Source organism: Lepidochelys kempii, chromosome 1, assembly GCF_965140285.1.
Source record: "Lepidochelys kempii isolate rLepKem1 chromosome 1, rLepKem1.hap1, whole genome shotgun sequence".
NCBI lineage: Eukaryota > Metazoa > Chordata > Testudines > Cheloniidae > Lepidochelys > Lepidochelys kempii.
In genome coordinates, this window is record NC_136380.1 from 139,633,154 (window position 1) to 139,895,146 (window position 261,993).

At 42.8% G+C, this 261,993-nt stretch overlaps 3 protein-coding genes across 13 annotated transcripts; 1 reads left to right on the forward strand and 2 right to left on the reverse strand.

Annotated features, from left to right (window-relative positions):
* The first annotated feature begins 10,391 nt into the window (after positions 1-10,391).
* Positions 10,392-94,168, forward strand: RAI2 (retinoic acid induced 2). 8 transcript variants are annotated; one of them, XR_012160312.2, is made up of 4 exons: positions 10,392-10,709; positions 20,776-20,951; positions 76,713-76,896; positions 93,639-94,168. XR_012160312.2 is itself a non-coding variant. In XM_073356433.2 (3 exons), exon 3 carries the CDS (start codon positions 72,233-72,235, stop codon positions 73,901-73,903), a length of 1,671 nt encoding a protein of 556 aa, XP_073212534.1. In that variant the 5' UTR covers positions 10,432-10,709; positions 20,776-20,951; positions 72,127-72,232; the 3' UTR covers positions 73,904-75,127. The 8 variants fall into 8 exon arrangements, 5 of the variants coding, with proteins under 5 accessions (XP_073212534.1, XP_073212524.1, XP_073212554.1 ...); XR_012160311.2 differs by lacking the exon at positions 93,639-94,168 and having other exon boundaries at positions 76,713-77,133; XM_073356433.2 differs by lacking the exons at positions 76,713-76,896; positions 93,639-94,168 and adding an exon at positions 72,127-75,127 and having other exon boundaries at positions 10,432-10,709.
* A 10,660-nt stretch (positions 94,169-104,828) lies between these two features.
* On the reverse strand, positions 104,829-235,878 carry SCML2 (Scm polycomb group protein like 2). 4 transcript variants are annotated; one of them, XM_073356349.1, is made up of 15 exons: positions 235,680-235,878; positions 210,784-210,891; positions 203,135-203,203; positions 182,802-182,872; positions 167,777-168,011; positions 162,725-162,813; positions 161,098-161,341; positions 142,777-143,024; positions 136,623-136,758; positions 134,215-134,418; positions 128,641-128,823; positions 117,493-117,606; positions 111,587-111,868; positions 110,660-110,823; positions 104,829-107,185 (listed from the first exon to the last, which is right to left on the reverse strand). In XM_073356349.1, the coding sequence occupies exons 2-15, from the start codon at positions 210,803-210,805 to the stop codon at positions 107,060-107,062; spliced, it is 2,187 nt and encodes a 728-aa protein (XP_073212450.1). In that variant the 5' UTR covers positions 210,806-210,891; positions 235,680-235,878; the 3' UTR covers positions 104,829-107,059. The 4 variants fall into 4 exon arrangements, with proteins under 4 accessions (XP_073212450.1, XP_073212460.1, XP_073212507.1 ...); XM_073356359.1 differs by lacking the exon at positions 235,680-235,878 and adding an exon at positions 230,968-231,108; XM_073356406.2 differs by lacking the exons at positions 203,135-203,203; positions 210,784-210,891; positions 235,680-235,878 and having other exon boundaries at positions 167,777-168,006; positions 182,802-182,873.
* LOC140905199 (myb/SANT-like DNA-binding domain-containing protein 7) lies at positions 186,359-188,161 on the reverse strand. Its single transcript, XM_073328027.1, has 2 exons — positions 187,444-188,161; positions 186,359-186,856 (listed from the first exon to the last, which is right to left on the reverse strand). Exons 1-2 carry the CDS (start codon positions 188,018-188,020, stop codon positions 186,771-186,773), a joined length of 663 nt encoding a protein of 220 aa, XP_073184128.1. The 5' UTR covers positions 188,021-188,161; the 3' UTR covers positions 186,359-186,770.
* Positions 235,879-261,993: the final 26,115 nt, after the last annotated feature.

Below are 261,993 nucleotides of genomic sequence, written 5' to 3' on the forward strand. Positions count from 1 at the left end.
GGACTCCTGGAAGTTTGCACCCACGCTTAGAGGGAGAGTTTGAGGCAAAGGGCCATAGAGAGCAAGGTCCATATCTGGAAGGGCCACCATTCCACTACTGTGACCTCTGTAAACCTCAGGAGAGTGTGATGTATGTTTACACACACGCACACACACACAAAATGGGCAGTAAGGGCCAGATTTTCAAAAGTATTAGGCGTCTATCTGCATATTAGAGTCCCTAAACTATTAAAAATCAATTAGAGAATTAGGTACCTGACATGCTTAGGTGCTTTTGAAAATCTCACCAGATGCATATCTGCTTCTTTAGAAGCCTAAACACGTCTGAAAATCTGGCCCTAATACCTCAATGGGGAAATGCTCAGGAGAGCCACATCCCTGCCTGTAACAGTTTTAAATGCCAGCGGAGCACACTTTAAAAATAATAAATAAATGCATAAAAGAGACTTTTACATTCATGAATCTACGAGGCAGTTACACCCAGTGAAAGAAACAAAGGCTCTTTGAAGGCTAAGTGGTGCCGCGCTCTCTCATGGTAATTGGTACCTCGCCGTGCAGGGAGTTCTGTTGAAGGAAGTGGTGCTATTTGCTCTGAATGAGGCAGCACCATTTCACTCTACACTAAACCAAATTTTCACTGTCCTAGTCTGGCTTTAGTAAAATCTTATGCAACTAAATTCAGTCAACGTTGGATTTATTTTCATTATTATAGGGCATACAGAGCCTGTTTCTGATTCCTCTTCTCTATGTTTACACGGATGTGGTGATTACACCAGCACGAGACGAGAATCAGGCCCATCGTCTTTAAAGATAACAGCCAACTTCATTGTTGCTGTCTCTGAACAGTCATGTTCAGAAAGCTCTGGTTCATTACACAGGCGGACAAGCTGATGTGGGTTGCGTGGACGGTTCAGGTTGCTGCAGGCAGGTGGGTTTACACGTAAGCTGGAAGCAGTCTCCCAGTCCAGCTGCACATTCCTGACTAGCAAAATATCTTGGCTGATGTCAGCCTGCTACTCAGATGTTGTGTAAAACAGCTCTCTGCAAGATTTTTGGCTTCTACCGTGCATAGTGGGCAAACTTCTCAGCTTGCCAACCTACTGGTTTTGGCTTGACTACAGTTGGCTTCTCTACAGTGGCTGTTTAGAGCTGTCTCGCTGCTACATTAGCTTCTAGGAAATCTGATGTCTGTGTGACCTGTCCATCTTGTTGGCTCTCTTCAGAACTGCCTGACGACTTCTCTGCTACTTGTGATAGAAGAAACTTTCCGACTGACTCTCCAACTACCTTCTCTGTTATTAAAATGTAAAGCAAGAGTGCCATTTCAGAACAATTCTGTGTACCAAGGGGGCACCAAGTACTTTTTTTACTTTATGCATCTGAACACCCAAAGTAAACGCGGGAATTTCCCTGTATCTTTTCTGTACAGATAGAGTGAAGGGTACAAAATAGTGGACAGTGGAAATAAATTCTTGAGGAGAGAAGGGGCGTCATCCAGGAGGTCAAGTAGCAAGCTGATGAAAGCCGATGGTGAGGTTAAGCCACCATTAAATATAGGAGAATCATAAGAACCATTGGTGAGCAGATTATGAGTACAAGCTGTGAGTTATCACTTTTATGTGTCAAAGGACATGCATTTTGATATCTAGTACAGTTTGTCTCTTCCTATGACCTAAGCAGAGATGCCTTTATCCGAAATCATTAATTAATTCTTCTCGATTGGGGCAAGAACCTGTCCTGAATTTTCTTCTCAAGGCTTCATTCTGGTGACTATTCTCCTCACCCATCCCCCTTTGGAGTATTCCTTGGATATTTCTCCATACTCAACAATACATAATGTGCATCTTGGATGAATGCATCTGATATTCTAACTTCAGCACTGACAGGACTCAGATACAAGTTTGAAAACACAAAAGGAAAGACTTTTATCTCTCAGCGTAAGGAGGATTGGTCATATTATTGCTACCTCAAGAATAGAGCTGGTTGGAAATTTTTCATCAAAACATTTTTTTCCAAGGGAAAATGCCTCTTCTGTCAACACTGAAAAAAGTGTCATTTCTTCAAAAATTCCCAGGGAAAAATATTTCAAAACATTTTTATTTTTTTTAGTTTCAGAAAAATTTGCAATGTCATTTTAGAATTTCAAAAATTTCAGTTAGAATTTTATTTTAGGGGTTTTTATCATTTTAATATTTTATTTTTGCATTAGCACATGACCTGCCAGTAGTCATGGTAGTGCTACATAACGTGACGCACGAAGTCTCAAACTGTTTTATTACAAGACAAACAGGACACACTTGATCTGGAAAAGATAAGATGTTTCAATCTGTACTAAGTAGCAGCTGCCCTTAGTTTTTTAAAAATAAATATAATAGAGTATTAAACTAATTATGTCATAATAGCATCTGAGTAGTCGTGAATATAATGCACTATTATAAAAATGAAAAAACCTATAAAATAAAATGCAAAACAATTTCAAAATGCCAAAATCAGATTCCAAAATCTAAAATTCCAAAATGAAATGTTACTGAAACTGAAATATTGCAGAAATTGCAGGTCACAGGGCATTTAGAAAATATTTTGTTTTATTCTGAAATGGAAATTTTGCAGTTTCCCTTGGGCTGGAAAGTCTGAGTTTCGATCTGCTCTGCTCCAAAGCTAGAACTCATAGAGAAAATTTCCAGTGGCCAAAGGCCCTTGGCATTCACCTTCACCCAAGGGAGAATTTAACTTCTCCTCCATGGGTGAGTGAACAGCATTTCCTGCAAAAAAAAAAAAAAAAAAAGTAAACTTCTGGAAGTAATGAATGGTCTCTGAAAGAGGCTAAGGGGCTTTCATCAAAATTACCAATCAGCTCAAATTCGAAGAGATTCTCTCCTCCTCATTGCTTCTTCATCTTGTTCAGTTAGAGGCCTGCTGAATGAACCTCAGACAAAATCCTATCTTGTCAGATTTCCATCCTCCCAAAAAACTGACCTTTTCAAATGTTTATATGAAAGGTAGATGATGTGTACGAGTCTCTAGTTGAGATTTTACAGCTGGCTGCATTGCAATAAGAATAGTGATTGGCTGCCCATGTAAAGTTATGTGAGAGCTGGGCTGTGTGTGGAAACAATATCTTCTTTGCAAATAATGCCCCATACTTCAAGCAGCTGTAGCCTAATGACTTTGCAAGTTAACTCCTTTTAGACCATCACAATTGCTGAAGGAGAAAATGTTGCAGGTTAACAGAGATCAGTAACACTGTCTGATCCCTAGCCTAGTGCTGTCCTAAGGCCCCATCCTTTGCTCAAGTGAGTAACTGTTAACTGACAGGGCCAGCATAAGGCATCAACCACATTGGTGACCATCTTGAAGAAAATATTTAGGGGAGGTTCCATTCCGGACACCCCATGCCTACCATCTAATGGCTGCACAGTTTCAGGGGCCTTACTACTTTAGGAGCACCCTCTGCACTGCAGGGCAGTGGCCTAGACCATCAAAATACCTAGCAGTTCCTCTATACATAACTACTTACCTGACTTCAATTGTCCCCACTAGGACAACTCCCATGAGTAAGGTCACTCACATGGGGAAGAAGGGGGGGGGTGTCTCAAGATTGGACCCATAACGAAACATCAGTATGTTTGGGGAGACAACATAGAAAACATAGAAAACTTCTCCTGGTTTCATGGAAAATGAGCCTCAAAGTTTGCACTGCTTATTAAATGACTGATCCAAAACCTACTGTAGTTAACAGGAAGACTTCCATTGACCTTCACTGGGCTTTGGAACCGGTCATACAAATCTGGGAATCCCTGGGTGTGATCCCATAGCCACTCCACATGCTGAACTCCCACTGAAACCAGGGGGTATTCTGGGTGCCCTTTGAGCCCCCTATAATATTAGGTGGGCTCAGATTGTGAGCTTTGCTTCTGCCTGACCTCAATTCAGCAGTACATGCTACAAGAAAGCCAATAATTCTGGCTAAAGCGTATTTTAAAAAAATGCTTAAAGCAACACTAATGCATTATTCACTACTTATTGAGGCAGGAAGAGCAGAGATAGACATTTGGGCCTTGGGTCTTTCCTGAGACGTACAGTATACTGACTTGTTGTGCTTATGGCGTTATAATAGGTTTTTCATTACTAAGATTATTTAAAAGACATCCCTATGATCAAAGGAAGAGACGTGTATGAGTGTTGCTGGAGAACTGCATTAAGTTCACCTTTGCTTTTTTACTCTTATAATGGCTAGAGATGTTTCCGGTGCTGTCAGTTTTCTCTAGGGATAAAATATGCATTTTTTTTTCTTTTAGAATAGCAAATATTTGGGGAACTCATGGAGTACTCAGTGCAAAATGCCATCTTCTCAGCAGCTAGCCCAATGCCTTAGGACTTGCTCCTGAATGTGCCATAATGAGCACAGATCTCACCACCTTCCAAACAAAATGCAAAACTCGCTTATTTAACTTTCCCAAAATAAAAAAAAATATGAGGGGGAGAGAGAGAAACTTAAGATACACAAAGAACTTGTAATAAATAAACGAAAACCCTCGTAAAGCACTCAGGTTCCATTGTGATAAATACAATGTAATAACCTAGATAGAATACATTTATAATGATTGCTATTGTGAAACGTAATCTCAAAACAGTCAGAGATGCCGGGTTCTTCCTGGTCCTCCAGAACACACATTTTGGACTTTCCCCAAATTAGAACCTTTTTGTTCTATGATACTTTATCGTATCTCAGCAGTTATACAAGTTGTAGTGGCATCACAGCCAAGCCTTGCCCATACCACAGAGGATATAATGTTAGACAATTTCCTCTGCTGTTGTTGGTGAAAAGAAACATCACACTTTACTTCGGAAACCTGAAACTCCACCAAGCCTCTTTAGCTGTATGGAGAAGGCCTGCTGGACCCAGGAATAGCATGACTGAATTTTAGTTACAGTTCCTCAAGGTAGGTTCTGCCTAACATGTTTTGAGTCTGATACTTCATGATTTTTAGCTGTGACTATACATTAGTTTGCACTTAGATTACGATCTTCTTTAACATATTACCAATATCCACGGCTGATCTGGCACGGAAGCCACTTACTCAGTTTGCTGAATAACAAAACAAAGAAGTGACCACACTGAGCTGTAAAAAAGCAACAAGGTTGTATGCTAGTTTTATCTACAACTTTGTTATAAACCTCCCTATATTTATCCTTTTATAATACAGATATACACACTCACAAACACACACTAATGCACCTGGTTTATTGGTGATTTTCTTCATAGCCTTAGATAATGGCTGCAACTCAGGATATAACATGATAAGAGTTTTATTAAAAGAATAATAATTAGGAGGGGAAAGAGTTCTCTGAAGTCCCTATTCTTGATAGAATTTATATTTTTCCTCTGTTTGATCCCAGAAGCAAAGTCTAAAAAACTGACACCACAGCTCAATATTATGGTTCTTAATAACAGAATAGTTTTTAAAAATGTAAAATTCAGTCAGTAAACCAATCATAAAGCACCACCCATTAATGTGATCTATATTTTTAAAAAAGTTTAAATTAAGTCAGTAGTGTGAGCTAGGTCATAACTACATTAACATGACATTGCATGTCAAACATCACATGACATTATGGTGACATCACAAATCACTAAACTATGCCACTGTCATTTATTATTATATCACTAAAACCTCTTGATATATTTAGCAAGTGGTAACACCAGTGGCTATATAAATCCATTGTTAAACTACAGTGATGAAATAAGCCGTGGAACTCAGGTGGATTATGACCTCATGAAAACTCAAATCATGGAAATGTAGTTTTATAATCTCTTTTATTCAGTACTCTTTTTATAATATACAATGCCTTAAACAATTTTTAAAGATGCCTGAGTCTTCTTGCAGTCCATTCCTTATTGTTTCAAAAGCTGAAAATTACTTCTCTTACTACAAATCTTGCATCTGTTCAGAATTTCTATGTTATATGCTTTCACCCCATTTACTGTGTTCTGAAGAGTTTAGAACAAATGATATGCACACATTGGATTATAAACCCCACACAGCTCATAGTATCAGTGTTGATTATAATTCATGAATCCAATTTAAAACTTCTAATCCATCTTGGATTGCTGCATTAATAACAAAATATGACAGCATTTATTTCAATATGTATAGCATTGACGTGATCAAAGTGTTTCTATGCAATCAAGAGTAAAGCAAAGATGTGTGATCCAACTGGATTACTCATGGTGCTTTGTAATAGGGAATAATAGAACCTTGTTAGGATTACCACTAAAAATAATCTATTAAATGGCTATAGTACCTATATACAAAATGATCCTGACTACTTTAAAACAAGTACAGATTAAGGTTCTGATTCTGTGCTGGAATCCACGAGTGCACACCCTGTGTCCATGCAGAGTCCTGATACTTATTGGGGGCCCACTAGACAAACGTTGTCTTTTAATTTTGCCACCAAAAGATGTACAAATTCCCTAAAGATGCACAAGCAGTACTAGGGCTCCGTTATGCTTACATTATATGTAAGCATTTACAGATTTGGGCCCCTTAATTTGCATTCTTATTTTAGCTGCCCTAAGTATAGCAACCCAAACAAATTGTTCCTAACAGAAACAAGATTCTATTCTAGCACTGGCAGTGTTTATGTTATTAAGAGAAGTAGTTTTAGGAAATACCATAGGGATAGATGGATGAGGTAGACATGCTGATGCACACCCATAGAGCGGTATAAATTAATAAATAATAATTGCTCTCTTAGTAACATGGTGAAGTTTGCCTGAGGCTATGCTATCTCACCTTCCTCAAGAGACATGCAGCAAAATGACATAATGCTTACCAACTTGTTTAGTGACATTGACCATGGCAGGTCTATGAGAGCATCAGTGTGAGACATGAGAAGAGGGCAATCAGCCATCATTGACATGGGGATTTTTAATTGATTTTAAATTAAGGTCAGTGTCCCCAGGCCACAGCTAGATTCGATTATTTCTGGCATATCTCTGTGCATATATTTCTGACAGAAATATATGCGCAGCACTGACTTGGGGGGTCATGAGGGTTTTTGTAGAGGTCTGTGACCCAGTAAACTTTCATAATGTGCACTACACCTATAGCTAACATTGCTACTATCCCACTGATAATAGTTAACATCTTGTTTAACCATTCCATTCATCTCTTTTAATATTAGGTTTTATTGTTACAGTTTGTAACACCACCACAAACATCACTGCTTTCCATTCCCAGTATCTGAATAGAATATAACAATCTTCCATTACAGTGCAGGCTGTGTCCTTATATATGTTACACTGTGAAATACAACGTAATGTCCTCTCCGATTGTCCATTGAATGGTTGTAATTCCCTCTAGGGGTCTCCTTTAAATTCAAGCTCATAGTTTTAAAATATTTGGAGGAGGGAAGAAAAAAGAGACTGTCTCAACCCTATGTAATCTACCTAAGAACTATAGATGCTAGCTGTTATATTAACACCTTTTTATATATTTCTTGATTCCACAGCCATGGAATTTGCTGTAAAATCTACCCCTTGCCAAAGAATTGTGCTCCAGAATGTACATATTATTTATTTTTAAAATCATGGTTCTCGTGCAGCCTTTGTGCCTGTAAAGAAAACCTTGGAACTGTGAACCCAGTGTATGTTGGTGCAATGTTGGCTTCCTGTGAGTGCTGACAATCCTGAAACAATAGCTTCCCCACTCATCTCAATGGGGTGTTGATTCTGAAATCTAAATATTACAGTTTAAATGATTATCTGTTCCATTGCTGATCATTTTACTGAGAGCACCAGGTACTGTTCCCATCCCAAAGCCTTAAACTGTCTTCTCTGGAGCCAAAAGTCCCAACTATCCTCTACTCATCTACAAGACCCTCCTGCTTCCCCTCACAGCTTCCATAATGCAGTTATGCATTTCCAATATGTAATTCTGCATAATACAAAAAATTAAAAAGTTGAGGACAACACACAGTTAAATGGAATATCACATTAAATCACAAAGGCTCCTTCACTGAGTGTATTATTTATATTCATAGTTAATTGACCAAAACCCACCATTTTAAAATTTAAATGAAGCTACTGTTCAACTCAGGCCTGCTCCATCCGTGTGCTGTTGTATCCAGACATCATGTCACAGAATTTAGGTCAGCTTGCTGTAGTATACACGGGGCCTTGACTGTGGTGGTTGGTGCATCTGAAAAAAGTTAAGACAAAATGGGTAAAGGAAAGATTAGAAAAGCTGAAGAGAAAGGAATTAGTTACATTTATTCACATCTTCAAGGAAATTAGGCTATATAATATTGAAAGGTTTTATGGTGTCTAGTATTTCTTTCCATATCAACAAGTTCACTCATACTTTATTTATAATGATCTCTAGCTCAGCAGACTGTATTTCTCTGTTATGAGAAGTGGTCAAGGAACTAGGATTTTCTCATCTAGGTTTGATAAATCTGCTAGGTCTACTTGTTCATGGGTTTTCCACCTAGGGGTGGTGACCCCTCTGCCCTTCCTATATTGCTAATAGGGAAGGAGATCTCACTTACATCTACGCAGTTGCAGTTTGGAAAAATCCAAGAACCTCATGGTACTTGGTAATAAGTCAATATGTTTACTAGCAGGTGGGTTTGACCTAGATTCCTAAGGGGGAGTGGAGAAACATTTTAAACAAAACTGCACAAAGGACTAGAACAGGGGTAGGCAACCTATGGCATGTGTGCCAAAGGCGGCACGTGAGCTGATTTTCAGTCGCACTTGTACTGCCTGGGTCTTGGCCACCGGTCCGGGGGGCTCTGCATTTTAATTTAATTTTAAATGAACCTTCTTAAACATTTTAAAACCCTTATTTACTTTACATACAACAATAGTTTAGTTATATGTTATAGATTTATAGAAAGAGACCTTCTAAAAATGTTAAAATGTATTAATGGCACATGAAACCGTAAATTAGAGTGAATAAATGAAGACTTGGCACACCACTTCTGAAAGGTTGCCAACCCCTGGACTAGAAGATAGACTATAGGGGACACTCCTGCATTATTTGGGAGATGGATCAGATGACCTAGTAAGTCTTTCTCCCCTCATTAGTTCCAATGATGCTATGATAAAAGGGAGTGTTCTCCTTTAGTATTTCTAAATCTATAATCTATTTGATCTGAGTCCAATCAAAGATTTTGAAATGACATCATAAACTACAACTCCAAATTTGGAGTAGCTAGTTAATATCACCATAAACCCAGATGGAAATACAATCATTTATATAATGTACATTTAAAGGCCTATTATGTAATATTAGACATGGATTTAGTTTAATGCTCAGAACCATCCAATAAGCTGCTAGTGCCACTAACAGCAATTTAAAGTATCTGAAAACACTTTAAAAATTGGGTTACATGGTAACAGCTGGGCTGGGGGGAGTTCTGGGGATGGGGAATGAGGGTATAGGAGTTGCAGGGGAAAATGGGGGTGCAAAATAAAAACCACAGCGAGGGACCAAGGTAAAAAAATGTAGGGAGAGGGCACACTGTAGAAGCAGGGGAGCCTGGTCAAATATGGGACAGAGGAAAAACAGAGGGATCACAAAGTGCAGGGGTATAGGCCAAAACACTCCTGTTAGAAAGGGAGAGGTCCTATGGCCTCCCCCTTCTCTAGCTGTTTATGAGGTTGTCAGGATTGTATTGTAAACCTTAGGGTTAAAAATCCTGTGACCCTTTCCAAGGTGCATAGTGTGTTTATTCGGTTGCTGACTATGGGCCACCTCTTACAACAGGATCCGTGGGGGCAGCAGACCCCAACCGAAGCCACTGGCGCCCCCGCGAGGAAGCCGTGGTCCCCTCCATGCAGATCCAGCTGCAGAAGGGGGCCCAGCACCTCCAGAGCGAGCTCTAAAGAGACGCGGAGTGGGGGTGCGGGGCAGGGGGTGGCGAACACCGCGATCAGTAACGCCCCAGCTTCCCCTGTCGCGTGGGCTCCTGGCCCCCGCCATCCCCCCACTCGCCAGTTTCCCCCACGCTCCCGTCTCTCCCAAGCACCCCAGTTTCCCCCACACCCGCTGATTATCGCCACCCTCTCTACACCTTCCCCCCCGCCGCCGCCGCCGCCGCCTTTCCCTTCACGCCCCGATCAGCCCGCCTGCTCCCCCTTCTCCACCTGCTCCCACCACCCTCCGCCTCCCGCCCCGGGCATTTCCCCCTGCACACGGGGCCGCCGCGGGGCCCTTCTCGGCTGGAAGCCGGGAGCAGAGGCAGCCCCGCGCGCCCCCAGCCGCGAGCGGAGAAGGCGCCGGGGGCCTCGCTGCGGCTCCGGCGCACCCGCGTCGGGCATGCGCCGTGGCGGGCAAGCGAGCGATTTTGGGAGGGGAGGGAGACGTGACACTCCTCCACCCGCTGCCCCCCCCACCCCCAGCCTCGCGTGGGGCGGGGCGGGGCGGGGGGAGCGAGAGACGCGGCTCCCCAGCCAGCCGCGAGGACAGGGCGCGCGGGCAGCGCCGCGGCACGTAGAGTGGCTCGGCCACGCCAGTCGGGCGGCGGCGGCTGACAGCGACGCAGGACCCCCCCCCCCCGCCTCCCGCCTCCCGCCCCCCGCCCGGCCAGAGCAGGCGCAGCCCTCCCCGCCCCCGGTCCAGCGGCGGCGTGACACCGGCCGCGCTCCATGGAGCCCGGCTAGGGGCTCCCGCCCGCAGCCGCCGGGAGAGCCGGAGGTGAGCCGCGGAGCCCCGTGGGGAGAGCGCGGGGTGCGCAGGGACCCTGCCCGGCCGGGGGGTGTGCGCGGGGGGGGGGGGTGTTGCTGAAGGGTGACCCCCGCCCCCGCCCCCTCCCCCGGATATATCCGGCTACCAGCGGGAGCTGGCGAGTCCGCACGGTCATCCGTGGGAAGGTGACATGAGGGGCGGGAGGCGGGGTGCAGCCGGCTGACAGGTCGCTGGAGCCGCCCGGGGAGGAGGAGGAGGAAGCCGGCGGCTTGCAAAGCCCGCGGCGGGGCTGGACCGGCTGCCCCCGGCACGGGCAGCCGCCGGCACCGAGAGGCTGCGGTGCGGGGTTTGCCACAGACAAGGGGGAAACGGGGCGGGGGGATCGGAAGCAGAGTGGGGTTTTTTTGGGTGATTGGCGCAGCCGGGCGGTGTGAAGGGAACGGGGTTGGTGCTGGAGGAAGGAGGCTGTTTGCGCTGCTGTTGGCGCTGATTTGCATCCAGCGGAACAATGCTAAAATTGCCTTTTGGTAGGTGATGGGAGGGATTGTTTGCTGGGGGCATCCGTCTCCTCTTAGATTTGTGGCTGGGAGAATGAACTGGGTTGTTCTATTTATTTAATTTATTTATTTATTTATTTGAAAAGCGGTGTCTGCTCCCTGCGGCTCCAAGGAGCAGGGCTTGCTGTGAACTTGTATTTTCAAGGGTTTTGCAAAATACCTCCCCGCACCCTAACTACGTGCGCGCTATAGCACTCAGAATTGGCTCTGCGATATGCACTTCGGGAGCCTTATAATAAACATTCTGAGATTCTGGGAAATAATCAAAACGTGGAAGATATGAAGACCCCCAGGTATAAAGCAAACACACAGAGAATTGTGGTATTATTTCTCTTGCCTTAGCTACATTTCTAGCCACAACTCTTTTCAGTAATATTGGCTAACACAAACCAATCCTGCATCTGATGTGGCTTTTCTAGCTGAAAGAGTTGATTTCATATACATTTGTTGTCAACCATGACTGTTGTGTCACATCGCACTGAATGAGGTCTGAATGTTTAGTGAAATGAAATCTCATCGCAGTTGCTTTTTAGGGTTAGAAATGTTGCCAAACAGCTGCTGCTTTGTGTTTCAATTGTCGAGGTCCCAGGAGTGGATTTTGGACACAGTAAGAGAGAGATGGTTTGTAAACATTGAAGGAAGGGGAAGAGCATATACCTGTACATAGAGTGCCTCTTTACAAAACTTTTAAAAATAATTATTGCGGTTCTGGAGTGGAGAGCTTTGCATGTGTGTGAGAGAGACATAATTTAGATGAAGTGGTCCGATTTTTACAATAAACAAACACTTCCCAGTTATCAGTGGTTCAAATACTTGCATCAGTGAAGTAAATGAAAGCCAGAGAGAAATTAAAAAAATATTGTGTATATTTAAAGGTTGGCAGTAATGTGTTATGTAGATATTTTTCACAGTCAGTAGTGAAACACTTGGAAGATTTATGGTTCAAAAGTTGCATCACTTCCTTTCTCATTGTTCAGATTCATAGAGAAGGTTGCCAAGAAGATAAATTGTCACCTGTGTTCTTTGTTATCTACAGTAGATGGAGGTAATTGTTTCTTCTGGACTAGGTAATTATGGGTTATGTGCCACTAGTGTCACAGGAGTGAGGTTTGGATGCACATCATCTTGGCTTTTTAAGAATATGTAAATATTTTACTAAAGAAGTTTTACATGAACCAAATGGTATTGTGCAGAGTCTGAGTGTTCAGTGATGGAGATAAATAGATAACATCTTTTCTTAAAAGGCTGGTTTTGCTTAGGTTTTTTTTTTTTTTTTGCAGTTGTTTACATTAGTTTTCTCAGGTTAGTCTCAGTATGAATAAATTTTTTTAGAAGAAAATCTTCCTTAAAATACAAGAAAAATGCAGTGAGGTAAATTGTAATCTGTAATTTTAATTCTAATGTATTAGTTTGAGAGGAAAGAGCATTTGGTTGCTGAAGTATTCCTGGATTTTTCTGTATTAACCCTTATTTGTTTAGATCACATTTTCTCTTTTTCATTGTTACCTCTTTAATGTAGCTTATTCTCTAGGGAAATGATTTAAAATAAATTTGAAAATAACAATATATTTTTCCCTTTGGCAACTGGCAAGAACATGTTTAATTACTAAAATAATATAGAACGCCGGAGTAGTCCCAGCAATACAATTATATATGGCAGTGGTTCTCAAACTTATTTGATCGGCCCCCCCTTTTTTGTGTCTTTAATCATTTATGGCCCCAACCCCAACAGTATATATACTGCCACCCAGCTCTGAAGGCAGAGCGGAGAGCAGTGGCTGCTGGCTGGGTGCCCAGCTCTGAAGGCAGCGCAGTGCCAGGAGTGGCACTGAAGTAAGGGAGGCAGTGTGAAAAGTGATATTTGTCACAGCACTTTTCACAGGAGACTTAGCACCCCATTGCCACCAATACTTCTGCGCTGGTGCTGCTGCCACCACCCTGGGGGCTGGTAGTTGGAGTCCCACCACCTTCAGGTGAGGGATTGGAGGAGCGGAGGGAGGAGAGCTGGAGCCTGGGCTGCCTCCCAGTGAGGGATTGAGGGCAGTGGGGGGGAGGAGGCGAGCCCAGGTAACGGGGCTCTGGCTGTCAACTCTGTGGTGGCGGGGCTCCAGCTGTCCCTTTATCCCCACCTCCCAGGCATGATTGGCCCTTCTGCATGAGCTCCAGCCACCTGGGGTTGACAGAGCTCTTAAAAAACCAACCAACCAACAAAAAGCACACAGCTCCCTTGCCCCTTTCCCACGCCTCCCTGGGAGGCCTGTCCCAGCCGCTGATATATAGGAAGTAAAATCAGAATGCTTCCTTTTTCTTTTCATTTGATATATGAATTTGGGGAGCTCTTCTCCTCCTGGAAAGAGAGACATCAGTGGCAGTGACTGCAACTAGACACTATGGGCTGAATAGATACCTGGGGATCGGGTCCAATAAGATGCAAATACGATGCACATTTTCCCACAGACCGCTCTCAGTGCAGTTCATTAATTACTTCTAGCACTCTTGATATTTTGTCCTTAGAATCTCTGATCAATTTCGTGGTGGTTTTTTATGGTAAGAGCAAAGCTCCCTGTGGGGTCTCATTGAATGAGCAAAACCTTGCCTCCCACAATGTAATCTGCTCTTTTTATTTTATTTTATTTTAAATCTCCTTTCTTTGAAGCATGAGAAATGGCCACAACGGGAGATGGGGTGGCACCAGGCATTCACTCTCCGGTGGTTGGCTGGCTGGTTCTTGCTGACGTGCTCCAGGTCTAACAGATCATCATATATGGGGTCAGGAAGGAATCTCCCCGCCCCCAGTCATGTTATCAGTGACCTTGGGGTTTGTTTGTTTTTTGCCTTCCTCTGTAGCTTGGGATGCAGGTCACTTGCCAGGATTATCTGGGCATATCTCACTTAATCATTTCCCTGCTATTGAGAGGGTGTCAGGCACTGGTACACTTCAGTCCCTCCCATTCTCGGGCTGTGGCACTTAATAATGTAGTCTCCTCTGGGCTGTAATACTTTGGTCTGATTTTGGTTGTTGGATTTAGTGTATGGGTGCTGGGTGGGGTTGATGGCCTGTGATACACTGGAGGTCAGACTAGATGATCTAATGGTCTCTTCTGGCCTTGAACTCTGACTCTAAACCCATTTTTACCTTGCAATGTGGCTGAAGCCAAATTTGAACATGAGGTAAATGCTAGTAAATTAAGCTAGAGCGACATTTAGCTTCCATTTATGTATATAAAATTCTGAAACAGCACCAGTAAAAAGATCTGTCTGAGTCTGACTGCATCAAGAACCTCCAGAACTATGATTTTTCCAGGACACTCAGACTCTGCACAATACCATTTGGTTCATGTAAAACTTCTTTAGTAAAATATTTACATATTCTTAAAAAGCCAAGATGATGTGCATCCAAACCTCACTACTGTGACACTAGTGGCACATAAGCCATAATTACCTAGTCCAGAAAAAACAATTAACTCTATCTACTGTAGATAACAAAGAACACAGGTGACAATTAAACTGCCTTCTAACGAGAACACAAATGATAAGTATTATAACTTGCATGGATTGCATTAAAAGTAGAGTCTCTAGGATAAAGTCATTGGAGCTGGTTAGATGAAGGCATAGAATCCGTGTTAAGAGGGTGGATCTGAGCAGGTTGCAGCTTCAAGAGGCTAGAATCGTCAGTGAACAGCCATTTGAAACTCATGCTTGATTAGCGCTCAGAGTAATATGGATTACAGTAGAAAAGGTGTGTCCATATGTAATGAAGAAGATTGACCCTGTGGTCTGGGGCACAGGAGATTTTGGTTCAATTTCTGGCTCTACCACAAAGTTCTTATGTGGCATTGGGCAAGTCACTTAATCAAAATAGATAAAACAGACAAAGGGTGAGGGAATTGTGGCACAGAAAGCTTATCAGCTTTTCAGGGCAGGGACTCTCTCACTCTGTGTTTATAAAATGCCTAGCACAATAGACCTTGATCTTGTTTGGGGCTTCTAGGCATAACTGTAATGCACATCATAAATAGTAATGTAACAAAAAGGTGGCCAACAATTGGTACCTCGAGAGTTTCCTATGCTGTCATCTCTGTAAATCAACAGAGAATGGAGGTGGAAGCAAGCACCTCTCTTGGAATAACAACAGGCTTCTTATTTTAGCATGGAAAAGAGCCAGAGATAGGGAGGTTGTTGCTGCCTTGCTGGTCAAAGTAAAACAGAAGTCTTGCTGAAAGAGTAATATTTTCACTTGGGTACCAGAAGAGCAGAAAAGCTAGCTCTGGACTTAAAGACAGAAGGCTAAAGTAGCAGTTTGCTTCCATGAACATACAAATGATTGTAATTAGGCCCAGACCCTCTTAAGTGACACATGGGTTTATTTATTTCAGATGTTTCCAACTCCCAGGGATGGGGCCAAATATGAAGCGTTTGATGTAGCCTGTAGTTTAACCCCAATTACTTCTACATAAATCACGTGACAATTACAAGCGCTAAGTACACATTTGTCACATAAGTGCTACCTATTAGAAAAAATTACGGTAACTTTAAAAAATGTTATTCTAGTAAAAATCTTTGAAAAAATAAAGGATAAACAACACTACTAGACATTAGCTTGCCTGAGCTGTGGACTGCATTGTGCAGACAATGGAGCCACCTATCTCGCTCCGATAAGAGAATGAAAATGCAGTATCTAGTGTCCTAATCTTAGTGTCTTTTGGAGAGCATTTAAAAAAAATTAAACGAAGAAAATCAAAATGTTGTAGCTGTACAAACTCTTTGTGCTTACCAGTCTATGCTTAGAGAACTGAAATGGTGGTTTTGTAGAGCAGTGAACAAGAGAGCGAGAGAAGCAAAATGGGAGCTGGCAAAAATTCTTGTTACAAAACTGTGATGGATAAATGATTTACAGGGGTGTTTGCTTTCTTATTTTGGGTGAAAGGACTGAGTTGACAATGTGTAGTGATAGCTGTGAATTGTTTTGTTTTGGGATTAGACTGCATTGGGTCACACCTTCCGATCCTACATCTCCAGAATAAAAATGCAGTAGAACACTTCATAACATCTCTCAGAAAACCAGCTATAACTTCTGTAGACTCAGTTTAAAAAAAAACAAAAAAACCTTTTTTTTCTTTCAGTCCTTATGCCATTCTGCAATTGTTCCAAAAGTGTCTAGGTCACAAAAAGGTGGATGTAACTTTGGCACAAAGTCCTAGGCACCTTCCTTCTTGCTGGTCATTAGCATTTCTTCATTTTCCTTAGCAATTCCTACAGCTTAGATTTTCAAATTGCTCACCTTTTGCAGGACAACCAGAAAAGATGCTATATATCAGATGTGTGAAGAAACCATATCATTCACAGTGTAATCTTGCTTAGTAATTTTGGGTTTCCTTCCATCTTCCATGTTTGTGTGTGTGTGTACACACACCTTACTACCCTTACCGATCCCCGCCATACCTTCATTGTCACATAGGCAATGTTTCGTGTATCAGATCTGCTAAACTGGAGAGTAATTTTGTAGTTTTAGCTGAATGATTTTACAGGACTGCATTATAAGATTACTAGGTGTATGTGTTTAAATAATAGCTCATGGATGTGAACAGGGACGGTGGAGGCATGCTTTAATGTTGTCTTGTGTCTGGCTGGATCTCTTGGGGAGCCTTAGCAACAGTGCCACAAACATCAGTACAGTCTCTCTATCACATATTGTTCTCTGATTTCGTGTTCTATGAATACAAACCTCAAAGGCTGCTTCAGGAACAATTCTTTCAACACAGACTGTGGTTACTAATATGGTACAATTTTTGGAAAATTCTTCTGTCACACATCCGATGGGAGGCTGAATGTCTTCAAGAACTAACCCAAATCTCTCAAGCATTGCCCACCCCTAACGCTTTCTTTCTCATTGCCCCTTATAGTCTCCATGGCATAAACTGCCCATCAACTTTGTGAACCTAATCTCATTGACACTTCCACAATGAACCTCAGTTTCTTTAAATTAGTTGCTGAAGCATTTTCAGGGGGGCTGGGCTAGAACTGCAACCACAGTTGGGAATGGTGAGCTAATTGCTGTTTCGGCTGAACAAGTAGGTTTTGATTTTTTTCCCCCTGGCACGTGTTGAGTTCTATGGACAAGTTCCAGGACTGGTCATGCCTATAGCTTTTCATTCGAATTCTGATGGGAAACCAGCCTTCTACTGAGGCATGTGACTGTGGGGTGCCCATCGGTTCTTAATTACAACTTGGATTCTTATGTCTTTGAGCCTACTTTTTAGTGTCTTTTGAAAATCTCATCTTGAACTGCTAAGGGAGTTAGGTGGTTAACCCCACCTCTGTTTCAGTGGCTGTTGGGTGCCTAACTCATTTAGGCACCTTTGAAAAATCCCAGCTTTAATCTCTGAATTCACTTATTGTAGGATAGTGGTAAGATCAATCTTGAGTCAAACATCAGAATTTACTTAGGCTTTCAGTGTTTTTTCTGCTTCTATTGTGACATGATAACAAAGAGGTTAGATGAACACTGTGGCTAACATGATGGCTGGGAGGACAATGACTTTTACATGCTATGGTAGACAGAGCATTCTTCTTCTTGGCAAATCTGGGTTATTTGCAGGAGTGCACTAAGCAAGTCCTACATTCCTGTGAAAAATAATTCATTAATGGCAAGAAAATAATCAGCTTACTCTAAAAAGCCGCTCCAACTGCATTGCTCCAACTGTTCTTTTTCAGCCTCTGAATCCTTAATGATAGTCATTGCTAATTTCTTGTTGTTGTGTATTTCTAACTGCAGAGTCCTTTTTCTCCTGAGTTTTAAAGAGAAGATGATAGTAGTAATTGCAGAGCATAGCTATTTATCACTATTCAGGGGAGGACTCTTCCTCTATAGTTGAACAGACAAGTTGCTGGTCAGTTGATGCTAGATTCACAAAAGGATTTAGGTGCCTAACTGCCATGATTTTTGGCACTTAACTCCCAAAATCAGGCCTAGTGGTATTTACAAAATCCCTGCTCTGCTGCTGCCGCACACTGTAGGTGCCTAAGCTCCCTTAGTACCTAAGTTTTTGCAGTAAAAGTTCTCTAAGTGCCTATGTTTCTGCCTCTGTGCATGCACATTGGTGCTCCGCCCCAGGTGTTCAGATGCCTGAGCCCCAGAGCAATTCACAAACCAGGTGAAGATAGGTGTTCGTCTGCCTGACATGCCTGCAGGCTCTGACCTGGTGAGTGGACTCAGGGCTCGTCTACCAGATTGGGTCCCTGTAGGTGAGCTTACACAAAGTGGGAGGGTGGAGAGTAAAGAGAAGGCCTTCCTTCATGACTTCTAGCCTGGTGGTAAGGGTGTTCACCTGGGAGGTGGGAGACCCCTGGTTCAAGTCCTTCCTCTGCCTGAAAGGGAGAAGGGATTTGAATAGGGAGGGATCTGTTACTGCTCAGGTGAGTGCCCTAACCAGTGGGCTATGAGATATTCTGATGTGGGCTCCCTCACTCTCTTCTGTTGAAGCTCTTCCACTGTGGGTAAATAATTTTAAAAAGTCATTGGAGTAGGGGAGTGGATCCTGGCTCTCCCACCTCTCTGGTTAGTTCTCCAACCACCCGCCTACACAGTCATCCTCATGCTTGCTTTCTCTTTGGCCCAATGATTCTTTCATTATTTATTCACAGTGGATGAGGGTTCACAGCTGAGTCACTGGCAGAAATAGGCACCTCCCTGCAGCCCAGATTTAGATGCCTAACTCTGTGAGAGGGGTGGGGTGTTGCATACATCCTCTCATTGGCATCTTCCATGGTCTAACTTAGGAGGCTCTCCACCTAGTATGCCAGCTTTTGTGAATTTCAGTCTAAGGCACCTATCTATCCCAGTTCATTGTATAGGGAGCCTAGGCACCCAACTCAGGCTTTGTGAATTGCAGTGTGTTCCTGTGATTTCCCCCCCCCCCCCCCCCCAGGTGCCTAAAAGAACCTAAGTGTCTTTGTGAAGTTAGCCCTTGATCCTTTAGCTTAAGCAGCAGTGTCTCATGTTCCTGATCCAGAAGTCCTGGTTCACTGCCTGTGGACAGCCCCTCCAGGATTGTTGTAATACAGGCTACAGGCTCTGGTGCAATATACTATGTATGCGAAGCACTGCTTCATAAGTAAACAGCTCCATTCTGTGTTATCTTAAGTTACTGAAGGATCTAAATGGTGTTAATGTGTAGTCCCATCAAAAAGCACAAAGCAGTTGTCTAATCTAAAGGTGAGAAAGGTGTGTGGATAACTGTAGCTGAGACTATTATGTGGCATCATGGCTCTTTATCCCTCTGTAGTGGTTATGTTGGTATGGGTGACACCTGCTCTGGCTTCCAGTTAGTTTCCAGGTGAATTGAAGGTGTTGGTTTTGTAGTATAAAGCCTTAAATGGTTGGGACTTGGTGCTTCAGGAACTACCTTTCTCCAGGTGAGATGCCCCTGTACTTCCAATCAGTTGAGGTGCTAAAGCTACCAGCCTCCTGCTTTAAAAGGGACAGGGCATTTCCATTAGGGCTCTTCAGTTCTGAACTTACTGTTCCCTTTGGTATGATTTGTTTCCCTTCGGGGATACCGTAAGGCTTAATTTTTTCCCTTTTGGGCTCTTGTTGAAAGGATAGGTTAAAGGTTATGAGGTGGTTACACGTGGGGGCTGTTTTCACATTGGGCAACGTATTTTTAGTCAGGCCAGTATGTTGTGGTTTTGAATTCCTATACTCGTTATGTGCAATTTGATTTGTGACAACTCTCTATTAGGCACTTTAAAGGAGTCTAACTATATAGAGAATGATGGAACAGAAGATGTTTGTAGTAAATTGCGCTAGTTATGCTGGCAGTATCTCTGCTTAAACATTTAACATGTTTTAAAAAAACCAAAAGTATCTTTCCTTCTGTTAAATTTGACATTTAGAAAAATTAAAAATGGAAAACATGCATTTTAGATAAACACAAATTGTTTATAATTACGATTCAATGAGATTTGGTGCTTTTATAAATCGTTTAAGTGTATTATTCGATTTAAAAGGTCAAAGGTAAGCTTTAAAATGGATACCAAATTGAGATGGGTAGGAAAGGTGACATTTCTATTCCTGTATATAGTTTGAATTTGACTGCAGACAAAACAAGACAGATTTCACTATGGGCCTGATCCAGCAAAATCTTATTCACATGAGTAAGGCTTAGCAAGACAGGGTCCTAGCTAAATCAGTGCACTCCTGTCTTCATATCCAAGAAGTTTAGCCTTTGATTCCGCAAAGTCTTACTCATGCGAACAGACTGAGGGGTGACAGCAGATAGATAAATATATCTAATATTATTTATTTTCAAGTACTTCAAGAAGATGTGGCTAATCTGCAATCTAACCTTTTTTTTTCATTTCTCCTGCCCTTTGTCTGTTTGAGATTCTAAATACTTTACGGAAAGAACTGTAGGTTCCTTTGTTTGTACAGATCCTGGTGCATTGTGGGTGCTATCAGTAGTACAATACAAGTAGCAAAATATAAAGTGAGTAAATCCTTTGACTTCTGTCCTTAGGCCTGGTCTACACTACAGAGTAAGGAGTGGGGAGCTCCACCTGGAACTGAGAGCCCATGCGTTCAGCTCTCCACACTGCTCCTCTTAAGTCAGTTTAAGTGCTTCTGGTGAGGACTCCACCGACAGAAGGAAGGTAGCATGGACATGGAAAACCTCCGTAATTACTGCGTGTGGCTGTATGTCAATTTAAGTCAACTTAAGTTTGTAGTTTAGACATGCCCTCTGAGAATAGCTACTGATTACTGGTATGAGCAAGGCTTATAATAATATAATTCTTAAAATGTCAGTGTTTTATTTTTTGGAGAATTCAGCATCATCTGAGTGAGAACTGAATCTGTGGATTTTCTGTGCCCATGGACTTCTGCTGCACTCTGTTATTGCAGGGACCTGACCCTGCAAATGTGCCAAGTGCCCTGGGAGTTCATGATGCTCCCCTCCTTTGAGGACTGGGCACTTGGTGGCAGGTATGGGTCTTGGGCTATATAAACATCTAACTTCACAAGTTACTTATTTTCATTCCCATTGCTTGGCGAAACCTATAAATCAAAAGTTTTTTTAAAAAAACCTTAAAATCCCACCAAATAAATCTTTCCTTCCTACACAAGGTGCTTCATCAAAGGTCTGGCATCCAACATGAGAATATGAGTCACCTCACACAGAGAGGGGTAGTTACCTCTGCCCTGTATTTTATAGGGAAACATGTCCTCACTTCATGAATGCTGCAGATGATGTGTCAAGTTGGGAAGATCCAAAACTGGTTTTAAATCAGTTATTTTTTAATAGAAAGTAAATAATAAATAAATAAAATAAACAAATAAATAATACTTTTAAAAGATAAAAGCAAATGTTTTTGTTCAGTGTTTCAGACTGAGAGCCCAGTCCTCCTGTACAGTATTGTGTTTTTCAGATAAGGTCTGTGGGGCCAGAGGGAAATGGACAATGTGTGTCCCTTGGACAGCTCAGACTCCCGAACTTGCCCCTGACTCCCCAATTCCCATGTCACCCCCTCTCCCTGCCCACCTGAAACCTAATTGTGTGAAGTGCCCACTTGAAGGTTCAAGGGGGAAACCTGCAGTGGAGGCAGCTGAATGTAGAGCAGGGGAGACTCTGCATAAAAGGGTAGATCTGGGGGGGATGAGTGCCCATGGTGCTTTGGAGAGTATGAGTCAAATTCTGCTCTGTTACCTTTGACCAACTGTTAGTTACTGAAGGGTCACACAGGTATAAAGAGCAGATATGGTCCTGCCCCCACCACCACCTCATTGATTTTACTACAGTAACTTTCCTCAGGTCAGAACCACCTCCCTTCCAAGTGAGGGGCCAAATACTGGTCCTATTGAAGGCAATGTGAGTTTGAAATGGAAGGCAATGGGATCAAGATTTACCAGCTATGGCTGGGTAGCTGATTATCAAAATAATTGCATTGTCTTTTACTGATTCTCATCCTTAGCCAACTAATCTTTGCTGACTAAGTGCCTGCTCCAAAACCCATGGAAAGCAATAGAAAGACACCCATTACATTCAATGTGCTCTGGGTCCACCTGTGTGCAAGTTTTGACAATTGCCCTTAAGAAGTTAAAATCTGAAGTAATTTCTTAACAAGAGGGAGGTGCATGTCTTAAACCTGAGCCAGCAGGCAAAGGTCTAAAAGATGGATGGAAGTCTACCACACTGACCACTCATATCTCATCAACTAAGCCCCACAGCCAGCTTATTCTTTATTGTTGCTGGAAAAGAGAGGCTGGACAGGCTTGGTACTAGAGTGAAAAAGACTATATCACGTTTTTTCAAGCTGATAAATTGACAGCTTAAAAAGCCCACAAATAATTGTTCCAACTCTTGCTAGCAGATCTAAGGACATCATGAGTGATGTTGGGCATGCAGAACCGGGTAAAGAGGCATGAGATTTTGAATCCATTGCGTATGGATTGCTCAGTTTAGTGGCAGGCAGCATTGCTGTTGGAGTACAGAAACTTGCGGCATTGACATTTTGTTAATAACATTGATGATAACATAAATGGTTGTGAAACAAACACTCAGGGCTTATATACGCTATACAGTAGAGCAATGTGCACTATAGGAGTGAGTTCTAGAGTGAGCTGACATGTTGTGCATTAATTGGTCCATGTAAACCCTGCTGGTGCGCAGTAAAGGTGCTCTAGTCACAGTGTGCTTTAACATTATACTGTTTCAACAACACTATTTTAATGCCCACTAGGGAACATTTAGCATGCACCAACAGGGTTTACTTGGGGCCAATTAATGCACAACACATTAATGCTCTTCAGAAATCACACTCCCATGGTATGCATTTCTGCACCATATAGACAAACCCTTAGATTTTTTTTTTTTTTTTGTCATAAAGATGGAAACCGCCCTGCTGCAGGGTGAAGTAAAATGCATTTTGTTGCAGCTATATCACATAGAAACAAGCCATTTTTGACTCTTTTTAATGACATTTATTTATCGCAGGTAGTGCCCAAGCTGCTGCTATTACTCAGCATGCTGAAAGAATGTTCTCCAGATGGCACTTGCAGTTTATGCTTTTATTCAGTTCACTTGAACACAGCAGCACTCGGTACAAAATCCAGAAAATTGAAAAATAAATGTAATACTGTTTCTACAAAGTGCCACGTTATTAGCTGAGAAAGCTTATATTCTGAATGACGAGAGAGAGAGGCCCCAAGCCATCCTGGATGATTGAACGTTTCTCAAATACTAGTCAGATTTACCAAATGGATAACAGGCATCTGCCTCAGTTTTAAAAAGCATTTTACTTCCCTCTCCCAAAAGGTATTTTAAGCATGACTACTGTTATCCCCATATTTATTGCCGCCTCCTTCCTTTTTTCTGGCTAGGTTGGATTTATTGGAATTTTATGAAGGTGTTTATAATTATGATATTTTAGCTGTCTTTTACATTGATATAGAGCTTCTCAGTGGGAATTGTGCTTGGAGCAAGGTGCTTTATAAATTATTTTATTTTTTCAATTGTCATTCTCTTGGCTTTTAATTTCAGTGAAAAAAAATGCAGGGCTTCCTGCTGCTGCTGTTGAGGTCAATACAGTTCCTGTTGACCTTCAAAGGAACGTGATCAGGCCCTGATTCTTGTTCATTAAAATTACTAAACCATATAGTATTATCCAAATTATAGGCATGGTAGCCTTTCTTATTCCCTTTGACTTCAATGGGACTGCTCGCCTGAGAAAGGGTTCCGGGCCCAGGCCCTTTCCGGTTTATAGAAATCCAGCAATTTCCTAAGGGTTATTTTGCCACCCTTTAGTAGTTTCAGTGGAACTCCTTTTAGAGTAAGGTATTACTCAGTGTGAGTAAGAGTGGTAGGATCTGGTCCAGAATATAAATATTTAAATCCACTGGTTAAATATTTAAATCAACTGTCTTTTTTTAAAAAAATTGAAATTTGATAATCATTACTATAGTAACTATTTCATAGAGCTCCTTCTGAAATGTAAATGAAAGTCAGGATTTGATGATTTGCTGCAATTAGAAAAATATAAAATATATAATTCTTACGCCTTTCGTGAACTGAGCTCAGTATGACTACATGGAAGAGACAATGTCAGGTTCTGAAGAGTCAGGGGGATATTAATTTGGAAGAGTCTAGGGGATATTAATCTCAGCTCAAGAAAGTTGGTCCACTTCCCTGTTTTGTTTTGGGTCAGACCCCAGTTGACAGTCAATTGTTCTTCACAGACAAAACCTGTTTAAGTCAGTGGGAGGCTCTCCCATTTACTTCAATAGGCACTGGATCAGGCCCCTGAAGAAGACAGAGGCTGTTGCCTTTTGTGGTTACAAGGTCAGATGGCTAAACACTGAGGGGCAGATCTTCCATTGGTGTAGATTGTCGTAGCTTCATTGAAGTAAATGGAGGAATCACAATTTACACACTCTGAGGATCCGCCCCTCAAGACAGAAGTCAGGATTAAAAGATGGAAGGGATCATGAACCAAGAATGAAAAAGATCAAGTGATTCAATCCTCCCCATTCATCTTTCTGTCAAAAATATTGGTTATGTTTAACACAAGGTATTTTGAGTAGGGTTTAAAGTAGAGCTGGTTTGAATTTTTCAAACCAAAAAGTTGAATTAAAGAAGTCTTTTTTGAAAATGGAAATTTTTTGGTGAAAAATAACTTAAATGACAAACTTTGACAATTGGCTTTTTCCAGTTTTTGATCAAAACATTGTCAATGGTTTTCAGTAATCAAAAATATTGATAAACACTTCAATGTTTTCTGTTTTTAAACAATGAAGAAAAAATTGAAATAGCAAAGAACGGGTCAGTTTCTAATACTTCAAAATGAAAAACAACTTTGAATTTTTTTGTAAATGTATTTAATGGTCAGCCAGCTCTAGTTTAAAGTATTGGTAGTAAATATTGGTATTAAAACAAAACAAAAAAATAAGTGTACAAATGGATTCCAGTGTTCCTCAGCTAAACAGTAGGGCAATATTGTGAGATGTTTCTGTTTCTTTCTGCTTTCTATTCCCCAAGGAATACTCCCTTTCCAAACAGAATTCTTGCTACATCAGCTAGCTACACACTGTTTATATTGGTTGCTCTCTTGGCAGTTATTATTTCTTAATGTGTTAATTGCAGTTCTTGGACCCTTTGAGAGGTGGGGTGTATATGTGTGTGTGTGTATTGCTATTTCCATTGTGTACATACTACATCCAGTAAGAGGATCTAATGGTAAGAATTAAAATAGCAAAAGGAGAACAAAATAGCCAGGGTAAATGGGAAGAATAGCCACCATTTTCTGCTTATTCAGTAAAGATTCCTACTACTATTCTTGGTTTGTCTGATGTCTTTTAATTGAAACGTGACTTATGTTAGTTGCTTTCCACCTACTACCAATATTTTACAGTTAATTTCTCTATAATAGTAGCTAGTCAGGGATAAGGGATGACTTCAATGAGAGATGGAGATTTTTAGCGATTTAAAAAGAAACCTATAGATTTTAAACATGTAGAGCTCCACTTGGGCTCTGAGTAGGTTTGCCAGTTGTGGTTGGATGTATTCCTAGAGGTTTCATCATGTGACATAATCTTCAATTAAAGATTAATCTTTAATTCCTGGAGACTCCTGGGCAATCCTGGAGGTTGGCAACACTAGTTCTGAGCCTTCAAGCACTTTACTCACAAGAACTTTACATTCAAATAGGCCTACTGATTTCAGTTGCAGGATATGACAGCTCTGTATTAAACCAGTGTAATTTGATTGACTTCAGTGAAGTAGCTCCAGGTTTACATTGATATAGTTGAGATTCAAATCAGGTCCTAAATAATGGGTTTTGTACTTATACATCCCATGAAAAATCATCTGTAGAAAATATTATGTGGAACTGTGTCATGGAGACTGAATATAACTTACTTATAGTTAAATACACGTAACATTAATTAATATGTTTTCATCAACTCCTTTATTCAGTTGTAACCCTGGAAAGATGAGTACATAGAACTGTATATTTTCAGGGAAGTCATATTGAAGACTGTTATATAAGCACCATCTACACAGCGTTCTAGAAATTTGGTTTCATTTTGTAGGTACAGTATTCACACACACACACACGCTCTATGGGGTCCATTATCCTTTTGAGACACACCCCGGGCTTCAGTTAACTTTACGGTGAGTCACACGCTTGCATCAGGAGGAGAAAAGTCCTCTGTGCTGGTTAGAAATTAGCAATAATGTTTTCTATCTGTGCAACAGTTTAAAATTAATTATTCAGAACGTACTGTTTGAGCAGCTTGCACGTATATGCCCATTTACTATTACCCTCCATGGTGTAGTTATTATTCATGCCAATGGGAATTGAACACATGGACTGAGGGCAAGTTTTGGCCCATAGCCTGGAACACCATTTGACTGCACCTATGCAGAAAAGGATAGGAATATCTCCCTCACCATAGTCGGAGACCTAGAGAAAATGCTGTTTTGTTCTTTGGATATTTCAAACAAGTCATGAATGAAGGGACTTTTTAAAATAAGAAACTGTTAATAGTTTTGACTGTTTAAAATATGTTCAGTGAGTACAAATTAATTTGTTTGATTAAATATATCCTGTGAGATATCGAACACACTTGGTGCCTTTTGAAGTTCAGGTGAGTTGAGGGTTTTTCAGCACCTCAGGATTGGGCTTGTAGCTAACAAATCAGTTGATGCACAAGGCAGAAAGAAATCCAGGGACATTTCTCAAGACCGCCTTGGTTTTGCAATGTTAGAGAATTAAAATCATCTATTTCTGACAGCAAACTAAACATGCGAGATTCACACTACACATGCATAGCCTGTGAAGTGTCTGAGTTGGTTTGGGTTAGCAGGCTGGCGGTGTTGTGAGTGACACACTGTGGGGAATTGTAGTGAGGAGACACTATATAAGGGAGCATAGATTAATTTACTCAACAACAAAAATTCACTCACTTCATATACAGTTTCCAGGACAGATGTGCAGGGTGGAAGATGGACATTCATCTTATTTAATTTCCTAATTCTGGGAGGTGCTCAGTTACCATGATGGATGGGGTAAAAAAAAACCTAAGCAGAATAAAATCTGTTGATTTAAGAAGGTGCTGTTTCTACATAATCACTTTTTGGGCTATAACTGTATTTTAAATATACAAAGAGTACAGTATAAGAACACTTCATTCTCTGGATGATTGTGATTTCACCAGTATCCTTTGTAATATAGGCATCAGTCTTATGTCTCACAGTTTGTTGTTTGGAATTTTTCCTACTCTGTGTTATACAGAAATATGTATAATATATATGGCAAAAATCCCATTTACTAGTGAGTGAGGGAAATAATCTTTTATAATGTATAATTAATAACTGTGAAGCTAACAGCCATCCACTGACTTTTATTTAGTGTAAGAAAATTCTGGAACTTTAGCACTTCAAAATGGGATTGTGGTATGAAATGAAATAGTCCAACCACCATTTTTCACAGTCTTGAAATAGCAAATTTAGTTTTTTAAGTCTGCCCGAGTTTTCTCTTTTCTTCCTCTTTATATCTCTAACAAATATCATCTTCTAATGCAGGGATGGGGAACCTTTTTTCTATCATGGGCCTTTGACCCACAGAAAATATCAATCGCAGGTGCTCACCCACTGGAGGGGGCGGAGCTCAGGGCTTCCCCTGCAGCGGGGCGAGCCAGTGCTTGTGACTCCAGCCCCATGGTGGTGGGGGCGCCGAGGACTGGATGAAATTAAGCAAGGGGCTGGATCTGGCTCATGGGTTCTCCACCCCTGTTCTCATGTAACTAGGTTAGTACTGTACCTAGAGAGGGAAAGACGCAATATCCAGATAACTGTAAAACAAAGGGCTAATAGACATTAAAGCCCTAATCAGGGAAGCATCTCTGTTCAGTAAGCACTTGAGGGGATGCATTACTTCAAGCATGTGCTTATGTCCCATTAAAGTCAATAGAATTTAGGCACATGCTTAATGTTAAGAATGTGCTCAATGTTTTACAGGATCAGGACCTATGTTCTGATAATAGTGCAATAACTGCAAGAGTGTTGCTCAAAACATTCAAATCCTATTGTCTACACAGTTTTATATCTGACTTTGCTGAGGTCTTTACATTAGCAGAGAGAAGTAAAACTGTGGCATATTACTGTGGTTATATTGTTTATGTGTGTTATGGTAATATATGCATCTTGATATGTTAGTTTAGTGTTCCCTCAGAGCAGAATTTCCTGTCTACCCCTTAGCTGACAATTAGGAGTTTTGAAGCTTTTTTGCCATTAAAATTTTTTAAGGTGTGTGTTTTTTGTGGGGGGGGGGGGTGCTGACTGTGTGTTTAGGACCATATCCATTACCCGGTATGTACAAAATATGTTGTGTGTATGTGACATCATTATTTCAATTGCAACTATTTTAGGTACTCTGTGAGGTAGGGAAGTGTCGTCATCCCCATTTTTCATATAGTGAAATGAGGCACACAGAGACTTAGGGCCAGATTTGAAAGTTATTTAGGAGCCTAAAGATGTAGATGATTGATTTTGAAAATCTCACTAGGCACCTATCTCCTATTAATTTCTGAATCATTAGGTGCTTGAATACCTTTAAAAATCTGACCCTAAATGACTTGCCTACGGTCACGCAGGAAATCTTTGGCAGAGTGGGAAACTGAATACAGGTCTTCCAAGACCCTGGCTAGGAACTTAACTACTGTACTATCCCTTCCTAAAGTATTTAAGAACAGTAGGTGGGGATAATAAAAAGGACCAAAATAAAATGAACAAAATAAGTATCATGAGTAACATATGCGGTGTGGAGTGCATAAAGTTTTCAGTGATGCTTGATTGGGAAGATGTGTAACTTTTGAGCATTCACTCTTTAGTAATACAGTTGATCCATGCAGGTGGCAATAAAAACTTTATAGGACCTCAGAGCATTATGTGTTTTCTTTCTACACCTTCATGTATACATGTGTGCATGTGCATGAGCGCTGTTGTACAGTGTATAAAAAATATATAGTGTAGCTAGTTTAATAGAGAAAGTACATATTTTAGCAGTGAATAACCTCATGGGTTTTTGTACAACATTATTTGGAATGTTTAAAAAATAATCTTTAACATACAGTAATTTGTCTCGTACACAAAATCTGTGTTTTATTTTGCTGAAATGTGTTAAATTCTTTAAAGGGCTTCTGTAAACCATTCTTAGAAATATTTTGTTGCCGCAGTTTTATGGGTTAGCAACAAAACTGCATTTTTTGAAAAACACTCTCATTTTCTTCATGTGCATGTTTGAAAAGCAATACAACAGTGCATCAAACAAGGCAGACTGGAAATTTCCAGGTCAATTTCCTGTCTAATTCATGCTCATAAAGCTGGATTGTCTGTACTGTATGTAGCTGCAGTACTGCAGAAAGTCAATAAAGAGGTGACTGCCTCACCACTATCAAAAGCACTGAGAAACTCTGCCTTATTAAAACCACACTTGACTCCTGCAGAGAAACATAGCTGGAAACCTTGAGGAAGAAGGAATAAAAAGGAAGCTAAAATTGCAGTGAGTACTCTGTATGTTTAGGCCTTCCAGAGAGGTTAAAGGGTATTTATTATAAAATAAAACAAAAAGGCAGATTCATTAAAACATCATATTAAATATGGACATTTTGCTTGAACTTCTGACTCTCCCACATACAGTTTGACACAGAAAGAAGGTGATTAATTTTCCCAGCAATGAGTGGATTTAAGTAGCTCCCTAATGGGTTTTGTATATCAGAATTATAAAATATATATATTTCTTTATTCTCTAGAAGAAAGCACATGATGAAGAATTAGGAAATAAGCAATAGAACATGTACTGTAAGATATTTGGAAATGGGTTTATGAAGGGCGTACTATTTTATTCTTATCCACTGTATAGTATTAATTTATTGCATGCTCGCCAAGCTTTAGGTAGCATCAAGCAGGATTTCCCTCCCCTCCTCTCTGTGCTCCTAGCTTTTTCTCACCGAGTGAAAAAAGAAGTAACTTTAATGGAAAGATCACTGGTTAAGCTTCATATTGTGATATTTCGGAGACTGAATTCGCTGAAAGTGATGAAACAAACCCAAAGTTATGCTGTGAATTTGATTGCAGTGAACTTGATTTCAGACATGTGAAACAAAGCTAGCCTGTTAGCTTTAACCCCACATACTTTGAATTTGTATGAAGGTTTCCAAACAATATATACAGTATCTTCTGCAAATCAGTTGTTTTTAACAATGACTGTAAATAAGGGCACCCATAAGTAGCACTAGATAAAGAATTATTGGAAGTCCCTGCTGCAGAGCCCAGCATATATCTGACCATTATTTCAGCTATGTTCATTACCTACCTTTTCACAAGAGCAACTACTGTGAGGATACCAACCTACGCACATGCGCAAACCCAGTCCTACAATTCTTAGCCATATGGACACTCCTTGTTGATCTCAGTGGAACTACTCTTACGGTAGTCAGAGTTACTCATGTGAGTGAAGCTTGTGGGGTCAATACCCCAATTTCTAATTATTTTTATTTGCTTTTACAGTGCTCCTCTGGCCAGAACTTACATGTATAGTAGCCAGAGCAAGAGGCAGTAACCCATTCAGGACAGGAGATCTGGAGGTGTCTGTTTTGCTGTTTGGAATGGCTCACGACCAGGAGTGCCAACCTCTGGGCAGACAGTCAAGAAAAATGGCAAAAACCCCAAACTAGTTGTGTGTTCTGTGCTTAGATTTCACCAACCCAGTAATAAGTGTGAACTCCTAAAGCACCATAACAGTCTTATCAATGAGTCATAGACAATCTCCTTGGTCAGTCCCGTCTATCTTGCCACCCGGGCAAGCTTGACGTTGTGGTAGATGATTGCTTGACACCAAAAATCACAATAGTAGTCAGATTACTCCCACTAACTAACCCCAGATCAACTGTACTCAGATCTCACACCAAAGACAATGTTTGTAGCCAATCCTGTAACAAACTAAAAGTTTATTAACTAGGAAAAAGAAATAAGAGTTATTTACCAGGTCAAAGCAAGTAAGTGTACACACACGAATGAGTTACAGTCAGGTTTCAAAAGGTAATATAAACTTTTATAGTAAGCAGACTCTGTATATCCTTTAGGACTAACCCAGGACAAACAGCTTGGAACTCCTTGCCTATGTGTAGAAATCCTTGCCCCTCAGAGTTCAAGCAGCATAAGAATAATAAATTCTCCTTATTTTTATTCCCTTCCCCCAGTGTTCAATCTGTGATGGGACAAGGGCCTGGGCTTATACTCTCTTCACTGATGTGGGGAAAGCAGTCAGCAAAGTCTTTTGTCCACAGTGGTTTGTCTGATGTCTTCTTTCCTTGGGGAGAAGATAACATCCCTTGTGATGAACTGGTATTTCACACTTGATAATGTTTCTCCCCTGACTATGGGGGATTTACAGGCTTAGCAAACATTTAAACATTACCTTTAAAACATGGGATACAGTATTATAGGTAGGATTAATGCATACAGCACCCTACAAGCATTCTGTGAAATCTGAACACTAAACACATTCTTATAACTCTAATACCTATTTTAACAATACTAACCCACAGGTGAGCCAGACCGATTTCCAGCTATGCATTTGTCAATGATCAGTGAGGCCTAGGGAGCGTGGCATGAGCTGGCAGCTGATCTGCCAGCATCACAGTCATCTCTGCATGCACAATTTACACCTGTGCAGTAGTTTAGTAAAATGGAGGAAGTTGAGGATATATGGGCAACTCTCCACCACATCTGATGGTTCAGAAGAAAGAACAGCAGGAGATTACTAAAAACCATGAGGGGAGCCAAAATAGGACCAGATGGTAGTGGGGCAAACAGAAGAAGAGTTCTGAAGCAGAGAGTGGGGCTAGGTGACAGTGGGGAAAGAATAAGAAGATGCTGTTCCTAGGTAGGAGGTTAAGGGTGATGAGATGATGGGCGTGAGTAGTAAGATGGGAGTAATTTTGGGAGTGTTTCCATGTGAGGAGGAAATGAGGAGCTGCAAGGGAGGTTATTACTGTGATTGGATGATGAGAGGACTGGTTAACTGGGAGACTGGAAGGTCCTTCAGGGAGTCGGTGAGCTGGATTACACTTGGTGCTGGTCATGTGCAGGAGGGAAAGAATCTGTAGATGGGAAGGAGGTTGGACGCTAGGCTGGAGCAAGTTGCCAGTGGGTTGGGGCTGGCATTGGAGGTCAGGGGTTTGTCACTAAATTCTCCATCTCCATCTATGAGCTGCACTGAGCATTTTTCTGGTGCTATATATTTGAAATAATGAGTGTGCCAGAGGGTAAATTCTTCCAGCGTGATGAAACTTATATTTGGGTTTTGCTCTGCAAAACCCCAGTTCTACTACAATATCAAACTGCCAAGGGCGTCAGAAACACCTACTCTTTTGCCCCACAGCTAAAAAATTACGAAATTCAAACTTTCTACCCCCCTTTTTTTTGGCTTGCTGGACATGGGCAGAGAAAAGTTCCAGAGGTCAGGATGTGTCTAAACAATTGATCATAGATTGATAAATTCCAACGCCAACAGGGTTCACTGTGATGATGTAGTTCAGGGATCGGCAACCTTTGGCACTCGGCCCATCAGGGACATCCTCTGGTGGGCCGGGACGGTTTGTTTACCTGCAGTGTTTGCAGGTTCGGCTGATCGCAGCTCCCACTGGCTGCGGTTCGCCACTCCAGGTCAATGGGAGCTGCGGGAAGCGGCGCGGGACAAGGGATGTGCTGGCTGCCGCTTCCCACAGCCCCCATTGGCCACAGAACTTCCCCAAAATAATTCTTAGAGCATATTTTTTAGAAAACATCTAATCTTGCTGTAAAAATAGTCAGTGGTGGAGACTCCACCATGTCCTTTGGTAAATTATTGAAATGGTTAATTATCCTCACTGTCAAACATTTATTCCTTATTTCCAGTCTGAATTTGTCTAACTTCGACTTTCAGCCATTGGATCATATTCTAACTTTGTCTGCTAGATTGAAGAGCCCATTATTAAATATTTGTTCCCCATGTAGATACTTATAGTCTGTAATGAAGTCCCCCTAACCTTTTGTTTGTTGAGCTAAATAGATTGAGTTCTTTGGGTATGTCTTCACTACAAAAAGGCGTCTGCGGCTGGCCCATGTCAGCTGACTCAGGCTGATGGAGCGCAGTCTGCGGGACTAATTGCATTGAAGATGTTTGGGCTTGGGTTGGAGCCAGGGCTGTGGGGTCCTCCCATCTTGCTGGGTCCCAGAGCTCAGGCTCCAGCCCCAGTGAAAGTTGCCATTTTGCTACATGACAAATTGTACTTTTTCCTGTGGCTGGGGGAGGGAGGAGCAGGATGGACAATACACCCTTAGTACCCATAGCCACAGGCTCACTCATTTCAGCCTGCATTCAGTGAGGTGGAAGTACAGTGGATATGAGGATACTGGAGGCTGAAGGGCTGCATCAGGTGCTCCGAATCTTTCCTTTGCACGTTTTCCACAGATTTGCACCCGTCTTCATAGCAGAGGCTGGCAGCAGGATTTAACGCTTACTGAGGAATGCTGTAGCTTAAATCTTGCTACCAACTCTAAGTTAGAGTAGTTCAGAGGTACAGTAACGGACATTTCTCAGTAACTGGAATAAAACCACAGCAGAGAGCACAGCTCGGAAGGAAACATAATTTTACACATCAGCAATTTTTTATGATTAATAACATTATCCTGCCTTAATTGAAAAATGGCATGGTGCCCTTAAGAAAATTAAGCTGCAGGAATTAGTATCTAACATCTTGATGATGAATGTATATTTTTACACACTGCATATTACTGTCAGTGCATTTAGAAATAATAGTGTAGTGTATTGTAATAAGTCATCCTATGTTGTTTGTAGTTTCATGGCACCATTCTGTCTGGCTGACTTGACTCTTAGAGCTGAAATGCTTGTGTAGATTCAGGATGAGGATCCTGAAATCTTCAAAATGGAATTAATGTACAAACATGAGAATTATGTGTAGGCTCTGAGCTTTGTTATCAGTTGTTATTGCTGAGAGGTATTCACAGCAAGTTAACGCCAGACATAGCATTAGTAATTGTCAGCTCCAGTGCCTTTGTGAAAAGTAAACTGTTTGTGTGACTTTAAACATTAATGAATCCTTTTGAATGGTAGGTCAGTTGTTGTGATGAGTTTGTGTAATGCATGTTTGTGGGCCACTCTCTCCTCCTAGCCAAAGACTGAGAATGAAAAAAGGTGATTCCAAAGAACAGGGGGATTTGTTATACCTGTCAGAAAGCTTATAGCTGTGCATGGCCAATGTTTTCACGTCAGTGTAAAACACCAGAGGCATGTAGTAGTTCTCTTCTCCACCTACCAATACTCAGCCCAGCAGAGGTGCCAAATTGTGACTGAAGAGCACAATATGTATCATGTGGAACCAGACCCTCACCTGGTGCAAATCAGCTTCGCTCCAGTGGAGTCAGAGTTACACAGATTTACATCAACTGAGGATCTGACTCGTGATGTGAAAAGTCAGGTAGTAAAACGTATGAATTCATCTTTGCTCCAGTGGAGTTATTCTCATCCCATCTGTTTCCTATATACCATTAAAACAGGACCATGGCTGCCTTAACAAAAGGAAAGAGAGGTCAGTTTTGTTGATATAAAATTAATTATACAAGTGTGAATGTCTTAATCCTCCAAACAGCACCAACTAAAAGTGCAAAATAATGTTGTTGGCTGTGGTATTGTCAGCCCCAAGCATTCAAAAAAATCACAAGATTTTAAAAAAACAATTAATTTGGGGTCTTTTTATTTCTTTGTTTCTGAACCTCTAGAATTCAAGTTTTCATGCTCTTCTCTCTTGAAACTATGAGGACTAGAAACACTGCTATATATGGGGGGAAGGGAGGGAAGGTAAAATTGTAATGCAAGGATCGACAACCTTTGGCACGAGGCCCGTCAGGAAAATCTGCTAATGTGCCGGGTCGGTTTGTTTACCTGCAGCATCCATAGGTTCGGCCGATCGCAGCTCCCACTGGCTGCGGTTCGCCGTTCCAGGCCAATGGGGGCTGCGGAAAGTGGTGGCCAGTACATCCCTCAGCTCTCGGCCGAACCCACGGACGCTGCAGGTAAACAAACCGGCCCGGCAGCAGATTTCCCTGACAGGCCGTGTACCAAAGGTTGCCGATCCCTGTTCAAATGTAATCACCTGACTCCAAGAACTGGGGCTTTAAGATAAAAATGGCGTGGGATTTTTTGATAAAGTCACGAGCTGGCCACAGTGTGGCTTTGCCGACTGACAGACTTCTCCAACCATCAAGAAGAGAATAAGAGTTGTTGTAGAATTGTTCCACCTGTAAGCACCTGTGTAACAATGCTGCACTTTCCATCCAGCAATAACACCTGTCATAGACCCAGGCCAGTTGGGTTCAGCAGAGTAGCAGAAGGCAGATATACTGGCCACTGGATTAACAGTTTTCTGTTCCCTGACTGACCAGAGCAGGGGCTGCTCCAGGCTAATGAGAACACCTGACTCCAATTAACCTGCAAAGAGTCAGGTGAGGCCATTAAGCTAATGTGACCACCTGACTCTAATTAAGGCCCCTCTGATCTTATAAAAGGGCGCACTCCAGTCAGCCAGCTTGTACGCGCACACTCCTCATGTGAGGGCAGTTCTTACTCTGTTGATCCTCTCCTGGGTACATAAAAGTGTCAGTGCAAAGAGGTTTTAAACACTATACTATACCCACTTTGCACCAGTGTTTTGGACACACAAGGTGCCCGGCAATGATTAAATGATTACATTACCCTTCCCCTCCTCTCCTCCTGGCATGGGCTGTCCAACCAGACACATTTCTTTTTCTATTCTCATCAGAATAACTAACTGAAATCTTTGCCCAATCTTGCTGATAAAACAGCGGACGATAGAACAGTGAGAGAGATGACAGGAGGTACTGGCATTTTCCTGCAGCTCTTCCAGATCACTGATACTTTGGTGCTTATATGTTGGTCCTGATCCACCTTTCCACTTGCTCTTTGTTTGTCCATATTTGTAGGCAAATGTCTACCTACTTACCTTCCCTTTTTGAATTCTAGTCAGTGTCCCTATGAAAACAGACAATGAGGAAAGCCGTAATAATATACTTCCTTCTTCCCCGCCGCCGCACATTGTCCCTTGAGGAAAGATTAGTTTCTGCTAAGATCTCAGCTTGCAAAACTAAACAATATAACATTGCAATAAAGTATTTTCATTCAGTGGGTCTAGCATCTAGGAGCTGTACTGCATAGGGAATTATAAAAAGGATCCTCTATAGCTAGCCAGTGGGAGAAAAAATAATCTTTCATTTTCAGTGTATTTTAAATGGAAGTATTAGAGCAGTGCAGACGAAGAACAAGGGACTTCTTTGTCAAAACTTAAGGTTCTTAAGAGGCTTATTATTCAGCATCTGTCAACAGCTTTCTGTCTGACTTTTATCTCTGATTGGTTATTGCATATAACCCTGTCAATATCCCTGAGTTTTATGTGTGCGTGTGCTGTTGTTTTTAATATTTGAACAAGTGGGGTGTCTTACTGAGAACACTGAAAATGAAATATGTGCGCTGAAATTGGTTTCCTCTAAGGTTGCTCCAAATGAGTCAAACTAAAGCAAACCTAAGTGGTGGTGTAATCCCTAAGAGATGAGCTTCTTTGGAATCTTGCCAGTTTTGCAGGCTGGGTAATCTGCACTGTCATCAAGATTCGCAGATTAGCTATAGTGAGGTTAGTTGGTTTTGACATTTCATTAGGGGAACTTCTACAGTCATGCACCCCAAGTCTTTATACTGTAATATGTGGATGACCTACTTTTATTGACTGTATAACTTTTAAAATCCCTTCAAGTAAATAGTGGGATTGCAAACAGGTCTACCAGGTACTTTTGTTAATGGTGCACTGAAGCCTGCTCTACGCTTAAAAAATTAGATTGACCTAGCTACGTTGTTCAGGGCTGTGAAAAATTGTATACTCTGAGTGCCATAGTTAAGTCAACCTAACTTCCAATGTAGATGCAGCTAGGTTGATGGAAGAATTCTTTCATCAACCTAATTACCGCCTCTTGGAGAGGTGAATTAGCTGCACCGACAGAGTAACCCCTCCTGCTGATGTAGGAAGCATCTATGCCATAGCACTACAGTGTGCAGTCACCCTGACTTGTTTGCAGAGTAACTAAAAGTGGATCAAACGCTGATACAGAAAAGAGATTGCTTATCCTAAAGTAAGAATTTAGAGTCACTTGGGGTGGGGCGAGGGGAAACAGTGAAAGCATTATTTCCCAAAACAGAATATATGTGTTAAAGCAAGTGTTTATCTGTATAATCTGCTACGGTGTTGAAAAGAAAAACAGGATGTCAATAAAATAAATTCATAGCTGAGCCTCAAAGGAGCTTTTCAGAATTTTTCTTTACTACAGCGTTTCTCAAAGTGGGGTCCGCAAGGGTACTCCAGGGGCCCCGGCTGATCAACTCCTCCCCCTCCCTCCCAGTGCCTCCTGCATGGTGGGGATCAGCTGTTCAGCAGTGTGCAGGAGGCGCTGGGAGGGAGGGGGAGGAGTGGGGACGGGGCGCGCTCAGGGTATGGATGGAAAGAGGCAGGGAAGAGGAGGGGAAGGGGTGCACTGGGGCGGGAGGAGGTGGGGTTGGGCCGTGAAATTTTTTAAAATCAAAATGGGGGGTCCTCTGGTTGTTCAAAACCGCTGATTTACTAAAGTACTTTGGAGAAAGACTGGTTGTGCAAATGGGAGAGCAAATTCTAATCCTAGAGGAATGAGTGCTACAACAAGAGCGGCACAGTGCTGCAATCTGTCTGGAAGGGTCAAGGGACTGGGGAAGGGCACGGTATACTAACTCATTTGTTCACAGAGATGTTTGGTGATAAGGGCTGTTAGTACACATGATGATGATTAAGGACAAGATAAAAGATCATCCAGTGAGCTCCTGGAGCTCTTTTCAGAAAGCTGAGTTTGTCCTGTAGATTTCTGTAAATTGGAAGTGTCTTAACTTTTTAGTCCTACTAGTGTTGGAGGGGGGCTGGGGTTATCCTCTTGGTCTGTCTGGTAGCCCCAGTGACTCTCCCTCCACTAGGGTGACCAGATGTCCTGATTTTTATAGAGACAATCCTGATATTCGGAGCTTTTTCTTATATAGACACTTATTACCCCGTCCCGATTTTTCACACTTTCTGTCTGGTCACCCTACCCTCCACCTTCATTTTATTCAAAGAATAAACCCTCATGCTCACACTCCATTTCTTTTCATTTCTTATTACAATTACATTAACTTTTTTGAAACATTGGGCACATCCCTTGTATTTATCTGGGACAATGTAAACGGCCATGTGTTGTAATCATTTTTGCTTTTGCACTGATTTGAGAATTGGAAGCATAAACTGGTAAAAAGAGATCACAGGAGTCGGGACTTCAGTGCAGCCCTAATAGATTTCTGAATTTGTTTAGTAAATGGCCAAATGCATATAAGATTGGCGTCCATACAATAGGTTATTATTACTTACAGTGGTTTCAACATGATTTCTTTACTTCCGGAATGTAAAGTGCAAGAAATTCCTGTTTGAGAGTGACTGCTAATTTAAGGTGTTTTTTTCCCCCAAGAGCACTGAGTGTCATCCTAATTCTCTTCATACTGCAAATAGGAAAAACTGCCATTCATGTAGCTGGGAGCAGAGTCAGGCCACTGCTGAGCACTTCTGAAACCCCATCCTTTCAGTTGGACGTAAGGTATTGTTCAATCTGAATAAAAATATCGCAAGCTGTCCCTTAATAATCAGACAGAAGATTGGGGGTTGTGAGGAGAGATTATAATGAAGAACAATCCATTAACGATCTGGACTGCTGTCTATTGGCAACAAATAGAGATCTAGGGTAACATTTTCAATAGTGTCTAAGATCCATTGCTTTCACTGCGGCTTAAGTACCTAAATCACTTAGGTTCTTTTGAAAATGTTACCCTGACTTTAAAAAGTAGTTCTTTGTACCCTTAAGGTGAAATCCTGGCCCCATTGACCTCAGTAAAGCCAGAATTTCACCTTTAGTTATTTTTCTAACCATATTTTTGTCTGGGCAATTTCAGTGACACGCATCTATCCAATGACATTGACTGTCTACCCACGGGTCTGAGCTGGTGAGGTGCTGAGTGCCTTGAATTCCACTAGCTTTGGTGGGAACTGAGAGCATGTAGCCCCACTCAGGAAATGCTCAGCACTTTGTTTTATCGGGTACTATTTTTCTCATTTATATTAAATGTAACTTGACAATGTAAATATACAATGGAGATAATTGACCCCCACGGAAATAACATCATAAAGGACACCTATATTTTTATAATAACAAAATAATGTATATTACAGAATGGGCCACTTCTCTGATTTTTTTTTTAAATAATTTGAGGAACATCCATCATCTTCCTTCTCTGATCTTGACATAGTGATAAAGATATAGTTAACATTTTACCCTGTTCAGTCTCTATTAACAGTACGCTACTAAGAGTGTCAAAGTACTGCTATGTCCTCATCCCTTCTGTGCCATGTAGTTGGTGTTCAGCACTGGGAAGTAAAAAGGCAGAACACAGTCGTGTGACTTCTGTAACCTAATGTCTTTGTGACATCAATACCCTCATAATTGCAGGACAAGTGTTAGCTTTCTGTTGCAGGAACTGTGGACTCGACCCTGAGAGGTGATCAGCACCCTAATCGCTTACAGAGAAGTCAATGTGAATTGAGGGTACTCTGCACCGGGTAGGAGGCTTTTAGCGCCAGGCAGGATCAGGCCAATGGTAATTGCAGTTTAACAGTGGAAAACAACAGCTATTTCCTTGCCTACCCTCCTCCTTCAGCCATATAACAAGGGAAAAGAAGAGAACAAGCCTCTTATCCATAGTGCTGGAAAGAAATGTACAGTGATAATGTTAAAGTGCCGTGGGTTGGTGATATACGAGCCAGCTGTAGGCACATGTGCAATGCCAGTACAAACAGCACTGCTTTCCCTTCAGTTACAAGGAGATCATCTTAAAACGGTTTCCTTATTCTTTCCCCCCCAAAATCTTTTGACAGAATTCACAACAGCTAACATAACCCAGGGTCCAGCAATCCCTCTCTGAGAGAAAACCAATAGGAAGAGAGTCTAAACATGGACTATAGTTCTTCCCTGCTCTCCAAGAGGCTAGAGGGTGAGATGATGCATTCTCTCCTTGCCTGCTTGCCCACTCTCTCTTAGCCACTCCTCTCCCATGCATGAATCCACAGGAGTCCCTGTTCTGCGTGGAATGGGGAGATCCATGCAGGAAGGGTCCCCTCTGTGCATGGATTTGAGGGGCAATCGACCCTGGAGTCACTTGTAACCAATTTTTTTCTTGCTAGCGGAGGAAATCAGAACAATCTCACTTTCCAAATATATGGGGCTTTGAATAATAAATTACATATAACACAACAAAGCAAAGTCTCGGGGAAGGAAGGAACCCTACTAAATGATGTATCTTATTTAGGTTTCAGATAAAACAAAATAGTAATTTATTCATAGACTCCTTGAAGCAATTCATCTTCGAGTCATCTCTGTATCATCTGACTTGTAGTGTGAGGCTAAAATGATGCTGCTCTGACTGTGGTTCTCACTTTACATCTAGACTTTGAGCTCTAGGTGGTCTTTCAGCTTTCTTTTTATCGTTACCAGTAGGGATCATTATTTTTTTTTTAAACAACTTCCTCTTTATTTATCATTTGCTGCAACAAGAGTACGATAAAAAGCCAGGCAAGAGAGTTGGAAATCTACCCACAGAAGCTATAAAAGGCACCAAGTATTCTTTTTAATGTTCCCTACTTTCTTTTCTCTACAAATCATAGTTATTAACAGACACATCTTGAGGGGTGGTGCCATCAGAACAGTCCTCCATCCCCCAAGTTCCGTAATGAACACCACATAGAAAAAGAAATACAGCTTCTCTCTTGACAATTTTGAAGGTAAACATTTTCATCACTATCTGAAATTTAAATTCTTTTTTGGTTTATTTATGATTTTAAGTGATATTATTGGGAAAATTCTTGTCCTGCTTTATTGAAACTTTCAGTGTTTGTTTTCCTTTTCTTGAATTGAGATTACCAATTTCATCTAATAATTAGGATGAAGATGCAACGAAGAATATTTTCCAAGCTAATTTTAATCCAGAAATCTATTTTACTTTTGACTCAGTCCAGGTTCTTCGAAAATGAAAGTGTTGAAGCTTTGGTACACTAAGCTGTGCAATTCCTCCCCTCTCCCTTCTTTTTTAAAAAAAGTGTGCTATTGCATTAGATTGAGTGTAATCTGGATGCAGGGTACAATACAGCTCTAAACTCTAAATATCAGTGACCCAGATAAGCATGTTTTTAAAATGTTTGGCTTCACAAGACAGAAGCAGTAGAAATTCTAAAACAGACCCTACAGATAAACTTGTGAGGTAGAACTCATTAATATAGTACTGTGAAAAGCACATTCATTGCTCATTTTTAATGAAGAAAGTCCTAATATAGAAGTATTAATGTGAACAATATACATATAATCTATGTTAAAAGAATGTTTTTTAGTTTGCAAAGCCAGGCATTTGACAGGTAGGAAATGCCAGTTTTACAGTTGCCCGTGCAGTCTTCCTTCTGCTCCCTTATGCATTCATCTTGTGCACTGATTGAGGCAGGAGTCCTGTGGAAAAAAATAGTATGTAATTAAGAACTGCATCGTAATGCACATGCACAGAATCAGGGTTGCACAGACAACTAAAACAGTAGCACTTTGTCACTTTTGACTGCACCCTTAATGTTCTTTTGGCAGTTTGTGTGTAATTTCTGAGATGTGTTTTTTGTTTTGTTTTGTTTTTTAAGAAAGTTAAAAACAAATTCTATGATGTGCAACAGTAATACCCCTGCTGCCATTTGCCCTAACTCATCAACAGGATTTGACCTGTGAACCTTTAGACTTGTGGCACAGGCTGTTCACAGTTGACCTGCAGAACTAATCATGTTAGCTCAACCCAGGAAGAGGCCTTTATCCCCAGAGGGGGGAAATGAGTTGCTGGGTTCAGGCACTAGGAAGTGATTGGTGAGGGAAGCCTCACTCTGTCCCCGTCCCCCCGCCCCCACCCCCCCCCCCGGGAATTTGGGGAGCTCCTGCCCAATCTGTTGCTCCCAATGGGGGGAAGAAGGCATTGGCCATTGGTACCATGTGCTGTGTCAGGAGGCAGTTGTAGGGAAGCACCTGAACTTCTGGGTAGGGAGAGAGACAGCTGGCCTGGGGGAATTCCTGCCCCCAAGGAAGGAGTAAATGAGACATGTACTAGCTACAGACATGCTACAGTGGTTCTGGCACCCACTGGTGGTCTCAGCGCAGTGTGATGCTACAGCCTCGGCAGGGTCGACAATTTTGGTGGGCTGCCAAGATTTTCTTAAGGGACACCAGTAAGAGAAGAGAAATGGTTATATTTAGCATGTTATTCCTCAGCCAAATTTGGATGGAATTTCATGGTCCAAAGAAAAGGCACTTGTGTGGCCCAAAGGAGGAGTGAGAGCTTCTCAAAGAAAAGGTCACCAGAATCATTTATAATATAATTGAAAGTGTCAAAATATAAAAGTTGCTACCAGCTCCCCTTTAATAGTGTGCTTTATAGCACGTTCCATGCCCCAGTGATCTTGCAGTCCAAGCAAGACAAGCCTACGAATGTGCCTCATACAAGTTGGTAACTTGTACTCACAACCAGTAAACCCATGTACTGGTAAAGTTTCTTGTAAGATTTGCAGCATTAAGTGCAAATACAAAACGTAATGAGGAACAGCAAAAATGGTTCAGATAATGGAGGTTGCATAGTAATGATTAGTGAGGAAGGAAAAGATTATTCCTGGAAGAAATGTATTTTAAGGAAGGATTTAAAGAGCAAGAGAGAGAGCTTGCTTGCTTGTCGGGGACATGAATGAAAGTGTGCAGCTGAGAGTGGATGGAGGAGTCAAAGGAAATAGTAAATACAATTGCCATCCCCTAGTTCAAAAGTCATAAGTCCAGCCCACAAATGAGTGGCTTAAAAATCATGAGTTTAACAAAAATGCAGTTTGGGTTCTTTTTATTTGCCTTCTGGTTTGTAAGCCTTTGGGATACACTTGGGTTATGTTTTCAACTTTTCTCTGTGACCAAGAGGGCTAGACATTTTATTTTTAAATAGAAGCTGAGATTCACACATCTTAGTATGACTCCAGCAGCTGGGGATTTAAGAAAACCACAAAATATTGTAAGACTTCTGATATAATTATTAGAGTTGGCAATACTGCCTGAATGACTTATGCAGGTGAAAGGATTTTAATGAAGAATTGCACTGAGTTTTATGATATTTACCAGCTCTTTATTAATCCATCATTTTTGTTGTCCTTCAGCAATTTCACCTTCTCTCTCTCTCTCCCCTCCCCACTCTCTCTCTTGCTCGCACGCGCACACACACACACGCACATGATGTCCTTGTGTGTCTTTTTCTCTCTTCTCCTGCTTCACTCTCTGGTCCTTTTGTTTTCCTTCCTATTTCTGTAACTAAAAATGAATTTTTTGACCAAAAATGAAATCTCTAATATTTAATATCCTAGTAATGGCTCCATTTTTAAAATCTCTTGTCTAAGAATGGCTATTGATTACTACTCTAGCAATCACTTCCCTATGGAATTCTCATTGCAGTGATCAGGAGTTCCTTTTACAGTGCCTGGGCAGAATCGGGCCCTGTATTTGTGGAAAGGGCTTTGTATCTTTCATAGACTGTATTACAATTTGCCCAGCCACATACATTTTCATTTTTCATGTCTCATGGATTTTTAGACCAATAAATGGCTATGTCAGATATAAACACAGAGGAAAAAATAGGACACGAGAAACAACCTTCTAATAAACACTCAGTAGTTAATAAAGACAAAGAAGAGTGAATGTACTTGCTCTGCACATGGCATAGACTATTACAGAAGTGCAAAGTGGCTGTAAAGTACTGCCGTTCCGATTTGGTAATGTTTGACACTCACTTTGCACACATGTAACTGACTGCACCTTGAGGTACATGGTAACAGTGTGTGAGCCTTGTGATGCATTGAGACTTCATGAAGGTTAGGGAGACAGAATCTACTACCTCCTTCCTCCCGGGGCACACAGCACATTATAGTCTATGGGCTGAGTGAAAAGCCACGGCTTTTATTCATCCCTTGACATGTGTGGGTGTTGGGCAGAAGATCTGTATAGTCATAACTCCATCCTTTAACTAGGCTTGACTCCTTCCCCTCCCTTCTACTGCTGCTCCGTACCCTGCAGTGAAGCTTTCTTTTCCCCGGGGGGTGAACAGCTCTGTTCACTCAGATGGTGGGCAAAGCTAAGGAACTGGAACCCTCACTAATTCTGTTACTATAACCTTTATGTAGCTGCTTTGATTAATGTTACTGTACAATAAAATGCTTCTGTGATATTGGGGACTCTACCTTTAAGGGTAGAGCTTCCCAGAGGAAGAGTCTGTGAAGCTCTTGTTGTTATGCTCAGCCATTGGAAATGGGACACAGAATAAAGCTGAGCTTTTCCAAGCACCTGACGCACTGAATGATCACAGAATACCTCACACCCCTTCGGCCAACAGGTATAAATTTGCAATGCTGCTTTGACTTCCATGAAGCAATGCCAGTTAACACCAGCTGAGGATCTGGACCCTTGTATTCTAAGCAAGTTCAGTGTTCTATGGTTCTCTGTAACTATAGCCAGGCTGGCGAAAGCAGAGAGCCGCTGCTGTAGATACATGGGGGAGTTAAGGAAAGACCGGTCCTTGATATTATTTTTATGTACTCTTTTTATAGATAGGTATGCAAGTTCAACGATTAAAAAGGACAAAGCAGGGTTTGCAGGCGTGTATTGCGTTGGGTGACTTTGGAATCTCTAGAGAACTTTTTTATTTTTGTTTAATTATTTTTCGTAGCTTCTACTTACTTTGATTAGCATTAAGCTATAAAATTGTTAATGTCAGACAGGAAAGCCCATATCTTGTATTGATTTTTCAGTATTTTTAGATGTGCAGTATGAGCATATTCTCTGTATAAGTGCAGACTATCTCCACCAGGTGGTTTCAAAGTCCAGGCATCTGGAATTGCTAAGGGCACGAATCTTAAAGGCCCTTGATCCTGCAAAAGCTTCTGCATTGGCTTAACTTTACACATGTAAGCTATCCCATTGAACTCAATGGGACTGCCCATGTGCCTGAGGTTAAGCACATGTGTGTTTGCAGGCAGGTATGCAAATACTGTTGGTGAGCTAGGTGGTAATATACTGCAAAACAGTACATCCAGTCATTAGAGTAAATATTTAAAAACACTATATCATAGTTAAGGTGCACCAGATAAACTGATGTCCCCGTGAAGGATTTATGCTGTTCGTGTATGAGAGAGCCAAACAGTCAGTAAGTAAGTAATAACATGCTAGGTTAGTATTCCTTGAACCTCTTTTGATAGTGGGTGACCAATGTGTCTCCCCACCCCCCGCCCTTGAAAAATGCTAGTTCTAAATCTGGCTTGAATAGGGGTTCCAATCCAATGATTCGGAGGGCTTCTCAGACCTTTTTATTGTGTGCACCACATCAGAATGGGAAGATTATCTTGGGGACTACAGCTATCCATACCTGCACAATTCCCTTCCATTTGCAATCACACAGGAGCCCTATAGCAGCTACAGGAATTGCTTATGTACAACAACAACAAGAAGAAAGTACTTAACTTTCTCCACTACCCAGGTGGCCTATTTTTTCCCCACAACAAAGAGGGTGGGGTGACTTTGTGGCCTACTATGCTTCCCTCTGAATGGTTTGCCTGAGGCAAGGCCAGTATGTATGGTCTTCCAGGGCTTCTGTGGCTGCATAGGCTACAAATAACTTTTTTCTGAAATGTTTTTGGAACTTGTGTGTATATATATATGTTTTGTTTTGTTTACCTCAGTTCATCGGAAAACTCGCACGCTCTGTTAAGCTGGCAGGGTTAGATTGGTTCAGTGGGCACTTAGATATCAGGATGTCCGATGCCCTTGAATGAGTGAGAGGGCACAGACGCACTGCTGCTGAAAGTTATTTTCTTGTTGGACAGAGGGTTTACAATAGTTAAACACAGGGTTAAAACATTAATACAGATACTGAAAGAGAAAATGTTTAATTCCAGCGTGTTAGTGAAAACGTGTCCTGAGTCAGAATGTAGAGAACACTAGGTACTTCTACAGTGTAGCTGGGAACGAGCCTCCGAGCCCAGGTAGACAGACTCGCAGTAGCTTTGCTCGAGCTATCACGCCAAAAATAGCAGTGTGGACATTGCAGCTCCTGTAGAGGCCCAGGCTATCCACCCAAGCTCAGACCCATTGGGTCTAGCGGGCTCAGAGTCAGGCATTTAGCCTGCACCACTGCTGAAGCCTGAGAATGCACACTGCTATTCTTAATGCACTAATTTGAGCCCCACGAGCAGGTGTCTGCCCAGCTTGGAGACATGCTCACAGCTGCAGTGTGGACGTACCCACCGAGACAGGCAGGGGTATCCTCATTTCCCACTATGAGTTTACTTCACTCAGTCCTACCTCATAGAATAGATTCCTTGAGCCTGACTTTCCCGTCACATCAGTTTTACGCTGGTAAAACACCCGTGGATTTCTCTTGTTTTATAACAGCATGAGCGAGAAGGTCCCAGATCTTTCTAGAATAAGGATAGGCAGTGGGGATTCAGCACAGCCATGTATATTTTTATTTATATTCCTATTTGTTGGCAGAAGCATTCTACTTGATCTTTATTTAAGGGAGAGCCTAGCAGAAGTATGTTTCAGGAAGCAGAAAACATCTTGCCTTCCTTCTGTAACAGTTGTTTTGCCTCCATTTTCACAGCAACATTTCTCTATGCTACAGTCATCTGAAAAGTTTTGGTACCCATGGAAAATTTGCAGTCAGATTTGCACCTTGTATAGCTAGGCTTTTTTTCCTTACAGTGTTGTTCTTTCTATTAACTGAATGAATTCTGAAAGCAGCATTCTTGGTTATTTATTTTATAATCTGTCTGAATTCTGCTGTTTTCCACAATACATGGATCTTCCAGTCTGTCTGTTGTCTGCAAATAACTAAACATGTGTCATTAAGAAGAAGCTGAAATTCTCTGTCCTTCCACATTTCCAGGTACTGACTTTCCATAAAACTGTGTGAGCCTCATCATGTGTGCAGAGAACCTTTTGGCTACACATGCTATTTCTTTTTAACCTACCTCTTCAAGCTGAATTGGAGAGCCAAATACAAAATCTAGCACTGAGGGTTATCAGTATGGCCTTGTGACAGTCCCTGGAGGATTTAGGGCTTGTGATGATGGATTACGCTGATCCATTAATGTAGTAGTATCGTCTGTGAAAGATGTAATTGTGGCCTTGTATCCTGCCATTTCTGCAAGTTTTTGTTTGTTTAGAACATGGTGGTGTGTAGTAGCACACGTCACAATGGAAATTGCTTATACAGAATGTTGCAGTAAATGTGTCAGGAACTTGGTAGTGTATAGTTGGGATAGTTTTAGTCTGGCACTACACAGACATATTTAGGATAGGATTAAAAATACAACCTAGAGCTTTTTTTCATTTGTAATGTTATATATTGTCTCCAAAAGTCTGACAGGGAAAAAATGGCTCGTGCTGATTTTTGTGTCCTTGTGGTTCATCAAAAATAGTCTCTGATCATACATTTCAACAGAATGTTTCTGTGTTGTCTGGTTCCGGCTCATAGTTACAGAAAAATATTTACCTTTACCTGCAGTAGCACTGGCTGAAATATAACCAATGTTCTTCTCCATTACCAGAGTTTGTACAGCTAAACACAAAGAACATTACTTGACTGTATATTCTTTCAAACATGGTATTTACAGTTAGTAGAATGGTAAATGTTATTTCAAGAAAAGAAATATGGAAGCCCATTCTGTGTTTGAAAGGCAGAAATAGGCACTTTATGAAAACAAAACACTGTTAATGGCACATAACTATTTAAGAGGAAAATACTGGTTTAAACCTACCTCGTCTGTGTACACATTCTTTCTCTCTCATATTGATTATTTTTATTACAGCAGTATCTGGCAGCGCTAACCAAGATTGGGGCCCCATTATCCTAGGCACTGTGTTTTATGCTAAACATGAAGTAAGAGACAGTTCCTGCTCTGAAGAGCTTACAATCTTAGACCCAGCAGAGGGTGGAGAAAGGAAATATTTACAGATGAGGAACACCTGCATATACATACACTCTGTGTGTGTGTGTGTGTGTGTGTGTGTTACACACACACACACACACACACATATAATATAGGTGTCCTGGCTAATGGTATGTGGATACAAACCCAGAGTCAGCTCTATCAAGACAGATCTTCAGTATCTCAAGTTAGTTATACATCATTTGTGACATAGAGGCATCTTCAAATATTTCACAGTTAGGTGTGTGGACCTTGAGGAGACTGGAATCGGATGCTGAGAGTGAATGTATGTTGAAAAAGTTGTGAGGCTTCTCTGATCATATCTATCGGCCTTGTAGTGTTGCATCTTACATTGGTGTTATCTTGATTTCAGTCAAAAGTGTGAAGTTTTACACATGAGCGTACAAAGGAGAGGTTAGGTTGTTTTATTTTACAAAATAAAACAATCAATTCTCAGTTAAGCAGATGGGGATGAAAGTGAGTACTTTAGAGTAAGGAAAAATTAAAAATACTGTGCACATTACCAAATATTATAAGATACTTAAATTTTCTATGCTTGGTCTCTGCCCAGAGGTGAATTTGTTAAGGCCTTTTTTTAAGGCCTTTTATGCAAAATCCCCAAATCCTTTCAGTTTGTTTGTAAGTTTTGCAAGGGTGTGAATAATATAATTTCCCCATTTAAAACATTCTCTCCACACGTTTTTAGACAGGACTAAGGAAAAAATAGGTTAAGTTTGAAACTTGACATGAACAAACTTTCCACTGAGGACTAGTGCCTTGGCTTGGTTAGTAAAATGTTGTGTTTGGTGTACCAAAGTTATGTGCATTTGAATATTATGTACTAAGCATACACAGGAGATTGCCTGTTAGATCTAATGATGTGCACTTAGGGCCTGATCCTGCACACTAAGATCATAGAATTTAAGGCCAGAAGGAACCACCACATCATCTAGTCTGACGTCCTGTATATCACAGGCCCCCAGCAGCACCCACGCACAAAGTGACTAGCATTTTGAAATTGACTTCAGTGAGCCTGGTGTCGTAGGCCAGATCATCTCCTAAATACACATCCTGTGCATTAGGGAATGAATCTTCCTCACCCTAGCAATACATGAGTTCTTCTGCAGCTTACTGTCTGCAGTAGCTGCCAAATGAGCAGTACCTGCCCCACAAACCGAGAATAGTTGGAGGATCTGCATACTTGCAGATTCTCTGACCCACCCCAAAATCCTCTCCTTCATGATGGAGCGCAACGGACTTCTTTGGTGGTGCAGAGGTCTACTGACTGTCTGGATTACGTGGAATATGACTCCTCCTCCTCCCTGTGTAGCATAACTGTTGATTCCACTGTCTTCATGACCCTTCTGAGCCATGGAATGAGGGCAGTGGCCAGTTGGGACAAAATGAAGAGCATAAGTGTACATGGCTAATGACATACGGATTCTTCAAAACTGACCTTAAACTTAAACTCTCAAAACTTTAAAACTACTGACCCGCTTCTCTTCTCTTAATTGGATTTTTGGTGCATTACTCTGAGACTTAAATGTCAAGCCAACTTCTATTAACATTGGTTTCAATATGTTTGTAATTATTTGGAACATTCAGACGCACATTGGAACCTTTTCCTTTGTTTTCATTTTCTTCTGTTTATATTTAGATTGACTTAAAGCCAGAGTGGGTATGACAATAGTTGCAGTTTATAAAATAGTGTGGCTCTCAATCTAAGTGGGGTTCAGATGGTGTCTGGACTTGCTGATTCTAAGCATCTGTGACTTTAAAACGATTAGACTGATTTTTTTTATGTACTTCACTTAATCAGTCTCAAGGAGAACTATAAAGCAAATCAAGTTTAAAGAAAATAAAGCTGAATATTTTTGAAGTTATTCACACTTCGGCCTTGTCTTCACTAGGAAAACAAAGGTTTGTTTTTAACTCAAGTTAAAATCCTAATGAAGATAGGACAATTCATAGTTTTCATAGGAATTAGCAAATCGAGTTAAAGATTGTCTGTCTGCCTAGTTCCCTGAGAATCCCACTGAAGTCAGTGGAATGATCTGCACTAACGGATCCCACTGCAGGATCAGTGGCTTAGATTGGTGTACAAGTCAAAAAATATTCCAGAATACATCATTTGGGTAGATGATAATAAAGGGACTGCTGGAGTTCTTGAGGTTGCATTGATGTAATTATGTAATATTTGAGTCAATTGAAATTTGGAGCCAAATACTTGAATTGGGACTCACTGGAATATAGGAAGCTTTTCTCCTTTAATGCCGCAAAGTCTTACACAAGGGGCGTGTGTAACCCATGCCTGTTTGATGTGGTGCTCTGTCCTTCTCTACAGGCCCCATGGGCCAACTCGAGATTAATGAATCTGCTACAACCTCAGCTAAGAGCCATGTGGCTTTTCGCTCATGCAGTAGAGGCTCTCACATGAAGCTTCAGAGGTCCCAGGTTCAATCCCACCTGCTGATTCCTTGTTGTCAGTGTTATACTTGCACACACCTAACCACTGCTTATCCTGCTACTCTCCTCCCTCTTCTCTCCCCCCCCCCCACCTGAGCATATAGTGGATTTTATTACATCAATACAAACTCTTGTTTTGATTTGACAATTATGAAAAATCAAACAAATTTAGCAAAAACATCACAGAATCTTGGATCAATGAAACTGGGTCAGGAGAAATTAGCAAACTGAATACTTCTCTGCTGAATATAAACATCAGTCACAGAACTAATACTTTGAAGTCATTATTTAACTGACACAAAACTTTGAAATCCTTTGTAAGAACTGAGATGTTTTAAGCCAGTTTAACAAAACTCTAGACCAGGGGTGGGCAACCTGTGGCCCATCAGGGTGATCTGATTGCAGGCCACAAAACATTTTGCTGTTGACCATCCACAGGCATGGCCATCCACAGCTCCTAGTGGCCACGGTTCACCGTTTCCGGCCAATGGGAGCTGCAGGAAGTGGGGTGGGTCACTGATCTAGACTGTGATAAAATACTTGTTTTTCCTTCTGAAGTTGATTTTTTTTTAAAATCCATTTTAATTAATATTCCTTTTTTACTTATGTTATCTTGGGATATCAATTGCTGAGAAAACAAAATGCATGTTTTTTTAAATGATTTTAAAATAATCTTGCTCTTATTTATTTTTTTTAGCTCTGTGTTCTCCAAACAGCTCATTTTTCTGTGCTTTTTTGGAGGTTATAGTGTTATGAATAAAAATGATACTAAGTAATCAGTCAATGGGGAGACTTTAATTACAAAAGGAAAAATATTTAAAAAATTTTCCCATAGGAAAATCATGCAGCTTAGATATCAGGTCTAAGAAGACTTTTTAGTAGTAGTATTGTTCCATATGCTTCCTAAGATCTCATCCCAAAACAAGTGAACACATTTTGTGTGTGTAAAGTTTAGGAAACTTCAAGAACTATTTTTTTAGGCTGACAGAAAATTCCCCTAACATACAACAGATGTTTTGTATATTATTTTTCTTAGAATTTGTCTCTTCGATGCTTGCTTCTTTTTTCTCACCATGTCTTTTAAGTCAGAGGATCTCAAACTGTGGTCTGCGAACTCCATTCAGATGGTCTGTGGATAGTTCCCTCTAAGGTGCACACCTGGGCAGCCTCACACGAGAGAATGAAGGGCCACCCACCTAATTAGTGGAGCCGCGCAGGCATGGCTCCACTAATTCGGTGCCTGGACCCTGGAGAAGACGCACATGTAAGATGAGGTGGTGGCCTTGGGGGAAACAGTGTGTAGGTCGGAGTGGGCAGTGGGGTGAGAGGAATTAGGGACATGCAGGGCTGCAATGGCCAGACAAAGAGGTGACTTTCCCCAGCTCCAGGGCTGCGGTTGGTGAGGAGAGACAGCCCTCCTTCCCAGCCTCAGCTCTGTGGCTGCTGTGGTAGGGGAGAGACCCCCCCACTCGTTCCCAGCCTCAGCTTGGGGGCTGCTGTGGCAGGGGAGAGACCCTCCCCCGCCCCCGTTTTCCCAGTCCCAGCTCGGAGGCTGCTGAGGTGGGGGAGAGAGGGCACATCTATCTCATTAGAAAGGTAAGACTACTGATCTTAAAATATGAGTTGTGTGCTTTTTATTTGTAGAACAAAAAACGTTAATTATTAAGGTTGTTTTTTTTTACATAGCGCTTTTATCCAAAGCGCTTTACAGTAGTTAGCTAACGGTACAAACAACATTTGGAAAGATCATTAAGTGGTCCGCTGAGACCCTCAGCAATTTTCAAGTGGTCCATGAAAAAAAAAAAAAGTTTGAGAACCACTGTTCTAAGTTGAATGGAACCCCCTAGTGTTTGAATGCAAGTAACAATTCCAGACCCACACTATGTTTGAGATGAAGCAAAATACCTGTTCCTATAAAAATTTGCAACAGGAAGTGATACTTACTGAGTACCATCTTTGGACAAATTGTGAGACATGTTCAAACTCCTTAGATTCTAAATGGGATCAAGTTATCCTCAAGCTTACCATCTGTGAAATTAGAGTGGCAACTCTGTATGGAGTTCTCCTTACAACACCTCTGTGAGCTAAGGAAATACCATTATTACTTGGTCACAGCTGGGGAACTGTGGTCCAGAGAGGCTAAGTGACTTGTTCAAGGTCACACAGGAAGCTGTGATGGAGCAGAGAATTGAATCGGGGTGGCCCTAACCATTGAACCATCCTTCCTCGGTAGGCTTGCTCCCTGCGGTTCACCTCAATCAGCTACATCAAGGTAAAACTACACCTTGCCTTGATGACACTAGGATGTTACATTGTGTTAGCGATCTTATTGAAAAACACACCAATTTTTCCTAGTGTAGACAAGGGCAGTGGGGCTCCACAAGAGCTTGAGAGTTCATCCACGTGGATCCAGTTGCAGGGTTAGGACCTATATGAGTTTAACATGCGGTCATCCTGATTTGTTAGCATTTTATAACCACTTTGTACTAATACAAATGACAGGAAGACTGTGAATAATCTGGCCCAAAGGCCCAGAGATAAAATCATGGTACCACTGAATGGGAATTTTGCCATGGACTTCAGTGGAACCAGGATTTCACCCAGATCTTTAGCTGTGGGTGGGGAGTAAAATGTGACATTAAGATGTGTTTGCATTCCTTCAGTCCTGGGTCCATCCCAGAGCCAGTTACATCCCCATTATAAATTAGAGCAACTTCCTGTGCCAGTTGCCAACAACAGCCAGGTACCATTGTGACAACCAGCCTTGACGTCTGTGCCAGCTGCTGAATGACATAAGTGCCCATCTCTCAGCTCCTCTTCATCAGAGGACCCCCTTTTTGCAAGGGCAATCCTTAAGAAGCTTGATCTGCTGGGTCTTTGTGCCAGCAGCTCGGAGCAGTTTTTGTCCCTGAGTATTTATTTATCAAGCTCCAAATGGGGTCTTCAGTACATTGAAAGAGACATCAAGGGAAGGTTGATTTCAGTGGATGTCCTTGTAAATGCTTTAGGAGATTTTTCAAAATCAGCTGCTCAGTTTCGCTGTTTGAACTCAAAATCTGAACAAGGAGGCTGTTAACTTCTGAGTCACTCTGTTATGTTAAAGGAACCTGACAAAATGTATGCAACACGTGACTCAGCAGTAATTACAGTCTGTGAATTTATTTTCTTCCTCCGTGTGTCATGCTTAATATGTCAGATTTCCATACGGTATTTCAGCTTCAGATCAAATGTGTTGCCTACTGCAGGCTAAGCAAATTGCTATTTTTCATTTTAGGCTGTACTAAACTAAAAAAGTGGTTTCTACGTTCTTTTGGAAAACGTAGCTACAATATATCTGTCCTTTATAGCATTGTGGTTTAGGGCTTTGAAATAGCGAGAGCTAGAACATGTTACAGATATGAGGGTACCTGAACCTTAGGGAGTAGCAAGATGAACTCCAATAATTTCGAACTCATCATGTTCTTACAGTACCTGTTTGCCGACTAATTCATCCAGTTATCAGAATTGTAAATGAATGGAGCTGAGCCAGGGAAAATGCATCTGGAAACACAGCAGCATGTGCTATCCCCATTATAGTTTGGGGTGTGCCACGGTCCCTATTGTAAACACAGTTGTTGAGGGTTTTTTAATTTGGTTATAAAAATTCATTACAGATTGAAAATTGTCAGATAAATGTTCTGTTCCTATCTCAGTACTCATTGTCTGCCTCATCTACTTTGCCCTTGGAAGCAGAGACCAATGTCTCAGACGAGGGGCAAATCTTTTAAAAAATAAATAATTTAATTAATTGGGTTGATTTATTTTTAAATTAGAAAAAAGCAATTTCCCCTCTTCCCCAAAATGGATCACTGCCTGTAGACCAGTGGTTCTCAAACTAGGGCCACCGCTTGTTCAGGGAAAGCCCCTGGTGGGCCGGGCCGGCTTGTTTACCTGTCATGTCCACAGGTTCGGCCGATCGCAGCTCCCACTGGCCACAGTTTGCCGCTCCAGGCCAATTGGGGCTGCAGGAAGGGTGGTCAGCACATCCCTCGGCCCGCACCGCTTCCCGCAGCCCACGTTGGCCTGGAGCGGCGAACCGCAGCCAGTGGGAGCTGCGATCAGCTGAACCTGCGGACGCGGCCGGTAAACAGCCTGGCCCGCGAGGGGCTTTCCCTGAACAAGTCGTGGCCCTAGTTTGAGAACCACTGCTGTAGACTCTTGGCATGCCACTACACTACCATATAATATATAATAGTAAACCCAAAACTTTGCAGATTATTAGTCTGTGAAGTAGGAAAATATTTTAACTGTTTCTAAAACAAAATATTTTAAAAAGATGAAATATGAAGATTTAAAAAAACTCCCCTACTGCTTTACATTATTTATGCATGAAGTACTTCTGAAAACATATTATGTAGTCAATATAATATCAATAATATGCAATTTTGTGCTGCTGTAATGATTTTCTTCCCCTGCAATCCCCTTTGTAGTTAATAGCCTACATATGAAAACCTTGACGGATCCATAAAGCAACATACATAAGTGGGGTTGAGGAGTCCTTATTAAAGAAGTACTTGATGCGTGGTCTGAGTCCTGGACTTCTGCTATTAGCTGGTATCCCCCCGAAATTGTATTTCTAGATTGACTTTTCATGGCATTCATATCATGTTCCATAATAGATCTCCGATATAAAGTAAAATAATATACCAGGTGCCAATGCCTAAAGGCTGCTTAAAGGATGGTGAATGTTACATATTGGTGAGGGAGTGGAGGGGAATATGAGTTGCGCAGCTTACATTCTGTAAGGAAAGAAGGGAAAAGATGTGATGCACATCAATTGATAACCCCTGTGTGATCCAAAGGAGTAGTTACCAGGGTGACTGGAGAGGGTTAAAGAGGTGAAGAGAGGGCTGGAACCAAACCCCCAAACTGGTGTCTACCCCGTTAGATGATGGGAAATGCGATCACCTGGAGGACTCTCCTAGCAATCTGATTGCTGGGTAGAATTAGGGGCAGAATTTTTAGCCCTATCTGTCCAACTCTGCTCCCAGATGATGCTTGTGTTCTGGATCTATTAGCCAGAAGTGCAATGTAAAGGGGAGCATAGCCTCTTTAAATATTCTTGGGTACGTCGATCCCTTTAGTTCTGCATGCACAGTACCTCCCCAGTGATATCCCCAGCTGCTCCAGATAGGGGTAGAGTCACTGCATCTATCTTGTGGTCCAGGGATAGGTTTTGCTAGCGTGTGGTCCCCCAGAACCATCACTGAATATAACTGGTTCCCCCCGGGCATATTCAGACACAGCTGCACACTTTTCATTGGGCTCTGCACGTATCTTATGCTAGTTCCATACACAAGTGGGACTCAAATTGTAGCTGTGATGACCTTGCAACCTGGTGCATGGTGGGGTGTCCAACAGAGCTTCCGAGAAACTGAAATGAAGGGAAAAGCATTAATTTAATATTATTTGTGAGCTGAATACCCTTCTTCCTTTTGCTGTTTGAGGCATTCAGTACATCATCGGAAAAAGACACCGATGAGCCAGAACTTTCCAGTTCAGGTGCCTAGGCACCAAAATGAGGGGAAGTTGGGGAGGCAAGCGTGACTGAATTTGGGCCAGTTTTTTAGGTGCCTAAAGTTAGGCAACCAAGCCTGAGTATTCTGACTGTAGTTCACTTAAATATTTGCAGGTTCTTTAACTTTTAACTGATGTCGATAACGACATGATAAAGGCCTTATTTTTGCAGGGTTATTAATGAATCCCCCACAAGATTCCAGGTTGGAAGATGATGTGAGGTTTCAGCCAGGAAGCCACTTACAGAACTTGAGGGTGGTGGTGGGGGGGTGCGGAAGAATCCCTTAATGTTTTTAAAATTAAAAAGCACTTGCCCTCAACCCCCCAGGACAGGTAAATAATACAATTTGTATTTATAGGGCACCCATGTAAATGAAAGCCACTGGATCGTTAAACACAGAGTAAATGTAAGCAACAAGGCCTGCTAAATATCGGAACAGGGGCAGAAATGAAAAACAAGACACACACCAAAACCCCATCCCAAATGCACATAAATAAAACATCCCCGTCAGATGAGGGGTGCCAGTGTTAACGTTGTATTTTCTTGCTTTTGTCAGTGTGCATCTTCATAATTTTTTATGAGAGAGAGGACCTTTTATGGGAGGATGACTTTAATAGGTGAGATAGCTGATAATGGATATGTCTACCTGATATCAGGAGCTATGATTGCAGCTTTAATATAGATAGCACGAGTACCAATAGCAGTGAAGCTATGACAGTGGGGGCTTCAGCATGGACTGCACAAGTGTACACAGGACCCTGAGTACTTCAGCATGGGCTAGCTACCTGAGCAAGTCTCTGCTGCCTTGGCTTTGCCGCTGTTGGTACTCACGCTAGCTAGATTAAAGTTAGCTTGGGTATGTCTACACGCACTGCAGTTACACCTCTGACTGCAGTGTAGACACACTCAATGTGTGGACATGATTCTATGATCCTTAGAACAGTTTTTGGTCTGTTATATCTGTGTAAATCAGAATAATTCTACAGTGGAGTTACTCCCAGTGTATCCTGGTATAACTGAAATCAGAATTTTACTGACTAATTTCCATAGGAGTTCTGCTGGAGTGAAGACTGAACAACCCAGGCTAATACTGGCAACGGTATTAGTGAGGCTGAGCAACAGGCTTAAGCTATTTTTCTCCCCTGTAACTATAGCTCCTGAGCTCTGAGGACTATTAAAGACTATTCTGGTCCAAATTCTGCTATAATTTACTCACCTTGCAGTTCTACTGAAATCAGGGCTTATAATTTTGCTTTTATGTATAGTGCTTTGCACATACTAAAATGGGTTGGCAACCTTTCCGAAGTGGGGTGCCAAGTCTTCATTTATTCACTCTAATTTAAGGTTTCGTGTGCCAGTGATACGTTTTAACGTTTTTAGAAGGTCTCTTTCTATAAGTCTATAATATACAACTAAACTACTGTTGTATGTAAAGTAAGTAAGGGTTTTAAAATGTTTAAGAAGCTTCATTTAAAATTAAATTTTAAAATGCAGAGCTCCCCCCAGACCAGTGGCCAAGACCTGGGCAGTGTGAGTGCCACTGAAAATCAGCTCGCGTGCCGCTTTTGGCATGTGTGCCATAGGTTGCCTACCCCTGTACTAAAAGAAAATCCTACATGTCCACTGTTGCCAGCTCTCATGGTGTTGTTGTGAATCTCGTGCTATTTGGTGTTTTTCTGGTAATCCCAGCTGCTAGAGTCATGTGCTTATTTGAGAATCTCAACTTTTTGGAATGAAAGTTTCTAACTTTCATGGTGGTGGAAGAAAGCTTGAAAACGTTAACCCTCCAGGCTCAAATACCAGAAGGCAAATAAAAAGTGCCCCAGATTTTTTTCTGAGATCTCACTCTTTTTTAAAAACCAATTTTCATCATTCTTTGTGGTCAGACTCATGAACATTGAGCACTTAGGGTTGGCAATTGTACTGCTCTTTAGGCTTCTGAAGTACTGATTAATGTTGTTAGTTATTTCTATCCTGCCATAGTTTCATTGGGTGGATGGTGCACAAAGCTAAAAGAAAACACATTGTTCTTGAATAAAGCTTACAGTGTAAGTCTCCAATCCTGCACTGAGCTCCGTGTAGGCACAAGGATCTGCCCATGTAGAGTTCAGTACAGGACTTGTCTGTCTTCACCTTCTTTCCCATCAAGCACCTTGTTTGTTATTGTCCCACATAATGTTACATTACATAAGAACGTCCATACTGGGTCAGACCAAAGGTCCATCTTGCCCAGTATCCTGTCTTTCGACAGTGGCCAACGCCAGGTGCCCCAGAGGGAATGAACAGAACAGGTAATCATCAAGTGATCCATCCCCGATCACCCATTCCCAGCTTCTGGGAAACAGAGGCTAGGGACACCATCCCTGTTCATCCTAGGTAATAACCATTGATGGACGTATCCTCCATGAATTTATCTAGTTCTTTTTTGAATGCTATTATAGTCTTTGTCTTCACAACACCCTCTGGCAAGGAGTTCCACAGGATGACTGTGCATTCTGTGAAAAAACACTTCCTTTTGCGTGTTTTAAACCTGCTGCCTATTGATTTCATTTGGTGATCCCTAGTTCTTGTGTTTATGAGAAGGAGTAAATAACACTTCCTTATTTACTTTCTCCACACCAGTCATGATTTTAGAGACCTCTATTGTATTCCCCCTTTGTCATCTCTTTTCCAAGCTGAAAAGTCCCAGTCTTATTGATGTCTCCTCATACGGAAGCCGTTCCATACCCCTAATCATTTTTATTGCCCTTTTCTGTATGTTTTCCAATTCCAATATATTTTTTTTGAGATGGGGCGACCACATCTGCACGCAGTATTCAAGATGTGGGTATACCATGGATTTATATAGAGGCAATATGATATTTTCTGTCTTATTATCTATCCCTTTCTTAATCATTCCCAGCATTCTGTTTGCTTTTTTGACTGCTGCTACACATTGAGTGGATGTTTTCAGAGAACTATCCACAATGACTCCAAGATCTTTCTTGAGTGGTAACAGCTAATTTAGACCCCATCATTTTATATGTATAGTTGGGATTGTTTTCCAATGTGCATTACTTTGCATTTGTCAACACTGAATTTCATCTGCCATTTTGTTACCCAGTCACCCAGTTTTGTGAGATCCCTTTTGTAGCTCTTCACAGTCTGCTTGGGACTTAACTATCTTGAGTAGTTTTGTATCATCTGCAAATTTTGCCACCTCACTGTTTACCCCTTTTTCCAGATCATTTATGAATATGTTGAATAGGACTGGTCTCAGTACAGACCCCTAGGGAGACACCAATGTTTACCTCTCTCTCCATTCTGAAAACTGACCATTTATTCCTACCCTTTGTTTCCTGTCTTTTAACCAGTTTTGATCCTTGGATCCTTTCATTTTATTGGTTGTATTGGGGTAACACCTGGTTGTACAGTGGAGTCTTGGTCCATAATCAGAAAAGGCAGTCCTGTCCCAAAAGAGCTTAACCACAACAATTGACACTGTGCAGACGCATTGCTGTGCCTGTGCGGAGCCCGATTAGTGTGCCCACGCACTCTCAAATTGCAGGATTGAGGCCTACGATTCTAAGCAAAACACTTCACAGCAGGACACTCTTTAAATTTATTCTGTAAAATGCCTAGCACACTTTGGATGTTCTATAAATAATTAATAATGAGATAAGGAGCAAGATGTGGTGCATACAAGCAGGTAAACTAGAAGGATAATGGCTTTAGAGAGACAAATTCTTTGGTTCCATCTCATGGCACATAAGTGCTGACATGATAGAATTAATCACCACTCTTTTAAATGGGATTTCCATGTAGTTAACATGTAGTTTCCTATAAAATAACATACATCATTGCATGGTCCTATGCACTTAACTCCTATCACCATCCCAGGGGGAACCTAGCAGTATTTAACCTAGGTCTATTTTCAGTGCTGTGAGTTTTATTTTACATTAAAACAAACAAAAATAAATTAAATATTAAACCAGTAAGTGAAATCAAATCAGTTTCTGGGACTGAAGCTTGGTAGATGGTAAGAGGAAATTTTAAGATTTCACTCGTATTAAATTGCAGCTTTATAATATGTACATTAAATAGGCCATCTGTGACATGAACACTGAAAAATTATTCTATGAAATTAAATCTTAAGGGTTATTTAATGAAAGAGACATGGTGGGTGAGATAATATCTTTTATTGGACCAACTTCTGTTGGTGAACAAGACAAGCTTTTGAGCTACACAGCTGTTCAAGTCTGGGAATGGTATTTAGAGTGTCACAATTAAATACAAGTTGGAACAGATTGTTAAGCATAAGAAGTTAACACATGGTGCAAGAGACCATTCAGGGTGAGGTGGGCAGTTAACATCTCTGCTGTCAATAGACTAAGGAGTTATAGATTGTTCTAATGAGACATAAAACCAGTGTCTCCATTGAGTCCATGATGTTTAGTGTTTAGCAAAGTTATGGATTTAAGCTCCCATACTCGTCTTTAGAAGGTGTCGTGCAGGTTTCCTTTGAGGATGAGGACTGAGAGGTCAGATATAGAGTGATTGTTTTGTGAAAAGTGTTTGCCTAGGAGTGATAGTGTGTTTTGTCTGTTATCATTTCTCTGTGTGAGTTCATTTGAGAGCATAGTGATTGTCTGTTTTCACCCACACAGTTGGGGCATTTGATGCACTGGATGAGGTACAACACATGTTCTGAGAGGCACGTGTAGGACCCATGGATCTTGAAAGGTGTATTGTATGGGGTGTTGATCATTGTAGCCGTGGAGATACGTCTGCATGTTTTGCATCTGTTGTGATGACAGGATCTGGTGTTGCTTTGAATTGGTGTGTCCTGGTCTGTGGCGAGCTTGGTGAGGTTGGGGGTTTGTTTGAAGGCCAGAAGAGGGGGTTTATGAAAGATTTTTTTTCAAGATGTGGCCCCCAGCAGGTATGAGCTGTAATTGTTTGATGCAGGTTCTCTCAGGTACTTGGGTGGCCTGTTCTATGATCTGATCTACCTCTCTGGTGGAATGTCCTTGTTTTGTGCAGATTGTTTTAAGTGTTTTAAGGTGTGTATCCTGGACTTTCTTCCAGATAACATATTCTGAATTATCTGAGTGCCTGGCTGTAGCTAACAGATTTCTTGGCGTGTCTGGGGTGGTGACTGGATCTGTGAAGGTAGGTGTGCTGATCCGTGGGTTTCTTGTATATAGATGTCTGTAGTGTTCCATTGTTGAAGCTAATCACGATGTCTAGGAAATTGATGCTGGTGTGGGAGCATTCCAAAGAGAGTTTGATGGGTGGGTGGCAGTAGTTGAAGTTGTGATGGAAATTTATGACGGAGTTTAGGTCGTTTGTCGAGAGGATGAAAATATCATCAGTGTATTTTAGGTATATCATTGGTTTTGTGGTGCATTTTTCCAGTATTTTTTTCTAGAGATGGGTCAGGAAGAGATTGGTATATGGGGAATGTAAAGTTGTAATGGGTGAGTGTAGCGATATGTTTTGTGTGGATATCTGAGGGTTGTCCATTGTCTTGTAGATATTTGAAGCAGACAGTGAAGCCATTATTGTGAAGGATGTTGGTGCATAGAGAGGTGACATCTATGATGGCAAGGATGATGATCTGAGGGAGGTTGTTAATGTTACAGCGTTTCTGGAGGAAGTCAGTTGCATCCTGGAGGGAGCTGGCCTTTGTGTGGTGAATGATTTTAAGATGTTTTCTATGAGCCCAGATAGTCCTTCAGTAAGAGTGCCATGGCCAGATGTGATGGGTCTGCCTGGGTTCCCTTTTTTGTGTATCTTGGGAAACATGTAGAAGGTTCCTGGCTAGGTTCCTAACAGATAATGTTGTAAAGTTTCTCTTGGAGTTGTTTGGCGGAAGGATTAGATGATATCTTTAAAGTCCTGTGCGAATTGTGGTGTGGGGTCTTCTTTGAGGTCTTTATAGTAGGTGGTGTCAGAGAGTTGTCCGTTAGTCTCATTGACACAGTCGTCATGGTTGAGGACTATGATGGCGCCTCCTTTGTCTGCTGTTTGATGAGTAGCTGGTGGTTGGATTTCAGGGACTGTATAGCTTTGGTGGAGGTGAAGATGGAGAGATGGAGATGGAGGTGGATGTGATGTTTGTTATGGATTTTACTGTCAGTTATTTTTTGCCTGAAGTAATCAATGTAACGATCAACTGAATGGTTTTGTCTGTTGGAGGGTGTCTAGTCAGGTGATTCTTTTTTTTTTAATGACTTGTCAGTGGGAACGTGGTAATTGTGGGTGGTGTCATCTTTGTTGTGAAAGAATTTTTTGTGGTAGAGTTGGAGAAAAAATTATTTTAGTCCTCCACATGTTAGTATAGTATCAGGTTTTGTGTTGTGGGAGAAGTTCAGTCCCTTGGCAAGTACAGATAATTCATCTCTGGTAATGGGTAGTCTTGATAAAATTTATGATGTTGAGGTATTGTGTAGTGTCCATGTGGCAGGTCCTAGTGTCTTGGTTTCTCCCAGAAGTCTTTTTTTTTAACCCACTCCAATTTTATGCAGAGAGAAATATATGAGTATTAGCATTAAAGTTGGAAAAAGTAGCTGAGCTACTCTTCCGAATTTCAATTACATTTTGGATCCCTTAGCAAGGAGTACAGTCTAAAGGGGAGATGGTCCTTTTAAAAAAATTCTCCTTTGGTTCCTGGATCTCTTCAACTCTGCATTCACAGTACATATACACATTTTAAATAAAATGTAATGATTAGTGTAGACCGCACCTCCACCGATAGGTAGTGCTGTATCTTTATTTTAGGATTAAGTTGCTGTCTTGTTTTGATATTACATCATTGTATCTGGTCAGGAGGTTTATAGGAAGATTTAGTCCTGCATGTGTTTGCTGGAGTTGTTACTTGTAGTGCCCCAATAAATCCTTTGATTTCTATAAGTGAATATTCTGATATTGGCAATTGTCTAGTTGGATTGGCTTGTAGGTCAGAAGGGAAAAATATTATAAACAGTGCAGTGGACAGTTCTACTTTTGATAGATACAGTGGATAGTTCTACTATCACATCGTAAACCCAAACAATGTTTGTCAGACGGCTATGTATTGTTCGCATGTTGTTTTATATGATGATGTGAAATATGAGAATACATTTTACATCTATTCTCTGCTGTGCTCACGTACATAAGAACAAACTGTCATAGAAATAAGCAAGCTATCTTTCCACATGTGTGTAAAGGAGAGGAAGAGCATAGGTTTAGTTTTCTAGCAGCTTTACAGTTAATGTGCGTAGGAGAAAAATGTTGGCAGAGCACATCATGTTATAAGGACTGCAGAATTTGAGATTGTGCCTTTTCACCGTTCTAAATCTGTGTGCATGCAGTTCTGATTTTGGGGGCTGCTGCCATTATCCAGTTCTGGCAAACCTGGCCAGTGTTTAAACCCTTAAATAGACCTGTATATGAGAGCTTGCTTTCTCTCTGCTGTCTTTGATGTACTGTCTTGAATTGAAAATACACAGATAGACTTGGGAGCTTTGGATCAGGCCCTTTCTGTTGCCTTCAGTGGGCATTTAAGCATACCTCTAATGCAGGACTTGAAAAAATTTACCAGACTCCTGTTAGCCAGGGACTGATGCAAAAGATGGGGGAAGACTGCCAACAAGGACCAAAACCAAAACCCTGCAGAGAAGGCCAACCCTGCTGCTGCCAGGACTCCTGCCAGAGAACTCTCCGTAGACACTGATTTAGATGCTCCATTGACTCCTAGCTGCTGTTGCAGGGCTAAGGTAGAGTTGAGTGATGTCCACTGTTCTACTCCTCCCCTGTCCTCTTGGCTTCTGCCAGATGTTATGAAAGTTGGTCTGTTGTTCTGCCCCAGCCTGTGGTTCTTTTTTGATGAGGGGTTGCCTCTTCCTTCCTTCCCAACCCCACGCATGAATAGCTACAATGCATGCCCCTGCTTAGCGCTTTGCCAAGCAGGAACAACAGGAGCCCCCACCCCAGGCGTTCCAAAATCATGAGATTGTAAAAATAATAAATTTGGGGTTCTTTTGCTTGGCCTTCTGGTATTTTTGGAGCCTTAGGGGTCACATTTTCAAGCCTTTCTCCACAACCTGAAGGGCTAGAAGCATCCTTTTTCTTTTTAAAAAAGAAAGCTGACATTTTTCCCATAATCCCCTGACTGCAAGCGCTGAGAGAGTTGGCATAAAATTGAGAGGTGGCAACGCTGTGAAATGAAAACGATTCTTATCAGTTTTATAGCTGCCCTTGGAGGTTTTGTCATTCACCCTTGCCCACTAGCAAGAGAGACAAGAATGAAAAAAAAATACAACCCCTACTTTATCATTTAACATAATTTAAAAACACACAGCGCCTCCCCCTCTTTCCCCTTTGCAGTTCCCACTCTCACAGTTCTGCATCTCTGTTGCTAACAAGCCAGAACCCTCAAGCAGTGCCAGAAATATTTTCCACATAATAGAGACACACACGACTCAGCATAGAAAACAGTATTTGAGCGTGTTTAAAGATATCCCTAGCCTTTTCTCCAAGGTGTCAGATTATGATACATGAGGTCTTCTTTCGCTGTCTAGCTATGTCCTCTGCCTCCAGCCCTGTAACATTTTAAGGCAGCAGTGTGGGGTTTTTATGATGTTTTATACTTTCATCTCCTGCAGTTATCCCTGTTTCCCTCCTGGAGTCTGTATGTATGGCATACTAAGTCATCACGTCTGTAGTGTAATTTTCACCCTGTGTTCCCTATTTTTCAATGTCAATTGAACTTGGTAGAGGAATAGAAGGTCGTCTTCTGCCCTTACAAGATCATCATTTCCCATGAAACCACAGAAATTTCTGTTTTAAAATACATAAAAAAAATCAGAGAAATCTGACCTAATTTGCCAAGGATACAAAATGCATTTCTGCGTGCCAACATTTAGAGAAGCAACCAGACGGGTGGAAAATACAGTAGGTAAGGAATTTGAAAGTGACAATTAAAAACAGAGCAGAACAGAGCTTTAAAAAAAGAGATGCTTTTCCTGGATTTTTCTAATTTACTAACATGAACAGGAAGGTTTTGGTTTTTGAAAACTTGAACTTGCCAAGTGCTGTTACCTGCATTATCTTTATTTTTAGAAATGTTTGTTCTTTACTTTCCAAAAACAGGCTGGCATGATTTTGTTGTTAGTTCAAGCACGTTTGTTACAGTTTGAATCACTGATGGGTTTTTCTGTTTGGAAAGCAAAAATCTCAATAATTGTTTTTATTTAATTTGCTTTATCTAGAGCTGGGCAAATAATCAAAAAACACAGCACCCTGTATATGTGGATGTTTGATTCAAAGAATGTAATGAAATAAGAATATTCATAAATTATTCTCTCAGTTCTAGAAACTAGGTGAGTAAGAGGGGAAAATAACAGAGTAATTTGCTACTAAAATAAAAGTTTGATAAATTATGGTCTTATTATTCAGCCAGCCTTAAAATATTGGCCACTCACATATTTGTAGTGTAACACACTGTGATACCTACATCCCAATACAAAGATTTAAGTCACAGGAGAGGACAGTGAGATCATAATTTAATTTTTATTTTTTTCTGTCTTGGTCATTGTTTTTAGCCGTTGGATGTGTTTTATTTGGGCTTGGAAGGATTAGATTTTTATTGGTAAATGTTGATTTCACAATGAAAAAATATTCCATCAATAATAATCAAAATGTACATATAGGCAAAGTAAGAAAAATGCTACTTGAGAACTTACTGAAGTTTGATTTAAGTCTATTTACTTTGTATATTTTGACGTGATTTTGACAATTTGTATTTTAAGTTTTAACTTTTTGAATCTCAACATCTACTGTCATTAAATAATTGTTAGGCACTTCCCATAATTTCCAATCTAAATGGATACAAATTGGAAAAAATGCTTAAAAATAAATATTGATATAATCTGTCAAAATTATAAAAAATCAAATTTCGCCAAGCTTTGATTTATTATATTCCCTTTTAGCTTGTGCATTATGGCCCCAATCCTTCAAACACTTACACATGTGCGTAAATTTACACTCATGAATAGGCTCATTGAGTCAGGGAAACTACTTACATGCTTTAGGTTACTCATTTGCATAAGCATTTGTAGATCAGACCCTATGGGTATGTCTACACTACGAAATTAGGTCGAATTTATAGAAGTCGATTTTTAGAAAGCGATTTTATACAGTCGATTGTGTGTGTCCCCACTAAGCGCATTAAGTCGGCGGAGTGCGTCCACAGTACCGAGGCTAGCGTCGACTTTCAGAGCGTTGCACTGTGGGTAGCTATCCCACAGTTCCCGCAGTCTCCACTGCCCATTGGAATTCTGGGTTAAGCTCCCAATGCCTGATGGGGCAAAAACATAGTCACAGATGGTTTTGGGTACATGTCATCGTCAGTCGTCCCTCCTTCCGTGAAAGCAACGGCAGACAATCGTTTCACGCCTTTTTTCCATGCGAGCGCCATATTGCTTTCAGCAGATGGTGCAGTAGGACTGCTAACGGTCATCATCCAACCACCGCTTCCGCTGCCACTCTGCTCTCCTGCTCTTGTCTCCATAGCGAATTTCTCCATGTTGTCTCTCATGGGCTCCTGCTCTCTTGAATCCACCTTGTGGGTCGTCAGCCACTGCTTCCGCTGCCACTCTGCTCTCCTGGTGGTCTCGCAGGGCCGCTTCCGCTGCAACTCTGCTCAGCTGCTCTTGTCTCGCCATACCATGGCAAGCGTGCAGCCCGCTCAGCTGTTGTGTCCTGGCAGCAGACGGTGCACTAGGTCTCCAAACCATCGTCATTGAACAACCGCTTCCGCTGCCACTCTGCTCTCCTGCAGACTCCATACCACGGCAAGCATGGAGCCCGCTCAGATCACCGCAGCAGTTATGAGCAGTGTAAACACCTCAAACATTATCATGCAGTATATGCAGAACCAGAACCTGCAAAAGCAGTGAGGAGGCGATGGCAGCATGGTGACGAGAGTGATGAGGACATGGACACAGACTTCTCTCAAAGCACAGGCCCTGGCAATTTGGCCATCCTGGTGGCAATGGGGCAAGTTCATGACATGCAACGCCGATTCTGGGCCTGTGAAACAAGCACAGGCTGGTGGGACCGCATAGTGTTGCAGGTCTGGGATGAGTCCCAGTGGCTGCGAAACTTTTGCATGCGTAAGGGCACTTTCATGGAACTTTGTGACTTGCTTTCCCCTGTCCTGAAGCACAAGAATACCAATATGAGAGCAGCCCTCACAGTTCACAAGCGAGTGGCAATAACCCTTTGGAAGCTTGCAACGCCAGACAGCTACCGGTCAGTCAGGAATCAATTTGGAGTGGGCAAATCTACTGTGTGGGCTGCTGTGATCCAAGTAGCCAACACAATCACTGAGCTGCTGCTGTCAAGGGTAGTGACTCTGGGAAATGTGCAGGTCATAGTGGATGGCTTTGCTGCAATGGGATTCCCTAACTGTGGTGGGGCGATAGACAGAACTCATATCCCTATCTTGGGACTGGACTACCAAGGCAGCCAGTACATAAACCGAAAGGGGTACTTTTCAGTGGTGTGGCAAGCATCAACGTGGGATGGCCGGGAAAGGTACATGACGCTTGCATCTTCAGGAACTCTGGTCTGTATGAACAGCTGTAGCAAGGGACTTACTTTCCAGACCAGAAAATATCCGTTGGGGATGTTGAAATGCCTATAGTTATGCTTGGGGACCCAGCCTACCCCTTAATACCCTGGCTCATGAAGCCATACACAGGCACCCTGGACAGTAGTCAGGAGCTGTTCAACTACAGGCTGAGCAAGTGCAGAATGGTGGTAGAATGTGCGTTCGGACGTTTAAAAGCACGCTGGCGCAGTTTCCTGACTCGGTTAGACCTCAGTGAAACCAATATTCCCATTGTTATTACTGCTTGCTGTGTGCTCCACACTCTCTCTTTGAGAGTAAGAGGGAGATGTTTATGGCGGGGTGGGAAGTTGAGGCAAATTGCCTGGCTGCTGATTATGCACAGCCAGACACCAGGGCAGTTAGAAGAGCACAGTAGGGCGCGCTGCGCTTCAGAGAAGCTTTGAAAACCAGTTTCATGACTGGCCAGGCTACGGTGTGACAGTTGTTTTTCTCCTTGATGAAAACCTGCTCCCTTGGTTCACTCTACTTCCCTGTAAGCCAACCACCCTCCCCTCCCCTCTTTGATCACCGCTTGCAGAGGCAATAAAGTCATTGTTGTTTCAGATTCATGCATTCTTTATTAATTTGTCACACAAATAAGGGAATAACTGCCAAGGTAGCCCGGGAGTGGTGGGGGAGGAGGGAAGCACCAGGTGGGATGGTGGATGAGGGGAGGAGGGAAGGACAAGGCCACACTGCACTTCAAAACTTATTGAATGCCAGCCTTCTGTTGCTTGGACAGTCCTCTGGGGAGTGGTTGGGTGCCCGGAGGGGGGCCCCCCCCGCATTCTTGGGCATCTGGGTGAGGAGGCTATGGAACTTGGGGAGGAGGGCAGTTGATTACACAGGGGCTGCAGGGGTGGTCTGTATCTTTCCTGCACCTCAACCATATGCCAGAGCCTATCAGTTTGATCCTCCAGTAGCCTCAGCATTGCTTCCTGCCGCTTCTCATCGTGCTGCCGCCACCTCTTCTGTTGCTGTAGCCATCTATCCTCTTGCACGTTCCTCCTGTCCTCATGTTCATTTTTTGCTTTCCTGGACTCTGCCATTGTCTGCCTTCACGCATTCTGCTGGGCTCTTTCAGTTTGGGTGGACTGCATAAGCTCAGAGAACATTTCACCACGAGTGCATTTTTTTTTCACCTTCTTATCTGCGCTAGCCTCTGGGACGGAAATGCTAGTGACAGCACTGAAACATTTGCAGCTGTGGGAGGAATAAAAGGGAGATTAAAATTGAAAAAGTCACACTGGCCACTTAAGAGGAGGGGCTGATGTTTTCGGGTTAACGTGCAGCACAACCCCCCCCACACACACGCACACCCAATTCTCTGGGATGATCGCTTCACCATGAATGATATCACTCTCCTGAGGATAACACAGAGAGATAAAGAATGGATGTTGCTTGAATGCCAGCAAACGCCGGGACCACACGCAGCCATGCTTTCTTATGCAGTGATTCCAGACTACATGCTACTGGCCTGCCGTGGTAAAGTGTCCTACCATGGCAGAGGCAATAAGGCTGCCCTCCCCAGAAACCTTTTGCAAAGCTTTGGGAGTACCTCCAGGACAGCTTCATGGAGATGTCCCTGGAGGATTTCCACTCTATCCCCAGACACGTTAACAGACTTTTCCAGTAGCTGTACTGGCCGCAAATGCATCCCAAGTCTTCAGAGCAAATTAATCGTTAAACACGCTTGCTTTTAAACCGTGTATTATATTTACAAAGGTAGACTCACCAGAGCTGCCTTCTTCGCCTTCAAGGTCTGGGAGCACAGGTTGGGAGGGTATTGGATCCAGGGTGATAAACGGTTCCTGGCTGTCGGGGAGAACAGTTTCTCCGCTTGCTTGCTGTGCGCTATCTTCAACCTCCCCCTCCTCCTCATCTTCTTCATCCCCAAAATCCTCATCCCTGTTGCGTGAGACTCCCCCCTTGCAGGTGTCCACGTACAGGGGTGGGGCAGTGGTAGGGACACCCCCTAGAATTGCATGCAGCTCATCATAGAATTGGCATGTCTGGGGCTCTGACCCCGAGCAGGCGTTTGCCTCTTTGGTTTTTTGGTAGGCTTGCCTAAGCTCCTTAAGTTTCACTCGGCACTGCTGTAGGTCCCTGTTATAGCCTCTGTCCTTCATGTCCTTGGAGATTTTTTCAAATATTTTGGCATTTCGTCTTTTGGAACGGAGTTCTGATAGCACGGATTCGTCTCCCCATACAGCAATCAGATCCAGTACCTCCCGTTTGGTCCATGCTGGAGCTCTTTTGTGATTCTGGGACTCCATGGTCACCTCTGCTGATGGGCTCGCCATGCTGGCCAAACAGGAAATGAAATTCAAAAGGCTTTTCCTGTCTACCTGGCCAGTGCATCTGAGTTCAGAGTGCTGTCCAGAGCAGTCACAATGGAGCACTGTGGGATAGCTCCCAGAGGCCAATACCGTCAAATTGCATCCACACTAACCCAAATTCGACCTGGCGATGTTGATTTCAGCCCTAAGCCTCTTGTCGGGGAGAAATTGATTTTAAGAGCCCATTAAGTTGACAGAAATGGCTTCATTGTGTGGACGGGTGCAGGGTTAAATCGATCTAACGCTGCTAAATTCGACCTAAACTCGTCGTGTAGACCAGGGCTAAGATGTCAAATTGTGGAGTTACATTTAACTTCATTTTATCTCAGTAAGAAACAGGACTGAAACAAATAAGGGAGAAAACCTCCTGAACTGTTCAGCCTAACAAATGCATGAACAATAATGCAGATATAACTTGAGGCAGTAAAATGCAGGTTAACGTACCTGGAACTGTAAATTTGGGGTGCTTTTCTACTTCCCCATGGTAACAGACTTAAATATAGACAAGTTTCCATGGCAGTTATCACAGGATGGAACAGTTTAGGAGCATCACCTTCTTGTTTTCTTCTGTACTACTGTATCAAGAGATCTTAAAGAGAAGTTTTGCATATGGTAGCTTCCATGGGGGAGAGAGCATTCAGTGAGCTCACTGCCTATATGGGAGAGAAACTCTTTTTAAGAAATATGCAAAAATTTCTCTAGGCTCATTAAAGGGAAAAGATCTCCGCACTTCTTATTAAGCTTATTAACATTCGCTTAGTTAAGATAAGGGATTCGTTTGTCAAAATAAATTTAAAGTTGCTTTGATTTTTATTCTTTGCAGCTTATTAATAAGTTTTCTGGTTCATATTACTGTCGTCTAGCTCTAGAGCAGGAGGTGAGTGCCGGGTTTAGGTTTCTTTCTTTTTTTATTTTATTTTTTTTAAGTGGGAAGAAAAGCATTGTTGTTAAATAAACGAAACTGCCAAACTACACAGTCCTGTGCGTGTGTGTGTTGCTGAGCTACTGATAGCTCTTTGTTGTGCTGTTTACTGCAGATTTTGAACACGCTGTGTAGTGTATGCATGGATCGTCAGATTTATTTTAGGATCTTCAAAGACAAGAAAAGGATGATTAATTTAGGCTGAGTGGGGAGCCTTTATCCACGGAGAGCCTTCACAACTTCACAATGGAACATTTCTTAAGTTTATTTTTAGGAAAGTTTGTTTTTATGCTTTTTACGGAGTTTAAACACTGCAGTGTCTCTTGACTGTGCCATACCCTGTCATTTCATGAAGCTTTGTTTAAAAATGTAAAATGTACTGCCTCGGTTCTTTTTTTATGCTATGTAAAGTAACTTTTTTCTTTGACTGCAGTTAGTTCTTTAGGCCTTTAAATGATCTATGTTTATAGCTAAATATAAGTTCCCCAGAACTCTTCATATAACACTCACAGATGTATGTACTGTATGTATATACAGTATGTATGTATAGAGTGTACAGTATAATGGAGCAGTTACCCTGAAGTGTGGAAACATTTTATAGCTTTTATGTGATAGGCTTTTTAAAGGCAGTTGCAAATATTATTTTAAGAACGAGATTTATGCAGTGCCTAAAGTATGTTTCTGTTCTGCAGGCCAAGCTATGTCCGTGCAGATGCTTTTGGCAGCCCTGACCCAATGTGGATCCTGGTGACAGCAATGTAAACGTGAATTTCTGCAAAGTCTCAGAAGTCCTGTAAAATGGAGGAACTGTACAAGGACACACAAAATCTGCCCATGGATGTTACCAACTCTCCTTCCACAATAGCTAACAATAAGCTAGAAAATGGGGTCGCTCAGCTGATAACTGCTGAAGCCTGGAATATCAACTCCACAGACTTGATGAAGAAAGCACTTTCACCACTTGTGACTGTCCCAGCCCCTTCGATCCTCACCCCACCAGCGGAATCCCAAAGTGGGGTAGCTCTGAAAGTAGCAGCCACGGTGCTCCAGCCAATTTGTTTAGGGGACAGCCCAGTGGTTCTTCCAATACACCTGCAAGTAGCCGGGAGCACCACCCCTCAGATTGCGCCTAATAACAACACTCCATATGTTATGACGACTCAAGGTCCAGTTCCACTACCTGTCCTCTTGGAGCAACATGTGTTTCAGCATTTAAATTCTCCATTGGTGTTACCTCAGGGTGCTCCCTGCTCTACAAATCCCATTCACAGCAATCTTTTCCAGGGTTCTTCTGCCCCAGTTGGACAGCCCCAGTTACTGGATCAGAAAGCATCCAACCAGACCCAGGAGCCCATCTTACCCCCAGTGTTTCAGACACCAGGATTTGCTGCAGTTCTTCAGGATTTGTTTCCTCCACAGGGCACCTTAGGTTCATCACCCTGTCAGCCACCCCCAGATTACTCCTCTGTTCCGCCCCAGGCCTTCAGTTCCCCTCTGTCTCCACTGGTACCCCCAGCCACCCTCCTAGTGCCATATCCGGTGATTGTCCCCTTGCCAGTCCCAGTCCCCATCCCTATCCCTATCCCCATCCCTGTGCCTCATGGCGCTGAATCCAAGGTCAACCCGGACTACCCCAAGCCACCATTGTTCACCCTGTATTCCTGCAAAGGCACCCAAACCCCTCTGGAGAAAGAAGAATCTAAACCCTTTGATTTCATCCACCACAGGGAATTTTCCCAGCTGAATCGTCACACAGTCATCAAGATGAGCAATGAGAATGAGGCCCTGGACCTTTCCATGAAAACGGTGCCCTTGCTAAAGGCAAGTGAGGTCAGTTCCCAGCTCACCCCTGAAGATGGTGCTTTAGACTTGTCGATTGCTTCCTACAGGAAGACGGGCAATGCGGGGGTCCATGCTGAAGCAGCTAGTGCCATGTGCTCTGGATCCATGATGGACAGTGCTGCTCATTCCATGATGGATAAACTCTCCAGTGCAACAGTCCCCTTTGCCCCTCCCAAACCTCACGAAGCCTCAGCCAAGGTCGACAGCAGAATGACTGGTAGCAATTCGGCCGAGCTCCTGAGACAGCAGCAAAAGTGGCTGGTGGATCAGACGAGCAGAGCAGCCTGTGAACCCAAGGCTGGGAATAATATTGAGATTGTGAGCACTTCGCAGACTGCCAAAGTAATAGTCTCTGTCAAAGATGCTGTGCCCACTATTTTTTGTGGCAAGATTAAAGGCCTCTCGGGAGTATCCACCAAAAACTTCTCCTTCAAAAGGGACATGCCCCAGGACTCTGTTCTGCAGTGTTACGATGTGAAGAACCAGCCAGAGCCTAGGGATAATGCAGAAGCTCTTAGGAAACCAATCAAAAACAGGAGTGTAAAGTTAAAGAAAATGAACTCCCAGGAGATACACATTCTTCCAATCAAAAAGCAACGGCTCGCTGCCTTCTTTCCAAGAAAGTAAATTATGGGTTTTTAGAATTTTAAGATATAATTATTATTATTATGAAAAATAAAAAAGATGCACTTGGCTTAAAATGCATTTAAAACTTTAAACTATCTTTGTAAGTTATTTTGGGGAAAGCGGGAGAGGATTGGATGTAGATTTCCTGTAAAGCTGGGGGAGGAAACTTCTTTTGGTTTTGTTTTTTGTTGTTGATTTTTGACTTTTCATGAAAAAGTAAATAAAAAGCAACCTATTTTTCAAGCGGATTGCACATTTTGCAGCTTTAATGGAATAACGGATGAGTCAGAGGGGTAAGAGCTATTTTCACTGCCGTAAAGTGCTTTGATGATGTAATTCTTAGAAATGGGTACAATGGAAACTTCAAAATAAATGTTTGTATGTGGTAATTGGCTGTGGTTTATTTTGTCATTTATAAATTGCTTGCATTATTGGGGAAGATTTGGCAAAAGTCTGTAAACTGTAAAGCACTACAAGTTTATCTTTGTTATAGCCCTGAAATGTTAAGGTGACCAGGCTAAGAAAAATTATATTGCCCCATAGCACCATTAGAGAGCACCTCTGAACAGCCACTAATGATGTGTTTCAACTATCTTCAATAAAAATGACAGAACAAGATCACTGTTATGCTCTGGCATGAGTCCAATGCACAGAAAAGACTAGTTTTATGATTAGAAATAAATAGAGATCAGTTTTTAAACACAAAGTAAACACTAATGATGATTTTAATAAAATCTAAAAGTCAGGGGAATTTGGTTGCCACTGGGTGAGGAAAAGTCACATAATTTTTCCCAGCCTGAATATAGATATAAGGAAAAGTGTTCGTTGTAAGTTTTACCATGTCTTGATGGCTGAAATCAATGCACACGAAAGAGCAGAACAATGTAACTTTACGACATTACAGTGTAAAAGCCAGCCACGTGAATGGAGAAATGTGAATGTAAACTTAAAATAAAAGCCTGCTAGGTGACAGTTGCGCTTGTATGTGAAAATGGGCTGGAGCTGTATTATTGCATGTCTGCTTCTAAATTTACACGTCTTGCAGTTAAAATATATCCAGCTGTTAGTGTGAACATGAGCGCAGGAAAGTATTCTGATGGATCGCCGAGATTTATGGGGAGGCCCCCTTACAGTTTAGAATGTTATTGTTTAGCTGTTCGTAGCATGTGTTGCCACAGCAGCCCTGGTTCCGTTGAAATAAACATGAGACTGTAAGCAAGCGAGCAGGGGTCTGAATCCGGTTTACTGGTCCTTACTCTGCAGGGTCGCAGCCAGCCTCTCTACTTCCAGTCCGCTCCGTCATTCTGCAGTTCCTTGCATTAATCCATGAGCACTGAGGCAAAGACTCTCAAAAGTTAGGCACCCTTTTAAGGCACTGGCCTCTCTCCTCACCCCCCCCCCCCCATCCCCAAATATTGAGCACCCAAAAGGACAGTGTCTTAAGAGGACTTTAGGAAAATCTTGGCCCAACCATGTTCCGGTTAAAAATAATATAGATGTTGCATTTTCATTAGTAAGAATCCTTTTTTGCCTCTGATACCTTTTCCTTGGCTAGAGAATTGATGCTGGTGGTGCTTTATCTTTCTTGCTTTCTGTGGGGACCAGGAGCTTCAACGGTCAGGACTTGTTAGGGCAGTAGGTATGTTTGTTTTGTAAGAAGTATCTTTTTTTTTTTTTTTTTTTAAGCTAGCCTTTTCCTTTTTCCAAGGCTGGCCGAACAGAGTGTACAAAATAGTTTGAAGGATTAGCCACTCAGTTAATGTTTATTGACTCCCTTTTATTGTCTGTCTGCAAACACTTTGCTTTCTTCCCCTTGGGTACAGTTTTGATTAAATAAGAGGTGGATCTTGTGATTTATTCAGTGTGCAGAAATACGAGTTATGTTATGTGGTATGAATGCCCTTTCCAATTGCTGCTTGCCCCCTCTTCATGTTTTAAGTTGGACATTTTCAAACCGCCAAGATCTTCTGAAAATTTACTTCATTCCAACTGGGAAATTTTTAAAGAGGAAAGTCACAAAATCAGCTGCTGAAACATTGAGTTCTCAAATAATGCAAAGAGCAATAATCAGTGGGAAGAAACATGTATCAGATGAGTGGTACTTTCATATAGACCCCATGGCCCTTGTTAAATACTGTACTTGATTTCACATGGCAAGTGAGCGAGTCGTAGCCATCAAGTTCCACCTATTAACTCCAGTAATTCCTCTTAGCCATTGTGTTAGCAGTACCGATCCTCTTTGCAGCCTGTTTAAAGAGGACTGTAGTAACATGAACTAGGTACCTTGTTAGTTCGCACCTACAGCGGCCACACAGGAGAGCTACAGCGCAGCACACTAATGTAGACGTAGGCTAACTAAAATTGGTTTAAAAAAAAAATCAAATGAGTCTAACCAGTGCCAGCCCCTCTGTGGACACACTTACATTGGTTTCCAACTGGCTTATAGCAATGTAGCTTAATTCACTCTCAATGGTTGTACACACAGGAAGTTTGGTCACCAAATTAAGCTAAATCAGTTCAAGCCAGTTGTAAATCATTGTGTGTGAATTTTGACTAAATCAGTTTAAAACCAATTTTAGTAAAACTGGTGCAATTTGTGTGTGTAGAAAAAGCGGTACTATCATAGGATGTCTGCCAAGAATGATTTAAAAATCTAAACAGCTGAAATGTGACAACTACATCTGATATTAAATGAAAGAAATTTTTCCAAATGCCTTTTAAAATATACCAGTTGCTTATCTGCGGCCTTCGGGGTGAAATGGCCTGTTTTCAGTCCTATGATTTATTTTATTTTTTTTTTAATTTCCAGATTGCCCTGAGTTAATCACTGATGTACCTGCTGATACATTTGCTTACAAACCATCAGGAACAGCTCAACTGGATCAGTGGGCTGACAGTGGAAAAGTTCCCATGTTCAACTGCTTTGCCCTCAGTGTTATTTTTTTAAGCTACAGCCTCTGGTGGTGGTGTTTGGAAGAGCATCTAACCCAACAGTAAGGGCTATTGCAGGCCACTTTATCCTCTCATCATTGTCTGGTTTTAATCTGTGAAGGAGACCATATTAAATACAAAAGGAGAGATCCTCCTTTCATACCTGCATTATTTTGAGCAAACTCCACTATGTTCCAGGATGTTTCTTTTCTTTCCTCCTACTGGAAATGTTCCAAAGCACGAGTAGAAGTGATACAGATTGGACAGATTGGAATTCTGCATCCCCAAAATTAAAAAAATCTGTGCACAATATTTTCAAATTCTGCACATTTTATGTTGTGTTATTTTGACAAATAATCATTCCAGTTTCAATTATTTTGGTAATTTGTTTCGAAGTACCTGTCAACAAGTATGTCAACAATGCAAACAGCAGCAAAAAAAAAGTCCCCCAGGAATAGAGAGTTAAAGAAAAACCCCTACAATAATCCAGTTCAGGGGGGCCCCCCCAGAGCCCAGAAAACCCACATCTCTGATTCCCCCAGAGCCAAGCCATGGGGCAGCCCCCAGCCTTGCCCCCCCACCCCTCAAACACAGAGCCCTGCTGCGGGGCAACCCCTGGCTCAGACACCAGCCCTCCCCTTTCCAGAGCCCAACCATGGGGCAGGCACGAGTGCCCCCCCTCCCCCCAGCTTTTACTCCACCCAGGTTCTTTACTGTCCCGCCAGGGGACATGGTGTGGTGTGGTGCGGCCCTGCCCTTCCTCCTGCTTTGCCAGAGTTGTCTGGGTCTCCCAGGCTCTCTCCTGTCCCCGGAAGAATGAGGACTGGGTTCTGCAGAGTCCAGCAGTCCCTCGTGGTGGTCAGAAATTCTGCGGGGCAAACGGGAATTCTACAAAATTCTGCATTGCGCAGTGGTGGAGAATTCCTCCAGGAATAAGATTCTTAGCATGGGGAAGAGGCAGCCACAAAACAAGGCACTTAATTATTCACACCCCCACCATGCCTCTCTAGTAGCAATTACAGTGTTGGTGTATTGACCCATTAATTATTGAAAGAGCTGCATTTTAAATACGTCTAAAACTTTTGCATGGACCCAGAGCTGTAGTGTTGATAGATGGCGGTTCCATTTCTGGTAGCTGTTAATGGAGACATTAGTGCCTTGGTGACGTTGGCATGAAAGTCATTCCATCAGCATGGCAGGAGAAGGTGGTTTTCTGAGATGCCTGTCTGCGTGCTATTTAAGCTCTTAGAAGCGATCAGTGCGTGTTCTGACCAGCAACAGGCTCTCACTCTCCCTTGGAGCCTGTGTGCATTTCTGGACATTTTTCCTTCCTCATCTTCTTGCCTTTTAAGTCCTCTCTCCAAATTTTCAAGTCGATGCCATCACTCAGGAAAGTTAGTGTGGCTTAAGTTAGGGTGTGTATGTAAAGCACATTACCTGCTCCATACTAAATCACCATGTGGCCAGTCTTACTCTACACTGAGTGTCTTTGTGTGCTTTAGCTAAATACACTTTGCAGGTGTAGGCGCCAAAGGCACCCTTAATGCAGAGTAAGCGTGTCCACACAGCGCTTTAGTATGGAGTAGCTAGGGCATTCGAGCTATGCCAGCCTTTTCCCCAGATACAAACCCTTAGTAGTAAAGCTGAAAAAATTGGGGGTTAGGCTCTATTGATCGCTTTAACGGTTGGGGACTGGCACAGAGCCTGCTTTGGCCCATTGCGTCTTAGCCTGAAGCAGTCTTTTTGACTCTCTTTGGGGCATGTAGCTGCCTGGGAGATTCATGAATTGGATAGGGAGTCTTCAAGGTAGCTTCTACCCAAGCTATTAAGTGCCCAGTAAATCAAGACTAGGCTCCTATAGTCGAGGCATGAACCATTGCCTCTTTGGCTGAGTAGTAAATGTGCTACACACGAGCTTCAGCTTCCAGCTGGTGTTCAGATTCATTCTCTGGTAGAGTAAGTGAGGTGGCCTAATCGGGAGTTAACACTCAGGTGGATGATGATGGCAAGGTCTTAACTGCAGAAAAAAGGTGGCATTTTCCTGGGCTAAGATAGCACTAAGCATTTGTGCCATGTCTGTGGTGTGGAATCCACCAGGACCATGCAGATACTGTAAAAGAGTGACATGCTGGCCTTGAAATCTATGTACAGAATGGTACAGCGCTATTTGACTGCCTTACACTTGCAGCCCGACCAGCTGATCCGTATTAGCTTCAACCCAGCATCTAAAAAGAGTTGTGATGCACTTCTGTGAATAAAGCTAACTAGGCCCAGGAGCAGAAGGGACCTTCAGGGAGCACCTTAAAGACAGCCAACTGCAAACGGGAAGTTAGTGAAGGTAACATAAGGTAGGGTGTAAGGCTGGGCCTGAGTCAGTGTGCGCATGCTGGTACATGCAGCGTGGAATGCAACATTCCAGTAAATTCTTCAGACGTCTCCCTTCTCACTCAGCAGAAGCACAGCCATCCTCCCACAGAAGAGTGATCCAGGTGGTTAGTGTTATCACATCACAACACATTTAGCATAACGTTTTGGAGCTGACTCGTACGGTCAAGTTTGCGTTCCTCACGCAGCGCATGTTCGCTCTGCTCCCTGCAGGAGAACTTCTGGCTGTGGTGTGAAGTGAGGGATAAGAGGAGTATTCCAGCAGTGGCCTCGCTCCCTCTGTACAGCGGGGGGAAAGCTGTTGACTCATCTCTTCTTATTCCACTTGCAGCTGTACCACTGCCAGCTACCGTCGGGTACATAAGTTAGGGCAGGGCCAGGCCAGCGGCGGAAGTCCTGAACAGAAGAGATCAGACGGGACTAGGCCAGCTGTGAAATCAGACCCTCTGACCGGAATAGGTCCAACATAGCCCAACCCGGGGCTGTGATAGAGCTGCAGGTGGAGTATGGGGACCTGTTTAAATGACCCCACTGGTCAAGTTAATACTCAGTAGGGCAAGGCCTGGCAGAGGGGCGTCACTCTGCTCTGGTATTGAACCAGTGTTCGCACTGAGCATTCAAAGACTCTGGTCCTCTGCGTGTACCATTTTTCTGAGGAGCTGTACATCCAAAGAGTTTACAATCTACATGAGCCAAGTATAGAGCAGCTGGGGAAGGTGTGATTAAAAAATGAGGATTATGTTATGTTGTTATATTTCATTGGTTCTACTGGAGTGATTGACCCTTAAGTATGAGCCTGAGGCAGTAGAGCAGTAGCCCAATGAACGGGCTGTCTTCCCAGGATTAGTGAGCAATGTGAAAAAGGCACAAAGCAGGAGCAGGAAGAGACCCATGGGAGCACTGAGGTGTGACGAGTGGACAGAGCACAGGGAGCGATGTGGAGCACAACAGGAAAGGGGAGATGCAGACAGGGACAGAGCCTGAACGTTGACCACGAGGAGTCTGAACTTTAATAGAGAGAGGGAACCAGTGAAGGGACGTAGATGGCGTGACAGCGTCTGAGCAGGGGAGGAGGAAGAAACCTTAAGCAGGCAGAGAGAGAGAGGAGGGAACAGAGCCCAAACATAATGGAGGAAGTTGGCAGCCAATGTATCCATACAACAACATACATGCCAAGAAGTCTAAAGGGGTGTAGCCTCATATCACACATCTTCATGTTAGCTACTTCTCCTGATGCACTCAGACCCCTTCCGCCCTGTGGGTATGCCCTCTATTGAGTCTTTGCAAGTTACACTCCTTCACCACTTACTCCCATTTCCTGCTCAGCTTCCACTACACTGACAAAAGTTACACCCCATTTTATGTCCTTGTAGAATTTGGCCTACTGGGATTTTCGAAGTGTTAACACAAAATCCAAGCTCATGAAGCAGTGGGCACTGTAAACTGACTGACGTTCTTTGGCAATGCTGAAATTCCATTTTTGGTTCAGAGAAGTTACCACTAGCTCTCTAGCAGATGGAGGCTTAAGGACAACAGTGACTCTAATGCCATAAAGTAGTCTTGCTAACAGTCTACCTGGTAATCTCAGAAAATGAGTATTAACAAAGCAATAGCACGGTAGGGTCTTCTGAAAAAACAGGTATCACTTTGCAGTCTGGTGGCAGATATTTTAGTTTTTCCTGGTGCTCAAGGTTTATATGAAATATGCAGAAATCTTTAGCCAAATGCCTTTGTTTCAGGCGTCTAGAATCAGTTACGGCCATCTCAAATCCAGCCAGCTTGGCACATTTACCTCGAGAAGAAAAACAGTATAATATAGAAGTACAACATACTATTTTCATTTGTTAACTTTACACCTTAAGCAATTTTCTCTACATTTCTGCTTGAGAACTACAGTACGTACTTGGTAAGCATGAAGTTTTAAATCCAAACTATTTTTGAGTTGTCCATCTGCATACACAAAAAAAGCTGCTCTACTTTTTCAGTTTCTGATTTCCACAATTTTGTCATGCAAGAATAACTCAGAAAAGCTGAATGGATTTTCTTTGGCTTTTATGCATGCAGAAGTATGTCTGATGAGAAATTTCAACCCAGGTGGGGAACAGAATTAATAGATGAGCTACTTAAAATAAAGATTAAGCACTATCCTGTTTGTCCATAGAAAAAATTGTTACCTACCTCTCGTAACTGTTGTTCTTAGAGATGTGTTGCTCATGTCTATTCCAATTGGTGTGCGTGTGTCGCGTGCATGATTGTTGGAAGGTTTTTCCACTAGCGGTACCCACTGGGTTGGCTGTGGAGACCCCTGGAGTGGCGTCTTTATGGGGTGTATATAGGTCCTTGCCAACCTGCTGCCTGCTCTGTTCCTTCTTGCTGGAATACTCTGACAGAGTGGAAGCGGGTGGGATTTGGAACGGATATGAGCAACACATCTTGAAGAACAACAGGTACGCGAGGTAGGTAACCGGTTTTTTCTTCAAGTGATTGCTCAGGTACATTCCGATAGGTGACTTCCAAGCAGTTTCCCTGTGGGAGGGGTCAGTGATCACCTGGTTGTTGAGTGCAGGACTGCCCTGCCAAAGGGTGCATCATCCCTTGCCTGTTGGGTAATGGCATAGTGTGATGCGAAGGTGTGAGTGGATGACCACATTGCTGCCTTGCATATGTCCTGGATAGGGAACTGCACCAGGAATGCTGCGGACGACGCCTGCGCTCTCATGGAGTGAGCCATAAGAGGAGGGGCTGGAATTTTACCCAGGTCGTAGCATATCCTGATATAGGACGTGATCCATGATGAATTGCGCTGGATGAGATTGGGAGCCCCCTCATTCTTTCTGCAATGGCAATAAAGAGCTGTGGTGATTTACGAAATGGCTTTGTGCACTTAATGTAGAATCCTAGGGCACGCCTAATGTCCAGGGAATGCAACATGCATTCTCTGTTACTGGCATGGGGCTTAGGGAAGAACAGAGGTAAAAATATGTCTTGGTTCACATGAAACTGGGAGACTCCCTTTGGCAGAAATGCAGGGTGAGGGCGTAGCTGCACCTTTTCTTTATAAAAGATCACATGGGGGGCTCTGAGCTCTGATACCCTTCTGGCCAAGGTTATGGCCACCAGAAAGGCCACCTTCCAGGAAAGATAGGACAGAGGGCAGGTTGCCAGGGGCTCGAAAGGGGGCCCCATAAGTGTGGACAAGACCAGGTTGAGGTCCCACTGAGGAACGGGCTGTTGTACCTGGGGATAAAGTCTGTCCAAGCCCTTGAGAAACCGGCCCACCAGGGGATTACCGAAGACTGACCTACCCGCTGGCCCCAGGTGAAAGGCTGAAATGGCAGCCAGGTGTACCCTGAGAGATGATATTGCCAATCCCTCCTGCTTGAGGATAGTAGGTAGCCCAAAACAAGGGGAATTGGCGCTAGCTGTGGTTCAGTTCCCCTCTGCAGAGACCAGATGGAAAAACGTTTCCACTTTGCCAGGTACGTGGCACAAGTGGAGGGTTTCCTACTTCCCAGCAAGCCCTCCCTCACTGGGTCTGAACACTGAAGCTCGAGAGGGTTCAGCCATGGACTTTCCATGCCATGAGGTGGAGGGACTCCAGATTGAAGTGTTGCAGATGGCCGTGGTCCTGTGTGATTAGGGTCAGACAGACAGGAAGCCCCACTGGTCTGTCCACTGAGAGGTTCAACAGCATGGTGAACCAGTGCTGGCAGGGCCATGCTGGCTATGAGGATTAAGGAAGCCCCGTCCTGGTGTGCCTTGAGGAGGACTTTGTGTATGAGAGGGAAAGGTGGGAATGCATACAACAGGTGACTCATCCATGAAAGGTGAAATGTGTCCACGATGGAGCCTGGGCTGTGGTTCAAGAAGGAGCGGAACTGCTGGCACTTCCTGTTGCTCCACATCATGAACAGGTCTATGTATGGAGAACCCCACCTCTGGAAAATCGAGTGTGCTATGTCCGGCCTGAGGGATCATTCATGACCGTGAAATGAGCGGCTGAGGTGATCGGCTAGCTCATTTTGTGCTCCTGGAAGGTGCACCGCCTCTAGGTGTATCGAGTGGGTGGTGCAAAAATCCCACAGCAGCTCGGGGGCCTCCTGGCACAGGGGAGAGGAACAAGCACCACTCTGTTTATATAGAACATCACTGTGGTGTTGTCCGTCAGCACCCACAGAAGTGCACCCTGAAGGCAGGCCTGGAAACCTTGGCATGCCAGTCGAACCGCCCTCAGCTCCCTTACGTTGGTATGCAGCAATAGTTCTGTGTGGGACCATAGGCCTTGCGTTCTGATATTGCCCAGGTGTGCTCCCCAATGAAGTGCCAAGGCGTCCGTGATTAGGGACAGTGTACGATGGAGTTTGGCAAAGGGTACTCCTGCACAGACCACTTGTGGTTGCAGCCACCAGTGGAGAGACGCGAGGATGCAAGGGGGGAGGGTTACTATTTATCCAGTGGGTCCCTGCCTGGCCTGTGCACCCATGCCAACCATGCCTGGAGGGGCTGAAGGCATCACCTGGCAGGCTGGACCACATATGTGCAGGCTGCCATACGCCCCAGTAGTTTCATGCAATTTCTGGCCGTGGTTGTGGCAAATCGGCAAAGGTTTTCAATAATGTCCATGAGTGCTTGGAAACATAGCTCCAGCAGGAACAGCCCTGGCCTGAGTTGAGAGCCCCTATGAATTCTGTCCTCTGCATCAGGGCCAGTGTGGATTTGGGCATGTTCAGTATGAGGCCCAGCCTGTGGAATGTGGCCCAGGCTAGGGCCACATGCTCTGTGGCCTGTGCTTGCGACTTGGCCTTGATGAGCCAGTCGTACAGGTACGGGAACACTTGCATCTGATGTTTGCGGAAGAAGACGGCAATGACCGCCATACACTTGGTGAATACCTGCGGGGGGGGGGGGGGCACAGAGAGCCCAAATGGGAGCACCCTGAACTGGTAGTGCTGGCCACTGATGGCGAATCTCAGAAATCTCAGGGATAATGGATGTATGGAAGTACGCATCTTTCAAGTCAAGGGCGGCATACCAGTTCCCCAGATCCAGGGAAGGAATGATGACGGCCAGAGAGATCATGCAAAACTTCACTTTCCTTATGAATGTGTTGAGGTCTTGCAGATCCAGGATAGGCCAGAGCCCACTCTTGGCCTTGGGGATGAGGAAACGGCAGGAGTTTGCCCCTGAACTCCTGAGGAACCTCCTCTATTGCCCCTAGAGTGAGGAGCAATTGCACCTCCTGTGAGAGGAGTTGTTCGTGAGAAGGGTCCCTGAAGAGGTACAGGGAAGGGGGAAGAGAGGGAATAAAATTGGGTAGAATATCCCACCCCTTCTGTGCTGAGGACCCAAAGATCTGACATGATCTGGGACTAAGCACGGTAGAAGTGGGAGAGTCGATTCACAAAGAGGGGGTAAGGATCTGAGACTGAAACTGATGCTCCATCCTTGGGTGCATCTTCAAAAGTTGGGCTTCAGGCCAGGGGCCTGTTCGACCAAACCCTGGCTTTGGCCTGAGAAGGACTGTGGCGGGCACCTCGTATTGTTTCTGCCCTGTCTCCTTGACAAGTCTCACCTATGAGGCCCAGAGTAGAAATGGGACAGGGAGTGAGGCTTAAAAGGGTTTCTTTGGGCTGCAGGGGTGTGGATCCCCAAAGACTTCAAAGTCGCCCGCAAGTCCTTAAGGCTTGGCAGGTGACAGTCCGTATTTTGGGCGAACAGGCCCGCACAGTCAAAGGGGAGGTCCTGAATTGTGTTCTGGACCTCAAGTGGTATCCCAGACACCTGGAACCACTTGCTGTGCCTCATTGTAATGGTGGTGGCGATAGGCCGAGCCGCTGAGTCCACCGTATCTAACACGGCCTGGAGGGAGGTTCTGGAGACCACCCTGCCCTCCTCAAGGAGCTTGCTAAACTCCTTGTGCGAATCAGCCGGGAGCAACTCCTGGACCTTTGCCAACGAGCTCCAAGAGTTGAAAGCATAGCGGCTGAGTACCACTGAGTACCATCAGCGGCTGAGTACAGAAAGCATAGCGGCCACTCAAAGCTGGAGTCCAGCTTCTTAGCATCTTGTGATGTAGGCACGGGACCTGGCTGTCCTTGCTGCTCTTTGTGATTTGCCACATCGACCACCAGAGACCCCAGTTGGGGGTAGGTGAAAAGGTGTTTGTACCCTTTCTGGGGCACAAAATAGCATCTTTCCACCCCTTTAGCAGTGGGTGGTATAGAGGCCGGAGTCTGCCAGAGCACCTTAATGGTGTTTTGGATTGTTCTTATTAGGGGCAAGACCACCCTAGAAGGACCCTCAGGGGTAAGGACATCCACCATCGGGTCAGACTCCTCCATGACTGCCTCTGCCTGGAGATTGAGGTCTAGGGCCACCCTCCTAAGAAGGTCCTGGTGTTCCCTGGTGTCCATTGCTGGTAGGGTGGTGGTGATGGCCGTCTGGCGAGGAGGAGGCCCATGGGTCAGGGTCATCCTGCCCTTCTCGCTTTCTGGAGGGCGGGTCACGTACTTCAGAGCCTCCAGTGAGTGGATGGAGCTCTAGTGTCACTGATGGTGCTGGTTCAGGTGCTGAGCATGACAGCCCAGAGTCCCTGTCTCGTGGGGAGCTTTGGGGATGTGGCGAGCCAGTGATGTTTCTTGGGGCGGGGGGGGGGGGGGGAGAACAGGGTGAAGGATGCCACCGATGCTGGCCTGGAGTCCTGACCCTGAGCCTGATGGTAGGCCCAAGGGGTCCAAAAGGGCCATTGTACTGGGCCTGCCAGGTGAGTGCAAGTGCCAATGATTCCACTGGTCTGCAGTTCTGGGACCGGTAGTGGCTGCGTTGAGAGACAGAAGACATGGCGTCTGCCTTGGAGGAGTGGTCTGTGCCCGACCATGGGGGGAGGAGCCCGATGGTGCCAGGGAGATGGTGAGCGGCCCCGTATCATCATAGGCTTGCCACGATGATGAACCAGAGGCAGTGCCGCCCTCGGTGCTGTAAAGGATGCTGGAGCTTGCAGTGCCAGGGCCTGCACCTGCAGGGCCGGGGACCTCATTGCCATGGCAATGAGGTCCCACGCTGCCGCGTAGATATCCAGAATGGAGGGAAGGTTGAGCTCTTCCTCCAAATCCTCCCAAGTTGGAGAGTCCACCAGCACCGGACTCGACGGGCCTCCTGTTGGGGTCGAAGTCAATAGTGCTGGGTCTTGAGGCTCAGATCATGGGTGTCCCACCGGAGGACACACCCCACTGGAATCCCCTCACAGCTTCTTGATAGGGGAGGGAGGAAACATTTCCTAGAGGTAGGAAATCAGAGGGGAGGGGTTGAGAAGGTGAAGACACTGGCACAAGCCATTTTTCTGAGATGGGAGCATGTGGATGTGCCTTGGTCAAAGGCTTTTGGCACCAAAAGCTCGTGACCAGCTAGGTGTGCTAGAAATAGGACAAATCTACTTCTCAAAAAAGTTTTAAGTATCCAAAAATCGAATTGTCATAATTGGTCACCAGACAATGAAGCCAGCAAAACAGATTTTTTTACATCCCTAAATTGGACAATAATATTGAACTATGTAATTTGCCAGTCACAGTGTGCTTTACCATTACCATTTGGACACAAAAATACTGTTACTCAGATGAAATTTAATGTTGATAAATGCAAAGTAATGCACACTGGAAAACATAATCCTAACTATACATATACTATACATGTACAATGATGTGGTCTAAGTTAGCTGTTACCACTCAAGAAATCTTGGAGTAATTGTGGATAGTTCTCTGAAAACATCCACTCAATGTGCAGCAGCAGTCAAAAAAGCAAACAGAATGTTGGGAATCATCAAGAAAGGGATAGATGGTAAGACAGAAAATATACTACTACTTCTATATAAATCAATGGTACGCCCACACCTTGAATTCTGCATGCAGATATGGTCGTCCCATCTAAACAAAGATATACTGGAATTGGAAATTTCAGAAAAGGGCAACAAAAATTATTAGGGGTATAGAACGGCTTCAGTATGAGGAGAGATTAATAAGACTGGGACTTTTCAGCTTGAAAAAGAGGTGACTAAGGGGGGATATGATAGAGGTCTATAAAATCATGAGTGGTGTAGAGAAAGTAAATAAGGAAGTGGTGTTTACTCCTTCTCATAATACAAGAACAAGGGGCCATGAAATGAAATTAATAGGTAAAAGGTTTAAAACAAACACAAGAAAGTATTTTTTTCACGCAACGCACTGTCAATCTCTGGAATTTCTTGCCAGAGGGTATTGTGAAGGCCAATGCTATAATGGGCAGTGTTGGTCAATTCTAAGGAACCTACATCTTTGAAGTTACGGGAAGTCACAACATGGCCCAAAGTTTGGATAAACACCCAGGCCAAATTTTTCCAACCGAAATACTTTAAATTAAGCTCCTAAAGCTATATTGGGACTTTCAACAGTGCTGAGCATTACCACAACTCTGCTTGCACTGAAGTTAATGACAGTAGTAGGCTATCGCTGAAGGCTTCTGAAAATCCCATCCTTGGGCACCTGAAGCACGGAAACAATTTTCCAGAGGTACTGAGTTCGTGCCACTCCTATTGACATGAGTGAGGGTTGCAGGTGATCAGCTGTTCTGAAAAATTATGCTGCTGCTATGAATCATACCATAGAACATAGAATATCAGGGTCTGAAGGGACCTCAGGAGGTCATCTAGTCCAACCCCCTGCTCAAAGCAGGACCAATCCCCAACTAAATCATCCCAGCCAGGGCTTTGTCAAGCCTGACCTTAAAAACCTCAAAGGAAGGAGATTCCACCACCTCCCTAGGTAACGCATTCCAGTGCTTCACCACTCTCCTAGTGAAAAAGTTTTTCCTAATATCCAACCTAAACCTCCCCCACTGCAACTTGAAACCATTACTCCTCGTTCTGTCATCTGCTACCACTGCGAACAGTCTAGATCCATCCTCTTTGGAACCCCCTTTCAGGTAGTTGAAAGCAGCTATCAAATCCCCCCTCGTTCTTCTCTTCCACAGACTAAACAATCCCAGATCCCTCAGCCTCTCCTCATAAGTCATGTGTTCCAGTCCCCTAATCATTTTTGTTGCCCTCCACTGGACGCTTTCCAATTTTTCTACATCCTTCTTGTAGTGTGGGGCCCAAACCTGGACACACTACTCCAGATGACGCCTCACCAATGTCTAATAGAGGCGAATGATCACATCCCCCGATCTGCTAGCAATGCCTCTATTTATACAGCCCAGAATGCCGTTAGCCTTCTTGGCAACAAGGGCACACTGTTGACGCATATCCAGCTTCTCGTCCACTGTAACTCCTAGGTCCTTTTCTGCAGAACTGCTGCCTAGCCATTCGGTCCCTAGTCTGTAGCAATGCATGGGATTCTTCCATCCTAAGTGCAGGGCTCTGCACTTGTCCTTGTTGAACCTCATCAGATTTTCTTTCTTTGGCCCAATCCTCTAATTTGTCTAGGTACCTCTGTATCTTATCCCTGCCCTGCAGCGTATCTACCACTCCTCCCAGTTTAGTGTCATCTGCAAACTTGCTGAGGGTGCAGTCCACGCCATCCTCGAGATCATTAATGAAGATATTGAACAAAACCGGCCTGAGGACCGACCTTTGGGGCACTCCGTTTGATACCGTCTTCCAACTGGACATGGAGCCATTGATTACTACCCGTTGAGCCCGACGATCTAGCCAGCTTTCTATCCATCTTATAGTCCATTCATCCAGCCCATACTTCTTTAACTTGCTGGCAAGAATACTGTAGGAGACCATATCAAAACCTTTGCTAAAGTCAAGGAATAAGACGTCCACTGCTTTCCCCTCATCCACAGAGCCAGTTATCTCGTCACAGAAGGCAATTAGATTAGTTAGGCATGACTTGCCCTTGGTAAATCCATGCTGATTGTTCCTGATCACTTTCCTCTCCTCTAAATGCTTCAGAATTGATTCCTTGAGGACCTGCTCCATGATTTTTCCAGGGACTGAGGTGAGGCTGACTGGCCTGTAGTTCCCCGGATCCTCCTCCTTCCCTTTTTTAAAGATGGGCACTACATTAGCCTTTTTCCAGTCATCTGGGACCTCCCCTGATTGCCATGAGTTTTCAAAGATAATGGCCAATGGCTCTGCAATCACATCCGCCAACTCCTTTAGCACCCTCAGATGCAGCGCATCCGGCCCCAGGGACTTGTGCTTGTCCAGCTTTTCTAAATAGTCCCAAACCACTTCTTTCTCCACAGAGGGCTGGTCACCTCCTCCCCATGCTGTGCTGTCCAGTGTAGTAGTCTGGGAGCTGACCTTGTTCGTGAAGACAGAAGCAAAAAAGCATTGAATACATTAGCTTTTTCCACATCCTCTGTCATGAGGTTGCCTCTCTCCTTCAGTAAGGGCCCACACTTTCCTTGACTTTCTTCTTGTTGCTAACATACCTGAAGAAACCCTTCTTGTTACTCTTAACATCTCTTGCTCGCTGCAACTCCAAGTGTGATTTGGCCTTCCTGATTTCACTCCTGCATGCTTGAGCAACATTTTTGTACTCCTCCCTGGTCATTTGTCCAATCTTCCACTTCCTGTAAGCTGCTTCTTTTTTGTGTTTAAGATCAGCAAGGATTTCACTGTTAAGCCAAGCTGGTCGCCTGCCATATTTACTATTCTTTCTGCATATCGGGATGGTTTGTTCCTGTAACCTCAATAAGGATTCTTTAAAATACAGCTAACTCTCCTGGACTCCTTTCCCCGCTCATGTTATTCTCCCAGGGGATCATGCCATCAGTTCCCTGAGGGAGTCAAAGTCTGCTTTTCTGAAGTCCAGGGTCTGTATTCTGCTGCTCTCCTTTCTTCCTTGTGTCAGGATCCTGAACTCGACCATCTCATGGTCACTGCCTCCCAGGTTCCCATCCACTTTTGCTTCCCTTACTAATTCTTCCCGGTTTGTGAGCAGCAGGTCAAGAAGAGCTCTGCCCCTAGTTGGTTCCTCCAGCACTTGCACCAGTAAATTGTCCCCTACCCTTTCCAAAAACTTCCTGGATTGTCTCTGCACCGCTGTATTGCTCTCCCAGCAGATATCAGGGTGATTGAAGTCTCCCATGAGAACCAGGGCCTGCGATCTAGTAACTTCTGTTGGTTGCCGGAAGAAAGCCTCATCCACCTCATCCCCCTGGTCTGGTGGTCTATAGCAGACTCCCACCACGACATCCCCCTTGTTGCTCACACTTCTAAACTTAATCCAGAGACTCTCAGGTTTTTCTGCAGTTTCATACCGGAGCTCTGAGCAGTCATACTGCTCTTACATACAATGCAACTCCTCCACCTTTTCTGCTCTGCCTGTCCTTCCTGAACAGTTTATATCCATCCATGACAGTACTCCAGTTATCCCACCAAGTCTCTGTTATTCCAATCACATCATAATTCCTTGACTGTGCCAGGACTTCCAGTTCTCCCTGCTTGTTTCCCAGGCTTCATGCATTTGTGTATAGGCACTTAAGATAACTCACTGATTGTCCCTCTTTCTCAGTATGAGGCAGGAGCCCTCCCCTCTTGTGCTCGCCTGCTCATGTTTCCTCCTGGTATCCCACTTACCTCAGGGCTTTGGTCTCCTTCCCCCAGTGAACCTAGTTTAAAGCCCTCCTCACTAGGGTAGCCAGCCTGCTTGCAAAGATGTTCTTCCCTCTCTTCGTTAGGTGGAGCCTGTCTCTGCCTAGCACTCCTCCTACTTGGAACACCATCCTATGGTCAAAGAACCCAAAGCCTTCTCTCTGCATCACCTGTGTAGCCATTCATTGACTTCCACGATTCGACGGTCTCTACCCGGGCCTTTTCCTTCCATGGGGAGGATGGACGAGAACACCACTTGCGCCTCAAACTCCTTTATCCTTCTTCCCAGAGCCATGTAGTCTGCAGTGATCCGCTCAAGGTCATTCTTGGCAGTATCATTGGTGCCCACATAAAGAAGCAGGAAGGGGTAGCAATCCGAGGGCTTGATGAGTCTCAGCAGTCTCTCCGTCACATCGTGAATCCTAGCTCCCGGCAAGTAGCAGACTTCTCAGTTTTCCCGGTCGGGGCGGCAGATAGATGATTGTCTCCCTGAGGAGGGAATCCCCAGCCACCACCATCCGCCTACTTCTCTTGGGAGTGGTGGTCGTGGAACTCCCTTCCCAAAGACAGTGCATCTCATGCCTTCCAATCGGCGGAGTCTCCTTCTGCTCCCTTCCCTTAGATATATCATCTAGTGACACTCTCCGCATTAGTACCTGTGGAGAGAACATGAAAACAGTTGCTTACCTGTATCTGCATTGCTGGTACCTGGTCGCTCCCCTTTCTTCTTCTGGAGGTCACATGCTGCCAAATTTCTTCACCGTCCTTCTGTCCCCACTGCGCAGCCTGCTCTGAATCTTCAGAATGTTGTGCCCATAGAAGCGTATCCTGACGTCTGTCTAGGAAATCTTCAGTTTCTCTTATGCAACTCAGGGTTGATACTTGTTTCTCCAGACCTTGAACCTTCTCTTCCAATATGAAGACCAGCTTGCACTTTGTACAAAGTCGCTTCTGTCCTGTGGAAGAAAGACAAACATGGCACATCCTGTGCAGGTAACAACAGCTGAACACTCACCATCCATATTACCTTCCAAGAGCTTCCTCAGGTGTTGTAGTAACTACTCAGAGAAGCCTGCAAACTGAAAGCCTCAGTGGGCTCTCCCCAGGCAAACTTGCAGGCAAACTCCCTCTGTTAGCCTCTCTGCTGTTCGCTGCTCAGCTGGTTCACAGCTGACTGCCTTTTTATAACAGTCAGGCCCACTCAAGGCTGACCTGGAACAAAGCACTCCCAATGCAGGAGCCCTACAACAGATATAGAAGCCTAAGCCCTGGTCTACACTACAGGGTTAGGTTGAATTTCGCCGCGTTAGGTCAATTATATAATGAATGCATCTACACAGGCAATCCCATTCCATCGACCTAAAGGGCTCTTAAAATTGGTGGTGAGCTCAGCAGCACAGGTGACCATGCAGTCCCCCCAGAATTGCGAACAAGCTCCAGCATGGACCGAAAGGGAGACACTGGATCTGATTGCTGTATGGGGAGAAGAATCTGTGCAGGCCGAACTCCAATCAAAAAGAAGAAATGCTAATGTATATATGCCAAAATTGCACAGGGCATGATGGACAGAGACTACAACAGGGACACACAGCAGTGCCGCGTGAATGTCAAGGAGCTCAGGCAAGCCTACCGAAAGACAAAGGAGGCAAATGCTCACTCTGGGTCAGAGCCCCATACATGCTGTTTCTATGATCAACTGTATGGCATTCATCAGGGGGAGGGGGGGACCCTACCACTACCCCACCACTGTCCGTGGACACCTGCAAGGGGGGAGGATTTTGTGGATGAGGAAGAGGAGGAGAATGCACAACAGGCAAGCGGTGAATCCATTCTCCCTAGCAGCTAGGACCTTTTCATCACCCTGGAGCCAATACCCTCCCAAGGCGGGATCCCTGACCCTGAAGCCGGAGAAGGCACCTCTGGTGAGTGCACATTTGTAACTACAGTACAGGGTTTAAAAGCAATAGTGTTTAATGTCTGATTTGCCCTGAAGACTTGGGATGCATTCGTGGCCAGTACAGCTACTAGAAAGTCTGTTAACGTGTCTGGGGATGGAGTGGGAATCCTCCAGGGAATCGTCCAGCTCTCCTGGAGGTAATTCTGAAAGCCTTCGCAGAAGGTTTCTGGGGAGGGCTGCCTTATTTCGTCCTCCACAGTAGGACACTTTACCATGCCAAGCCAGTAGCAAGTAGTCTAGAATCATTGCAGCACAAAGCATGGCAGCAAATGGTCCTGGGTTTTGGTTGCATTCAAGCAACATTCGGTCTTTATCTTTCTGTGTTAGCCTCAGGAGAGTGATATAATTCGTGGTCACCTGGCTGAAATAGGGGAATTTTTTTAAGGGAACCGTAAAAGGACCCCATTCATGCTGGACTGTTTGTGCTTGGCTAAAAGGGATCATGCCATAGCCATGCGGCAGAAGGAAGGATGAAGAGATCATCCCAAATAGCTATGCGGAGGGGTGGGGAGAGGTGTGTGCTGCACATCCACCCCAAAACTGCAGCCCCACCTTTTAAATGGCAAACCCAACCAGCATTGCTTGCTATGGGAAAGGAGAATGCTGCAGTTTGAAAACATTCCCACGTTATGAAGGTGTTAGAAGCCAAACCTATGTATCCTTTGGCTTACCATGGCTGCCTGGAAACTGAATTCTGTTGCCCAGCTGTGTGTGATGTGTCACCATACTGGCAAGCGCTCAATACAAAAGGCAAAATGCGACCTTGTACCTAAAACATATGTGCTGTCTGCTGTGAATTGCTTGAGTCACTGTGAAAGAGTCTCCCTTTTGTTCTCAGGAACGTATCATCTTAAATTTTACTCTCCCTTTTTATCCCCTTGCAGGTGCAAATGTTTCTATGCTCTCCCTATCATCTCCGTCCCTGAGGTTATCGCAGATTAGAAGGCAAAAAAATCGCACTTTTGATGACATGTTTCCGAGCTCATGCAGTCCTCCTGCACTGATAGGACACAGCTGAATGCATGGAGGCATTAAGTGGCAAAGTCCAGGAAAGCATTAAGTGAGCGAGATGAGAAGAGGCAGGATGCAATGCTGAGGCTAATGGGGGAGCAAACAGACATGCTCAGGCGTCTGGTGGAGCTGCAGGAAAGCCAACAAGAGCACAGACCACTGCTGTATCCACTGTACAACCGCCTGCCCTCCTCCCCAAGTTCCATATCCTCCTCACCCAGATGCCCAAGAACGCAGGGGTGGAGGCTCTGGGCACCCAGCCACTGTACTCCAGAGGATGGTCCAAGCAACAGAAGGCTGTCATTCAAACAATTTTGATTTGTAGTGTGGCTACAATAAGCAATGTGCCCTTGTCCTTCCCTCCTCCCCCACCCAGGCTACCTTATCCGTTATCTCCCCCTGCCCCCCCCTTTTTAAAATGAATAAAGAATGCATGGTTTCAAAACAATAGTGACTTTATTTCCTTTGCCAGCTGTGAGCAAAGGGGTGAGGGTGGTTGGCTTACAGGAAATTAATATCAACAAAGGGGGTGGGTTTGCATCAAGGAGAAACACACACAACTGTCACACCGTAGCCTGGCCAGTCATGAAACTGGTTTTCAAAGCCTCTCTGATGAGCAGCGTGTACTCTTCTTGTACTCTTCTAATTGCTGTTCAAAATTGGCAGCCAGGCGATTTGCCTCAACCTCCCACCCCACCATAAACGTCTCCCCCTTACTCTCACAGATATTATGGAGCACACAGCAAGCATAGACAATCCAGGAAGTTTTTGGAAAGCGTAGGGGACAATTTCCTGGCGCAAGTGCTAGAGGAGCCAAGGGTGCTTTTCTTGACCTGCTGCTCACAAACCGGGTAGAATTAGTGGGGGAAGCAAAAGTGGATGGGAATCTGGGAGGCAGTGACCATGAGTTGGTTGAGTTCAGGATCCTGATGCAGGGAAGAAAGGTAAGCAGCAGGATATGGACCCTGAACTTCAGGAAAGCAGACTTCGACTCCCTCAGGGAACGGATGGCCAGGATCCCCTGGGGGACTAACATGAAGGGGAAAGGAGTCCAGGAGAGCTGGCTGTATTTCAAGGAATCCCTGTTGAGGTTACAGGGACAAACCATCCCGATGAGTCGAAAGAATAGTAAATATGGCAGGCGACCAGCTTGGCTTAATGGTGAAATCCTAGCGGATCTTAAACATAAAAAAGAAGCTTACAAGAAGTGGAAGGTTGGACATATGACCAGGGAAGAGTATAAAAATACTGCTCGGGCATGTAGGAATGATATCAGGAGGGCCAAATCGCACCTGGAGCTGCAGCTAGCAAGAGATGTCAAGAGTAACAAGAAGGGTTTCTTCAGGTATGTTGGCAACAAGAAGAAAGCCAAGGAAAGTGTGGGCCCCTTACTGAATGAGGGAGGCAACCTAGTGACAGAGGATGTGGAAAAAGCTAATGTACTCAATGCTTTTTTTGCCTCTGTCTTCACTAACAAGGTCAGCTCCCAGACTGCTGCGCTGGGCATCACAAAATGGGGAAGAGATGGCCAGCCCTCTGTGGAGATAGAGGTGGTTAGGGACTATTTAGAAAAGCTGGACGTGCACAAGTCCATGGGGCCGGACGAGTTGCATCCGAGAGTGCTGAAGGAATTGGCGGCTGTGATTGCAGAGCCATTGGCCATTATCTTTGAAAACTCGTGGCGAACGGGGGAAGTCCCGGATGACTGGAAAAAGGCTAATGTAGTGCCAATCTTTAAAAAAGGGAAGGAGGAGGATCCGGGGAACTACAGGCCAGTCAGCCTCACCTCAGTCCCTGGAAAAATCATGGAGCAGGTCCTCAAAGAATCAATCCTAAAGCACTTGCATGAGAGGAAAGTGATCAGGAACAGCCAGCATGGATTCACCAAGGGAAGGTCATGCCTGACTAATCTAATCGCCTTTTATGATGAGATTACTGGTTCTGTGGATGAAGGGAAAGCAGTGGCTGTATTGTTTCTTGACTTTAGCAAAGCTTTTGACACGGTCTCCCACAGTATTCTTGTCAGCAAGTTAAGGAAGTATGGGCTGGATGAATGCACTATAAGGTGGGTAGAAAGCTGGCTAGATTGTCGGGCTCAACGGTAGTGATCAATGGCTCCATGTCTAGTTGGCAGCCGGTGTCAAGTGGAGTGCCCCAGGGGTCAGTTCTGGGGCCGGTTTTGTTCAATATCTTCATAAATGATCTGGAGGATGGTGTAGATTGCACTCTCAGCAAATTTGCGGATGATACTAAACTGGGAGGAGTGGTAGATATGCTGGAGGGGAGGGATAGGATACAGAGGGACCTAGACAAATTGGAGGACTGGGCCAAAAGAAATCTGATGAGGTTCAATAAGGATAAGTGCAGGGTCCTGCACTTAGGATGGAAGAATCCAATGCACCGCTACAGACTAGGGGCCGAATGGCTAGGCAGCAGTTCTGCGGAAAAGGACCTAGGGGTAACAGTGGACGAGAAGCTGGATATGAGTCAGCAGTGTGCCCTTGTTGCCAAGAAGGCCAATGGCATTTTGGGATTTATAAGTAGGGGCATAGCGAGCAGATCGAGGGACGTGATCGTTCCCCTCTATTTGACATTGGTGAGGCCTCATCTGGAGTACTGTGTCCAGTTTTGGGCCCCACACTACAAGAAGGATGTGGATAAATTGGAGAGAGTCCAGCGAAGGGCAACAAAAATGATTAGGGGTCTAGAACACATGACTTATGAGGAGAGGCTGAGGGAGCTGGGATTGTTTAGTCTGCAGAAGAGAAGAATGAGGGGGGATTTGATAGCTGCTTTCAACTACCTGAAAGGGGGTTCCAAAGAGGATGGCTCTAGACTGTTCTCAATGGTAGCAGATGACAGAATGAGGAGTAATGGTCTCAAGTTGCAGTGGGGGAGGTTTAGATTGGATATTAGGAAAAACTTTTTCACTATGAGGGTGGTGAAACACTGGAATGCGTTACCTAGGGAGGTGGTAGAATCTCCTTCCTTAGAGGTTTTTAAGGTCAGGCTTGACAAAGCCCTGGCTGGGATGATTTAACTGGGAATTGGTCCTGCTTCGAGCAGGGGTTGGACTAGATGACCTTCTGGGGTCCCTTCAGACCCTGATATTCTATGATTCTAAGCAGTAATAGCAACGGGAATATTGGTTGCGCTGAGGTCTAACCTAGTCAGCAAACAGCTCCAGCGACCTTTTAAACGTCCAAACGCACATTCTACCACCATTCTGCACTTGCTCAGCCTATAGTTAAAATGCTCCTTACTACTGTCCAGGCTGCCTGTGTATGGCTTCATGAGCCATGGGAGCAAGGGGTAGACTGGGTTTCCAAGGATAACTATTGGCATTAATTTTCCCTAACATTAATTTTCTGGTCTGGGAAGTAAGTCCCTTCCCCGGAGTTCCAAAAGATGCGAGCGTCCTGCACCTTTCCTGGCCATCCCACATTGATGTTGATGAAACATCTGTTGTGAGCCACCAGTGCTTGCAGTACCATTGAGAAGTACCCCATGCAGTTTATGTATTGGTTGGCAAGGTGGTTCAGTGCCAAGATAGGGATATGGGTTCTGTCTATCGCCCCACCACAGTTAGGGAAACCCATTGCACCAAAGCCATCCTCTGTGACCTGCACATTTCCCAGAGTCACTACCCTTGATAGCAGAACATCAGTGATTGCATTGGCTACTTGAATCACAGCAGTCCACACAGTAGATTTGCCCACTCCAAATTGATTCCTGACTGACCAGTAGCAGTCAGGAGTTGCAAGCTTCCAGAGGGCTATTGCCTCTCGTTTCTCAACTGTCAGGGCAGCTCTCACCTTGGTATTCCTGTGCTTCAGGGTGGGGGAAAGCAACTCACAGAGTTCCAGCAAAGTGGCCTTATGCATGAATCATCCCATACCCGCAAGACTATGCGGTCCCCCTAGTCTATGCTTGTTCGCTGGGCCCAGAATCAGCATTCCACTGTATCAACCACTGTATCAACCAGCCCCACTGCCACCATGATGTCCCAATTGCCACTTCCCTTGCTTTCAGGAATGTCTGTGTTCATGTCCTCATCAAAATCCTCCTTGTGCTGCCATCTCTTAGCCAGGTTCTGCACATACTGCAGTATAATGTGGGAGGTGTTTACAATGCTCGCAACAGCAGTGGTGAACTGAGCAGGCTCCATGCTTGCCGTGGTATGGCGTCTGCATGGATAACCCAGAAAAAAAGCTGTGAAATGATTGTCTGCGGTTGCTTTCACGGCAGGAGGGAGGAAGGAGAGATTGATGACATGTATCCAAAACCAACTGTGACAATGTTTTTGCCCCATCAGGCATGGGAGCTTAACCCAGAATGCCAATGGGTGGCAGAGACTGCGGGAACTGTGGGATAGCTACCCACAGTGCAACGCTCCATGAGTCGATGCTAGCCATGGTATTGAGGACGCACTGCACCAACTTAATGCATTTAGTGGGGATATACACAATGGACTACATAAAATTGATTTCTAAAAATCAACATCTATAGACTCAACTGAATTTCATAGTGTAGACATACCCTAACTTTGGGCACCTGCCACTTAGAAAATTTTGGCTTTGCATTTTTGAATGCTTATCTGAAAACAACTCCTGTTTAGCCTGGCCCAGCAGGAGTAGCATTAGTGCACGCTTCCTCCAGTGCCTTGCCCACATGCCTGAGCATCTAGAGCTGAAAGGGTAGGGCAGTGTTTAGTCAGTCCTTGACCTCACTTCTGAGACAGCAAACATAGGTGCTTCTTGGGACCAGTTCTCACAAAGATCATGTGCATTTTTTCTGCCATTGTAGCTAGAAAATAAAAAATTAGTAGACGTGGGTATGTGCAGGCTTTCAGCTATACCATTTTTTTTCTTTTCAGCTCAAAGGATGAGCTATTTCTTCCCACTTTGTGCTGAAATTTCCCCTCCCCCATACGTGTCTGAAAATATCGAGGTAGGAGGCAGAGAAATGAATTTACATGCAGGGATGAAAAGCTTCATGCCAGCTTTTGACCAGATGGTGGCAGTACACAGCCTTCCATACAAGCACTGAGCCAGCAGTATCAGGAGCTACTCTATTTGAAGTAAAACCTACCATGTGCCAGCTCAAAGGACAAACTTTTGCATAAACTTTGACTCAGTACAGGATTCCTTATCTAGTACAGTTGTGGAGTTGCAGATTAGTAGGATCCTGGCGTTTACAAATGTACGTCAGAAAGAGCTGGGATAATTACAGTTCAACATAATAAATCTACTGGCACCTGTATGGATGATCCAGATAATACTGGCAATTGGAATCTATAGGTGGTAAAATGGAAAAATCATTAATGGGTGTGATGGAATCGCAAATATTTTTAGGATTTTCTTTACTTATAAGCACCATAATGGCCACCTACACTTCCTGGGGAAAACTCATTATTTGATTATCTTTAAATGATTTTTTTTCTACTTTTTAAAATTGGAGAATCATAGAATATCAGGGTTAGACCGGACCTCAGGAGGTCATCTAGTCCAACCCCAACTAAATCATCCCAGCCAGGGCTTTGTCAAGCCTGACCTTAAAAATATCTAAGGATGGAGATTCCACCACCTCCCTAGGTAATGCATTCCAGTGTTTCACCACCCTCCTAGTGAAATAGTGTTTCCTAATATCCAGCCTAGACCTCCCCCACTGCAACTTGAGACCACTGCTGCTTATTCTGTCTTCTGCCACCACTGAGAACAGCCAAGCTCCATCCTTTTTGGAACCCCCTTCAGGTAGTTGAAAGCGGCTATCAAATCCCCCCTCACTCTTCTCTTCTGAAGACTAAATAACCCCAGTTCCCTCTGTCACGGAGTCCCTGCGCAATGCTCTGGAACTGCTCCCCATGAAGCCAGTCAGGACTCTGGGGAAGTCTCCTTTCTGTGAGCATCTTTAAGCCTCCTAAAATATGATACATATTTTGTGTCCATTTTACAGATGGCTTATCTGAGGTTGGTGAACAATTAAGTAATTTGACCAATGCTATAAAGATTAGACTAAAGTATGAGACTAAAGATCACTGCATGATCCTTATTACAACAGAAACACCTACAGTGAAGGAACCAGATGTGCTAGACTGTGTGAAAGCCTGCTTTATAGGGTTGGAAGACTACAATCAAGTATGTTGGAGAATAGGAGATTATTCCACAGCAGGAATTCATTGAAAATCCTAGTGTCCTTAACGCTGCATAGCCCTTGAGCAGTTCAAATGGTTATTTTTCATTCACCAGCTAAATTATTGTATATACTTGTTCGTAAGCTGAATTTTTTTAGTAAAAAAGGGAAGCATCAGAGAAGGGGGTCAGCTTATGAGCAGGTATAGAGAGAGGAAGAGGTGGGACACAGCCCCCCCCCCGCAAAGAGTGGGCAAGGAGAGACAGCAGAGCCAGAAGGTTAGAGGGGGCCAGAATCTCTCCCCACCCAGCCTCCTGGAACAGCTCCAGCCAGGCCAGAGACATCCTCCCCTAGCCTGCCCCAGCTAAGGTGGGAAGGAATGGGATGGGGGAAGTGTGGAGGTCCTGGACTAGGGGTGGGGTCATGGGTGTGGGGGGTGGTCACAGGGGTTACTCCCCTGACCCTCTCCTTCTCACCTTGTAAAATTTCCCCACCAGTTGCTGTCCAGACCTATCAGGGTAAGCTGCTGGCAGGCTGGGATACTTTATTTACTTAGGTTTTCCTCCATGCCTGTGGACACTTGAGGTAAATAAACTGCCTCAGCCCGCCAGAGGTTTAGGCTGATGGCCTGGGAGCCAAAGTTTGCTGACCCCTGCTTATGATCAAGTATAGATGGTATGTTCCCTTCACTAAGAACTATGAAAACTGGAAGGGATGACCTTGGACATTTATCTTAAGGAGCCTTTGAACTTTTTTAACTTTATTTTTTCAGCAGTGAGCAGGACGAGCCTATATCTTTGTTATTGTTTAGTACTTTAAACACAGTCAAAATGTTGATACCTGGTTTAGTTTATTAGGACAGGTCCACCTGTGCTGCAGTATTTTATTCTAAAACTATATAGGTGGTAGGATAATCAGGTTTACAGAGAAGATGAAAAATAAAATACCTCTTCCACAACATCAACCTTTGTCTTTTTAATATAATGAACTTTAATCCCTTGCCAGATTACTGAAAATGGACAGACAGAACCTAACATTTATTTAGACAGGAACAGATGTACAGAGAGTCCTTCCAGATACGGTAGTTTATCATATGCATGGTTACAAGCCAAGCAATTCTTTGCATACTTAAGGCTTTCATGGAATGCAAAAATCCAGTGATTTATTCTGAAGAGTGTTTTTACTTTTTCCCAATACCATTACTTTTCCAGGCGGTTGCCAGCATCATGTTTAACAATTACTTTCTCCAGTGGCCTTAGAAAAATAAGATACCGATTCTAGCATTCCCATTTCTTAGTACAGCTGTCCTTTTATAAGTTTCCTAAAAATATTTTAGAGAGGATGTGGACATGACAACCAAGCAGATTTGAGGTGAGTTTGCAATAGTATAAGGCAAGCCCGTGCAAATTCAGAAGCAAAGAATAACAGTGGCTCCTAGACTACGGGCCATGAAGCACTTGCTGGATGCCCCAAGAGAGCTGGAGGGGTTAAGGGTAGGGGGAAGATGACACATGGTGCTGTCTCTGCTCTTTGTTTCTGGCAGTTCATTTGTAGTACACCCACAAAGCTACTGCCAATTCCCTCCTCAAAACTGTTCTCTGCAATCTACCTCATACAAGTACTGTAGTGCAATCTCTTTATTGTGAAAGTGCAACTTACAAATGTATATATTTTTTGTTACGTGACTGGGCTAAAAAACAAAACAATGTAAAACTTCAGCGCCTACAAGTCCACTCAGTCCTACTTCTTGTTCAGCCAATCGCCAAGACAAACAAATTTGTTTGTGATTGAACTCCTTGGGGAAGAACTGTATGTCCCCTGTTTTACCCACCTTCTGCCATATACTTCATGTTATAGCAGTCTTGCATGATGACCCAGCACATGTTGTTCATTTTAAGAACACTTTCACTGCAGATTTGACAAAGCGCAAAGGTACCAATGTGAGATTCTAAAGAGAGCTACAGCACTTAACCCAAGGTTTAAGAATCTGAAGTGCCTTCCAAAATCTGAGAAGGATGAGGTGTGGTGCATGCTTTCAGAAGACTTAAAAGAGCAACACTCCAATTAAGAAACTATAGACCATAAACCACCAAAAAAGAAAATCAACCTTCTGCTGGTAGCATTGGACTCAGATAATGAAAACGAACATGTGTCAGTCTGCACTGCTTTGGATTGTTATTGAGCAGAACCCGTCATCACCCTGGACGCATGTCCCCTGGAATGGTGGTTGAAGCATGAAGGGACATATCAATCTTTAGCGCATTTGGCACATAAATATCTGGCTACAACAGTGCCACGAGAACGCCTGTTCTCACTTTCAGGTAACGTAAACCAGAATTGGGCAGCATTATCTCCTGCAAATGTAAACAGACTTGTTTATCTGAGTGATTGGCTGAACAAGAAGTAGGACTGAGTGGACTTGCAGCCTCTAAAATTTTACATTGTTTAATTTTTGAATGCAGGGTTTGTTTTTTTTACATAATTCTACATTGTAAGTTCAACTTTCATGATAAAGAGATTGCACTACAGTACTTGTATTAGGTGAATTGAAAAATACTATTTCTTTTGTTTTTTACAATGCAAATATTTATAATAAAAATAAATATAAAGTGAGCACTGTACACTTTATATTCTGTGCTGTAATTGAAATCAATATATTTGAAAATGTAGAAAACATCCAAAAATATTTAAAGAAATGGTATTCTATTATTAACAGTGTGATTAATCACGATTAATTTTTTTAATCACTTGGCAGCCCTAGTTAAAACTACATTGAATGCTTTCCTTAAATTACTTCTCCATGTATAAAGTGCCCGTAGTTAGCACAGGGATCTTATTTGATTATGCAAAGTGAGTTAGGTGGAGAAAAGAAAAACTATTCGGATGCAATCCACCCTATGAAAGCATTTAAGAACCCCTGCTTAATACATTCAACCAAGTCATTCCACCCCCAAAAGAAAGAACACACAAATAATCCCCTGCCAAATGGGCCAAAATCCTTAGCTTCTTACTCAAGCCTCCATCATACCTTTGCAGGAATAACACAGATAAAATAATTCCAGTAATCCTGTGTAAGATTAGGTATCACATTAAGGAGCCTTCAAGCATGAATTTTGAACGTCCCATGCACCAATCTCAGCTCCAGCAAGATTAGCATGGCTTCCAGGGAGCTTTTGTTTATAAATAATTGGGATGGGAGGGGGGGGGAGAAGCAGTGTTTTTTAATACCATGAGCATTCAAGGTGAGATATTCCTGAGCAAATATCTCCTTCTCCCATGAGTTATTAATAAAGTGCCCTTATTAAAAACAACCCTCCTCCCCCCAGTATTCATCCAAATCAGAGTTTATAGAATGTGCTGCTGAGTTTTGGTCTATTCCAGCAAAGTACTGTAATAGTTTATAGCTATTTGTAATGAATGTGTTGCAGTTGTAACCAGATCAATCACAACAATTGATGAGCCTTGTCTTAGATAACTCCTTAGTTTCTAGTATCAGGGGGTAGCCGTGTTAGTCTGTATCCACAAAAACAACAAGGAGTCTGCCACCACACTCCTTGTTGTTTTTCCTTAGTTTCTGTTACACTACATCACTATTCTGCTATGAGAGTTACAAGACTAGTTAGAGACGCTATTATAAAAAAATAAATATCAATCCCTAAACTTAATGTCAAGGGGTTAATTTTTAATTTTAGGTTAAATACATTTTTATCTAGTCCTATATAAAACTTATATTGCTGCCTTATAACAGCAAGAGGAACTAGAAAAGTATAGAAATAATCAGCTGCAAAACCATGCTAACAGCAGAGAACACATTTCATGTATACGCTACCTTTTTGCATGTAATCAATATATTTTGAGAGACTGAATTCAAACCACCTCTTGATTATTTTAACTGGATCCCAACTTCTGCAGTTTTCCTCTCCATGTTTTGCTTTGAAGTTACTATTCACTTGATTAAGTTACTTCTAAATTGCAAGCTGATTGTTCAGTGCTGGCATCAGAACAATAGACTTCTGTGTAACAGAAATCTGAAGTACATTAATTTGTAATTGAGGTCTATGTTAGTTGATATTAAAACATTTGACTTAAATACTTCGGTCTTTGCTTAGACACAGGACACAAGTATTGGGCAGTGTGTACTGGAAGAACAATGAGCCAGATTCATAAGTGATGAACACCCACAATTTAAATAGAAGCCCTTGGGAGCAGTAGTGATCAAACTGAGCCCCACCGGAATACATACCAAATGCAACCCTTTTGAATTTAATAGATCCCTGTGGAAACCACAGCCACAACCAAATCCATGTTCAGTCACTTGAAACTCAAAGGGTAGAATCTGGTTTAATTTATGTATGAGTCTGTCTGTATGTTTTTTAACTGCATTTTTAAGCATGACCCAGATTCTGGTATATATTTATAAACAACAAGAAACAAGAATAAATCCAAAGGATTCTTATACAATGCACTTGGTGTACCAGTTATGAACCACATTTTATCAAGGCAGCCATTAAACTGAAAGGAAAACAGTCTACTCTACACATCTCACCATTCAAGATTTTGGAAAGAAAAAAAAATAGTGACTGATCATACAAGAGGTTCGTAGGGGTCTCCTGTCCTTTTCAAATTAATGGATATTTGTGTGGAAATTTTGTGAATCATACGAGATGCAAGATACTGTATACACTACAGCTATAGAGCGTCACAAATATTTCAAAAACACAGATCCATCTAAGTTCATATATTAATTGCTTTTGATAAGCAGATGTTGCAAGGTTATATTCCTGTAATAAAAAAAAAAACTTTACATCAGAAGTTTACATGAACTGCCAAGTTCTGCAAAATGCTGGATAATATAGCCAACTATGATGTCTGCACAAATGTTAGTTGAAGTAGGAGTACATAGACAATGTCAAACAAAATGGACAATTACAACACTGAACAATTTTTTTTTAATTATTTTAGATCAGAACATCCAGTTGAAAATAAACAATTAAAAATATATTCTGTTACACTGCTTGGATCTCATGCTATAATACAATGTAAAACTCTAGTACTAGGACATTCTAGCATTTCATGTGCATACAAACTTTGTACAAATATTTCTACCACAGCCATGGAGTGTATGAAAAAGAGGCTAAAACCTCATTGTTCTATATGGATGTTGTAAAAAACAGACAACATAAACATCTTCATTTATACCAACTATTTGGACAATGCAATAATATAGTTTCAGACCAAATTACTTCCAATGCAATTTTATGAGAGAGTGTTATTACTCATTCACGTTAAAAATTCAGCATAATGCTTAATATATTGATGAAGTGTGGCATAAGCAATATATAACAAATATACTAGATATTTCTCCATCATTGTTTTGCCCTTTTCTAGATATAAAGCAGGCATGTGTGTACAGTCCATCTAAACACACATGTGCACAAAGGATATGTAAAGTAACCCAAACTACATAACCCTTAGTGTTAAATGTTTTGTGATAGCAGAGCAAAACAATCCTCAAAGACAAATGAACTTCTCAATTAAAATTGTGCTGTAGTTCTTTAAATGACTACTTGGAAAGCTGAGAACTACAAAATATGATTTTGCAGTATTTCTGCTAAAACCTGAGGAATATTAAGCTAGCAATAAGCAAGGCATTTTCAAACAAGAAATTTGTAAAAAATACACATTTTTTACTAGAAGCTTTCATATATAAAAAGACAATAAGAAATATAATAAAACCTATCCTTTTAGGACTACATCTTCCCTAGTAAATAGTTCTTTATTCTCACTTGCACTATTACATACAGTACATTCGATTTCCTACACAGAAAATGTACATTCTTGTCCCTGAAGTATATTTTATTGGCAGTGATCGCAAGCTGTTTTATTATCAACACTCACTTCTGTAGCTTATAAAAACAGCACCAAGTTTTATGCAAAACAAGAGTATTAGTATGAGTACTACTTCTTCATGACAAGTGAAATATTTAATTTAAAGAAGTCAAAGAACAAGAAACATCAGAACCAAAATGCATATTTCCAGAAACCATACCAGAATAAACGGCTCAGAGCTAAGTAATAAGTAACCGGGAGTTTTGCATAGTACAGGGCACTCCCCTGTTTGAATCCACCCATCCATTGATTGTTCCTTACCCTCCAGGAATGGAAAGCAAAGTGGACAAGTGCTAATGAATATAGAAGTACACAAAAAATTTACTGGTAAAAAAGCTGAATTGTACAGTTTCTCATTATCTCTGTCACAGTGCAAAGTATATTTTAAACACATTTTTAAAAAACTGAATACATATGTACAGTATATATGTATGTACCACACTCGCACACACATATATATACACATAAGCATGAATACAAATATCCATGCCAAGTTCAGCAAAAGAACGGAATGTTTAAAATGTGGGTCTTTTGTTCCACAGAAATCTGGAAGTCCATTCACCCCAGAACAGTTGGCTGTTTAAAATGGCCAAGAAAATGCCCCCTCCATGAAACAGAAATATTGCCTGCATAAATTGACAACATACTGTATATTTGTTCTCATAATTCACCAGAGAACTGATAACCACACTTTATAAAAGCTTATATTTGTATTAAAAACACACAGATCAAACAATTCATATGGCTATTCCCTTTATGGAAATCTGGATAGCATAATTCAGATGAATATTACTTTTCTGGAGCACCAGACAAAGAGTATTCACTAAAGAGATGAAGTCTACTGCTGCTTCTTTAAAATTTTCTTATAATGTAAAGTTTTACAGCCACCTCTGTAAAAGTGAACACCTGATGCAGATTTTTTCCTTTGGGATTAAGCTGTTTTGGTTCTGAATGTGAATGTGTCAGCTGAAGTCTGTAGCAGAGAATGGATTTCTCGGCACTCTGTGTGAAGTTAGTACTCAGGAAAGCATTGCTTTTTAAAAAACACACAACACCAACTGGCTTTCTGTGTGACGTTTCTAAAACAGTTGTTAGAATACCAGAATGTAACAGTCTTTTTCACTTGGTAGTAAATATTTTATCACATTTTGAGAGGAAACTTTTGCAAACTGAAGACTGTTTATGATGACAAAATATTCTTAAATAAAGAACATGTATGTGAACCTGAGAGTTAAGTCTGATATGAATACGTACATTACATTGTCTCCACTGGCTAGTACTTTCCTTGTTTAAGTCTCTCAATATGGTAGCATAGCTTTAATGCTGGCCCCAACTTCAGTCCCATATATTTCATTATCATATCGCTCCTTAGTAACAGTAGTGCCTTTCCATCAATTTCCTACAGAAGGAATAAATACAACATACAACGGCTTTAACAGGTTACAGGGTAAAATCAAAAAGTACATTGTATTAGTTTATACCATAGTAAAACTTAATGTAGAGTATATAAAACAGTAATTTACTATAATTTAATACCTCTGATGGCTAATAAAACCAAACTGATTTTTATTTAGACATTTAAGTGTTTTATAAGGCACCTTTTGGTAGATATTTGAGATAATACACAAGTCAATAATAAAAGGCATTGGACAAAACCAGATACTGTAACCAAAATAAAGGTAACTCGGCCAAGAGAAAAATCCAGAAAGGAAGATCTGCTAAAGAAGGGAGGCCTCTCTAGTCAAAGATGAAATGACCCAAACACTGAGGCCTTGCACTGAACCTTGAAAACAGCCGTAGGGAGACTCTGGCATGCATGCATACACACACACACACACACACACACACACACACACAGAGGAAGGGAGTTACACATCATCTAGATCTGTGACACAAGACAGATCTGTGTCTAGCCTAAACCAGATGGAATGTTAGGATCAAAAGCAAGGACAATTGAACAGATTTTCACTGCCTTTAAAAGAAGCTGTTGCAGTTGGACAGGCCTAAGCTATTAAAAAAAGTATTGGCAATTCAGTGAATATTTCCCTGAAATTGCATACTGAAACCACTCTTTTTCTAAAACAGAATAGGCTGAAAAATACTATGAAATTTGGTCCCTATTCCAAAAATGTCCAGAAAAACCAAGAAGGGGAGGTGATTTGGGTTTTTTACATTTATCGATCTATATAAATCTATCTATATTTCAGTATCTTGAAGTTTCCTTTGGACCTAGCTTACTCCAAACTTAAAAGAATTTTTATTATGAACTGGTGCAGAGTGCATGAGAAATTTTACACGAAATTTTAAATTTTGCCCAGGTGTAAAGGAATACACAAGGCAGTAGAGACTCTGGCTCGTTGGGTTCACAATAAAAAAAAAGCCAGACACTTCTTGGTGGGGACACTACCATTTTGAGATGACAGTAGTTCTCTATTAGGCAGCCCATCACGTAACCACACAGTGAAAGGAAAACAGGTGAATGAAAGGAGTATACAGGACATGCACAGTTAGAGCTACTAACTTTTGACCCTCCTAAATATATTATCTAGCTAGTTCTAGTGAAGATTTGCACAGTCTTGGCTAGATTAGACCAAGTAAATGCTTTTCATTATGGTTTTTAACCTTTCTTCTCTCTCCTAATAAAACTGTGTTATCTAAATGCAACGAAGCTTTGCACTTGACTGTTAATATTAAGGATCAGCTATCCTGGGATATCAGAAAAGTTCTATCCTGGGGAGGAAGCATATGTGGTGTCTAAGTGGCCCACAGGTGTCCAAAGTCATGAATGAAGATCCCTCTGAAAGAGGAGGTTACTGGGAGGTTCTTCAAGGTGTGTGGTCCCTATCTGTATTCCACTATTACACATGCGCACCATGCTCTTGGAGCTGGAGAATTTGAAAGTAGCGTCCCTGGGTCTGTGCATGGGCCCCGGCTCATCTCCAACTGAGATGAGGCAGACTCACCGCCTCTCCAGTTCCTTCTCAATTACCACGAATCAGATAAGATTCAAAGCAGAGGGGCAGGAGGGCAAGAAGTGGAATACAGATAGGGTTCTTAAATCTCGAAGAATTTCCAGTTGCAGGTAAATAACCCCCTCTTCTTCAAGTGATGGCCCCTATTGTATTCCACTATGGGTGACTGACAAGCAGTACCTAAGAAGGAGGAGGGTGCAAGGGTGTAGATAGCAGGGCTGAGCGGAGTACTGCCATCCCAAAGGAGGCATCAACAGAAGTGTCCTGCACCAGGGAATAAGGTCGGCAAATGTGTGAATGGAGCTCCATGTGGCTGCTTTACAGGTGTCCAAGAGGGCTGCCACCTGAAGAGATGCCATAGGTGTTGATTGTGTTCTGGCGGAATAAGCTCTTACTCCATTGGGGGAAGAGGGTGGGGTGTGGGTGGAGATTTGAAAACGGATGGAGTAGAATGCAGCCAGAGACCCATTTGGAGAGTCTCTGGGTGGAGATGGTGTGCCCTCTGACTCTTTCTGCTATAGCAGAGGTCCCCAAACGGTGGAGCGCACCCCCCTATAGGGGCATGGAGGAACATTCAGGGGGACATAGCTGGGGCCTGGGCCAGCACTGATGGGGGGTGGAGAGGGAGCACCACCCAGCTTTGCTCCTGGCCCTGGCCCCATGCCCTGGCTGCTGGCCTTGGTCCCTGGCCGAGGCTCTGCTCCCAGCCCCGCCCCCACCGCCGGCCTCACCCCCTTAGCCCTGTCCATGCCCCCTGCTCCCAGAGCCACGGACAGAAGGTAAAACATTTGGGGACCACTCTGCTACAGTGACAGACAGCCTCAGGGATTTCCTGTGTGGTTTTGTTCTCTGTAGGCAGAAAGCCAAGGCCTCCGAACATTGAGGATGTGAAGTCTTCGTTCCTCTGAAGAGGTGGTTTTGGAAAGAACACAGGTAAGTGAATGGACTGGTTAAGGTGAATTTCTAAAGCTACCTTAGGGGTGAATTTGGGGGGGTAGATGTAAAGAAAGCATATCCATATGGAATACGTTGTATGGAGGCTCTGCCATCATCCCTCCAAATTTGCCAACCCTCTTGCTGAGGTGATGGCTACAAGAAAAACGACCTTCATGCAACAGAGTGACATGGAGCAAGTCATTAAAGGCTCAAGTAAGGCCTTGTGAGTACTGAGAAAACAAGGTTCAGGTCCCACTGGGGCTGTAAGCTTGGCCTTTCCAGAATCTATTGGTCAGTGGATCTTTGAAAACCAAATAGCCCTGAGAAGGTGCATGGGATGTGCTGGTCGCCACCAAGTGGTCACGCAAGGCGCTAATGGACAAACCTTATGTCTTCAAAGATAGGATAGAGTCCAAGATGAGAGGAATAGCCATAGTCTTTGGGAGAACACTCTTTGTTGTGCCCAAGAAGAGAAGTGCTTCCATTTAGCTAGGTAACATTTTCTAGTAGAGTCCTTTTTACTATTGGAGAAGATGTCTCGTACAGCTGTGGAGCATAAACATTCTAATGATGATGCCCATCCAAATATCATGCCCTGAGGTCGAGCGGACACAGATCAGGGTGCTTGATGCTGCCGTTCTACTGGGTCAAGAGCTCGGGGAAGGTTGGGATAACATGCATACGAGATTGGGAAAACAGAACTGCCCAGGCCAGAAGGGGGCAATCAAGATTACACATTACTGAGTTGCGGAGTTCTCACTCCTGGTCGACTGTGAAATGTCTGCTGAGGAAATCTGCGAGCACATTTTGCTTCTCCAGAAGGTAGGCTGCCAACAGAGTGATCTGATTGCTGATGCACCACCTTTCGCTTCAAATTCAATAATAGCAGGGAAACTCACAAAAACTTCCTCCACAGATTAGTAACGTGATCAAGTCTAGCAGAATAGAAATAGAAAATATCATACGTGTCTCCTGAAGAGTTCTGCATGGGGTGCTAATGCCTGAGGATCAGCTTCTTTCACAAATTGCATTACTTCATCTATTGACCAGGTAGAAGGATCCTTATTTGGTACTCGTGAGGGTTCCCTTTTTAGTGCACTGAGATCAGGACCTGTTGTAGAACTTGCAGCTTAAATGTAAAACATTGGCAAAGGGAGAAATGTCATAAGTGTCAATGTAGTAAAAACACATCCTTGCAGACTCAAACGAAAGGAAAAATAACACATTGTTAGTGTCCCGTATTAGTAGCAGTCCTCTCTCTTCTACCAGTGTATCAACCTGGCTAAGATCACTCAAATTCTTTTACAATTTATTAAAATGAAAAATATTTGGTTTTCCTTCTAAAGAGTCACCGAGATGTTCTATTTGGCTCACAGCATGAATCTGTGTTCAGATGACTTCTACAACTGCAGATACACACAACAGTATAAGTGTTAGCACTATGTACCATCAGGGAGGGATCAGTTTGAGACATTTGGTTCCTAGCTCCCAAGACACCAGCAGCTGGGAATGCTGTGCAGGAAGGGAAGGGAACCCCTTACTGCAAATTTCAGTGATCCTTTGGCCAACTTGGCAGCAGTACTTGAGAAGCTGGAGAATGAGCTGTAACCAGCACTGCCCGGCCAGGCAGGCTGCAGGGTCTTTGATAGCTAGCAGAGTAAAAAATCGTATGCAGGATTTCTCTGCCTTGTACAGTATTAGAGTTAAAAGCTTAAATTCTGTATTTTGAAATCACGTTAGATGGTCTGACATGTTTGCCTAAGTCTGACTCCTTATGTGAAGTCTTGGATGTCAAAGCACTTTGCTTCATAATTCATAACCCACTGACTTTGCATACTGCTAAAAAGTAGTTAACAATGCACACATTTTAAAAGGTTAAGTGTATGCCATACCTTCAATCCTCCTCTGCATTCGATTCCTATTGACTTCATAGTAACTGCTGTTCCCAGCAGAGCTTGATGACAGCCTGTGTAGGACTGGGGCTGAGTTTGAAGCAGCAGTCACTGGCTGAAGGGAATTTCTATAATATGCTGCACTCCCTGAGGTACGATATTCAGTGGAATTTCGGCAGGTTGGGCTTGCAGGATTTACTGAATTGAGCGCAGAATCCACAGAGTCCTCAGAAAATCGGTGTTCTTTGGCAGTGCCATGTTCTTCAGTTGGCAATGTTTCTGCTACATAATATGAGTAACACAAATACCAATCTATTCAACATGTTAGATTTTTGTAACCTTGTTATTTAATTCTATGCTATTTATTTTTAACACTAACTACAATTTTTAAGCCTGTCAACAAGCTCCCCATAAAGCAAGCACCAAATACAACTAGCACCATTCTCCTTCTCTTATTTAAGTAAAAGTAGTCAGTAGGAAGTTCCTAACATACATTTAAAGTTACAGCTGTTAAAAAACCTGATTATTATAGAGTTTGATGAGAGCTTGAAGGTCACTTTGGATCATACAAAATATATGAAATTTTCAATACTTCATTTCACTGTCGTTTCATTCTATACAAAACAAAACTATATTATCAACAAAGGGAAGAGTTGATTCTCTAAGAATTATCTGAAGGTAGTATCAATACATTTGCAGTTATAGGCATAGATATAATCACCAAGGAACCATATCCACAGTTTAAACATTTTTTCTAAAGCGCAGCCATTAAGCCTGTGTTACGTTTATCCTGTAAGAGATTTTTAGTAGGAATAAAAGATAAACCCGCTGTGTAATATTTAATTTGCCTCGTCTAAGCAATACAGAGAACCATCAACTTCTAATTAGAAACAAGTGTGCAACTGTGTATCTATAGATCATACTATCTTCAGATACAGTGGCCCTTTTTATGAAGTCAACAGATTGCAAACCGTTGCCACAATTATTTCCTGTATTGAGGAAAATCCTGGTATTTCAGATACTGATGTGCTAATTATTAAGAAATACTGACCACTGTACTTCACTTACACGCAGGCAACTCTTCTCTGGATATGAAAATATAAATGAAACCAATTAAATACATTCTGGCTTAAGAAAGAGGTAACAACCCTTTGATAAAATTTGAAAAAGGAAGTGTTTATCAGCTAATCTCTAGTCTTTAAAACATATTCTCAAACTCCACTTCGATGCTTTCCAGGACTGAATGCAGAGTGTAGACATCTGCTTCAGAGTCAGCTAAAGGTTGTTGCTATACAGCAACATAACAAAGTCCTTCCACCTGCCTATAGGGCTTGAGTGTTTGGTCTGTTTCAGTTTTTTTAAAAATCACTGACTGTTGAAGACTAATAATATAGTCTGATTAAAGTATGGCCCAGATTGGTCAATATGCTATTTGAGAAAAAAGAAATTAGTTGGCAAGAAATTGTTCCATTTTTCAGCAATAAATTTCTCTCTGCTCACATTAGACAAATCTAGCACTGAGAAAGAAAAAAGAAAGGGAGTAATGATGGATTTGGAGAAAGACTGATAACTGCTGTGAAATACGCTTCTAAAATGCATGCTCTTTACTCTTCTAGCATTTGTAGCTTTTATTTATTTTCTGCATCACACAAACATCTGGAATTAAAAAGATGGTAAAAGAACCGTTTTCCTGAAAACTTGTGATGTTTTCACATTTGGCTTTAGAGGTCTACCATATGCCAGATGCTCTCTTTGTCAAAACTTGGCTTAGAGGTATTCTTGAGATCTGGAAGCACTTGGTTTATTTTAGCAGTGATTATTTTAACATAATCCTGAAGGAAAATAAGAAATTCTCTCTATGGTTTAAGCAATTAATTAATAAATCCTTCTTGCTGACATAACCCAATTGCAAAATGAAGAAAGAAGCGTTTCAAGGGCTGTCTATTTGGTTACCTCTACTTAGAACACCACCTTTCTGTGACAAATATTGAGTAAAACTAGTTCAGGCCTTGAAAGCTTAGACTTTCCAGAACTGGCCAAGAAGGAAAACTATTACTGTGCAAGAGATTAAAAAGTCTGCTCGACATGCATCTATATCAAAAGGTGAAAACATCCTCCTCTTGGCTACTGAGGCCTGCATATAATTAAAAAAAAATAAAATCAGAGGACTTGAAAAAAACAGGAGAAGCTAGAAAATGAGATCATTGCTGGAAATTTCAGTATGGGAAGTAAAAAAAGGGAGGAATCATAAATGAATATATAAGTGCTGAATAGAAGAGTTTGAGAATCAACTGCAGATATAAATCTCAGGATTTTTGGTTTCTAGAATAAATTAACTGGAGGGGTTACACTGTAATAGGGATTAATGTCTGGAACCCTTTGGTTTAAACCAGCATACAATTTCTAGTGCCGTAGAAAGGGTCCATTTTATTGCAAGGAAGCAGACGACCCTGTCAGGAAAAAAATAATATATATATTTTTTTTTTTACTCGACACACTGAGGAAGCAGAAAGATTGTCAGGGTGCATAATGTTACACGAGACTCATATTTTACTTATCCAGATTATGCAGCCTTATCTCTGAAGTCAGAGACCTTGGAGATAATGGTGGTGTCTGAGACGAAGACTTCTTTAAGACATCTTCATGAAATTCTGAGACAGAAGATTTTTTTTCTTTTCAAGATATTAGGGATTTGAAAATCTCCTGAAATAGGCCTTGGATTCACATATGCAAGGTAGGAAAGTTCACAGAAGTCAGAATTTAAGGCCTGAAGTGCCACCAGATCATCTAGTCTGACATCCTACGTATCACAGGCCACCAACACCACCCAGCACCTGCACACACAACCCAACAACCAAAATTAGTCCAAAGTATTACAGCCTATAGGAGACTAAACTATTATGTGCCAGAGGGAGAGTCAGGAGGTGCACCAACGGCCCTGCAATGGCAAGGAATGGATTAAGAGAGAGATACCCAGGTGATCCCGGCTTGCTGACAGGAAGGCAACCCCTTGCCCCCAGATCATTGCCAATCTGACCTGGGGGAAATTAATTCCTGACCCCAAATATGGCAATCAGTTAGACTCTGAGTATGTGGGCAAGAGTTAGCCAGCCCAGCACCTCAGAAAGAGAGAAAGAATGCTCTGTACCATCCTAGCGCACCAGCCCACCCCATCTAGAGTCCCACCTCAAGCCATGGCCATCTCTGATGCTTCTGAGGAAGGAGACAAAACAATCCAGAGTACACTGGGGCAAAAAAATCTCTTCCTGACCCCTGCAGGTGACCATCTGATACACGGAAGCATGAGATTATAGGGATATAAAACAAACTGGTAATAGCCTGTGGGGACACCTGAAACATTTGTATAACTGGGCATTCAGATAAACAGAAGTGTTATTTTGAGCTGGATTCCTGCTGCAGGCTGGAAGGCAGTAAAGGTCTGGGTACAGCTGGGAAGCGAGGGGGCTGAAGAGCCACGCAGGGGTACTGTTTTGCCCAACTGGGTGCTGTTGTTGCCCTTCCTAGATTATCTTTAATCTTTTCCCCATGCTCACTCCACTCCATAGCAACCCAACCTCATCCATCCTTATTCACTTCTAATTTATATAACTAAGAAACCTCTGGTTATTTATTTTAATTTTCTGAGCAAGAGCTAATTAAGCTAGATCTAGCAATTTTCACTTTATTTCTACATTTTTAACCTCCAAGAGATAGCTGTCTAGGCTAACCAATCCCCTTTTTCATTCCCTGTAGGCTCTCTGCTTATTCCTAATAACCTTTTTGGGATGGTTTCTCATCCAGTTGGTCTGGAGGCTTTCCGTACAAGATTTTTCCCCTTGCTTGGGATGCAAATTGCGTACAGTTTTTATATATTTGTTTAAAGAAATTCCAAGCCTCCACTACTTTTAGATTCTTGAACTCACCAGTACAGTTTATATTGTTAACTAAATTTCCTTATTTCTCCAAATCTGCCTTTTTGAAATAAGCCATAGTTGATGACCTGGCTTTGATTATTTCTCCATTTAATTTAAACTGAATCAATTCATGATCACTCAATCCCAGGGTGATATAACCAGCTCAGAATAATCCTTTTTAAATCAAGATCCCCTTGTTCAACCAGCAGGCTGTCACTTTTCAGTGAATTTGATAGAATGCCCAAGAAGACTTTAACTGATATTTTGAATATCTGAAATAAGCTATGGAGAGAAGCCACAGACATGAGGTTTTCTTAAGTCTTGTTGGAAGTTCTACGTCCAAATCCTTGGTGTTTGGAGCAGGCTATTGACAAACAAGGAAAGAATCCTTATGGTTGAGCATAACAGAGGCCTATGTCTTAGCCTGAAGATCCTTCACAAGAATTTGAAACATCTTTTAGATCCTCTGGGAATTGGAAGCCAAAGTCAAAGGTTCTTCTTAATACAGGATTAGAATGATGTATTTGGCTACAGTAGTTAGCCACTTAGGTTGCAGCTTTTTTCCATTATCCTCCATGGCTGCAAAGAGGAAACTGTCACCTAGCAGAACAGATAGCAGAAATATCCCTGAGCAGATTAGAAAGAAAAAGTGTTGCTAAAAGAAGATCCTTTCCAACAGATATTCTTGGTCTTTCTTGCTAACCAGCCCATGATAGAGAGATCTGAAATTACCTCCAAGTTTTCAGTAGACAACGCTGCCCTAAAAGGCTGTGTGGGAGACATACAATGCTGGAGAATATTTTGCCTCTTCAAACACATAAAAACCTTATTGAAAACTTATCAAAATGTTTGAAGACAACACAAATTCTGACCCGTAAATATGGCAACATTTATTTTCCCTACAGATTTTTTTTTTGGAAATCCAGGAAACCATAGTGTATAATAAATGAACTACTGGTTCTTAAAACTTCCTTGTACTATGTAGTTATTAGACCTATATATTGAATAGGGATAGGAAAGTGATCAAGCTTATTTTGAGTGCACAAGATTCCTTACTGGATACTGCAGCTAACTGGCCTATATTTGAATCATACATTTTGGTTTGCTCCAGTTTGAGCAACCGTATTTTAGTACAGCTTAGGGTACTAAGCCATGTGTTATATTTATTCATGGACATAGCCAGACTCCTCTAAGTCCATGTCCATTAGAAACGTCTGACTCAATTCCACAGATTTATTGTATGTATAAAATAGTATCTCCTTTTTAAATCAACTCTAACTTTGCTACCAATTTCTGTGTCCCCTGCCTCTGTTATTAGACTAGATGAAAAGGAATGACTGATCTGTCTTAAATAAGCCTAGCATTTATCCTCATCTCCTCTTTCTTTCTAAATATAGTATAATGGCTCCATCTGCAGAGGAGCAGAGATCTCACTGAAGCTAGTGGGAGCTGCAGGAGCTCAGAACCTCTCAGAAGTCAGGTCACAAATCTCTAATTGACTCTCATAATCAACCCTTGCAAATCTCCTGCCATCCTCACTGTCCTTTTCTGAACTCAAGTTAGGCTACCAACAGAGAGTGCAATACTCTAGTGGTGCAGAGAGTATGTGTATTTTACACAGTTGTTATAGTAGCTTATTTTATATCCCATTATAATGGGATGTAGCAGCCTACTGGCTTTTTAGTAAGCTGTTGCACATTAAGCAGACAGCTTCATTCATCAGCGGTCTGCGGTGAATCTTTAAACCCTTTCCCAAAAAAGAGCTAGTTGTGTTAGAGGCCAAAGCTCCCTTTAGTTCTCCCAATGTGCAATATTTGTGCCCACTCACCAATAATTACTTATACTTCCCCCTCCCCCACTCTGACTATGCATTCTGTCAACAGCTGATGGCTAAGGCTAGACAAAATTAAATTGTACTTGTTTCTCTTTTATTTGAAATACTATGAACACAAATAACCCTCCCACAAACTGCAACAAATACACTTAAGTTACCTTCAGATGGGTGAGCGTCAGGTCTGTGGAGTTTAGGAGAGAGAGGGGCAGTGTAGGGCGGAGAATCCTGAGAATATCGTTTAGTACTTCTGTTTTCTGAAATTTCCTCTTTTGCTGTCAATAGAAAAGTTACAGTCTTTCATTTCAGAACTAATAAAATTGTTGGGGGAAAAGAGGAAAGACACAAAAGTGAGGTGACTGTGTGCTGTATTCACTTACTGGATTTTAATTCGCTCCCCATATTGTGTGTCTTTTAATGGCTGTAACACAACTCAGACAGGTTTCAGAGTAACAGCTGTGTTAGTCTGTATTCGCAAAAAGAAAAGGAGTACTTGTGGCACCTTAGAGACTAACCAATTTATCTGAGCATAAGCTTGCGTGAGCTACAGCTCACACTGTAGCTCACGAAAGCTTATGCTCAAATAAATTGGTTAGTCTCGAAGGTGCCACAAGTACTCCTTTTTTTTTTTTTTTTTTTTACAACTCAGACAGTGCTACCTTATACCATTCTTAAACATTACCCACAAGTCTTCAGTGATATCATCTTTCACTATTAGCTTAACCTTATCAGGCAGGCTCAGTTATCACCCCACAAACTTTCAGGGCTAAAATATAGTTGGGTTAGACAGTTATACCCAAGTTGCCTTGAGCTGACTTCACCCTGAAGAGAGTTCAAAACAGCACTTCTCGCTTGACAGATAAGATAAGAGAAGCTTAATGGCATATCACATCTATTTTTCCTCCTTATTAACCAAATCTACAAAAATTACAGCTAGATTACAGCTTGTTTTAACTAGCAGCTCCATAGGAGGAAAAAAACACTACTGACTTCCAAAGGAGCACACAGGAACATTGCAGCTTCTATACAGCCATCCACGTTTCTCCCCTAATAAGAATCTTTTGAGACTACAGCCACGTCAAATATTTGCCGTTATGAGCTACTGGATTGAGCACTGGACTGTGAGACTCAGGAGACTTGGGTTCTATTCCCAACTCTGCCACTGACCTGCTGGGTAACTTGGGGTAAGTCACTTTTCCCATCTGTAAAACGGAGATAACATTACTGACCTCCTTTGTAAAGTGCCTTGAGATCCACTGTTGCTATTATATATCACAAATATTTCTAGAAGAAGTATAGCTGCCATCTAACTAAAAATCAAGAGCTACAGGAATAGGGTAAAACAGTTACTAACCTTTCTGTAACTGTTGTTCTTTGAGATGTGTTGCTCATGTCCATTCCAAGTTAGGCGTGCATGCATCACATGCACTGTTGCCAGAGATTCTTCCCTCAGTGGTATTTGTCAGGCTGGTTCTAGCACCCTCTGGGGTTGCACGCTCATGCACCGGTATAAGGAGCCTGGCCAGCCCTGCATCCTCACAGTTCCTTTTTGCCAGCTAACTCTGACAGAGGGGCAAGAGGGTGGGTCGTGGAATGGACATGAGCTACACGTATTGAAGAAAAACAGTTATGGAAAGGTTAGTAACTGTTTTTTCTTCTTCTTCTTCGAGTGCTTGCTTGCTTGCTTTGAGTGCTTGTTCATTCCATGTTAAATGAATCCCAAGCAATACCCAAGGAAGTGGGGTCAGAGTTCACAGACATGTGGCTCACAACACTGCTCTATCAAACTTGGTATCATGTCTAGTCTGCAGGGTGATGGCACAGTGGGAGGAGAAGGTATGTAGATGACCAGGTCGCTGCTCTGCAGATGTCTTGGACTGGGACCCGGGCCAGAAACACTGCTGATGAAGCCTGAACTCTCGTCAAATGGGATGTCAAGATGGCAGGAGGTGGGATGCCGGCCTGCTCATTGCACTTACAAATGCAAAAAATGATCCAGGATGAAATTCTCTGAGCGGAAACCGGTAGGTCTTCCATCCTGTCTGCTACTGCCACAAAGATCTGCGTGGATTTATGGAATGGCTTCATCCTCTCAATGTAGAGGGCCAGGGCACACCTCTGTGTGATGCTTCTTTTCCAAATTCTTGTGCAGTTTTTGGAAGAAAACTGGCAGGAAAAAACCTGATTACCATGAAACTGTGAGACCACCTTTGGGAGGAATGCTGTAAGGGGGCATATTTGAAGCTGGTCCTTAAAGAACATAGTACACAGGCATTCTGACACAAGGACTCAGATTTCTGAGACCCTCCTGGCCGAGGTAATCACTACCAGGAAGGTGACCTTTCAGGAGATACATAAGAGGGCTCAATGCTAGCGGCTCAATGGGAGGGCTTGTGAGTCTTGACAGGTTTAGGTCCCACGAGGGAATGGGTTTGCGAGTTTGAGGGTAAAGTCTCTCTTATCCCTTGTGGGAGAAGACCAACTTTCTGTCCATCAGAGGGTGAAAGCCTGAGATTGCTGCTAGATGCACCTTGATCGATGAAATGGCTAGGCCCTATTGTTTCAGATGGAGCAGGTACTCCAGCACAAACTGGAGGGGTGATCGAGTTGGTGAGAGGCCTCACTGGGATGACCACTCCGAGAAACGCTTCCATGTGGTGAAGTAAGTCGCTTTAGCAGATGGTTTCCTACTACCTAGCAAGACCTAGTGGACTTGTTCTGAACAAGCTAGCTCCGCCGGATTCAACCATGGAGCTTCCACGCTGTCAGGTGGTGGGTCTTGAGGTTCAGGTGGGGCAGACGGCCATGATCTTGCAAGATCAGGTCCCTGAAGGGTGGGAGTGGTAATGGGGCTGCTACTGTCAGATCCACTAGCCTGCCGAACCAGTTTTGACATGACCATGCAGGGGCTATAAGAATAACTCTTACTTTGTCTTGCCTTACTTTCAGTAGGACCTTGTGTACAAGAGGAATGAGGGAAACGAGTAGAACAGGTGCTTTGTCCACGGGAGTAGGAAGGTACCTGTGAACTAGCCCAGGCTGCAACCACATAGTGAGCAAAATTGCTGACATGAACAGGTCTACAAGGGGAAACTTCCATCTCTGAAAGATGGATCTTGCTGTGTTGAGGCAAAGGGACCACTTATGGTGAGAAGAGAAAGACCTGCTTAAGTGATCTGCCAGAGCGTTCTGGGCTCCCGGAAGGTAAGAAGCTTTGAGGCGGATGAAGTGCTTCCCTCAGAAGTCCCACAGGTGAAAGGCCTCTTGGCACAAGGTGGACAAGCGTGTTCCTCCTTGCCTGTTGATGTAAAACATGGCTGTTGTGTTGTCCATGAGTAGTCGCACTACTTTGCCTGCGATCTGTGGTAGAAACACCTGACATGCTAGGCGGACCATTCTGAGCTCTCTGACCTTTATATGCAAGGAGACCTCCTCCTGGGACCACAGGGCTCGAGTCTTTAGGTGAGCCCCACACCTAGATTAGATGCGACCAAGATTAGGGATACTGATGGCTGGGGAGCGACAAAGGGAATGTCTGCCCTCACCAATTGGAGATTCTTCCAGGAGTTGAGGGAAGCGAGGACTGGGGTGGGAACTGTAAGCACTCGGTCCAAGTGGCGACAGCTCAGTGAGTACACTGAGACCAGCCAAGCTTGAAGGGGAGGATGGTAGTGGACCTGATTTATGATGAATTTGAGGAGCCTCCTGTGGCACCAGAAAAGACATGTGGAAATAGGCGTCTTTTCAAGTCGAGGGCGGTGTACCAATCCCCTGGATCCAGGGAGGGAATAATGGAGGCCAGGGAGATCATTCAGAACCTCAGCTTCTTGAAATAACTGTTGAGGCGACACAGGTCTAGGATGGGTCAGAGACGCCCTTTGGGACTAGGAAATAACAGGAGTAAAACCCTTTTCCTCTCAAATTCTAAGGCGCATCCTCCACAGCCCCTACTCGAAGGAGAGCTTGCATCTCCTGGAGTAGAAGTTGTTCGTAAAAAGAGCCCCTGAAGAGAGACTGGGATGGGGGGGTAGGGTGGAAGAAAACTGAAGGGTGTAACCTTTCTCCACCATACTCAGTACCCCGTGGTCCAAGGTGATGAGGGACCACACCAGGCTGAAGTGGAAGAATTGGTCTGAAAACAAAAGGGGGGCAGGATCTGGTAGGGGAACTGATATAACACCCTTGAGCACCTCTTCAAAAGTGGGGACTCCTGGGTATTTGTGTGAACCTGGAGCAAGGTTGAGGTGTGTCATAAATATAAAGGAAAGGGTAAACCCCTTTAAAATCCCTCCTGGCCAGAGGAAAACTCCTCACCTGTAAGGGTTAAGAAGCTAAAGGTAACCTCGCTGGCACCTGACCAAAATGACCAATGAGGAAACAAGATACTTTCAAAAGCTGGGAGGAGGGAGAGAAACAAAGGGTCTGTGTCTGTCTTTATGCTGCTTTTGCCGGGGATAGACCAGGAATGGAGTCTTAGAACTTTTAGTAAGTAATCTAGCTAGGTATGTGTTAGATTATGATTTCTTTAAATGGCTGAGGAAAGAATTGTGCTGAATAGAATAACTATTTCTGTCTGTGTATCTTTTTTGTAACTTAAGGTTTTGCCTAGAGGGATTCTCTGTGTTTTGAATCTAATTACCCTGTAAGGTATCTACTATCCTGATTTTACAGAGGGGATTTCTTTACTTCTATTTACTCCTATTTCTATTAAAAGTCTTCTTGTAAGAAAACTGAATGCTTTTTCATTGTTCTCAGATCAAGGGTTTGGGTCAGTGGTCACCTATGCAAATTAGTGAGGCTTTTTATCCAACATTTCCCAGGAAAGGGGGGCATGCAAGTGTTGGGAGGATTGTTCATTGTTCTTAAGATCCAAAGGTCTGGGTCTGTAGTCACCTAGGCAAACTGGTGAGGCTTTTTACCAAACCTTGTCCAGGAAGTGGGGTGCAAGGTTTTGGGAAGTATTTGGGGGGAAAGACGTTTCCAAACAGCTCTTCCCCAGTAACCAGTATTTGTTTGGTGGTGGTAGCGGCCAATCCAAGGACAAAGGGTGGAATATTTTGTACCTTGGGGAACTTTTTGACGTAAGCTGGTAAAGATAAGCTTAGGAGGTTTTCATGCAGGTCCCCACATCTGTACCCTAGCGTTCAGAATGGAGGAGGAACCTTGACCAGGTGGAAGGAGAGGTTGCCTGCGCCTATAACACCTGTTCTGTTTCTTAAATAGGTCTTGGTGAAGTGGCAGAGCCAAGAAGCAGGCTCGTTGTTGAAGTCTGAAGTGCTTCCTTGAAGATACTGGGACAGAAAGGCCCTGGGACCTGAGAGTGGCCCTAGAATCTTTCAGGCCAGGGAGTTTTGTATCCATTATTTTGGAGAAGAGAGAGGTTCCCTCAAATGGAAGGTCTTGAATGGACAGCTGAACCTCCAGTGGTCGTCTTGAGTATTGGAACAAAGAGCATCTTCACATGACCACCGCAGATGCCATTGTTCTAGCAACTGTGTCAACTGCGTCTGGGGCCACTTGGAGGGAAGCCCTGGCTATAGTTTTTCTTTCCTCAACCAGAGCGGAGAAATCCTGTTTGGACTCCTGGGGCAGCAAGTCCTTGAATTTTGACACTAGTCTCAGATGTTATAGTCATACCTCCAAAGCAAGGCCTGTTGGTTGGAGATGAAGAGCTGTAACCCACAAGTAGAATAAATCTTTCTACCAAACAGGTAAAGCTTCTGAGTCCTTTGTGGGTGGCAGCTTGCAGCCCTTGCCTGTCTCTTTCATTGGCTGCTGCAACCAGAATGGACCCGGGAGGGGGATGGGAATATAGGTATTCATACCCCTCGGTGGGAACAAAGTACTTTTTCTCTGCCTTTTTTGAAGTGGGTGAGCAGAGAGGATGGGATCTGCCACAGGTATGTGACTGGACTCACAACAGCCTCATTGAGGGGTAGGGCCACTTTTGACAGGGCTGCTGCAACCAAAATGTTGATCATGCTGTGTGAGGACTCTTTAAGCACTTTCACCTCCAGCCCTTTTCAGTAGCTCCTGGTGAGCTCTAAAGTCGTCCTGTGGTGCAGAGCCGCTCGGCCCCGACACAGCTTCATCTGGGGAAGAAGAGGCAGCAGCCTGTACTGGCAGGAGCCTTCCTCTTCTTCTGCACCGACCATGTCACACAGCCCCAAGTCCTAAGTATGAATACCGGGCTTGGTGCCAGAGTCCATGTCAAGTGGGGTGGCAGAGGGGCCCTTCTCTTGGATGCCGCCAAGTACGAACAGCTGGAAAGCAGTCCCTGTACTGAGGGGAAACCCCACGAATGCCAAAAAGGCCGCTGGACCTGCATAGGGGCTGCTGTTCATCAGGCCAGGCTCCTGGAGGGGGCCTCACATCAGGATCTGATAGAACATAATTCGGGTACTGGTATTGGCCCCTTGGTTGGGTGCCCGACTCCACCTCCGACTCTGAGAATGAGTCAGCTTGCGGGGACGGTACCCCTCACCTCTGTCAGCCAATGCCGAGGGTCTGGGGAATGGTGCCATGGTTGGGAAGACTTCGCCGACATCAGCAGGGTCGGTTTTCCTCTGGTCAGTACCAGTGGACCTGATGCTGGATAGGACCTTGGGGCAACATGCTCCCTACTGCTTGACGACCTTGCCAGTGCTGGAACTTACCCCGCAAGAGTGGGTGATACCAAGAGAGCCATCTGGTCCCCTGGCTGTTGCAAACACCTCCGGGGTTGATGACACCACTATTCCTTTGGCACCATGACCACCCTCTGGTGTTGATGGGTGGTCCTGCATCAGACTCAACAGCACCTGCCAGAAAGGTGGAGTCAAAATTGCTGTTTGCAGAGCAGGATAGAGGAGTGGTCCAACACAGGTCTCAGTCTGCTGCACTCGCCAGGCTTATCCTTACTCAGTTCTAGGGAGCATCCCCTCTTCGACCGCTGTTTTTTGTGTTTCTTCCTTGGCACCAGTGAAGGGGAACGATGCTGAGAGACCCATGCCGCTGGAGAAGCACTCCGAACCAACGCCGAGGTACTGGGTGCAGAGTCTGACCGGCTTGGCTCCAATGCCAGTCTGAGTGCAGGTTCCATCAGGATGGACCTTAGCCTAGCCTCCCTGTCCTTTTTCATATGAGGCTTGAACTGGCAGCAGATCTGGCTATGCTCTTGCACGTGAGCCTTCCCCAGACACTTTGGACAGCTACAGTGTAGGTTGCTCATGGGCTTGCTGCAGGCAAGCTTGGAGATTTGAAGCTTGGAGACTGGGGCATGCCTGACCCTATGGGCAGAGCATGCCCCTCTATGCTAAATATGGGGGGGGTCCTAACCATATACACTAATAGTAAAAGAAATAAAATGAAGATAACTAAACTTGTGAAAAAAAAAAGGAGGAAATAACAGAACCACTGATTGAACACACTGCCGGGGCAAAATAATTTGTTCCCGTAATTGCACTGTTAAACAATAGAATACCAATTGAAATTTATTAAATAATTTGGATGTTTTTCTACATTTTAAAATATATTGATTTCAATTACAACACAGAATACAAAGTGTACAGTGCTCACTTTATATTATTTTTATGAATATTTGCACTGTAAAAATGATAAAAGAAATAGTATTTTTCAATTCATCTCATACAAGTACTATAGTGCAATCTCTTTATTGTGAACGTGCAACTTACAAATTTAGATTTTTTTTGTTACATAACTGCACTCAAAAAGAAAACAATGTAAAACTTTAGAGCCTACAAGTCCACTCAGTCCTACTTCTTGTTCAGCTAACTGCAAAAACAAACAAGTTTGTTTACATTTACAGGAGATACCGCAGCCCGCTTCTTATTTATAATGTCACCTGAAAGTGAAAACAGGCTTTCACATGGCACTTTTGTAGTTAGCTATTTACGTGCTAGATATGCTAAATGTTCATATGCCCCTTCGTGCTTCGGCCACCATTCCAGAGGACATGTTTCAATGCTGATGATGCTCGTTAAAAAAACTGTGTGTTAATTAAATTTGTGACTGAACTCGGAGGAGGAGAATTGTACATCTCCTGTTCTGTTTTACATGCATTCTGCCATATATTTCATGTTATGGCAATCTTGGATCATGATGCAGCACGTTCGTTTTAAGAACACTTACACAGCAGATTTGACTAAATGAAAAGAAGGTACCATGTGAGATTTCTAAAAATAACCACAGCACTCGACCAAAGGTTTTAAGAATCTGAAATGCTGTCCAAAATCTGAGAGGGACGAGGTGTACTTCAGTCCCCGGAAAAATCATGGAGCAAGTCCTCAAAGAATCAATCCTGAAGCACTTACATGAGAGGAAAGTGATCAGGAACAGTCAGCATGGATTCACCAAGGGAAGGTCATGCCTGACTAATCTAATCGCCTTCTATGATGAGATTACTGGTTCTGTGGATGAAGGGAAAGCAGTGGATGTATTGTATCTTGACTTTAGCAAAGCTTTTGACACGGTCTCCCACAGTATTCTTGTCAGCAAGTTAAAGAAGTATGGGCTGGATGAATGCACTATAAGGTGGGTAGAAAGTTGGCTAGATTGTCGGGCTCAATGGGTAGTGATCAATGGCTCCATGTCTAGTTGGCAGCCGGTGTCAAGTGGAGTGCCCCAGGGGTCAGTCCTGGGGCCGGTTTTGTTCAATATCTTCATAAATGATCTGGAGGATGGTGTGGATTGCACTCTCAGCAAATTTGCGGATGATACTAAACTGGGAGGAGTGGTAGATACGCTGGAGGGCAGGGATAGGATACAGAGGGACCTAGACAAATTGGAGGATTGGGCCAAAAGAAATCTGATGAGGTTCAATAAGGATAAGTGCAGGGTCCTGCACTTAGGACGGAAGCACCCAATGCACAGCTACAGACTAGGGACCGAATGGCTAGGCAACAGTTCTGCGGAAAAGGACCTAGGGGTGACAGTGGACGAGAAGCTGGATATGAGTCAGCAGTGTGCCCTTGTTGCCAAGAAGGCTAATGGCATTTTGGGATGTATAAGCAGGGGCATAGCGAGCAGATCGAGGGACGTGATCGTTCCCCTCTATTCGACATTGGTGAGGCCTCATCTGGAGTACTGTGTCCAGTTTTGGGCCCCACACTACAAGAAGGATGTGGATAAATTGGAGAGAGTCCAGCGAAGGGCAACAAAAATGATTAGGGGTCTGGAACACATGAGTTATGAGGAGAGGCTGAGGGAACTGGGATTGTTTAGTCTGCGGAAGAGAAGAATGAGGGGGGATTTGATAGCTGCTTTCAACTACCTGAGAGGTGGTTCCAGAGAGGATGGTTCTAGACTATTCTCAGTGGTGGAAGAGGACAGGACAAGGAGTAATGGTCTCAAGTTGCAGTGGGGGAGGTTTAGGTTGGATATTAGGAAAATCTTTTTCACTAGGAGGGTGGTGAAACACTGGAATGCGTTGCCTAGGGAGGTGGTGGAATCTCCTTCCTTAGAAGTTTTTAAGGTCAGGCTTGACAAAGCCCTGGCTGGGATGATTTAATTGGGGATGGGTCCTGCTTTTGAGCAGGGGGTTTGACTAGATGACCTCCTGAGGTCCCTTCCAACCCTGATATTCTATGATTCTATGATTCTATACAGCATGCTTTCTGAAGTCTTAAAAGAGCAATGATCCGATGTGGAAACTACAGAACCCAAACCACCAAAAAAGAAAATCAACCTTCTGCTGGTAGCATCTGACTCATGATAATGAAAATGAACATGGGTTAGTCTGCTCTGCTTTGGATCATTATCGAGCAGAACCTGTCATCAGCATGGACGCATGTCCTCTGGAATGGTGGTTGAAGCATGAAGGGACATATGAATCTGGCACGTAAATATGTTGTGATGCCAGCTACAACAGTGCCATGCGAACACCTATTCTCACTTTCAGATGACAATGTGAACAAGAAGCAGGCAGCATTATCTCCTGCAAATTGTAACCAAACTTGTTTGTCTGAACGATTGGCTAAAGTAGGACTGAGTGTACTTGTAGGCTCTGAAGTTTTACATTGTTTTATTTTTGAAAGCAGTTTTTTTTGTATATAATTCTACATTTGTAAGTCCAACTTTCACGATAGAGACTGTACTACAGTACTTGTATTAGGTGAATTGAAAAATACTATTTCTTTTTTTTACAGTGCAAATATTTTTAATAAAAAATAAATATAAAGTGAGCACTGTATACTTTGTATTCTGTGTTGTAATTGAAATAAAAATATTTGAAAATGTAGAAAACATCCAAAAATATTTATATAAATAGCATTCTATTATTGTTTTACAGTGCAATTAATCGCAATTAATTTTTTTTAGTTGCTTGACAGCCCAACTAAACATCTTTAACATTAATGCTTTTAATTTCAGATGGTGACCTTCATTATGAGAGAGAGATATTTTTTTCTACATCATTTTCTGGTCTTACTCCTTTAGTTTTAGGATTATTTCATTTCAACTCTCACTTCTTCAGTTTTCTATAGAATTATCTTAGTCTCACTATGGGCTAAGTCCCAGATACTAGTGACACTGTAGTCAGCAGCTGGGTGCAGAAGGAGACTGCAGGGGTACCATGCTTCTCCTTGCAATCAAGATAAGGGGTGCTGTTTTGGGTGTGGTGCTGTGTTCTCCACTTGCAGAAATGCGTTCCTCATTTCCTAAACCACTACAGCCAGCCATCTATAAATCCTGGTTTCTTTCCCTACCTATGATAGACTCTACGTAGTTTCAACACCTTTGAAATGGTCACAGAAGGGAAAAAGAGAAAATCAGGATGAAGCATCTTTCAGTTGGATAGAGAGGGGCTGCATTGAGTCTTATAGGGCAAACTTTTTTTAGGCAGTTAACTATATTTTGCTGCTGTGACTTAAATATATTTTACTACGTGCATAAATCAAGCAGATTAAATGTAAAGTTTAAACTAGATCTTCTGCAGCATCACAGTGGGATGTATACATTTCCTTGTTTGCCTAAAGAAAAGAAATTGCCTAACAATACGGTGGAATCTCCTTCCTTAGAAGTTTTTAAGGTCAGGCTTGACAAAGCCCTGGCTGGGATGATTTAGTTGGGGATTGGTCCTGCTTTGAGCAGGGGGTTGGACTAGATGACCTCCTGAGGTCCCTTCCAACCCTGATATTCTATGATTCTACTGTTTTTCCACATGTGGTATAAATAACCCCATCACACAAGGACTAATTTTACTAAGAACCACAAAGTACTCATTCAATCAATTCAAGTTGTAGGAGGACTGATCAAAAAATGAATTGCACAAAATAACCATACACCCCAAAACATGTATAATTTAGTATTACCTGGTTTGTTCCTATCATATTCCGTAGGACTATGTGCACTCCCCATATAAGGGCTGAAGGGCTGGCTACTAAAAAGATTATCACACTGCAGACTGTGGCAGAGCTTCTCCAAGAAACGCAGGACAAACGATGCACTATTTACAGAAGGAAGATTGATGGCGTGTTTCTCCCCGTCAAAGGCAGCTGTGAGTAAGAAGATGTCAGACACCATCCAAACACCAGGAAGTAGAGTACAACACTACCACTAACTAAAATATAATACATCTTGCTTCGATTAAAACAGTGTAGAGGTAAAAAAAGAGGTAAACAATTGTTCTGGTATCTTATGAGACTATTTAGCAAATTTACCTTCAAAAGGACAGATTCTGATCTCAGTTACATCTGTGTAAATTCAGATTAGCTCCCCTGATAGAAATTAAACATTTTCTGTGTTATTTGCTTATTGAACAGCCGGAAATAAAACAGAAGAAAACTTTTATAGTACTTGGGGGCTTTCGAGGGACCTGATTTGTTAACATGAACTGCTCATACTCATCTGTTGCAGACTGTCACCTGTTACAATTACAGTGATAGCTGGAGTAACTGGTTTGCCATTTTAAGAAGCGGTGTTATTCAACATTATAGAACCCATTCCAGCAATCGTTGTGCAGGTCAAGCTCCTATTTATTTAAGTAGGAACTCAGCCAATGTGAGGACACCAAGAACAGACAGTTTACTACATGCATCTTAGACAACACGAAGGGTGATATGCTTATACTTTATTTTATATTTGTTACATAAGAATGGCCATACTGGGTCAGACCAAAGGTCCATCTAGCCCAGATTCCTGTCTTCCGACAGTGGCCAACCCCAGGTGCCCCAGAGGGAATGAACAGAACAGGTAAGCATCAAGTGATCCATCCCCTGTTGCCCATTCCCAGCTTCCAGCAAACAGAGGCTAGGGACACCATCCTTGCCCATTCTGGCTAATAGCTATTGATGGGCTTATCCTCCATGAACTTATCTTGTTCTTTTTTGAACCCTGTTATAATCTTGACCTTCACACCATCTTCTGGCAAGGAGTTCCACAGATTGACTGTGTGTTGTGTGAAAAAATACTTCCTTTTGTATGTTTTAAACCTGCTGCCTATTAATTTCATTTGGTGACCCCTAGTTCTTGTGTTAAGAGAAGGAGCAAGTAACACTTCCTTATTTACTTTCTCCACATCAGTCATGATTTTAGAGCCCTCTACCATATCCCCCCTTAGTTGTCTCTTTTCCAAGCTGAAAAGTCCCAGTCCTATTAATCTCTCCTGATATGGCAGCTGTTCCATACCCCTAATCATTTTTGTTGCCCTTTTCTGAACCTTTTCCAATTCCAAGGCATTTTTTTGAGATGGGGTGACCACATCCGAATGCAGTATTCAAGAAGTGGGCGTACCATGGATTTATAGAGAGGCAATATGATATTTTCTGTCTTATTATCTATCCCTTTCTTAATGATGCCCAACATTCTGTTAGCTTTTTTGACTGCCACTGCACACTGAGTGGATGTTTTCAGAGAACTATTCACAATGACTCCAAGATCTCTTTCTTCAGTGATAATAGCTAATTTAGACCCCATCAGTTGGGACTATGTTTTCCAATGTGCATTACTTTGCATTTATCAACACTGAATTTCATCTGACATTTTGTTGCTCAGTCACCCAGTTTTGTGAGATCCCTTTGTAGCTCTTCACAATCTGCTTGGGACTTAACTATCTAGTAGATTATACAAAACTACTCAAATTTGTCACCTCACTGTTTACCTTTTTCCGTATCATTTATGAATATGTTGAATAGGACTGGTCCCAGTACAGACCCCTCGGGAACACCACTATTTACCTCTCTCTGTTCTGAAAACAGACCATTTTTTCCTACCCTTTGTTTCCTATCTTTTAACCAGTTAACAATCCATGAGAGGACCTTCCCTCTTATCCCATGACAGCTTGTTGTATTAAAAGCATCGATAGGAATTAAAATGTTTTAGGGAAAAGCCAAGCATCATCTTCTGGCAAATAGTGAGATGAAAAAAGTTAAGACACTAATTCCAGGCCTATAGATGAGCAATTCTCATTGCATTAGCTGTGTTCTTTCTAACGAGAAATAATGTATCATGTAACACATCACAAATCTAACAGGTAACAAACATGTAATTTTTGTTAAACTAAAAGAAGTTGCTATGAATGTTAAATTTGCTTTTCCTGCTCAAAAGTACGATTTGGGTGCACGCAAGAGTTTAGCATGAGGGTTTCCCTACAAAAAATAAGCAGCGCTGGAGAGCATCATATTCCACTGATAGGGAAACAGAGGTGTACTTTCAAAAACAATACCTTTCTATTAAATCACAGAAATCTGAATTAGGAGCCACACCATGCTGAGAATCATTCCACCATCAATAAGGGGCAATGTATTCAGTTTTAAAAACATATCTAGAGTGATTTAAACTAATATCAGAAAAGTGATACAAATAACCCCTCTAATGCGAAGCGATGTTGTACAGGTATTTTATAAATGCAGTAAATATAATTCAGTATAAAAATGTTACAATAGAACCATACTCATTTGCTCTCATAACTGGATGACGCACTGAGGATTACTGAATTAGGGACAAATCCTGGCCCTTCTTTCCTTCGTGGCAAAGAAACCACTGAGGTCACTAGATTAACAAGACTCTGAAGTCCAATTGAAATCTTAAGGACTCACTGTACCACTTCAGAGTCACCCACAGAAGATAGTTATTTTGTGGGTTCCCAAGAAGCAGATTCCCCCTAAGCTCTGAATCAGTTAGGAGACTGAATGGGCTACATGGCCTCCCATACACCTCCTGACAGACAGACTGCAAAACAGCAAGGTCCATCACAATGCAAATCGAAGATCTATCAGGATGGTCTTGTGGTCTTCTCATGTGACCTTAGGGAAGCCACTTACTCTCTGTGCCTCAGTTTCCCATTTATAAAATGGAAATATACTTCTTCATCTCATAGGGATGTTGTGAGAGTAAATCCAGTAATAGTTGTAAAATAATCAGTTGTTATGATGAGGATCACTATAGAACAAACCCAATACATAATTTGGGCAAAAGAAGCTCTCCCGAGGCCTCACAATGCGCCATGGCAATCGTGGGAGAATAGTGTGATATCACCTGCAAACCTCCTAGCCCCAATGAAAATACTATTTTAAAAAACATTAATGGGAACTCCTCCTGGTCCCTGCTCCCTGTGTGATAGCTTTTTGGTGGTTTCCCCAGCTCCACAGCTGTTGTTCCAGAATCTAGAGGTGGGAGAAACTTAAGGTCATCTTGTCCATCTGCCAGTCACTGCAGACAAGACAATTTGTCAAAACAATTGACGAGTCCAGACACAATTTACTTGCTTATCCTTTACTATGATAAAGTTAATTAAATAAATTATGTTTTTAACCAACCAGTCCAAACATATTTAACTCTACCTGAGCGTCCAGCTTGAATTTTGCAAAGCTGCCCAATCTACTTTATATTTACTAGCGTTTTGTCCGGTCTATTCAAAAAAAGCTGTCAAACACTGGAACTTCCATTACTTTCCTTGGGTCATCATTCCACAAGCCAAAGAATCAGTTTTTCCTCATATTCAGACTTCATATTCCCTTTCTTAATTTTATTTTGTTACTCCTCATTTTATTCTGCTAAACAATTCCTCCCCCTGCTCAGTGTTCATACCTAGAGCTGGTTGAAAAACTTTTGATAAAACAGGTTTTCAACAGAATTTGTCATGTTGTTGAAGCTGAAATGTTTGAGGATAACGTTCAATTTCAATTCTGCCAGAAACCAGCTAGGATCCCAATGTTTTCCTTCCAGCTTGCCTGCCCAGCTCCTTTGCAGCCTGACTAGCAGACTGATGGGGAGCCGAGAACAGGACTCCCAGGGCTCTCACTTGTGACTCCTCATCAGCTTGGATTCCCAGGAGAGCTGGGCGAAGAACGAGAATTCTCTTCTGTGGAGAATTTTGGGCTTTTGTTCCAAATTGGAACTAAACCAAATTTTAAAAATCACTAAATCCTCCAGGAAACAGAATTACAGTTGTCTGCCTAGTTCAATTCACACTCCTTACTTACACAACCCTTGGGCCAGGATTTAGTCCCTTGTAAGCAATCATAAAATGTATTTTGTTTTTGCAATTTGACAGTTTTTGGTGTTAATTATTTATGACAATACTTAATGTGCTAGTAAGCATACTGTAGTATATCTTGTACATATAAAAATGTATTTTTTGAGAAATAAGGCGAGAGCTCCTTTTTGGGAACAAACTGGTACGCAAATTGTGCATGAGGATCAGAGAAGTTCTGCCGCATGTGGGTCAGGATGCTGTATTTTAACACTGTTAGGCAGCGAGTTCTTTTATGAGAGCTTAAATAAACCTGCCTTCCACTAATCATCTTTCACATCTGGTATTAATATAAGGAGATTAAAGTAAGACAAACCCTTTTTACTGCCAGTGATGAAATTATGAATTAATGCGTCTTACTATTATACAGAAGATTGCCAACCCAGAAGGGGAAAAAATGACAAGATGCAGATACTGAGAGTTTGAGCTATGAGGATAATTTATCTACAGAGCTGCCCTCAGCATATATAAGAAATAAACCCACTCTGTAGTAGAGCAGGGGTTCTCAACCAGAGGCCTGGGGCCCCCTGAGCAGGTTTCAGGGGGTCTGCCAAGCATAGCTGGCATTAGACTTGCTAGGGCTCAGGACAGAAAGCTGAAGCTCTGCTGTGCAGGACTGCATCCCGGGGCTGAAGCTGAAGCCTAAGCAACTTAGCTTTGTGGTGCCCCCTGTGGTGTGGGGCCCTGGGAAACTGCCCTGCTTGCTACCCCTTAATGCCGGCCCTGGCTTTTATATGCAGAAAAACAGTTGTGGCACAGCTCGGGTGTCGAGTTTTTATAGCGGGGGGGGGGGGGGGGGGGGGAGAAAGAAAAAGGTTGAGAACCACTGTAGCAGAGGACATAGGTGCTCAAACGAACACCTCTAAAATATTAGTACAGAAAAAAAAGGGAAGCAACAGCAGTTCTGTTTAACATATGGGATCAGTTATCTGGAACCTAAGCAGATTAGTTTGAAACTTTTTACCTACTTGGTTACAGCATCAAGACAACAAACACTGTGTATGGATAAGACGTGAATTAATAAAGCTGAACTTTGACTTGCATTGAATTTACTTGACAAATGTTTGGCTATGGCTATTTACTGCCGTATGCAAGTTTTACTTTGTAAAATATCGAACAATGCTGTATGGAATATGTAATTTTATATAGTCACGGCTGAATTCAAATTAAGAAAACTGGCTGTATCATTTTATACCCCATATTAAGATGTAAATTCAGTGCTGGCCGTAGATACACCACCAGTAAACATAGCCACAGTTAGGTATTCTTAGCTTTGCTTAAAGATTTACAAAAGTAACACAAAAATGTTAATCATTGCTTTGCTACTACTTCCAGTCCCCTACTTTACACCACACTCAAACTTCTCAAACAGAACCCAGTGAACAAATTGGAAAAATTCAAGGACTTTGCATACCTGTTATCATCTCCCCTCCATGATGCCCTGACTTGAGGAATCCAAAGACTGTTTTGGATAGATAGGCACAGTCTACACAGGCCTGCACAGCCTGCTGAAGTACCACATTTACAGGACCTGGCCCAAAGTGGTCTGGAAGCTGCTGAACTTTCTTCTTATCCAGGTGAGGTCCAGAGTTCCCATGCTTGTTAACATAGACGCAAACTGAAAAATTACAAGCTATATTTATGGAATCTGCCCACTTCAGGCACAATCACACTCAATCAAAAGTATCTCAGCGGCTCTCACTGAAAGTCATATTGAATTTGACTGATGCACACAAAATGCAAAACCACCATACACCTTCTGTGCATACACTTATTTCTTTAATAACATGGTTTACCAATAATCAGCAACTTAGCATGCAATGCATAAGTCATGAAATCCTGGCAGATTAAAGTAAAAACAGGATTTTGACCAGGTACCAAAATTATTAGCTACCCAGGCTTCCCCTGTCCCCTTTAGCAGACCACATTGCACTCAAGTGCCTCCGCTCTGCAGCCCAGTATATTTTAAAGCACCTTTAGGGCAATCTCTCTGCACTGGATGCTCAAAATGGCATCATCATTGCATTGTCTCCACATTGACACAAAATGCAGCTCGGTTCTCTAGTATTTTTACTTTTAAAATTGTACCTACTGCACAACAAAATGATGGTGCCAAACTCCATGACAAATATCTCCAACCCAGCAGCCATTCACAGCAGTATTCATTTCCTTCTTTCTCAACCTGATAAATCAGCCTCCAAAACCCTCCTACATTACACTATCATGATGAGTTTATCCCAGCCTACACCCATCTGTGCTTGTCACTGAACTCCACCTGCATATGGGTTCTGTTACACTACACCTAACCTGGTGGATGCTCTGAGCTATAAGAATACAGGGGTCAAAGTGAAGACCTTAACAAAATGCATTACTTTAAAATGCCCTGTGTCATTTCTAGAGATAAAATCTTCCAAAACAATAGTCAAGTTCATTTTAGGAAGACATTTTCTATGGAAACAAAAAAAACCCCCAACAACTGTCTGTTCAAGAAAAGACAGGCACCTGAAGTAACTCAGACGTATCACAGGGATCATGCTCTGTGGTTAAGCAACAAGACAAAATAAGGGGTGAAAGCCTGACCCCACTGAAGTGAATAGAAATTTTTCCATTAACTGCAGTGGGACCAGGATTTATTGTGGTCTAATAAGGATATGCCTTGGTGGTAAGGCAATAGACTGAAGCATTAAATAAGATAAAAGAAATCTGTTCTTTTAAAATGAATTACAGTATTATTTGTGCTCAAATGAAACTTAGATTTTTCAAACAACTGATACTTGTAAAAAGACTGTAATGCTCCTGAACTCTGCATTCATGTCTATTTTCTGTTTGACAGCAGAAGCTGCGGGAGGCAGAGACGTGGATGTGGAGAGAACAGGAAAACTCTCTAAAATATGTTACTAAACTCTTATTTGGGCTCAATAAGGTTTGTAAACCTGACAGGTTTCCTTTAGTATGAAATGATTGCCTATTCTGCCCCAATGTTGTCTAGCACTGAAAGAGGGGTAGCTGCAAGGACGTGGAGGAGACAAAGCAGAGGAACGGTTTCTTTGTAAAAGCAGTTTAAAAATGGCAAAACATTAAAAACATAGCAAACTTTTCCCACCATTTTTTGGGGGGGGGCACTTTAGCAAGTCCCAGGATTTGGCGAAGACTGAACAGCTGACAATTTACAAATTGTCCCATAACTGTGTAATAAAGAGACTACTCAGAGGTAGTTCTAACTAGCTTACTCCTTTTCCACCACCCATTTTATAATATAGTTCACTGCCTTTGCATTTGAAATGAGTTCTTGTTTTAACCTGGCCCATTTCTCCTGGATTTTGTTTTTTCAGTGACAGACTACGCATCTGTATCTCTATTTCCATACTCTCTGGAGTGTAACAGTAGTGTCTGATGGCCTTTTGGTAACAGTCATTTCCAACACTGACTGTTACTTCCATCCCAATCAGTCATTTGCTACTGGTTGGGATGGAAGATAGATAAGACAAAGCATGTCCTTTCCTCTTTATCAAGCATTGTACTCTAGGCTATGGGCGACTACTGAAAGTGCAATGGATTTTCCTATTTACACACCAAAAAGCATGCTAACCAGACATCAAATTCCTGAAGTTCTGGTGTTTCTTGTCATTGCACATACACCAAATACCAGTCTTACCTAAGCACATTTGGAGAACTGCAATATAAAAATATATTTTCATATGAAGATGTAGCAAAACAATTTATTTTCAGCAGGTGTTTTAGAATAATAGTAGCATAAAACAATATAATTATTTTTATTTAGCAGGGGAAGTAATTTCATACATTCAGAGTGCCCTTTTATACCTGTGGATATAACTGCTGCTGTTGCACCAGCAATGCCAATTCCATCTTTATGTATCTGTGTACTGCCATTGTCCCCCTCAGGAGAAGTAAGTGGAGAAGAAGGTGCAGGAGGAGATTTCACTGGCAGGATTTTTTTCTGTTAAAAAAACCCAAAACACAAAATCAGCAAGTGACCCTTTCTTAAACAATTCTCATTCATAAATGAACTATGCACTATCAATCACCATTCACTACTGAGGTAAGGAACACACACCTTCAGAGTTCCACCTACTACAGTGAAACTGAACTCCCCAACAGGAAGACGTTCTAGAAACATTAACCCATTCAGGGTATTTAACTAAAACAAGACAGCCAGACCTTTGCACTATGGCTTTGTGACATGGCTGAAAGAAGTCATCTCTGGGTATGTCTGCACTGGTGTAATTTCCAGCTTCGATAGATGTACCTGTGCTAGTTTTCATTGAACTAGCATTCTAAAAATAAAAGCATAACTATGGCGGCATAAGTAGCAGAATGGGCTAGCTGCCCCAAGTATGATCTCGGGTAAAACCTTAAGGAACTACATGGGGTGGGTAGCTCCTCCTATTGCTACGGCTACACTTCTATTTTTTCATGCCCTAACTCAATCAGAGCTAGATCAGGTACGTCTACTTGAGTTGGAAATTACACCTCCAGCTCCAGTGTACCCTCTGCCTAAGAAGGGAGAGAAGAGAGGGACAAACTGAGAACAGGCAATAAAGGTAACAAGAAATAGGGAGCTCATATAACTGTCTAATTCTTATCAACCACATACTTGGCATGTTAGTTTACTCTCCCTCACTTCATGCTCTGAGCTGATCGAGTCTCTGATTAGGCTGGTTGGGCTGGCAGGCAGCTCCCATAGGCGGCCTCCTCATGGCTAAGGTACTACAGGAAAACACAAAACAATACTGTATAGGGCCCTAATATTGTGAAAGGAAATGCCAGACAAGCCACCAAAACTGCAAGAAATAACACATGCATAATGAGAAGTCACTCGTGAAAAAGAAATCGTTTAGGTTAGATCAGTAGCTTGCCAGTTGATGGCACTGCATTTGTAACATTACTCTTCTTTTCACTCCAAACAAATTATTTTTTAAAGGTATAGCCTCAGCTAAGTTTTGTTTCAATGCCATAACTACCTCATCCTTCCAGCTGTGGTAGTGCCCTGTTACACTGGAGCAGGTCATCTGAAGTAGCATAACAGTGAATTTGGTGTGGAAATGTTACTAATGATCGTGTTTCACTTTCATGCTAAATGGAAAAAAACCCACCACGCTAAATGTATCTTGCCTTCTGCTTTCAGCTCCACTTAACTTTTCTTTGCATCTGCAGTTGGTTTTGATAAACATTCATATGTGCGGATTTAAGAGCCAGGCCATGTAAGAATTTAGGAGAAGAGGGGGTGTGGTGATGAGGGGAGATTTACTGCTCCTATGAAGATAGCTGAAGGCTTTGAGCCTGTGAAGGTCAGAGAAGGCCTCCAGAGGTGTTAAGTGGAGGATGAAAGAGAACAAGCTCACTGTCAGCTGCTATTATACTTGTTCTGCAGATGCAGATTGTGCTTCTCTAAGCACTGCCCTGCAGCTGCAAGTTGGTGCACAGAGAGATGAGCTCATGCAATATTGCTAGTGCAAAATGTTAACAGACACAGGTGTCATGCTCCCCCGAACATGTGAGATCGTCTTAAAAATAATAGATTTGGGGAACTTTATTTGCTTTCTCATTTGAGTCTTTAAGATACATTCAGGTCACATTTTAAAGCTTTTCTCTGCAACCAGGAACACTAGAAATTTGCTGAGATTCTCCATGATCACTTGTCTACGTTAAGTAAAAACACCAAATAGCAAAGCTTATGATAAAATCACGAGGGCTGCTACCACTGCATATGCTCTACACAACACAGGTTGGCCAGTCTCCACCCCTTCATGCTACAAATTATAGGCGCCTCCTGCACTGGAAAATGGAATACGAGAGGGGTTCTCAGTACACACAGGCACAGAGCAGCCACAATCTGGCCCTTTTATCACACCAGGGAAGCATTTCATATTCTAATGTTCTAATAAACTTTGTAAGCATACATGAAAATACAGGGGATTTTAAAGCAGTTCTACCCACTTTCCCCATTTTTCTTCATCAGAACAGGTGACATTTTTAAAAATGGCTATTCCCATGCACTCATAATCCCACATACACTTATTATTGCTAGTACTTAAACTAATGTAAGCAGAGTCACGATGAGCTCCACCCTGACATCTGGTGGTGAGTTGGGGCAAGTTGTGGAAAAGAACTTCAGGGGCTGATCTCATTTGCATAGGCACACCCACCCCGCCTAGCATGAGCCCATAGCTGCCCAAGTGGTCACTTTGGCTGCTGTGGGATCCCCAGTTTCTCTGTTATTGGGGCAGGAAGAATAAATTGTTATTATCCTGATTATGTGAATCAAGGACAGTGGAACAGTACTTGGCCTTTTGTTATGATGGAGGGACTAGCCATCAACTAAGTAGCACTCGCTAAGCAAGGGACAGGAGTTCCAAAACTCAGTGAATGGAGAGAGACTGAGGACAGGTATTAATACTTGGTGGTATGGGCCCCCTGGTGAGGGCCTTACATGCTAATTACACTTCCTCCTTTCTCCACTGTGGAATATCAGAGCTAATTTTGATTCCATTAGGAGTCTAGTTACAGACTGCTGAACTGAATTCACTTTTGGCCAATAGTGCACAAGTACTGAGGCTCCCATATACAAGCTGAAATCACTGAGTGTTAAGTAGTGGGGGAGCCTGAAGATATAGTGCAGAGCAGTTCACGGGACGGCTGGCAGAGCAGAGCAGCTCTTGAAGCAGAGCGGTTCGTGCGATGGCTGGAACAGCTCATGGGGGCGGCTGGCAGAGCGGAGCAATTCATGGGACGGCTGGTGGAGCAGAGCGGAGCCCCATGGAGAGGCTGGGACAATCGACTTTGGACCACATGAGGTGCCCCTTAAACCCCCCCCCCCATCTCCACCCAGGTTGGGAGGTAAAACTCTGCAGATAAACTTTTGAACTCTGGTGCTGCACTGACCAGGGACAGAAACTTTTGGGTTGTTGGACTTTTGGGACTTTGGGTGACATTGGGTTGCCGGACTCAAGAACCAAAGGGAAAGGTCACGTCCCAATTTGCTTGGGGTGGGTTTTTTTTGCTCATGGGTTGTGTTATGAATCCTGTTGGTGGTGTTTCACCAACATAATGCCACGTTGTTTCTCTTGGTTATTAAAAGGTTTTTGCTACACTCAGACTCTGTGCTTGAGAGAGGGGGAGTATTGCCTCTTGGGAGGCGCCCAGCAGGGGTGGTATATATTCGTCCCAGGTCACTGGGTGGGGGCTCAAGCTGGTTTTGCATTGTGTTATTGGAATGAAACCCCTAGATACTGAACCCGACCCTTGTTGCTGCCTACTCTGAAGGGCAGAAGGGTTACACTAACATTATGACCTAAGTCAGATGTACCTCAAACAGAAGTTTGCCTGCCATTTGCAGACAGCAGAGAGCTGGCTGGTGATGTGGTGGGGGTTCTCTTCATTGCTAGCTCCTGACCTGCATTAAAAGCTAAAAATTCACCAAGGCTGGAGTTTTGAAAAGGAGGCTACAACAGCTAGGAAACCAGCTCTCATTGAACTTCAATAGAATTTGGGAACATAATGCCCTCAGGTGCGTTTGGAAAACCCAGACTAAACGTTCTTCTGTATCACTTTTACATGTAAACAGTTGCCATAAGGAAGCTGAGATCACAAATGGGAAGGGAGATGATCTGTGCAACTGTGAATGGGAAAGGATGAGAAAAGGTGCACATGACAATCTTTCCCTTAAGCTGTGAACCAACACAGATTGATTTTTGCCAAAAATTGCATTAAAAAGCTACTCAGCTATTAAAAAACGTTCTCACATAAGACTTTTATGATAGCTACAGTCATCATGTGATTTTGGAAACAATTTTATATTGACACAGTGACTTTTCACTTAAGTATCTTAAAACAACCAAAATACAGGACTTTCAGTTTATGTATTCACTCTGAGCACTGCTGCAACATCTATAAAGAACTGCTTTAGCTTGCTATGAAATATATGGTACATGGCAAGGACTGAGATTTGGTAAAGGTCAACAGGCCAGAAAGGGCTGATTGGAGAGTCTATTTGGCATTGGGTGGTGACTGACGTTGCTGTAAGGATAATAAATATGGTGGCAGGAGTTACATTGTACTGATGATGGACACAGATCGTTTAGAACAGATGGAATAATATTCTACTGAACAGGGCAGTCAGTGGCAGCTTCCCAGTACACCTAAATATTCAGTAACAAAGGACTCAAATCATCCTGGACATAGAGAATAAACATGTACTGTAGTTAGCTAGGGCAAAACTTCCAACTTCCTAGGCATGACAATCCAAAAAGTCTCTCTATACAACTCTACAAGAGGTGACTTCACTCTACTTTGGGGCCATTGCTATTCCATAGCACAGAAAGCCATAGATAACAGAGAGGAAAATTCAACATGTGAAGAGATGGAGACATGAAAAGGAAATAATATGAACATTCATGTGGGAGACATGGAGGGACAAACATCTTCAACAACTAACATAACAGTGCATATACTGACTGGCTACTCCCCACATCCTCATTAAGGACCAAGGTACAGCCCGTATATTTGAAATACTGAAATATGTGGTCTGTTTGTTTTGACAGTAGTCTGGTTACTTGCGTTGCTAAATTAAAGCATACATTTAAAAAATAATACATTAAAAACAGATATAAAGGGAACAAATGTTTTCCTTTCATATTAGAACTGAAATTAATAAAAAACACTACGTATTGAAATTGGGAGAAGGATGGTAAGGAGTCAAAATACAGGTAAAGGGAATTTTGTATTGAACTTTATTGCACTGTTATTGGGAAGTATTTGGATGAAAGACATTACATGCAAAATAAGCTTATTTTCTATTGCAGAGATGGAAATGTTGAATATTACATAATGATAACAAACAGTGAAACATGTTGATAACAAACAGATATTGCAACAGAATGGACTGCTTCCCCACCTGACAATTATTTGGAAATTCAAAATGTACTGATCAAAGACTGACCTCCTTAACCATATATTTTCAAACTAGCACAAAAAACTTGTGAAAGGCTTAATCAGTCCGAACTGGCCTTAAACGTTTACTCTAGCGGCCTTTAAGCATAAGGCATTTTGCTATATTTAATGTCTGTTTAAGATGTGCAGTCTTCATGATATTCAGTCTGAATCTCACAAGCTCTCTGAGTGTGGCACTCCCAATGTAGTCAATGGGACTTTTTATTTTTTTCATCATTCTTTTATAATACCTGCCATGTTTCAAAAAGTGTGTGTGTGTGTATAATATTTCTTGAGTTAATTAAAATATTCTTCTGGGTAAAGTGTGTGGTAAAATGGAAGACATTAATAAAAACAACCAATCATCATCCTATATAAGCATAAACTCTATTCAAACAATGCTAAGACAGAATCTTTATTATTTTTAACCAACGAGTCATTTTACAGAAGTCAGCAGAGCTTTATATTTATACTGTTTGATGGAGAGGGTGAATTTTATATCACATATATAGTAACTTAAGCAACATGTTACTCAATGCAGCAGTAATAACTTTTTATGGAATTTCAGAAGAAATTCATTTTTACGTTTTCCAGTCTAAAATTATACACAAAGCCTTGGTTTCTAACACGCCCTAAAGGAAGGTAAACACTGGGCAAACTTAACATTTATTTCAGTAAGAAAATAATTAAATCTAATAACCTAAGGGATTGTCTAAACTTGGAAATTTACTGAAAAATCTATTCTGGAAGAGTAAATAATAAATAGTAATAATAATAAATAAAGCCAGTGGATTAATCTAAATCAGAAAAAGGGTCTCTATTCTAGAATAAGAGTGTCCACATGGTGGCTTACCTCAAAATAAGAATTCCAGAATACCTATTTTGGTAAATTTCAAGTGGAGACAAGCCATAAGTGCTTGAAGGAAAAACAGCATCAGACTGTACATGGAATTATAAACAGCATGTTCAAAATAACGAATCACTACAAAGTTCCACAATACAAATTAAAGTAGCAACTGTAACTAACCTTTCTTCCAGGTTTTAAACCTTTTTTCCTTGTTTTGAGATTTTCAGTAGAGGTGTTTTTTGTCAGAGGAATGGCTTTAGGAGATCTTCCCTTCCTAGGAATTGTAGATTGTCCAGGGGGGTTGCCCCGACTTGTTTTCCTGCCACATTGTGGTGGCACTGGAGCAGACTTCTGTGGAGACTGCATTGAACGCCGGGTTACTTTGGAAGGGGAAGACTGGGATTTTGCACCTCTTTTTATAATGGAAACTGAGGGGAAAAACAAAAAACAAAAACCTCACCTCAAAATTAATACCAGCTTCTGAAGGTATTTTGTGTCATTGTCCAGAGATTACTTTGTACTACAAAAGCAACTTTTCTAATGATTTAAAAAACTTGCTACATATTTAATTTAAATTTTAAAATCAGTGTAAAATGAAGCTATCTAAATGTAACAAGTGTTTGGTATCAAACTACTTCATTTAACTAAAGAAAGAACAAAATCCAGTCCCGTTCCCCCCTCCCCAAATATATATATTTAAGAGGGACTTTTCTACAAGAGACCGTTTTCAGATAAAAAACGGAGATAATTTGAATACACTCACCTTACAGATGTTTCTCATAGTTTCCATTACTACCACAACTATTACATTCATATAGTGCCTGTCATCAAGAAGGATCCCAAAGTGCTTAACAAATTTATAAAGAATATAAAAAATCTAAGCTGCACCTCTAAATGTAGCTGCCACAGGGGCAAAACAATGTCAACTATTCAACTGTGCACAGCAGAAAGTGAAGAATACCATCCAAGTAAAGAGGAACAACGTTTTGATAGTCAAAATCTTAATAACTGGGAATTTGTCCGGGAAATCAAGTTTAACACCCAGAAAAATGCCAAAGATTAATTAAAGAGACAAGGTGGATATGACCTGAAGAAGAGCTCTATGTAAGCTCCAAAGCTTGTCTCTCTCACCAACAGAAGTTGGTCCAATAAAAGATGTTCCCTCACCTACCTTGTCTCTCCAATATCCTGGGACCAACATGGCTACAACAACACTGCATGCAAAGATTAATTACACTGAGTGATCAGCAGTTCAGTTTTAAATTTCATTTGAAAGAAAGTCCTCGAGCAGCACAGTGCCCACTGAGACTTGGATTCAACATGACTCAAAGGGAAAAGAATGACCTATTAATTTTCTGTAATATCAAAGTTTTCCTACGTGGGATGTCCACCAAATACAAACCTCGCTAACCTTATGCAGCTCACATCTGACTAGATCACAGCCTGATGATAACAGGCTGGAAGCCATGACCAGATCTCTCTTCTATAAGAGCCTCCTAGTTAATAATGTATTTTCACCTATTTGATTGTGCTCTGAAGTCATTATGATGAATTTATGATAACTTCCTTGGCAACAAATTGATATTAAAACACAACAGAAGGAGTTTCTACATACACAGATATACCACTGATGGGAAAATGTGTTATGTCAGTCTCCAGTATCTCCTCTGCCCAACTCAAACAGCAATGACTGGTTCCAAGGGAAACTTATCTATTGTCATTTGATGAGAAGGCTGATCAACAGAGCTATATATGCTTTTGAGGAAGTGGTGAGGAAATAAAAGGCAGAGAGAATCGGACAACCCTTGCACCCCGAGAGGCAAAAGTTCAATTAAAACTAACAAACAAATAAAACAGAGGAAAATAAATAAATACAGAGCCTTCTCTTGACCCTCTTCCCCCACCCACATGTATGCGTGCACATGTACACACACAAAGGAAAAGAAATACGAGACAAAAAGGTTGAATTTGATAGATTCTCTGTCATGTGAAGTATTTAAATCAAGACTGGATGTCTTTCTAAAAAGAACTTCTGGCTTCACTAAAGCATATGAGGTTCCTTGATTCAGGAATCACGCAATGATATTCTATAGTCTGATCTCCTGCATAACACACGCCAGATGATCATAATGGTCCCTTCTGGCCTTAAAATCTATGAACCTGTACTTAACATGACAAAAATTGAGAAATTCCAAATTAATGTTAAAGCTGAACTGACATAACCAAAGCTAAAATGCCTGATCTGGAACACTACTGCAAGCTGAAAGGGATGGATTCTAAGACTTTATTCTAATTTCCAGAGTTTTGTGTACATCAGAAAATTGTTACTGCTGAGCTATTAGTGATTGAAGATATATTTTGAAAAAAAAACCCCACCACAAATAAAACTAGAAGTTACATTTTCAAGGGAATCTAGACAGACAATTACCATTAGTCAATACAACAATGCCTACCCATACATGTGACGTGCATCTCAGCAGTCCAGTGCTCTGTCTTAAGTGGTGCTTTTCATTTTATAAGTACTTCTCCCAATGAGTTAACTTTAACAAATAAATCATTTGAAGAGAAAGTGTCAAGGTAAAGTGAACTGAACCGAACATCCCAAAATGACACTTCAGATGCTTATAAAACAAAAGTTCTATTCAAACAAGTTAACAAGGTTTTAGAACACGTTAAACATGTTTTGTTTAATTCATTTATGAATCAAATGTCCTTGATGAGCTATTTTTTTTTAAAAAGTCCTTTTTACTAATATTTACATTACATTAAATACGTTACATTAAATATATTTTCTGCCTCTAGGTAACTGGAAAAAAGGAGCTTCTCAATTAGGAAAGTAATCACTTTCCTTTTATTTATGCATGATAGTACTTACAAGATTTCATGTACAGTAGCAATTTAAAATAAGTTTAACTGAATTTTAGCCAATACAAACAACATCACTCTTTTATGTTATGCTTTTGAATCTTCCAAGTGACAACTCTTACTAGACAACATATCTGGAAAGCAAAACAAGATTATAATAAAAATACAGCTATTCTATTTGGACCACACAATTCTGTGCTTAATAAATAAAGTCAAGAAATTGCAAAGAAATATGTGCTTCATAGATTCATTGTCTGGCTATACTGAAATCTAGCAAATGCTTTCATAGTCTCTGTTGCACAGTAAATGAAATGTTTAAATACACAGATAATTCCAACGACAAATGTTAATGCCAACAGGTTCTAGGAGTACAGGTACGCATTTCTACACGGTGGGTAAATTTCAACTGCTTTGTAAAAAGGATTGATATTATTTACTAAACAAAGGCTAACAATGCAAACAGTACTAATCTGGTCTTGCTGTACTGTTGAAATACAATATAAAATATATGTTCATTTTCATCATCTTCCTACCTTTATATTCCAGAGGGCCAAATACTAGCCGTGTTGATCATTAAGGGGGTTTAGGTCCCATTAGATAATTTTTCTTCTTACTAGGATTCAAACTGCCTTTTTGAATAAGCAAGTCTACAACAAAGCCCATGCTGCCTGGGCAGCAGCACTGAAATACTAGCAAATGGGAATGGAGCTATTTGCATTTGTTGGTTTAAGAGATGGGGGAGTGGAGGGAAGTGAGAGACTGCTAAAGTAATTCCCATATTGTCTGCAGGCTGTATTGACAGTGATCATCAGTCACCTGCTCATACTTCCTTCACCCCTGCCTTCCGAGGGAGACCAAAGGTTACACTGGGTCAAAGAATCTGGAAAGAAATGAAAAGACATGCAAAATCTAGCTGCCAACCCACTGCATCTGTGGACAAAGTTATCCCCGCTGGACCACATGTTCCAAAAACTAAGACGTTTTAATAGTCTCAAGAGGACTTGTTAAAATATATCAATGAAAAGAAGAGAGAAAAAACACCACGCTCTGCTTGCAATTACTGCAGCATTTAGCAGGGATATTTACAACAAAAAAAGCACATTTGCTTTTTTCCAGGACACTGCTTTGCATTATAATGGTCTTCTCATTTGCACGAACAAAACAAAGCATTTGTTTCATGCTGCTCTACCAAAAAAATAAAATATCAACTATTCGAGCTTCATGGTGTTTATGCATATAATTTAGTGAGCAGTGTTCTTTCCCATGTCTCTTATCCTAAGTAAAATCTGTATTCAAATCCTTTGAAAAGATGGTCTCATTTAATTAAAAATATTATAAACCGTAGAGTAAGCAAATAAAATGTTAACTGTTCATAAATATTCAGAGTTTTCATAGATTACAGAGCTCTCTAATTACACTACTATATTATAGGTATATAAGTTAATACACACACAAATTAAAGATCTTTCATGCTTTCAATTATTAGTAACATGACAACATTTTCAAAAGCTCCAAAATTGTCATTATCTGGAGAACACAATATCCGTAACTCTGTACCAAATATGTAGAAGAGCAAAAAACTTCAAATACCCCAGGACCCCAAATCCTGAAACACTTACCAAGGGTCCAGTTCTTGCACATGCAAAGCCAGTGAAGTCAACTGGTACTACTTGCTAGAGTAAGGTTTTCAAGGATCACGGCTTTTGTTCAGGGCCAAATTCTGCTTGCCTTACTCATACAAGTAGGACAACTGACTGAGTGGACTGAATCTTTGCAAAGGACTGCAGAATTAGAACCCAGAATGTTTTACTGGGTATTTCCTGTTAGCCTTATAAATCTGAATAAGTCCATCGGTAAATGTAATGCTACAGAAGAACTCAAACATAGGGGAAAAGGAAAAACTACAGTTCAGAAGCCTGAAGACTGGTGCAATTCCAATTAATAGAATTCTCCTTAAAAAATTCCATATAAATTCTTTCATTTTATGTTGTTCATCTTGAGCGAAGTCATAAAACTACAGAATTTGTAACATATTTGGAATACTAGGAAGTTCTGTTGCTTCAGACAGTTGCCGATAGGTGATTATAAAAAAAATGATTAGAAACTCCGAAGTGAAATTACATGAAAATAGACCCCAACCCCAGTGCTGTGACAGATCTGTGTGCAGAACTCCCTTGAATTTCTGGGCACAGAGCACTTGCTAAATTAGGCCCAAGATGTCAATTTGGGCAACAGAATGATTTTATTATGCAAAAAAGTTATACAAGTTTAACATTAAATCACACTGCAGTCTTGCCTCTGTTCTTTATTAATTATTATTATATTACTAATTACTAGTAGTATAATAGTGACTTCGGGCCCCTCAGAAGACTGCCTCCCCCCATGCCGAGCACCACTATATATATTAAAAAACAGTCCTCTTGCCTCTATAGAGCTTGAAACACTAAAGGGACAAGAGAAAGGCTGGGGAGAAGAAAGTGCTCTTTCTATTTCACCAGTGAGGAATGGCAGCAAAAAGATTAAGTAATTTAGATTCACTATTTGCCAAAATAAATCACCATCACCTTCAGGGAAGGGGAACCTGCCAATTTTCCTTGGGAGGAGGAAGTTCCCCCAATCCTGAAAAAGCCAACATTATGTAAAAGACTCCCAACTATTGTCCCGCCTCCAGCCTCCCATTTCTAGGTCAAACTAACAACAAAATGACAACCAAGCATCTACAAGAAAAATGTGTAGGGCTTGCTGCAAAAGCCTTGTCAGGGTTCCTTCCCGACTCTGAACTCTAGGGTACAGATGTGGGGACCTGCATGAAAGACCCCCTAAGCTTATTCTTACCAGCTGAGGTTAAAAACTTCCCCAAGGTACAAACTTTGCCTTGCCCTTGAACAGTATGCTGCCACCACCAAGCGTTTTAAACAAAGAACAGGGAAAGAGCCCACTTGGAGATGTCTTTCCCAAAAATATCCCCCCAAGCCCTACACCCCTTTTCCTGGGGAAGGCTTGATAAGAATCCTCACCAATTTGTACAGGTAAACACAGACCCAAACCCTTGAATCTTAAGAACAATGAAAAATCAATCAGGTTCTTAAAAGAAGAATTTTAATTAAAGAAAAGGTAAAAGAATCACCTCTGTAAAATCAGGATGGAAAATACTTTACAGGGTATTCAGAGTCAAATCAGAGAGGATCCCCCTCTGGGCAAAACCTTAAAGTTACTGAAAACAGGAATAAACCTCCCTCTTAACACAGGGAAAATTCACATAAAACAAAAGATAAACTAATCCGCCTTGCCTGGCTTACCTATACTGGTTGCAATATTGGAGACTTGGATTTAGATGGGTTGGAGAAGATGGATTTCTGTCTGGCCTCTCTCAGTCCCAAGAGAGCCAACACGTAAATAAACCTCACAAACAATAGCCTTTCCTCCTCCCCCTCTAGATTTGAAAGTATCTTGTTCCCTTATTGGTCTTTGGGTCAGGTGCCCGTTAGGTTAACTGAGCTTCTTAACCCTTTACAGGTAACAGGATGTTGCCTCTGGCCAGGAGGGATTTTATAGCACTGTATACAGATAGGTGGTTACACTTCCCTTTATATTTATGACAAGCCTCTATACTAAAGCATTTCCAGTACATCTAAAATGATTATTGAAGATTAAATGATATCTTATTTACATGTCCAAGCACAGCCTCTGTCACTGGGAAAGAAGAGCAGAAGAAAACTCCCTGTAATTCCTAAGGGATCTTACTGTCCATCTTTAAGTGTTCAGATACTATGGTGATGGTGCCACAGTGAACCCTTAGAGATTGCGAGCTGAGCACATGGGCCGCGGTAGTGCTTATTTCACACTGAGCCATCTCCAAGTAGAGTTGTGGCTCAATGATGAGGGCACTATTCCCAATATTTATTGTTTATTTATATTACAGTAGCACCTACAGACCTCCCCACCCCCACCCCAGCAAGGCCCAACGTGAGGGAGGCTGTACAAACCACACACTTATTCCAAGCCTGCCCACAAGGAGAATCACTGTGAAGTGAAGCTCTGCACCATGAAGCAATCTGTTGAGTCCCCACTTAGCGGCCTCTCTGCTTCACACCATTTCTATAGCTGTGTACCAGGCGGCAGGAGTTAGCTTTAAATGTATTGGAAAGGGAAAAAACTCCTTAGGTCTCAATGTTTGAAATAATCAGAATCTGGGGAGGGTGAGACGACATCCAAGAAACTAAAGGGCCTCGATCCTGCTTCTATTTTAGTCAATGGGAATTTTGCTATTGATTTCATTGGGAGAAAGATTGGGCCCCAAATAGGAAAATAAAATGCAACAAGCCTAAGAAGAACATAAAGTCACCCTGGAAACCGGTCAATTGTTTTGTCTGAAAAGTACCATACTTGAATTATGGCACTGTTATTCCTGGGGTGGGTTATAAATACTGAGATGCAACGGCCAGAAACCCACCAAGTCCCAGCCACTGTATGGCCAGTAACAAACATTCATGACACAAAAGGTACACAAGATGAATTAGAAGCAGAAGAAATGAGAAAATAGAATCCACTAAGTAATGGGAAGACAAATAACACTTGGAACACTGCTATAACATAATTTTAACAAGAGAACTCAAATGGCCTTATCCTAAAGCATCTTCTGGGCTTATTCATGCAAAGACATTCAACACAGTCTCTTCTTTGGGAAGAAGGGGGAAAACCCTTTCCTCCTTTTACAACAGATGCCTTACTCTGAGAGTTACCACATGTGACTTGTTTTGAGATGCCAAGAAATATTAAAAGGAAAAAAAAAAGCCTAACAGTGAGAGAGGATGGTGGCAAATAATATTTTTAGCCTTAAGCATTCTGGATTTTTCATATAAAACTAGGAGGACAGTATAAATCTGCCATTTTGTGCATGTCTGGTTTAACTATTGTGACCTGGACATAGAACAAAGCTGAGTTAGAGAAAAATGTAATCCATGCCAAAATAAAAATGTTACATCAACGTTTGTTAATGCTCCACTGAAAAGAAAAATAGATTATTGTGCTGTATATAATGCTTAATTTAAAGTTTTGTACTGTAAAAATTTCAGAATCCAGAGTAATTATATTAATTTTTAGTGAAATTGTTCATTAAACTATTTTTTCAGCTGTTCATTGTTTGTTTGTAGAAACATTAATTACCTTCTACACTTGGGTAAATACAAAATCGAGGTACAGGACAATTAGTTTTAAATAAAAAATAATTTGAATATCACCGTAAAGAAGTAAATTTCTGATAATTATCATCTTGGAAAAACAGAATAAAGAAATTGGATATTGAAAATATTGTTGGAAAGCAAAAGATATAGACAAGGTACTTCACATTATCTGTTTTTGCCTGCACTATTCCTATGCCCGTAAGCAGTTCCTGAAGGGGATCTTTAGTATCACAGGTTGATTAGTGTAATGAAAGACGACTGCTCTAACCAACAATAAAAGGGCTGCACTGGGAGATAAGTGATGAGGTGACACATGTATGGGGGGGAAAGGAGGCGGCTGAGGATAAAAGCTGCAGTTGTTCATCACATATCACTTTTATATTTAGATTACTGGACACAGTCTTCCTTATGGTCACTAAAATCTGTCTCTCCAGCACTTCAGCTAGAGATTTCCCTTTCTGACTCCCCCTATTGCCTGCATCTCATTTTTTCACACCTTGGCTCATTTAAATTCCTATTCTGATAGTCTAGGAAGATCTGCATGAGAAAGAAACTACATTTTTTTCCTGTCATTGTCTGCATGCAAGATTCTACTCAATCTTCGCAGATGAAGCTACTTAATTATATAGTTATCAATACCCAGACAGGCTCGTTTCCAACTGAATTTTCAAAATCCTCTAACTACACTTCATTTTGTTTAAGGAAGCATTTCAGTTGTTGCAGTATTGTGTGTTCTTTTGTGCAGGGAAAGGTGACTGCCTCATAATACCGATACAAGATGTATTATGTTGTCTAGACCAGGGATTGGCAACCTTTGGCACGCAGCCCTCCAGGGTAAGCCCCCTGGTGGGCCGGGCCGGTTTGTTTACCTGCTGCGTCTGCAGGTTCGGCTGATCGCAGCTCCCACTAGCCGCAGTTCGCTGCTCCAGGCCAAAGTGGGCTGTGGGAAGCAGCGGCCAGCACATCCCTCGGGCTGCGCCGCTTCCCGCAACCCCCATTGGAGGGCCGCGTGCCAAAGATGCCAATCCCTGGTCTAGACAATTGTAACGGATGTGTGATGAACTTGAGCACACAAATGTCCACCAGAAACCTCCCTCTTACTATGAAGTTCTACAGCAGCTTGAAGACTGTTCTGATGATCCCAGGTTAGTTTCCACCTAATTCAACCTTAAACCCCCCAGACTGCTAGCTACAATGAAAAACACTACACTAAGTATGGTAGGGATGTCTTACATCAGTTACAGTCAAACAAAGATTCTGAGGATTACACACTGAAAGTCATCAGTGTTAGAAAGTCATATCTAAAAATGTACAAAATTGTAAAGCAAAATACAAAAAACACATTGAATGATAGTGTCAATATTTTATAAAGTCTGCCAAACCTATGATGATGGAACTCAGGACTAGTTAATGTTAACAAGTCAACCAGACACTGTTGCAAAATTTCTTTTTCTCATATACCTCCCTCCACCCACTACTCTGAAAGAGTCAAACATGGGAAATACCAGCAATAAGACTAACACCCAAGGGTGTTATAAACTATAGTTTATCTAGCTAAACAATATTTTGTTTTAGATAATCAATAGTTAGCCCTTCCCTCTCCATTTTACCTTTTTTATTACTTCTTTCATAGGGCATGATCCAATGCCTATCAAAATCTATGGTAGTCTTGACTTTCATGATACTAGATAAGGCCCTTAAAATGTAAATTCTTTGGGCCAGAGATTCATGGACATCATGGACATCATCTATTACACTGTGAGTGCTACCATAAATTTATGATGGGATATCCCTCATTTTATACCTGAATTTACCGCCACGTTATATACATCACTTGCTATTTCTACCTCCTCCTATGATAAATTATTTACATCAGAAATGTTAAACTACTTAACCAACCTGTAGAAAAATGTATTTAGTCCAAGACAATGCCATATTTCATGCTAATTCCTAAAATCTTTGCTTGCTCTTGTATCCCTCACTTTAAATCTGTCACACATTTCTGCCCTGACAGATTATAAAGTATATGATCAAGGCATCCAAGATTAAAAAAAGACTGCCATATTAATTAGGAAACTTTTGTTGTTGTTCCTAATATTTCAGAATTAAAACACATTGACTACAAACTTCCTATTACAAATACTTTCACCTTTAAGAAGTACAGCATACTACTTTCCCTTTTTTAAGTAGGCTTGAAAGTGACACGATGGTAACGAGTAATCTACTTTGAAAAAAAGCAAAATGAAATTTTTGTCTATCTAGATTGCTATCTAGATGTTCACTGTGACAGACATTGCAACCCCATGCAGTATCTTTGGGGACCACTGTACTAAATTTATGAATGGTTCATGTAAGATTGTGTTGTACTCCATGGATTAAGGTGAGTCACTGAAACTAAATAATTCTCTTCATTTTGCTTCAGCAAATGGACATGACTCTCTGTCCAAGGGGAGGGCCCAACCCTTGTTAAATGGGACATTGGTCTACCTACCAGACTCCCCATATGGAAGATGGGTGATTTCTGGTGTGTTTAGTATGGATTTAAAATCTGTTTATCGTTTGTTTGTTTTTAAATATTGTAGTGAGGTGGAGTGGCCCCGCTCTGACGCTTACAAGGAGAAACCCGCGGTGGGTGGAGCCAGGCCAAGCCTGCCCCTTGAGTCAGAAGTGGAGGGCGGAACAGGAAGTATAAGAGGCAGGGCCTCCAGCTCAGTTGAGGGAGACCCAGGGATGGAGTCGGACACTGCTGCCGGCCCGAGCCAGGGACTGAGCTGTCTCAACCTCTGCCTCTGGAGGAGTATCCGGAGGAGCTGCTGCCCGGTGAATAAGTCAATGCAAGTGTCAGTGTAGACACTGAAATGCTTACGTCAACTGTTGCTGGCTTTCAGGAGCCGTCCCACAATGCCCCATGCTGACAATACAATTGATACAAGTGCTCCTGGTGAGAAGGAACACTGCCAACACAAGGAGCCAAGTGTGCACACACAGAAGCAATTTATTAACTGTGGTGGCTGTATGCCAACATAAGTTAGGTTGATATAATTTTGAAGTGTAGACATGATCTCATGGTTCTTGGTCTGTGACCTTGTACAATCAGCATATTACTTCAAGACACCCCGGAGCATCAGCTGCATTTACACTTCAGTGATGTGTGAAAGCACTTCACACATGGAACCATGCTAATTAACTGCAATTGCTAACAACTATGGGCTTGTCTCCACTTAAAATACTACGGAAGCACAGCTGCGCTGCTGTAGTGCTACCATGTGGACACTACATACCTCCTCAAGAGGTGGTAGCTAGGTTGACAGAAGTCTTCCATCAACATAGCTCTGCCTAGACAGGAACTTAGGCCTTGTCTACACTACAGAGTTTTGTCAACACAGTAGACTGTTGAAGTGAGTGGTGAATCACATCATTATGCAGGTATGGATGATGGGCAGTGGCTCCAGAACTTTCAGATGCGGAAAGCCATCTTCCTCCAGCTGTGTGAAGAGCCTGCCCCAGCACTGCGGCGCAAGGAGTCCAAAATGAGAGCTGCTCCCTCGGTGGAGAAGTGCATGGCGATTGCTGTGTTGAAGCTGGTGATTCCAGACTACTACAGTCATTCGCTAAACAGTTTGGAGTCGGGAAGTCAACTATTGGGGCTGCGGTAATGCAAGTGTGCAGAGCCATTAATCTCAGCCTCCTATGAAGGACTGTGACTCTTGGCAATGCGTGTGAAATACTGGCTAGCTTTGTGGCAATGGAATTCCCTAAGTGCAGCAGAACAACAGGTGGCACGCATATTTCAATTTTGGCCCTGGACCATCTTTCAACAGAGTACATCAATAGAAAGGGATACTTTTCTATGGTATTTTAAGCACTTGTGGATCACCGTAGGCATTTCACTGACAACACATAGTGGTCCGGAAAGGTGCATGCATCTTCAGGAACACCTGTACAGAAAGCTACAAGCACAGACTTCCTTTCCAGACCAGAAGATTCCAGTGGGGGATGTTGAAATGCCTATAGTGATCCTGAGAGACCTGGTGTACTCCTTACAGCCATGGCTCATGAAACCTTACACAGGAAACCTGGACAGCAGCAAAGAGCACTTCAACAGGTCGAGCAGGTGCAGAATGACAGTAGAATATACGTTTGGCGGATTAAAAGCATGCTGGCACTGCCTTTATGGCAGAATCAGATCTAAATGAGAAAATATTCCCACAGTCATAGCAGCCTACTGCATGCTCCATAATATTTGTGAGGTTAAGGGTGAAAAGTTTTCCCTTGGGTGGAGCACGGAGGCAGATCACCTGGCTGCTGAATTTGAGCAGCCAGATACTAGGTCTATTAGAGGGGCCTAACGGGAGGGCTACATTTTAACCACCACTTGTAGGAGACAAATAGAGATTGTTTGTCTTTCAGAGAATTTGTTTTTATTAAATACCAGTTAAAACACACATACACACACAAAAGACTTGGTGGGAAGAGAGATAGGAGTGCAGGGCAGTGTAGGCTCTCATAGCTGTATGCAAGTCCAACTATCATTCTTGAAGCTGTTCAAAGGGATGGAGCGAATGGGATACTGAGACATTGGGGAATTTGCAAGGAATCTGTGGAAGGAGTTTGGGGAGGGCAAAGAAAGCAGTTGTGTATCAGCTGCGGGGGGTCATGAGCATGCATGTCTTCTGCCTGGAGCTTGATTATGGACTTCAACATCTCCTTTTGCTCCTCCACCATGTCTATCATCCACTCCTGGCCCTTTACAATGTACTCCTCACTCTCCTTTCTGTCTTGCCTTGCTATTTTAAATTTTTCTTTCAGGGTCTCTCCCCAGTCCCTGCATGCTCTTTTTTTGGCCTCTGAGGATTGGAGCACCTATCAGAACATGTCCTCCTTGTTCTGCCTTGGTTGCTTCCTTATTTGGCAGAGGTGCTCCACCAATGTGTAGAGGGTTCCCTTATAGGCCACATCTGCGTAAGCACAAGAAATAATACACAGAAGCATGACTGTTAGTTCACACACAGCACTGAATCAGTTTAGTAAAATACACCTCCTTTAACATATGAATCACTTTCTCTCTGTCCCTTGGCAAGCACACATCTTGGCAAACACCCTAAACATGGTGAGTTTGGCCCAGGGAGGGATGCGGGGTTGAGCATTCAAGATGGGGTAAGGGTCTAGGTGGTTTTTTAAGGTGATCACTGCAGGCAACTAGGGACAATATTGTAAATTCTGCCATAATTTTCCACAGGTGGGGGTCAGTAAAGTTGATATCTCCTGAAGGTAAGCAAGGATACAAAGGTGAAGCGTTCAGCTTCAGACCCAGTCCCTATGCTGCTTGCCTGTGTGCCGCTTTGGTCCCTGCACAAGTGATTGCTGATTGGCACAGGAAAGTTTCCTACAATGGGGGATGGAACAAAGCAGCTCTGCCAAGGAATCTTCGGCAGAGAATTGGCAAGTACCTCCCAGTTTCCTAGAGATCTCTCTGGAGGATTCCTGTGAAATCTCGGTGTGCATTAACACAAAGTTCCACCGCACTGCTTAGCTGCAGAGAGGAATGTGAAGCACACGGAAACACAGCTAGTGTTGTACATTTCTATCCTTTCACTCACTTCTAGAATATACAGAGCTAAGAACAGCTCTGCCTCATATAACTGAGCATCATCAACTCAAAAAGATCACTTACCAGAGCTCTCCTCTCCCTCATCATGCCCGCTAGAGACAGACTGCTGGGGAGGGCTAGACCCTTCTGGAGTAGAAAAGAGGTACTGACTCGCTCTACCATCGGATGACCTTGCTGTGTGCTCCACAGTCCTTCAACTCAACCTCCTCGCCCATGACTTTGTCTTTAGGATTGAGTCTACTGTCCGCCACCATTTCCAGCCCCGCCCAAGTATCCATGGGGTTCTTGGTGGTGTAGGTGTGATCACCGTCAAGGATGGCATCCAGCTTCTTACAGAAGCAGCAGGTCTTTGGCGCAGTGACAGTTTGCCTCCCTTGCCTTCTGGTATGCCTGCCGCCGCTCCTTTATCTTAGCGCGGCACTGATGCATGTCCCATTCATAGCCCTTATCACACAAGTCACGAGAAATTGGACCATAAATATCAAAATTCCTATGGCTGGAGCGGAGCTGGGACTGCACAGCACTGTGGGGAGAGGAGGCTGTGCAGTTCCAGTGGGAAAGCATTTGGAGCTGCCATGGTCAGTTGGGAAGATGCAATGTGAGCTGTCTAAACCGAGCCAACAGCAAGTGACATTTCAAAAATTCCCGGGCCTTAAAAGGGGGAAGGACAGATGTCTGTGTACCTGGGTGCAGGGCAGCAGAGTTTGAACTGCTGACCAGAGCAGTCAGGATGGGCATTGTGGGACACCTCCTGGAGCCCAATTATAGCAACATAACCAAGTGCGGTGTCTACACCGACTTTGTCAATATAACTTTGCCAAAAAAAGTTCTATGCTTTATTTTGTTGGCAAAGCAGGAGAATTTTGTCGGCAAAAGGAGCATTGCAGTATGTACATCTCCGCTGTTCTGTTGACGAAAACCGACTTTTGTCAACAAAACTGTGTAGTGTAGTCAAGGCCTTAAGCTGGCTTAATTATGGCCTCAATGTAAAAAAAGCTCTACACTTCAGCCATACAGCATGCAACAAAAAAAAGACTGAAGATGACAAGATGAAAAACAATTAGATGACAAATATGGTGATAAAGAAAATGGAAGAAAGAACCTTTTGCAAGCATTAAAAAAAATTTAAGCTTCACAACACTTCCGTAAAACCATGAAAATTCTGTCCTAATTCAAAGATTGAGATATTGAAACAGTGCTTTAAAGGAGTCATCTTTCAAATGTGCCCAAATTCAAGTGGTCCAAAGGGGGGCGAGAAAGTGAGAGAGACAGGTATTTCTCCAACAGATATTTGCTAGTTACCAGCATACATCAAGTCATCAAGCTGTAGCCTGCTCCATAATTTTTGCTTTGGGAAATAGCACATCACATTCCTTTGGATTTAGCTTCCAAAACAATAGGGAAATACAGCCTCTTTCCTACCAAATATACTCAGTAGTAGTCAGTACCCCACAGATTATTGTAGCTCAGTTTAGTTCTGAATTTCTTTTCAGCCGCACATTCAAAGGTTTCCCTTGATCATAATCTCCTCTTTAGTTCACTGCTGCAGGAAGGATTTAGGTCTGAATATAGAATATTAGGTCTCTCTATATTAGGTCTGAATATGGAAGAGAGATCTTTGATTCTAAGTCTTATGAACTTGTGACCAGTTTGTTTGCAGTTGCATCTTCAGATGACAGAAGTGCCATAGATCAAGATAACATGTTGATAAAAGAGATCAAAGACAACTCTAATATTTGGGATTAGATTTACATCCAAGTCCTTGATATTTTCATTAAACTTCATATACATTCCTAGAAAAAACTGACCATGTGACCTAAACTGCTGGATGGTCAATTTATCAACAGAAAGGCAGTGGATGAGATTCCTCTGTATGCTACAAATTACAACTGGGATTTTTAAAGGAACCTAAGGGAGTTAGGCATCCAACTCCCCTAACTTTCAATGGGAGTTGGATGCCTAACTCTTAGTCACCTTTTAAGATCCCAATCTATTTGCCCTGCTCTGCTTGCTACTATCAAGTGAGCTAAAGCTGCTGAAGAAAAGGCTGAAGTTGTCACTAAAAATCAACTAAGAAACATATTTCTTGCATGAAACAAGAGATTTAGATATAAGAATCTCCCTGGGAATTGACTGGAAATGCAGCTCTCTTCTCATCATCTCCAATCTCACGGAAGTATTGCTTTAAAATTATGTTCCTAGCTATAAATGACACAAATGCAACTGTATGGAGAAAACCCTCCAATCTTCAAAGCCTTTTTAAAAAGACAACAGTATTATTTTCTTCTACCTACTGTGACAAAGTTCCTCCTATACCTTGGTGGGTCCTGTGCTTTTTGGCGGATTTGCTCACCTCAGAGGTTTACAGCAGCTCTCAGTTTGGTCACTTCTGCTAGAGACTCAGAGACCGTATACTCAGCTAACCTCAGCACTGGCCAGCATGGGGAAATTGAGAACAATCTCCACAGTCTCTGTTGTCCCACGTAGGGGGTTGGGGACAGGCCAGATCCCTTTCCAAATTAGACCTTCCCTTCTGGTGTTGCTCACAGACCAGGTCAACACCTCCTGTGTCTGATCAGGAGTGAGGGGAATGGGGGGAACCCGGGCCCGCCCTCTACACCGGGTTCCAGCCCAGGGCCCTGTGGATAGCAGCTGTCTACGTCTCCTATAACACCTGCGTTACAGCTACAACTCCCTGGGCTACTTCCCCATGGCCTCCACCCACCACCTTCTTTATCCTCACCACAGGATCTTCCTCCTGAAGCCTGATCACACTTGTACTCCTCAGTCCTCCAGCAGCACACCTCACTCCTTCATGCCCTCCACTAACTGATGGGAGGCCCTCTTTAAACCAGGTGTCCTGATTAGTCTGCCTGCCATAATTCATTCTAGTATGTTCTTAATTGGCTCCAGGTGTCTTAATTAGCTTGCCTGTCTTAATTGGTTCTAGCAGGTTCCTGATTGCTCTAGCACAGCCCCTGCTCTGGTCATTCAGGGAACAGAAAACTATTCATCCAGTGGCCAGTATATTTGCCTTCTCCCAGATTCCTGTACCCCACTGGTCTGGGTCTGTCACACCTAAGGTACTTATATGACCCCCATTATCGTAGTATCTGAGTGCTTCAATGCTTTTTAAAAATCTTGTCATTTTATCATAATGAACATATATGAAGTTTCCATACAAGTTTTAACAAATCTTATTCAGTCTGAATTTGTTAGCCTTTATCCTCACAACATCCCTGTGGGGTACAGCAGTGGTGTTCTCCCCATTTTACAGATGGGGAACTGATGCACAGAAAGACTAAACGACTTGTCCAAGGAAGTCTGTGGCAGAGCAGGGAGTCCCAGGCTAGGTCCATAATCACTGGACCACCTTTCCTCCCTCACCCTGTTTCAGTCTAACAGGTTCTATTACCGTAAGATTTTCTGTGACAACTCTTCCCAATTCTCACCCCAATCTTTAGTGGTTAGCCTTACTTCCGATTCTTACATTGTTGTCCTAAAAATGAAAAATCTTGGGAAAAGAACCATAAATGGTTACTTGCCTTCTTTGTTCTACCAGCTTTTCTACAGAAATGTGCTCTTCTTGTTTCTCATCCACTTAACACACACAGTGAAACAGTTTATGATTAGAACAAATTCTCAGTAACAGTAGAATGAATTTAAAATGTGGTTCCTACTTATAAAAACTCCTTTCACACATCTTGAATCTGAAAGGAGTAAGATAATACAACCCAAATTGTTTTACAGCAAAACCTCAGATATCTTATAAGAGACCCCTTATCATATCACAGATATTAAACAATGATATTCCTTTTTCATTTCACAGACCTTGGCAAAGACAGAAGGGGGTATATGACAACAGAGCAAACTTGGCTATTAGCTAAGGGGGCTCTCTATCCATAGGTTCACATAAGTAGGTAGATAAGCAGTAAACAAAGTATTTGGAAGTATACAAAGTATTTGGAATATACAATTTCAAAAACAGAAAGTTTACAGTCCAAAGCAAATGCTACAGGTAAGCCTGGAGTTTGAATCCCTTGGAAACAATAAAGACACTTTTACTACATTTCTTACTTTAAAACAGTTTTTTGTTGTTCTTGGGAGCTCCATTCTATAACCCTGAAGTAAGGTGTTGATGCAAAGCTGAATATAAACTCCTATGAAATTCAATTAATACAGCTACCAACATTCCTGAGACTACCAACAATATAAGTAAACGGTCTAAATGAAGTCCAATATTCTTCAAAAGGACACAGAAAACTGAACATAACCAGCTCTCTCACTGCAGAAGAATTTGAATGCAATTGGTTTTAATGGAATCTGTTTAGATTTGGTCTTCTACCATTATCAGAATTAGAGCAGGAATGATAAAGAAACAAATTATGGCATGTCAAATGTCAGTCAAGATGTGTTTCCAGAGCTACTGTGTTCACAAATAGTTGTGAACTACAGTAAATGAGCAATAATAGTTTCTCATAGAGACAACACAAAAAGATATGATTAAGGTTAAGATTTTGCCAAGGTTATTTTTAGTAAAAGTCACAGACAGGTCATGGGCAATAAACAAAAATTCAGGGGAGCCATGACCTCTCTGCGACTTTTACTAAAAATAAGCAGAGGTTGGAGGAGTAATGACAACTGGAGCCTGTTGGGGCAGGGGGAAGAGATTGACAGCTCAAGCCCCTTAGGTATGATACAGTGAAAACGTGTCACTATTTCATCGGTATCAGCTGTTTACATATTAAAATCTGCATAAGATCAGTTGGTTCTTAAGTCCCAGCTGCTTGACAGCGGCAAAATCTGGGAAGACAGAGTAAGCGTTATTACTGGTAGTTTTACCATAGTTGCCTGGTGGCTGTAGTGCATCTCCTGTCAAGCCACACCATCCGACTGGGAAGATATCTCGAGAATCATATTTGCACCAATAGTCAAATGCTCCCCTCCAGCCATCAAATGTAATGAAAACTTCATCTCCTCTAACATCTCCGATGGTCGCTGGGCAAATTAAATAAGGGTTCTTTTTGTCTACTGCTTCAAGTTTCATTCCAACTTTAAAATAGTTTGGAGCAGGTTTTGGTGGTTCCTGTCAAAATAAAAATTGCAGAACATCTAGGTTTCCATGAACTCTTGAAAGATAGCTGCTTTTCTCTAACATTCTAACTTCTCATATTGACTACCCCAAAAAGGTTATACAATACACATTTAATACATGGTTACAAGTTTATTTTAAATTTTCTATACTACCTAGGCTCAAGTATGCTCCTACTTATGTGACTGGCAGCAAGGTTATGCTGAGTCTACTTAACCAGTTGTCTGAGTAAATCTGATGTGTTCTACAGGAACGGTGGGATAGTGAACGTACACTAAAAATAAATGGCATAGTTTTATGTAGGGAGAGGACAGGATCAGAAAAATATACTTCTACGAGGGACTGGATGTTTCTGGGGATTGATAATGGACTAGAGAATCTTTCACCTCTTTGTTACTTATACAAATGCACATACAAATCATTAACATCTGAAGGCTGTTTAGTGGCCTGGGTGAAATAAGTTGGACTGAAGGGAAACCAAAGTACATCCCACTCTCAATAAGTAGACCCTCCAGAAAAGGACTGAGGCATATTGTTGGGACAGTATTGAGAAGCTTGCAGTGCCACTGCTCACGCCATAGGTATTTTATGAATGCATTCAAATCAGTATGTTCTCAAAATGAATGGGGATTCATGAGCAAAGAGATTACAGGATCAAGCCCAATGTACGTTTTACTAAAACAAACTCATGCAAAGCCATTATCAGTACTAAGAAAGAAATCACTGAACTTCACTCTTTGATTTTAGCAAGCTCATAACAATGGTAAGAGGACAAATCAAAATCAACAGATCAGCTGAGTCATACCTGCATTCCTACATATTTTTTGCACAAAAACATTTCACACATTTTTCTTAAGATCCTCTTTTCTTCAGCATAAAGGCCATACTTCTAAAACTGAGAGCATTTTTTTTATTACTTTCAGCTAAGTCCCCACTACATTCTTAACAGCTAAACTGTCAAGTATCCGCCAAATAAAAATATTCAGCAAACTCCCCATGCATTCCTGTGGCTCTCATTCTCCCTTACCAGTTTTAGCCCAACACATACACAGGCACATCATGAATACATTACTGTCAACAAATGAGAGATTCATGACATCTTAAATCCATGAAAAAAACCAAGCTAACAATTTTTTCTAAACACAGCGTACCTTAAAGGTCCAAACACAGGAAAAGAGGTGCCCATCGATTTGGACTAGAAGATGATCATTTCCTGTCCAGTTTTGTGGCTTGCCAATCCACTTCAAAGTAATTTTAAATAACATTCTTGCCTTTCCATGCTGAAAAGAACAGTACAATATCCTGGCATCCTCAATAAAAATGTAATCATGGACCAGTTGATGGAAGCTTGTTTACTAGGAGCCCCTTTCTTCTTACCTTCTTAAAGAATGCTGCAGGTGCCATTTCAGCTCCATTTAGTGTTCTTAACAGAAACATTGGCCAAGATGATGCATTCATCTGGAAACCTAATTAACATAAATAGATTAGTTGTGTAAAAGATTCTAAACTCACATTTATAAAGCATGAATATACAGGAAAAAGGAGTACGCAGAGTTTTCCCCCACTACCGTCCAAAACCCTCCGGTTTGGACTTGACTAGAATGAAATGTGGCCAAGAAACATGAATGCATAGGGCAGCTATTTAGTGCAGTAAACATGTTGGATAGCATATTTCCTTTCAGGAGTGATTTGCCTGCAAAATCATTTATCATGGTTACTATATTAAGTGTGACTAGAAACATGCAAGCTGTGGTACTGCAGATTAAATTATTCTCTATATTCCCTGGTCTCAAACAATCTTCCTTGCATAGTACCCAGTTATATTTACTGGGTCAGTTTTCCTTCATTCTCAAATGACATCCTCTCGTCTAGCTTCTCTGTCATCTAACTCTTATTTTTATTAGAAACATTTTCTTCTCCATTGAGGCTCTTTCACCAGAGTCCTTCACAAAAAGAAACAAGGAAGTGCAAACAAATCTCAGTGAAACAATACATCCTTTAATTACAAAGACAAGAACATAAAACAGGGAATGATAGAAATGAAACATCTTGATAAGTGTATGCATCACATTGCAATTGCATAAAGTGGAGAACGTTTCCATGCCAAAATTCTTCATTAAAATGTAAGTGAATACAATGCACAAATGTTGGGACCAGCAGGCTCCATTCCAATTGAGAAAATCAGTTGTGTAAGTGTCTAGCAGGAGGCAATTATACACCCAATTGGCTCCCAGCTTTACCCAGGAACAGGATGCTGCAAAAGTGCCAAGAAGGCTTTTTCAAAAATGTATCTATCTATGCCAGGATGTTTGAGTGTTGGAACCTAGCTACTGCTAAAGAATCAAGGACTGGAGGGACAATATGTGACTATTTCTTTTCTGAATAAACTATGCAATAGAATGGCTGACTATCATCATGAGAGGAGTCAAACGTGAATTCCTGGATAATACAAAAACCATTTGCTTATTAGGTACAACATTTCAAATAATTTCAATGAACAGGAATGGCAATCTGAACACAAGGACATCACTGGCCATAGACTGGTCTAAACACATTTTTTGTACCACTGTATTAGTTTAGGAACAGATAAAGTTAAAGTGGCGCAACCAGCTAGTGTAAGTGTAGTTAAACCAATATAAAAGTGCTAATATCAGCGTAGCCTATTTCGATACCAACCAAAGCACCTTCATACTGGTAATAATTGCATCCACGTTAGTGGGTTATACTGCTTTAACTATATCTGGTCCTAAAGCAATATAGTTACAGTGGCACAAGCACTGTATTTTGAAACACTTTAAATAGATCACAGACCCACACAAAGCAAATTGCTGCTCCATTCTGGTTATCTCCCTCACACAACATTTGGAAGGTTCAGTTTTGGAGTAGAATAGAGTGATATTTTAATAGTACTTCACACTTCACCTTTCCACCAGCAGATCTCAAAACAAATATTAACTGAGCCTTGCAACATAATATGACTTAGTACCTGAGGACCAGCCATAGCGGAGACCCAATTTGTACTTGATATAAGATCAGTCTGCCCAAAAGTTCTCTGATGCCATTAGGTACCTGCATTTTTCCTGCATCTGGGAGTGTAAGTGAACTACAATACAGCCGTGACCATCTACTCTATCTTTCTCCTCTCCAGGAATACAACCATTTTCCTCAGCAGTCAGAGTAATACACAAACATCCAGACGGCTCTCTAGTGATTAACTCTGGACTTACTGTACTGAGTATTTCACTGTTGGACTAAGAGTGGGCTCCTCCTGGTGGTCTAGTGGAATATCACAGGTAGAAAAGAGATACGGAGTCTCATTCTATATTTCTTAACTTTAGCTGAACAGTTACTTCAAGGATCCCAAGCACTTGTTTATCCATCTGCCAATGATACAGTAACAGAACAAAAATCTCTCTCAAAATATCCACCCAGTACTTAGAAGTCCATAGATGAAGCATTTCCCAAATATTAATGTGAAAATATTAGAATGCACAAAGCCCTGTAGGTCAGGGTCAAGTTTACCAGGATATTTTGGGGGGGGGGGGGGAGAAAGGGGGGAAGGAAGAGGAACTGTTAATTAAAAGTCATGAAATCCTCAATTGAAAGCACAAAATACCATGATCACTGAGGGAACCAAGGAAAGGAAGTAAAAGTAGGCATTTAAATAATAAACTTGAAAACAAAAACATACTAGAGTTGTTGTTCAATGGTTTTTATTTATGGTAGTTACTGGACATTTTTGTTCTTTTTTCTATAAGTTACGCTGATCAGAGACAGAAAAGACCTACTGTGCTACATGGGAAAACACTGTGTGGTTAACGGTTGGTAAACGCTGACCACCATAAAGTGGTTGCTTAGGTTTATTGTCAAGTATGATTACTGAGTGCAAGTGAAAAGGTCTTCCTGTTTCTATTTTGACCAAAGAAGTATTAATATTTATATTCCCTTTATTATACTTAGGAAAAACATGTTAGTATGGTATCAAAGGTTTTATCAGCATAAATTTAAGATTGTTGTATTCCCATGAACGAAGTCAGCATTGAATTACGAAGATTACTCTTAACAAGTTTTGATAAAAACTTTATACCATATCCTCATATGTGCTACATTTAATTAGAATAACTGTTTTAGGAGTATAATTTTTAGGCAAAATTATGCATTTGTGTTGTTGGGGAAAAGGAAAGAAAATGTTCTCTGACTGGTTAGTTTTATAAAATGGCAGCTGTTTAAATTTGCTGAGGGTCTTGGAAAGTCAGAATACAATCCCAGCCAACTATATTCTGCAGGCAACCTTACAGAGTAAAATACTTTAGACCACACTAAGTATACTTCACCACAGCATACATGATACATTATAAGTATAGGAAATGCCATAGTAATGTCAATACCACAGTACAGAATGTGTTTACTTTTGAAAGTGTGGTTGTGGTTTAAAACCAGGTGCGTAAAAAAAATTTTAAAAATCATTTATATTAAACACTTTTTAAAAACAAAAATAAAGCTATTTAGAATTATATTTGAAATTGACAATCTATATTAAAGCCTAAAATTATAATTAAAGTTACCTAATTTAAATATAAAAAATAACATTAAGCAGTACACGCCTGCTGCCAGGTTTTAAAGAAAGTCTGGTAAAGTCTAAACTGGTAGAAGACACTGGCTAAGCACCTGGAACCAGAGTCTGTTGAGTGCTAAACCAGTATTTGATAGAAGTAGAGTAGGTCCCTGCAATTCTACCAGAACTTGATGGAACCCAACTATAAGTATCAGGTTTGGATTGGGTCAGAAAACAACCTGAACCTCTGAGGCTTGGGTCAGGTCACCTCTGAAGTCTCTCTCTTGCCCAGGAGGTTGGCATAGTGGTGGCTGCATGCCCCACTCCTCCAGCCACCTCTGCCTTGTTGAATAGTATGCACTGCCAAGTAAGTGTGCTGCACCTCTCACTCCAAAGAACACACACACAATGCAGCAGGGGCTGGCAGCCGGCAGGATTGGGAAAAGCAGCTGCCACCATCACACCAATCCCATGGGCAGGAGGTGGCAGAGGCGCTGCTAACTCAGGTTTGGAGGGAAAGGTCAGGGTCAGGTTGGAAAATGACAACACTCTTGGGCTCAGATGGGGTGGATTTGGGACTAGTTTGGGTCTGGGCCTGAGCAGACCTTTAATACAAAAAGGGTAACCTAGATTCTATTCTGATTCATGCATCACCACCATCATCATCGTTAAGTGAGCAAAACACTCTTGAGTTTAGTCCTGTCCAAATATGGGAGGAATTTTTTGGAAAGGAAACTATGGATATCTGAGTGTGCAGGAAAATTATGTGGTGAAGATGACTTCTGGAAGGACAGTGGCAAGGGACTGCTGGCTTCTGTAGTGCAGCAATAAAGAGTGTAGTGCTAAGTTATCAGTCTAAAACCAGGAAACACGTACTACATTTGCTCCCATTCTCTGATACATATATTTGGAAAATTACTATCACCACATACAGTGGTACAGAAGTGTAAGAGAAAAAGATTTGAAGCAATGTAGGTCCCTCTGTCTCCTTTCTCATCCAAGAGCTAGCCTAGACTACGAATGAGAAAAGAGTGAATGAAACATGCAGAGTGAGTGAAAGATAGAAAATGCACCCTCACTTCAGTCAGCCGACTCTTAAACTAGATAGGAAGTAGAAGAGAAAAGAAAGCAAAAAACCACAACAGGAGCTGTTACTCCTTTGAGTTTTATGGGAAGAGGCATTTAGGACCTTGTCCTGGCAAGAACGTACTTTAAATGCATTTCATTTTGCTTAAAAAAATTTAATTAAACTCCTGTGGAAATCATTTTGAGTTTGTCCGTTTTTTGAATTATTAAAATTTTAAAAATGTCTCTCCCTTTTCTGCAGTGCACCTGATACACCAGAGACCCAAACTCAGGAGCTTCATACAAGTTCTAAGAAATGTGGCTTTAGGAAGCACTTTGGGACTCTTCTCCACAACTGAAAGTAATGTAGAGGCCCTGGGTACCACAAGGTAATGCCACAGTTCTCTATAAATTATGGGGTGAAGGGGAATAAATTAACTAGACTAACGTAATATTTATGTGTAACCCATCAAGCAGTCACTGAAAAGGCCATTGGGGATCTGTCCCTCCTCATGATTAGTGGGGGGATTCTGGGAAGAGGGAAACATTTTTGGATAGTAGAACTCATGCTCAAATTCTAAATTTCTCTATCCATTCCTAGACACAGTAATACACAAAGTGGAGTCCAGTTCATTTACTCTCTTTATTAGCTTTTTTACTTAACATTTATCCTTCTTTTGTTAACATTTCACTTGAACCATTATTTCAAGCAGCACTTCCCAAGAAAACAAGATAACACTAACCACAAAAGAGCAGCATCCTGTGAATCACATATACTATGTCATTAGTTCAGAAACATTGTTCCTTACCGAGTGGCGGCTGGAGCATCCCCCCTTTCTTTTCACAGGTCCCAATTGGCTGTATGTCACAAGAATCCACAAGTCTCCAAAAGTCATTTTTGTTATCACTTCCATCAAGCCGTAACCTTAATCTGGCACCAGTGATTCCAATTACTGTAGCTATACACACTGAGGTAACATTGCGTGGGTCGTGGGCTTCCAGTTTCATACCAACTTTGAAATCATTGCTAGGTGGGATCCTAGACTACAGGAGGGGGGTGGGTGGAGAGAAAAAAGATATTTTTCTTATTTTTGTCTCCCAGCTTGAAACAGATACTATGAAAAGTTTTGCTAAATATACTAGACAGTTATGACCACATAGCTTCCATTCATCAAGACATATAAAATGCTGTTATACTTACCAGTTTATGAACTTTAGTCAGTGAAACAGGTCCCTCCGCTGGTAATAGCTCACCTTTCCTGATCACTCTTGTTACAGTCTGTATGGTAACACCCATTGTTTCATGTTCTCTGTGTATATAAAATCTCCCCACTATATTTTCCACTGCATGCATCCGATGAAGTGAGCTGTAACTCACGAAAGCTTATGCTCTAATAAATTGGTTAGTCTCTAAGGTGCCACAAGTCCTCCTTTTCTTTTTACGGATACAGACTAACACAGCTCCTACTCTGAAAAAGGACTAAATCACTACAAATAATTGGCTGGCTTGTATTGCTTTCTAGCAACTCCTGAGCAGGATGCTTGGCTGCCATGTTGCTGGAGACCTCAGAGTCCAAAGCCTCTCTCCCCCAAACAGCGAAATCCTCAGATTTTTAAGGAAGTGTTTAATCAGCCAGTTAGTTTCTGTTGGCTTAATGGCTTTGGAATTCTAGATTAGCACAATGACTCTGCCAGCAGTTGATCCGTTGTTTTTCTTTCCTGTGCTGCAGGGTCAGAAGTGAGGAGCAGGTGGAAGGCTCCCTGGCAATTCAGAGAGCAATTGGCGAAGAGTGGCTCACTGAGACAGGTGCCTGGGTTGGTCAGAGTGGGGTGGCTGCTGGAGTACTCTTTGGAAACCATGTAGTGCTAGAGCAATAGCAGCTGGAGCACCGACAGCCCTTGCCTAAGAATGGCACAGCTGAGGGTCAGTGTGCCATGGCACTGCCGGACTCCACGAGAGGGCAATGATTATACTGATAATGGTGAAACATATTACAATGATCACCTTCTGGCAAAAGAATTACAAGTAATTGTACCCATGATGTTTCAAAAAGGCATTGTGAATTAAACAAAATTTCAATAAAGGCACTTTTAAGAACTAAGGTGGCAATCACTTTAGAGGCTTGGTATTACTTCTACATCAACACGACGAATTCTCAGTAGTCAGAAGGACAAGCATAGATAAGGAGGAGACCAAGGGTCATTTGGTGAAAGTGAGAATACAAGAGGGAAAGAACAATGCAAATTGCCATTAGATCCAGACTAACTACCTCATGTGATATAATAGCTGAAGACATATTAAGATTTATGGCTTGAGGTACGCTACATTCATAACAAAAAGTAACAGAAAATTAGGTGTTATTTGTATGACAGTAGTGCCTAGAGTAGTGGTTCTCAACCTTTCTAGGTTATTGTATCCCTTTCAGGAGTCTGATTTGTCTTGGTATCCCCAAGTTACATCTCATTTAAAAAATTACTTGCTTACAAAATCAGACATAAAAATACAGAAGTATTACATCACGCGGTTACTGAAAAATTGTGTACTGTCTCATTTTTACCGTATATTTATAAATCATTTTCAATGTAAATATTGCACTTACATTTCCGTATATAGAGCAGTATAAACAAATTATTGGTATGAAATTCTAGTTTGTACTGACTTCACTAGTGCTTTTTATGTAGACTTTTATAAAACTAGGCAAATATCCAAATGAATTGATGTACGATCTAGAAGACCTCTGCACGTCCCCAGGGGGTATGCGTACCTCTGGTTGAGAACCACTGGCCTAGAGAACTCAAGAAAAATCAGGGCACTACTGTACTAAGCACTGTATAAACACAAAGTAAGAGACAGTCCCTCCCTCAAAGAGATTACATCTAGATAAATAAGATAAAGGGCAGAAGAAAGGAAATATCCCCATTGTACAGATGGGAAATGAAAAGAGCGAGAAAGTGATTTACCCAAGGTCACACAGGAAGTCTGTGGCAATGCTGAGAACTGAACCTAGATATACTAGGTCCCAGTTCAGTGACTTCCTCTCACAGAGTTGAACACACACACACACACACACAGGAAGAGTCAGCCACTGGATGCAAAGATGTAAGTGCCAAGCTGATTAGCATGCATCAGTTTTTGGACTTAAGACATCTGCATCATCACTTCGCCTGTTCTGATAATTGGTCTTTGATGCTGATTCAGTGTTTAGCATACTGTAAATTAGGAAGAAGAGGAGAGAGGAAGATCCTTTCAGAAATTTCTATACCAGGAAGGCAGGGATGATTGACGCATGACAACTGCACAGCACTAAACAGGATTTTTTAACATAGTAGCAGTCCACTGAAGATCAGGATCAATCAGGTCCAAAGTTGTGAGGGAGAGGGAAGACCAGAGAAACTTGTATTCACCCCACACAAAATATGTATCCATTTAAAATATCTATCTATTTAAAATAGAGAGGTATCAGTCAATGGTAGGAACTGTGTCTGTCCAACCTGACAGGAAAAGTGTGCTGCAAGACTTACTAGGATAACAAATGGGGTTGCATTTCCTGCCCCCTTTGCCCTTCTGAAATTTTAAAAATATCGAAATCTTGGGTTCCTCTTGCTGTGAGTGAAAAAGCACGGTTTGAGACAGACCCCAGATCAACAGCAGGAGCCCTGAAGGAGCCATCAGAGCTCTGCACAATAAAAAGACAAGAGACATTCTGTGTGTGGAGCCTAGCATCTGTCACTGTACCATTCAGACAGCAGGCTGTCTGAGAGGGGAGCCCAGGCATATTAAATTTAAAGGGCAATTCAATGTCAGGATATTGCTTGTCAAGCTGTTATTCTCTACAACCCCGAAAGTCAATTTAAATTGAAAAGTTAGGGTGTTTTTTTTTAAAAGAGAAACTGGTTTAAATTGCAATACTGGGGGGGAGACATATTAAAAGAAATCATACATAATATCTATTTTTGGCATTATGGTAGCATATGAACCCAACTGAGATCAGGCCTCCATTGCTCTATGTGCTGCACAAACAGATGGTAAGAGACAGTCCCTGCCCCAAACAGTTTTCAATCTACACAGACAGGACAAAGTGAGAGAAAGGGATGCAGATTTCAGATAGTTAAAGAATTTAAATAATTATAGAAAATAATTCTAAAATAATTTTAACAATTGAGTCTATAGAGAATGCGCTTACAAATACCTTTATCTTGATTTAAAACCTAGTTTATTGGTTTCTCACTTATTTGTTCATTTCAAAGTTAATTAAGTATCTTGTTGGCCTGTACATTAGAAAATTATTTGACTGGCCACTAGGGTATACTATCAGCTCCTCCCCTTGCATTACGCAAAGTGATGACACATTCACAGTCTTTCTGATTCTCATCTATGTGAATTCTATTCTATTGCAAAAAAACGTAGTTAATGAAGAGTTGAGGTTGTTTGTGGTATGTCATCCCCTTGCAGAACATTGAGTTGAGATCTGTGTGCAAGATCTGAACTCCAATTTGATTTCCTATCATTGTGTAATCCACCAAACTGCGCTTTGTGCAAAGCTTAGCTAGGAGTATGCTAATGTAATGTCAATGGTGATTAAACTTGTCTCCTTCCTTCGATCGAAGTCATCACTGCAACACACAGTTCAGAAGAAAAGGAGTACTTGTGGCACCTTTAGAGACTAACCAATTTATTTGAGCATAAGCTTTCGTGAGCTACAGCTGTAGCTGAGGAAGTGAGCTGTAGCTCACGAAAGCTTATGCTCTAATAAATTGGTTAGTCTCTAAGGTGCCACAAGTCCTCCTTTTCTTTTTGCGAATACAGACTAACACGGCTGTTACTCTGAAACCACTTTTTCCACTGCGAGTACTATAGTTATACATTATTCACATCTATTTTATTTTAAATTTGCATTGCTGTATAAAATTACATTTTCAGTAGCGAAACTACAGTTTTAACAAGTATTTCACAGTAATTATTCATGATTCTTTTGCTTAATACACGTGTAGGTGGGTGTGTATTTGTTATTGGAAAGACTTGAATCACAGAAGATAAAGAGTTCATGTGTACTAAGTGTTATTTTCTTTCAAACTCTGATAAACCACAAAAGGCTGAAAAGTTTTGAATATGTTTATCTATATGCGGATATGCTTACATTACAACAACTGTATTTGACAAAACTCATTCAAAACTTAAAACAGTTTTCTGAAAGTGTTTTTATGCAAATATTTGCATTTGTTTTATATTTTATCTAAGTACTTTCTCAAAGTCTCAAATTATATCTTTCTTGGAGGTTATTTTTAGGTTATACAGTAGTTTGATTTTATTTTTTATTTAATGCAGTAAAATATAAGCAATATAGGCGCTGGGTATATTTCACAGTATTGTATGTGTTCTTTGAACAAGGGCACTTTGTGGTATGAAAAATATTTCTCTGGAGTCTGGACCTTCGCTATATCTTAACCAAGAAGTTTGGACCTTGACAAAAAATAATTGACGACCCTGGTGTACTCCTGGCTCTCACACAAACTTCTGCAAACTCATGTTCAAGGAATCGCCTAGAATCCACACAATGATAATTCTGGCAGCACATTTCTTTTCCCTCAGTGGTCAGCGTATCTGTGCTGTCAGCTCCAAACCTCCATACTGTCTGTGACGGGTTCAGTCACAGAAACCCCCTTGAGACTGTCACCTGACATGCTGAAATTACCTCTGAGCCAGTTTTCCACTGCCAGCTTGAGACTCCAGAAACCTGCCTTGTTGAGCCAGACATGCTAGTCTGCTGCAACACAGATCCAGGTCTGGTCCACGCCCCCAGAGCTGCAGACTTTAACCAAAAACTGCTCAGCAAGTCACCTATCTCTAGCACCCAGACACCCAGTTCCCAAAGGGATCCAACCCCCAAATAAATCAGTTTTACTCTGTATAAAGCTTATACAGGGTAAGCTCATAAATTGTCCACCCTCTATAATACTGATAGAGAGAGATGCATAGTTGTTTGCTCCCCCAGGTATTAATCACTTACTCTGGGTTAATTAATAAACAAAAAAAGTGATTTTATTAAGTATATAAAGTAGGATTTAAGTGGTTTCAAGTAATAACAGACAGAACAAAGTAAGTTACCAAGCAAAATAAAACAAAACACTCTAGTCTAAGCCTAATACATTTTAGAAAAGGAATACAGGAATACACCCTCAGAGATGTTCCAATAAGCTTCTTTCACAGACTATACTTAGTCTTAGTCTGGGCCCATTCCTTTCCCCAGTATAGTTCTTGTTAGTTCCAGTTCAGGTGGTAACTGGGGGATTTCTCATGACTGGCAGCCCCCTTTGTCCTGTTCCACCCCCTTTTATGGCTTTGGCAAAAGACAGGAATCTTTTGTCTCTGGGTCCCCACCCCTCCTTCTAAATGGAAAAGCACCAGGTTTAAGATGGATTCCAGTACCAGGTGACATGGTCACATGTCCTATGAGACCCCATTACTCACTGGCTGGCACCCAGGTATATAGGAAGGCTTACAAGTAAACAGAGCCATTTACAACCAATTGTCCGAATTAATGGGAGCCATCAAGATTCTAAACCACCATTAATGGCTCACACTTTGAATAATTACAATAGGACTTCAGAGTAATACTTCATATTTCTAGCTTCAGATACAAGAATGATACATTCATACAAATAGGATGAACACACTAGTAGATTATAAGCTTTGTTATGATACCTTACAAGAGACCTTTTGCATGAAGCATATTCCAGTTACATCATATTCACACTTATAAACATATTTCCATAAACATATGGATTGCAGCATCACACTCTTTGGAAACACTACATTAATCTGCCCCAAGATCAGGAAGTAGCCACTTGCCCCCTCCAACTTCCTCTGGGGCTAGTAAAATACAGATTTACTTAAATAACTAATCCAAGGCTTGCCTAACACCCATCCTCTTCCCCCCCTCGCCCCGCCCCGACATACACATTCCTCCGTCTCCAGCTCCTCCCCACCCAACATAACAAAGATTTTGGTTAGACTAGCTGCTTACTGTTCTGCTGTGTTCACAGTATACATCCCCATATAATTAAAAATATATATAATACAAGAGACAACGTGTAGCAAGCAACAAGAGTTATTAAATCTTTAGTGGACAGGTATGCAAAGGTTCAGACTAGAAACTACAGTTGGCAGTTGATCAGTGGCAATGGCCTCAGCAAATTCCATCAAACTGCAGAGACAAGTACAAAGTAGCTGCCTGGAAACCACTCATATTTTCTTTTTTTTCCCCATCACTGGTGCATGTACATTGTAATCCTTCCTGACTGCACACCTATGCACGTGAAGAAGTGAACATGTTCTTATTAACTGTTCACAATTTGGGTCCCTCAGAGATTTAGTGAATGCCATACTCTACCTTACATTAAAAAAAAATTGACCAATTTTGACCTGCATCATGTATCAATAGTTTGATCTCTAGCGCTGTGCAAAAACCCACCTGGAAACTTTTTGATAGACCAGAAAAAAATATCCAGTTAAACCACTGTAGAACTGTTGGCTCAAATGACCTCAAATTTTGATCACTAATCCTACTCTACACTCCCACAAAGTGTAACAAATTTCAGGAAAATCTGAGCAGCAAGAGGATTTTAGAGCATTTAGAAGCATCGTCCTTTAAACAGGAAAGATTGCGGGATGATGGAGGGAAAGAGCTGCTCTACACACCCATCTGCAGCAGAGGAGGTTCTGAAAGGTGTGAAGTGGTCCGTTCATCTCAATGTGATATTCTCAGCATGAGAACACCCCATGGTGATGAACAGAACCTAAAAGGATAACTCAAATGTGTTAACTGCTCCATTCATCTCAGTGGGTGTTCCCATGCCCTTTCTGGTGGTTTTAGAGCCTGGGATATGCACGAAGTATGCCTGTTTTCAGCCTCCCACACGAAGGGGCAGAACTTCCAGCCCCCACGTCAGCCAGGATCTGGGGGAGGGGGCCTCAGACACTCATAAAAGAGCGAGTCCCCGCCCAAACCTGACTCATGTAAGTGAGGGTGGGAGGAAATCTTGTAGATGGGCATGGGACCCCCAGATCCTGACACATACCAAGGGGGCATAAGAGGGACTCAGACACCCCCAGAGGGGCAAAAGCCCCCCAGATATGGGCACACACACTGAAGGGGTGAATGAAGCTGACAAGTGCCTTTGCCCCTATGCTCCAAGTCCTCTTGCCACTCACTCCCCACTTCCCAGTATCCCATACCCCCCACTCCCTAACCCCCATGCTTATCTCACCTGAGCCCCCAACTTCTCTCCATTCCCCTACTACCCCATTCCCAGTTAGCGCCCACCCCATATCCCCCTTCTCCTTGCTGCAGCCTCAAACCCCTCCCCCTCATCCTTCCACTCTTTTGTACCCTAATAACTGGCCCCCTCCCAGGATACAGTCACGTCTAATTTTTTCCTTAGCTGCTTTGATTACAATCCCCCCAAAATAGAATTGCCATCCATGACTCACAAATAACAGCCTCCAGCCACTCAGTCCAAAACTCTTTGTCTTAGGCTTGGACTTGTGATTCACTTATCCTTAGTTAAGTTAATTGAAGAGTGAGTTCACAGCCATTAATCTCAACCAGATCCATGATTCATCCAGTCATTATTTCATCTCAGTTTAACAGTACAAGGCAGCAGAAGGAAACTTTTTTTTGTGGGGAGGGTGGGGGGAATGGTGGCGGGGGGTGGGGGGGAGAAGAACCGTAACTCAGGAGCCTCTTGGTTGAATGACTCCAAATTTGGCTCGCTAACACTATCCTGCACCTGCATACAAGGCAAACCAAATTTCAAAGCAGTCAAAGTTGCTAGTTGCGTTGGTGCCAACTCCGTGGGTTTTCCAGGGTGGAGCACCCATGGGAAGAAAATAATGGGAGCTCAGCACCCACCGGCAGCCCCCTGATCAGATCCCCCTCTTCCCCACAGCGCCTCCCACCCGCCTGCAGGCCCTGCTGATCAGCTCCTCCCCCTCTCCCCAGCGCCTCCAGCCCGCTGGTGATCAGCTGTTCAGCAGCATGCAGGAAGCACTGGGGGGGGGGAGGAGTGGGGGTAGGAAGAAGCAGGAGAGGGAACGGAATGGTGCAGGTAGAAGCAGGGTGGGCCCGGAGGCAGAGCCAGGGTCGAGCACCCCCGGGAATTCAGGAAGTCGGCACTTCTGGCTAGTCAGATTTTAGAGCACTTATAAAAGTCAAGCTTTAAAGCATATAAAATGGTTTCCGTATTGGCACATGTACAGCATAAAATTTTTTCTTAAATATCATTCTAAGTTTGGGTCCCCCAAAGATTTTGTGAGTGCCACATGCATTACCTTGAGCAAAACTCAGATTGAGCCCGTCTTGACCCTCACCACATCAACAGTTTGATCTCGAGCTCTGCATACAAAAAACCCAAAACCTCCACTATCTAGAAACTTTTGAAAAATGGCTTTTTCAGGGCTTATATCTCCATAAGCCCTGCCTCAAATGACCCAACATTTGAGTCACTAACCATATCCTGTACCCTCCTGAGGTACACCAAATTTCAAAGGAATCTGAGTAGGCATCTCAATTTTAGAAGACTTAGAAAAGTCTACCTTTAAACAGAAATCTTGATGCAACCTTTACTATAGCAGCCTTACCACGCCACTATACGCCAATAAAATCAAAATAGACATACACAAAGATCAGACACTAAATTAATGCTGTTAATTATAGTGGAGTGCCATGTGACCACTTGTGTTGTGAGGCCATTTAGATGCACCCACTCCCATAAGTGATGCATCAGTGGTGAGGAGCAACGATGGTGAGCTTTGGGAGAAAGGGATCCCTTTGCAAACGTTGCTTGGGCTCTTCCACCAGTCTAGGGAGTTTTTGACCCTGGTGCGAGGCCACAGGGATTTGTCCAGCCTGTCCCTGTTTGGTCTGCAGAACCACATTTGGAGGCATCACATGTGAAGCCTAACACCATGCTCACTGCCATGTGCCCCAGGAGTTGGAGGCAGAGTCTGGCTGATATTTGCAGGCTGCTTTAAACAGTGTCTATAAGCGTGGCTAAGGACAGGAATCTGTGTTGAGGCAAGAGGGCTCTGGCCTGAAATGAGTCGAGCTCAGCCCCTATGAATTCCATCCGTTGCACTGGAGTGAGGGTTGACTTCTGGGTGTTGATCTGTTGGACCAGACCTGTAAACAAGCACAGTCACTTTGGTTACTCGGTGAGCCTCACAGAGAGATCTGGCTCTGAGTAGGCAATCGTCGAGATAAGGGTAGATCATTATCCCTTGAGAACATAAATGAGTAGGCACCGCCGAGAGAACCTTGGAAAATACTCTTGGGGCCAACGATAGCCTGAAGGGGAGCACTTTGTATTGGTAGTGGTCTTGTCGCAGGGTGAATCTGAGAAATCGTCTAAGAGTCAGTAGGACTGAGATGTGAAAAGGTGTGTCCTGAAGGTCCAGGGCCAAAAACCAGTCTCCCTGTTCCGACATTGGAATGATCATCAATAAAGTAACCATCTTGACTTTTTGAGCCTTGACAAATTTGCTGAGAGCTCTGAGGTCTAGTATGGGTCTCCAGGCTCCCTTCCTCTTTGGTATTAGGAAATAACAAGAGTAGAACCCTCTTCCTTGTAGATGTTGAGGTACTGGTTCTATGGCTCCTAACTGGAGCAGACAATTTACTTCTTGTAGTAGTATACGCTCGTGAATCATAGAATCATAGAATATCAGGGCTGGAAGGGACCTCAGGAGGTCATCTAGTCCAACCCCCTGCTCAAAAGCAGGACCCATCCCCAATTAAATCATCCCAGCCAGTGAACGGAAAAGGTGTTCTGGAGGAGGTAGGGAGGTAAAATGGATAGAGTACCCAGTTCACGGTTCAATATTATGCATTCCTAGGCACTGGAGAACACTGCCAATCAGTGGCCAAACGGGTGTGAAGCGTTGGTCAGCTGTATCAGTCGGGGAGAATACTCTAGTGGCGCCTTGACCTGCCCATCAAAACTGGTGCTTGGACTAAGAGGGCTGGGATGACAAAGATTGCAGGCCAAGTGATTTGCGTTTGGGGAATTTCCCGTTTTTTCTTTGTGGCTTATAGTGGCGTTGAGGTTGATATTGGGATGTATATGGTCTATGCTGGGACTGGGAACTAAATGATCTCTTTTGTCCCGGCATGCAGCTACCCAACGACCAGAAAGTAGCCCTGGAATCCTTCAGAGTGTGAATGGAGGCATCAGGGTGGCGGCAGCAGCAGCAAGAGCCCGGCAGCGGTATCCACGGGTGGCTGTACCACAATGATGATTGTGGGACCATCTGCTTGTATGTGCCTTGTTAGTATTGAGCACCATATGGAGCATGAGAGGAGTACTATGTCGTCTCTTCCTCTGGCTTGCTGTCTGAACTCTTGCTAGAGAGTAGGAGAGCGCAGGGGTCAGCATCGTGTCTGTGGGAAAAATTTTGAGGTCCGTGGTAATTTTTCAAAAAATTGAATGACTGAATGACATAACCCCCCACAATGTCCATCACTAAGTATGTTAATTTTGTCAAGTGTCCGATGCGCAATGTGGTGCTGCCAACCACTGGGGGAGTGTGGCATGGCAGTGGTGACAATTCCCATGCCAAGCAAAGACTTGGTGCAGAGGACCTGGTATCGAGAAGCGGAGACCCCAGTACTTCCGGTATACAGAGATCACTGGAATGGAAGAATTCTGCCAGTACTGATCGCCCCGGTGTTGGTATGGGGTGGGGTGGGGCAGGGATCTTGTCTGTACTGGCCGCTCCGTTGCTGGAGGTGGTGTCAATGTTGGCACTGATGATGATTCACCGACTAGTAGTACCTTTATAGCGGAATGATTATTCCTGTCTGTCAGTGCTGATGACTCAGTGCCCGTGCCCTTTGGGTCCAGGGGCATGTCAACAGTACTAACTGCTGACAGTTTCCATGGGCTAAGGGTACCAGACTGTGAGGGTCTCGGTGCCGACAGTGCCAAAGATACTGAGTGAGATGGAGATCACTTACAGCTATCTGGAGGCTCCTTTTGGAGTCTTCCCACTCTCCTCTTAGATAACTTATGAGGGCATCAGCAGTCTGTTTCTCCGATCCACAGCCATTAGATGTATAGGGCTGTGGGGAAGACTCATGTCCACCTGCGGACTCGCAGCGTAGGTCCTGCGAGGGTTTGAGAGCTGCCTCCATGAAGATGATCTTCTGCCTGAGCTCTCTGTCCTTACAGGAATGTGGCCGGAGTTGCTGACAAAGACCACACTTTTGCTAGATGCGGCCCTCCCTGAGGCAGCGAATGCCGTGGGAGTGCTTGTCTGCAATCAGAATTGCCTCTTTGTGAGCGAGGCACTTCTTAAAGCCTGCTGAACCAGGCACGCCTGCTGCGGGGAAGGGTCCCCAGCAGGGAGAAAAGTAGGAAAATAAAGTTTGTGGATTTTGTTTTTATTTTTTAGTGGATAAAATGAAAGAGTAAAGAACGACTTACAACTACAGTATACCAACAAACTAACTATATAAATGCGACTAGAGCATGATCCTAATGGACTGCAAGTAGCTCTGTCTTTAGCCAGGGGCAGTTGAGAAGGAACTGAGGGGGGTTAGCCTATGAGCACAGGCTAGCCTCATGGTGCAGCATGAGGGAAGACAGCACATGCGCAGGCCTAAGAGACACTACTATCAAAGTTCTCCAGTCAGCAACGCAGGAGTTCAAGCACACCTACAGTAGAGCACCCATAGGGACACTACTCAAAGAAGAATTCACACATGCTCTACGCCAGTGGTTCTCAAAGCCAGTCCGCCGCTTGTTCAGGGAAAGCCCCTGGAGGGCCGGGCCGGTTTGTTTACCTGCCGCATCCGCAGGTTCGGCCGAGCACAGCTCCCACTGGCCGTGGTTCGTTGTGCCAGGCCAATGGGGGCTGCGGAAAGGGCGACCAGCACATTCCTCGGCCCGCGCCGCTTCCCGCAGCCCCCATTGGCCTGGAGCAGCGAGCTGTGATCTACGCAGATGTGAGAATGGTTGCTGACATCTCTCTCCTTTCAGCCTGAATGCTATCTCTTCTCCCTCTGCCCCCATGAGCTATCACCGGGGGAGTCGTACCTCTCATGGGGAGGGGGTCCCTGAGCCCTTCTCCATGCCCCCTTCTGTGTGAGCTGGGATCTGGGGAGCCTGCTCTCTGGAATGGAGCTGAGAACAGCCATGCTCGGAGCATGCACCAAGCACACAGTGCTGAGACGGGGTGAGGAGTTGAGAACAGGCATGTTTCATGCATGGCATACACTCACAAGCACTATGGCTGGGGGGGGGGGAAGAGACACTGGGGGATTTGAGCACACCTACTGACATGGAGCTGGTCACATATCTCATAGCTATTGTTTCAGGCCCTATTCATCTCCACAAGGTGTTCTTATTCAGAACATCTCATTAAGATAAAAGGTCATTTCACACTTCTGTGAGGAGAATAGATGTGCAGAGCCCATTCTCCCTACAGTAGGCCCAGATTTTAGACAGGGACTCTGAACTCTGCCCTTTCCTGCCTCCTGGTGAGCGGGTAAACTGGTTTGAGCCCTGGCACGGCCACAGGAAGGACGGCTGTGAAATCCTTAACGAGAGGTAAGAGTTTGGTCCTGAGAGGCCAAAGGATACTGTATAAAGGCTTAATATCCATTTACTTACTTTAATACTCTGAGCTGTGAACAAGCTGTCTGGGAGAAGAAAGAGGGAAATGAGAATGGCATGCCTTGGACTTCAGTGGCCTCATAGGCTGGGCTTAAGCTGACAGATGAGCAAGAGAATTAAAACACCGTTGAACTCCAAAGAAATAAACTCAACAAAAATTAGAATACATCAAAGCCTGAGTTCTCTCACTGGAAATATTTGCATATTTCCTGGAAACATTTCTGAAACTTTAACATTGGAAGGATGAATAAAATTATTTTCTCCCCAACAAAAAAAGCAAGAGAGACAACTCCATGGTATGTTTTATTGATTACCTTTTATGACACTTCAATATGGGCTTAATTTCCAAAATACAAGATTGGCATGACCCTTTCCAGTAATCAGAACGGATACACTTATGTGTTGTTGCAATGTTTAATTGAGATACGTACAACAAAATTCTCAAACTTCCTGTAATGCAATTTCAATTAAATTTCTTAGAGAAAGTTCTTAAGGGTACAAAAACAAAACAAAAGATTTCAGGTTTCAGAGTAACAGCCGTGTTAGTCTGTATTCGCAAAAAGAAAAGGAGTACTTGTGGCACCTTAGAGACTAACCAATTTATTTGAGCAATATCTATAAGCTTTCGTGAACTACAGCTCACTTCATCGGATGCATACTGTGGAAACTGCAGAAGACATTATATACACAGAGACCATGAAACAATACCTTCTCCCACCCCACTCTCCTGCTGGTAATAGCTTATCTAAAGTGATCACTCTCCTTACAATGTGTATGATAATCAAGGTGGGCCATTTCCAGCATAAATCCAAGTTTAACCAGAACGTAGGGGGGGGTTGTGTGTGTAGGAAAAAACAAGGGGAAATAGGCTACCTTGCATAATGACTTAGCCACTCCCAGAATGGGAGACCCCCAGAGACTGGGAGTGGCTAAGTCATTATGCAAGGTAGCCTATTTCCTCTTGTTTTTTCCTACACACAACCCCCCCCGCCCGACGTTCTTGTTAAACTTGGATTTATGCTGGAAATGGCCCACCTTGATTATCATACACATTGTAAGGAGAGTGGTCAGTCTGGATGAGCTATTGCCAACAGGAGAGTGAGTTTGTGCGTGTGTGGGGGGGGCAGTGTGAGAAAACCTGGATTTGTGCTGGAAATGGCCTACCTTGATTATCATGCACATTGTAGGGAGAATGGTCACTTTGGATAAGCTATTACCAGCAGGAGAGTGAGTTTGTGTGTGTGTGTCTTTTTGGGGGGGGGGGGGGGGAGAACCTGGATTTGTGCTGGAAATGGCCCACCTTGATTATCATACATATTGTAAAGAGAGTGGTCACTTTAGATAAGCTATTACCAGCAGGAGAGTGGGGTGGGAGAAGGTATTGTTCTATGGTCTCTGTGTATATAATGTCTTCTGCAGTTTCCACAGTATGCATCTGATGAAGTGAGCTGTAGCTCATGAAAGCTTATGCTCAAATAAATTGGTTAGTCTCTAAGGTGCCACAAGTACTCCTTTTCTTTTTGCAAAAGATTTCAGTTAGTTATTTTAATAATTTATATTGGTTGCTATGTTCTTATACCAACGCTTGTTAAGTCTGTTGGGGGAAAAGCTGCAGCAGCCACCAGGCTGTTTGTCTCCTGTTCAGAGGTTCAATTCTGTATGGCTACTTGAGAATGATGCTGGAGACTCGGAGTGCTGGAAGCCAGCACAGTGCAGTTGGAAGGTTCAGAAAATTAAGGGACAAGTGCTAAATACGTTCTACTATAGATGGGCAAATGAGGAATTTGGGCAAAGGGTGGCAAAAGGCACTACACTCAGACCCTCAGCCACATTTCAAATTCTTGCTCTAAACCATGGAGAGACATGCTAAAGCTGTTCAAAAGAGAGTTGTAAAAATTTTAAGCATTGACAGGATTCCTTATTTTTCCACTAGCCTTGTTCTTGAAAGACAGCTGCAATATTTTTGATCAACCTTTCAAAGAAAATTTGACTTGCGGCAGAGACCAAGCACAGAAAACTTCAGCTTAAATGGTTAAGCTTTGCCAAAGTTATAAGCAAATGAGAACAGGGGGTTACAAAGGGAAGCCGTAGACACCCTTAATATAAAGCTTGCTATTGGGGCCCTTAACACACACACACACACAAAAGAATTTAGTGTACCTGTCTGAAACAATGTGGAGGAGCAGCTAGCGATCCAGTCTCTTTCAAGTAATTATCCCACTTAAAGTGTTCTAGAAGAGATAAAAATAAAAAGGTTAGACAACTTTTAAGGGAATGTATTGAGCAAACTTTTAGGGGGAAAACAGCTCTTTAGGTGAGCTAATTCTAGCCTTTTTAAAATAAGTTCTAAAAAGCGAATTCCTCTTGTGTGAAAGCCACGAGATTGACAGCCTTTGAGAGACTTTAAAAACTTTGTTAATCCATAGGAAAGACACACCACAGACAGACTCAGTACACAGTTTCAACATATTTCATCAGTAGTGAGGAAGGATGGTTCAGTGGTTAGGATGCTAGGCTGGGAATCACTAGAGCGGGATTCCATGTGCTGCTTCACCAGACTTCCTGTGTGACCTTGTGCAAGCCTTTGTGCCTCAGTTCCATATCTGTAAAACGAGAATAATAGCATGTCCTATGCTGCAGGAGTGAGGATAAATATGTTAAAGATTGAGACAGTCATATACTCTATATCCAGGACCATGTAAGCACTTTTAATAAAGTGTGTGCGCGTCATGACGGCTTGTGCAGAAGACCCAACTAGTATCTTGACTCCATTACAAACCAGGACAGGTTTGGGGTTTAGTGCAATCTGTGAATAGGACCCTAGCTCCACAACTAGAACCCATGAATTTCTGGCTCCCTGTCCTACATTTGATCTAGACATGACTGCCTTTCCAACCAAATATGCAAATATTTTGCCTTAACACTTAGGGTATGTCTACACTACGGAATAAGGTCGAATGTATAGAAGTCGGTTTTTTAGAAATCGGTTTTATATATTCGAGTGTGTGTGTCCCCACAGAAAATGCTCTAAGTGCATTAAGTGCATTAACTCGGCGGAGTGCTTCCACAGTACCGAGGCAAGTGTCGACTTCCAGAGCGTTGCACTGTGGGTAGCTATCCCACAGTTCCCGCAGTCTCCGCTGCCCATTGGAATTCTGGATTGAGATCCCAATGCCTGACGGGGCTAAAACATTGTCACGGGTGGTTCTGGGTACATATCGTCAGGCCCCCGTTCCCTCCCTCCCTCCGTGAAAGCAAGGGCAGACAATCATTTCGCACCTTTTTTCCTGAGTTACCTGTGCAGACGCCATACCACGGCAAGCATGGAGCCCGCTCAGGTAACCGTCACCGTATGTCTCCTGGGTGCTGGCAGACGCGGTACGGCATTGCTACACAGTAGCAGCAACCCATTGCCTTCTGGCAGCAGACGGTGCAGTACGACTGGTAGCCATCCTCGTCGTGTCCGAAGTGCTCCTGGCCTCATCGGCTGGGAGCGCCTGGGCAGACATGGGCGCAGGGACTAAATTTGGAGTGACTTGACCAGGTCATTCTCTTTAGTCCTGCCGTCAGTCCTATTGAACTGTCTTATGGTGAGCAGGCAGGCAATACGGATTGCTAGCAGTCGTACTGTACCATCTTCTGCCGGGCAGGCAAGAGATGAGGATGGCTAGCAGTCGTATTGTACCATCTTCTGCCGGGCAGGCAAGAGATGAGGATGGCATGCAGTCCTTCTGCACCGTCTGCTGCCAGCCAAAGATGTAAAAGATAGATGGAGTGGATCAAAACAAGAAACAGACCAGATTTGTTTTGTACTCATTTGCCTCCTCCCCCGTCTAGGGGACTCATTCCTCTAGGTCACACTGCAGTCACTCACAGAGAAGGTGCAGCGAGGTAAATCTAGCCGTGTATCAATCAGAGGCCAGGCTAACCTCCTTGTTCCAATAAGAACAATAACTTAGGTGCACCATTTCTTATTGGAACCCTCCGTGAAGTCCTGCCTGAAATACTTCTTGATGTAAAGCCACCCCCTTTGTTGATTTTAGCTCCCTGAAGCCAACCCTGTAAGCCGTGTCGTCAGTCGCCCCTCCCTCCGTCAGAGCAACAGCAGACAATCGTTCCGCGCCTTTTTTCTGTGCGGACGCCATACCAAGGCAAGCATGGAGGCCGCTCAGCTCACTTTGGCAATTAGGAGCACATTAAACACCACACGCATAATCCAGCAGTATATGCAGCACCAGAACCTGGCAAAGCGATACCGGGCGAGGAGGCGACGTCAGCGCAGGCACGTGAGTGATCAGGACATGGACACAGATTTCTCTGAAAACATGGGCCCTGCCAATGCATGCATCATGGCGCTAATGGGGCAGGTTCATGCTGTGGAACGCCGATTCTGGGCTCGGGAAACAAGCACAGACTGGTGGGACCGCATAGTGTTGCGGGTCTGGGATGATTCCCAGTGGCTGCGAAACTTTCGCATGCGTGAGGGCATTTTCATGGAACTTTGTGACTTGCTTTCCCCTGCCCTGAGACGCATGAATACCAAGATGAGAGCAGACCTCATAGTTGAGAAGCGAGTGGCGATAGCCCTCTGGAAGCTTGCAACGCCAGACAGCTACCGGTCAGTTGGGAATCAATTTGGAGTGGGTAAATCTACTGTTGGGGCTGCTGTGATCCAAGTAGCCCACGCAATCAAAGATCTGCTGATATCAAGGGTAGTGACCCTGGGAAATGTGCAGGTCATAGTGGATGGCTTTGCTGCAATGGGATTCCCTAACTGTGGTGGGGCGATAGACGGAACCCATATCCCTATCTTGGCACCGGAGCACCAAGCCACCGAGTACATAAACCGCAAGGGGTACTTTTCAATAGTGCTGCAAGCTCTGGTGGATCACAAGGGACGTTTCACCAACATCAACGTGGGATGGCCGGGAAAGGTACATGACGCTCGCATCTTCAGGAACTCTGGTCTGTTTCAAAAGCTGCAGGAAGGGACTTTATTCCCAGACCAGAAAATAACTGTTGGGGATGTTGAAATGCCTATATGTATCCTTGGGGACCCAGCCTACCCCTTACTGCCATGGCTCATGAGTCCGTACACAGGCAGCCTGGACAGTAGTCAGGAGCCGTTCAACTACAGGCTGAGCAAGTGCAGAATGGTGGTAGAACGTGCATTTGGACGTTTAAAGGCGCCTGGCGCAGTTTACTGACTCGCTTAGACCTCGGCTAAACCAATATTCCCACTGTTATTACTGCTTGCTGTGTGCTCCACAATATCTGTGAGAGTAAGGGGGAGACGTTTATGCTGGGGTGGGAGGTTGAGGCAAATCGCCTGGCTGCTGGTTACGCGCAGCCAGACACCAGGGCGGTTAGAAGAGCACAGGAGGGTGCAGTACGCATCAGAGAAGCTTTGAAAACTAGTTTCATGACTGGCTAGGCTACGGTGTGAAAGTTCTGTTTGTTTCTCCTTGATGAAACCTCCCGCCCCTTGGTTCACTCTACTTCCCTGTAAGCTAACCACCCTCCCCTCCTCCCTTCGATCACCGCTTGCAGAGGCAATAAAGTCATTGTTGCTCCACATTCATGCATTCGTTATTCATTCATCACACAAATAGGGGGATGACTACCAAGGTAGCTCAGGAGGGGTGGTAGAGGAGGGAAGGAAAATGCCACACAGCACTTTAAAAGTTTACAACTTTAAAATTTATTGAATGCCAGCCTTCTTTTTTTGGGCAATCCTGTGTGGTGGAGTGGCTGGTTGGCCGGTGGCCCGCCCACTGCATTCTTGGGCGCCTGGGTATGGAGGCTATGGAACTTGGGGAGGAGGGCGGTTGGTTACACAGGGGCTGTAGTGGCAGCCTGTGCTCCAGCTGCCTTTGCTGCAGCTCAACCATACACTGGAGCATACTGGTTTGGTCCTGCAGCAGCCTCAGCATTGAATCCTGCCTCCTCTCATCACGCTGCCGCCACATTTGAGCTTCAGCCCTGTCTTCAGCCTGCCACTTACTCTCTTCAGCCCGCCACCTCTCCTCCCGGTCATTTTGTGCTTTCCTGCACTCTGACATTATTTGCCTCCACGCATTCGTCTGTGCTCTGTCAGTGTGGGAGGACAGCATGAGCTCGGAGAACATTTCATCTCGAGTGCGTTTTTTTTTTCTTTCTAAGCTTCACTAGCCTCTGGGAAGGAGAAGATCCTGTGATCATTGAAACACATGCAGCTGGTGGAGAAAAAAAAGGGACAGCGGTATTTAAAAAGACACATTTTATAAAACAGTGGCTACACTCTTTCAGGGTAAACCTTGCTGTTAACATTACATACATAGCACATGTGCTTTCGTTACAAGGTCGCATTTTGCCTCCCCCCACCGCGTGGCTACCCCCTCAACCCTCCTCCCTCCCTGTGGCTAACAGCGGGGAACATTTCTGTTTAGCCACAGGCAAACAGACCAGCAGGAATGGGCTCCTCTGAGTGTCCCCTGAAGAAAAGCACTCTATTTCAACCAGGTGACCATGAATTATATCTCACTCTCCCGAGGATAACACAGAGAGATAAAGAACGGATGTTGTTTGAACGCCAGCAAACATACACTGCAATGCTTTGTTGTACAATGATTCCCGAGTATGTGCTACTGGCCTGGAGTGGTAAAGTGTCCTACCATGAAGGACGCAATAAGGCTGCCCTCCCCAGAAACCTTTTGCAAAGGCTTTGGGAGTATATCCAGGAGAGCCACAAATGCCAGGGCAAATTAATCCTTTCACATGCTTGCTTTTAAACCATGTATAGTATTTTAAAAGGAACACTCACCGGAGGTCCCTTCTCTGCCTGCCGGGTCCAGGAGGCAGCCTTGGGTGGGTTCGGGGGGTACTGGCTCCAGGTCCAGGGTGAGAAACAGTTCCTGGCTGTCGGGAAAACCGGTTTCTCCGCTTGCTTGCTGTGAGCTATCTACAACCTCATCATCATCTTCTTCGTCCCCAAAACCTGCTTCCGTGTTGCCTCCATCTCCATTGAAGGAGTCAAACAACACGGCTGGGGTAGTGGTGGCTGAACCCCCTAAAATGGCATGCAGCTCATCATAGAAGTGGCATGTTTGGGGCTCTGACCCGGAGCGGCCGTTCACCTCTCTGGTTTTCTGGTAGGCTTGCCTCAGCTCCTTCAGTTTCACGCGGCACTGCTTCGGGTCCCTGTTATGGCCTCTGTCCTTCATGCCCTGGGAGATTTTGACAAAGGTTTTGGCATTTCGAAAACTGGAACGGAGTTCTGATAGCACAGATTCCTCTCCCCATACAGCGATCAGATCCCGTACCTCCCGTTCGGTCCATGCTGGAGCTCTTTTGCGATTCTGGGAATCCATCATGGTCACCTCTGCTGATGAGCTCTGCATGGTCACCTGCAGCTTGCCACGCTGGCCAAACAGGAAATGAGATTCAAAAGTTCGCGGTTCTTTTCCTGTCTACCTGGCCAGTGCATCTGAGTTGAGAGTGCTGTCCAGAGCGGTCACAATGGAGCACTCTGGGATAGCTCCCGGAGGTCAATACCATCGAATTGTGTCCACAGTACCCCAAATTCAAGCCGGCAAGGCCGATTTAAGCGCTAATCCACTTGTCGGGGTGGAGTAAGGAAATCGATTTTAAGAGCCCTTTAAGTCGAAATAAAGGGCTTCATCATGTGGACAGGTGCAGGTTTACATCGATTTAATGCTGCTAAATTCGACCTAAAGTCCTAGTGTAGACCTGGGCTTAGCAATAAAATCAAATGACACCTCATACATCAACAGTCTTTGCAAATTCTTCACTTATTTTTAGACTACTGTTCAAAAGGCTACAAAAATGTACAGTTATATGAGTTAATCAATCAATATAAAATACTATATGGCCAATGATCCAAATAAGCATGGCTTAAGTCACAAGAAAAGATAAGAACTAAAATAGTACAGCCCACATTTTGCTTCTACAGTGAAATTGTCTACAATCTTTAAGTTGATGTATCTAAAAACAGGAAAGAGAAGCAACAGTCATCTTGTCCATCACCTCTTCACAATCAAAGTTGAAATGAGAACATAAATGGTGTAATGATGCCACCCAGTGGCTCAACAAACAATAGCTTTCAACGTGTTTGCATCAAAAAAAAAAATCTTAGTTTTAGGCAGATAGTAAAATCAAATCGAATTGTCTTTTGGGAATGGGCATCAATAAAGTATTTGGCTACATTTATAACAAAACATTAAGCATACAGCTTCATTTAAAGAAGGAAAACAGTGTTGCACTGAAAGATACCAGAGATGTTCATCAATGACTGTCCCATGGGAGAATATTCCAGAAGCACTAGCCTTTGATAGGAAAGGCCTTGGCTAACATCCTCAAGATATTATCTCTGCATAGTCAGCACTTCCCAAATGATCTCAGCTGCAGTAGCTGTAAATTGATGGGATGACTCAGCAGCAAAATGAGGGAGCCAAAAAAGGTCTTTTCCTCAGGTGACCATGTTTACAGTAAGTAAACAAAATAAAGCCAAATAAGCAGAAAACTACACAGGTAGCTACAAGAAAGAGCACTTTCACTGGCCATTGAGGGAGTCTGCAGTTTCATTAACCTGCAGATCATCTACCTGAATAGCTGGATTTATCTATAAACCCCTTTCCTCACAGTCTGAAGTTTGCATTAGGTTTCCTTCACTTGTGAGCATAGATCAAAACTGAGGTAAATTAAAGCAAAACTCATTCACAACTAATACTTAATATTCTGCAATTCATTTCATGAAGAGAATATGAAATGGCAGAAAGGGGACGTGTGTGTCTATGGAAACAGTCACATGGAAAAATAATGCTCTTAACAAAAAAAGCTTCTCTATATCCAGTGAAAGATCATTTGTAGATAAAAGAAACTAATGCAGTTTTCTGAACATACACACCCATCTGAGGCTCTAGTATTGGAGAGAATTTCAGGAATGGAGGTGGAATAAAACTGCAATCTACAGGAAAATTAGCTCACAGCAAACTATTAAATATTAAAATTTTTCCTTTTATATTACCCCAATTCAAGACACATGTAATTTTAGACTGAATTACCAGAGAAAATAAGAAAACAAATGTAGTGTACTACTGATTTAGCCAGTACCGCTATTAGTATCCTTTCAAAGGTTTAGGCCAGGGGTGGGAAACCTTTTTTCTATCAGGGGCCATTGACACACAGACAAAAATCAATCGCGGGCCACACAGCCCTGCAGGGGGGTGCAGCGGCTCATGGCTTCCCCTCGAAGCAGGGCGAGCCAGTGCTCCCGGCTCCAGCCCTGCCAGGGGGGTGTGAATGTGTGGAGGCTTGGGGCTTCCCCTAGGCTGTGGGGTGGGGCCAGAAATGAGGGGTTCAGGGTGTGGGAAGGGGTTCAGGGCTGGGGCAAGGGGTTGGGATGAGGACAGGGCGCTGGGTCTGGGAGGAAGTTGGTGCAGGAGGGGGTTCAGGGCTAGAGGTACGGGGTCTGGGAGGGAGTTAGGATGCAGGAGGGGGCTGAGGGATGGGGTGCGTGGTACGGGTGCGGGGGGGGTTAGGGTGCAGCAGGGGGCTGAGGGAGTTAGGGTGCGTGGTAGGGGTGTGGGATCTGGGAAGGAGTTAGGGTGCAGGAGGGGCCTGAGGGATGGGATGCGGGGTCTGGGAGGGAGTTAGGGTGCAGCAGGGGGCTGAGGGTTGGGGTGCGGGGTAAGGGTGCGGGATCTGGGAGGGAGTTAGGGTGCAGCAGGGGGCTGAGGGATGGGGTTTGGGATCTGGGAGGGAGCTGGGGTGCAGGAGGGGGCTGAGGGATGGGGTGCGTGGTAAGGGAGGGAGTTGGGTGCAGGAGGGGCCTGAGGGATGGGATGCGGGGTCTGGGAAGGAGTTAGCGTGCAGCAGGGGGCTGAGGAATGGGGTGCGGGGTCTGGGAGGGAGTTAGGGTGCAGCAGGGGGTTCTGACATGGGGCAGGGGATGTGGGCTCTGGCCAGCTCCCAGTTGGCGGCGCGGCCACTCCACACTGCTCCCGGAAGCGGCCAGCATGTCTGGCCCCTAGGTGGAGATGCACAGGGGGCTCTGCGCAGTGTGTGCTGCCCATGCCCAAAGGTGCTGCCCCTGCAGATCCACTGGCCGTGGTTCAATTATTTACTTTCTATTACATTTTACAGATATTTACATAGCCAACTTGTTTTTCATGGTTTCCTTGAACCCTCAGATGCAACTGTGCATCATTTAATTCTTATCAGAACACCACAATTTAATCTAAGACTAGTTCTGAATACAGATTCAGAGATCTAGTTTATGTACAATACATTAAATTGACAGATTATATTTATTATTAAGCCTGCCCACCACTGTATAAAACCAAACACCCACAATATGAGTTCTTGCATTAGAATTCAGTTGCTCTCTCACAAAGCTTCCCCCTGCCTAGTTGGTGTTTAGCAGATTGAGCCCCACTATCTAGGTTCAGGCTTTCAGCCAGTTTCTATTTTTCCACAGGCTCATTCTAGATTTCTGGCACATGGCTGTGTCCCCAAACTGACCCATCTGAGCTCTTTCCTCTGGGCTGGCATGGCTCCTTGAAGGTTCTCTCTGGATTTCTTCTGCTCAGTTGACTACTACAAGTAGCTGGTGCTTTCTTCAAGGCTGGCATAGGTCTTTTCAGAGCAGGAAGCTGTAAACCTCCATCTTTTTGGGCACATTAGGATCTACAACTGTTCCCTTCTGTCTCTCTGCTCTCATCCCAAACACCCCACCTAACATCCCACCCCTCCAGCTCTAAAAGTTGTATTCCCCCTCAGACACACCGAGTTTAGAAGTAAGGTGTCCTCAAATTTTACAAGTATGGATTTTATGTAGACTTATTTCCCTACTTTGATGATATACAGAGCTCCTCATCATCTTGCACACCAATGGCTGCTGGTAAAGGACACATCAAAGTGGTTTAAATTCAAACGTATCCAAACCCATACATTTCTCTTTAGATTCAACCTCATTTTTTTAGTAGAGTGCGGCTACAGATGTGCAAGCAGCCTTAATGAAGGCTGAAACTTCACTCACTCTTCCTTCCAGGATGGCCACTGCTTGCTTGTTCTTCAAGTCTTCTCTCCTTCCTGTGCGGACCGCTGGGAGCCTCATGCTTTCAATATCCTGTTTTTCACTCTTCAGCCCACCCTCTCCTTATCAATCCTGGGGTTTAGTTCTAATTTTGCTTGATGAGTTGATAGCCTCACATACTCTTGCAAACGGGTGAGTTAAAATATGAAAAAAATAATCCTCATAACGCAAATATTTTCCTTCCCTTGTACATTATCCTAAGTCCTCCCACTCCCAAATATCCTCCCCCATCATTTTACTGGAACCCTTCTCCCCATCACAAGATTTACCATACCTTCCTTCCCTCCTTCAGTCCTTTTACTCTCCTCATTCCTCTTACCCACAGCTCCAAGTTTCACCTCCTCTTCAACTTCCAGTCTTAACTGGCAAGTCTCCTGCAGTCCTACCACAAGACCAAGGGGCTCCCAGTGCAGAGGCACTCTGCATTCTAAGGCCACTGTGTTCAGCTGGCACCAAGAGTGGCTCCCTGTCTCTCTTCTAGTCGAACAAGCAACAGTTTTCATCCATAAACCTCAAAGAACTTTACATTGAAGGATATTACTACCCTAGTATTATAGATGGGTAAATGGAGATAGAGAGGTGAAGTGACTTGCCCAGGATCATGAAGTTGGTCTATGGCATAGTGGAAACTAGCTCTCATGACTAAGTCCAGTACCCTGTGGATCACCCTACCTCTGACATATGGGTTACCTTTGCAGCACTAAAGAGTGCGCTCAGTAGCGGCTGGGTAGTTAGAATGTGGTCATGAAAGGAGAGACAGGCATTATTCAAATGCCAATAGCAGGAGGGATAAAAGTTGTCTCCTTAGCCACCTCCCACTCTGGGCAAGCAGAAGAAACAATTACTTAGTGATGTAGATGTGTATTCCATTTAGGTGTGCGCATGCCCAGTGCACCGAAGCCAGAGAATTTTGCCAAGCAGTACCGGTAGAGGAGCAGCGCTCATGCCTTGTGACCATAGCCCTTCCCCTGGCTAATCTGAGGCTGTGCCACCACAATCCTCCTCAGTTCCTTCGCACACACCCAGAGACTAGACGCCGATACATAGGGGACAGAGGCTGGGTCAGGAATACACATCTGAATCACATCTTGAAGAACCACAGTTACAGTAAGTAACCATTTCTTCATCGAGTAGATGCAGCCGTGTATTCCACTTAGGTAATTCACAAGCAGTATTCACCCCAGTAGGTAGGACTTGGAGTCTACCTAAACCGGAATTGCAGGATTGCCCTACCAAAACTTGCATCCGCTCTGGCAGATGCGGCAATGGCATAATAGTTTGCAAATGTATGTATGGAAGACCATGCAGCAGACCTGCAAGTATCCAATATCAAGATGTCACTAAGGAATGCTATTGACATTGGTGGTGCTCTCACAGAATGAGCTCACACCCTCTGAAGAGGCGTAGCCGAAACTATTTCATATTCAGTCTTGATACAGGATTCATTTAGAGAGCATCTATGAAGGGACTGCTTGCCCCTTCATACAATCTGCATACAACACACACAGGTCAGGTGAAGCATGAAGCGGTTTAGTCCAGTCCAGATAGGCTAGACATTAACTGACATCTAATGTATGGAGACACTGCTCCTCTGGAGATGATGTGGCTTAGAAAAGAACACAGGTAAATACACCACCTGATTCAAAATGAAACTGAGAAACCACTTTAGACAAAACTTTTGCATGTGGTCAAAGTCACTTTGTCCTTAGAGATTTGTGTACAGTGGAGCCACATCTTCCATGGGGGTTAGGTTCTAAAGTCAGCGCATAAGGTGAAAATCGCGTATAGTCAAATTACCCTTGAAAATCCCTTAAATTGCCCATAAAGTACAGTATACTGTACATGGTTTTGTGTATACAACCCTGTACAGTAATATAAATGTATAATGTACAGTGTATAATAAAGAGTACATATGTAAAAGGTAATTTTACAGTACTGTATTATTAATTACAAGGGGCAATTACAGAGGGTTATCAGAGCTTGATGTCGATGCAGGAGACAGAGGTGACAGAGCTTGGGTGACGGAGAGCAAGTCGTAGACGAAGTGGTTGGCTCTGGTTCAGCTCGAGAAGTTGATTGCGTAGGCTCATCTGCTGCTGGTGTATTTTCCTTGAAAAACATGGTGATCGGCAACTGTCGCTGTTGGCTCTTGAGCTGCTCAAACATTTCTTGATACGGTCTCAATTCGTCTGTAATATGTTGTGTGATTTTGAGGCTTTGTTCCATAGAGGAATTGTATTTAGAAATTAAATCATTCAAGTGTTTCAGTGCTTGGAACACTTCAGCAAATTTATGAAGATTCCCACTTGCTGGTTCTTCCTGTTCGTTGTCATCATCTTCGTCTTCTGTAGCAGATTTTATCAGTTCCTCTAACTCTTCGTTAGTCAATGTTTCTCTATGGCTCTGTCAAGGTTCCTTTCCCACTCTGAACTCTAGGGTACAGATGTGGGGCCCTGCATGAAAAACCCCCTAAGCTTATTTTTACCAACTTAGGTTAAAACTTTCCCAAGGTACAAACTATTTTACCTTTTGTCCCTGGACTTTATTGCTGCCACCACCAAGCATCTAACAAATATATAACCGGGAAAGAGCCCGCTTGGAAACGTCTTTCCCCCCCACAAAATCCTCCCAAACACGAAACACACCCCTTTCCTGGGGAAGGCTTGATAAAAATCCTCACCAGTTTGCATAGGTGAACACAGACCCAAACCCTTGGATCATAAGAACAATGAAAAAGCAATCAGGTTCTTAAAAGAAGAATTTTAATTGAAGAAGTAGTAAAAGAATCACCTCTGTAAAATCAGGATGGTAAATACCTTACAGGGTAATCAGATTCAAAACATAGAGAATCCCTCTAGGCAAAACCTTAAGTTATAAAAAGACACAAAAACAGGAATATACATTCCGTTCAGCACAACTTATTTTATCAGCCATTTAAACAAAACAGAATCTAATGCATATCTAGCTAGATTGCTTATTAGCCCTTTACAGGAGTTCTGACCTGCATTCCTGCTCTGGTTCCGGCCAAAGCAACACACAGACAGAGAGAACCCTTCGTTTCTCCCCCTACCTCCAGCTTTGAAAGTATCTTGTCTCCTCATTGGTCATTTTGGTCAGGTGCCAGTGAGGTTATCTTTAGCTTCTTAACCCTTTACAGGTGAAAGGGTTTTTTCCTCTGGCCAGGAGGGATTTAAAGGTGGTTAGCCTTCCCTTTATATTTATGACAGGCTCTCAATTAATTCTTCAAATTTCTTCCTCAAGGATGTTGACAAAGCCTTCACCACCCACTTGCCTGGCCACCTGAACAATGTGTTTCCCTTCTTTGTCAACGGTCAGAAAACCCTTAAAATCGTTCACACATTCTTTCCATAGGTTTCGCCATCATGCATTGACTGTTTCAGGCTTGATTGCATCCATTGCCTGTTTAATATAAGTGATGCACTCGGCAACTTTGAAGGACTTCCAACACTCCATCACATTAAAGTTGGGATCAGCATCCATAGCACTACGTGTCCGTAAGAACGTAAGCCTCATGTATGTGGCCTTGAAACAGCGAATCACGCCTTGGTCAAAAGGTTGGAGGAGGTATTGGGGCGGGAGAAGACGACTTCAACGTCGGTATGCACAAACCGGAATGCCGCAGGGTGGCCAGGAGCATTGTCTACAATCAGCAACACTTTAAAAAGTACAGTCCTTCAAGGTACCGCTTGACCTCCAAAATGAAACACTTGTGGAACCAATCCAGAAATAATGCTGTTGTCACCCAAGCCTTTTTATTTGATTGCCAGAACACAGACAGGAGATTTTTGTTCTTGCCTTTTAGGGCATGGGGATTTGCAGCCCTGTAGAGCAAGCCCAGCTTTTATTAAATGCCCAGCCACATTGCCACAAAACAACACAGTCACATGGTCTTTAGCTGCTTTGAAGCCAGGGGCTTGTCTTTCTGATTTCAAAGTGTAAGTGCGGTTGGGCATTTTTTTCCAGAAGAGCCCAGTCTCCTCAGCGTTAAAAACTTGTTCCAGAAGATAGCCCTTTTCTTCTATGATTTTCTTTAATTGTTCGGGGTAGGCTTTTGCTGCCTCTTCACTGGCAGATGCAGCTTTACCAGTAGTCTGCACGTTTTTGAGGTTGAAGCGGTTCCTAAAACCATTAAGCCAACCTTGGCTGGCTTTGAATTCCTTCTCATCAGAAGGCTATCCCTCTTCGGCGAGAAGTTTGAACGGCGCATAGAGGCTAAGAGCCTTTTTTCGCAACGTCTTGCCATTGATAGGCACACGTTTACGGTTCATGTCTTCCAGCCATAAGTTTAATGCCTTTTCAGTCTTCACTAATGTCTTATCACGCACCTGGCTCATCACCTTAGCAGTTATTGGAGTACTTGATGTCACAGCTTAATGAATTTCTCTCTCTTGAATCTTGATGGCACAGATGCTAGATTCGTTGCGGCCATATTCACGCACCAAATTGGAGACCAACACACAGTCTCTCAATAAGTCCAACACAGCCAGTTTTTCCTCCAGCATTGGAACAGATCATTGTTTCTTTGGTTGAGTGCCAGATGGATAGTTGGCTTGCGTTTACGGGCCATGTTGTATGAAAAATATGTTCAGTAACTTTAAACACTGGAATCACATTCAGCACGGTGAGATGCTCACACTATGAGAGGCATGTGGGAACTGAGACCGACTGAGGGAACAGCAGATTCACATCTCCCATTTCACGCTCACTCCGGGCATATGCTCATTGAGTAGAATGGTGGGCAGAATCGCTTGCACTATTTACAGGTACCTTGATATTTTTCTTTTTTTTTTTTTTTGCTGAGTGCGTATAGTTGAATTTGCATAAGTTAAATGTGTGTATGATGCAACTCACCTGTATAAGGAGAATCTGCCTTTAGAGCCTGCAACTCACAGAGTCTCCTTGCAGCTGTTATCCTACCAGGAACGCTTCTGACACAAAAGCGGAAAGGTAGAAGATGCCAGGGGCTTGAATGGGGGTCCCATTAAAGCAACTAGGACAGTATTAGGGTTCACCAGAGGAACTGGCTCTCAGACTGGAGTATGCGATGAAGAAGTCCTTTAAAGAATCTTGCCACCATGGCACTGGGGAAGACAGATCTTCCCTGAATAGGGGGATGAAATGCTGATATTGCCACCAGATGTACTCTCAATGAGCTAAGTGCAAGGCCCAATGAGAAAGTGCAGCAAGGATGTCCTGAATAGAAGCCAGCATCAGCTGAACTCTGTGGGCCAATGACCACACCAAAAACTGCTTGAATCTTGCCAAGCAGGCCATTCTGGTAGAGGGCTTTCTACTGGTGAGTAGAACCTGTTCAACAGCTGCTGACCATACTTCCTCCTCATTTAGCCACAAAGCAGCCATACCATGAGATGCAGGGCGCTAAGCTATAAGGTGCGACTGTGATTCTGTGTGAGTAGGTCAGGATGGAGAGGTATGGGAGGATGAACTGACAGCACAAAAGGTCAGAGACCCAGCACTGCCTCGGCCACACTGGGGCAACGAGAATGAGCTTGGCCAGATCCATCTTCAGCTTGAAAACGACCTGTAGGAAGAGTGTACAGGATAGCCAACAGCCAGCTGAGATGGAAAGTGTCAGACAGGAAACCTGTACTGAGACCCCCTTGAGAGCAGAACAGATGGCATTTTCTGTCGTCCTTTGTAGCAAACAGGTCAATTGTCAGAATATACCAAGCTGCGAAAATGACCTGGAAGACACTTGTCTTCAGAGACAACTCATGAGTCAGGGAAAAATTCCTGCTGAGATTGTTTGCGAAATGATTCTGGACCCTGACAAGTGGTGGCTAATAGAGTGATCATCTCCTTGATGCAGAACTGCCACAACCTGATTGCCTCTTGGCAGAGCATCCTTACCTCTTCACATAATACGTGGCTGTGGTATTCTCAGTAAGTATGTGAGCCACTGATGCGGTCCAGAAAAGCAGGACATGCATTGTAAATGGCCTGAAGCGCCAACACTTTGATATGCAGTGATGATTCCTGCTCCAACCACAGACCTTGAACTTTCAGTGACCCCAGATAGGCTCCCTTGCCCATCAGGGAGGCATTGGTGACAACAGACCTGGTTGGTAAGGACTGGACGAAGGGAACACCCTGACAAACATTTTCCATTAGCATCTACCATTGCAAGGAGTCCAGGACCAGTGGAATGAGGCAGACCAATATGCTCAGGGAGCGAAGAGTCGGATGGTGAACTGTCCTGAGCTACATTTAAAGGGAGCAAAGATGCAACCTTGCAAACTGGACCATCTGTGCAGAATCAGACTTGTGGCCCAAGAGCCTTAGGCACATCCGAACCATAATGCATACTAAAGAAAATGTGGCAAAATGTCTGAAAAAGGTCTGTCAGCAAAAAAGTCTTCTACAGGTCCCCAGTGAACTTGATTTTCTGAGCAGGAACCAAAGTTGACATTTCAATGTTCAGGATGAGACCCAGATGGTCTCAAGTGCACTGTAGCGTTGACATGGGAAAGGACTTCCTTTCTGGACCTGCCCCATAGTAACCAGTTGTCCATATATGGGAAGGTGTGGGTTCCTTTCCGGCTGAGGTACCCCTTCACCACGACCATGCATTTGGTAAAAACCCAAAGGGCAGAAGAGAGGCAAAAGGGAAGCACCGTATACTGAAAATGGTGCTCCGCTACGACAAATCAAAGGAATTTTCTGTTTCTCTGCAAAATTGTCAGGTGAAACTAGGTGTCCTGAAGGTCAAGAAAAGCCAACCAGCTGCTCTGTGACAACTGGGAGAGGATAGTTGATAAAGTGACCATTTGGAACCTCATGTATCTGATATATTTGTTGAGGCCAGGAAAGTTGAGAATGGGTCTTACCCTTCCCTTGGATTTAGGCACCAGATAGTACAGTAACAGAAGCCATGACCCCAGTGGAACCTCCTCCACCGCTCCCAAAGCCAGTAGAGAGCAAACTTGCTTGAGAAGCAGTATTTTATAAGAGGTGATCCCTATCGGGAACTTGGGGTGGGGGCTTTGGGGAAGGTGTGTAGAGTGGCCAAACCCCAGAACTGAATGCTTCCTCTTCTAGGACCTATGCCCCTTTCTGGGGTAGTCCTGCTGTCTCAGGGGAGGGAAAGGCTGCCCAAATGTGTGCTGCAAACAATACTGCTGCTGATCACTGTAGTGGTCCCTCTGCACTGCTGGCATACACATCCCCAAAGATCGTAGGGCAGCCCTAGAGCCCTTGAAGGAGTGCAGAATCTCGTCCGTCTTGTCCAAAAAATGCACTCAGCTGAAGGGCAAATCCTCTATGGCTTGTTGCACACCAGGACAATGCCCGAATTCTGCAGCCAGGACTCCCTTCTCATAGTCACTGCCAAAGCCATCACTCTGACTGAACTATCCGCAATGTCCAGCATGGGCCATTACAAAGTCTTAGTCACCAAACAGCCTCTGGTGATAAATGCCCAAAATTCCTCCCTTAAGACTTTGGGCAACTGGTCCGCAAACTCAGACATAGCCATCCAATTCACAAAGTCGTATTTAGACAGCAATACCTGCTGGTTAGCAATGTCCATCTACAAATAAGAGAAAGTGTCAATCTTCCTACCCATCGGGGCCATCTGTTTGGAGCCCTTATCTTTGGGGGTGGACTTAAATCTATCCTTCAGACCTCTATTGTTCACCGTGGTTATGATCAGGGAATTTGGGGCTGGATGGGAGTAAAAACCCCCAAATCCCTGCACCACAATGAAGTAGCAATTCTCCATGTGCTTTGCAAGAGGGGGTAATGAAGCTCCAGAGAAAATTAGCAGGCTCTAGGAGTGCATCATTAATAGGGAGGGCTACTCTCCCGGGGCAGACAGCTGCAGGATATCCAACAATTTATAGATATTCTCCTGCAGGAACACCCAGGGAAGGCAGCCACATGCTGCAGAAGGTCCTGGTACACCCTGAAATCCTCTGGTACCAAAGGAAGATTGAGACACCACAGAATCAGAATCACAGAATCACCACAGAAAGCGGTTAACTATGCCAGAGCCAGATCCTACTCCAGGACTAACAGGCCTGGACAGGATGACTCTGGAGGCTCCACATGGGGAAGGTTCACTGGTGCCCAGGCCTGTGGCAGCTCGACATGACTGCTCAGCGATCTTGTCTTAGAGCGCGATGGAGGAGTTGGACCTACGCAACCAAAGAGCATCCCACAGATTTCAAGCAGCCCACTGGTATGGATAGGGCATTGGTGGCCAGTAGACACCAGGCAGAGGCCCGCCATCTCCACTGTGAGACGAGCACTTATCATAGTACCCATAGCTCTCCTTGACTGGGCCCTGATGCAGGTGAGGCAATGGGGAGCAGGTGGAGGAAGATCCCGACCTGGACCCTGAGGAATCCCGAGCTTCAGGGGATAAAGGTGGAGCCAGCCCTGAGGGTGCAAGCAACTGGCCTGACTCATCCATACCCCAAAATGAAGAGCAAACTGGCACAGATGGTGGAAACGGTACTGCTAGCATCAAATATACCTCCGTTGTTTCCAGTGCTGGAAGTGGGGTCAACCCTGAAGTCGAGGTGACTGACAGTGCTGAAGTCGAGAGAGGTGCATGCCGCCACGGTTACATCAATGGTGCCAACAGCAGGGGTGCCAAGAAGTTCCCAGTGCTGGGGAGGTCCCTTGTTCTGAGCCCGGCACCAGCCCCACTTCCACTGACTGTCAAAGGGAAACATCAGATACCAAAAGACCCACAGCCTCAGCAGCCCAGCCTCAGCAGCCCACCCAGCCAACAGGGCTATAAACTAGGCAGCCTTGGCAAAGTCCTGGGCCAAGGGAGAGGTCAGGACAGGAAGGCAGAGGAGGCTCATTACCACCTGATATACCGCCAGTGCAGAAACAGCCAGTGCCAGCATCACCCTCTTCAATATGGGACTCAATGGACGGCCAGAGCCGGAACCAGAGTTGATGGTACGGTGTCTCTGATCTCCCTGAACGGTACCAGGGAGTGGTTGATGGGACCGGCTCCATTTTGCACACTGACATTCACACTGTGTATTAAGCTAGATGTCAAACACAGCAATACTTCCAAGTGTGACTGCAGCTCCTCTCACTCAAACTGGCATAGCAAAGCAAGTGGAGCACTAATCACAGAACCATTTCCTCTACTGCCCAGTATATACTGGCAGCAACGAGCAACAGAAAACTGCAAGGATCCCTCCCAGTAACTAGGAATGGAGGAGGAAAAAACCCACCTCTCTCCCAACAGTCTTAGGGAGGAGAAGAAAATGAGTCAAAATGACAAATGAAGTTCTAGAGAGCTTTAACAAGTTTGCAGACAACTCTGTGGTGAGATGACATCTACAGGTGGTGATGTCATAACAACTACACAGTTACAATACAGATAACGAATATGACATCAGGATGTCATTCCATGGATTATTTTGTGGTTCACTGCAACACCAGTCTATGGAAAAAAGTAGCTCCCAGCCAGTCAGAGGACCAATGAGATTACGCTTCCTCTGATGGGAAAGAGCTTCGGGGTAGCAGCCAAAAAGTCTCTGCAGCAGACTGAAAAACTTCTGTTTAATTAGATGCCCATGGAAGGCCTTAGTGTTTTAGTTTTATGAAATGTTATAACTCTGATGTGCTATCAAAGTTTTAACAAAAGACCCCTTCATAAGTTTTCTACCTCAGTCAATAATACCTGTGACAGTTCCTCGGTAAAATACTGTCCACAAAACTCTTGTCAGTTCCATACTATTCTCAATTCTACCAAAATCTTTACACACCTTGTTTCACCACCTCCACGCCTCATGAAGCCTCTAACTAGCTCCTCTACCTGACAGCTTTTCCTTTTAGCAGCAGTGATCATGTGTTACTCCTGGGGGAATTCTGCACCACTGCACAATGCAGAATTTGTGCAGAATTAATGTCCTGCACAGAATTTCATGTTTTCCCCCACAGACTTGGGGCTGCAGAGCTACTGGCTACCTCTAGGGGCCGCTGGATTCTGCAGAGCCTGGCTCTTCTCCAGCTTGCAGCGAGACAAATGTCTGGACCAGCAGGAATGGAAGCTTTGCACATTCTGGCACCAGGGCTTGATCCTCATCCACTTAACGGGAGCAGGCATGGGAGACCTGGCTCTGGCACAGAGTGAGGAAGGGCAGGGTTGCACCGTGTCCCTCAGTGGGACAAAGCTGCAGGGGGCGGGCTCGGGGGGGGGCACGACTGGGCTCTGGGGAGAGGGGAGGAGCATGTGTCTAGGCCGGGGGGGGGCACATGTCTGGGCTAGGGGAGGAATCATGCAGCCCTCTCCAGCGCCCCCTAACTTGAAATGGGTTGTTGTAGGAGTTTCTTTAAACTCTCTACTCCTCGGGGAATTTTTTTCATTCTCTGTGTTGTTGACATACTTGCTGATAGGTATTTTTAAATAAATTACCAAAATAACTGAAACTGGTGTGATTATATTGTGTTATTTTGACAAATTTAAAAATATTGTGTACAGAATTATAAAATTTTTAGCACAGAATTCCCCCAGGAGTAAGTCTGTGCTCGGTGGGCTCAGACAGTGGGAGTGCCCCACCCTTCTGTTAATTAGTAGGAAAGAGATGGTGAAAACAACTTACTGAAAACATTTGTTGTTGCCTATAAGACATGTAGCTAGGTTAACGGGTTAGCTTTAAAAAACCAAACACAAACACAACAGGTGATTTCCCACACCCTCCAAATGACAGACCAATTGTCCCTGATGAAAAATTATCATTTTCTGCTAAGAGTGAAGGTATCCATTTTTATTTTAATGGATGGGAAACAGCTGCAGATGGGAATGCTCTCAACTTTCATTTAGTCTCAAACAATCCACTTTGTTTTTTAGTCTTCCCCACAAAAGAACAAATGCAGAAGATTATTTTACCTTCCCTACCTATGTAGCACTAATGAAGATTCAGCCCAACTATCGCAGCTCCTCTCTTCAGTATCAGCAAACATGGTAGTTAAGGAGAAAAAAAAAACAATGGAGACTTTTGGGAGAGAAGGCAGAGAAAAGGTATACATAGGGTTAAAGGAAGTAGAAAACAGTAATGATCCAAAACTTCATCTTAAAAAAATGGGGACCCACACATTATTTTTGTTCAGAGGATTACATAGGTAACTAGTATTTGCCTTTTGGTCAGCTGAACTAGTATGCTAAAGTCAATTCTTTCACCCTTCCAAAGGCATTTATGTATGCAATATCAAAGCACTGTCTGCTAATGAAGTTAACAGCAGTGGTTCAGATGCTTTCTATTCTTCTTTTATGTATCCCAGTCATCACTAACAGCCTGAGCAGTGTAAAAGATTCCCAGACAACACAATCCAAATATTTAGATTTAAACATTATCTTGACTAATAACCTGACAATTTTTATACCTACCATTTTTTAAAGACACGTTGTTTGACTGCTGACTCTTCCCATGTTTCTCCTTTTTAACATTCTTTGAATCTACAAGACATAAAATGTCATTACATAACAGATTTAGCATTCACATCATACTAAAGTCCAGGGTAACAATTAGTCTAATATAGAGCACTTTTAACCATAACTTTCAAGACAAATACGTTCTATTAACCACAGATTTTTGTTTATATATTTCACTATGTCATAAAAAGGTAAATTTTATTCTTATTCTAGTTCACCTCAGAGTTCAAAAGAGAAACTAACATCAAGATAAAAGTACAAGCATGGAAAGAAAGAATTCCAAAAAGAATGCTTCTTGGCTGTCAACAAACATCGTCCAAAATTTTAAAAAACACAATCTACATTTATTTTCAAATAGCTTTTATTTTGTTTTATAGTTTGAGTGAGAGTATTAGACCAAAGAGCATCTTGGACCTTGCACCAAGGTTTCCAAAAGACATTCATGATTTTTGATTTGAGACAAGAAAAGGTCTTGGTGCTCAATGTGCTGCACACGACCCTCTGAAATTCAAGCCCCTCTAAGGTATCTCAAGTGGGCCGCACAAAAACTGCAGAACCCAAGATCACTAGTCTTTTTTGTCAATCTTGGTGCAGGTACTGACAAACTGAAACAGAAAAAAAATTAGTTTATTTCTCAGTGAAGGTTCTTACTGCAACCCTAATTCACTGAATACAGGCCTATGCTTACACCACACCAGTGAATCAGCAGAAAGATTCTCTCAGCTGTTTCTGCACATTACTCCTGTTACCATTGGTGGAAGAACAGAGTGAAACCCAAGAGGAACACACAATCAATTCCACTTTACTTCAGGTATCAGTACGACAAGGAAAAGGTAACTCAAGCCATAATGTGAGTGTTGCCCCTAACTCAAGTTCCAGCCTCACACAAAATCCCTTAACTTGAGTGTAGTGGTGCTTTTAATTCAAGTTGGCTGGCTTGTCAGGGTGTATTATGCTACAGCTCAAGTAAGCACAACTACTCAGCTGCTACCACAGCCATTCTGTGCAGCTTGAGCATTATTTCACAGTGTCGCTGCTCTCAATCAAGCTAACCTAACTCAAGAGAAGTTAGCCATGAAGATACCCATAGACAGATGAGCTACCCATGATTGACTTTATTCACAGCTTTGCCACATTAGCAAATATTAAGACAACCATTGAGCTGCAGCGCATTCAATTCCCTTTTCAGTTTAGGATCATACTTCAATTTCAATTTCCAGTTCCATACCAAATGTCTATATTTTTGACAGATGTTTGATACTTACCTGGAAACTGAAATGAAGGTACAATCCAATGTTATAAAGCAGATCACACATCTTGTGTGTCACATAAGCAAGGAATTGGTGAAACTGAGACACCATTTTCTCTCCAACATAGACAGTTTAGAACTGGTAGAAAATATCTGAAGAAAACAAATCCTAATGGACTTGTTCTTCTTGATATGCTAGCAGGGGGGTGGGCAGTGAGTGAAGGAGAATGGAAACAAATAAGTGAGCAAGTGCTCTTTGTTGCTTTTGGGCAGAGAAAGACAGCATAGGTTATTTTTCACCCTGTGTAGAAAGTAAATTTTTCAAGCCATGAAACAGATGTAGGTAGTTTCATTAAGGCAGTAGATTTCAAATCTCAGTCTCTATTTTTCTTGGTAAACAAGTATATTTAAACATAGCATTATTGCATTCAGGTCAGTGACAGCCTTGATATTTCACAGCTATGATAAAGAATCGCTGCTGTGATTACAGTAGGTGTTTTAAGCATATACGGTAAACTACTATTCCTTTTCTGTATAATGCAATCATTCTCTTATAATATTGTGCTACCCACAGTTATAGTGAATGTGAGCTCCTGTTTTCATGCACCATTTTCAATATAACCTTTTCGGCTAACATTTTCACTGATGTTGATAGCCCAACAAGTGTTTTAAACTAAGAACAAAGATCTCCTGGCCTGCATACAGGATGGGAAGCCAAGTAATTCCTTACTGGGCTGTAATCTCTTAAAGATTAAAAGTTCTGGGTTTCTGCTCTATTGACTAAAGGGGAAATTTTCTCCCTCTTCTTTGGCCCGTTTTCCATTTCCTTCTCAATGATTTAAAATGACTATCCAAACATAGTATGGCAATAAGGCCAACACCAGGGAAAAGGATAAGTAAAAGGTCCAGTAAAACCCCAAGATGGTGAGTGTACATATCCTTACATAGGGATAACAGTCACAACCCCATCCCATTTCTTCAAATGCAGTGACCTTCCAAATCAACATTACTTGGGTCTAATTGGGATTGATCTGAAGACCGCTGGTTCTCTTCCAAGGTACCACCACTGCTAGATATTTAGAGGCTAATGAGACTGCAAATATGGATTTGAAATATGAAAAATAAAAGTGGAATTGTCATTAGCATTATTTGTGAGATTTTGGAATGGACAAAACTTCCAAAGCAGTTTCCCTTTGAATAGGAAGTGTTTGGAGACTGAATCCTGGGGGATCCCACATGATTGAGATCTTGAGGGTGACTAAAAATTGTCCATTGCCCCAAGTTTTGAAAAGAATCAGGGCAGATAAAAATCTATTAAATCGGATTTTTTTGATAAAATGCTTTTTGAGGAAGAAACCTATCTAAAGATAGTTTTAATTAAGATACATTATAGCTCAAAATATCTCATCACGGAATAGGATTATAAATTCTAATTCTATAGTATGAGACAAACATACATGGGTATATTAAGAAAAGTTTTGTAAAATGAGTTCCAATGGCTCATGGATTAGGGACCAAATTTTATGCGGTTCCAGGAGCTTCTGTATAGATTATTTAGGTTAATCTTTCTATCTACCCAATGGGACTCAGAGCAGAAGATACTATCAGAGATGCATAGTTTTGCAGTTCTCAAACTGTGGATTTGTGTCTCCAGAGAACATGCTTGTTAACAGCAAAAATGTTTATAAATAAATATATAGAGGTGAGAAATAATAAACCTCAACCCTACTGTCCTTCTGCAAATTTGTGTACACAGAGTCAATCCCTTACCTCTCTCTAAAAGTGCAAAGTTTCAAAAAGTTCAATGAATAGAAGATTGTTGGGAGCAGAATAGATCTGGACAAGGAGAAGAAGTCTAGAGATTAATGTGAGAAGGGAGGGACCAGCAGCAGAAACAGAAGTGAAACTGTTTGAGCAGCATATTCCAGAAGTCTTGAGGTCTGAGTATAGCCTTCATTGATTTGAGATCTACCATACCGTTCTCTCCCTAGAAGGGAAAACCTATAATGGCAGCAGGCCGTAAAAGAGACCCAGTTTGGGAATATTTTAATGAAGTTCTTCTACCTGTGGGTAAGACAAGGCATGCGTGCAAAATGCAAACAGCGCAACAAAAAATGCAAGGCCTTGTTTCCCAAATGAAACAACATCAAGAGAAGTGTTCCTTCTCAGGAGGAAGCTGCATTGAAGATGATGAAAGGAACACGTCTGAACATGCAGGATCTTCAGGTTGGTAAACTTTTTTTATTTCATACTTCTTTCTTAGGGACTGCCTGTCTTCCCTCTGGACTATTCCTGAATTCTCAAGTTTGAGCAAAAAAAAATATAGTTGTTACTCCATGGTGCTACCATTTTAGCTGCAGTTGTGATAAAAATAAACAGCTGAAATAGGCAGATCTTCCTTTTACAATTTCACCTTTAAAGTAGTACTGAGTGTCAGTGAATGCAATGAGTAATACTAAATGAGCAGTATGATAATCATAATTAAATAACTGCATTGACTTATTTTGTTTAGGAGAATCCATCCTCAACATACAGAATTCTGAAGACTATCCACTTTCAAGATCACCATCATTTTCTATAGTTTCAGAGTTATCTGCCAAGGATAGTGTTTCAGTCACATCATGTATGTCACACAGCCACAGTATATCTGTTGTATGTTCTTCTGTTACAACAGAAGAAGGGAATGTCTTCCATACAAAAAATGCATACACAGTAGAATACTTACAAAAAGTAGCATTAAAGGCTATAACAAACTGTGAAAAAAAATTCAACTGTCTAGTACGCAGCTTGGTCACAGACAATGCTGCAAATGTATCCAAGGTAAGAAGAAATTATTTAGAAGAGAGTCCCAAGCTAACAACAAATGGTTGCAGTGCTCATTTGATGCACCTCCTACCCAAAGACTTCAGTGTTCCAGAAATAAAGGATAATGTTGTTGAAATTGCAAAATACTTCTGTAACAACCACTTTGCAGCAGCTGCACTGAAAAAAGTGGGAGGAACCAAGCTAACTCTCCTACAAGACGTGGGATGGAACTCAGTAGTGGACTGTTTTGAGTACTGTAGCAAGAACTGGCCTAATCTGATGACAGTTTGTGAACAAAATCATGAAAAAATAGATGGCACTGTCACAGCCAAAGTTCTCAACAGTGGGCTTGAGAGAAACGCTGAGCACATGCTGAGTACCCTGAAGCCTATTTCTGTAGCCTGGAACAAAATGCAGGGAAATAGCTGTTTTATTGCTGACGCTGTTAAAATTTGGAAGGAACTGAGTGAAATCTTAAAAAGAGAAATATGCAATGACAGAGTTAAATTACAAGAATTAAAAAAACCAACGGGGCAAGCTCTATCTCCAGCTCATTTTCTTGCAAATATTCTCAGTACTTGGTACCAGGGTCAAACCTTAACTGCTGAAGAAGAGGAGTTGGCTATGACATGGACATTCAGCAATCATCCCTCCATAATGCCAACTATAATAAACTTCAGAGCTAAGGGTGAACCATTCAAGAAATATATGTTTGCTCATGATGTTTTAAAGAAAGTCACACCAGTGAACTGGTGGAAGTCACTGAAGCACTTGGATTCAGAGACTGTTGAAGTGATAATCTCACTTTTAACAGCAGTAGCTTCTTCTGCCGGCGTAGAAATAATATTTTTGTCCTTTGGACTAATTCATTCCAAATTGAGAAATCGTTTGGGACCTGAAAAAGCACGAAAGCTTCTTTTTCTTTTCCAGAATATGAACAAACAAGAAAATGAAGGTGAAGACGACTGAGTTAGCTGCAGAAGCCAATATTTTAAGTTTCTCATGTTGACCTGGATGACAGTCAATTTAATTTGTTTTTTAAAAAAACAATTCGTTTTAACTATTTTAGTTAAAAACAATTTTAACAAAAACAGACCTGATTTTAAAAAACTTGAATATTTAACTAAATTCAAAAATTAATATGCTTGTTTTGTTAAAATATGATATGTCTGTTGCTGAAAAAAAATACATAATGTTGTTGTTTTAGTTAAATAAAACAATTTAAATGTCTGTCTGGCGATGTTATCCTCCTAATACAGCATGGCAAGAAAATCCTCCAAATATTAATGATTAACCTGTTGAATTGGAGATATTCACCTCCCATGGACTTCATAAATATCTGCTTCAAATTACCTTTGGTAAATGAAATAACCAAACAATCATTCATTTTCGGATACAGTGTAAAACGAATCTGAAAAGTTTTCAAATTAAATCATTTTAAAAATGTATAGTGTGTACCTTCTAAAAATGAAACCTACATCTATCTCTACGTTGTGAAGAATATGTATACCAAGAAGAATACACTTTTATGTAGAAATCCATGATTAAATCGAGTCTTCCCGACTAGTGATTTAAATCAAATCCACCCTGAAAAGAATGGAACCATGGTTGAGCAATTCCATCTACCCAGGTTACACTTTACAGATACTATGCATGGCAGGTTGGTCTGGAGCACCTCTCCCCAATCTGTAGACATGAAGTTCTTCTGCTAACAAGATAACTCATCAGAAGACAAGCCAGAGTAATCACAGCCATCATACAAGAAATCAGAGACAACTGGAGATTGACCCAAGCTTTCTTCATTGATTTGCAATCCACCAGGGACCAAGAAGGCTACCTCCTTCAAGCACAAAGTCTGGTAGAAGCAACTGAGATGATCCTAGTGACCACTTACAGTTCCTCCTAACGTTGAACTCCAGTTTCCTGACACAAGAGAGCTTTCACAGAAAGCACCCACTTCTTAGAAGAGCCAGTTTCTTAACTAATGATATGACTATTACTCTCCTGCGAATAGGAGAGTGCCCCAAGTCTTGTAGAATCTTTTTGGGAAACAATGAAAGCAATGCATTGCCTTAGAGAATATGTATCAGTCTTTTCCCAAGACACTATTTCCTTGATGTCCTTGCGGGAAGGGAGCAACATAGAGGGTCGGTCTATCAAGATTTGCACAGCCACTTCCTAGGGACTTATTCTTGAGATTCCAGACACCACTCCAACAAGGGAGTCAAAGTCTTCCACCCTGGCTAGTTCTGATGATGTGTGAGGAGGCTCCCTCTCAGAAGTCTCTACCTCTGTTCCTCAGAGTTGTCAAGCACCTTAGAGTGACAGATCGCAAAAGACTATCCCCCTCCACCCTGACAGAAGGTCTCAGCTGCACCTCAGGAGTGGAGGACTGAGATGGAGTGGAAGAGCATTCCCCAACAAGCTGACCACCACCTCTCTGAAGATCTGTGATGGCAACCAGAGGAGGGGAAAATGTTTGATTCCTAATGCACCTGAGACTCTGTCTAGGACCTTTTATCCACCTCCAAGAGGGGGATGGGAAGAGAAGAGCTGGCTAACATCTTCCATCAAGACTTCTCTCAAATCTGTGTACACTCTAAAGCAGGGTGGATCTGGAACAGCTCCATCTCCTTCAACCTGTGTTTGTTTTTTTCTAGGTGACACATCCCGATGGGCTTCCAGGAATAGGGCCTGTCTTGCAGCATTTTCAAACTATTACATGCACAACTACAGTCATCATAGATGATCCACTGCAATTTACAGGCAGTAGACAACTGCAGAGAAAGCAGTTGGACTGCAAAGGTGGAAAGCATGAATTAGGTGCAAAAAACGTAGCAATCTTCAATAGAGCAGAACGACCTGTCCCAAAACTGAAAAGGACCAGTTACAGAGTAATTGGGCTCTCTTCACAAGATTCTGTATTTCTATTTCATGCCTATTCTATTTCACATATTCACTTCTGCTCAAATCTCACCCTCAAGTTGATGTAAAACAACATAACTTAGGATGTTCCCCCCCCAGATACAGCACAGTAGAAGACATGACTAGAGAGAATACCACTGCATAGATGAGAAATTAAACTGCATAAAACAGTTTATGTTATCTACATGGGCTTTTGAAAGGTAGTTGCTGATGCAGTTTGCTATTGTAAAACTTAATACCCAATATTACACATTATTCTGATAACTTGGATTCTGTGACATCTGCATAATTTATCACCTATAAAGGATTATATGTTAACAACACATCTAGATATGTGCTTAAATTTTCTACTCTGACTGTTTTCTAGCTTGTCTGAGGACAACAGTTGTTTTGGGTGAAATTATATAGAATGGTTTCAATTAAGGAGAAATTTAACATACCTACTGTAAGTTTGGGATTTTTTGCTTTAATTTGATTCATAACAAGTTCAGTACATATTACCATCCTATTTCAACTTAACAATACAGCAGTTATTACTATTAGGTATAATAATACCCCATTTAATCAAAAATAGCTTTTATGTTTTCTACTTTCTTTCCTTTTGGATAAAAGCCACCAACCTTACCTTTAGCTGCTGTTCTCCCCATGGTAACACTTATGTGATCTTCCTTCTCACAATAAAAAGCCTGAAGTTGAAAAACCAGTTAATTCTTCCTTTCAGCACAACAGTTTCCTGTGGAGTAGTAATACAGATAGTTAGTTATAGATCCAATACAAAAAAAACCCCATTATATTGCTGTTTTAAAGCTGCAAAAGTTTAACAAGCTACTCGTAGAGGAACTTTGTGTAAACAAGAGCTAAATCGAAGAAATACTGGAAGGAGGAGAATAAATTAAATTTTCTTATTACTTCATTTTAAAAGGATGTAAACCCTTGAAAAGAAAAATCAGATTGCTTCACACAGCATGTTATGATTTGACATTAAAAATATGCTTTTTTCTTTCCATCTTACATACACGCAATCCAACAATGGTCATGCTAGAAAATACCACCTGGGAAAAATGTTATGCTATTTAAAAACTAAGGCGTAATAAAACTCGAGTTTGGGAGCACGAAAGCAAAGGCACAATTGCTAGCTGAGATAAGTTGCAATGGCAGGTAGTGTCAGATCACAGATAATCCATGAGGATAACACTAGTCTCAAATATAGCACAGGCGTAAATTGCTGTGGGCTTTAAGAACAAGGAGGTCCAAGTTAGTTAAGCTATGCCACCTCAATAAAGAGAAAAGAGCAATATCTGTTTTTTTTACTAGTTTTCCACTCCAGCACTCACATTTGCTGAACTTTACTGATGAATTTCATCAGCATTCCACTGAAATCAGAACAGTCATGGGTTAGTCCAGCAACAACAATGCTAACGAGCCACTTATTTTTCCATTCACTCTACGTGTATGTATGTATATACGGAAAGGAAAGGAAAGGAAAATATATATAAGGTAGGAATCTAACACAATTTTCAAGCTACCAACCTTGACAGATTCCCTTTAAGACTGTGTCAGTTTCTATTATGGTTAGTGTATAACTCTAAGTTACAAAACTCTTAAAACAGACACACACATTTTCTCTACAACAAAATCTGACTAAAGAAGATACTACCATGGATTTGCAGAAGCCAGACTTTCAAACATTCATTGATCTAAACAACATATCTATTATAACATGAACAATAGCTCAAAGCTAAGGATGCTACAGCAGTATTAGCTCAGAATTTTTTGAGCTTCACAGGGGTATACAACAACATTTAAAAACACACATTAAAAATTTTGAGTTTCATTGAACAACTAAATAGCTTTTACTAAAGCTTCACAATTTCAAGATAATTGAAAGTCTGTAAATTATATATGGTCATGATGGACTTCATCACACGTCCTTTTACATCTACAGGATACTTCATGTGGATAAAACCAATTGAAAACTTCGTTTAATGTCATTTAATGAAATTTGTTAGTCTTAAAAATATTTGTAATGTACCAAACAGGTATTACCACTAAAATTATCAATGCAAAAAATTTAAGATTAAAAATAGCTATAAATAAAACTGAATACTAAAACAAGCAAAGCATTTTTGCTACACAATGCTATAAATGATCAAATGAATAATATCTATATTTGAAATTATTGTAGAATTCCCCCAAAACATTTCAAAGCTTTTCCTCTTTAAGCAATAAACTATGAAAGGTGTTGCAGAGTCAAAGTAGTTGCCTTTATCGGTAGATTACTTAAAACAGTGCACGGTTTTTATCTTTTTTTGTTCCAAACACTGGATTGCACTTGGTGCCGTAATAAAGATTCCAACCCTGCAGTGATAGTCATCAAGTTTAGCACAAGTGGAGTGTCTGTCAGAAACATAAAAAGGATTCCAGCATTTCATTAGTTTGTGTAGCACCAGATAGGCTATTTTACAACATGCTCACCAGCCTGTTAAAAATGTAAGACAATTGGAAATTCTAAACCGTTGTTTGAAATAGCACAAATCCAACAACAGGATAAAATTTATTACTATTTAGAAGAGGTGTTACTGCAAAGGCCAGTTGCACCAAGTCTATTCTATTCAGGGTGCTTAAGTGAGCTTTTAAAAATTATTTCTTGTCCTATAAATTAAGTTGTACTTAAAAACTGAATTTCTCAGCCTCCATTCTGAAGAACAGCAAAAAAGCTAAATCTCTACAGAGACAGTGCAGTCAGACTGAGGCAGAACATAACTCTTTCTGGGGTAGAGTTGAGGAGCACTCTAGTTCTGCATTTCTCAAAAACTGGTCCATGGAATGGTGCCAGTCCTTGTAATCCCCCTTACAGTTTAAGGAAGGAAGCAAACTGGTCCCTGGTATCAAAAAGGTTGAGAAACACTACTTCAGTTCACTCCACCTAATTAATTACCTTCCTTAACAGTTTGTCTTCTTATCTGCTGCCTACTCCCTACCCCAGCCAGGGTGGGAGCTTTTTGCATACAACTTCCAACATCACTGGCCTTCGAATCAGCACAACACAGCCATATATATATATAAAAAGCTGGACAAATACAGAGTGCGAAGCTTGCAGAGATCCTTGGGCGGACGGGCAGGGAAGAGGGGAAGCCTAAGACATCCTTGAATATGTCAGTGAGCAAGCAAGCAGAGTATGTTGAAAAAAGATAGGAAATTAGGGTAAGAAGGAAGATAGACAAATCTAGAGAATGGAAGTCAGAAACAAAGGAAGGAATGAACCAGGTAGGAGAATGAAACCTGGGAAAGGCAGAGGCAAGGACAGAAAACTAGGAATAAACAGGCATAAGAAAGTAATGGGAAAGGTGAGGGGAATGGAAACAAAACCAAAGGCAAAGAAGAAAAATATGGAGAAAAATTAATCAAGCTAGGAACAGCACTTATGTCAGTCACAATACAGGAAACACCCCAAGAAGAGTCAATTCAGACCCTGGAAGTATAGGATCAGCAGGGGAGAACAATAAGTCACTTGACCTAAGCTAGGGAAACTGAAAATCAAAGGCAAAAGGCAAGAAAGAAAAAAAAAGTGTCATGTTAGTTTGAACATTAAAATGTTCGGAAATGAAACCCACTAAAAAAAGTCAATGTGGAGGATGTCCACATGCTTGCTACTAATACTACTTATAGCTGGGGTTTAAAGCATCCAGTAAATTCCGCTTCATCCCTTCTGTTTAACTTCCCCTACTTCATTTAATTCTGAATTAGATGGTGAGCTTGTGTCTGCCTTTAACTTCCTGATAAGGCTTTTGTTGTCAAAACCCATTCACCCTTACTAGTCACCTCCCACTGTGTGAGCTCTTGGTTAAAAATATATATGACTAGACAAGCCTAAAGCATTTGCATTTCCAAAGTTACTACTACATATGATGGAAAAATATTTTCCATCCTACTCTAATATTGTTCTTCTAATTTAGAAAGTCAACTTGAAGGGCAAGAATTACTGCTTTTCAGAGAGGTCAGCCTTTTAAAGAGAGACACTGTCAAAAATCATATACTTTCTTTTGGATGGCATATCACAACTTTCCCTTCCGCTATCTACACCATTCTTACAAGCAAGCAAGACAGTTATCTAGCAGAAATTTGTCCCAATACCCTGCCTGTTCACGAGAATACAACAAACACACCGAACATGGAGATACAACTTAACATGCCAGTTTAACACATGATATTTCAAAGAAACCTAAACCTCTAGAGATTGGAGACTTTTGTTTTGAAGAATCAGATGCTTCAGGCTTAGGTGGACAGTTAAATCAAAGAAGTGGGTGGAGAGGAAACATTCTTAAAGCAGATTAGGTTTTTGGTCCTATCAACATTGTTGGTATAGCTCAGACTCCCAATTCTGCAATCCTTAGTTAAACAAAATGAATGGGAAATTTTGGCTGGGCAAAAACGAGAAACCCATTTCAGTCCACTTCATTTCTTTCACATGTGTAAGGATAACTATAAAAATCTACAGGAGAGTCAGATACGAGAATAATTTAAAAACCTCTCTCAAATTTCAAATTTAACTGTTTAAAAGACAATCAAATTGAAAAGACACAGTTAATTTCAAGTACTATCGCTACCTCTGTGGTTTTTCTTTTTCCTTATATTTTCTTAATGTTTCCTCTGATCTTGGCTTCTATGTGAAAGTCCCACATAAACAATATGGGATACTTACTGTGCAGGATGAACAGGGGAATTGGCTATACACAGAGAGCTGTCAAATGTACGAAGTAAAACAAACTGATATTTGCGCCCCTCTAATCTCTTTCATAAATTTTACTTCATAGATTATATAATCAGAAGAAAAAAAAAATGGTTACTCACTTTCTCGTAACTGTTGTTCTTCGAGATGCGTTGTTCATGTCCATTCCAAGCAGGTGTGTGTGTGCGTGCCGCGTGCATGCCAGCCGGAAGATTTTTCCCCTAGCAGCGTCCATAGGGTCAGCCTGGGCACCCCCCCCGGAGTGGTGCCTTCATGGCGCCCAATATTGGGCCCCGCCAACCCTCCACCCCCTCAGTTCCTTCTTCTGGACTATTCCGACAGAGGGGTAAGAGGGTGGGTATTGGTAACAGTTTTTTCTTCAAGTGATTGTTCATGTCCATTCCAAGCAGGTGATTCACAAGCCAGAGCTCAGGAGGTGGGGTCGGAGTTATCCACAGAAAAGAGCACAGCTCTCCTGAAAGCCGCATCGTCCCTGGACTGTTGTGTAATTGCATAGTGCGACGTAAATGTATGTATCGAGGACCACGTGGCTACCCTGCAAATTTCCTGAATAGGGACTTGTTCGCAGGAACGCCGCAAAGGAGGCCTGGGCCCTGGTAGAGTGAGCAGTTATCTGCGGAGTGGGCTCCTTTGCCAGGGTATAGCACTCCCTAATGCAGGACGTTATCCATGACGATATGCGTAGAGAGGATACCGGGAGGCCCTTCATTCTGTCCACCACGACTACAAAGAGTTGGACGGACTTTCGGAACAACTTAGTTCTCTCTATGTAGAAGACCCTACGCACATCCAGTGAGTGCAGCCTGCGCTCCCTATCGGAGAAGCGTGGCTTGGGATAAAACACTGGGAGGAAGATGTCCTGGGTCATGTGAAAATGGGAGACGACCTTCGGGAGAAAAGACGGATGAGGCTTGAGCTGGACCTTATCCTTATGAAAAACTGTGTAAGGGGGCTCAGACATGAAGGCCCTGAGCTCCGAAACCGTCAAGCCGAGGTAATTGCCACGAGGAACGCGACCTTGAATGAGAGATATAACAGGGAGCAGGTGGCCAGATGTTCAATTGGCAGGCCTGTAAGCCTGGAGAGGACTAAATTGAGGTCCTAGGCAGGGAGTGGCTGACACTTGTGTGGGAAGAGCCTGTCCAAACCCTTGAGAAAACAACTGACCATAGGGTTTGTAAAGACTGAGAGACCATCTGAGCCCCGATGCAAGGTGGATACAGCAGCCAAGTGGACCCTTACTGATGACCGGGACAAGTCTTGATGCGTTAGGTGAAGGAGGTAGTCCAGTATAAACGGTATGGAGGCGAAGAGCGGCGACTGACTATGTTGCTCCGCCCAGACAGAAAACCTTTTCCACTTGGCCAGGTAAGTAGCCCTGGTGGAGGGCTTTCTACTACCCAGGAGGACTTGTCTGACCTGGTCCGAACAAGACAGCTCTGTGGCACTTAGCCGTGGAGCATCCAGGCCGTAAGGTGGAGCAACTCCAGATTCGGGTGCCGGAGTCTGTCCTGGACCTGTGTGATCAGGTCAGGGACCAGCAGTAAGGTGAGTGGGGCCGCTATGGACATTTCCAGGAGCGAGGTGAACCAGTGCTGATGCAGCCACCCCGGCGCTATTAGTATGACTTGGGCCCGGTCTCTGCGGATCTCGAGGAGCACCCTGTGGACTAGGGGGATGGGTGGGAAAGCATATAGCAGGCAGCCCTCCCATGAGAGAAGGAAGGCATCCCTGATGGACCCCGAGCTGTGGCTCCCGAGGGAACCAAATGTTTGACATTTTCTGTTGTCCGGAGTGGCAAACAGGTCTACCTGGGGAGATCCCCAGAACTGGAAGATTGAGCTCACCACGTCTGGCCGAAGGGACCACTCGTGGCCGCTGACGCTCTGGCTGACGCTGTCCGCCTGCATGTTTCGCACCCCTGAGAGGTATGAAGCCTGCAGGTGGATCGAGTTCTCTATGCCGAAGTCCCACAGCGCAAGGGCTTCTCAGCACAGGGGAGAGGAGCGTGCACCCCCGTTTGTTGATATAAAACATCGCTGAGGATTGAAACACATCTGCCCATTATGTGCATTTTGAAAACATAGCATGCCAGACGCACTGCCCTCAGCTCTTTGACACCGGAGACCAGAGGCCTTGGGTCTTGAGGTTCCCTAGGTGAGCCCCCCAACCCAGATCCAAGGCTTCTGATGCCAAGGTGAGCAAGGGCTGGCAAAAGGCACCCCTACGCAAACCATTCGTGGGTCTAGCCACCATAGGAGGGAGTCCAGTACCAGGCGGGGCAGGGTTATGACCCTGTCCAACGCATCTCTGGCTAGTCGGTACACCGACGCCAGCCAGGACTGGAGTGGGTGCAGCCTGAGCCTGGCATGCTGCACCACTTACGTGCAGGAGGCCATGTGTCCCAGCAGCTTTAGACTGATTCTTGCTGACATCGTGGGGAACCGTCTGAGGCTCTGTATGATGTCCTCAGTGAAACCTGGCCTCTGGGAAGCGCAGTCCTGGACTCTACCCAAGCCAGGGCGTGCTTCCCAGAGGCCAGTAGATTTCTCCTCATTCAGGAGGAGACCTATGTCGAGGAAGGTCTTTCTTATGAACTCGACCTGAGCCTCCACCTGGGCTCTCGAGCGACCTTTGATCAGCCAGTCATCCAGGTATGGAAAGACCTGTATCTGGTGCTTGCGCAGGAACGCTGCGACGACTGCCATGCATTTTGTGGCTACTCAGGGGGAAGTTGACAGTCTGAACGGGAGAACGGCAAACTGGTAGTGGCCTCTGTTCACCACGAACCTGAGGTAGCGTCTGTGATGTGGGACTTTTGCAATATGAAAAGACACGTCCTTCAAGTCGAGGGCGGCGTACCAGTCTCCTGGATCCAGTGAGGGGATAATGGAGGTTACCGAGACCATGCGAAACTTGAGTTTCTTTACGTATTTGTTGAGCTGTCGCAGGTCCAGTATGGGTCTGAGGCCCGCCTTGGCCTTCGGTATGAGGAAATACCAGGAGTAGAAACCCCTTATCTCCTGAGGAACCTCCTCCACTGCCCCTACCGAGAGGAGGGACTGCACCTCGAATTAGAAGTTGCTCTTGAGAGGGGTCCCTGAAGAGGGACAGGGAAAGGGGTTGAGGGGGCAGGAGGGTACAGAATTGGATGGAATATCCCCTCTCTACCATGCGGAGCACCCACCGGTCTGAAGTAATTTGAGACCAGGCACAGCAGAAAGGGGATAAACAGGACGAGAAAGTAAGATGGGAAGGATCCAAAGGTCATACTGGCAAGCTGTCCTCGACCGTACCCTCAAAAGGGTGGTCTAGAGCCCGGTGTGGCCCTGGGCTGGCTCAAGCTTTGTCCAGAGGGAGGGCGTTGCCTCCTCCAAATGCTCCTGTTCCACCTACGCGGAACGTCCTAATGGTTTTGGAGTTGGTAAGGATGAAGGGCAGATTGAGGCCTAAAACGTCTGTGCTGGGTAGCAGGCGTGTGAAGCCCCAGTGAACGAAGGGTTGCCTTCAAGTCCTTCAAGCTGTGAAGTCTCTTATCCGTCTTCTCGAAGAAGAGAGCTACACTTTCAAGGGAAGGTCTTGAATGGTCTGCTGGACCTCGTGGGGAAGACCAGAGACCTGTAGTCAGGAGCCTCTCCTCATAACTACCCCTGTGGCCAAAATACGAGAGGCCGCATCCGCCGCGTCCGAGGCCGCTTGCAAAGACGCTCTAGAGACCAGTTTCCCCTCCTCCACGGCACAGAGAACTCCCCCCGAGCTTCCTGGGGCAGAAGTTCTGTAAACTTAGCCATGGACGAGCAGGTGTTATGCCCGTAGCGGCTTACTATGGTATGCTGGTTGGCTATATGAAGTTGCAGGCCTCCTGTTGAGTAGACCTTCCGGCCAAACAGGTCCAGTTTCTTGGCATCCCTGTTTTTAGGGGTGGATCCTTGAAACCCTTGACGTTCTCTCTGATTGGCCACGTTGACCACCAAAGAGTCCAGAGGAGGGTGGGTGTAAAGATGTTCATACCCTCCAGAGCAGTGCTTCTCAAGCTATTGGATGTGAGGAACCGGCAATTTTTTTTTCCAATGTGCGCGCAGACCGGCAGCCGAAGGCTCGCAGACCGGCACCAGTCCGCGGACCACCACTTTGAGTAGCACTGCTCTAGAGGGAACAAAGTAGTGGTGCTCGGCCAGAGAAGCAGGAGTTTGCCACAAGTTCTTAGATGTTTCGGTTATCGACTTGATAAATGGCAGTACAACCCCGGACAGGCCAGAAGGAGCCAGGAAGTCTACGACAGGGTCTAAATCCACTTCCACCTCCTCTGCTTGAATCCCCAGGCTTCGGGCGGCCCGCCTCAAAAGCTGTTGAAGAACCCGGTTGTCCTCCAAAGCTGGGGCCGTCGAAGTCCCCGCGACTGCTTCATCAGGTGAGGAGGAGGAAGAGAGAACAAGAGGTGGGCCCAGTTCACTGCCTTCGGCACGCGGGCTGTGGAGCCAGTACCGATGAAGAATTCTGCACCGCAGCCGGTGCTGGGGCAGTTTAATCCGGCAGGACCAAGACCATCGGGGTCGGTAGGGACGGAGCTGAGGCTTCCACCAGTGCCATCACCTGGAGAGCCAGTGCCGAAACACACCTGCTTGGAATGGACATGAACAATCACTCGAAGAAGAACCATTGTCATCATCTAGTCTGACCTCCCATATACCACAGGCCATAGGGCTCCCCTGAATTAATTCCTGTTTGAACTAGAGAATATACCTTTGCAACACTATCATCCATTTATTACTAGTCTCATAACATTATATATAAATTCAAACTATCCAGCTCTGTACATAGCTGATCTATATTAACCTTCTTCTCGTTTCCCTCCTCCCCAGTCCTGTTTGTCATACCCACTATTGCATCCTGATTTAAATTAGGCAGAACTCTTCATGGCAGGGACTGTCCTACTCTGTGCTGAGCTGTGCAGAGTATAATGAGGTCACAATCCTGATTCAGACTTAGTGCTATCTTAATGCAGACACGGGTACACTATTTCCAGACAGAAGGGTGACTTCTAAATTAATGGGGTCCCTTCAAAGTATTTTGAAAAATGAAAAATTATTTTCTTAAATATAATAAGCACCTACCCATCTCTCTTTTTAAAAAAGAATTAAGAAAAAGGTCTGAGGCTGTTTTGACAACAGTCTTGAAGGTTGGAAAAGAAGAGAGAGATAAGAGAAGGTACAGAGAAATTTACAGCAAGTTATTTATATGTAGGCTTGGCAGAATTCTATTTTACATATAATTTTAACAGCTAGCATCAATGCTTATTTTTAAGCATTCCCCATCCACCCCTGATTTTTATCAATTTAAATTTTTACAATTGTGAAAAATTATGGGAGGGAGGTCAACATCCAGTCAAGTAAATATCCTTCAACTCTAATAAGTTCTCAAGCAGCATTTTTCTTAACTCATCAATCTGTAAATTTCAATTATCAATGGAAATATTTTTTCATAGAGGGCCACGCATGTGGGGAACCGACATTTACAAAAAAACAAAAACAAAAACAACAAACAAAAAACAAAAAAACCAACCAACCACCTAATCATTCCAAGCCTACTATATGGTATGAAATACTTCACAAACACCTTTGCTATTTTCCATTCTGGGATCAAAATAGGTTTACTTTTTTTCCCAAAAGGAAGTACAGTGTGCATGCTTATTTCTGCAATGCAGATGTTCAATAATCCTAGTGACAGCAGTTGGGACCTACTGAACAACAGAATTAAGGTACTGGTGGAAGAGAGAGACATGAAAAAAATACCAGATTTTACATTATAAAATTAAAACTATCTACCTGTGTTACTGACATTAATATTACAATGTATCATTAAAAAGTAGTTTTCCCTCCTTTGTAAATAAAAAGCATATACAGGTATTTTTAATAGGAAATTAGGTCTAAGGTAGAATCCATTTTCGTCCATACGTTTAAGAAAGGCAGGCTTTCAAGAAGCAGAAATTCAATTTTCATCTTTTTATACAGCAAAGCTGATAAACCGTTAGCACAGAAAAACTTCTAGTTCATAAAAAATGCTGAGACAGATTTTTAATACTTGTCTTGACAGACTTGTGCCAGTAAAAGAGCAAATATAATAAATCTTACAGCTAGATGGTAAACACCGAAACTAGCTTTATCAAAATATTTCCTTCCTGAGTTGGAAATATATTGATTATTTAACAAAAATAATCCTTTGTATTATCTGTTATAAAGATCACTAAGCAAGTTTCTATGTACTGTCAATAGGATTATGGGAAACTTTACAGCACAACATGAAACATATAATTAGCATAAATATAAAGCAATGAACTTTTGACTATCTACAAACAGTATTATACTGCAAAGTTTTGAGTTTTTAGACAAAAGGCAATATGTCATTACAATCAAATCAAACTGTCTGATCCTTCACAAATCTCTTTCATAATAATCCATTCAATACAAAGAAGTAAATTTCAGTATCCATCAAGAGACTGTGTTTAAAATATTACTTGAACATACTTTAGGCTGAAGAGTTGTCACAAGAAGAACAGAAAAATAAAAATTTTCAATTACATTTTGAAAATGTATGAATGTTTGAAAATGAATGAATTACATTCAATTACATAAAATTGAAAATTTTAATTTTTCAATTAAAAATTGTAATTTTTAAGTTACAGGGAGTGTAACTTCTCTTCACTGTTGTGAAATTTAAAACAAAACCATATTTTGTTACTGTATGAGAGCCAAGATGTGAAACTGACCAATGTAGTTTCACTGTTCAAACAGAGAAAACAAAGACTAATTTACTTGTGCCAAAAGCATTCTGAAATAAAATATGAAACTAGATTCAAAATTAGCTAAATCAGCAATCCTTTCAAGAGAGAAGGTATGCCACCCTTCTTAGGGCTGCAGATGCAAAATACAAACAGTTCTCCCATCATGTTTTCAGGTTCTCAAAATTCTAAATCTTCCAACCTAGAATGATGAAATAGTATGTAAGGAGCCACCAGATTTTTAAGAAAGCTGGACCCAAGCCTATTAACATTTTTAAAACCAAAATCTTCAATGCAGTCTGCTCACAAAAGAGGAGATTTTGAATAGTTTTGGTTTCAGAGTGGTAGCCGTGTTAGTCTGTATCAGCAAAAAAAAAAAAAAAAAAAAGAGTACCTGTGGCACCTTAGAGACTAACAGATTTATTTGAATATTTTTGTTCATACTCCAACAGCTCAAAAAATGTCCTGAAGCATTTTTAAACTAGATATGAAATTCAAAGACAGATTGGCTGAAAATTGTAAGCTGAATTTTAATACTGTATATTTACATTATGTAAGTGCTGGAAAAACCACTCACACAATTTGGCAAATTTACCATCTTAAACATCTGAGTTGTTTTCCATGTCCCCATACAAACCTGGAACACTTTCTTAGAACATATTCATCAGGCCACTACCCTAGCTTCATTCAAAACCCTGCCAAAGACTCATTTCTGCAACAAAAACTAATTAGAATATTAAACTTTAAGAAAAATCTTTACTTGCTAAGAAATTTGCATGGGCCTAACATCTCCACATCACAATTTATAAGCCCTGTTGAATCCCACCCTAGCCCCCCTGACTTTAACTAACCCTCACTTGCCATGGCAGGAAGCTTATTATTTGTTCAGTGAGGCACCTGGCATACTTTTGAGCATAGTACAAATAAAACAGGTGGGGGGGGGGGGAGAGAGAGCGGGAAGGGAATTCCTATTACAAGTGTAGTAAGAGCTGCCCAGACACTAGTATGGAATGGGATGCTAGAGATCCCTATAGAGCTGTTTGCACTTCTCTACCAAAGCAACCAGCAGCACCAACAACGTAAAAGCAGCACTTAGAGAAGCTAGAGGGGAAGTCCTTATATAATTATCTACGGTACTCTGCCCTGGTCCAATCAGCAATACCTCTAAGCTCCAGGATTCTGGAAGCTAGGATCACAGAGGGTCTATGGACAGAGCACTGTTATTCTGGAGCTGTGAAATCCACCCCTTGCCACAGAGCTGTGAGCCAGAATTGACGGTATTTTTTTTTAAAATTTTTCAAAAGGGTTTTAACCCTCATGGTTGTGAAGAAAGTCTTCCAAGAACAGAGTAACTGATGACAGCTTTAATTGATAGTTCAGAAAGGTTCTGACTGACCCAAGGTTAATTCCAAAATGAAAGATGACAATTTCATTGTCAGTATTGTTAACTATATCACTGCTGATCATTTTACAGCTACTGTGCTTAACTCCAAAATATCTTAAAGATTCTGTGCACCCCAAAAATTGTGTGTAGTAAATAGTGACACTCTCCCTGTGCCCATAAGCTGGATGTTTAAATACATTGGGGGGGGGGGCGGGGGAGGAAGGAAGGGGGGAGTACAACACTTCCCTTCCCCTAAAATAATTTTTGTATCCGAACAACTTGGGGATAAATTTAGTAAACACTAAACTCGAGTACTTACTGAAACAATAATAAAGCTTTAATTTTGTTAGCCTCTTAACACAAACATAACAATACCAAATATATTACTTTATTTTTTTTTGTTGGAGCATGGGCAAAACTGACAGTCCTGGAACCTACTGGCACAGAGTCAGTCACAGTACAGGCCCCTGCAGCAGCAAGAGGAAGCTTAGCAAGATCAGCAGGATCCAGCACAGCAGCAAATGGCAGAAGTTGCAGGCCCACCGTTTCCTCAAAGCCAGCTACAGACTCCTCCTATGTGGCAGTCTCACACTGGATTAAATAGATGCCATGCTACCTGCACCCACAGTGCTAGCAGGCACACATTCCGTGAGCATCCTCTCTCTGCATTTAAAGGTGTCTCTCTCACTGGCAATTTAAAAAGCCAGCACTATCCAACTGCCACCACCTACAAGATGCTGACAAAGGCAGTACACAGATCCTCCCTCACCAGAACTACTTACTGGTGCAGCTCATCCTCACCTACACAGGAGGACCAGCGAAGTCAACTGCACATGGGAGGCTGGAGTCCCCTCAGGACAGGACACAAGCTTTTCCTTACTGTCATAAAAGATGCTTCTGAAGGAAGTAGGTCCCAGATAGATTATTCCCTTCCTAAGTACACAGCTGAACTCCAGGCTCACACACATTCCTGTGCCTGATTAGAGATACAAGTCTAACAACCCCAATGGTGGTGGTTGCATACCATCCCCCACCTGCTAACTCTTGCCCCTCTTCAAAAAAACAACTTCCCTCCCCCTTCAATTGGCTTCCAAATCTCAACTTTCAAAAGCCAGCAAGACCATTTCCAGTGCTAATATTAACAAAGATATATTTGTGTGAAAACTCCACAAAACACTCCGTTTTCTGCAAACATTCTTGTGGATAAAAACAAACAAACAAACAAGAAGAGGTCACCAAAAATATCAGAATTTTTGCAAATACTTTGCTGCAGTATTTGCCCAGCTGCATTATTTACCCTGAAAAAGCACCTTTTCCATCCCATTTCATATGGTGGAAAAAACAGACTATAAGTTTTCCAGTTAAATCAAAGCATTTCAGAAAGGTCTTCCTTTAAAAACTGTCAGTTTTTTCCACAAAATTTATTGTAGCTGAACACAGTAGAAAATGTATTCACAAATCCAGATGGTTAACATTTTTCTACAATGAGAAGAAAATATTGCTTGGTACCAGCAGACTAATTTTCCTGATCTCTTCCCTCCCACCCCTACACACATAGCTATTTATCATTTTCATTTATCACCACCAGTATAACCCCCTCTCACCATTATCTGTCCTTTCCACACAATTTTGACTCCTAATTATTCAGTTCCAACTTCATGGTGGTGCCACTGGTAACTCTGACTCAACTACGGATGGCACTGAAAGCCCTTCACTTCTTTCTCACACAAAATGTACTTACATATCAAACTTTTCTTTTACATGGGCTTTAAAAAGTAACATCTATTCCATCAGGTTTTCCTATATTTGACCATGATAGAATCCAGGTGCTTAAATAATGGTACATAGAATCATAGAATATCAGGGTTGGAAGGGACCTCAGGAGGTCATCTAGTCCAACCCCCTGCTCAAAGCAGGACCCATCCCCAATTAAATCATCCCAGCCAGGGCTTTGTCAAGCCTGACCTTAAAAACTTCTAAGGAAGGAGATTCCACCACCTCCCTAGGTAACGTATTCCAGTGTTTCACCACCCTCCTAGTGAAAAAGTTTTTCCTAATATCCAACCTAAACCTCCCCCACTGCAACTTGAGACCATTACTCCTTGTCCCGTCATCTTCTACCACTGAGAATAGTCTAGAACCATCCTCTCTGGAACCACCTCTCAGGTAGTTGAAAGCAGCTATCAAATCCCCCCTCATTCTTCTCTTCTGCAGACTAAACAATCCCAGTTCCCTCAGCCTCGCCTCATAAGTCATGTGTTCCAGACCCCTAATCATTTTTGTTGCCCTTCGCTGGACTCTCTCCAATTTATCCACATCCTTCTTGTAGTGTGGGGCCCAAAACTGGACACAGTACTCCAGATGAGGCCTCACCAATGTCGAATAGAGGGGGACGATCACGTCCCTCGATCTGCTCGCTATGCCCCTGCTTATACATCCCAAAATGCCATTGGCCTTCTTGGCAACAAGGGCACACTGCTGACTCATATCCAGCTTCTCGTCCACTGTCACCCCTAGGTCCTTTTCCGCAGAACTGCTGCCTAGCCATTCGGTCCCTAGTCTGTAGCTGTGCATTGGGTTCTTCCGTCCTAAGTGCAGGACCCTGCACTTATCCTTATTGAACCTCATCAGATTTCTTTTGGCCCAATCCTCCAATTTGTCTAGGTCCCTCTGTATCCTATCCCTGCCCTCCAGCGTATCTACCACTCCTCCCAGTTTAGTATCATCCGCAAATTTGCTGAGAGTGCAATCCACACCATCCTCCAGATCATTTATCGAAGATATTGAACAAAACCGGCCCCAGGACTGACCCCTGGGGCACTCCACTTGACACCGGCTGCCAACTAGACATGAAGCCATTGATCACTACCCGCTGAGCCCGACAATCTAGCCAACTTTCTACCCACCTTATAGTGCATTCATCCAGCCCATACTTCTTTAACTTGCTGACAAGTTAAACAAACATACTCTTGTTTATATACATGCACCTAATTTAAATAGTGCTACTCTCTTGTAGGTTTTATAAGTTTCAGATGCTCTATGAGCTAATGTTTGCTAAGAGTCTCAACCTACTCTTTGTCCAAGCTAAGAAGGGTATCTATTACCTTAAAACAGCAACAATTTGAGATACCTGGCAACAAAGCCCATTCCCTCCAGTAAGAGACTCATTTTGCTTACCATATCACATTTTAACTACAAATTGTTGGTCAAATTTTGAAGCTGAAGGTTCAGATACTAAACGAAGTGGTTTGGTGAAGACCTCTACCTTCAATGCCTTACTTGCTTAAGACAACAAACAAGGGGAGAGCTGCCTATGTGTTAAAGGGACACCACCTTGGGGGAAAAAAAAAAGTGTGTCTGAGAAAGTTGTGCCTACTATAGTGACAAGCAACACCTACCACATCTTTTAGTGTGAGATAAATAATGGTAGATACTTCACAGAACAAACACACAAGATCACAGCCCCCAGGAGCCTACAATCTAGAATTTTAGACGTGACCTAACAAGAGAACAAACAAGAGACTGCACGTGTGTGGTAAGGGAGGAGGGGGTGCTTCGAGATGATGTAGTTCAGTGGTTCTCAACGAGGGCATATTAGAGACAGCAACAGGCTCTGGCAAACCCCAGCCACCATTCAGCCCACGTCTAAACAGGTGGCTGAGTGCTGCTAGGTGCCTCTGAAAAACTTTGAGCACTTCTATTGTCACCAAAATCCAGGATCATTAGTAGAGGCAGCAGTGTAGGAAACGTTGAAATCTGTGAAAGGCACATGGACAAGGACCTCCAAAAGCTAGACCTGTCTGGGCATTACTTGTCTTGCCTACAACTCTGGGTGACAGCTGCCAGGCATTGTTCACCTAATATAATGTACTGACATGGGAAAGGGTGATCCCTTCTTGACGAAAGTACCACAGGGCACTAGGGAGGAACTTAGAGGTCATAAAAAATAAATAAATAAAAAAAGCCAGAAGAGGCCTCCAGGAAGCTATGGACTACACAGATATGGCCACAAGGTTGATAGTCATGGCCGTGACTACTGACTGTTGGCATCTGGAATACCAAGAGAAGTCCAAGATGCCATCCAGGACCTCCTATTTCAGTGGATGGAGTTTTTCAATACACAACGGATAAAGGACCACTCTGAGGTTGCTGGGGATGTATACACCAACCCCATACAGGAAGCCCAAAAGAGATAACTGTCTCATCCTTATTTTGGGGGCAGATAGAGTACCCACTGCAGAAATGATTGTGCTACTTGTCTGATGGGCACCTTCTCAGCAGATTTGATGGGAATGTTAGCAACCATATCAGAGCCTATCAGGAACTAGCAGCCATCTTCAGGAGCTGCCTTGTCTCATTCCATTGGACGTGGACCAATATCGCTTCGGACAAATGTGTGTAGAACATAGTTGCCTCTGGCTATCCCATTCACTTCCATGCTCTCCACCCTACTCAACCCTTTCCCTGTTACCCTTCAGGGACTCATCTCATGAGAGGGGGGGGGAAACGTGGCCATATTGCTTCTGCTAGGAGTCATGGAAGGGTTCTTAAGTAGTACAGAAGAGGCTTCTACTTTCAGTATCTCCTTCCCGAAGAAGAAAGGGGGGATCTGTCCTATCCTAGACCTGAGGGGACTGAACAAATTGTATGTATAGTCTCAGATTCCAGAATATAGTGCTTTCCTCCAGCACCCCGTGTGTGCAGGCTCAACTGGTTCATGGCTATTAACCTGCAAGATGAGTTCTTATATATAGCCATTAAACTGGCACACAGGAAGCACTTGAGATTCACACTGGGACCGGATAATTATCAATATAAAGTACTTTGAGATATTACAGTAGTCAGTGTAGATCCCAGAACATGTCCTTCATCCCTGGATTTTGGAGTCCATGGCCTCTGAACCTCTAGGGTATTGATGGAGGATAGCAACTGAGGAGGCGGCACAAGGCACAGGAGTGGCCCCAATGGATGCTACTATTTAAAAAAAAAAAAAGAATAGTTGCAGGTGCACGAGGCACATGCCCACCTACAGTGGGATCCACACTGACTACACCAGTGGCTCTCAACCTTTCCAGACCACTGTACCCCTTTCAGGAGGGATTTGTGTTGCACACCCCCAAGCTTCACTTCACTTAAAAACAACTTGCTTACAAAATCAGACATAAAAATACAAAAAAGTGTCACAGCACACTGTTTCAAAAAAAAAATGCTTACTTTCTCGTTTTTACCATAAATTATAAAATTAATTGGAATATAAATATTACATTTCCATATATAGTATATAAAGCAGTAAGACAAATCATTGCCTGTATGAAATTTTAGTTTGTACTGACTTTGCCTAATTTTACAACAGGTGCATAAAAAACACTAGCAAAGATCTAGATGAGTTGACGTACCCCCTGGAAGACCTCTTTACAGGAGGGGGAAATCTGGTGTGGATGCTTGAAACGATGGTCCACAGACGAGCCAGGACAGCCTCTTATATTGACACTGGCCCATTTGTGACCGTTAGACCAATGCTACTTGCACCTCCTTTGCAGTGGTGCCCTGCATGAGTGATCTCCAGTGCTGTCTCTAGGGTCACTCTCAAAAAGGTAGAGGAGAGACATCCCTGCTTGATACCAGGAAGAAGGCAAAGTCTGGCAATAGCGATGATGAGTAACTCCACAAATGGCAGTGCTATGTGATAATGTCTCAGCTCCAGTGACTGGTGCCACTGGACATACCAGGAGAGTATCTCCAGAGATGCATGAAGGCACATCTTAGTCCCATAATCAGCACAGCCAATGACAGTGCCATCTTACATGGCACCACTCTCTTACCAGAGAGCTTAGCCACTTTGTCCTTGGAAGAGTGAGATTTGTTCCCCTCTTTGGAACAATGCTTCATGTTGTTTGGAGCAGTTTCTGGACTTTGGCTGGCATTGCCTTTCGATTTACCCTTGCATTGGGGTGCTGATGCTGGTTCCAGTGATGACATTGTCAGTGCCAGAAGTGCCAGCACTGAAGCCAGTGCTGAATCTATCAATACCAGCACTGAAGGGGTTGATGGTGTCGGCGTACCGGCTGCTGGTGCCAAAGTGATTGGTGCCAATATGATGGTGTTGATTTCTACAGTGTATTCTCTCCTGCCTTTCCATCACTGCTGGACTGTGCTGTCTGCTCATAGAAGAACATGCTGAAGAAGACCCTTCCAGTTCTTTGGAGGTGATTATCTCCTCCAGGTCTGAGATGATGCACATACATTGCTTAAGCAGGTACAGTTTCAGCTGCCCGGCCCTCAATTTGTGAATCCCTGAGGAGGACTTAGAAATTGAACACTTAAGGATCTGACCCTCCCCCAGATAGAACAGGCATCAGCTATGCCCATTGACCAGGGGGATGAGCTCTCGCAGGTCAGGAAGGTTTCAAACCTTGAAGGTTTAGAGTCTGCCATACTGTTTGTCGTGAAGCATCTTGTCCCCCCTCTATTGAGGGTGCTTTTTATTTTTGAACATCCAAATTAAAGAAATTAAAGGGATAAGGAGGGTGAAGATCCCCACCGAACTAGTTGAGAATAGGCCTTTGAATATCAGAGAAGGCAGTGGGTTGGACATTCGCCAGGTTTTGTCTCACTATCATGGTTAATAAGAAGGAACTGCAAGGGGAGAAATAAATTTCACCCACTCTAAGCATTATGCCCTCACTCGGGAGCCCAAGGAGATACAGGGTACACGTGCACCCCCAGACAATGCTGTTCAAAAAAAACCTGACCTCACGCACAAGGCACATACACACCTACAGTGGGATTCATACAGACACATGCCCGAAGAAGAAGCCAAAGTTAAAAATTAACTTAGTCATGATACTTTTTATAGGGTGTGTCAGAAATAAAGGAAGTGTCCCTCAACTACGCATCAAAATATACATGCAATATAATTTAACTGAACTATGCCTTGCCAAGACCAGACATGGCCACCCAGTAAAGAAATAAACTCTATCACCCAGCACAGTGGCACACAACCTTTCCAGACTACTGTATCCCTTTCAGAAGTCTGGTTTGTCTTGCATACCCCCAAGTTTCATCTCACTGAAAGACTACTTGCTTACAAAATCAGACATAAAAATACAAAAGTGTCACAGCACACTATTATTGAAAAATCGCTTACTTTCTCATTTTACCATATAATTCAAAAGTAAATCAATTAGAATATAAATATTGTACTTACTTTTCAGTGTATAGCATATAAATCAGTATAAGCAAGCCATTGTCTGTATGAAATTTTAGTTTGTACTGACTTTGCTACTGCTTTCTGTAGCCTATTGTAAAACTAGGCAAATATCTAGATGAGTTAATGTACGCCCTGGAAGTCCTCTGTGTACCCCCAGGGGTACACATGCCCCTTGTTGAGAAACACTGCCCTAACACACAACAAATATTGTATGTCTTTTTACCACTACATGAAGAGACCATCAGAATATGGCAAATTTTAGCACCTACATGAGAGATCTTAAGAGAAGCCAGCCAATTTCTATTTTTAAACTTACCAAGCACCATTTTAAGTAACTATTACCAAAACATCTTGGAATTTTAACTAAGATCCTGGAATTTCCTGTTACACTAAACACAAGTCCGACTATAAAATCATCGCAAAGGTGATGAAACCAAAGTCTAAAGTTAAAAAAAAAAAAAATCAGGTGTTAAAAAAACAGACCGTCCTCAACTTTAGGGAGTAAAGTTTCTAGGGCACTGTTTTGCATTTTCTTTATTAAGAGAGGATGCATGTGCTCCCTATTTACAAACTGTCCTATCAAGACTAACAGACAACTATACTCACTTTAAAAGAGGCAAAGAGTCCTGTGGCACCTTAAGCTTTCGTGGGTGAATACCCACTTCGTCGGATGCATGATATACTCACTTTCTAAGTTTTAAAGTCCACTTGGTCCTTTACTTGAGCTGGGAGATCCCAGACCTCAAAAGTCTCTTGACCCATTTTCTTTGTGTTTAAGTCTCAGTGAAGCCTAACAGCACAGTCCTTTATATTATGACATTGCCTGTCTTCATTTCTGGGGTAGTCAGCCAGGACATACATTGTGTGCCAATAGATATTTTTCCAAATCTGAATAAATAAAATAGATTTTGAAATTCCTGGGCGCACACACAATAAATAGTACTGTAATTAGAAATGGTTCCCGGACTTCCAGCTCACACACTGAAATGGTGGTCCACAACCCAATTCCGAAGAAAAAAACATGGAACATGCTTAATAGAATCTGGGGACCCACATGCAAAGAGCAGGGGCTCTATGGATTTTTATCCAGCATCTTTCACATCCTCCATTCATAAGGAAGCCTGGGTCACCATCTCTTGAAACAAAAGAACAGGGTTGAGATAAATTCTCAGCACCATTTAAATTCAGGTAGTTGCCTGGATGTTCTTGGACTTGTATTGGAACCACCACCTATCAACAACTCCTTTGAGATTAAGCAGCAACATGGAGCAGTTTGCCATTTATTTTGCTCAGGACATTGCACCTGGATCCAGTGAGGGAGTCAGCAGCTGTAAAGGACACCTGCCTGCTCAAAGAAGTAATGAGAAAAGTTAAAATATAGATATATTTGAGAAGTCTGATGCTGCTCTTTCACTCAACTTTCCTAAGTGCAATAAACATTTACCATATTACCAGATTTTAAAATAGAAGAATATTCCAGACATCAAAGCTTTAGCTAAGCTTTGGGTATCTATTCAGTTTCTTCTTGCAGCCACAATAGATCCTTGCACCACTTACAGTATCTGCTAGAAAATGAACAAATGTTTTTGCAGAGTTTAAACAATTACTGCAAAATATTTATTCTTAAACGCACTACTGTATATATATGTATACAGTAAACCAAATTTGCTAGACAGAAGGTATTGTTTATAGCAACTAGATAGCAAGAGTGTAAGATTTTGGTAACTGTTAATAAATAGAGGTTAAGGATATTACCGTGTAAGGATCTTTCACTGGTAAAAAGACCCCACAAACCCACAGAAGGTTTGGAAAAGGGGGGGGGCTAAATTTACCGGGTTACGCCTTGAGCTCACAAAACGGTAAAGGTGAGTGCCGTACAGCGTGCAGGTAACAAGAGTACTAGCACTGTCAGCTAATCCTCACAGTGAAATATTAATTTCAAGTATTTTCTTTTAAAGAGTCATATCACTGACTCATATTCAAACAGTGCACCTGAAACTTTATTAAAAGGGCCTTTAGTTTTAAAATCATTTCAATATTCATATTTAGAGGGATAAACTTTGGCGTTACATCACACTCTTCTCCACTGTAGCATGTCTGCATTATTGCAAAGCTTTCATTTAATCAGACGCTGAAAATAAAAAGTTCAGAAAATTTTTCTACTCTTAGCTTATTTTTTCTTTACACTAACTCAAGTAAAATCACCCTGACAGTACAGTAAATATTAAGCACTACTCACAAAATTAGCTCTTCTTGTTAATAAATACATAATTTGATTGTACAAATATATTTTCAGAATGCACTGCTAATGCAGAGATAACTCAGTGGTTACTAGGCTACTGGTGGTCTGTGGAGCACTTGCTGGTGGACCAGAGTGTACTGGTTTCCCACATGGTGCTGGCTCTCCTACTTATTTCCTGCTGTTAAACTGCTTTAAAAACATGTAGAAAGACATTAAAGCTTTCCTAACATTACTTTTTCCATGTAAGCGGTTGCTCCAGTTACCACAGTGACTTTAAGTGATTACAAATGGTAGGGTTGTTGTCCATGAGACAAACTACTAAAATATGATCCATCCTATAAAAGAGTTTGAGAAGCTCTAAATTAATTTAAAACTGAAATATCTGACAGGAAAAAAAATACTAAAGATCTCATATTCAGTTAAGATTGTACTTAAAATTATTATTGAAGAAATGTTGGCATTTCAGGTGTGTTTTGAAAAGCCATTATCAAGCTATAAAATATAAGGGTTTTCTTCACTTAATCATCAGATTTGTTCGATTAATTTTAGGATTACCAAGAGCTAACAATGAGGTTAAAATAATTTTTAAGATGAATTATTACCTCACCAAAATATTTACGTATCCAGACAAAATATTACTCCTCCTATTTGTTATAATCCCTAGGTTATAAAGCTGTTTAATTATTTTTGCAGTCCTTTATAGCTGATTAATCGGAAAGAGGAGAATTAAATGACTGTGGGAAGAAGAAAGGTATTAACATATTTTAAATTACAATAAGTAACTATTTAGGAAAGAAAAACACATGAAAGTGCTTTTTTATTCCTAAAGCTTAACTGAGCATGAAATTTAGCTTTAATAAAATAAGGTTCCACTTAATTACTATGCCACTGCAATCTGTTCTGCAATTCGCCCCAATGGCTACAGACAGTGGCTGACAGATAAGGATTTATTTTTTATGAAATTTGCAACCGAATATTTCATTCTTTGTCAAAAATCATATACAATATCCCCAAAGAAAGTTATCTCTGAAAAACAAGCCCTTATACAATAAACCCATACTAACTCACTCTGCAATCACTTGTATGTACGGCATAAATTAATTTTAAGCTGAACTTTATGCATGTTTTAACATGGCATATTTTCCAAGTGTAGTATGAGTGATCCCCAACCCCTAAAGCTTTATACTCTGCATTCTGCCAGTCTGAACAGTGATCTATTGAGTAAATGATCACAGTATGACCCATTTTTGAAAAGCAACAAACACATTAGTAAAGGTGTTTTGATTAGAGGTTTTATTCTTTGTTTTTTGGGCATTTTCGCTATCGTTTTAACATTTTCAGGTGAACACAGGTTCAAGAAACACAAATTTTAAAAATTATTCGAGTACTTCATTTCGTGGTCATACAAAATTAGACAGGTTTTCACTGGCTCTAAGGAGTGATATTTGAAAAATAAACATACTGCCATACACATTCAGAAGGGAAAAACATAAAACACAGTTATCTACGGCTCTCAGGACCATCATGGGTTTTTCTTGAACAGAGAGGCATTGACTAGTCTCTTGCTAACCACACATACAGTGAGCAACAAGGAAACCTTATTCCTACTGCCCGGCACTTCTCTCCCGCTGGAGAAGGAACCCGCCAGCCTGGCTAAGACTGCGCTACGGCAGGAGCCCGCTCCGTGCAACACTCTCCCCTCCCACCGCCCCATTTCAGGCCAAGCCCTTCCTCAGGCAAAACTCCCGTTCACTTTCGCTGGAGCTCTGCCTTACTGACGAGGGTATAAATTCACTAATGAGAGGATGCAAGTGCAGATCTGTTGAACCCGCTCCTCCAATGCGCCCGATCCCATCCGCTCGGTGAAGCTCCTGCCCTAGATCGAGCGCAGCAGCGGTCCCCGCAAGTGCATTTAGGCGCCCCCGCTGCCCGGAAGGAGGAGAATACCCCCCTCCAGCACAGGGAGGTGTGTCCTAGCCACAGCTCCTGTCAAACGCGCACACCCGCACCTAGGCGATCCTGGGGGCCCCGCAACAAACGGGGCTGTGCGCACGGTAGAGAGCGAGCAGCTTGGCTCGGGGAGGAGACGCTCCAGGCATTTCTCAGCGCTGATCCCCTGGCTCAGGGACAGGTAGCTGCACAGATAACGGGGCACCAGCCAAGGGAGCAGCAGCGGCTGCTTGGGCACCCTCCCGCTCTGCCCCTGCCGCCCTCAAGCAGGGCTGAGTGCGACGAGCAGTGCCAAGGATGCAGCGCTGCCTTCGCGGCTGCGGCCCCAGGAGCAGGGCTAGGCGGGACAGGGAGCTCAAGCCCCGGGAAAGCCGCGAGCTAGCGGGCGGCCGCTGACTGAACTGGGGGTAGGTAGCGTATCCCCCTCCTCGCGGCTGCTCTTTTACCCCCTTCGCCCCTGGACTTGGGCTGGGAGGGAAGAGGCTGGGATGGAGCCTCCGCACCCGCCGGACTTCAGTCCCTCCTCACCAGCCGGCTCTGCAGCTTTTACCCCTCAAGCCTGCGGGCTCGGGCTGGCCAATGCCGCTCCCGCTTCGCCCAAGCCCTAGGGGGCTGCAGGAGCACGATCCAGGGTGCAGGGGGCGGGAAGAGATCCCCGGCTCCCCTCGAGCCCTGCCCCCAACTGTTCGGGACGATTTACAGACATCCGCGCCCCACATCCCCCTGCCTCCCGTTTTCCCTCCGAGGACGGGGGGGGAGGGGGCGCGCACCGATGCCCTGAGCAAGAAGCGGCAGCAGCAAAGCCCCTGCCCGGGCTGGGGGCACCTACTCCCCGCACAACACACCAGGGACAGACCCCCCCACACACACATACACGCGCGCGGGGCGCAGCCGGGCCAGCGCCAATACCTGCCCCGAGAAGCGCCGCCGAGCCCGGGGGGGGGGCAGCGATGGGGGGCAGCGGGGAGAGGCCGGGAGGCGGCTGTGGAGCCCGAGAAGAGAAAAGACCCAGCCCGACCCACCGTCTCCACCGGCGACCGCTGCAGGCGGCGCAGCCCCACGCGTCCCCCAGCCGCCGCCCCTGCCCAGGAGCCGGGGGAACAAGGGGGCAGCTGCCCCGCTTCTCCGTCCCCGTCCCCGGCCAGTTCTGGGGTGTCTCTCGCTTCCTCCCCGCAACCCAGGGCGCCGCCAAGCCGCCGCCACTCACCGGGCTGGGGACCGGAGCGGGGGGGGGGCGGAGGAGCCGCCCGCTTCCCCGCGCGCCACCAGCGGCTCGTGGGTCTGTCAAGTAGCGCGCAGCCCCCGCCGCCGGGATTCACGCCGCCGCCGCCGCCGCCGCCGCCATGTTAGTGGGGCGCTCGCGCATGCCCGCCAGCCGCACTGGGGGCTGCCGCCGCCGCCGCCGCCTCCCCACCACCAGAGCCCGCGCGAGGGGGCAGGCGCCTGCCGCAGGCGCTGGGTGCAAGCCCGCCCCCGTCAACGTTTGCTTCAGGCTTTCCTGTCCACACACACTCAGACTCAGGCCCGCAGAGTCACGCAGGCCCGGGGTCTTAGGAGCCTGCGGGGAGGGTCAGCCCCTGAGTCCCGCAGTGACTGGGGTCATTTTGCAGTCCTGTCATTTTGCAGTCTGGACCTCAGTCCAGCAGGGCTGGGAGCCAGCAACTGGAAACCCAGTCTGGAAGGGATGCTCAAGCACAGGCTTGGCCATGCCAACTCCACAAGCCTGGATCCCACAAACCCAGCTTTCCAGCGCGTCTTATGGCAATGAAACCCCCAGGTCGGGCCCCTGTCAGCTGACAGGCTCCTGGGATTTCAGCTGCAGGGCTATAAAAGGGCAAAGTAGCCCTTCAGCTCCGAGCCCAGGCTCTAGGACTCAGCCCGAGGCTTGGGTCCCTGAGCAGCGACACTGCTATTTTTAGCCCCAAAGCCTGAGCCTCACAAGCCCAAGTCAGTTGGCCTGGGCTCTGAGGCTCAGTGCTGTGGGTTATTTAGACCCAAGAAGCATGAGGATGTTAAACCGCCCCCTACAGTTGAGTGTATGTAAATACTGTATACACACATCCCCAAGCATATACACATCTACCTAGAAGTGCAGAGGCAGACAATTATACTAGTATATAAATAAGCATATATTCATTCTCACACACAATTCTATACCTGCTTTATACATACATATAGTTATACAGAGAGTTCTAGAGGGTGTAAAAATTAGTGTGTAATATGTCACAAACACACAAACTAGGTTAAAAGACCATTATTATGATTGCAAAGTCAAGCACTCAAAAGTTAGTAAATACCAGAATTAAGGCTTCTTGTTCAACTCAAGTCTTCAACTAAATGGTCACATACTATTTTTTCCACAGGACCTTTGCTCATTTAGTGCAAAGGATAGTCAGTGCTCACTTAATGAACAGCTATTCAATATTTTGTTTTCTCATTGTTAAACACATGCCTTATTTATTGCACACAACTCAGACCATGTTGTGAAAACAGAATTATTAACCTCCTCATTGACTTTTCTATGATGCTAATCACTATAGTATCTAAATGCTGCACAAACGTTAATGAATTTATTTTCAAAATACAATAACACTTGAGATGAGGGAGGATTATTATCCCCATTTTACAGATGGGGAACTGAGGCACAGAGCATTTAAGATAAAAAGTTTCCACTAATTTTGGGTGCCTAATTTGAGACACAAAGGAGCTGATTTTACAGAGTACTTATCATTATATAGCACTTCATATGTTCAAAGCACAGCTTCTATTGACCTCATTTGCAGCTCTGAGTGATCACTACTTAGGCAAATCAGACCCAGGTCTTTAGTTGGGTACTCAGAAAATAACACATTTAGTGGAAACCTCTGAAAAGTTTGGGTTTAGTGACTTACCTAGAGTCAGCTAGGAACTCTGTGGCACAGGTAAAGATAGACTCCAGTTCAGGGTTTATTCTCAATGGTTGGTAACTGTTAAAACATGCTAATTTGCAGCTACATTCAGCCTTTCTACTACATATTGTGTTTCTTTCTGCTAACTATGAGGATACAATATATCCATACACATTTATTTAGGCAATCATATAGCTTAATTTACATTTATTAAGATTCTTATTTTTTATTATTTTAGAAAATGGTTAATGATGCATTTCTTATTTACTGAATGATTAATTTCTTACTTGTCATTTTTATCAAGCTACATGTGGATAGAATTCAAATTAAATTAAAATGCACAAAAACAGTATTTAATTTTTGTATTAAATAAAATTACCTCAAATGTGCTGGAAATGTAAGAAAAAATGTGTATCAAAAAGTTTATCTGAACATGTTTTGCTAACTGATTTATTAAATAAAGGAAGTATTCTCTATATTTAGTATGTTCAACTGAATATTTCTGGTCACTATGTCCTTCAAGATTTTAGAACTAATAGATCTCATCCGCTCACACCTAGTTTTTATTCACAAATTGTAGAGAAAACAAGGTTTCATACATTTTCAAATCCCAATTGGTTTCTCAACTTTGAATGAACTATAGCCATTTAACTGACTAAATGAACTGAATAAAATGAAATGAAGAAATATTACTTCCCGTGCACCTGCAGAAGAGGCTACTGTTGTCAAAAGCTGGGTTAGCACTCCACAAAACCTGGTGCTTTTTCAGGTGCTTTGCCGGTGACTTCCAGTAGTTCAGTGGTTTGACTTTAAATTATTTTAATAAAGTATGTTATTTTCAGGGCTTAACAATGGTTGTCAATTTCAAATTAAATTTTGAAAGGGTTTATTTAAATAACTATTTAGTTTAAATTTAAAATTTTGATTTAAATACATGTAAATATTGTATTAATTTTAAAAACCCAGATTTTTAATCCATCCTGATCCCATTCTCCAGGTTAGTATTAACCATGAGACCATCCTTCCTTCTTCCTACGGTCTCTTGCCTCATTCATGACACTCATTTCTACTTTAGCACCCCTGCTTCATCTGTTGCCACTGACAAGAGTTTCCTCCATTATACAACCCTGATTCATCCCCAGAGCAAGTCTATCTGTGAACTAAATGAAAAAATAGAAGTCCTATGGAAAAAATAGTATGTGATCATGTAATTAAAGACTGGGAGTACAAGGGAGTCAACTAAGTTTGTACAAGCAGCCTTACTTCTGGCATATCCTAACTTTTGAGTGTTAGGCTTCATTCCTTCATGTGGTGTCATAGTGAAACCTACATGGTTCATCAACAGGATGACTGGAACTTTTTTTTCCCCATTGCACAGACTTCTGCTACTGGAGCCAAGGGACTAACTGATAGCAGTAGTAGGTTTTCGTTCTCTTTGTTGACCAGTGCTAGAGAGGGATGGGTCACTCTACTAGTGGGTTTCCTGGATACTTGCTGACAGCAGAGGAATTGTGAACCTCAGGAAACCCGGGTTCCATTCCAGGCTCTAAAGGAGAGTGTGCTCTAATGGGCACAGACCTTCCTACTTGTTCCCCTCCAAGCTTTACCCCCTCTGTCCCATCCCAGTCCTGTCTCTTCCTCATCTTTGACTCATTGTCCCAGTCCCATTCTTATTGCATGCCCAGTCCCAATCTCCATGCCTAAGGCTTCTCATCTCAGCCCCAATCTCTTTGCCCAGCCAGTTCTAGTTTCCCACTCCAGGCTTCCCATCTGAGTGGATCTCTTTTGCCCACTCCCAGTCGAGTCTTCTTGCCGAGCCAGTCTCAGTTCAACCATCCCACCCCCACTCCTCATCCACTGGCTCCTTGCCCAGCCAGTCCCAGCCCCCAAAGACACAATCCTTGTCTCTAGTCTCCTTGTACAGCCAACCCAGTTCCTCCTTCCCAGCACCTACTCCAGTCTGTCTCTTCCCTGTTCTGCCTGTGCACACGCGCACACACGCTCTCTCTCTCTCCCCCCTCTCTTCCCCAGTCCAGGTGTCCTTGCCCAACCAATCTCACCCTCTCCCCCATTCCTCAGCTCCCAGTCTCGTTGGCCACTCAGTCACAGATTACTCTTCCCCCCAGCTTCCAGTCCCCTTTCCCACCAAGTCTCAGCCTCCTCTTCTCTAACTCCCAATCACACTTTCTCTCTTCTTCCCTCTCTTTTCCAGACCCAGTCTCATCAATCTCTTTGTCCCAATATACTTCTACCATCTCCCCCTTCTGGGTTTTATCTCTTCTGCATTAAAGTCAAACAGCTTCCTCCTTCACCTTGTCTGGGGCCAGCAGGGGGGGTCATTCAGAACACAGGAGAGACAGTTTCCCTGTTCTTAGTTCAAGTGCCTGGCCCCACCTGAGTCCAGAGCGGCTAGAATGGAGTATAGTCAGTATGCACAGAATCTTCATAGAATTTAGCAGTTAAACTCTAAGATGTGACTACTGAGCATGGGCACACTGATTTTTTCACAAATTTATAACCTGACTAATTTTTCAATGGATTTTCTTAGGAACAGGAAAAGGTACATACCTAACACAAAGGCTACCCTGGTGCCAAACTGTAAATCTCTGTTCCAAAATATGGAAATGCTAGAGCTTTTCAAGAAAAGGTCACCAAAATTTTTTAAACATTGCAAAACGCATTTTCCCCTAGCCTTGTTCTCAGAAATGACTGAACCATTTTGGCAAAAAAAAACTTTTCAAAAAATTCCACCCAAGGTAGACACCCAGCATGGAAAATTTCAGTTCAGACAGTTAAGGTGTGTCAGAGTTGTAGAAAACTGAAAACAGTCTTATAATGTGAAGTGTCAGACAACCTTAATAATAGGTAAAGCTATCAGCCCCATCTATAATATATAAATTATTTGAATGTCTGACGTAGGTATATAAATCTGAATGTGAGACTGTTCATATACACTTTTACATACCAGAATGTCAGCCTATGCATTATTGCTATCTGTAAATTATCTGTACAGCTTTCTGTATGAATAAGTATAAATGTGTGTGGGTATGGTATCAAGTTTTAAGATCTATAGTAATAGCTGTATACACATATAACCACCACATTATACATATACATATGGTCACAATCATATCATACATATTATAATCTACAAACAGGACTGTCAGATATATAATAGATGTATATAAATAGATATACAATTCCATATTATATAATCGATACTGGGTAAAATATTCTAAAATGCCTACATGACTTGGGAGCTTAAGTGTCATTTTCAAAAGTGATTTAGGCATTTAAGATGGAACCTAGGTTCCTATGTCCATTAGGGCCAGATCCAAAGTCCCGAGGCATTTTTGAAATTGTATACACTTAGATGGACATATGAATATAACACAGTAGAACTACATAAATTATAAGTTATTAATAGTTGTTTTGTGCATTAGATAATTCACAAGAAACAGAGAAGATGGGCTCCTGCCCCATAATGTAAACATGTTCACTTTGTAGACAATGCTGAGGAAGCAAGTGGAATAAAAAATATGCAGCTCCAAATGAGCAAGAAAATTTACAATAGAAGGATGGAATTACTGCATATATACCTAAATACACAATATTATATATAACAATAATAGTAATTATATATATGCACACAGCCATTTTTAAATGCACTATTAGCTAAATACAAATAGAATGATGATTAACTTGATACAATACTTTTGCTTTTCAACTATAATCAAAGGAAAAATGTAGATAAACATTATTATTTCCATTTTACAGATAGATACAGAGACTTGCCTAAAGTCCCACAGCATGTCACTGAGAGAGCTGGGAATAAAAACCATGTTTCCTGATGCACACCTCATACTGATTCCACAGTTATTTGTAGGATTTGAAAAATCCATTTACCCTGGGTGAGTACAGGATCTACACCATTAGTTTCTGCAGATCTTTGAGTTTGCTTTTAAAAAAAAGGTTTTAGCTCTAGTGGTTGCAGAGAAAATCTTTCAAATATAAACTGATACAGTGTTATGTACTAACAGTTCTTGCTGCTGCTCATACCTTTCCCAAACAGACTAAAATTAACAAGACTGGCCAGTTTTAATATTGCTATTCAGAACCCTGGGGGCGGCTGTGAAACGGATAATAATCAGCAGAGAAGAGAAGACAAAAAATAAAGTTTAGCAAGGAAACATAGCATACTTCAGGCAAGATGATCAAGAGCTGAAATTGAAAAAGCTCCTTTTCCCCCTCTAGCAGCCAAATGGGGCCAGAGGGCCTTCAAATGCATCATTCACTCAATAGCTAGAGTCTGATGCAAAAGAAGGAGCCTCCTAGCAGCATCCCTAGGAAAGCACTGAGAAAGAATCCCACATCCTTCCATTTTCCAACAGCTGCAGGTGGGTGGTGAGCTTGTCATTAGGACATTGCCCAGAGAGTTTTCTTGTGGACAACCTACTCATCTTTTGTATCAGTCTATGGCTAGTGAATTTAGTCCTCTAGCTAGGAGTTGTCTGGTACATTTTGCAGTTGCTGGCTATTACATACACACACGCACAATATGTTATATATTGCCTCACACTTTGTAGGGAGACTCCCTCACTTTAAGATTTGTTTTACACTACAAAGTTAAAAGTCCAAAGTCAACATCGAGCCTCTGAATTAAGTAAGTTGGTCGTGTGTTTCCACACCACACTCATTGTCTCGGTGGAATGCATCCTCACTAGCAGCCCCTGAATCGATGCACAGAGCAGTGCACTGCGGGTCGCTATCCCACAGTGCATCTAGCCACAGGTGTTTTGGGAAGGGCTTGTAATGCTTCATGGGACCAAAACATTGTCACGGGTGGTAATGGGAACATGGCTTTGGCCTCCCATGGTGCACTTTCCTCCCTCCCTCCCCTGATATCAACGGCAAACAACCCATGTTTTTTCATGCCTTTTTTTTTGAAAGCCTGACTTAGCCACACCCAAGAAGCGTGGACCCTGCTCCGCTGTGCATTCTTGTTGTGAGCATTACAAACATCTCACGCCTTATCCTGCAGTATTTCCAGAGCCGAGACAGGAGCTGCTATGCATGACATCGCAATGTTCCACAATCAGCCCTTCTGCAAGCCATAGAAGGAAACAATTCCTGGTTGCTGCTGGCAGTCGGACATCAGCTGAACACAGTGGAGCACCTTTTTTCGGTCCCAGGAAACAAGCAGTAACTGGTGGGACCGCATCATTATGCGGATAGGAGATGATGAGCAGTGGCTGCAGAACTTTCAAATACAGAAGGCCTCTTTCCAGGAACTTTGTGAAGAGCTTTCCCCTGTCCTGAGGGCTGCTCTGAACAGTGGAGAAGCGAGTGGAGATTGCTCTTTGGAAGCTAGCAATTCCAGACTGTTGCTGGTCAGTGGGGAATCAATTCAGAGTTGGTAAATCCACCAGGAAAGCTGTTGTGATGCAAGTGTGCAGGGCCATTAATTGACTTTTGCTAAGAAGGGTAGTGACTCTTGGCAATGCGCAGGCAATAGTGGATGGTTTTGCCACAATGGAGCTCGCTAACAGTGGTGGGGTGATAGATGGAACACATATCCCTATCTTGGCCCCAGACCAAAGAGTACATAAACTGAGAGTTATTGCTCAATGGTGTTGCAAGTGCTGGTGGATCACAGGGGGCTTTCCACTGACATCAGCATGGGATGATCAGGAAAAGTGCATGACATGCACATCTTTAGGAACACAGGTCTGTTCAGAAAGTTGTGAGAAGGGACTTTCTTTTCAAACTGCAAAATAACCATTGATGAAATTGAAATCCCCTTGCTCCCATAGCTCACGAAGCTGTATACCGGTCACCTGGACAGCAGTAAGGAGCAATTCAACAACATGCTGAGCAATGCAGAATGGTGGTGGAATGTGTCTTTGAATGTACAAAGGGTCACTGGCACAGTTTGCTTGCTAGGTTAGACCTCAGTGAAAGCAATATCCCCATTGTTATCGGTACCAACTGTATGTTCCATAATGTCTGTGAAGCAAAAGGAGAAAAGTTTCCACCAGGGTATGGTTTGGAGGCAGATAGGTTGGCAGCTAATTTTGAGCAGCCAGATACCAGAGCAAGAAGAAGAGCCCAGCAAGGAGCTCTGCATCTCTGGGAAGCTTTGAAAACATGTGTCAGTAACGAGCCACAGTAATGTGCGCTCCTTATCTGCATTAGTGCCCCTTACCCTTGGGGTTTTGCCCTGACAGGATCCCCACTCTCTGGGTCTCCCCTCCCAGGGGAACCCCCAACCCTGTAAGCCCACCTCACCTCAGTGGCTACTGCCAGTCATCATCTAGCCCCTGTTCACTGAGGCAGACAGAAGTATAATGGGCACTCATCAATGGCAAGGGGGGTTTGGACTGGCTGCCTTTCCCTGCAGCCCAGTACCACTCTCGGCCTTCCTGCCAAGCTGCAGCCTGGGAGGTCGCCAGGCCTGAGCTCCCCAGCTCAGCCTGCCCCTTCCCCAACACTGCTCTGTCTACAGTTCCTTTTACTCCTTCAGGCAGCTAGGTCCATCTCTCTCCAAAGATGGAGAGAGACTGACCCAGCTCCTGGCTCACAGCCCTTTTATAGGGCCAGCTGTCTTCTAATTGGGCATGGCCCCAGCTGTGGCTGCCTTCCCAATCAGCCTACCTTTTCTGTTGGTTGGCTCTCAGCCCCAGCCCTCTCCAAGGGTTGGTGTTAACCCTTTCTGGGCAGGAGCAGGGTGACTGCCCTGCTACAACATCCAAGTTCTGTTTCTCAGAGAGTGAAATCCTCCGTGCTCTGAGCTCTGTCTCAGCTGTCCCAGAGGCATTCATTATCTCACTGAACAGGTCATCCCATGTGTTATTTTTCTGCTTCAAAAAAATCTGTAAAAGCCTCTCTCCGGGTGTGGAGGATGTACCAAAGGACAAGCTTTGCACTGTAAGGCATGCAAAGCACAAGGCAACAACTGTCAGTGCATACATAGTTTCTGGTGCAAGGTTGCTATTTTTTAAAAAAAAATCCCCTTATTGCACTGCACTGCAAGCCAGAACATAATCAGAATCCCTAGCTATTCAATGCGTCTGTTTGCTGTTCCAGCCATTGGCCCAGGGCATGGTTGACAAGCCTTGTGCTGCAACTTGTGGCAAACCTGCGTTGGGAGCACAGGCGGGCAGTTGGACAATGCCCCCTCCCCCTAGCAACATTGATGTTGCTTGAAAACTGGGACCAGCATTAAGATTCCCAAATTGCTGTCTTTTCCCAAGGTGGCTTCGCGAGGGGGTTGGGAGGGAAGACACAGGAATCCCTCCCCACCCCTTAATGCTGCTCATAGTAAATGCCAAACCATGCCAACCAAAACAATGGCATTTTAGGGAAAGCATGGTTGAGGGACCCGGAATTCAGCGTGGGGGGTTGGTGGATCACATGCTCTATTGTTTGCAGTACAAGCACTTGTATAATGAGAATTTCCCCCATTTCCCCTAGATGACCCTATGTGATATCACTCTCCTGAGGATAACAGAGGCAGAAAGGGAGCAGATGCTGCAAGGGTCTAGGTTTAGACCTGGTCTTTATGTTGCTATGCTGTGTGCCACAATGATGCTAGCAGAGTTAATACTGGAATGGCATGGGAAAGTATCCTACTGTCATGGAGGAAATAAGGATTGCAGAGTTTCCTAGAGATCTCCATGGAAGATTCCTGGGCAATCCCTGTTCACATACAGTCTTTTTTGGGGAGCACCCTCAATATGCGCTGACAATGTGTAGCTAGAGCGGTCACCAGGAAGCAGACACCCACTGTACCTCATTTTTTGTTCAGATTAAACATAAAATATAATAGCATGTAACCCCTACAGTTTGACTGGAAATGTATACTCACCAGAGGTGCCTTCTCCAGCATCACACTCGGGCACCACTCTGTCCTGCAACCGGCTGGGCTCTGGGTTAAAAAAAAATTGCTCCTGGCTGTTGGGAGAAAGGATCCACCACTTGCCTGTCTCCCATTCTCCACCTCCTCATTCAGAATGTCCTCCTCACGGTTGCCTGAAGTGGCCCGGCCCTCAGACTCCTGGGACATATCTAGCGGCATTTGGAGGCAGTGGTGGCGTTGCGACCGAGAATCCCATGCAACTCATGGTAAAAGCTCATGTCTGGGGGGCAGAACCAGAACACCTGTTTGCCTCCCTTGTCTTCTGGTACACTTGCCAAAGTTTTTATTTTCACACAGCACTACTGCGTGTCCCTGGTGTAGCCCTTCTCCCCCATACCTGTGCCATCTTTGCGTAGATGGCAGCATTTCTTCAGCTGGATCGGAGTTGTGCCTGTGCAAATGCTTCTCCCCAGACAGCAATAAAGTCAAGCACCTCCTGTGTACTCCATGCTGGAGCACATTGGGGTGCTGAGTCTTTATGATCAGCTGGGTTAGCGAACCCTCTATGCTGATCAAACAGGAAACAGAAATTCAAAAGTTCCACAGGTAAAGTCCTGGGAGGACGGTTTCCAGTCAAACTAGGCTACTGTGCAGCAGATCTGAAAAAGTTCTCCAGAGCAGTCACAGCAGAGCATTGTGGGACACCTCTGGGAGGCCAATTAAGTCAAATTACATAACGCTGCATCTGCTCTACCTCTGTGTCGACACATGAGCATCGAATTAAGCACTACCCCTCTCGCAACAGTGGAGTACAGAAGTGGACATTACAGCAATTTAGGTCAGCGGAAGGGACCTGGTAGTGCAGATGCATACATTATTAGGTCGACTTAAAGCTGCTTACGTCGACCTAAGTTTGTAATGTAGACCAGGCCTCAGATGTCCTCCAAGTCCCAAATGTGTGACACTGATTCATGTTTTTAATAAACCCTTTTTCTCTTGTGCTTTTTATTTTTTGCCTGTTTGCAGGAAACCCACCTCCTGCTTCATGAGTTTAAGATGTGCAGATTAAAAGAATAGGAATAATTAGCTGGCAACTGTAAATAACAATTACAATTATATTTGGAAAACAAACATTAATTGTTGCATTCATCAAGTAAGTTACAGTATACATATAACTTGTTCTCATCTATATACACACTAATAATATTAGAAGAAAACAGGTCACATTCTGCTCTGATTTACATGGATGTAAACCTGAAAGAAGTCCACTGTTTTAAATGACGTGTTCCAGATTTATACCACTGTAAGTGAGATCACAATTTCCCCCAACATGCATTGTTTTACTATGTTAGACAGACATAACTTGGGGGACAGGGGAAGAAACTGTTTTCAGAGGAATACTGGCTTGAGCTATAAGTAATTTTTTTGCTATTAGAAAGGTGCTGATGGCAACTTATTAGCCAAAACGGCTACACAGGGAATCAAATAAAGCAAATCTAGTTGTATGGTGTAAATGCCTTCCATGTGTTGCAGGACAAAGGGAAAGGGATATTTGCTTTTAAAATAGCAGATAAAATTTGAGTTATATCAAGTTTTCTATAATCTCAGTTTAATGTTGTCACATTTGTGAGGTAAATAACGTACATGAATAGAATGTGAGATGACAGATTTATGTAAAATGGATATAAAAACAGAGTTTGTAATGAATAAGGGTACGAAACACAGGAATGGTGGCAAGAAACAAAAACTTTATTTCCTGACCATAGTCATAGTGATCTAGATGAGGTTTCCAAAAACAGATACCCCATTATGTAACATAGATAAGTGTTCACTATTGCATTGAACATTTTAACAATGCACATTGGCCCAAATTCTGCTCTCCCTTACAGTAGTATAAATCTGGATTAACTCATTGCATTCAGTGGAGTTACTCCAGATTTTTACCCATGAAAAATCTGGAGTAACTGAGTAAATTAAAGCAAAATTTAGTCCACCTTCTGTTTGTATAACTAATTTCCTTTGTGTATAGATCAGGATCTTATGTGGAAATTGTAACCTTTACATTATAAATATGGCAATCACTTTTGTTTATTTTCCAAATATAATTGTAATTAATGTTGTCTGAGTTCTTTACAGTTACTCCAGATTTACACTCAAGTAAACAAGAACTAAATTTGTCCCCTTTTCTCTTAACATTAGTCCCCAGCGATTATGGTTGCATCTTCTCGTCAAAGAAGGATCAACCACAACTTTAACATAGTGTCAATAAAAACAAATAACTAATGAAACCCATCAAAAATTACTGTCTCTGAAATTCAGTGCTTTCTGATCACACAGCCACTTCTTGTTCTCAAACAGTTCCTTCTGCAGTGGTTTAATCCACCCCAGCCTCTGAATAATTAACTTGTGTCCAGTCAGTAACCCGCATTCTGGAGGTCCTCAAAATGAGAGAGCGGGCATCCTTGTCTTGAAGGCTGCTTTACAATACACTGACTGCCAGCATTCCTTGTGGGGTGTTCTGACAGGTAGGCAAGGCCAGGATGTAGGGATAACCTGACTATACACCCTCCACTGAAAGCAGGGCAGTGTAGGAGTTACTATAGCAGCATCCAGTCACCCGAGTATTTACCTGCCTAGAGATATCGTATAAGGCTGTTTTCACCAAGTGTCTGACTGCTTTGCATTAGGAGGCCAGAGCAAGGCTGACAGTGCATAAAAGGATTGGGACTTACTATCGTATTCCACAATTCTATGTGGCAGAATTTGTCACAGAATTTACCTCGGTGGAAGAATGATGGCCCAGAATCATAAGAACGGCCATACTGGGTCAGACCAAAGGTCCATCTAGCCCAGATTCCTGTCTTCCGACAGTGGCCAACCCCAGGTGCCCCAGAGGGAATGAACAGAACAGGTAATCAAGTGATCCATCCCCTGTTGCCCATTCCCAGCTTCTGGCAAACAGAGGCTAGGGACACCATCCTGCCCATCCTGGCTAATAGCCATTGAGGGACCTGTCCTCCATCAACTTCAGTTTTGTTTTGTTTTTTAAACCCTGTTATAGTCGTGAGCTTCACAACATCCTCTGGCAAGGAGTTCCACAGGTTGACTGTGCATTGTGAGAAAATATGCTTCCTTTTGTTTGTAACCTGCTGCCTATTAATTTCATTTGCTGAGTCCTAGTTCTTATGTTATGAGAAGGAGTAAATAACACTTCCTTATTTACTTTCTCCACACCAGTCATGATTTTATAGACCTCTATCATATCCCCCCTTGTCAGTTTGGAAAAGATATGACTAAGTCTCGGTCTTATTAATCTCTCCTCATATGGCAGCCATTCCATACCCCTAATCATTTTTATTGCTCTTTTCTGAATCTTTTCCAATTCCAATGTATCTTTTTTGAGATGAGGCGACCACATCTGTACGCAATATTCAGGATGTGGACATACCATGGATTTATACCATGGATTTACAGGCACTATGATAGAGTTAGTTTTATTATCTATCCTTTTCTTAATAATTCCCAACCTTGTTTGCTTTTTTGACTGCCGCTGCATATTGAGTGGATGTTTTCAGAGAACTATCCACAATGATTCCAAAATCTCTTTTGAGTAGTAACAAGCTAGTTTATATGTATATAATTTTTTTTTATCATTTTGTATGTATAGTTGGGATTATGGTTTTCCAATGTGCATTATTTTCCATCTATCAACATTGAATTTCATCTGCCATTTTGTTGCCCAGTCGCCCAGTTTTGAGAGATCCTTTTGTAGTGCTTTGCAGTCTCCCTGGGACTTCAGTATCTTGAGTAGTTTTGTATCATCTGCAATTTTTTCCACCTCACTGTTTTCCCCCTTTTCCAGATCATTTATGAATATGTTGAATAGGACTGGTCCCAGTACAGAACCCTGGGGGACACTACTATTTACCGCTCTCCATTCTGAAAATTGACTATTTATTCCTACCCTTTGTTTCCTATCTTTCAAACAGTTACCAATCCCTTAGAGGACCTTCCCTCTTATCCCATGGCAGCTTTCTTTGCTTGAGAGCCTTTGGTGAGGAACCTTGTCAAAGGCTTTCAGAAAATCTTAGTACACTATCCTCTGGATTCCCCTTGTCCACATGGTTGTTGACCCCCTCAAAGAATTCTAGTAGATTGGTGAGGCATGATTTCCCTTTACAAAAACTATGTTGACTCTTCCCTAACAAATTATGTTCATCTATGCGTCTGACAATTTTGTTCTTTACCACAGTTTCAACCAATTTGCCTGGTACTGCAATCAGGCTTACCGGCCTGTAATTGCCAGGATCACCTCTGGAGCCCTTTTTAAAAATTGGCTTCACATTAGCTATCCTCCAGTCATCTGGTACACAAGCTCATTTACATGATAGGTTACAGATTACAATTAGTTGTGCAATTTCACTTTGAGCTCCTTCAGAACTCTTGGGTGAATACAATCTGGTCCTGGTGACTTATTACTGTTTAGTTTAACAATTTGTTCCAAAACCTCCTCTAATGACACCTCAGTCCTCAGATTTGTCACCTAAAAAGAATGGCTCAGGTTTGGGAATCTCCCTCATATCCTGAGACGTGAAGACCAATGCAAAGAATTCATGTAGTTTCTCCACAATGGCCTTATCGTCCTAGAGTGCTCCTTTAGCATCTCCATCGTCCAGTGGCCCCACTGATAGTTTAGCAGGCTTCCTGCTTCTGATGTACTTAAATTTTTTTTTGCCATTACTTTGAGTCTTTGGCTAACGGTACTTCAAATTCTTTAGCCTTCCTAATTATATTTCTACACTTAATTTGCCAGAGCTTATGATCCTTTTTATTTTCCTCACTAGGATTTAACTTCCACTTTTTAAAGGATGCCTTTTTGCCTCTCACTGCTTCTTTTACTTTGTTGTTTAGCCATGGCAGAATTTTTTTGTTCCTCTTATTATGTTTTTTAATTTGGGGTACACATTTAAAGTCAAGCCTCTATTATGGTGTCTTTAAAAAAAATTCCAAGCAGCTTGCAGGGATTTCACTTTTTGCACTGTACCTTTTAATTTCTGTTTAACTTCCTCATTATTGTGTAGTCCCCCTTTCTAAAATTAAATCTGAATGTTTCTTTTTAAAAAAAATTAAGCTTTCAGCTGTTCTAGTTATAGAGAGGCCATGAAAAAGTGAAGGATTGTAAGCCAGAGCCATGTTGTCTTGCTGAGCTGGCAGAGAGCCCAAAACAATTTTTAAGAGGTATGAACTGCCCCATTTATGGCCCTGTGGGCTTCATGATTCCACAGCCTCAAAATTTAGCATTTCTGCCATGGAATTTGCCATATGCTGCAGGCATCTCCTTGCCTTGCTAGGACCTGCCTAGCTGCCCCTTGTGGGGAAAGCTGCAGAGCAGGAGGACAGTAATTAGATTACTGTGCATGACCTACAGTTCCATGGTGCAAGGCAGCATAGGTGGTCATTTGGGAGCCAGAGCTGGAGTTCGGCTTCCAGCCAGGGAGTGGGTAAGTGTCCGAAGTAGAGGCTGGCCATCTGGTCTGACTGTAGAACACTGCAGCAGCCGTGGCCTGGCAAGCTAAGAAAATGAGCTGTTAAAGTTGGCTAAAGGTTCCCCACTTTCCTTCTTAGGAGGTTCTGAGCTGAGCCCCCTAGACAGCCTTGCAACCACTGCAGCCCATGCTGCTAAGCCCCCAGAGAACATAACAAAAACAAAAGTGTCAAACAATCATTGCTGAAAATAGGCATCAAGGTATTTTACATCAATAATTAGTTTTCACTATAAGCTACAGTTGTTTGTGTGTTTGAGGATGAGAATGGTGGGTATTTAGAATAAATTCACCTTCCTGGAGAATTTAGGAGTTTTTGCTGCATAATTTGGTCCCAGTGCATTGTGGAGTAAATGGGACCCTTCTTATATATATATCTATCTTAAATTGAGTCTTTAACGTTTGAAATAAGAAAAGCAAAATACCCTATTCCTTCCTAGCTACAGCTTTAAAATGGAGGATGAAGAGGGGATCTGACCAGTCATCTTTGAACTCAGGATTTCATAATTTAGCTTAGAAAAAGATATCCAGTACCTCTTTTTAAGTGTGCCCAATTTTGCTCGCTTAAATGGGTGTCTAGTAGAAGCAAGTTCCAGAGATGTAGGTCTGCTTTTGCAATTACCCTGCCTCTGGGTCCTACAAGCATCAGCCTGGGGATATTGAATTCTAGCACTCTGAATGAACATAGGTTCTAGAAAAAGAGGCAATGTTTATGGTAATCTGGACCTACTCCATTTGAGGCCTTTTATATAATGACCAGAAGACTGAATTTCAACCAGTCAATTGGCAGCAGGTGCAGAGAGTAGCCCATCCTACTCAGAAGGCAGTCAGCTGTATTTTGAACTAGCTAATGCTCCTAAATGGTTTTCACAGATAGTCCCTTACAATCCTCCATCTGAGGATTATAGAGCTGTGAAGAACTGAGTGAAATCTACATCTGAAATTAACAGTAAATAAAAAAATAGTTTATGCTCTTTCAGTCACAATGCATGTTTAATTCAGACCAGTTTAGAATGATGTGCTACATTTTAGTTTTGTACTAGATTTTATAATATAAATGCTGATGGGGAAAGAAATCTCATGTTTAATGTACTCCACAGGAAAATATGCTAATATGCTACTGTTAACACACATACTATTTTTAGAGTAGTTTGGAGAAAAACAAATTCTTAATGCTAATTTTCTGTCACTAGTATGATACCAACAGAAAACTTTAGGTACTGTGTTTACAGCTGCTGCCATTGAAAATTCACATTTATCACAATTAAGTCCTCTTCTAAGGATAAAACAATACTGTGGCATCTTATACAACTGAGAGGTAAATCTTGGCAAATACTGACTTTAAAATGACAAGTTAAAGAATTACACTGAAACACAAGGAGCCATATCCTGGTCTCAATAACAGTGGTGTAAATCAAGGGTAACTCCACTGAAATAATTGGAAATACATTGGTGTAAATTCAGTAGCATAGAGAAAAGTAATATTAAAAATATGGGGGACTGAGTCCCTTCTCACTTCTGCTGGCTTCACATTCCATTGACCCTTAGTGGAGTCACTCATCCTTTACACCAGTGTAAGTGAAGGGAGAATCAGGCCGCTAAGCTATTACCAGATAAGTACTGTTTATTCAACATCAGAGCGAAAGATGAAATAGGTCAGCCAAAATGCTGATTATGCAAAGAATATAATAAATAGATAAGGCACTAAGTGTTGCAATAAATATGTACTTCTTAAGGATGAGCCCAATTCTGCTTCCATTACAGTCAGGAGCATTGAAGACTGTGTATTAGCTGTCATTTGACTAGTGTACTAAGAATTACAAACACTACTCAGAGGACTAATGGATAACTAGTTTTAAATTACTCATGTATGTATTTGAAAAGAATATGATTTTCTAGAGATCACAGAATTTAACCACTGAGAGATGCCAACACAGACATGAATAATAGGGTAGATGTCATTCTTCAAATTAACAGCACCTATTTTTATTGCAGCTACATGAAACCCAAGTTAATTAGGTTTGTCCTGCTAAGTGCCATTGGCAGCTCATAGCTATCAGTCACTATTTTTAAAAATGATGACAGACATGATTTGCCAGTAACTCTCAGCTTGCAGGCCACACAAGTTATTTTTGTTAAAAGTTTTTTTAAAATATTAAAAAAAAATGTATAGTTTAAACAGAGTGTATATCAGTGAAGAGTTGTTACAGCAAGTAGTTTCATTCATTTGGGTTTATTAAGAGCAGATGTTTCTTCCCCGTGTGGGTGTCCCAAGATCAATATAGATCTCAGGACTTGTGGGTATAGGAGGCAGAAACCACCCTCCTCCATCATTTCCACAAAGGGACAAACATAGCCCCATTAATCTCTTTAATGAGTAAAGTGAGAGGAAACTCTAAGGGTGACCTGTGATTTGAAAACCTTGGGCCTGATTCTACAGTCCTTATTGAAGCTAAAGAAATTCAAGAGCAGGCTGTATATGTAAGAACTATTTCTGGATTTTACAATAGTTCTTACATATACAGCCTGCTCTTGAATTTCTTTTAACAGATAACAGGTTAAGAGAAAAAGGGAGGTAGTGGGGAAAAGAAAGATGTATTGCCTCTATTTCAACTAGATCTCATTTTTTAAGAGAGGTTTACCTAGTGCTAGATAAAAATATGTTGAGAATCAAGACAATCTCCAAATTATCTACAAAAAGGGATAATTAAAATTCTGATATCATAAAATACTGATTATCAGTATGAAGGAGGAAAAAAACCTAGCAAGATAATATAAGTAGAAGGATTTTTAATATATAACAGGCTCCTTAAACAGCACTCACCACTTATTTTACTACTGGTGTGTTTCTGTGCATGAGAGAAAAATGAGAGAAGAAAAGAAATATAGTTGTTGGGGAAGGAGGAAGGCATGACCTTATTAAATAGAACAATGAGACATTATTCAAGTATATCAGAAGGGAACCCTGAAAGAGCCAGTGCATCTGCTGGACTACCAGGGAGTAAAGAAAGCAAATAGAATCTAAGAAGGATGAAGATATTGAGAAAAAAAAAAAGCTTTCATCAAAGGATGCTGGAATGGTACCTACCCGAGTTCTACTCTTCTCAGGTAATAAAGATTAAATACGGTCACAGATTGAGGAGTCAAAAGAAGAGGTGTTGGAACAAATTGACAAGTTAAAGGACAAGACACCAGGATCAACTAATATTCATAAAGCACATAACGGCCATACTGGGTCAGACCAAAGGTCCATCTAGCCCAGTATCCTGTCTTTTGACAGTGGCCAATGCCAGGTGCCCCAGAGGGAATGAACAGAACAGTTCATCATCAAATGATCCATCCCCTGTCACCCATTCCCAGCTTCTGGCAAACAGAGGCGAGAGACACCATCCCTACCCTTCCTGGCTAATAGCCATTGATGGACCTATGTTCCATGAACTCATCTAGTTTTTTTGAACCCTGTTATAGTCTTGGCCTTCACAACATCCTCTGGCAAAGAGTTCCACAGGTTGTTTGTGCACTGTGTGAAAAAACACTTCCTTTTGTTTTAAACCTGCTGCCTATTAATTTCATTTGATGACCCCCAGTTCTTATGTTATTTACTTTCTCCACACCAGTCATGATTTTAGAGACCTCTATCGTATCCCCCCTTAGTTGTCTCTTTTCCAAGCTGAAGAGTCCCAGTCTTATTAATCATATAGAAGCTGTTCCATGCCCCTAATCATTTTTGTTGCCCTTTTCTGAACCTAGACTCAATCAGCAGCAGGATGAAAAACAGAGCAGGAAGGAAGGGGCCTCTACTGAAATGTCTTGTCACAACCCCTCCTCCCCATTAGTGTAGCACTTTGACGTTTGCCTGGGGATAAGTGTATATGGGGAGGCTATAGTGGGGATTTTTGTGAAGAGCAGACATGGGAGGATTTTTTACACCAACATTTAATGTGGGTTGTTTGATTTGTTCAGGTGAGGATGGTGTTGTGTTTTGTTTAAGCGTGAGGTTTAGTCTTTTTTTCTGTGTGTTGGGGAAGATTTAAGGACTGTGAGCTTTACTCTTTCCCCTACTCTCTTCTGTAGAGATTTCTGAATGTTTGTATAGTGAGCTTAGACTAAGATCTTCAGGTTAGGGATCATATCTTTTAACTTGTAACTTTGTAAACCTCCATGGCCTGGTATACAAATAAAGATATACATGCAATGTTTGTTCTATCCAATTCCAGCTAACTAAGAGGCTCAACTTTCTAGTTCACCTTTTCCCTGCAACAGGTGGCATTAACATGTAGTAAAGTGAGTGATCAAGACTTCTAAGTAAGTTTTCAAACAGATGGCACCACAGTGCAATCAAAAAAGCTAGGCCACCACCTACATCAGGACATTCTTGCTAGAATATCTGACTGTGGTCAAATAGGCAGTTGTCATAAATATAAAGGGAAGGCTAACCACCTTTAAAATCCCTCCTGGCCAGAGGAAAAAGCCTTTCACCTGTAAAGGGTTAAGAAGCTAGGATAACCTCACTGGCACCTGACCAAAATGTCCTATGAGGAGACAAGATACTTTCAAAAGCTGCGGGGCAGCGGGGGAGAAACAAAGATTCTCTCGGTCTGTGTGATGCTTTTGCCGGGGACAGAACAGGAATGGAGTCTTAGAACTTAGTAAGTAATCTAGCTAGATATGCATTAGATTCTGATTTCTTTAAATGGCTGAGAAAATAAGCTGTGCTGAATGGAATGGATATTCCTGTTTGTGTCTTTTTGTAACTTAAGGTTTTGCCTAGAGGGATTCTCTATGTTTTGAATCTAATTACCCTGTAAGGTATTTACCATCCTGATTTTACAGAGGTGATTCTTTTTACTTTTTCTTCTATTAAAATTCTTCTTTTAAGAAATGGATTGCTTTTTCATTGTTCTTAAGATCCAAGCGTTTGGGTCTGTGGTCACCTGTGCAAATTGGTGAGGATTTTTATCAAACCTTCCCCAGAAAGGGGGGGTTGTTTGGGAGGATTTGGCGGGGAGGAGGGGGGAGAAAGATGTTTCCAAACAGACTCTTTCCTAATAATAATACTGGTTAGACGTTTGGTGGTGGCAGAGAAAGTCCAAGGGCTAAAGGTAAAATAGTTTGTACCTTGGGGAAGTTTTAATCTAAGCTGGTAAAAGTAAGCTTTGGAGCTTTTCATGCAGGTCCCCACGTCTGTACTCTAGAGTTCAGAGTGAGGAAGGAACCTTGACATGGTGGCAAAGGTGGGATTAACTTGAAATTATTTTGAGATTTTTTGAACCAGAAGCACAGATTTGAAAAGGAAATATTTTTTTCCCCTTTGGGCTGCTGGAAAGCAGGTTTTAATCTGAAAGCAGTTAGATTTTTTTTTCTCTGCTTGGGGGCCAGAGCAGAGACAAAAGGGAATTGTCTTTTGTGAGCTGGAGTTTTCTCTACCTGAAGGCAGGGTAGTTAACCTCCTGCAGGGAAATTCACCAGACTTCACAGAACTGAAGAAGTTTTTTTTTTAACCTAAGAGCAACTAGAGGGGTTTTCTGCCGATTTGCCTGGAGACAAAGGTGTTAGGGGTTTTTTTTGTTTTCTCTTTTTTTTTAGGATTTTTCTGTAGGCTGACCATCATGATCAGAGAATATAGGGGTCATATTACAGCACAGCAAAATTTTACATGCCAAGTTTTTTTTTGTTTGTTTGTTTTGATTTCTAACTCTTGGGTGTAAAGTTAATTAAAAATAGAGAAGCAAAGATGAAAGAAACCAAGACACAACACAAATTGGAGTTAGCCAGACTGAAGGCAGCGAAAGAGGCAGAAAAAGCCCTAAAAGCTGCCCACAGGAGAGAAATGGAGGCAGCGAAAGAAGCAGAAAAAAACAAAGAGCCTGCCCACAGGAGAGCTATGGAGGCAAGGACGAAAGAACTGGAGGAGAAGGAAAAAGAGGGGAAGCATGTGGAGGAGGAGAAGGAAAAAGAGAGGAAGCATGCACTGGAGATGGAGAAGGCAAAGGCTCAGCAGAATATACCAACAAACCCTAGCAATCCTTCTCCAGGTACCACTTCCCATCCCAGAAAGTTGCCCAACTACAGGGCTGGTGATGATACCGAGGCCTTCTTAGAAAACTTCGAAAGGGCCTGCCTTGGGTACAGCATCTCTACAGACCAATACATGGTAGAGCTGAGGCCGCAGCTCAGTGGACCCTTAGCTGAGGTGGCGGCTGAAGTGCCTAAGGAACAAATGAACTAGTACGAACTGTTTAAAACCAAGGTGAGAGTTAGAATGGGGCTAACACCCGAGCATTCCCGTCGGCGGTTCAGAGCCCTAAGGTGGAAACGTGTCATTTACCCGCCATGCTCCTGATATCTAGGCATCCCAGTGTTTCACAATGTGGTAGGCAAGTGTTAAATCTCCAGAAGATTTGCCCTTCCTAGTACAAATGGAGCAGTTCTTAGAGGGTGTTCCTGAGGAAATAGAAAGATACATCTGAAGCCCAAAACCGTAATCGAGGCAGGGGAGATTGGAGCCAAATAGGTGGAGGTGGCAGAGAAGAAAAAAACTGGTCGCAGTTGGAGCGGATACCAGAAGGGACAACCTCAGACCACCCCCTACTACTGGGGGCAGCCCAAGGCCCAAAACTGCCCCCCAAGGAACCCTCCGGACACCTTATCATCCCGCCACACCATTCTCCAGCAACACCTCGTCCCAATAACCTGTCAGCTGGACGATGTTTTAAATGTAACGAGCCGGGGCACGTAAAGGCCAACTGCCCCAAGAACCCCAACAGATTACAGTTCATTGCACTGGAATCACCCCAGAGGTCCTCAGGCCCAGATACCTCCCAGATACCCTTAGAGCGGAGGGAAACTGAGTGTGGGTGGGAAGAAGGTCACCGCGTGGAGGGACACCGGAGCACTAGTGTCTGCTATCCATGCTTCCTTAGTGGACCCCAACTTAATCAACCCAAAGATCCAAGTGATGATTCAACCCTTCAAGTCCAACTCTTTCAATTTGCCTACAGCCAAGTTGCCTGTCCAGTACAAGGGCTGGTCAGGAACGTGGACTTTTGCGGTCTATGATGATTATCCCATCCCCATGCTGTTGGGGGAAGACTTGGCGAGTCATGTGAAGCAAGCCAAGAGGGTGGGAATGGTCATCCGCAGCCAGGCTAAACAAGCCGTCATGCCTAGCTCTGTTCTGGAAACTTCTACCAGGACCCAGTCAGAGATGATGGACCCGGACCCCATACCAATGTCTGCAACAGCAGTAGTGGATCCAGTCCCAGAGACCCAGACGGAACCAGTCCCAGAACTGGTGGAACAACTAGCACCAGACCCATTGCCAGCACTGAATCCAGTACTTTCAACCCCAACACCAGAGGGCCCCACTGAACCTGAACTGGCAGTAGCCGATAACCCTACACAAGAGGCTCAGCCGGAGCCTGAACCCCAACATGGTGCACCAGCGGAGAGCGGTTCACAGTCAACAGAAACAGCCCCATCCCCTACATCGCTTCCAGAGGGACAAAGCACAGGTCCACAATCCAGTGAGGAACTGATGTCTCCAGCATCAAGAGCACAGTTCCAGACCGAACAGGAAGCAGATGAAAGCCTCCAGAGAGCTTGGAGGGTGGCACTGAGCAACCCACCACCTCTCAGCTCTTCTAATCGATCCAGGTTTGTTGCAGAAAGAGGACTTTTATACAAAGAAACTCTTTCTGGTGGACACCAGGAAGACTGGCATCCTCAGAGACAGTTGGTAGTTCCAACTAAGTACCGGGTCAAGCTCTTGACCTTAGCCCACGACCATCCTAGTGACCATGCTGGGGTGAACAGGACCAAAGACCATTTGGGGAGGTCATTCCACTGGGAGGGAATGGGCAAGGATGTTTCTACCTATGTCCGGTCTTGTGAGGTATGCCAAAAAGTGGGAAAACCCCAAGACCGGGTCAAAGCCTCTCTCCAGTCACTCCCCATCATTGAAGTTACATTTCAGCAAGTAGCTGTGGATATTCTGGGTCCTTTTCCGAAAACGACTCCCAGAGGAAAGCAGTACATACTGACTTTCATGGATTTTGCCACCCGATGGCCAGAAGCAGTAGCTCTAAGCAACACCAGGGCTAAAAGTGTGTGCCAGGCACTAGCAGACATTTTTGCCAGGGTAGGTTGGCCCTCCGACATCCTCACAGATGCAGGAATTAATTTCCTGGCAGGAACTATGAAAAGCCTTTGGGAAGTTCGTGGGGTAAATCACTTGGTTGCCACTCCTTACCATCATCACACAAATGGCCCCCAAAGTTCCATTAAACTTCTCCACCATGCCATGATACGTAAATTCGTAAATGAGCACTCCAATGATTGGGACCTAGTGTTGCAGCACTTGCTCTTTGCTTACAGAGCTGTACCACATCCCAGTTTACAGTTTTCACCATTTGAACTTGTATATGGCCACGAGGTTAAGGGGCCAATGCAGTTGGTGAAGCAGCAATGGGAGGGATTTACACCTTCTCCAGGAACTAACATTCTGGACTTTGTAACCAACCTACAAAACACCCTCCGAACTTCTTTAGCCCTTGCTAAAGAAAGCCTACAGGATGCTCAAAAAGAGCAAAAAGCCAGGTATGGTAAATGCGCCAGAGAGCGTTCGTTCAAAGTAGGGGACCAGGTCATGGTCTTAAAGGCGCTCCAGACCCATAAAAGGGAAGCATCGTGGGAAGGGCTATTCACAGTCCAGGAGCGCCTGGGAGCTGTTAATTATCTCATAGCATTCCCCACCTCCAACCAAAAGCCGAAGGTATACCATATTAATTCTCTAAAGCCCTTTTATTCCAGAGAATTAAAGGTTTGTCAGTTTACAGCCCAGGGAGGAGATGACGCTGAGTGGCCTGAAGGTGTCTACTATGAAGGGAACAGTGATGGTGGCGTGGAAGAGGTGAACCTCTCCATGACCCTTGGGCGTATGCAGCGACAGCAAATCAAGGAGCTGTGCACTAGCTATGTGCCAATGTTCTCAGCCACCTCAGGACTGACTCAACGGGCATACCACTCCATTGACACAGGTAATGCCCACCCAATTAAAGTCCAACCTTACCGGGTGTCTCCTCAAGCTAAAACTGCTATAGAACAGGAGATCCAGGATATGTTACAAGATGGGTGTAATCTGCCCCTCTGGCAGTGCATGGGCATCTCCAGTGGTTCTAGTTCCCAAACTAGATGGGGAGATACATTTTTGTATGGACTACCGTAAGCTAAATGCTGTAACTCGCCCAGACAACTATCCAATGCCACGCACAGATGAACTATTAGAGAAACTGGGACAGGCCCAGTTCATCTCTACCTTGGACTTAACCAAGGGGTACTGGCAGGTACCGCTAGATGAATCTGCCAAGGAAAGGTCAGCCTTCACCACACATGTCGAGCTGTATGAATTTAATGTACTCCATTTCAGGATGCGGAATGCACCCGCCACCTTCCAAAGACTTGTAGATGGTCTCCTAGCAGGATTAGGAGAATATGCAGTTGCCTACCTTGACGATATGGCCATATTTTCGGATTCCTGGGCAGAACACCTGGAACATCTACAAAAAGTCTTCAAGAGCATAAGGGAGGGAGGACTAACTGTTAAGGCTAAGAAGTGTCAAATAGGCCTAAACAGAGTGACTTACCTTGGACACCAGGTGGGTCAAGGAACTATCAACCCCCTACAGGCCAAAGTGGCTGCTATCCAAAAGTGGCCTGTCCCCAAGTCAAAGAAACAGGTTCAATCCTTCTTAGGCTTGGCCCGTTATTACAGACTATTTGTATCGCAATACAGCTAAATCGCCACCCCACTGACAGATCTAACCAAAAAGAAACAGCCAAATGCCGTTCAGTGGACCGAAAAGTGTCAGAAGGCCTTTAACCAGCTTAAAGCAACACTCATGTCTGACCCTGTACTAAGGGCCCCAGACTTTGACAAACTGTTCCTAGTAACCACAGATGTGTCTGAGCGTGGTGTGGGAGCAGTTTTAATGCAGGAAGGACCGGATCAAGAATTCCATCCTGTAGTGTTTCTCAGCAAGAAGCTGTCTGAGAGGGTAAGCAACTGGTCAGTCAGTGAAAAAGAATGTTACACCATTGTCTACACTCTGAAAAAGCTATGCCCATATGTTTGGGGACAGCATTTCCACCTGCAAACCGACCATGCTGCGCTACGCTGGCTTCATACTGCCACGGGAAATAACAAAAAACTTATTTGGTGGAGTTTAGCTCTCCAAGATTTTGATTTCGACATCCAACACATCTCAGGAGCTTCTAACAAAGTGACTGATGCACTCTCCCGTGAAAGTTTCCCAGAATCAACTGGTTAAAATCGTCCTTGAGATGTGGACAATATTATTAGTCTTTATATACTTAGTAGTATATTTAGAGGTGCATATGTCTTATTAACTCTGTTTTTTCCTAGAGCTCCAGAAAGAAATCCCAGACAGCGTTTCACCCTATCTATGATTTGGGGGTGTGTGTCATAAATATAAAGGGAAGGCTAACCACCTTTAAAATCCCTCCTGGCCAGAGGAAAAAGCCTTTCACCTGTAAAGGGTTAAGAAGCTAGGATAACCTCACTGGCACCTGACCAAAATGTCCTATGAGGAGACAAGATACTTTCAAAAGCTGCGGGGCGGCGGGGGGAGAAACAAAGATTCTCTCGGTCTGTGTGATGCTTTTGCCGGGGACAGAACAGGAATGGAGTCTTAGAACTTAGTAAGTAATCTAGCTAGATATGCATTAGATTCTGATTTCTTTAAATGGCTGAGAAAATAAGCTGTGCTGAATGGAATGGATATTCCTGTTTTTGTGTCTTTTTGTAACTTAAGGTTTTGCCTAGAGGGATTCTCTATGTTTTGAATCTAATTACCCTGTAAGGTATTTACCATCCTGATTTTACAGAGGTGATTCTTTTTACTTTTTCTTCTATTAAAATTCTTCTTTTAAGAAACGGATTGCTTTTTCATTGTTCTTAAGATCCAAGCGTTTGGGTCTGTGGTCACCTGTGCAAATTGGTGAGGATTTTTATCAAACCTTCCCCAGAAAGGCGGGGGGGGGGGGGGGGGAGAACTTTTGGAAGGATTTGGGATGGGGGGGGGTGAAAGACGTTTCCAAACAGACTCTTTCCTAATAATAATACCGGTTAGACGTTTGGTGGTGGCAGCGAAAGTCCAAGGGCAAAAAGGTAAAATAGTTTGTACCTTGGGGAAGTTTTAATCTAAGCTGATA

Excerpts from the sequence above, each read along its gene's own strand:
- RAI2 (XM_073356433.2), top strand. The coding sequence starts at position 72,233 with ATGGAGGAACTGTACAAGGACACACAAAATCTGCCCATGGATGTTACC.
- LOC140905199 (XM_073328027.1), bottom strand. The coding sequence starts at position 188,020 with ATGCAGAGCTCATCAGCAGAGGTGACCATGATGGATTCCCAGAATCGC. Across the intron at positions 186,857-187,443 it reads AGGCAGAGAAGGGACCTCCG|CTGCATGTGTTTCAATGATC; the intron begins GTGAGTGTTCCT and ends TTTCTCCACCAG.
- SCML2 (XM_073356349.1), bottom strand. The coding sequence starts at position 210,805 with ATGGGGAGAACAGCAGCTAAAG. Across the intron at positions 162,814-167,776 it reads GATGCTCCAGCCGCCACTCG|GTTTCCAGATGAATGCATCA; the intron begins GTAAGGAACAAT and ends TATGTTAATTAG. Across the intron at positions 107,186-110,659 it reads CAGAACTCTTCAGGAGACAC|GAAATTGATGGAAAGGCACT; the intron begins GTATGATATTTT and ends TTCCTTCTGTAG.